This window comes from Cimex lectularius, unplaced genomic scaffold, assembly GCF_000648675.2.
Source record: "Cimex lectularius strain Harlan isolate CLEC.00 unplaced genomic scaffold, Clec_2.1 scaffold144, whole genome shotgun sequence".
In the NCBI taxonomy this organism is placed as follows: domain Eukaryota; kingdom Metazoa; phylum Arthropoda; class Insecta; order Hemiptera; family Cimicidae; genus Cimex; species Cimex lectularius.
This window is the reverse complement of record NW_019392700.1, coordinates 1-239074: the sequence shown is the minus strand read 5'-3', so window position 1 is coordinate 239074 and position 239074 is coordinate 1. Positions and strand designations below refer to the sequence as shown.

The window sequence follows — 239074 nt, the reverse complement described above, 5'->3', positions numbered from 1 at the left end:
AATATTTTTGCACATCGTATACAATTTTCGAACTTATTCCTGAAAAATTCCTGAAAATGATTGTGATTTTTATAAAGGTGACCAAATTAAAGTCATGCTCTTTTCATCAACTTCAGGGACGATTGATTCAGAAGAAGGAAATGTGATTATTACGGTTTTGAAGTAGGTGCTGGAAGAATTTTGAATTTCCATGCTTCGATTCTGGTTTATCGCCAAAACTAATTGAGATGATTGGACAAACTAACACTATCTAAACAATGAAATTGCCCAGAAATAAATTAAAAATGGTGAACCGAACCGTCAAATAACAAGTTACAGGGAAACTTACTTTTGGACCAAAGCGCACGTATGTGTCCGGTATGTAGAGAAAGGTTGCTCGATGTGTCCAACCTAATTGTAGGGTGCAACTTCTAGGCTGCATACAGAAAGCAAGTAGAAATAAAGAATCGTGTTAGTGCAAATATCTGGGCCACTGTTCCTAATTTGGAGAAAACAGGATTGTTTTATTGTACATTGTACTGATAGTCTTGCGAACCCGCTGTGTGTTGGGAGTGGATGTATTTGTTCTTGAGCACAGAAGCGAGTATCTGGGTCCTTGTTTCGATACTTGAAGGAAATACGATTGTATATAGTAATTATTGTTTTGTTTCCCTAGCTTGTGCTGAGAGTGAATGTATTTATTAACGTGAATATGGGGTATGGAAGGGTTGATGGTGGAATACCCCATCAACCCTCAAATAGATTAGTTTTATAATAAATGTAAATGCTCATGGAGGAATATGGAGACATTTAGTGAGTGGTATAATTAGAAAGAATATATTTAAGAGCGAGTGAGAGTTGAATGGGTTTAGATATAGGAACTGATTGCGTTGAGTGCTGAAATGACCTAGATGTGGTTCGTATCCGGAGCCCCCGGACTACCAGCCAAAAACCACCTGGGGGTGGATGCTTCTCGAGGCCTGCCGGAATTCATTGTAAAGTGAAAAAACTGGAATTGCAGGTGGTCTGCGATAAGTGATAGGCTCAAACCTGCCATGTGAGTGCATATGTACATCCATGAGCAGATTTGAGCATAAATATATCAGTAACTTAAAATTTCATAAATAAATAAATTATAATTTAGGCCTGGTAGAATTGATGGATTGAGGGAGAAATGATTTGATCAAAGACTAGTCTTGATTACCCCTGGAAAACTCTCCCACACGAACCCTGTTGTGGTGGTCACCGTAAAAAAAAGGTTTCTCAAGAGCTGTCGTTGAATTTTGAATAGGCGAAAAGTTTGTTCGACATAATCGTAATATGTTTTTTCTCTTAGCTCTAAATCAAGTACTTCTCCTCCTACGATCTAAAGTGCCGACACTGACACAGTTTATTATCCGTGTTGTTTACTTCTTAATTAGTCATCAAGTACATGTAAAATATGTAAATAATACAATTAATTAAGGTTTTTAGTTGAGATAAAGTCGAGCGTATGCACGAGCGGGATTCGAACCCACGATCTTCGGCTAGATACGCCGCTGCTCTACCCCTTGAGCTATCGTGACCTCGATCCGCTCGGACATTTTATCTCAACTAAAAGCCTTAATTAATTGTAATATATTAATTGGTCAAGCGGACCACGAAATTAGTGAATTAATGATTTAAAATGAAGTATACTTCACTAAAGCTCTCCGTGGCCATTTCATTTGTCGACGAAAATCCAATTCGATTACACGACATTTGAAAAATGGCAAAAAAGACGGAAAATTCAAAAGGTGGGGTTGAAGTTAGTGTCCGAGTGGATCGAGGTCACGATAGCTCAAGTGATGGAGCAGCGGCGTATCTAGCCGAAGATCGTGGGTTCGAATCCCGCTCGTGTCATTGACTTTTTTTCTCAACTAAAAACCTTAATTACTTGTAATATATTAATTGGTCAAGTGGACCACGAAATTAGTGAATTTATGTAAATAATCATCATCAGCAACGTTACCGTAGTAATGGTGCCAAAATGTATTAATTAATTTAAATAAAGGATTTGTTTAAATTTCTTGTAATCTTACAATAAACTTCCACACCGGTCTTCAAATAACGCTAGCGTCTTGCCCAAAAAAAAAAATAAATTGTAAGAAATGTTCGCACGCACATGTTAGGCTAGACAATTCTAGTTTTAATAGACTTGCCTGAAGGAAAAACGAAATTGATTGAAAATCAATTAACCGGAAATATTTATGGCGAATAATAACGATATCCGACCAACAAGACCAGGGAGATAATAGTCCTGTGAAAATTGCAAATCGGGGTGGCATTACAATTTACAATATTCCAATTAAAAGTTTCACATAACGCATTCCAAAGCCGTACGAACGATTAATTTGTGTACATCACTTTAATTAGCTTTGATAATCCTCTTTAATTTTCACCGGGAACAATAATCACAGGGATGAAGCGTGTAAAAAGGAGAAAGACCGGTTTTTGAGCGGTTTCAGGTTTGACATCACTTCATACGCAGGCATTCCGGAATAAGATATATTTTTGTTAGGCGACAGGGTCGCGTAAAACATCACTAAGTTTTATATCTACCTCAATTAACCTATTTTATATAAATATATTTTTTGTATTTGTTTATAAAGTATTGCTTGAGATAAAAAAAAGTCGGTGTCACGAGCGGAATTCGAACCCACGACCTTCGGCTAAATACGCCTCTGCTCTACCACTTGAGCTATCGTGACTTCGATCCTCTCGGACACCAACTCTCCATTTCAACCAAAACCGTTCGCATTTTTCCTCCATTTTGCCATTTTTCAATTGTAAATTATTATTAAAACAAAAGTAAATTTATTAATCTATTTTGTGATTTGAATATTTTTCAATTTCAATTTATTTTAATCAATACCTTACATAAAGATTAATTAATTAACAGAAGTTATTTGGTCAATCGGACCACGATATCTAATGGATTTAATAAGTAAAATGAAGTATATCTTCACTAAAGCTCTCCGTGGCCATTTCATTTGTCGCCGAGAATCGAATAGATTACACGACATTTGAAAAATGGTAAAAAGGAGGGAAAATTCATGGGAGTTGGTGTCCGAGTGGTCGAAGCCACGATAGCTCAAGTGGTAGAGCAGAGGCGTATTTAGCCGAAGGTCGTGGGTTCGAATCCCGCTCGTGTCACTGACTTCTTTATCTCAACTAAAATCTTACATAAAGTTTAATTATTGAAAGAAGTTATTTGGTCCATCGGGCCACGAAATCTAATGGATTTGTTTATGAATTTGACCCTCATAATTTTGATGGTGCCAGGGTTAGGCACGTAACGCAAAAATAACGAAACAAAAATCCGCATAAAAGTCCTAAAAATTTCTAATGTATCGAAGTAATGGAGGAGACAATCCGATTACACTACTAAAAAACAGTATTTAAAAATGCTAAATATACGTATGTATTCAGGGGAGGAGGTTTAGTCATAGGTTTAGTCATTGACAAGCTCAGCACTTTAAAGATAAAGGTCTAGAGTTCGAATCCAGCGGCCCGCATTTGTACCGCTTTTCTTTGAGTTTATGGCCACTGGAATTCTAGAGCAAAGAGAAGGTAGTACGACGATCGTCGCGTGTACGACGGCTCGAGACAATCGTTTTATTGCTCTGCCTACTACAACCGTCATTTAACGGCTTCCTTAATTCTATTCAACTCCAAACAGTCCGTAAGGGTGAGCTCTAAAACTGTCTTCAGACGTCTCTGTGGGAATCGCCTCGAGACCGGCAACGAGCAGGAAGGCGACTTTTCGCAAATCAGCATCTCCCTTGGACACTCGAACAATGGGGGAGGTCTTCATAGATGGATGCCTGTTTGTTTATGGCAATCAGATGATCGTGAACACGTGTGGTGAACGCTTTATGTGCCATGAGTCACAGCGTCTTCATAAACGGTGAATTGCGGTATGGGGTAAAATTTACGTTAACATACAGAACGGATCTTTGACTGCACTAAGGCACGTTGAGGAAGTTATTCTGGAAGCTGAGGTCGCCAGCGCTCTAGCTATTGGGGACACCTTCGTGTTAATGCATGATAATGCTCGACCGCATGTAGTTCCTGTTATCACCATTATTCGGAGGATCTAGGGATTACCATTATGAATTGACCAGCACGTTCCCTGGCATGGATCTCATAGAACACTTATGGGACATGATAAAAGAGATTGTTTCGTTCGCTGCGACCAATAGCTTCAAACCATTCTTGTTGAAGAATGGGATTCTCCCAGGACGAAATCCGGTCGATTATTTACTCGATGCCTACGAAACTTAAGGGCCAGAGGATGTAATAAGCGTTATTAAGAACGAAACTAGGTAATAAATTTTTAGTTAAATTTTAAACTATCATTAAATAATTTTCTGGTGTGTGGGTAAATTTTGTTTCAAACCATCACAATTAAATAGGTTTTTAAGAAAACTCATGAATTTACGATTTCGTTTAATTTGGTTAACAATAAAATAAGATTGTTGTAATTAATATAACTTAAAAAATGCATACAATTTGAAATATTGAGAGTGTCCGTTTTTGTTTTTGAGTATAATTATAATTTTCGGTGTCAAAAATAATAACGTTATATATATTATTTACATAACCAATATATAATACACCTATATACAAGTATAATAAATATTTCCCATCACATAATGAATAAATATTTAATTTTACTAGGTCGTTACAAAAGTCTTCGTGCACAAATTAAGTGTTATTTAATTTCAATGTAAAAGTAAACAAAAATATACAATACACATAGTTCCTAGCTAGCTTCACTGTTGAATTAATAACCTTGAGATCGTAATGAAGACTCTGTAACACAGTCTTCCTCATTTTTTGTGGGATTATTATTCTATTTCCTTTCATGATAATATATTGGGAGCAGGTCTCTGAAGTACCAGTATTTTTCTATTATTGGTAGGACTTAGTTTATAGAGTCTGGCCATCCTTGATGAATTACTTGCTTTAGTTGCTTCATTTCTGCATCACTCGAGTTTTCCTTAACCAGTTCTTCTAGTTTGAGTTAAAGTTAAGATAAACAACGATATATACATTGTTTACATCAACGTGGAGTTAGGATTAAAATGGCAATTTTAATATCACCAATTAATTAATGCACAAACACTTTTGTAACGACCGATATCAGTTTACTACAGAACGTTTTACTTTTCAAATTATGTAAGACGAAAAAACGCATTTTATTGTATATAGGAATTTATAATATTGTATAGTGTGTATGTATTCTGTATGACGTTATATAATAGGCCTAAGATCATGATCAAGTGCCAGGTTTTGAGTTTCACATTTATAGGTACAAAAAAAAATACATTAAATCTTCTCTATTAAAATTGACTTGAAAAATTCATACTTTCATAAAATAAACTGAGTGGTAGATTAATGGTGTGTGTGTTAGACGTGAGGTCGATGAGATAATTAGCGATATAGCTCTGTTAACTATATATAAACTGACTGTTTTAATTAATTTGGATTGGAGTTAATTGCTCCGTCGGACGGGAAAAGGGCTTATAAGACTTAGCGGTGCTTGAAAACGAAGCCGGGGGTGAAATGAGGAAAGTGAAAATACTTATTGGAAAGAGCCGGGGATGGACGGCCTGCGCTGGTGGGGGTCGGCGAGGCGCCTGGCCGTCGTCTTCCTCCTGGTGGGGTGACCCTCTGGGAAACGAAAACAGTCGGCTTTTCTTCTCCAGTTCCCAGCCGGTTGCCGTCGGGTGTGCACCACTGGAGAAACGTCGGTCATGCTCATATTCATGTTCATGTACGGTTAGTGTTGTCAGGATTGAGATCTCCATTGTTTCTAACATGCCATACATCTTCATGATCATCTTCCTCGCCCACTGGGCGACCTCTGAAACCGTCCAAGAAAAGGATACAAATCAAGGTAGTTGATTTATTTTGATAAGATTATATTCAAGTCAATCGAATAAATTAATATGTTTTTAATAAGTCACGTTTTACTTGTAGTACCACATTGTCGGTTATATGTATTGCCCAATATTGTATCCATGATCCATCATGATTTAGTTTTAAGGATTTATTTTTTCGTGTTAACACAGTTCAATATTTAATTACATTAACTAATCCGCCCGTTTTGACGAATTTAAAAAGAAACCAATCCAGATAACACAACATAATAATCACAGACGTACACAGTATACTGTAAGCATTAACTCCAATAAAACCGGTCAAAAGAAGTAGAAGAATGATTGAAAAATATGAAAAATTTATGATTGGTGAGAGAAACCAAGTCCTTGGTTCCTTTACGTTTTCTAGTGACCGGGCTTTAAAAACCTTCAGATTTCTCCATAATAAATTAATTAATTAAAAAGCCTGGGGAAGCGCTATAGTAACACGTGTTGAAAGAACAGATATCCATTTTTATTAAGCGAAAATAGCTAGATCCTACTTTAATATAATTTTAAAAAATCAACAACGGTTTAAAAATTTACATTTAAATTGTTGGTTTGGTTTACTAGAATATTAATTGTATTATATTTATTAGTAATTTATTAATTAGAAGAATTTGTTAAGTGGTTTATGCTCTGGTTAAATTAATTAAATTGCGCCTGTTGAATGGTTACGAATACATACGATCTTGCAATTCACACCAAATGAAAAATCAACAAAATTATGTACGTGGTGTACTTTTATGTTTAAAGACACATATTTATATGCAATGATACAATAAAATGATGACCAACTTGATTCATTAACAGAAAAATTTTGATTGGTTTAAATTAATAGTCATTTATACTTGGCTTTAGATAAGCAGAGAAATGTTTTTAAGTTAAATTATAGTTTGAATTTATATTAAATTTATTGTTTTATAATATCATGTATTATCGTTATTATTCAATTAATTCACTAGTTAACCAATCTGATGAGGGCGATATTTAAACTTGAAATACGAAGGGTAGAATTTTGTTCAGAATCATTTGAAAAATCATCCCAAAGGTTGACGGTCTTCCTTCGTAGGACGAAAATAGGCCGAGAAAGACAATTATTACAGGAGCTTGGCATTGCACTGGTGAATAACTAGACAAACAAAAGAAAAAGAAAAAATATTGCTAATATGTATTATAATACAATATTACTCGATTTTATAACAATATATTGTTCTCTTTGTGTTAGTCAGCAATAAGATTTTTTTTGGAAAAATCAAATTTCTTTAGGTGAAATGAGCAGGTTTAGAATACTCCACTTATATATCGAATGAATAATGATGGACAAAATATGATAAAATACAAAAAGTTAAGCCATAAAGATCAAACGGCTATGATTGTCTTACCCTCAGGGTTTGTAAATTTATTTATGAATTCAGAAAATATAATATAATTTATTTGTTATTACTTTATCGACATTATTTCAGCAATGTCCAGAACCAAGTCCTTGGTCTGTCCTACGTCTGAGAAGCGAGAAAAAAATTGAAAACCCGAGCTGGCCCCATATATCTGCCGGCTTTTAATTGAAAGGCACGAGTTAATGATTTAATTACTGAAATTTCCATCGCTAAGTTATGCACGGCCTGGCGCCGGACCTACGACCATTTCCATACCGTGTGACCACTCGGGGTTTACACAATCGCGGCAGCATTAATATTGTATAATCGAACAGAATAATATCAACACAACATAACAACTAAGTCACTGCTCAAATCACGAATGCTAAAACAAATCCCACGCCTGTGAAGATTTGCTGTTTTCCTCTTTTAAAAACAATGTACGTTCCATTGACATTAAAGGTCTATTTATTGATTATTTGGAAATCGTGAGATGCTGTCTGGTGTGAAGTAGGTCCTAAGATCTAAAAAAACATTTTCTTTACCGTGCTAACGTTTCGATCTTTATTGAGATCATCTTCAGGGCCTGGGATATATAAATATTGTTTAAATTATACAAATACATGTTGGACGTGAAAACAGTGAATTTATACAATGCTAGAAATTTTAGACTCAATCTAAGTATTTGTACTCACTATTTATTATTGAAATTAGTCGGTACTTAAAAGAGAATAGCTCATAATCTTATTTTGAGTAATTTCAAAGTACTAGAAAATATTTCATGTTGTACTCTGGCGCTCTGCCAATTCAAATTGTGAATTTAAATTTTATCAAATCATTGTAATTGTTGCTCGCTAGAAAGATTATAAATTATCCTCAAATTATTAAAGAAAGTGTAAAATTGGCTTGAATTAAGATTGGCTAAACACGATTTTGGTTTGTAATGAAGTCAAATACAATATTTACAAGGTAAAATTTTATCTTGTTATTTGTTTATGTTTATTGATCAAGCGGAAAGTATACGATAAAAATGTACATTGATAATCTCCTGTCGGTGCAGGCTCGTGGAGACCTAGAGGTCATGGTTTTTTCATAGTATATATGATCAATAGATTAAAAAATAAAAGATAATAATTGTAGATAAAATAAATTCTTTTTATTGCTTAGCTTTCAGTGATTACATCGTAGTCATAATTTATAATCAGTATCAGCCAGGTTTCAAATTATTAGCTAAGATATGTAATACAATTAAACTCGTATTTTATTTGACGATTATATTTACAAAATATTCATTAATTTGGATAACGATACCACTATTTACATACTGTACATAGTTTTTCGTGTGCACGGTTTGCTTGGTTGGTTTTCAAACAACAGTTTGGCAGAGATATAAGAGTTTTTAAAAAACATAATGTAATTCGTATTTCTTTCAAATTTAGCTGATCATAAAGATTACGTTCCCTTTGTTTTAAAATGGCGTTCACGATTAGGTATTGTGAAAAGGATGCGCCCGGTGTCTGTTTGTTCTTGAAATTCGTGACGGCTCGGCTCCCTCACCGTCATTAAGAATCGTGAGTTTGTTTAGAGTGGCTCTCTACTCTTCTTATTAGAGTCGGCTTGTAAAATCACAGAGCCTCCGAGATGGCCTACAGGGCGATCCCGATCCTTTTACCTGCTCTCCGTCCGCTATCTCGGAGATGGGCCAGATCTCTTGGACCGGTCACGGAATCCGCAACCACCCGACGGCTAATTGCGGCTTTCCCTTTTTCTTTCAGGAAAAAATCAAGTTGAAAAATTATAATCTCTTCAAAAAAAAAAAAGAAAAAAAAAGACGTAAGCCTTGAAATTAAACCACACTGTTAGTTATTTACACAAACCGTAGCAGTATATTAAGGGTTTTTTTTATCCTCACGTTTGATCGAATGCAATTGAAACACGTACTGTAGTGATTTACTGATTAATATAAGTTCAAATCTGCTTATGTACAGAGTTGAGCCTATCACCTCTCGCAGACCACCTGCAAGCTCAGCTTTTGTCAATTACAATAAATTAACGTGAGGCATGAGAATTGGGTATTCCTTGGTCTATCCGTCCAGCATCGAGTATTGTCTATAGCTAGGTCATTTCATCCACCGACGCAATCAGTATCTATATCGAAACCCATTCACCCTCTCACTCCTAAATACATTCTTTCCTATTTACGTCCTGACGTGGAATTCTCATACAGACTGAAACGCCAGGAGGTTATGACCCGATATAGAGCTCTTAACGTTCTAATTTACCTATCAAAATTAAGCTGCTTTGCAACACCATAGTTAAGGTATGGACTTACGGAGTGGAAGTGTGGGATTCAGCCATTCCAAAATCCGCCGCATTCAAACTTCCCAGTCCTTAATCCTACGAGAAATACTAGATGTCCATTTTATGTATCGAACCTAACTACACGTACAGGCTATCCCTTTCGTTCAAGATGAAATCCGTTCCCGATACCGCAAATTTCACAAAGCACTTCCAACTACTGTAAATCAGCACATCAGAAACCTCGCATACCGTCGAATCCCCTCGCCGACTGAAGAGACAATAGCCGCGAGATCTTCTAGGAAGTGATGGTGATGATAGTGAAAGTGATAATGACACAAGTTTCAATTTAAACAGACACTATATCAGTATCATTGGAGTAATACCAACGAGTATTTTATCCACTCTTGTTTTTAATTTTATACGTATTATCTTGCTCATTGTTACACGTTACCTACTTGAAGGTAGTTGTAATGTACAAATTAAAAACAAACAAAAACATACCATTCACTCAGTGATGGTAGTGGAGTACTCGATATTCCTCCATCACCCTCAACGCCTACTATAAAATAACCTAATTGAGGGTCGATTGAGTACTCAATATTCCGCCATCACACTACACATTCCATAAATACATCCACTCCTAATACACAGCGGGATAAAAGACTATCAGTATAATGTAAAATAAAACAACCCTGTTTTCTCCAAAATCGAAAATTATCAAAATTACGGTAGATAAATACTCACTATTCCGCCATCGGCCCTCTCACATTACACATTCTCGCCAATAAATGTATTCACTCTTAACTTATATATTAGGGATATACAACTATCACTACTATATACAATAAAACAACCCTATTGCTACCAAGCATCGAAAGAGGGTAATGGATGACCCACTGCTGTGCTCAACCTCAATTTTCATATTGGGTGGCATTCCTACGCGCACTCTATATAGAGCCAAGGAATTGTACCCTTTAATCAGGTGGGACTCATCGAGCAGCCTTCCTATTCAGGCACATACGCTGGCTTTGGCTTATTGTTAATCGGATGAGGATGATCCTTCTTCTACGAATCAACTCCTCCGAGGGCCACATATCTCATATCGGGGCATTCCTTCGCGCTCTCTATATGGAGCCAAGGGGTTGCACCCTTAAATTAGGTGAGACACGCATTGGCCAACCTTTCTCTACACACTGAACACATACATGGGCTTTGGCTCAAAAGTAAGTGTCCGTGTGTAAACCTCAAATGGCCTATTCTTAATCGGGTGAGGACGACACTTCTTCTAAGACTCAGGTCCTCCGAGGGCCTATACACGTGGACGTGTTTTATTTCAATTTGAAAGTGATGAAATGTAATAATATTTTATGTTGAACCGACCTAGGTCACTTATTAGGGCCCGTATACTCCCGAGAGCTATTTATGTTACTATAACGCGTTTAGGCGTTGAAGTCTTCACTTCAATGCTATTTTATGTGTAAAAACATTCAAGCAAATACTATTGTCGATTAAAGTAAGCTAATATTTGTTTTTGGAATTTTAGATGATGGACGTTGATGTTTTTTTTATTTCCGTTTACAAATGAATCTAATGTTGCTTTTTTAAACTCAAATAAAGTGCTAATACAAAGAATTGATAAGATAAGCTTAACCAATTGTACTACAAAATGATAACAATTGATGCTATTTAATATAGTGTTAAACTTTTTTAAATCTAAAAAACATTCAAAAAGTCGTTTAGTTAGAGTTAATATTTCAAAATTTATTAAGTTAATTGTTGTGATATACTCCCTAATTTGTGTTTTTTAAATCATCTAAGTATCCGACATTTTTTCGTATGTTATCACTTTGTGTGATAAGGTCAAAACATATCGTTGGAAGTTGATAAAAGTTGATAGACTTTACTTTATCATTAGAGTTTACTTTATCATTCAAAAATATTGTCATCGTGAAAACCGTTTAAAAAGAAAAAAAAGCGAATTTAAAAGTCAACTTTTTCATGTGTTATAATTTTAATTTAAACGAATAAGCGCTCAAATCTTTCAATTTTTTATTTTATAACAGCTCCCAAAAGATAAAAAGGTAGGTATGTTGTCAATATCACTTCAAATGATAGAAAATGCTGTTTACAGTAGATAAAAGCGATAAGTTAGAAATTAATTTGGCCGTCGAACGTTGATATTTCCATAATATGTTTAAAAATAATAAATTTCGACCACTTTCTCTAAAACAAGATTGTACGCAAAAATCTTTAATATAAACGTACTTTATTGGGGCGTCGGTGGCCGCAACGTTAACGCGGCGTTTATCACTGATGGGAAAAGGGCCAGGTTCGAATCCAGCGGACCTGCATTCGAATATAAATGGAATCGGGTCGGAGTTTAGCCCAGTGATTAGTTCTTCTGTAGACAGGGAACTACGGCCTCCTTGGAGTATAGAATTTCTTTTAGAATTGTGCATTCTGCTAAGAAATGAAACAAATCCACTTTGACCTTACTATTACATAGAGAGCACAGGACAGAAGGACCTCATCTAGGGGGTGTAAATTATCCATATTAGCTCACACCTCATTTTAATAACTCAAAGGAAATCACCCAGATTCAGATGTTGATTAGAATCAGACAATAAATGGCAGTGGGTCGAAATCCCTATAAGCCTCTGTGCCTATAAAATAACGCAAAAAACCAGTTGATGTCAGTATAAGCCTGATAGACTAATCTGTGCAAAAAGAGAATCAATATTAGGTTTCCATTCTGAGATATTATTAATATTTAATAGTAGTAATTAGTAGCTTGAGGTGGGAAGTTGGTGTCCGGGTGGGTCCAAGTCACGATAGTCCAAGCTGCGTATTGAGCCGAAGGACGTGGGTTCGAATCGCGCTCGTGACGCTAACTTTTTCATCTCAACCAAGACCTTATATAAAAAACTAATTAATTGAAATAGTTAATATGGTCAATTAAACATAAATGGGTTATTTTTTGTAGTGAACGCGGTTGAGCAAACTGTCTACAACCTTTTTTTGGTGGTCCACCTATCATCGCTTTCGGTCGGTCGTCATCAATATATTAAACGTTTCCTAGATATGTAGGTCTCATTAGAAGCATGTTATTTAGGGTCTTTCTTCTATTACACCTCACTCATCTCTGCTCGCTACTCTGCTATTGTAAAATGTTCCTTTTCTTCGGCAACGTTTATTAGACCAGAAACATAGGACTCGTGTTGAGAGTGCACAACAGACAAGAATGACACATCTACACGGAAAACAAACACTTTGAGCCCTGAAGATGATCTCAATAAAGATCGAAACGTTGGCACGATAAAGAAAATGTTTTTCTAAAACCTACGTCACACCAGACCCCCATATCACGATCTCCGAATAATCATTGACTAATGGGCACTAAACACCACACATTTGAAATAATTTTTGCCTGAAGATTACGCACATTTCTCCTCTCGCCGACTCGAAAAAATCTGACGCATTTCGCCTATTACAAGTTAAAAGTTTAAGTAAATTCTTCGTTTAACCAACGTCCTGGTGAAATACGTGTCAACGAAATAAAAAAAAGCAACGAGTCTGTTTTTCGAATGCGGGCTTCGCTCGGGGTTTCGGTTTGAATACGAAACAGGGCCGAGTTGACACCAAGGGCGGATTGACAATTAACTTCATTTGCATCCCTCTGAGGCCTGCTCCTGAATACAACGTTGTTCTTTATGCTTACAGAATTCTAAACCTTGTGCCAATGCTTACACACAGCAAAAAAAAAAAACCGTCTTTCTTTTAAAGATACACATTTATCGAGCTCAGTTAATGGAAGCATAAGGTGGTTTGTAAAAATGTTTGAATTAGATCTACTGCTAAGAAAGTAGTTAACGTGTGTGTGCAGAAGGACATGCACGCCCACCGATGATCGTGGTTGAGTTTGCATTTGATCAGCATTGGTCAAGCACATTCTACCGTTCATATTTTCTGTGCGTGAGTGTGTTAGTTTTTTATGGGATTTTTTAACCAAGTTTGCTCGTCCCTTTTCCTGAGGTTTTTGCTATGTTTTTGCTATGCAACATAAATAAATTGTCTTTGAAAATACTTTCAAATGTTCATATCTTTTTATGTGCTAGTTATGTATGAAATGTTTAGCTATGTATTCTGTTTACCATTTCTGTTACCATTTAACCATTTTGTTAACCATTTATGAAAGAATGGCCAATATTCAACTTCAACATTATGGAAGTTCTATGTAATGGAACCGATAATGCTACAATTGTTTAAACTGCATCGTGTAATAACAATTTTCTACATTTGTATAAATAAATTGAAACTTTACGTTGCACAATATTTTTTTTAATGTTGGCAATATTTTTTTTTAAGTTTTGCTCGCTACTAAATTTAAATGAAGTTTCTCAATTTTTATTACTCCACAAGTAAAAATGTGTCATTTTTAAGATAAAAACTATTATAGATAAGAGGTTTGGATTTCGGTAGATAATATTGTTGACTTGTTCTTTTTCTAAGATGATAAAAGTGAAATGGGAAAAGTGGGCTCCGGAGGAATCTGTTTGGAGAGGAAGTCGGCCGGCTCCGTTCAGACTAAACAGCGGCCGATGCGATTGTTTAGCGGAAATCGCAAGAACGACAGGAGCGTAAACTGTTTGGAGAAACCCGAGTTGGAACTGGAAAGTGTGTTTACACTCAACAATCCAGATTCTCTCGTCCAAAAAAAGAGCTAAAATTTTGAAAGTCTATCGGTTTAAGATCAAAGATGTTACTGTCTGTCTGCCTGTTCATCCTCGCCATGCAATAACCCTTGAACAAAAGATTTAAGTCGCCCTAAAAATAATTCTCTTAGGTTTGATATTCAGAGATTTTCTGTTCAAACTTGCGATCTAGGCAGACGGCCCAAACGGAAGAGGCTCAGGAAGGCACCTGGGCAGGCGCCAGGCCCATTATCCTTCTACCTTGCCCTTTACCTGACCTCGCCCTTCAAGTGCCCTCCATTGAAACCTCTGAAAACAAGATAAGTCCAAAGTACTACTGACAGCTTTATGAACACCGCTGGTACAATACAGACAATTTCGCTGAATAGCGGTTTCTGTACGGGTTTTAAAATCTGACACAATATCGGTTGAAATAAAATCAATTATAGTTCCCATAACAACAGAAAATCCCATGGCTTTGACTTGATTTCACATGTGATGCTTGGGGCGTCGGTGTAGATAAATTTGTTTTGCACAAACAATTTACCTATTACAACTACGAAAATAAATAATTTTAATAGGGATTGCTATTGCATCCTTTGGCGGGGTAGTAGAGTTGGGCCGCGTTATTTTAAAAAAACAAAAACGTAAGAGATTGGGGGGGATTATTTAAACAAAAACAACACATATTCAGGAATGTAAAACTAAGTCCTAAACCATAAATACGAAAAATTATATATACAATGCTATAAATAGAAAAATAAGTGCGTCTGTAAATAACTCTATATGGATAAATAAATACATAAATAACTCAGTAATTAAAAAATTAAATAAAAGCGATAATAAATGGTAAATAAATATAATCACACGACTAAAAATACTAACGACATTAGTGTTTTAGGTTACATAGTGAATTTTGGGAATATTTAATCACCCGGAAGAATTTAGCCGCCATGCACCTCTTCACCAATCCAGGTAGCGGTTGTGGTCTCATGCAACGCGGTAATTTTTAAACTTCTACTGGAGCTAGCGGCAAAGCGCAAGAATTTGTTCAGAGCAACCTGGAATTTGTTTAAGTTGGTTTTACAAGTGGGACATGCATATAGTAACAGGTTTAACAACCATGTTGTAAACCAAGAGTTTGTTGATTACACTCATGCCCAATTCTCTCATAAGTGATCAGGATTCTGATGGCATCTTGCTTTTGCCCACTGTATTTTCAGTATGTCGGTGAAGTTTAATTTCGAGTCCATTTCAACACAATACAATGAATAAATTGAAATGCGCATCATGATCCTTCTTTCTAGCTAAAATGTCGGGTTTCCACCACTAACAACTCAGTATTATAAAGTTACACTAGTCTGTGAAAAGTCGGTTTTTTAAAAATATTGTTAGTTATTGAAACTGCTGCATGTAAATACACAAATCACTATTGATGACTGAGGAATTGAATTAATATAATTGTCGTTTTGAGAGAATTTTATTTTTTGTACCACCACTTGAATCCAAAAGGGGTTCAACAACCTCTTATCGCGGCAGATAAACTGTCCTACTAATTAATCTGGCCGACAATGGAGCAGATACGATGGCGGATTAGGGATGCAGGAATTTCAAAAGGACTGCACAGACTTCGGCAACATTGGCAACCGGTTCTTCCGCTCGCTCCTACCTGTCCATTTTATAAACTGATTTGTTAAATGTATCTCACTGGCCAGTTAAAGAAACCCTGGGTGAACTATAGTCTATTTAATTGCCCTCCAAGCAAAATTTTTACTCCTAGCATAATTAAACTTGTTTTTATATATCGACTTTTAAGTCCTTTTTACAACCTCGCCTTTCATTCACAATACTTGTTGATGGGATTCTAAAAAAATTCTTTCACCTTTTCCTATTAATGAAAATATTACAGCGTTTGAAAGGTCATAAAATATATCATAAAAGAGAATGGACTTGCAGTAAATAATAACACGATAGAGATAGAGAATATGATTTTGTAAATTCGCCATGTTACATATCGCATATTGACAAACAGACATGCACATATCCACCTTTGTCAAAAAAAAGGTAACATAAACGTTAGTATTAATAACTTAAAATCACAGTTAAAATTAGATAAATCTTCAAGGTTTTATTTACATATCAATCGTGATACGAAGACAAAAACGGGAAGAAAAAAATTCAAATATTTAAATATTATGCAGTTTTATTGTCAGCTGTATATAATTATAAAATCCTCATTAATATCCATTTTTGCTTGTTCAAGGTAAACTTGTCTGTCACCAGGTGAAAATGTTTAAAAACGCCAGCATTTTCCTCAAAAATGTATTTTTATTATTTTCATTTGAGCCGTATGGCCTTGTGCTTTATGGTTATTCACAACTTTTGAATTACAGTATTTCCTAAATAAAATTGTAACTCAACTTTAACATACTTTTGGACTTTACATTTCCTTTTCTATTTTTTTTTTTTTATTCCCTACTTTAGAAAAGTAAATAGTTACGCAAATTTGTAAAACGTCTACTTTTAACCCTCTGGCGAGTCGTCTTGTGATTCTGTTCGATCGATTAAATATTTTACATACATATTTACATTAATCAATTGTCTTTATTTTGACACATTTAATTAGGTTTAATTTTCGACTAATTGTAAATAAAAATAGCAATGCTAATATTCGCAAATTTTTAAAATTTGCGTTTAATTAGGAAGTAATTTATACCTTATGCTTTGAAGTTTTATCTTGTACAGTTTACTCTCAAGTCGAGCTTTAATACAGTTACTTAGCTTAAATTATCATAACTTAAAAACTGTTTTACTTGATGAATCGATTGAATATCATTAAAATTTACATTTATATTACGGTGTTAGTCCTCTATAAACATATGTACAAATTATATGCGGATGTTTCATTATGTTTCATTTCTGAAAGCAAGCCAACTTTGAGTTTATAATATTGGACTTTCAAACATGTGTGGTGGCATTTTGTAATGTACGAAATATCTTACTGTGCCGGTCCATTTTTTTTGTCTGTTGTTACGCTTGTTTGTTTTGTTAATAGCCTGCATTTAAATTAAAAAACAACTATTTAATTGGGTTTTGTGTGACAATAATATATCAATTGAGATAAGTTTATTTATAATATCGTAATTGTGTTTTGCGTTATCGACTTTTTGAACAAAAATTTAATTAAAAGTACTTATGAATCTTATTTAGGTAATTAGAAGGATACTAAATGTTCGATGGATATGCAATGGCAAACTACTTCAATTTAAAAAAAATAATGGAAAACACACAAGGAAAACTGTAAAGGATAAAAGGGTTAAAAATATACATATAAATATACATATTTCGTGGTCCGATTAAGCAAATAAATTCTTTCAATTAATTATTCTTTCTGTAAGGTATTGGTTGAAATGAGAAATGACAAAAAGGAGGGAAAATTCGAAAGGTTGGTTGAGATGGGAAGTTGGTGTCCGAGTGGGTCGAAGTCTCGATAGTTCAAGCTGCGTATTGAGCCGAAGGTCTTGGGTTCGAATCCCGCTCGTGACACTAGCGTTTTCATTTCAACCAATACCTTACATAAATATATATCATTTTAATTTTCCATATTTCTGGTTGTATGTATTATATGTGTAGCTATTTCTTTATAGTAGTAGTATTTTACGTAAAGTTTTATAAACTGCTTTCGTCGCATCTGTAGGTTTTATCTATTGCTCAGTAGAATGTAAGCTTGGTTTTAAAATAAAAATGTAAAAAATGATTGTCGCGTTCAGATAAACGCGCGGATAAAAATTAAGGGCGCGTTTTGTAATTATAACCGTTATTAGGTATCGTGTTGCGTCTCTGAAATAAAAAGAAGGCAGAAGGGCACAGAGAAGAAAGATTAAAAATCCCAGGATGAGGTGCGCAATCCCCTCGGGGATAATAACGTTTTAATCCCGATAAACGGTCGGTATGAGCGATTCACCTTTCTCGTGAGCCCTTAATAAACGTCCTGGGACGGTCGAATAAATCAATTTGTACTTTTAATCATGAAGCCGGCCGGGTAACAAATGGGCCGAAAGCAAACACTCCGAATCCTCACCGGTTATTAAAATGGAGAGATGGGCGGACGCGGATGGGGGCGTCGGTGAGGCAGGCATTTTTCTACCTCGGGAATCTTTATTGACATTCCGGAATTGAAATTACAGCTATTTATTGTGTCTGCTCCCTCTAAAAACGGACATTTGGAACAAGACGATTTGTAATATCTAAAACATCATACTCCCTGAAAAGGTTTACATTTCGGAACAAATATCATCTTAAAAATTGGATTATATTATATCTAAACTTAATGTTAAACTTATATCTTAAAATGTCGACAGTGTCGGTTTGTAAGTAAGCCAATAAGGTTTGTGTTTAATTTACCCTCAAATTGTGATCACTCATTGAAGAATTCAATAGGTGGCCCTCGGAGGATTTGACTCGTAGAAGGGTCATATTCGCCCGATTAAGGATAGGCCTTGCGATGTTAACATACGGACACTACTTACTCTTGGGCCAAAGCCCGCGTATGTGTCCGTCCGGCTTGTAGAGAAAACTGCTTGAACCTAAGGTTGCAACTTCTTGGCTCTATATAGAGAGCGTTAGGAACGCCATCCGATATGAGAATCATGCTTGAGTACGGCAGCGAGTAGTGTTCCGATTTTTGCAGGAAACAGAGCTGTTTTAGTGCATATAGTACTGATAGTTTTGTGTATATAGCGTTTGTTAATGTATTTATTGGCGCGAATGTGTAGTACAAATGGCGGAATATTAAGTACTTCCAAATTGAGTGAGTGGCATGTAAATGTGAAAGATTGTATTTAAGCATGAGTGAGAGTGTGAATGGGTTTGGGTGTAGGAATTGCATGCGTTGGGTGCTAAATTGACTTAGCTGTTGACGGATTGATCGAAGTCTGACCCTCGACTGCCAACATCCGAGGTGGGTGATTGACATGGACTGCCGGTAATTCATTGTAAAGTACAACTGCTGGAAGAAGAGGTGGACTGCGAGAAGAGATAGGCTCAATTCTGCTACATGAGTGATTATGTGAACATACATGTGCGGTTTATATAAATTCCAATTATTCAAAAATATTGACAAGAAATAATGACAATAAAGAGAAAATTATAAAACTGAAAAAAATCGAAAGTTAAGACGTAAATGACACATTGATTATACGTAACTCCCTACAATAAAAATACAGATTTATGTGATTTATGTCATATTTATTTTAATCATAAAGATGGATGAATTTCGTAATTTTTGAAAGGGGTCATGGCTTTTTCAACCATTTCTGAAAATCTTCCAGTACATTCCGAATCGTCCTTCCCCTACGTATGATTTTATTGCTCTCGGACGGTAATAAAACGACGTTAATTGCCTTCTCGAACTGAAGTGGGGCTCTTAGTGGGTCGTAAAAGTTTGTTTGGCCACTCGCGCCCACCTGTCTTTTGGTGTCGTAAACAATTCATCTTCGACCTTGGTGATCCGTTTTATCTCAAAAGCCATCAATCGTAAAAATTTAATCGTTATATTTAAATACAAATATAATACCATTCTGATAACAAAATGAGACCAGCATCACGATTTTTCGCCTATATTTTTTCATGTTTATGTTCTAATTATTACAAATGATACTGAGTTTGAATATTTATTTAAATAATGTGCATACAGGAAAATATTTTGTGAAATTTAGTTGAGTATTAGTTGTTGAGCCTTTGTAAGCAGTTTGCCCTCTAATCACTCTTGTCCGCCTAGTTTCGCTATGTATATATTATCTACAATACTTTGAAACGATCGATCTGCCAAAAGGTCTTATTTTTGTCATAATAAATCAAATTAATAGGAATTTCATATAAAAAAGCCGTTCGTGGAAATATATTTGTATTTCCTTCATTGTATGTCACTGCAAAGTCTAAATAATACCACATTGTGGTTTAAATATGACTGTATAACAGTGGCAAACATCTTTTAAAAAAATGATATAGGCAGCACTGTATGCCCTGCACTGAGAAAGTTTATACGGCTTTATTTTTGTAATGAAATATAAATATAACAATTTATTTTTTTAAATTATTCGGAAATCGTGAGTTACGGTCTGGTGTGACGTAGGTTTATAAAAACATTTTCTGTATTGTGCCAACGGTTCGATCTTTATTGAGATCATCTTCAGGGCTCAAAGTGTTTGTTTTCTGCGTAATTGTGTCATTCTTGTGTGTCGTGTTGAGAATTTTAAAATAATGTTGAGTATGCTTAAGTGCAATGTACTATGAATTGTATCGTGTATTGTACAATTGTACTATGAAAACAGGTATTTAACGATTTTGGGGATTTAATCATTTAACATAATGTGTAGTTGTATGTTGTTAAGTTGCTAGAACTAGATTTCTTTAACGTTAATTTATTACTGATTTCAGTTTTTAATTTAATATATTTTTATGTCTAATATTATTTTGAAATGTTATAATTTGTTTAAGTCTAAGTGACTGATAAAATTGTTTAAAATTGTTCTGTTGTTTTCCTATTAATTCTTTCAACGTTGGGGGCCATAATCCACACTCTAGAATTATGTTTCTTTGAAGTTTAAATCTGTCAATTGTAGATAATGTGTTCTAAGTTTTGCGGTTCTTTACATTGCAAGTGCTAGTGTCAATTTTTAAAACGTGAAAGCATGCATGGCCCTTTAAATAATTAAGTCATTTTCCAATTGAGTTGTAAATTCACATTGAGGCGCGAGTGTATGGTTGGGAAGAATTTATTTGTGAGCACTCCGTTGTTTAATTTAGACCAAAGGGTTTCCACCTATCCTCACTTATATGTCGCAGGTTTGTCACCAAATATGATTTTGGCACCTTGTCGTAACTTAGGGAAATGACGTCGGTAGCTGCTTCATTTGCCAGCTTCCTCATTTCCTTCTAGTCCAGAGTGAGCCATTACCCATTCCATGTCGACTATTCTGCCTTCTTTATTTATGATGTAAAGAAAGTGTCTTAGGCTTTCTGTAAGCGGCGATTGGTAAAATATTCTATCAGGGAAGAATGATGATGTGTGTGATGGTGTGAATGATACTTGCTTTGTTGTTTTCCCCTTTGACTGGCCGACATACCCATTTCGCTGCAAGGAGAAGTGTGAACGCCTCAGGTTAGTGATTTGAGCAGGGTTTTATTGTCGAAATAAATTTGAACCTGATATCATAGGCTTGTTTTTGTACTGCTGATTGCAACGTCTGTTCTCGCTGTTTTACGTCATTAAATTTCATTTTGGCTTAGACGCCTTTGTTGAAGGATGTGTTTTTAAGCGAGGAAAATTGGTAATCACTCTGCTGACAGAAGTATGTCCCACATGTGGGCCGGCTAAAATAAAAATTATCAGTAGCGTGTGACATTGGCAATGTCAATTGGCTAACATTAGGAATATATTTTTAGATGTGTTAAGATGAAATTAATTGGGAAATTGTGTCGTAATTTTTTTATTAAGAAAATGTAGATATCGAAGGATTTTTTAAAATTATCAGACCAGCGGAATAAAACAATTGAAGGTTGAATATTATCTAAGAGAAATAATCATATATCTTCATTTTCGTTAATTAATTTTTATCGTTTTTCTTTTTTTTTTTTTCGTTTCGCATCAAGAACAAGTGGATTATTTGCATACTTCGCTTACACGAGATCGGACAAGGCGCCGGCGCCCGGCCTTCGCAGTCATCCGTCCAATTGGCAATTTTCCCACAATTTCTCATGCGGTGACAGCGAAAATTTTAGAATTTTTTAACCGGCAGTCGCACAGAGGCGATTCGGGAGGAATAAACCGTTTAATTTGCTAGGCGCCGGTGGAACCGGGTCAGGTTGCGCCATCGCCTTTCTCAGCTCCTATCTCCACCGTGGCCAAATATCCTGGCTTTTTTCCTGACAAATTCTCACATAAATCATATTGAATAATTTCCGTTATGTTATGCGAAAAATTATCCACGCCGGATGGGAATCATTAATAAAGATATAAACAGTACAGTGACAGTAAATTCAAATTGTTTTTAGGTGTGTCGCTTAAAGTGTGCTGGTCAGGCGCGGGGCTATAGACGGTATGATACAATTGAAGCCCTTCAACGTTATTTTATTCGAAAATCTATCACATACCGCCGTACATCCCTAGCTATATGATTTATCTGGAATCCTCGATAGACCTCAACTTTATATTCTTTAAAGCTTCAGTATTTCCTATGTGCACAGGACCCTAAATCTTCCCAATCACCGGCTACCTGAAATAACAGCATCAGAAATAATTAGTCTCAATATCACGGTTTTCCGACTGGAGGGACATGACGCAGCAATTCAACCCGAATATTGAATTTTCACGGGATAAGAAAAGATTGACCAGTTTTAATGTCCAGCACAGACCCATTAGTCATCCAGATTCCTATTGTGTACGGAACTTGCGCTTGATGGATACTTATTATAATATGTCTGAGAGTGCCATAATTTCCGCTGCCCCGTTTGCTTGCTGGTTTTTTTAAATTAGACGTGAGTTGCTTCCTTTCAACAATAATCCAACAAGAGATAATTGCCCCAACTTGTTCCCTATGCCATAGAAAGGCAAGAGAAGACACTTTCCATTTCTTAGCAGAATGTCTGATTGTGGCAGAATTCAGATTGAAAAAATTAGATCTGTCCACATTAACAAGAGAGCATACAATCGCTCATTAAATAATTCTCAGTGTTTCAACTTAGTAAACTTTGTTAAAGAAGCTTGGAGTAGCCAGGAAAGAATTATTTCATATTTTAACTATTAAAGGTGTTTTTTATTTTACCTGACATTATTTAACAGATCTTTTTTCCCAAGAAGTTACTAATGGGATACCCTGAATAAAGAAAAATAATAATAAAAGGACTTTTTATCTGTTTTTCCGGCAATCGGTTGTTAACCATAGCTGTAGTGTGCTTTTATGTATTTTTATATTTACTTTTATATTTAATATTGAATAAAGTACATTTTCTATATCGCTGATAAATTTATAATTAATGTTTTTAAAGCTTTTTAGTAACAAGACAATAATTTACTTTCAGTTAGCAACATTTGTGAAAGCTATTATTATTGCAGAATAATTTCACAACAAAAAAATCTTTTCTTAATTAATTATACACAGCCGACTCTAGATACTTCGAAACCCAAGGGACCGCAAAAATAATTCGAATTATCTAGAGGAAAGAAAAATTTTTAAGTGTTGATAAGCATTTTTATAAATCCTTAGTTAAATTGTACGTATATAAAACATCGTAGAAATAATGAAAAAGCGGAAATATATCAAATGTAAAATTGAACATTTTTATGCATTATTAAAAAAATCTTGAAGCGGTTTTGTTTCAATGTGGCCTGGCGTCTTTGTTAAAATGATTTAACAAAGCGACCAGTGCTGAGAATACAATGACAAAATATTGACCGCCAAACATAACATACTACATAAGAAACTTTGACTGAACTATACGTGGGCATCTAGAGGAATATAAAGAAAAAGAGCAAATTATAACAATGAGAAGTGGCTCCATTTTTTAAAGCATGTTTTTACCTCGTTACGAAAAATATTTCGTATCAATGAGTGTATCAAAATATACAGAATTTTTTTCGATTTACCGAAGTGGCCACCTGCTGAGGAGTTTGTATTATCAATCGAATTATCAAATTTCTAATTAATTAGAGTTGACTGTATGAAGTTACGAATCAATTGTTGATGAAAGTAGGGGAAGAAACGCTCAGTTCAAGTTGTGCGCAAATAGTACTCCATCAAGGTGGGATACTAACCCTATCTTTTTTACAATTTTTCTCTTGACATCGATAGTAACCCCCAGGAGTCAAAATTGTATTATATGCCGATGATTTATATCTACATTCAGGTGATAAACCTACCTCAACATAGCGCAAATGTCTTCGTATGTAATGCCCAAAAAATAAAATCAAAAGAGATGGGTTAGTCAATGGAATAAAGGATATGATAGAGCTTCCATTTAATTATAAAGCAATTTTACCCTTCAGAAATGTTAACATGTACAAGAAGATTCAACATTTTTCAAGGGAATAAAAATGAAATTTAGAACAATAATAAAAAATTAAAATATTTTTAATTGGCTATGGTTCATCAGCTAACGCCAAAAAATCAAGTTTTAACAAAACTGTTGCTAGATTTTATTTTTTTTTTAATCGAAAAGAAGAACAACTTCGTAGATTATTCTTTTATTTTATATATTGGAAACAAAAAGCAATACTTTAAGTACAAAGCAATACAGTTTAAAAAGTAGAATATAGAATGGCTGAACGACAGCAGACATATTGCTATTTATCGTTCTTATGAATTTTAATGAATTATACTTTTTATCTAAGGTCTTGGTTGAGGTGAAAAAGCTAGTGTCATGAGCGGGATTTGAACCCCAGAATTTTTCATCTCAACTAAGACCTTAGATAAAACGTATATTTAATTTAAAAATTAATATGGTCAACCACTAAATACATAAATGGGTATTTTAACGTGAAAAATGCGGATAAAAACGTATAACTATCGATTAACGGTCACTAATCTCTACACATAAAAACGTATATTTAACTGGTTAAAATTTTCTGTTCATGGGCTGAAAGTGATACGGAATGAGAAGTGGTCCCTAAATCAGATAGGCGTTTATACTTACGATTGGTAGGAATAAATCTTAAAAGAAAAAAAATCTGTGAAAAAGGAGGAAAATTTTTCTTTTAATCTCGAGAGGAAACACAGAGCCGTCGAGTTATCGGCTTGATTGGGCCAGAAAGTGGTTTCTCAAAGGATTTCCAGTCGGCCGGGCGAAAAAAAAGAGGAGCACCCAGTGGTTAAGTGGTACCCTGTAGATAAGTAAAGTAAGAAGTAGAAAATGCTTTTAGGCCGGGCTGGCTAAAGGTCCCTGTTTCCCATTAGGACTCAACCGACTACCTGGTCGTATTTTTTTACCAGAGAAGCAATTAGGGCTCTTCCCTGCAATTTCCACCAGGGCTTTTCTCACAGAAATTAGAAACCTTGCGGGACGGCAACAATTTTGTTTTTTCTTATTAACTTTTAGTAATTGCGCGTGTTGTTTTATGTTCGATTTTCCCCTTTGAGTCGTTATAATTTACTAACTGCGTCTACAATTTCCCAAGAGGCTTACCTACTCTCAGGTAAGGAAATCATAAAAACTTCAACAATCTGACCGTCCTATTTTCCCGCTGTTGTACTCTTCCATGTACTATTTTTATTTCTTTATTTCACACTGATACTACAATTTTATAAACGGAATCTTTTAGACATATATATTGTTTGCGTAAAATCGTTGTCGAACGTTACAGCTATGACCGAGAACAAAATGCGAGAATGAGCCTTTCTTGAAGAAACTTTTAACAATAAATAACAACAATTAATTGATTTCTGTGCCAGAAAAATATTTTCTTTGCGGTAGTTTTTTTAACCTACTTATCCTGCTATGTTGTGAAAGAATACGCTGACCATCTTGTTATCTTAAACATCATGACGAAACGGTTGGCAATAATTATACCATCACTTTTTCCAAAATATATAGTGTATATATAAAACTAACATTAACAATAACACAAAATAAAAACTCTATTAAAACTGCTTCCCGAAGTCTGCAAGTTTTCTATGCCCTTAATCGGGATTAAAGGAAGAAACTAAGTACTAGCTTTTAGGAACTTATAAAGCAGGTTGATTAGTAAAAATTTGTTTTCTTTACTCATCTGAAAATTACTGAAGGTCCATTAAACATCTCTTTGACTTATTTACCCAAACATAAAATATCAATTTGGTTTTTTTTATGTGAAATTTTTTTTCAAATGAAATTATAGAGTATTTAGAATCGGAAAGTCCGAAACTTCATTAACGTCATGAACGAGGTCATAAACTATCCATTGAGCAATTAAAAATTGAATACAGGAAAGTGAATGATTATTTCCTTTAAGGCATGCATCGCCAACTTTGTGAACCTGGTAATTACGGCGTGTGGCGAAACAGGTCTGACTGGAGAATAGGCGGATCTCAACTCGATATTGATTAAACAGACAATATATATGTTCGTATTTTCGGATTAGTCAAAAAATAATTAATTAGTTATGTACATTTTAACAACAACAGAAATTAAAAAACCCACCAGCTGAATTCATTTATTTAAAGTATTATATCGTTTAATGTTTAAAAATATAGCTCACCCCTTCGAATTTTCCCGTTCTTACACTATTTTCAACATTTCCATTTTTAGAAATATAATAGATAGTATATGGCGGTTTATCCTCTCAGCGGTACAAATATAAACTGCGATGATATATGGGATCTCGGCCCCTTTTGAGTTTCCCTGTAATTTTAAAAGCGGCATCGCTCAATTTCAGAAGAACATGTCGACAAATCTCTGCGTCGTTAGCATTGATTAAAAGTCGCGAAAAACCCCACGTGGTCGTTTCAAAGGAAAACAAATCTCTGGATACTAAAAAATAACAAACAGGCCCATTTCTTTTTGCTGTTTGTTAAGTATGTCAGTAATAATTAAACGCAGCCTTCACAAAATTATAAAGCAGTGTCACACTTTTTCGCAAGAAAATATATTTTAATTTCTAAGTAAAGCTCGATGTGGGATTTTATCCAAAATTAAGTAACACATTGACTATTAGTGATATACACTGTATGGCTTGACATTAGATAAATAATTACTCTGTTCTTTCTTAAGAATCTGGAACACTTCTTTCATTAGGTTTTTACATGTAACTATTTCGGTTCATCATATTCGGAAAGTTTCATTATATTAGCAGCATTATTTGCTCTCACTTGTTCCTTGAGCAGCCACATTAGTCATACACTTAAAAATTTAAGAATTAAGTAAGGTGAATCTTTCAGAAAGAGTAACAAAACTCAAAAATCCTACCATAAAAAAACACGTTTTCCAATGTTCACCAGGATTCGTTGTTGAAAGTTATCAATTAAAAAACCATAGAAATGATAAATGGTGAAGTGAGTGTGGTGTTCAATACTTTTTAATAGGATAGTTCCTACTCACAGTAAGTTGTTTTGCAACGATCCGGATTTCGAGCCTTTTAGCTCATCATCAGGTTGAAGGACTTCTACAACCTGATGAAGAGCTAAAAGGCTCGAAATCCGGATCGTTGCAAAACAACTTACTGTGAGTAGGAACTATCCTTTTAAAAAGAATTTAAAAACCATGTGAACAAAATTTCAAAAATAGGTAAGCATATGTTATGATCACGACACGAGGATCATCCTTTCATGATTAACAAATGAAAAATAATAAATAGTAAGAAGGAAAGGGGAAGCACTGTTGAACTAGACAAGAATATAATAACCAAAATTAAGACATCTAAAAAGAAAAGGACTTTATAGCTTAATAACTTTTATAAATTGAAATTAGTACAATTTTATCAAACCATTATTCCCATATTTTAATTAATACATGTCTAATTCTATCCTTTATTGTTTCAGGTAAAAAAATTTCCCATGCATATATTGAAGAAAAGTATATTTTGTAAGTATATTTCCATTGTATTGGTATGCATTATTGCCGGGATTTTGCCTTTCTTTTTCCTGTTTAGTTGCTTGTTGTTGATATTCATTCTAGATTTAATTTGTAAGAATTCCACAATGTTTAGAACCTGTTTTCAATCTGGCAAGTGCGCCAGTCCAGTTTTAGACTAGTTGGTCCGCACCGCGCGAACAATCAAGCAGCTTTTTATGAGGCGATTTTCTATTCTTTTTAACCAATAAGACCTCCTTTGGGCTCCGTCAATTTACATATTTATCGTCTTTATAACCCTGCCGCAAAATAAAACCGGCATACGTCTTCCGTCGCAAATATCCTTGCAATAAAATTTTAATAACGGGGGGGAGGTCCGCCCGCCATCCCTCAAACCGCCCACGTAGGAAGTATAAATTTGAGGCGTTTACAACTGATATCGAGATGCGCTGCGATTTGCACAATAGCAGCCGTCATCGGCAGAAAAATCGTTCTGTTCTACCAAGTGACATATAATATCAAGGAAAAGTCTTATTGACCACCGTTCATAGCTGGGAACATGACTATTAGCTATTATAAAGCTGAGAACAGAAAAATTGCTTTAGCAGTAAGGCACTTTCTATTACACACTTAAGGGCCAGGAATATTATACAAAACACAAAAATTATCACATATTTCTTGACCACGAACATGTAAAGTTGCCATCTAAGACCATTTGAATAGACTATTTAGAAATGCCTAGAAATGACAAAAACTTATTTAAATATTTATACTTCAAGTTATAGTCTTGAATGTTGTGTCTTAACTTCGTAACTTAATACCGTTTTATTTGCAGAAAGGGGAAGAATGCTAGTTAAGCACTGTTAATAAGCGGGTTGGGTAGTTATGAGGCTTTCCCTGGAAGGCAAAGAACGCTGAGGAAGGTTTAAATTTTTAACATTCGTAACCAACTATATAATAACGTACGTTTTATAACAGAAGAAATATGTAATAAACAGAAGAAATTCTATGCGTAGGACATGAGGTCCATTTTTAAAGGTATGCGTTTTGTTCAGCGCATTCGTTACAATTTTTCGAATACAGATATTTTAAAACAGTTACGAGAAATAGAAAGAACGAGAAAACGAGAGAAAGGGAGGAGAGAAAGAGAGAGAGGGAGAGGTAGGACATATTTTAGTGAAACCCAAGTAAGGGACTGGAATATTTTGCTGAAATTTGTGTATCATAGTCACTTTCCACAGTGTATGTTGGCTAATAATAGTAAGTAGAAACACGTTTTTTGCTACCTATTTTCAAGTCTGTCAGATAATAATGTCGGTTTTATTTTCAGTGTAGAAATGTGTGGTGTTTAGTGACCGTTAGTCAATGATTTTTCGGAGATCGTGAGATGCTGTCTGGTGTGACGTAGGTTTTAGCAAAACATTGTCTTTATCGTGCCAACGTTTCGATCTCTATTGAGATCATCTTCAGGGCCTGGAATTTATAAACATTGTTTAGATTTTACAAATAAAAATGTGGGAAAAAATGAATTTATACAACGCTATAAAATTTTAGATTCAATCAACGTATTGAAAACCCAAAGTGTTTTAAGAACAAACAGTAAACAAACACTTTGAGTGAGTACAAATAATTTGATTGAATTTAAAAATTCTAGCATTGTAGTAGGATGTGAAAAAATGAATTATACAATAATAGAAATTTTTTATTGAAAAAATAAATAGATAAATAAAATAAATTTATACATTGCTAGAAAAATTTAGATTTAAAAAAATTATACAATGCTAGAAAATTTTAGATTAAAAAAGGATTAAAAATTCCCAGGCCCTGAAGATGATCTCAATAAAGATCGAAACGTTGGCACGATAAAGAAAATGTTTTTCTAAAACCTACATCATACCAGACCGCATCATACAATCTCCGAATAATAATTTATCTTCAGTATAAATCGCATGCAACATCAATCATTATAAACTAAATGGATCAACATGGAAAACTGCGGATTACCGGGGAAAGTTATGTGTTAATTCCTTCGTTAAAGTTGGAGTTGACCATTAAACAATTAATTAATCAAAATTTGAAAAAAAAAAAAAAAAAGATTTGTAAGAATTGTAAAGGAAGACTATTTGCATTTTGTTCTACCGTAACTTCTCTCATTCCTTAAACTAACTAAACTGAAAATTTTTAAAATGGCGTTACATTGCATTCTTTTGGGGTTTTTAATCCGTGACGAACGTTTTTATCCGCTAAAAGGTTTTCATATCCAACCCCTACGTTGAAAATGTAAGCAAACAATTCCGGTGGCAAAAAGTGCCATGTAACTACGGGCCACTTGAATGGCGATCAGTCCTAAGAAAACTTATTCTTCGGTAGATCCTGCCGCCGAGTGGTGTTTACAGAGTGTAGCAGGGGGTCGCCATGGAAAACAGCCGACAGATGTGCCCGCAGCACCTGTCATACCGGCGCCTGCCCATATACCAGCTTTCGTCGGTTTCTTTCTAGCATCGGTTAGGCTGGGTCACTAATTGCAAACGCTTTTATTATTTTTGTGATGCCTTTGTTTAATCTGATCGTCTTAGCGCCTTTGTTTTATTCAAGGTGCAGGTAAAATATGAGCACAAATAACTTCAAATTTGTATGGTTAACAAATAAGGATAGACCATTGACAATATAAGAAACTAATTTAAAAAAATAAAAGTGCAGACTATGCCTTAGAACATGTGAACCATAATATGACTTTATTTCCCTATATATATATATATATATAAAGTGGAAGGTTTATGGGCCGACAAACAGCTGAGGTCATCGCCGGCCCTCCGCATATATTCCTTCTCTTTCCTGTCTTTCTCGCGTATTTTGTATTGAACTGCTATTTCCCTATAATTAGAATAATGAGAGAAAGTATTAAGATTGATCAAAATATTGATTGTTTTTAAATTCATTTTTAATGCCTTTAAAGTCAAAATAATGACAGTAATTTTTTAGTTTGTAGTAAGAAAGATTCTAAAGATTTAAATATTTGTCTTATTGTTACTTTTTGTAATTGAATTTTGTTTATTCATACCTCCTGATTTATGTTAAATAAAAAAAGGTCTTGGATGAACCTTCTAAAACTGATTTGAGAGAGCATCCCATGTGTATGTTGTTTTTGGAAGTGGTAAAATCATATTTTTTCTCTATGTTTTGAGATATTCAAGTGTTTGCTGGTTAGTAGATTTGTGTAATGTTTGTAAAACTAACCTTGTCAAATTTTTAAATATTAAAGAAGATAAACCTCAATGCATTAAAAACGGTACGGTCTTATATTTTCTACACACATGTGGGGGCTGGTAATTAATAATTATCTTCTATTTTTTTCTAAGGCGCTTTTGTTTTTTACAACTCTCATTTAACATAAAACAAAATTCCATCCATCCAAACAACATGTAATTTAAGCTGTTTAAACTCTCTATATACCATCTAAAGTAAATAGGCTCTCTTCGGCAGAAAAAAGTTACCCCAATTAACCGATGGACGCCAACTATGATATTATTAGGCCGGTGAAAAAAGGCCCCGGGAAAGGTACAAGGTCCGGTTTGCGGTATGGATCATTAAATGGGCCTAAAAAGGGGAGGATTGGAGGTGATTTTTTTCCCCTTTTGACCGCTTCTCCTTGAGAGATGCAGCCCTTTGTTATTTCCTAAGTTCATGCTATAATTTGTGAACGCCGCCCCTCATTTTCATCCCTTCGTATGTGGTTTATAGCCGGCAAATTATAGTCCCAGGAGGTACGTCTCAGACACTTTCGCGACAGACTACCTTCCTCAATTAGCCAAATAGTTGAAAAGCAGTCGACATGTGAACAAAAATAGATGAAAAAAATAATATAGCAATTATAACTGTTATTTACAAAGCGAAGGTTTTTTACATATTGTGAGATTACTTGAAGAGGTCTGCAGGATGGTGGACCTATAGTTTTATCGTATCCGATCATCCTGGCCCGCTCGCCCTCGCGGTTTCGACCACAACCATCTTGAGGATTTGTACAATACTTCTTTTTTCTTTCATGTGTACGTTCATCTTGATAACTAAGTCTATCTCTGGATAAAAGTCTTTCCTAGTTTTATCTAATCGATATCTGCCTTGCCAAACACCATATCAATTCTTCATCTCTTAATGCCATCTAAATGAAGTGAATTCCTCCTCTTCATGTCGAAGGAACTCGTAAGTCATTTTGCCCACCTATACATTTATTCTGGCATGACTGGCCCATTTCACATTATGAATAACTCCTCTCTTACCACATCCTTTTATAAGGAATAATCTGGACCTTGGTATGAGCTGGATGAACCAATTCAGTTGCTACTCCCAAGCTTTAAACATATTTTAAGATCATCACCAGAGCAAAACTATCTGAAATAGGTCTACACAATGGGATAATTAAGTTTTCAAATTTATCTGAACACCGACTCAGTCCCAACATTGTCAACGACTGTAACACTATTGATACATCTTCAAATTGACATAGTCGCTGAAATATGAACTGTGATTCGCAGTCCTTGGCAATGTTGGAAATAAGTCAATTTTCAAAGAAGTTTGAAACCATTTATTAAAAACTCAATTATGTCGATGCGTAAACATATTTAAGACCATTTTGGCCTGATGACCTTAAAACCTTCAAATCGATCGAAAACTTGGCAGTAACAATTCAATTTGTTTCTTCATCCAGTCCATACCAAGATCCAGATTATTTGTGAGAAAACAAGTGGTTGATACATCTAACACTTTAAACAGAAACTTCATTTTATTGTTGAGATGATTTTTTAAGTCCATTTCTTAACTCCTAATTTTCCTCTGAATGTTGAAAAAATCCGAGATAATCTTTTGTTCTCAAGGTCCAGACTTGTGCAAAAGATAGTAAACAAAGATCAAAAAGACGGATCATTCTAAAAATCATCGACTAATTATATCAGAATGTCTAAACAATAAAATAAAATTTATTTTGAAATCTTATTATGTACAGTTTCTTTCAAGTTAACATTTCATCTAAACAAAAAGCACATATAACTATTTAACTTTTTTGTTTAAATAAACGAGTTATTTTTTTATATCCAATTTTAATTAAGCTAATTCACATTAATTTTGTTTGCAAAACGAATTTTGAATAAAAATTTCTTCCGTCGAGAGTCATTAATACATACGAAAATAGCGAGCATTCCATACATATCACTTTGGGGAAATAGCGGCTTTTTCAGAAAGAAAATATCTCCTACTGACTTTCTCTTTGAAAAATAACATCTAATCGAAAAGAAAAATAGAACAAGACATAAATTAGATATTTATAAATTAATGGCCGAAAGAAGATAAATAGTATATTCCACTCGTTATGAGTTATCACTTGGAAGTTATTAATGCTACCAATTAAAAAATTACATTAAGATAATAAATTACGTAAATAATTTAAATAAAAATTAGCACAGATCTGAAAAAGAGGTAAGACTGATGATAAAGGTATTTTGAAATAGGATTATCTCCTGACCTATTGGGTTACATCGTATTTACAAAGGAATAAATTTCGTAACCGATGCACGGTTCTGGTTCGATTATAATAAACTAAACGAAAATTTAGTTGTGAATCTTTAAAAAAAATCAAGATATTATATTTGGATGATAAAATCGCAAAATTGTGCTTTTTTGCTTAAATAAAATTTATTGTGAAATCTTATTGTGTACAGTTTCGTTAAAGAAAAAAAACAACAAAATTTAAGAAAATTTTGTTTCGAATAGGCCACAGGATGAGAGTATGACTGTAATGAGGAAAACATAAAATAATAAGATAAAAATAAATTTTAGAGAGATTATGTAAAAAAGTAAAGACTACATGTCAGAACATTTTGGTGGTAAAACCAAATTCCCCCTTTATAAATAACATGATGATATATAGCTTGATAGTAATTAGTTATCAACAAAAATTTACAATACCATAATACCATTTAATATTTAAGATGTCAGGAAAATAATTGAATAATAACAAACATAAAAAGGAAAATATTTTGCCTTCATTCTAACAATATTTTTAATACATTTTCAGTATATTATTTATTGCGAAAAATAAGTCAGCACTTGTATATGTAATTAACTATTGATATATTAATAACTTTGAAAGTAATAGAGGAAAAAAAAGGATGGTTCGATTAAATTAGAAATGCAAGTTAAACGTTCCTCCCTGGCACTGCGTGGGTGCGGTTGGCGTCATGACCGTAAAATAATCACGTTTGTAAAATCGTAGTGGAATATAGCTAATAAATTATTCGTTTGGCTATGTTATTGGGGTTGTTTTCACTGCAGGCGCCGACCTAACGGTTCGCATTACGAGCCGTCTAAATCCTGAATTTATACCACCTACTTGGTTAAAATCTCTTCCTCCTTCTTGGACAAAAAGAAAGCACAAATAACGGATTTCGGCCAGTGAGTTATCTCAGCCGATTATTAAAACAAAAACTGGTTACGCTTTCGTGAAGAAATGTATAAATAGACGATTGTGGTACTAATTTGCTTTTGGCACTAATTCTTACAACGGGAAAGAGAGCTGAACCAAAAGATGGGTGGGTAAAAGGAGAGATAAAGAGAGAGATGGGTAGTTAAATGTGGGGAGAGAGAAAGAGAGATGGGTAATTAAGTATAGGAAGGGTTAAAGGGATTTGTTAATGTTAGTTGTTAGTTGGTAATTAGTTAGGGCGAGAGCGAGAGAGAAAGTGAGAGTGGGAGGGGGAAAAATAAAAAAAAGGAGAGAGTGAAAGAGAGGGGAGGGAGAAAGAAACAGACAGAAATTGAGAGAGAGAGATAGTGAGTTAGTGAGAGTGGGAGGGGGAAAGAAAAAAGAAAGAGAAAGAGGGGAATGAAAAGGGACAGACATAAATAGAGAGAGAGAGAGAGAGAGAGAGAGAGAGAGAAAGAGGGAGGAAGGAAGAAAGGTAGAGAGAATGAGAGAGGGGGGAGGGAGAAAGAAACAGACAGAAAGAGAGAGAGTGAGTGAGAGTGGGACGGGCAAGAAAAAACAAAGAGAGGGAGTGAGAGAGAGGGGGGGAAAGGTAAAAGAGATATACATAAATAGAGAGAGAGAGGGTGAGTGAGAGTGAGGGGATGAGGGGAATGAGTGTGAGAGGGAGTGAGAGAAAGAACGACAAAAAGAGAGAAATATTCAAACAAATTAAAGTTTTTAACTTTTATATTATTATATTTTTGTATTCGTTTCTGTATGAGATACTTTCTGTATGAGAGAGAAAGAGATATGTTAATGCTGTTGGTAGTCAATTAGAGAGGGAGAGAGAGAAAGAAAAGGGAGAATGAGTGTGAGAGGGAGTGAGAGAAAGAACGACAGAAAAAGAGGAAATAGTCAATTAAATAAAAAAATTAACTTTTAAGATTTTATATTTTTTTATTGGTTTATTGAACTTTCTGTATGAGAGAGAAAGAGAGATGGGCAATTAAGTAAGGAATGGGAGAAAGAGATATGTTAATGTTGATGGTATTAAGTCAGTGAGAGACATGTCGAAGATTTGAAGGGCGTATGAGAGAGAGAGAGAGAGAGAGAGAGAGAGAGAGAGAGAGAGAGAGAGAGAGAGAGAGAGAGAGGTAGAGAGAATGAGAGAGGGGGGAGGGAGAAAGAAACAGACAGAAAGAGAGAGAGTGAGTGAGAGTGGGACGGGCAAGAAAAAACAAAGAGAGGGAGTGAGAGAGAGGGGGGGAAAGGTAAAAGAGATATACATAGAGAGAGAGAGAGAGAGAGAGAGAGAGAGAGAGAGAGAGAGAGAGAGAGAATGAGAATGGGAAGGAATAAGTATGAGAGGAAGACAAAAGGGAGGATATATCCAATTAAATTAAACTTATTAATATTTAAATTTATTATATTTTTGCATTCGTTTTTTGAAAATATTGAATTTTCTTTATTATTAAACACAATTACGGAAGATTGAAGGTATTAGAGAAGGCAGGTACGATGTTCAGATTCTTCTGTGGATTTGTCCTTATGAATTTTTCTTAATTTTTTAAAAACATTTTTAACGTGTTATCGTTGTGTCCCAGGGCCGATACCATCTTCTCAATTGAATCCGGAAAAATTCAATGGACTGACTTCGGTGGAACAAAAGACGGGGCGCATTCCCATGCGCAGGTAAACAAAAGGGCCCTCGGGATCACCGTAGACGATGCCATGTGAGGCCAAAACATTTTTATGCCCTCGTTCGAAAAATACCGGCCCCGTGAAGAGCAAAGCACCCATCACGCAGCGCGACCCCCGCTTGTCGGAGACCACCCACGGGACATGCCAAAAATTCGTACAACCACTAAAACCCGATTTAGATTGGGGATAAATTGTTTTCTGTGCCCCAGTCCGTTGTACATTTTACACGATCCGTCTGTCAAGGCCGGTGTTAAAAATAAAACGGGCCAGTCAATGCTTTTTCAATTCAGCCGATCACTTTACATAACGCGTTCTTTTTATACGGGGTTAACCCTACCGTTTATTTATACATATGGGATTTCTTCGAATAGAACGAGTTAGTGGTTAAATACAGTCTCCAAATCACATCAAAAATCATGGTAAATAAAATAAAAATTAACGAAGGGTAGTACAAAAAAAGGGTTTACTTACCCGGGGCGATGATCTGGTGGGCTGATGACTAGGTCTTTGCGAGTAGGTGACGGGGTGATGACGGAGTTCGGGCTCGAGTCCACCAGCTCCCGATCGTGAAAGCCCAAAGTTGGTTCCTGATAAGGGAGAAAAGACCACTTTTACACAATTTTGAATCTAAGTCGAGAGACAAACAAGAAGCTTCTGAAAAGGACATTACCTCGCACTCGGTGGATAGCAAAAGAAAATGTTTCCTGGCCTAAACAAATACATATAAGCTTTTTAAAAAAGGCACCATGAGTTCCAATTGATCCTATTACGAGAGGGAAAAAGACATCCACAGGGTTCACACAAACGAAGTATAAGAAAAATTCTATCGGTCTTAACATGGCTATGGTTAACTGAGCAAGATGTAAGAATTGCACGTATAAGAAAGAAAAACTCTTAAAAGGCGCAGTAATAACAAGCCCTGGCATCTACGGTCAATAATATATACCTTGTAAAGGTATTACATATCGTGGGAAGATTATTTTTTAAGAAGAAAAACTTTTCAGGAAGAATAGCATGTTTAAAAAGATTTGAATAAAAAATTGAGATTTAATTGTATGACTTTTTTATTGTAATCGTAACTTTGTTTTATATTAAAACTTTCGGTAAATCCACACAGGGTTCAATACTTTTTAGCATATTTAAAAACGCCGTGAGAAGTCTCTTTCTTTCTTATTTGTATAGCTAGTTAATTGTGTAACGAATTAAGAATTAATGGTTAAAGATTATTGAATTAACTGTATTGAACAATCAGAATGAGTATATTTAAAGTGGAAGTGATACATTTCGTGTCTTCCTAGGACGCTCGAGATCCCCTTCAAAATAAAGCACAGGAAATGCAAAATATTGAAGGCAAAGGGTAGAAGCTGCCATGGGGAAGAAAGCCCCACTTAGAACTCTCTGGGGCGGTTTGCAAATAGCCGGTGCTTCGAAAAGGGTAAGCACCGGTTAGTGGTTGACAAAGTATGGAGAAGTCGAATTGTTGGTCTCTAGATCTTCGCTCCACGGCTGCCCGGAAGTCCTTCTGAGTCTTCTACCAACACTGCACGTCTTTATCAAGGGAGAGGCAAGAGCTAGAATTCATAGGCTAATGCACGGACTTGCTCCAATAGCCTACTCACATAACAAGGAGCAACTAAAACTTGGAGGGAAGCTTCAGCTAGACAGAACTTTGGGGAGCCTACTGATGCCATGACCCCTAAATTCAGTTTTGAGAAAAATTTCTAATTAAAATACCTTGTATAGCCGACCAGGAGAAAGGTATCCCAGTTAATGCCGACAATATATGGTTTACAGATGGATCCAAAACCGCATATGGAGCAGGAGCTGGCATTTACGGAAATTTAACCAAGGACTATAATTTGTATACGCCTTGGAGAATATGCCACCTTTTTTCAAGCGGAAACTGTGGCTATTCAACACTGTACCAGAGAGATAAAAAAGGCTGGGGATTATCAATAGAATAGCCATCTACTTGGTCAGTCAGGCGGCACTGAAGGGAAAGCAATTGCCGCATCGACGGTAAAATCCAGAATCGTTTGGGACTGCATTAGAGCCCTGTCAGACATTGGAGAAAATAACAAAATTACCCTTGACTGGGTGCCAGGGCACATAGGGCGAGGGGGTAATGAAGAAGCCGATAATTTGGCCAAAGAAAGTTCCACGAGGACACCTATTGGCCCTGATCCCTTTTGTCGCTTACCAAACTGCCAAAACCGCGGACCCATTAGACAATGGCTTATTAATAAATCCTCCGCTGAATGGGAATGTAGCCCAGGACAGAGGCATGCAAAAAATGTATCAAAGGACCATCGCGGAAACTAACTGTTACTAAACCTAGGACGTGCTACGGCTAGAATAATAGTTGGACTATATACTCGGAGTGGCAAGAAGAAGAAGAACAGCGGAACACGCCCGCTGTTGGTGCGAAGGCTTATTTAGGCTGAGATTTCTAATGTTGGAAGAGGAAAAGCCAGGGCCTGAACACACGGGAGTACTTGAAAAAGCTTGGGAGTCTGGTAAAAAGCCTCAAGCTTAAAGAGGAGATAAAAAAAATGGAGAAGTACAATAGACCAATACTGGTAGCGGTGCCCAGGCCGTAAAGAGCCGACTCCTATATAATCTAATCTAATCCAGACCTTCGTTAGATTTTTATCGAGTGAGCGTGTGTTGGATGGGGAGAGAGTGGCTTCGGCTAAGGTACCTACTTTGTGGATTTTATCTACTAAACGTTGTTCTGAAATTTGAATATCTGGATGTCTTGTTTTATCGTCACAATGTCGAATTCGGAAGAAAATTCAATCCTGACGAATGTTCGACTCTCCGAGATTTCCGTCTCTTCTGTCTGTCTGTCTGTCTGTCTCTCTCTCTCTCTCTCTCTCTCTCTCTCTCTCTCTCTCTCTCTCTCTTTCTTTCTTTCTCTCTCTCTCTCTCTCTCTCTCATCCGTCCCCTCAAATCTTCGACATGTACTACAACGGGCACTCTCAACACGACACGCAAGAATGGCACAATTACACAGAAGACAAACACTTTGAGCCCTGAAGATGATCTCAATAAAGATCGAAACGTTGGCACGATAAAGAAAATGTTTTTCTGAAACCTACATCACACCAGACCGCATCTCACGATTTCTGAATAATGTACTACAACATTCATAAAATATTCGATCGTGTGGTAAATTCAATTTGATGAGATTGCATGGCTTTTCTGAATGCAATTAAATATAAAAACCTTATTGTGTATTTACTCTTCTTCGAGGGGGGGGGTTCTTTCGTTCTTTTTCAAACAGCCAACGATGAAAAACGAAAAACTTAAAGCATTAAACTCAACCATTGATTTACAATTTAAAAAAATATTAAATGTTTATGTATATTTATTTTTATGTATTAATTTAAAAAAAAGTAAAGTTAAGCTCAAATGACGAAATCATTAGCGATAAGATCAATATCGATTTTGTGTAAAAGATAAACCCCCCGAAAGCCGATAAACGCGGATTCTTCATACAAATAAATATTAACGTGCAGGAAGAAGGGTAAGGGTCGGAAAAAGAATCTAATGTGAAGAAGAGAAGTCGAGTTAATAGGGCTTAGTGGGCCCAGATCGATATCAGAGTATACTGGACCATTGGTGCTTCTTTTGCTGGTAGCAGGTTCTCAAAAGGGCTTATTTATTACCGTGGGATCAATTTTCGTAAACTGTGACTTGCCGAGACAAACCTCACTAGTGAAATGTTCTTCAGACGGTCGACAATTTATTAACCCAACGCAGGTAATATATAATATGTTGTTTAAAACACAATCTGAGAAATGCAAGTTGCATTGGTACTTAAATTAAATTTAAACTAATTTCATACTTCGGAACATATCGTATATTGTTAGTTTATAGTTTTTTTTTGTTTATAATATACATTTTATATAATTTTAAATTTAAAAAAGGTATCCCCTCGTTTTAGTCATCTGTCTATTTGAATCGCTCCTTGGGAGGTGAACGGGTTGACATTGATGTTAGTGGAGATGTCAAGGTTGTCGTTGGTTGTTCGTATAAAATCTGGCTTTCTATAAAAGCTGAGATATTCCACGTTTGTTTTTTATTTTGAACCGAATAAAAAAAATCGCGTCGGTTGTTAGCCGTCCTATGACCGCCTCCGGGTTTCGGTGGCCGTCGTTAAGCTTTTTGTCCAAGACTTTCACTTTTTCTCTGGAAGTAGCTCGTCTACCGGTTGGCGGAGGAGGCGATTATCCTTCTTCAGATCCGACCCGACGAAACAGAAAGGGCCGCTCATTATTACCAAGTCGGACTTTTTTTGGTAATCACCGGCTGTCGGAAATTGGGTAGCGATTAGACTGGCGCGTTTTCCACCTTTTTCGGCACCGGAGTCGTTAGACCTGCTCTTCCTCCTCCTCTCTGGTAATATGTCGTTAGAAATTATAGAAAAGACACGGGATTACCATATTTATGCTCTCCGGGTCCATTATACAGCCGTTGAACATTTTTTAAATATTCTTTTTCATAATTTAAATTTTTAATGGACTTTGTACAATAGGCCGCCGAAGTAAGACGTCTACACTGGTTTGTCAGCTCCCCAAAACATTGCAGTTTGTTAATCATGACCAGGATTATTGTACACTTCTGTAAATTCTTAGATACGCGCAAACGTTCTTTCAGCTCTCGTTCTTCCAGTTGCTGTTAAGTCGCCAGTAATAATAATCGTACCCTTATCTGCGGCTTATTTACCATGCAGTCAGTCTTCAATTTTCATAAACACATCCATATTCGAATAACCATAATTATATACTTTAAAAAAATGATCTATGAAAAATAAATTAACACGGAACTTTCATTTGAAAATTGCTTTACCTAATGAAGTATTTATTCTGATTGATTTGTTGTGTCATTTTTTTTTAGATATCTTAAAATTGTATATGTATTATCTTTATGCATTATTGTCACAAAAAATTAAAATTTAACTTGTTGTTTACTCATAACTATTTATAATTAATCGTATTGAAATAATATCGTTAATCTGTAGTAATCTGTTTTCTCTTCAAAACTACGCTACTTTTACGTCAATCAACTTCCTAGATATCCAGTATGCCATATATTATTGATAAATTTAAAATAAATCCAATATATTTTTGACATAATTCTTTCCATAAATAACAATACAATTCAATATGCATTTAGTGCTGTTTTACCTGGGTAAAAGATATGTCGATAGCCGTTTGTGATTAATTGTTAATTTTCAATTTTCTCTTTTAATCCGGCGGAATGAACGCGTTTTAGGAGATCTGACACGGCCTACTGTGGCGGGGGCTCGGGATATTTGTTTGTTAGTTTATGACAAGAGGGATTATCTTTGGCTCGTAAGTTAGCCGTGTTGACAAACCCCTCGGGCGGTACGGAAAAAAAAGACTGGCCATAAAAAACCAGGTAGCGGACCGGAGATGGGTTTTATTTAATTTTATTTTATTTTTTCCTATTTGACTGTTTACCCTTTTGAGTTCTACCACTGGGTTTTTGTGTGTAAAAAGCGAGATTATGTTTGGCGAAGTTTAGTAAGACAATTCCGATTCAATCCAATAGAAAATCCAATTGCTATATTTTATAAGTCTTTTGCGCTATATGCATAACTTGTTTTTATTATTGTATATTTTATTCCCTAGACCCTTATTAATCGGTCGTGCACAGTTTTGTCTCGATGGTAAATATTCTATGTAATCAAGTAATTAGTTAATGACAGATAAAATCAACTGACCAATGATTAGAATCAACAGTGCGAATCCTTTTGGAAGAGGGATGATTTATTATTGACATTAACAGTAAATTGCGGAAAGCCGAAACGTATCAGATCGAGATATACAGCGTGAACGGGCGGAGCAGAATAATCAGAGAAAATCGAATTGTCGAAATCTGTCCAACAATGCAGGCAAATCGAAATTTAATGTTCGATCAAAAACAACAGTTGGAATCTGGGCTGCAAGTGTTGACAAGGCTACTCTATTCGTGAATTCGAAACCAAAGTACATCCAAATGAGCTATTTTGGTGGCAAACACCGGAACTCCGGGGTTTGAAATGACCTCTGATGATGCGAACCCCTGTTTAAAAAAAACCACACCCCTAAAAGAATTAAGCCTTTTATTATTTATATCTTTACAAACATATCCGTTCTATTTTCCCAATTTTTAAAAGGTTTTTAGGTAATTTATGCGTTCAAGTAATAAACAGGAAAACACGTTGAACACAAATCTGCTCTATGATTATATATTTTGAAAAGAATTATCTAAAGAAACACTTCACCACCCTAAACAAGCATAGAACTCTGGTTACATTCACTCCCCCAGAGTACTCCATATTCTTCGGAGTGGATTTACTAAATCTAGTACTTACGACAAAAATTGTGTATTCAACAGTTTGTTGCTAGCTTTAGATACTTCTTATATATATATATGCATTACGCATTTTATGTCTAGTGTGTATTCCGTAGTTGACAACCTGAGATACAAATGAGATACTAGCATTTTAGGATATCGCGACATAATTTTCATACAAAAGCGGAGTCAGTAGCTGATCGAGACGCTCAAATGGCAACAGGTAGAAAAATACGATGACCTCAGCTGTTTGTCGGTCCCTAAACTTCCCACATTTGAGTTTTGAGAACAAACAGAAAACAAACACTTTGAGTGAGTACAAGTACTTTGATTGAATTTAAAAATACTAGCATTGTATAAATTCATTTTTTCCACATCCTACATGTATTTGTAAAATTCAAACAATGTTTATAAATCCCAGGCCCTGAAGATGATCTCAATAAAGATGGAAACGTTGGCACGATAAAGAAAATGTGTTTCTAAAACCTACGTCACACTAGACCGCATCTCACAATCTCCAAATAATAATCTTTGTTTTGGAATGATAATCGATTGAAATATCAAACGGTGTACACAGTGGTTTTCATGTTGGTCAGGAGTAAAAACAAAAATATTCGATTGGTTTTTTTCCTGTTGGAACGAATATGTTTAAGTTTCTAAATGAACACAACCGTGTATCGTCGCGTAAAGAAAACACAAGGAATCCCTTAGAACCTTGCAATAGGTTTAATGTAAACAATTTAAAAACAAAGTGCTTTTTAGTAAAATTTCTTCTCTTTTAAAGTACATAAAGTTTGATTTTTAAAGAGCAGTCAGTTTTGAGTTGAGTTATCCTCTAACTTTCCAACATCTCGTAAGTAAATTTCCGTGTATCCCTTAGTTTATTATACGGTAATTAATAGTTTAACTTTTATTAATGCGTCATTTCAGTCAAACTGACCTTCTCGATCCGAATAGTCGGCGGTCCTATGGCCATATCCAGAAAGGGCTGGAAACCATTCGGCCGCAACGGCAGCAGCCTCCGGTGGGAAACCGGCTGGCTCACCAAACCAGTATTTTACTCTCGTATCGTTCTTATTGGCCGTTTAATCATCGAACCCCGCTCTCGCATTAGACGTTCCGCTCTAAAGTTATTGTTTTTTCTAAAAATATGAAAGTTACAAATTAAAGGACTGAATATACGCTCAAGGAAACGCTCACACTTTTCGTTTTGTTCACAGAAATACGCTGTTACTGCAATTTGGCCGAGTGCGTCGAGACGTCGTACCTCTGCAAGTCCGAAAGCCTGGGATGCTTCTCCGACTTGACCTCGTCGACGGACTTCAACAAGGCGAGCCACGGCTGCTTAGAACTTTTACCAAGGTATCTCACAATATAATTTCTTATTTGCATGAACGTTGAACCTTGAAAATAGCACTATTTATAGAATATTACACACAAGGCAAACATCAGTTCGCAAAATCCATGTTTTCCTTTATGTTCGAGGATGCCAGTAAAGGATCAAGATTGGTCTCAAGTGAAAATTGATAAATAAATAGTCATAGAATAAATGAATAGTTATATTCACCCTGAATTATTCGATACTATTGTCGAACATCAAAACAAATATATGAAACGCAAGCTATTGTTCAGTTTAATGCATATTGAGCAATACAAATCGAGCGTGTGTAGGGACTAAAATTTAGTCTTACATTAGTTGGCAATCAACTTATTTGCTTGTTATAAAATGCTCTTATATTTTTTCCAGGGAAAGGAACCACGGGTGCCAAAATTTGCCCGGTGCCCCGAAAGGGCTGCCGCAGAACACGCTTCTGCTCTGCTGCAAGGAGGATCTTTGCAATCACGTCGATAGCCCCGAGACAAGAAACAAATTCAACGAGACCATCCACGGTGAGTTAACATAAACCGACATAAAAAATGAGCTTTTTAAAATCGGTTGTTTCGCCCAACGGTAAACAGACAGGGTCTGTTTTGGATCTCTTCAAGCCCAGCTGGGCCACATGGCTTTAGATCCCACAGTTGTTTGTTTTTCGACTCCCGCTGTACAAGTTGAAGCTTTTGTTTCTTAACACTTCCGACATCGAGGAGATCGACAAGTGTGTCAAGTTTGTAATAACAAAAGAACTATTGAATAAGATTAAGCTAGATCTGTTTTTAAATTTCTAAATGGTTTATATATAAAACGTACAAAAGATGATTTTAATAACATATTTTACTCTCAAATATCACTAAAACTGCCGTTTTTATAGATCACCATGAGTTTCTTTTATAAAGGCCACAAACGGAATAAAACTTTCTTTTTTTTTTTTTACTATTTAGTAAACCGGAAGGGAAACTGAATTTTAAAAATGTAGTAAAATGCCTTGATTCTTTATATTATTTTTCGGTTATTTTATTAATTGCAATAAGTGTGTTTTAAATTAATTCATCTTTATGTAGGGTATTGGTTGAAATGAAACAGTTAATGTCACAAGCGGGATTCGAACCCACGACCTTCGGCTAAATACACCGCTGCTCTACCACTTGAGCTACGTGACTTCGATCCACTCGGTCACTAACTTTCTATCTCAACCTTTTCATCACCTTTTGAATTTGTATTTGAGATGGGAAGTTAACGTCCGAGTGGTTCGATGTCACGATAGCTCAAGCAGCGGCGTATTTAGCCGAAGGTCGTGGGTTCGAATCCCGCTCATGACACTAACTTTTTCATTTCAACCAATACCTTACATAAAGATGAATTAATGGAAAGAAGTTATTTGGTCAATCGGACCATGAAATATAATGGATTTAATATGTTTTAAATTTTGAGTTTCTCTAAAAGTAAAAACGTTTTTGGTTTTTTGTTTTATCATATTATGATTTATTATAACCCACAATCAGTTTTAATGGTGGTTTCACAGAATTGGGAATTTTCAATGCTTTTTTTATCGCATTGATTGGATACATGAACAATGACAACATTATCAGAAAGGTCGGCGGTTTTCTAATATCAACGGTAAAATTTTCATGATGGGGAGTGTTGCATAAATTTTGCAATAAGGAATTCCCTATGTATTTTACAGTATAGTTACTTATTCCTCCTATTTGACAGCTTGCTCTCTTTAGGTCTAAGCAGAACCGTGAGTAGTAGTAGGAAAGAGGATTAAAAATAGTGAAAAATCAGGTTATAAATACACTGACGTGTCTGCAGATCAATGGCCTCATGTCAGAAATGGATATAATTCTTTAAACTATGCTTAAAAATGTGGAATGCTACTAGTGCAAAATGTGGAAAATGCTAGTAAAAGACTACTAAGCAATTGTGGTAATTGTAGAAATATTAATTAAGATGGCAGAAATTTTCCCATCTACCTTCTCACCGATTGAAAATGTTGATCAATAAATTCTGTGCTGAAACGCTAATGCCACGAAATGTTCCAACGTTCCGTCAATGAGTTACATGCCCCTCGAACCGGATATATCTTATCAAACGTCTGACAGCAGTGGTAAAAACAAATAGAGATCAAAATAAACTGCATTGAAACTCGACTCGTCGAATGATTGATCGATGCTCACTCAACGAGAGCCTTCATCGCGGTCGGAAAATAAAACGGAAATCCTCGAAATGCCGAGTTCCCAAAGGGCACTTGACTACTTGGAGGAGGTGCTTCACTCTTTTGTTCTTTGGGCCGCAAGTCATCGTCGGGCTCGAGTGGTCCGCGTGGCAGCTCCTCGTCTTTAATTCCTCCGGCTCGGTAATTTTTTTAACCGGAGGTCATTAATAATTCAACGCGGCGGACCGCAAATGGAACAGGGGCCTTGTCGCAAACCGCTTCCTTCCGAGCAGAAAAAATAACAATGAATGTCGTGTAAAAAACACGAATAGATGAAAAGTACCTAATGAAACGTTAAACAGATTTTCTTCTCTAGTGTGTTTCAAAATGCAAAAGTAAACGAAAAAACATAGACAGATGTTTTCAAAAAGCATCTACACCCAGACCCACAGCGAGAATAGGCGTGTCAGAGATGATCTGTGGCACAGTAGACAATCATTTAATGAAGAGAATAGCAATAGCTAAATTTGGTGTTAATCGTTTCTGAAACGACTTTATTAACGACAGAAATGTCCCTCCTCTTGCCAAATATAATCTCTTTAAAGCTTTTTCGCGATCAATTATATGTTATGGCGCTCAATGTTGGGGGTTTCAACGGTTTGAGCTGTTGGAATGATTTCATCTTTTTTTTTATTAAAACGTTATTTCGGCTACCCCCCATGACACCTAATTATACGTTAACGATGGAGACCTCGACTTCCCTCGTTAAAGTTTTCACCTTCAGCCTTCATGTAAGATACTGCATTAAAATGCTAAATTCGCCTGCTCACCGCCTTTCTCGTATGTTGTAAGAAGAAAAACGTTTTGGTTCAAGGATTGATGTGGTGGTGTGCAATTTCCAACTTAGAAAATAGGGACAGTTCATGGTCATCAGTCAGAGGATGGACCAATGTAATGGGGAGAAGTGTGTGCGCTCTGCTGGAATATCTAACCGTTTTTTACTTTACAAGGATTTACAGCACTCCCCAAATTTATTAAACTTAAATGCCCATAGTACTGAACTTTCAGCTATTGAGCTAAGTTGGTTTTTCAAGTTAAGATGCCAGTTGCTCTACGTGCTAAGGTGTCAATCTTGTGCTTTGTGTAAGCTAAGTAGGATGCCGTCCATTTTTTGGCTGTGTGTTCCATCCTCACTGAATTTACATTTACCCATATGGAAAGCCTCTAACTATCCCAAACCACCCTTCCAATCATCCCCAAAGAATTGCTTGATACTAATCAGATACGCGCGGCAAACTTGGTCTTATGGTTTTGAACTAATTAGGGAATTCAATTATGATTAAGTTTTTGTCTTTTTTTAAGTTTTTTTCTTCGTGAATTCTTAAAAGTTTTCTACCTTTTAGTTTTCAATTAGATAGTTCATATTTTTGTTGGTGTAGTATTGTAGCTTCGACTAGCTGTTTAATGTTAATTTACTTTGTTTTGTATCTTTTTTTTGTTGCTAAATGAACATTATTAAGTAGACAATCCATTTTTACTAGCTGATTCGAATAGAACACTGTGTAATCAAACATATCGAAACCCCTCGCCCCAACCTCAATTTCAAGTAAGAATCCTCCCACTCCACCATAAACTCTTTTATAGTTCTGGTGACTATTTTAGAGTCCAACTCTGGGTTTTAAAAAAATCTCCACTCAGCTCCGACGATTGATAAAGAGATGGATCAGAGCGTTTTAAATAATGATTGCCACGACAGCAAAACAGTTTATCGTGGTCGTATCGTGGAAAGGAGGCGATCTCGTGGGATCCCCTTTCATTATTCTGAATTAATGCCCCACGGAACGGAATTGATGTCATGTTAAAAACAATAAAACGGCCGGAGAGGGCGTAGATCATGCAGGGCACCGCTCTTGATACAACGGGAGACACGGCCTCTCAGCGGGGTGCTAGCCTTTCCTCTCCTCACGTCTTTTATACCCTCCACGTTCTACATTACGACCGGCTTTCCGGCGATTAATTAAAATTCTTAATGACCCGGGCTCCATTTCGAAACAGGAATGTAAATCATCTCGGAAAACGCCTTATTTAAAGAATTCATTAGACGATGTTAATATTAACTTTTTTTTAATTAAGGATCGTGAAAATAAATAGGCAAGATAAGAAGAAATACATCGTCGAAAAACACGGGCCTAATGTAAAATGTAGTTTTATTGCCTCATAATAAGCTTGCCCTAAAACTATTAATATGTATATGATTTATGTTTAAATACACTTTTCACTTGGTGTTTATCTAAGAAGAGATCGCTCACGCATTTCTTTCGTCACTTCACTAAGTCGAACTTCCAAATTCCGACTCTTGCTTATTTCATATTCAACTAGTGGCCTGTTGGGGCATTCGCCCCGTTATACAGGGTGCCTTTTTAGAAAGCCAGGCAGAATTTCTCTTGAACGAATGATCAAAAATCAATCTATCAAAAAATCAAAAAATAAGTGTATAATATTTTTTAGTCTAGTTTTAAATTTTTACCTTTTTGGGAGTAAAAATATTCAGGGGACCTCAGGCCCAGTTCAACTTCAAAATTTCAAATACGACCTTATACATCCTGACAAGCATTTTAAAGGTTGTTTTACGCTGAAAACAATAGTGAATCGGATTTGAAATTTGTCAATAAATGACATAGTTATGGCCAATATTTTACTGTAGTTCGCGCAAATCCAAATTCCTCTCTCCGAAATGCTGGAAGGGTTTTAGATTTTCCAAAAAATAAAATTTGGACTTACAATTCTAAGCCGTATTGCTCTCACCTTGTCCAGGGGCTTCGGCACTTTGATTATGACAGGCGTCCTACGTTCCTTGCACAAATATCGATTTGGAAGGCTGAAGAAAACGTACTTCCCTATGGACTGATGAATTAAAGATCACCTCTAATGACATTTGTGGTTTACTCTGGGGCGATAAGGAAATTTCTGGGAGTACAACTCGACTGCACGACGCGCAATACAACTATCAATAAAGCACTCGCTGTTGATCGGAAAAACGTGCTCTTCTGTTCATTTTGAATGGAACACTGAATGTAACGAATAGGTATTATTGTAAAATTTATTTACTTACAGGAATTGTTTCAGCTGCAGTCGTGTATGCTTCAGGTTCAGCATAAGTTTTAACCAGGTTTAGCCAAAATGCCCCTAAGAGCTGTCAAAACTGCAAGGTCTAGTTTTTTGTTTTCTGGGCGTCTTGAACGCACGTCTTCAGCTTTGAAGAAGTCAATAAAATATAAATGACCATATGACATCACCTTCACGTGGCAATAAATCCGATATAATTCTGTAAATGTGTCCTGGTATTTTCAAAATCCAACTCCTTGAATTTTTTCCTTATGGCAGAAAAAGAGGCCAGGTTGTAATTCCGTATATTGTTCTATATTGTTCATAAAATTTGGACAATTAAGGAAAAGTTCCTGTAACTCCAAACTGATTTGTGGCTCTGGCAGTGAAATAAGACCATTGTAGCAGCAGAAGTTAAAATGACCGCTGTTTTCTCGGCCTCAAAGTGTTTAGCGTTGCAGTGCGCACATCTAACATCCATTGAACTTAAACTGTGCTCTGGTATGGAGTTTTCGTTCAACATAGTTTGTCGTACACGGAGTGAGACTGCTTTTTTCGTTTTTCTCGTGTTCTGAAAAATATAATACACAATAACACAACAATATTAGTACTAAAAAATAATGTAACTGCAACTGCAATGAGGAAAGACGTACACAACGGCCCAGAGACTTACGAAGTTTGAAATCAGGGCTTTCGTTTAAGCCATCAAGAGCGAAAATCCATGGAGCGGTTCGGTATAATTTTTGATCGGCGCGTTTCGGGCGTTCACAATTATATTTATGAAAAAGATGCCACAATCCGGTTTTCAGGATGAAATTACTAACTTTCAAAGCTTAGCTGAGAAAATCACTGGGTAATAAGTGCCTGTTATTATTGGGAGTACAAATGGATTTGATGTTTCATAATTATATTAATTTTTCTGTTTGGTTCTATTACATTTTTCTTTAGCTGTGTGCAAAGCGCAATGGTTATGTCGCCTTTCTGCTAAATACTCGATCTGATAAATATTTTTAGCAAACAATTAGCGATAACAAATGGACCGACTTGTACGACTTTTGTAGGTTTTAGGGCCGGCAAACAACATTGGTCATCGCCTGTTCTCTCTTTCTTAGCTTTACATTTCATCTCTGATCTTTCTCGCGCTTTAATCCTACTAATTTTTTTACTGTTTCTCCAGTCAAGTTATGATGCTTTACGATATAACGGTAACCGACTCTCTCTTTTCTTTATCCTACTGCTAGCCTCTCTGAACCCCTCTGAGCCTCTTTAATTGTGTATAAAATAACCCAAATAAACAGAAACTCAGAAATAAGATAAAAACATGTTAGTCCGGTTAGCATTCACACTACCCCAGAGTATTCGATATTCCTCGTGGTAATTGTTAATATACCCCCTCCGTTCATGCAAATAAATACATTCGTTCCAATAAATAACACATATCTCATACATGAAGGTACAAAGATCTGTATTGAAAATATTTATGGCCCGATTGGATCCTTGTAAATTTTTAAATCGCAATTCGACCAGCTCTGTCATTATAAAATTTTACAATAAAATAATAGAATTGCCTCTTACTGCCTCTACTCTTATAGAATTGCTTAATCCAGCAGTATTAGGTATTAAACTTTTCTTGTAGAATTTTTTAATTCTCTGCAACTATTTCACTTAACTGTCTTATTAGCATATTATATAACAAACAACAACTATATACTTGGCGTTACACCTTATTCATCTTCTTATACAGCAGCGTTTCGAAATATAATACACCATATATCTTAACATTTGTGCGATTGTATTATAGAAGTTAGTTTTAGACAGATTATAATTTGCATATGTTGGGGCTGAAATGGCCTAGCTTTCGAAAGCCTCAGTTGGATCTCACCCCGTAGGTTGGGAAGCGACGATCTCCTGGGCATCTGGTTTAAGGGGGATACTGGCGACCCAGCAGCATCACTGGGTAGGTGAACCCCCGAGATCCTAGGGTCCGGTGATCCCTAACCAACCCTAGGGTCAGTACATCAGGGAGTTCCTTCGGGGGTGAAAGTTCAAATATCATTCCATCAGCTTATTTCATATCTCTGATTATCTATCATATTAAATATTCATCTTGCATTTTTACTTCTGAGTTATTAGCGAGAAAGCTATTGCAGTCTGAAAGTGGTTTTCTCACGAAATGACAACCTGTGGCTCATAATATGTAACAATAATCATCCATACAGAAGCCCTAGCCGTCGTAGAAAACCTTATGAATCATGTTCATATGCCGCTTATGATTAAAATCGTCTAGGTGTTGCTTTCTTTGCAATTGACAAATTTTACAATAAGAAATGATTATGTTAACTCGATTAAAGCTATTGATGTTGGTATTTCCAATTAATTAGTAATTGTAATAACGATAAGAAAGTAGTAACTAGGGACTTCTGAGGCCCAGTTGTTATGGTGCGCGTCCAACTCTTGTTTGCCACACTACCGGTTCTAATTCCAGTATTTAAAAAAAAATTATGATTAAAGATTAAAGATTCTATGCATGAATAGTTTTTAACATATATCAAGTAAATGTATTTTTAATGATGTGAATCTCTTGTCTTTATTTCTTACTAATGGAAATTGTTGCATTTTGCCAGCGGTCGCAGCAGTCCACGCGAACAATGACGAAGCACAGATGCTGAAAGGTCCAACGTCCCGCAGGCCGGGTTACAGCAGCCACGAGGTGTGGTTCAAAGCGGCGACGATAGCCGTGCCGATCTGTGGGGCTCTCATTCTGCTCATGCTCATCCTTCTCGCTGTGAAGATCCTGAAAACAGATCCTCAGACGCATCCGCCCAAGCTCAGGTATACACCGCCACCCATGCTTTTTTCATAAAGAGACTCACCGTGCTTTTACTTTTTCCAGGGGGAAAGGAGGCGGCTCGCCGAACTTGCTGTCAGTGGTGGCCCACAATCCATCGGCGGACACCAATATGAATCCGGCTGTGAAGAAGCTGCCGCTACTCTACCGGCAAAATGACTGCAGCATGCCGGAGGGCGAGAAGCCGGCCCCACAGGAGAAGAACGAGGCCAACGACAAGCTGAATCGCAGCCCCGACCTAATCGACTTCCACTTGCATAAAGTGTCCAACCGGGCGCCTTGCAATCTCTACCAACCGCTGCTGCCTCCCGCCGGCGTCGACGCCGCCCACTACAAGCAACTCTACAGTAAACCTCTAGTCTGGGGTTGGCCCAACCACCAATGATGGGCAACGAGTTTTTTCCTCGAACACAAATTGCCAAATACGTTGTAAATTAAGGGTTTAAATTGATTTTAAGTTTTAAAAAAATCGAAAAAGAGCTGAATTTAGCGCAAAGTGTATTCGTAGATTTTTAATGTTTTGAAAAAATCAAGTGCCTAAAACTGATTCATTTTTAACTTTGATGATCTGAATGAGCTCCAAGGATGTTTTACCCTAGGAGAGAGTTTTCCTTGTTAAGTCCAAGTCAGATGTTTGTGCTAGTCATGAATGCTAATGTTTGGCAAATTTGCAATTTTATTCGTCGCTTTATTGTTTTCGTTTGAGGACCCAGCCAATTCGTTGTTTTGTAGGAGTTTTAATTTTGTGCACTACTATTTTGATTTTTAAAGTGATATTTTGTAACTTGTTCATATTGTACATAGGTGTAAACACTTCTTCCTTTTGTAATATAACATATTTTTGTAATATCTATAAACTATATTTAAAAAGACTGTACTTATGTATATCGTTATAAATATGTAATTAGTATTTTGATTTTCCGCTCTTTGTATATAATATTTTTAATGAGACGACTGTCCTTGAGTTGTTATGATAAAATCTTAGGATAGGCTTTCCCATTTGGAAAGAAATGCAAAAAGTGATAGCACATCTATTTTGTAACGATAATGTGCCAACCTTTATTATCGGTGATAATAAAAATTATTTATAAATATTTTAATTTTGTTGTCTTCCTTGAACCTTATTGAGAGATGGTTAGTATTAAAATTAAGATTTGACTCCAATTCATAAAACAGCATGTCCACTGCATCAGTTTAACAGTATTTCAAGAGCCAGTTTTACAACATTCAGTTATCAGTTTTTTCCATTTTTTTTTTTTTTAATTTTTAAACTAAAAAAAGGCAAATGCCATTGTTCAACATAGTTTTTCATATATGGAGCGAGTAAGACTGTTTTTTTTTTTTCGTTTTTCTCGTATTCAGGACGGAAAACCTGCCCTCACTTCAGTGGGTGGCCACTGATTAAAGAAAAAAAAAAATACAATAATAAAGAAATAGAATGCATTACAGTATTAGTACTGAAAAGTACTGACACTGTAACTGCAAGAGACATACACGGCGGCCAAGGGATGTTTTACAAAGTTTGAATTCCACACTAGAAAGGTCGACCTAGGTCTACAGACGAAGATGTGGTGAGAGTTGGCCTCGCATCTTCAGATGGACGTAATTTCATAAAGATCCTCAAGAGAAAGGTATGCCACATATTGTATGGTTCCCCAGGTGGCATTCCATGATGGGTCATTCATGTTCTAGGATTGCATCTCCTTGAACGCCCGCACCAAATTGGTTGTGTGTGAGGAAGATCTCTAACTTCACAGAGGTACTTACAAGACATAATCGAAGAACATGTAGTGCCATTTGCCCCCCCCCCACAAGGTGAGTGAGTCTTGCTAAAGCAGGATAATGCGAGGCCCCCATAGAGCACCCATTGTGGATGACTACCTGAATGAGGTTGAAATTGAGTTCTTCATGTGGCTAGCTCAAAATCCAGATGTGAACTCAATCGGACTAATTTGGGACCAACATAAGCACAGAGTATGACGGCGAAACCCAGGTCCTAACATCCTAGAAGAGTTGGAAATGGCTGTTCATGATGAATGGGAAGCAATTTCTCAGGATTTTATCAGAAATCTTTTCCAAAGGAATGTAAAGGTGTTTAATAGACGTGATTCATGCTAGAGGTGGAAATCCTCCATATGAAAGGGAACAACATTTTTTTAAAAGCATTTTTATTTGTTTTTGAAATTTCCAGTTTTTTTAACAACATGGTATTCAACCTAACAAATCAACCACCTCAAAACTCCTGCTGTTGGAAAATTTTATATTAAATGCTTTTTCCTGCAATAAACAAATTGTTGTATTTACACGGACCTCAGTAAGGCATTTGATTGTGCCAATTTAATCTGCTTTTATCAAAATTTAATATTCAGAGCCTCCACAGACCAATTTGTTGTGGTTTCATACAAATAAGAAGATAGCTTCAAGTAAAAATGAAGAATTCCTTGTCTTCAGAAGTTCTCCCTCAGAATATAAACTTCTTGCTCTTTGCTGAGGTTGTCAAGCTGTACCATGTAATTAATAATGATAATGACACAAAAATACTTCAAACCACTTTTTCTAATTTTATTGATTGGTGCTCAAAAAATGGACTTAATTTGGATAAATGCTTTGTGATACCATTTTTTTAAATGTTAATTAAGTTAATTCATCATATTTTAGCAAATGAAAAAATGAAGCAAAATGCAAAATGAATAACCCCCAATTGTTAAGCCTAATGTCTTTCAATTTCACCCCTTCCACTCTCAGTCCAAACTCAAAAATATCATTACTTACTTCACTATGGTATTTATTTATATATGGATACCACCACATACAAAAATGTATAAATGTATTACAAGTAATTACACATAAAAAGAGCTCATCATGCTAACAACAATCATTACAATGTTTACACATAATATGGTGTTATTTACAATGATATTCGTGTTGTTGAGAGTGCGACACACAATAATAACACATCTACACAGAAAACAAACACTTTGAGCCCTGAAGATGATCTCAATAAAGATCGAAACATTGGCACGATAAAGAAAATGCTTTTCTAAACCTACATCACACCAGAACGCATCTCACGATCTCCCAATAATCATTACGGTCATTAAACACCACACACACTAATACAAATAATGAATGATAGTGGGGAGAGATAAGCACCTTGAGGAACACAGAAGATACCTTAATTGGCACAGATGGATATTCTCCTATTTTAACAATTTGGAGAAAATGTGAAATAGTTAGAAAAACCAAGATAAAAGAAGCAATTGATACCACTTTTTTTAAATTTTAACTGTTAATAATAAGCATACTACTAGTAAATATATTTTTTTATTTCTCTCCTCTTAAGGGTCCCTGGGCATTCAGGGCTTACAGGCAATGCAAAAGTTGAAATCCTGACCAAAGAGGAGGATATATTCTTATATAGGTATAAGCTTTTTTAAAAAATATGTTTATGTAATATATATTCTATCTCCTCTTCTCTCTCAATTTAAGCTGATGTACCCCAAGGCTCTATTCTTGGATCCTTACTGTTTTCTGTGTTTCTAAATGACCTTCATTAGTTCTTAATTTCTCCCTATTATGCTGATGACACTCAGCTTTACATTCAATGTTCTACAAGCAACATCTCTAAAGCTATCTATCTGCTCAATCGTAATATTCCTTCTCTCAATCAGTGGTCAAATAATAACAGCATTCTTTTAAAACCTAACAAATCCCAATCCATATTAATTCCCAATAAACCTATTAATACAGATTGAATATATCCTCCTCATATATTAATTTTTATCCTGAAATTAAAAATCTCAGCGTTATTTTTAACTCCAAAATGTGAGCTCTATTATTAAAACGGTCTACTCAAGCCTCCATTCTCTTCAACCCCTTAGGTTTTTTTACTCCATAGAAAACTAGAGTTCTCCTTGTTAAATCCATAATATTTTTTACTCTCCAGCTGTAGTGCTAATTTTTCACATTCTTTAGACTCTCAATCTGCTCATCACCTTCAAATTGCTTATCATTCCTGCACTATACTGTTATGATCTTAAACCAAGATATCATATTTCTTCCTATATTAATGTTTTCAGCAACCTTAACATTCTAAACACTTATAAACTTTCAAAAAACATTTTTCCTTCATTCCTCATGCAAATGTGCCAATCTTATCTCAAGCCTTCAACACTGTAAACATTTAGCCTTATCCTTCAGAACTGCAGGGACAAGATTATGGAATTTCCTTCCCTGGGAAGCAGTTCTACTTCCTGACTGGCTTCTTTCAGGACCACGGCATCTGACTTTTAAAACCTACATGAATCATCTCCTTTTCTTCCCTCTTCTTTTTCCCATTTCCTTTGTTGTTTTTTTTCACAAGGGTTCGCAACAGCAGAGGTTATATAAAACCCTCAGGGTGCAGGTGTTTTTGAAAAAAAGCCCATTTGTAAGTATGTCGGGTGCGAATGCAGGGCCGCTGGATTCGAACCCAGGACCTTTACCTTACAGGGATGAGTGCTATGTCAACGCCTAAACCGTTGCGGCCACCGACGCCCCCCATTTCCTTTGTTCTCTTTTGTAATGAAGTTTCAACATTTGATTATAAATATGTAATTAATATTTTAAAGAATATATTACTGTCATTATTTGTTGAAGTCGTGAACGACACACACAGTACTGTCATTATTGTTTTGTAAATTTTACAATGTTTTATTATTATTGCTGTTATTATTATTTTAATATGGTTATAAAACTAAATTTATTTCTAATATATGTACATGTAAGGGGGCTTAAAGCCCTATTTGAACCTTTAAAATAAATAAATAAATAAAATATATGTTTGTATTTTTTTTCTAGTTTATATGAATTTTGTCTTAGCATTTTTATAACTTTAGACTTGTGATTGTTGTTGTATATTTGTAAATGGGATTCTTGCCCATCTAAATTGTCAAAAATGAATAAGAGATATTTGTAATTTATTCTTACTCTAATAATTTTAATTAAATTAATTGATATATTCTTGTTAGTTAGATAAAGCAAAATAGAAAATACAAACCAAAAAGAAAATTTTTGTTAATGCTAATTTTTAATAACAAATTTACTTACGAATAGAAAAAATGAAGATTACTCATTTTGTAAACAAACACCTTTTCTTGTCTTTTCTCCATTTTAATCCAGTTGTCCTCTTTAACCAAGGAAAGACATCATCTTAAAAAAGAAGTTGACAACGTTATTGTGAGAACGAGTGATCGAGGTCACCGGTAGGTGGATATTGTTGCGGCAGTTGGCGTTTCTCAGAGCGAGATCTCCCAGGCTTTAGCTCGATTCTGAGAGACTGGAAGTGCCAATAGGAGGTCTGGTTGTAGTGGATCTCAGCGCATTACAATGCTAAGGGAGGATAGAAATATTGTCACGATTAGTAATCGTTTGTGGGAAGTTGGCCACACAAACGATTACTAGGGACATAATATGGCCCTAAGAGAAAGCCTGCAGCAACAGCCCACCACTAGCAACTCAGGAGAATATGGTGCGAGCGCCTAGAAGAGAACAACAATTGGAATGCTGTTATGTTTACTGATCAGTTGCATTTCTGTCTGTATAGTGATAACAGGCACTCTATTGAGAACCGGGGATGTGTACCCCTGATAGTGCTTCCTTCAGTTAAGTTTGAAGGAGGCGATGTAATGAGCTGGGATTTGCACTGGAGGACGAACTGGACTCCATACTATTGAAGGCAATCTCATGACAGTCCTTTATGTCCAAGAAATTATCGAGGGTACATCCCTCAAAACAGGGATTTTCAATTTCCGGATGACAATGCCAGACCTCATAGTGGCAGAGTTGTGGGAAATTTCCCATCTGCCCCTTTCTCCATTGTCAAATCCCATTGATCACATGTGGGATGCGTCGATCCCCATCCGCAGCCAGTTGACCTGCAACAACTGAGTGCAGCATTGTAACACCTACGGAGTGAAATTCCCTATGAATTTAATGGCAACTTATTTATGTCAAAGTACCTGTATGCCTAACAGGTGCAGAGAGGTTTTACCTAACAGAGGACATTACACACGGTATAAATTGTTTCAAGCAATTATTGTGTCCAATAAATAAAATTATGGAATTAAAACCTTTTACTTTAGTATTTTTCAAAATCACTTAATTAAAGTTAACTTCAGTAAAAAATATAATAATTTCTAATGAATTTTAATGCAATTTATAATGTGTGGTGATTAGTGACCGTTAATCGATAATTATTCAGAAATCGTGAGATGCGGTCTGGTGCAATTTATAATAAAAATGCTAGAGAAAGTAAATATTATAAAATAGGCAAAATCCATATTCATTTTTGAGCAGTTTATATTAATAAATAAATAATGCTAAAATTTTCAAATTCATCCTTACCTGATCGTACGTCGTGTTTCAAGGTTATAGATGATAATTTATCGACCAAAACACATTTTTTAAATTTTTATGTTATCTTAACCGTTTTTCAATTATAGATAAATAAATTATTCGTCGGTATAACTGAATGTCGTTGTTTGGCGGGTTGAAAGGAAGGATTGTCACGTCCGTCGATTCGCGGTCACAGTGTGACTCCCCGCTCGATATATCGATATATTTCGTAAGATCGTCCGAGCCGGTTTCGCGTCTTAACCTTACCAGGCTTCCCTCCTCGCAGTAACCTGTGCCGGACCGCCTTCGCCTTCGGACCGAACATTTTCCACCAGGGATGAGCGACGGGGACGTTTTCGGCTTGGAGGCCCACCTGCCCAAGGTGAGGATCCCGGGCAAGGAGACCCGCGTCTACAAAGACGAATGCGTCTTTTCCTTCGACACCCCAGTAAGTCGCATGCACATCCTCGGAGGTTGTAACACTGTTACGCCCTCCTCGCAAATATCTTCAATTTTGTACGTTTTATAATTGACAAAATCCCAGGACACGCCGACCGGCCTTTACGTCTGCCTCAACACGTTCCTCGGCCTCGGGAAAGACCATGTACTCAGGCATTACCAGAAGACCGGGAATGGAATCTTTCTACACATCAAACGTGACAGGATTGAGGTATTTCTTTTCGACAAACATAATTTACTAACTTCCCTGATCTTCTAACATTAATTAGCCGGTATACAACCATTTTTGATCATTCCAGTTAACTACGTACTTCAAATTTCCGCCACAAAATTCCTAAAATCCTACTTGGAATTTACATTTTCACTGTAAACTTATAATATAGTCGGTCTGTTAGATTGTCAAAACCGATTAAATTTGCTAAGTATGCTGGATAATTAAACATTTGCTCCTTTTTTTACTTTTTATTTGGCAGATATTTGAACGATGGGTGATGAGGGGGAGAAAATCCTTCTATTCTAAATTGGTATATTGCATAATTTGAATTTGGGTCTTGACTTTCGAACCAGGCCAACGGTTTAGTTGTTTTGCCTTTTGTCATGTCTGACGAATTTCTGGTTAAAATATTAGAAATAACCACTAGTTTTAGTGGTCCACTTGACCAATTAATATATTTCAATTAATTAAGTTTTTAGTTGAGATAAAAAGTCCGTGTCACGAGCGGGATTCGAACCCACGATCTTCGGCTTGATACGCCGCTGCTCTACCACTTGAACTATCGTGACTTGATCCACTCGCACACTAACTTCCTATCTCAACCTCACCTTTTGAATTTTCCCTCCTTTTTGCCATTTTTCAAATATCTAATAGCGTATCTAGCTGAAGATCGTGGGTTCGAATCCCGCTCGTGACACTGACTTTTTTATCTCAACTAAAAACTTAATTAATTAGAAATATCTCTTTAGAGATCGTGAGATGCGATCTGGTGTGATGTAAGTTTTAGAAAAACATTTCATCATGCCAACGTTTCAATCTTTATTGGGAACATCTTCAGGGCCTGGGATTTACAAACATGGTTTAAATTTAACAAATACACGTTGGATGTGGAAAGAAAGTGAATTTATACAATGCAAAAGAATATTTTTTTTATTCAATCAATGTATTTCTTCTCACTCAAAGTGTTTGTTTTCTGCGTAATTGAGCCATTCTTGTGTGCCGTGTTGAGAGTGCCAGTGAGATATTGATGTTTTATGTATATATGTTGGATTTTGAAGGGGTGAGGAAGTCGGGATAGAAAGACATTTTTATATAAGGAGTTTTTTTTAATTTTTTATATTTAATCAAATTACCCATTGTCGGCTCCTTTCACCTCAAAGAAGCCGACAATGGGAAATTAGATTAAATATAAAAAATATTTTTTTTACATTGTATAAATTCACTTTTTTCCACATCGTACAAGTATTTGTTAAATTTAAACAATGTTTGTAAAACCCAGGCCCTGAAGATGATCTCAATAAAGATTGAAACGTTCGTACGATAAAGCAATTGTTTTTCTCAAACCTACGTCACACCAGACCGCATCTCATGATCTCCGAATAATCATGGACTGACCGACACTAATCACCATACATTAAAAATATCAATCTTTTTATGTAAGGTTTTGGTTGAAATGAAAAAAAAGTTAGTGCCATTAGCGGGATTTCATTTCAAACAAAACTGTACATAAAAAGATTAATTGAAAGAAGTAATAAATAGATCACGAAATATAATGGATTAGAAATATCTCTTTAGAGATCATGAGATGCCGTCTTTTTGATGTAGGTTTAGAAAAACATTTTCTTTATTGTGCCAACGTTTCGATCTTTATTGAGATCATCTTCAGGGCCTGGGGTTTACAAACATTGTTTAAATTATACAAATAAATGTAAGATGTGAATATGAATTAATACTATGATGTACACAATGTAAAATTTTTAGGTATAATCAAAGTATTTGTATACTCAAAGTGTGTGCTTTCTGTTGTATGTCATGTCAGTTCTGACAAATTTCTGTTTTCAATTTTAGAAATATCAACCATTTTTTCTCTTATGACCACTGGATCAAGGTAGGGTCTTGAAGAAGAAAGCAACTTTAGTCGTTACTGCCAAGCTTTTGACCTATATTTTAAGGTCAGGTTGCCCTGACGAACCTTTAAATAGATGAAAAGCTTGGCTACATGTGCTTTGCTCTTGTATTCCTTCTCTCACTTCATGCCCACTTGGTTGTAGCAGAAAAATACATTTTAAAAACTGACAACTTGGAAGTGAAAAAAAATTGTTTAAATTCGCTTCCAAAGAGTCTTCTTAGTATTGAAGGGGAGTTGAATTACTGGTACAAAGATGTTGCAGGTGATTGGAAACAACAGAATATACTTTGCAGAGAAACTTGTTAAGTAAGTAACAAAACGGTTATGATACATTAATGTAAAACCCATAAAGACTTAATTCAGCACTTTAGTATTTAAAGCACATAATTTCTTTCTTCGAAGGCAAATGAGAGTTTAAGTTTGTTCCAAAATAATACAAAATCTGCTTAGGAGTTAATTTATTGATTGAATTCACAATTTCAAAATTGGTCCACGGAGGTTGGGTCAAGAAGGGAGATGGCTATATTTACCAGGTTAAGGTCTGTCGATGCCCATTATGTATGAAAAGATTAAGCATTGAGCATATTTTACAATGCGTAAATCTAGATGCCTACAGGATGACCTACGTTACTGCTGACCTATGCATGCTCTTTTTTCAAAAAAATTTTTTTTTTTCGTTTTTCTCTTTGGAGCCTAATTCTTGTTCCAATCAACCCAGCAGGTCATTTTATGTCGAAAAAGATAATTTTATTGTTTTGTTTGGGGGGGGGGGGTTACAGGAAAGGGCACGGATCACTGTTTCAGTACCTCAGGGATGTAAGTTTTTAAATGTATATAGTATGTGTTGGTGTGAATGTAAATTATGAGTGAGAATGAGATTATTCTCCACCCTGAGGAATGTTGAGACTCTGGGGTGAGAGTGTGTTTGGAGAGTGAAAGTAATTTATTGGCATGAATGGAGGGAATAAACTGGCCCCAAAGAATATCGAGTACTCCGAGAGAGTAAATGTGCCATGTTATGGGTGGTGAAAGGATACCGGGATTGTCGGAATATCCAATGATGTGATCTCAAGCTATCTCACTGAGGACCGTGGCATGTTTTTGGGGGCATTGTCTGCTGCTCTTCACCAGGGCATTGAAGTGGTTCTCGTCATTAGTGGTGTTTCTGGGGGAATTGGGAAGCATGAAAATCTTTATGTGTTATGTTTGTGCTTTCTTGTTCTTTTAATAGTCATTTCTCGACCTGATGTATGTTCAAGTTGTTAGCAAGTTAAGAAGACAGGAGAAAAAAAAAAGATGAGAGAGTCAGTGACAAAGATGTGACAAAAAAATCTGTTTAAACCAAAGAGAGCTGGTGGTGACTTCGTGATGTTTGTCGGCCTACAAAAATTACATTCTACTACTTCTATTGGGTTGTCCGGAAAATAATGCAGGATTTTAAGTTTTCATTAAAAAAAATCTATATAAAATATTCTGTTTACGTTTACAGGATTACTCATNATTATTTTGATTAAAGAACATTGCTTTAAAGTAACTAGTTTCTTTTTTTTTGTTTAATACCAAAATCCTGCATTATTTTCCGGACAACCCAATATTTAAACTTTTATTTTTTAATTAGTTTTTCATGAGCGAAAAAGTTTTGATCTAACTTTTCAAGATAATGGATTTGAGTATCAACTTAACTACTTCAAATAGAAACCTATGTATGAATGTACTTTTTTAAAAGTTTTAAAATTCAATTGTGCAAATTGATTTTAATTTGGAACAGGCGTTCTCAAGTTATTCGCATAAAAACTAAGGGACTAACTAAAAATAAGTGGTAGAAGTAGAAAACAGTCCAAGTCCCAGGATTGGTACCACCAGGAAATTGAGAAGATGGCAATTACCATCATTAACAACTATATTTCTTTTATTGAAAACTATTTGAAATAAATCCCATTTTAACTCTTCAAATGGTCTTATTTTTTAATCACCTTAATAGCAAAGATTAGTTTGACGTTATTATAAAATTATAAAAGTGACACTGCATGTTTTGTAGAAAGAAACTGTGCAGGGGGATGGTCCCGAGAGGAAGGTGACCAAGTTGGCCATCGGAGTTGAGGGTGGTTTTGATGTTGACAAGAAGAACGTCGAGACAAATGAGGTTTACAAGATTGTCGTCTTACCGAAGTTCACGGAAATCCAGTGGCCTTGTGACCAGCTGCCACAAGTCGTATGTTGCCATTTGAATCAATTTCGTGATAAAAACAAGTCTTATTGTTTGTTCTGTTTGTTGTAAAGGTGATCAATTCAGTAGAAGCAATTTTAGAGGCAGAAACAGCAGCAAGGATGGCTGAGCTTGACCTCCCAGTCTGGGATGGTGAAGTCCGCCAAGTTTCACAGTAAGGAATTTTTTTTGTTAATCTGATTAATGCCTTTTTTAATATAGTATTAATATATTAAAATATTAAAAAAATTATTATACCATCAAATGTACCAAATTTAAAAGAATAAAAAAAAGCCCAGACAGAAACATTTGTTTTGTGTATATTCAAATTATAAAATTTCATTAGAGAATAAAATTTACATTCATTAATATGAACATTATAATAAGTATGAACTAATAAAACAATAAGTTAACGAAATTATATTTTTATAATATACAGGCATGCAGCATCACTAAAACAACTTGACAATGGGAAGAAAGTACCTCCAAGTGGCTGGAAGTGTGAGAAGTGCGACATGGAAAAAAATCTATGGCTCAATTTGACGGACGGATCCATCCTGTGTGGAAGAAAGTACTTCGACGGCAGCGGTGGTAATGAACATGCACTGCAGCATTTCAAAGAAACAGGATATCCACTAGCAGTCAAACTCGGCACCATTACGAGAGAGGGCAAGGGGGATGTATTCAGTTATATCGATGACGACCTTGTTGAAGACCCTTACCTCATTCAGCACCTCGCGCATTTTGGGATCAATATCCAAAACATGGAAAAGGTCTTATTCTTAACAACAACCTTTCTGATGGTAATTAAAGTTTGCTTGTTTACTGTTAAATGTTTTCAGACTGACAAAAGTGTAGCTGAGTTGGAACTGGACCTGAATCAGAAATATAACGAATGGTTTGCTCTACAAGAAGCCGTTGCTCAACTCAAACCAGCTTATGGACCTGGCTACACTGGGCTCTTGAATCTTGGAAATTCTTGTTATTTAAATTCTGTAATGCAAATCATTTTTCAAATTCCAGATTTTATAAACAAGTATGTTGTATATGTTGTAATTACTTTATTAATTAAATTATTTAATTGGGCACTGTTTCATATAAATCATTGGCTAACTTATTATGATAGATTGAAGGCAATAAATTTCTGTTTTAGGTACTATAAAAAAGCTGATGAAATATTTAGAAATTCAGCCGAGCCAGCAGTCGATTTTAATGTTCAGATGTAAGTTTAAAAGCAAAATTATTTGTACTTTCATTTATTTTAATGTCTTAACTGTTTATTTATTAGGGCAAAGTTTGCAACTGGTCTTTTATCAGGGAGATATTCACATCCACCTCCAGAAGGACCTGAAAAGAAAATCGTCCCTCCTCCTTCACCTCACATGTTCAAGTATCTGATTGGAAGAGGGCATCCTGACTTTTCAACCAAACATCAACAGGATGTACACGAATTCTTCCTCCACCTGCTCACAACCGTCCAAGTAATTATTATTTATAAATTTTTTTTAAAAAAAGTGATATGATTTAATTTCTGTTTTTAGAGGAACTCAAGAGGTTCGACAGACCCAACTGAAGCATTCAAACTTCAAGTCGAGGATAGGATAGAATGCGGCGCAACAAAAAAGGTCAAATACACCCATAGGACGGAATATTGCCTGCCACTTCCCATCCCCTTAACAGCAGCGGTCAATAAGGAAGAAGTCGAAATCTACAATACAAAAAAGGCCAATGGAGAAAAACTAGAATCCAATGAGGTATTAAGAACTTATCAATAACTTATCTTACAATCTGGCCCTTTCCTTAGCAGCTATAATAGTATTCTATAATAGTAATAGTAATTCTTCGTTGGTGTTCAAATTAATATTGGGTGTTTCTGGTTTTTCAAATTTTGATTTTCATGCTTATAAAGGCGATCTTTTATTACCTGCTGGCCCTGTTAGCTCTAGGGTATGAAAAACCCTATTGAGATTGTTAAGAAAGGGATAATTGATCTCAAAAGCCAGTGTAAAATTAACTGCACCATGGAAATGGTTAAAACTTATTTGAGGCATTGCTTGTGATATGAGTCCGATCTTGGGCATAGAGCAGCAGTTGTCTGTCGAAATTTATGTGGAATTTAGGGTGAAAATAACACAGTCATGAACTGATGTTTTCATAATGGAGAGAGACAAATCAACTTGACGCCTCACGGAATGCCTCACAAGCTTAAAATCACCGACTTATTAATGATGTCTAAGAAGAAATGCAGTATCCAATTTTTTTTTTTTTTCAAGCCGAAGATCGTGGGTTCGAATCCCACTTGTGCCATTGACTTTTTTATCTCAACTGAAAACCTTAATTAATTGTAAGATATCAATTGGTCAAGCGGACCACGAAACTAGTGAATTTAAGAAGTGTTATGTTATTAGTGCATTGCAAAAGAAATTATAATGAAAAATCAACATATATTTGTATTAAAAAAACTTTCTTTTCGTTCTTTTTTGTAAGTAATTATCGCAAATCTTTGCTAGTAAAATTTAACGTAACATCTTTTTAAAATAAAAAAAAACTCATAAATAAGAGTGAATTGATAAATAAGTTATAAATCATAATAAAAAAGCTTTTAGGGTTATAAAAAATTGAGTCCTAGGCCAAAAACTTGGAAAAATATGGCAACTTAACTGAGGACATTCAGCATGAAACAATTAAAAGCTCAATTTCTCAAAACTATCAAAACAGTAGATACGACAATTCTTAGCAGAGCATTTGAGGCACATCGCACAACAATAGAAAGAAGAATCCGTTCTCTGGGTTCACCATGAAATTTTCCTCAGGGACAAGGAAGACCACATGGCTTATTGTGTTTCACGCCTGAATAGGAATAAATCACTTTATTTCCTATTTGGTCAAACGGGATGAGAAGTGGGTCCTTACAAAAATGTTAAACACTGAAGGACGCAAGAAGAACGGAACACTGCTGTCGACATCAAGAGCTGGATTGCACCCTTGTCTATTATATATTGTCTGTTCGGTGGGATTTCATAGGAATTATTTATTATATTATTTTTACACAACCAAACCCTTACAGAAGAGTTATATTGTGCGCAATTAGAGTGTCAGGTTAGAATTGAAGGAAAAACGGCCTGCCCTAATGAATAGAAGCGTTGTGTTTCAGGCCACACGCAGCTGCAATCCATCAGAATAAAATCATCACTGAGTTAGGTTGGCAACAGATGTCCCACCCTCCATACTCTCCAAGCCTGCCCCTTCTGATTTTTAATTCTGTTCTGCTCCCTAGAAGTAGGGAATTTTGAATAAAAACACAAAAATTGGATTTACTGATTTTTTCTTATCTACGTCATCAGACTTTTACAATATCAAGTTTTTCCCGTATTTTCACCATTTCTTCACCACCCAACTTCACGAGGCGGCCTATAGATTTCTTCCATTAGTTAAACATACAATTCACAAAAACCAAGTAAATCTTACTTCCCCAGCCCAAACCGTAGGATTACTTAAAAAAAAATTATAATAATATTTAGTTGTTTGTCATCATCTATTAGTTGTTTCCCCTTTTTCATTGGATCATGTTTTATTTTTTATTGAACTGTGTACATTCATCTATTTTTCACATGGTTGAGAAGGCCTTTTCAAGCTCCTCTGAAGCTCTTCTTCAGCCAATTAAATTTTTAATTTAACAAAGTAATTACATGCACATTTGTAATTTATTTATTTCATAACAATTTTTTTTCAGGTGGTAAGGCCACATATTCCATTTGCTGCTTGCTTGGAGGCATTTCGGCAAATTGAGATTGTTGAACAATTTTACTCTTCTGCCTTAGGCGAGAAGACTATCGCTAAAAAGTAAGATTTTTATTAGTTATTCATACAATCTTCCAAGTTCAGGTGTTATTAAATTAAAAATCGAATAAGTTGAATATAATATATTGTTGAACTTGTAAATTTTTAGGACAACTAGGCTGGCGACCTTCCCTGACTATTTAGTAATACATTTAAAGAAATTTATGATGAGAGAGGATTGGGTGCCGGTGAAGTTGGACGTGTCGGTCGAGATGCCAGATGAAGTCGACCTGTCATGTTTGAAGGGTAATGGACCACAGCCAGGTGAGGAATTCTTACCAGAACTCTCCAATCCAGTGCCTGCTCCTGTTCTTGACCAGGGTGTCATCGCACAATTGGTCGAACAGGGTTTCCCTGAAGCTGCTGCAAAGAAGGCAGTGTATTTCACAAAAAATCAAGGAATAGAATTGGCCATCAACTGGGTTCTAGAGCATATAGGCGATTCAGACTTCGCCGACCCTTTTGTTCCACCAGGCACCGAAATGTCATCAGCTCAATCTAGTGAGTCAACTTAAAAAATTTCAATTTAGTATATTATGAGTACAATAGACTATAAGTTTTTGCCCTTGCTGTCATACAGAATTCACCCCGAATCCAGAAGCTGTCCAGATGTTGATGGGCATGGGTTTTACTGAAAACCAAGTGACCAAAGCTTTAAAAGCGACTGACAATAACTTGGAAAGGGCTGCAGATTGGATTTTTAGTCATGCAGCCGAATTGGACAAAAACGATTCCACAGAAGAATCAGCGAGTAGCACTACAGAGAAATTCAGAAACGGCTATCCAAGTAAACCTTAATACTGCTGAAATTTGTAACTTGAACAAAAAAACCAAAACTTTCGTTTTTGCTTTTCAGAATATCGCCTCATTGCATTCATCTCTCACATGGGTACATCTACAATGGTTGGCCACTACGTCTGCCATATTTTGAAGGATGGCCGCTGGACAATATATAATGACGAGAAGGTCGCCTTTTCTGAAAACCCTCCTAAAAATTTAGGTTATATGTATATGTATCAAAGGGTATAATTTTGTTTCTTTGTTTTCTTTTTTGTTTTTTTAAACTGTAAATCTACCTTTATTTTTCCCCCACTTAACACCTCACTTAAATATTACTACGTTTGTAATCTAATTTAAAAATAAAAGAGTTATAAAACATAACAATTTTATTTTCTTTCTCAAAGGATTTAAATGTACCAATAAATTGGAAGAAACACAAAACATGATTTAATACCTCAAAACAAATTTCTACATCCTCTATGCCTCTTCCTTGTTGATCTTTTTTCTTACGATTTCTGTTGATGAGTTGCATGTGGTGGACTTAAAGTGTCACAAAGACAGTATCTTTGTCCTGATCACCTACCTGAAACCTTTCTTAAGAATGGATCTGTTTCTCTTTGTCTACTATTTTGGATTCTTTTCGGCTCCTCTATTGACCAAGGCATATTTCCCGATCAATGGAAAACCACTTTTTGATCCACGTCCATAAAAAAATATAAGTGATATGCTTAATTACCACCAGATTGCTAAATTTACCCTAAATCCCAAACATTCTGGACTCTTGTTGCCGACCTTTTAAATGATACTTTTATACATAATTCCTGAACAGCTCTGTCAAGGTGCACTCTGCTTCAACCAACTTTCTTTTTTAGAATGATTTGATTAATTAAAATGATTATTTGGAAATTGTGAGATATGATCTGGTGTGATTTAGGTTTCAGAAAAACATTTTCTTTATGGTGCCAACGTTTCGATCTTTATTGAGATCATCTTCAGGGCCTGGGATTTACAAACATTGTTTAAATTTAACAAATACATGTAGGATTTGGAAAGAAAGTGAACTTATACAATGCAAAAAAATATTTTTTATATTCAATAAAAGTGTTTGTTTTCTGCGTAATTGTGCCATTCTTGTGTGTCGTTTTAAGAGTGCCAGTGAGATATTGCTGTTTTATGTACATATATGTTGGATTTTGAAGGGGTGAGGAAGGAAGTTGGGATAGAAAGACATTTTTGTATATTTTTGAGGTGAAAAGAGCCAACGATGGGAAAAAAACACCTTTCAGGATTATATAGACAGGGATAATTAGGAAAAGGAAAGCTAAATTGTTGAAAAATTAGACTATGTAAAAATGTTTGATGTGTAGAATGTGATGAATGTTTTGTGTGATGTGATATATGTTTTTCAGAAACCTACGTCACACCAGACCACATCTCACTATTTCCGAATAATCATCGACTAACGGTCACTAATCACCACACATTAATTAAAATCTAGAATGAGCCACAGAATACACTGAGAATTTGAATGCTTTCAACAGGATTGATTTTCGGATTCTCAGAAAGCTTCAGCTAAATGGTATAGGTGACACGCTACTTTGTTGGCTTGGCTCCTTTCTGACTGGGAGATCTTACAGGGTTATGTATCCCATCTCTTTCTCATCTCAAATTCTGTTTAGGGCTCTCACCATGGACTAATACTTTTTTACTTCTTTTCAATGATATTTCATTGATTTTTTTATTTTTCTTCGTACTCTTTTTTTCGCTGACAATCTAAAATTATTTACTCTGTTGTGCATTGTATCTTATTTTACTTCAAATAGATTTACAGTAGAAATCCGTTTATCCAGACTTGAAGGGACTGGGACTTGTCTGGATGATTGAAAGTACGGATAATCCGAAAATTTATGGTTTTTGTCATAAAAACAAGCAAAAATACACATATGAAAATGAACACTTATTCATATATCAAGCTACATTTAAAGTAATAGATAACTTTTATTAGTTTTATTTTTGTTTAAGTCTAGACACACATTTCTTAAAAAATGTATACATAAAAAATACCTAATAAAAAATATATAATATATATATATAAAAAACCTTTTCAATGGAAGCCAACATACGAACAAGAGCTTTTTTCATTTTTTTTTCTTATTAACAAAAACGTGACTGTCGGCCTTTCTGATCATGTGACCAGTGGGAGATTTGGTGACCTTGACGAATTAAAGGTCCCATAGTTGTATTATGCAATTTTAAAAATTTAATATACATACATTGAGGATTATAAAAAATTTATGAAAAATATTTTAACAAACGGGTTCGGATAAACGGGTTTCCTCTGAAAATGCTTTCTTTATCTGGTGTTGGGATAATGATTTAGGTGTCACTGAAAATACAAGCGCATTAAATTCACTGTCTTCTAAGCTGAAGGGTTGTGATTCTTGATTGTATCACATTTTTGGTCTTCCCATAAAGTAGGTGGAATAAATGACTTAGGTTTCATTTTCAATAATAAATACAATTTTTGTGATTACATTTCAAAGATTAGAAGTAAGGCTTCAAAGAATTTCTGTGTTATCAAACACTTTACTTCAGACTTTGGTAACCCCTTTGCTAATAGATTTTAATAAATGTATCATTGTTTTGCAGTAAAATTAAGTATGCTTTACTGTGTATTTCTTAAGACAGATTAATTTGTATAAGGCCTTCAACAAAGGGGACCGTTTAATCTTGGTGAAAATTGGTAAAGCTAGAGTAGGTAACCCTCTTCTGGGGTGGATCGATTCTTTTCATCTATCTTTTATAATAAGATTCAAGGAAGGATTATCGTCCCCTTTTATATTTACTCTGGTGTTCCCCAGGGATCTCATTTGGGGCCTGTACTGTTTCTGACATTTTCTGATAGGACAGCTCCAGATTTTCACTCTTAGCTGATGACCTAAAAATCTTTTGCTCAACATCCTCATCGAGCAATGTACTTTACTGCAGGAGGATCTGGACGCTTTCTGGTCTTGATGCGACAATAATAATCTTAAATTAAATGAAAATAAGGTCATAAGATTAGGGTCATTTCCAAGAAAAAGTTCGCGAATTCCCATTGACGACGTCAGTTCCATCTCAGACCTTGGAGTAAAATTTAATAAATACTTTAATTGATTATTCGTTTTTATCTAAGGTCTTGGTTGAGATGAAAAAGTTAATTAGATGAAGATATGATTTTTCCTTCTCGAAGGTGGGATAAAAAAAAAAAAATCTTTCAATCCACAACATTTCAGATTTATTTTAATCCTTCCTCAGGTGAATTAACGCAGTGGTTATATAATAATATAATATTATTATTAATTATTATATAATAATAATAACCACTGCGTTAACTCACCTGAGGAAGGATTAAAATAAAACATTGTGGATTGAAAGAAAAACTGGTTGGTTTTTTTGAGATGACCTGTTATCCCACCTTCAAGAAGGAAGAATCATAAATTAATTTGATCAATTATGACCGCTAAACAAATGTGGAATTAATACTAACTTTTTAATTATTTTATCAGCTTATGCTTAATTATATAAATACTCAATTAATTGCACACAATTTTTTTGAAATGAAAAATTTGTGACAGGTGGGATTCGAACCCACGACTTTTGGCTAAATCGCTGCACTACCACTTGGGCTACTGTGACTTCGATCACCCATGCCACAAACTTCTCATTTCGACTCCCCATTTTATTCCAATTGTAAGCAAATCGTGGCTACAAATAGACACACTTTTTATTAATGATTGTACAACATTAGCGGGACTTCTAGTTTAATATTAATTTTTTAATTATTTTATTAGCTTATGCTTAATTATATAAATACCCAATTAACTATACACAATTTTTTCAAAATGAAAAATTTGTGTCATAGGCGGGATTCGAACCCACGACTTTCGGCTAAATAAGCCGCTGATCTACCACTTGAGCTAGCGTGACTTCAACCGCCCATGCTTCTCATTTCGACTTCCCATAAAAATTCTGCATAATTAATTGAGTGTTTATAATTAAGCATAAGCTGATAAAATAATTAAAAAGTTAGTATTAATCTAGAATCACACACAGTCCCACTCATGTAGTACAATCGTTAATAAAAAGTGTTTGTATATGAAGCTGCAATTTGCTTACAATTGGAATAAAACAGGGAGTTGAAATGAGAAGTTTGTCCATGGGTGATCGAAGTCACGGTAGCTAAAGTGGTAGAGCAGCAGCGTATTTAGCTGAAAGTCGTGAGTTCGAATCACGCCTGTGACACAAACTTTTCATTTCGAAAAAATTGTGTGATTAATTGAGTATTTATATATGGAATTATTTAATAAGTACTGCGATTTTCCTGACCACTTTGAAGCTGTTCAAAAAATAAAGCGTTTACCAGTATATCAATTAAAATTGTATTTGCCATAAAAATTCTCTTCTATCACCTGTTCATTGCCATTTGGAGTATGTTAGTATTGTTTGGTCACTCAGATCAAACAGTGGATTGCTCATGATTGAGATGGAAGACGGAGGGCATCTAAATATTTGCTGTTCAAAATGAATATACAGCACAGTAGTGAGCTCCGTTATACTATAAGATGGGATTTGGTTGGGCTTTGGTTTGGAAGTCAGAAGAATTTTGGCTTTGGCCTTGTTCCTATGGAAGATAACTAATAATAGGATCGAGGTCATGATAGCTCAAGTGGTAGAGTAGCGTCGTATCTAGCCGAAGGTCGTGGGTTCGAATCCTGCTCGTGACACTGACTTTTTTATCTCAACTAAAAACCTTAATTAATTGAAAGATAATTAATATCTTCAAGCGGACCATGAAAACTAGTGAACTTAATAATAGGATTGTCCTGCATCATGTTAAATATTGAAGTTATTATCTAGTTGCATTCTTTTATTCTTATCTAATGTTAAGTTTTTAAATTCCAAATTTTTATGTATGTTTTTTGTACCCTTTACTATTCAATTTTAGGTCATTTGACCCATTTAAACTGCAATAAAATGAATAATCTAGTCTACCAGCATAGGGATATTACACACTTGTCTTTTAGATTTGGCACACCTAATCACCTTGCTTGGTTGATAGGCTTCTTTTTACTGTGCTTCAATCTTTGTCAGATGGACATGACATCTGTTGCTGCCTGCATTACCTTCATAAAGAAAGTTCTCTATTCTCAGATCTCCTTTTTGGATATTCTCTCAAGCATTGGCCTTTGAGTTCCTTGTCTTTTGAGAGGTGGAGCACCATCACATTGGTTATGCAAGCCATTACGAGCTTAGCTGCCTCATCTCCCTGGAATCTTTTTTTCATACTCTTTTATACTTTTAAAAAGAAGATCTCTTGTGCTTAACGTTCTTATCTGTTGTTTCTATACTCAACGTTCTAGCCTTTGTTTTTATCATTATACCTTTTGCTTTTATTACTACCTACTTTTATTTATTTTAGCTTGTAATTTTGATTATGTCAGCTTATGTCTATAAATTTTAGACCATACTTGTAGAGCTTATGTTACAAATAAATAAATTTTTGTTTGGAGCTTGGCCATTTCCAATCATTTTGGTCTGTCATATTTCTTTTCACAAATCCCTTTGCCATCAAAATACTTTATCAATTTCTAGTTGGAAGTAATTTGGAATAGGAAAGCATTGTTCAATCCTCTTGTATATCTGTAACAATAATAGTCCTGAGGATGTGCGTGCAGGCAAGGCAATGACAATGTCTAAATTGAGTCCACTTGAGGTCAGAAGACTGGCCTTATACAGTAAAACGTTTGAGAATTGATTAGATTAGACACTTTACACTCTGCTCTCTGACTTTTGCTGTAGTTTTTAATAGAATGGTTGTCGCTCCCAGGCTGAGCTAGCTTAATGCTCTGAATCGCACATTGCAAAATTTCAATATTGTTTATGTTCCATTTCATAGGACAAACTATGCCTGTAACCTTCCGTTGATTCGGTTCATAAAAAAGCCATCATTGTTGCTGATCCATTTTTCCATGGTATCTTTAAACATGAGTGGGTAGTTGATTCCTATACTGTAATGCATATCATTGGATTTGTTACATTTTCAATTTTTACTTTGTTTTACATAAAAACTATTAATTAAAAGAAACTGATCCCTCATTGGATGTAACCAACTTTTTCAAAGTAACAAAAAAAGATATAGCATCACTATGATGATCAAGCTATGTAAAAGGATTTATTTTTAAGCGTAAGTTTCTGTTGTTTCCTTTGTGTTAAGGTTATTCATGGTTGTATGATATATATTTCCTGAGTATTAAAATTGTAGCAAGCATATTATCAATAAAATGGAAAGGAATGATACAGAAAATACATTAGAGGTTGCTCTCTTTATTAGATCAAAATAAAAATAAAAGTGTATTTAAGTTCTTAAAAATACAGATAATTTGAATCTTGCTTGATTAAAATTTTAATTTGCATTTTTTGTAATCTGTTCGATGGGCCTAAACACTTAAGCAGCCTCTTCTGCGTCACCACTGCCGGTGAGCATCTGGACAAGACCTTCAGTGTCGATCATGCCCTGGCTGTCGATATCCATGGCGTCGAAGGCATTGTTAACCTCCTTCATTGTGAATTTGTCACCCCAGGTGATAAGGGCGTGCTTGAGGTCTTCACTGTTGATGAGGCCGTTCTTGTCGAAGGCCTTGAAAGCATCCCTGACAACATCATCAGGGTCGGATCCACCGGACATCCTGTTGGCAAAGAGAGTGAGCAACTGGGTGAAGTTGATTGGGCCTGAAGCCTCGGATAGCATCTCATCGAGTTCTTTGTCAGTCACGAGCTTGCCACACTGATCCCAAGTTGCTCTGAGGTCTTCCTTGCCAAGGATACCATCTTTGTCCTTGTCCATAAGGGAGAAACCCTGAAAGTGACGAAACATTTTTAACCTTTGCACCCTATAACTTCAAAATCTAAGTTTAAAAGATTTTCGATGAAAGAAGGTTGATCATGAATCATCATTGTTTTAATATTGAAATTTGATCATTTAATTTTTTATATAATTGAAAAACAATTAAGTACAAAAAATACATGTTAAATACTCACTTCCTTGAATTCAGCAACCTGGAATTCAGTAAACATAGAGAAAACTGAAGAACCGGCCCTTTTGGCCTTCTTGCTGCCTTTGGAGGAAGCACGTTTAGCAGGGGCTGCTGCTGGAGCCGGCTCAGGCTCTGCAGCTGGAGCTGGGGCAGCTGCTTCAGCGGGTGCATCTTCCTTTGGCTTCTTCTTCTTTACTTTCTTTTCTTTATCCGCCTTTAAAATGAAAAATTATAATTTAAAGGCTTTTAAATGTCTATCAATGAATATGTTCTTCTAGAGATAGTTTACAAAAACTAATATTTTCTGTAAACAATTTGACTAGTTTTAATATGTTATTGGTGTGAGAAAAGGTTTGTACAAAACCTGAATCAATAGTGAAAAGTAAATTTGAAAGTCAGTCTAAGAGATTAAATTGTTCAAAAAAGTTCCATTTACCAACTAAAATATACCAGCAATAAATGAAATTTATTTTTTGCTGTTTTTTGTCTGACAGGGTATGCTTGTAATGTTTTTAGCTAATGTTTTAAATTTTCAAAGATTTTATATTTTAAATGTTTATATAATTCCTGCTTATTCATGGATTGATTATATGACATGTGCAAGAGGATTTATATGTTGGATTTGTGGGCTTATGTGATATAACTAACATTTAATACTACTTATTTTAAAAGAAAATATTTGTGTGATAAATTTTAAAAGATTGATTTAAAGATAGATTTGCAATTATGTTATACATTTTTTTTTGAAAAATACTATTAATTATTGAATACGGAGAAAGAACATCTTTACAATCCTTGATGATAATATGATCCTAGTTTCAAAAATAGCAAAGCCCTAAAGTGGCAATGGCTAGTTTGGAGCTGAGCCAAAAATCAAAACCTAGAATAGACCAAGCTGCTAAACGGGTCTAAAAATGACCTATTTTTATATCCTACGTTTTAACATAATTTTGTTATTTGCATAAATTTTATTAGAATATAAGTTACATTCAACTTGGTTATATGTTGCGAGCATAGTTGAAATATATTCGATGAACATTCAATTTTAATTACTCTTTCATTTTCTGAACTGTTCCACGAGTGTTTATTTTTTGATAGCTTTCAGGCCAACACACAGCACCTATCTTCTATCATGTGGGAGAATTTAACATTACTAAAAGCTATTGAAGCTAAGAAGAAAAATACTGGTGGATCAGTCCAGAACAATGAAAAGTAATTATTATAGAAAACATCACCATATCTTCAAGCGAATATTCAATTTTAGAATTTAAATCAAATTAAAATTTTGATGAATTTACAATTATTTTTATCTCTATGTATATACATTCAGAAAATTTTATTTAAAAAAAAAATAATTTGCATATTATTGAGATTTGATCAAGAATTTTATATAAATAGTGACTAGACTAAGACAAATTTGTAAACTTGCATCTCCAGCTTACTGAAGTGCAGAAGCGCAGCGGTTCCGTAACACTATCACATTTTATAGTGGTAAAGACACGTTCACTACACTTCACTTTCACCAACAAACAGTTGACTTACCATGTTGCTTAAGATGTGTGGTTGGTCCGGTGATGTTTAGGCCCGACTGAAGCAGGGCTCGATCCGTTTAGTCAGTTTTGTCCAAATCTCCCACTCCGTCTTCCTACCAGGGCGCTCACAGGGCTACTGTTCTAATTTTGAAACGGCCCCACCCCCCCACCGGCCAGCCCTTATATAGAGTTACCTAGATTGTTGTCTGGAATGTCTGGCTATCATACACAATTGCATTCAATTCTGTCTTTAAAAATTTTTTGGTTAATTTTTTAAAGGTTATAATAATTGAGTTAGCATTATGAACTTGTTTACAGTCAGAAATAATATCCTGGTAATTTTTATAGTAGAATAACTTCTAGACAGTATTCAGGAGAGGATAATATTCCCATTTGGCACACTGGCCTGATGGTAGTACAATTAATTAATTGCTATATTCTTTTTCACTATTATTATCATTAATATATATTTCATTAGATTGAACCTACTTTTTTGCCATGCAGATTTTTTTCTGTAATAATCATAAAGTTTTAATTGAGCACAACAAACAGAAAATCATTTACTTATTAAACACTTAGGCTAATAAATAATTAATAATAAAACTGCGAGTGAAGACAAACCCAGTAGTGCCCGTGTGTCGGTTCAACATAATAAATAATTTATAGCTATTTGTAATGTTTTTAACAACATTAAATTTTACAATTTAACAGTCTCGATACAGTATTGCTATATGAAAAACTTAATGACTCTAACATAGTTAAAAGATGTTAGACAAATTTATGAGTCTTAAAAAAAATCTATGAGTATGGTGTTGTGCAACTTATCAAAAGCGTTCGATACTATTCATCAAAATAGAAGGTACAAACAGAAAAAGGCTAAAAGTTTTCCTTGGTTTTTGTAAGCGACACTCCTCCAGTTTGGCCTGTAGGCCGAGACGTGGCGACTTAAATTTTCAATTTTATTCTTTTAATGCACTTTGAGGTGACACAATTCTTTAAAGAAAAAATTCACAGGGAGAGTAGGTGAGACAGCTAGGTAATTATCACAGATAATTTCGACCATAAAATAAAAAATGTAAACTATGAAAATAATATTAATCACTTCCGTTAGAATATGTAATAATTGACTGTACTTCTTGTTAGGATTTCATGACGATGAAATAATAGTCCAGAACGTTGAAGAAAAATATAAAATAAAATAACCTGCTTTTGAAAAACACCACATGTCTCTTGGAAAATTCCTTACCTAAAAAACCTTTTAGGAAGAGGAACTAAAAAAATTTAAAAAATAAATATACAATAGAAAAACTAAATTATTATAGAGTAAGTGAACATCGTTAATTTCCTTTAATTTTTTTTCTTCTAGTAAATAGGAAACAACCATAGCCATAAATAAAACAAATTCAGACCAGAGGATAGTCACTTGTGTTGTACCACAAGGTTCGGTTCTTGTGCCATTTTTTAAAAATAATTTACTTGGACTTAGGTGTATTTGTGACTAGTGTAAACAGAGAACTTCTTTTCAGTTGGCAGATTACACTAGCTTCCTAAGTTTCTGTGATGTGAATATACCTAAATATTCTAAACTATAAACTCTACAAAAAATCCACTTATCAGTTTTGCTTTGACTGATAATGCAAGGGAAAGAAACTTAGTAAAATTTTTAGGTGTGAACATAGACTCTAAGTTGAACCCCTCCTCAATTTCCCATACTGGGACACTACATACTGGCCAACTGATACAAACCCTGACCTCAGATTTCTTATCATAAAAAACATCAGGCTGTCATACACAGCTCAATATCCACCCTACATGATTTTACTTCAGAACACTATTCTCCTAACTTTATCCCTCTGTCTGATTCTGAAAAAGAACTTCAGAAACATTAATTAACGTCATTAAAGATTGAGACACCTGCATTTGTCTCGAAAATTACATTAACCTCAATATCTCCTTAAAAACGCCAGAAGAACTGGACAAGGCCATGAACATCTTTACTGCGCCATACATCCAGCAGTCTAGAGGGCACCTGATCAGTTCTCCAATGGCCACAGTAAAATCTGAATCTCTCCCACCACACATTTTAAACCTGCTGTCCCTAAAACGCCAAACCAGAGCGGCATCTTTTCGAGTCCTCGTGAAAATAGTACAAATCCTACACAATATCTTCAACTACTGCCTATCAAACCTAACATCTGATAGATCCTTGTGGTTTGCCATAAAAAATTCTAAAGCACATTCCATCATCTCCCCTCAGTTGGGATGATGAGTCATTGGCCATGGCCATTCTCGACAAAATCAACTCTTTCATCCAATTTCTTCAACTTACTTCTAATGAAAATGAAATCCTTACAATCTCACATCCCCGTAATCATGTACCTTCAGCCCAAAGCAGTTACTCAGGGCCAAGGGGTATAATTTATTGTGAACCAGATGCTGAATAGCAACAAATCCTCCATGAAGTCCCCCAAAAAGCCATCCTACTATTCACATAGCTCTACATTACATTCCGTTCCCACTTCCCTTTGCTTTTTCCAAAACCCAGTAAACCGATCCATAAAGTTTCTTCTTATTAATCAGGCTATTTTCTCTCTTTTCAAAAATATATGAGCTCCTCAAACAATTGATTCCTGCACCAACACTCCAGCATTGTTGTTCTAACGATTTATGAATGAAAAAAAACAAAAAAAAACGCAATACCTATATAATTATTTTATCCCAATGAATCATCCCTAGTTTGTACAAACCGAAATGAGCTAAAAGAAATAATACCAACTATTTTTGTTACTAAGCTTTGCCCATGTTAATGTACTTTCTCTTTAATCTTCTTTTGATTAACATCACGATATAAAATGTATTGGTAAATTTCAAGTCGGGTTATGAATGAGAGAATGCTGAGAATCTAATTCATTACAACATTTTTGTTTTGTTCTAACCATACTCATTATAGAAGGGTGGTCGAGTGACTAGGGCTTCTGACTTCAACTGGTTCAAATCCCAGAATATATCACGGACTTTTAATGGAAAATAGTTGTACAAAAATCTATCTATAAAATCTTATTACATAAATACAAAACCAAATAACCCCGTGAGAAAATTTATTAGTTGGTTGAATTTTTAGTTAATTCATGTTTTTTCTATGAAATTTTCTAGATTGGCTGTTCACAATATCTTGAAAATTGTGGTCTTTATATTCTTGCAACATGAATGTGTTTTATAACTGTTGGCTAACTACTGTGATATTAACTTTTGAAAAATGTACACTGTTGTATTTATTTATTATACATAATAGAATTGCATTTAAACTGAAGCCGCAGTCAATTCGACCTGATATGAACACTGACCCTTGTTTAGCAATCTCTCAGTCAATAGTGCAGAAATAGAACACTGTGAAAACTTTCCATTTCAAATTATAAGAACAAGAATCGTATTAACCTTGAAATAAGTTCTATTTAGACTATTTTAACAAAAAGCCAGATCTCCAAACAAGTTTAATTAAAATGTTAATATAGTTGAGATAAACTAGTACAAAATCTTCATTAGGCCTTTGCCAATACATTGTCATTGCTAAAAATACCAGAAGGCTCCCTTCTGACCCACAAAGTCCACCTGCCATTGTTTAATTGTTTCTTTGAAGGAAAAATTAAACCCAATTTTTGAAAATAACAAGGAAAAATGAATAAACCATAGATTAATAAGACATGGGGTGACTATTTTATTTCACAAATTATAGACATATTTATAAAAATGATGCAGAATGGCTTGTAAAATCAACAGAGTTTAAATGAAGAAAATTGTAGGGAGAAAGCATCCAATAATTAAGTACTTCTGGGTTTTAGTTCATCAAAGCAAGGTCTCAGGAAGATGTAATTCTTTTTCATTGGGTTGTAAAATTCATGACCCTGAAAAGAAAAAAATATGATTAGTAACAATTAGAATGATTCCATTTTATTTTGAAAGAGATTAATTAGAATTTAAACTTATTTGAATTGTATTTTATATTAATATTTATACAGAAATGCATATTTATTTTAAAAAAAGTTTAAAAGATCTTGTATAGTATAATAGGAAAGGATATCTCTTTACAGGTCACAAAAGGCAGAGTGTTACTATCATTGGCAAAGGTCCAAATGGTATGTTTTAAACACGGACTCTCACCCCCAGAGCTGAGGATTGGCACAGATTCCACTTCAGATTATTTATAACAACCTGGCTTACCTTTGACCAATCATAGCTGACCGAGTAGGCAAATATCTGCCCCGTGTGGGAAAAGGCGCAACATGTTATCGACTGTTCCATCGTCTCGCTCGGTTTGAGCTTTGTACGAGCGTCCTTGTCCCAGAACGAGAATGTTCCATCAGAACCGACAGTGGCAAGCGTGCCGTAAACGGGATGGAAAGCAATATCATTCACCTTGAACAATCATTAAAAAAAATAAAAATAAATATCCGTGTTAAAGTAATTTCAGGTTTAAAAGACTCACAGCGTAAATATCCTGATAAGAACCAGCCGTCGTGCTTGTCCTATGGCATTTAAATGTGAAATTATTCTTCGGGTTAGATGGTGCAGCATATTGAATAGCTACACGCCCTTCAACACTCCCCAGAGCAAAGCCTGAAACATTTAGACAAATTTAATTAATTTATTTTAAAGGTAAAAATACAATAATAATAAAACATAATAAAATTCCGGGCACAAGGGTAAACTGCATCCACATACATAACACACATATGCCTACATTGACAAGCACATTAACATTACATACACTCTAGGGCTACTGACCTGGAGGCTAACTCAAAGTCTCATAATGGAAAGGGAAATGGCTCCCAGTTCCCACATTCCACCAGACCCACACTTCCCTTTAGGTGGTTGCAAGGCGGGGACTTGGTGCACCTTCTGCCAGGGAAGTATGGGACAAGGTCAAAGCCCTCTCTGGGCAATCCAAACCTCCATCAGTGCTGATTATGACCACTGATCCTAGGAGTGAGATGGTAGCATCCAGAGAACTGGTGAAACCCTTCGCCATGGTGTCCAGTTCCAAGGCATATTCTGATAGCTTTCAGCGAAGGAAAACCGAGGTGGAATGTATTGAGATTGATTTCAGCGGTGGCACCATGAAGGGTACAATATGCTGCTGGCAATGGGAAATTTGAGTCCGAGTTGCAGTGTACCTGGAATTCAAGCCCCGGGTGAGGCAGTATCCCATACGATATTCGCCACCTCCCCCAGGAAGCATTGCTTGTTGGACTTGTTCAACAACATATGGGATTCAGGCTTGTATCCCGATTAGCGAGAGATGCTCATCATACTTATCCTTAAAGAAGGTAGGGACCCAAGTCTGGCTACGAGATAGTTACATTCCGATTTTGTTGATAACCTGCTTGAGTAATGACCTGGAGTCCATTTTTTCCTGAACGATCGACTGATCTGGAACCTAGAGACAAAGGGATTTTACGGCCAGTCTCAAACGAGATTCTGTAGGCATGGCTCATTGTATCATCCGTACTTCTCGATCTTCATATGTTCTTGAACAGAGAACACGCTCTGGCCTTGTCTTTAACTGCGAGAATTGGCCATACACACTTGACACATGGGCATCTGCTTTTGCGCCAAAGTCTGTACAAGTGTCCCTTATGCAGAGAAAGGTTGCTTGATGTGTCCCAGGTCATAGAGGCATGTCTTGCCTTGGCTCCGGCCACCATATTTAAGAATAGTTCTTGAGCACATCAGTCGGTTTCTGAGACCCTGTTCTGTTTTTTAGAGGACATGGTTTTTTTGCTTAGTTATATTCTATGTGTTTTGGTTGAATGCGTGTATTTATTAGTGTGAATGGTGATGGTGAAATAGTGTCAGCAGTGTGTTGTTTAGGGTCAATGGCAGATTATTTATAAAAATACCCCATTGTTCCTAATTTAGGATAGATTATTAATATGTTATTAATACAACCAAATAATGCCAATTTCTGGTGCATTGTTTCAATTTGAAAGAAATTTTGAATTTTGTTTTGCCAGGATTCAAGAAGAAGCTGTAGTAATGAAAAAGAAACCCACCAAAGAGTCACCATCACCTTGTTTTGAGGAGTTGGGGGCTTTGGAAAATGTGGTTCTGCTGCTTCTCCTTTGTCGAGTCACTATCCAATGGTCAATTTCTTAACTGAAAAATTCTCTGCTAATTCTCAATCAGTTGTTCTAGGATTTTCTTCGACCAAAGCTCGCAGAACATTATAAAATTCTTCCACGACCTTCTTTGTCTACAAAGATAGTCTCCCCTCAAAATTTTTTAAACCATCTTTGAACAGTTCTCTCCCTCACACTGCCATTGCCCTAGACTTCATTAGTGTTTCTGGCTGTTTGGGCATCATTCTGACTATGTTTAAACTTGTAAAACAAAATTACGTGAAAATCACACGTTGACTGAATTATTCCATGTGACAAAAAAATACAACTGAGGTAAACAAACATTTTTGCTTGGAAGAGGATTAAAAAGGGTTGACATTCGTATAAAAGAATCCATCAAAAATATAAACTCTTATTATATAGAGGGGTAATTGGCAGAAAACGTGAAAACCTGCATTTTTTCAGGCAACCCATTAATTTATTAAATTCTTAAATTGGGAATTTCTGTTCATTCTGGTTAGCCAGAATTGGAAACAACTCAAAACCTTGTAAATTCTACAAGGAAATCTTAACATTTAATAAATGTTAAAACACGTGTAGTTTTTGGCCTATGTCACAAGAAATAGATATGATGGAAAAGATTGTCACAACAAATGGATTTGAAGTTTGAATGTATTCTAAAGAAATTTCACAAACAAATAAAAATTTTGTTATAAATTTATTTTGAGCCACCACCCAATAGTTTTATTTGGAAAAAATTCCTCCACCTTAATGCCTGCTATCCTTTTCATATTGGCATTTTGCTTTTCATTTTAAAATTAACAAGTTGTCTTTCTTACCAGTTGGTTGTTTTTCTTTATCCCTAAAAATCGCGATACACCGATGCTGGTATTTGAGAGGCGAGTCGATTTTCTTAAATTCCTGAGGCCTTCCCTCTAAGTGATAAATGATCAGGCCTCTTCCAGCTGTACCGACAACAGCCATTGGATAATCCTAAAATAAAATGTGTTACAATTTGTCTTAAAAAATTATGCGTTAAACATTTAAAGACTTACGACATCAGCGCAGTAGCATCTTTCCGGTAGATTAATTGTAAGCATGGGCTGAGCACTTCTTGTATCCCAAAACTAAAGAAACATTTATTATTTGCACAAGGATTTATATAAATTTATGCTTATTACTTACTTTCAGAGTTTTATCCCAAGATCCTGTCATAAGACAAGAGTAACTCGGCGCCTGGATCCAGTGGCATGTTTTCACTGGTGCATCGTGTGCTGCGACTTGAATTGTCTGGTTGCTGGCTAGGTCCCAGCATTTTACTTGCTTGTCACAAGCTGCCATGAAAACTTTTGTACCATCCTTAAATAAATTGATTAAAATATAATACATAAATAAAGATAAATAAATAAAAAGTTGATTAACATTTCTACATATCTATTATAATCTATTTGTTTTCCACTCTGGCTTCGATAGGTGTTAAAATAATTTTTTTATCATTATGAACTTTGTGTATTCAATTATTTTGTAAAAATAATGCTCTCATTCCTTGAATGGGATTTTAGTAATATTGTATCATTATTAGGCAAAAAAAAATTTCAGCAGCCAAAACTAAGTGTTTTGCCTGTGAAAAGGTTTGATGAATATGCAGAATGTCTTCTTTCTTTGGTCAATGGCAAAAGGTCGAACTACATCTTCCTTATGAGATAATGGCCCACTTTCTTAACATAAAATGATTTCATATGTTTAAATACAAAAATCCTGTAACTTTTTGCAATAAAAAAAAATCAGAGTGGTACTGAATTAATTAATCAGATTGCCTTTAAATGACGACCATCAGGCACTTCATGATTGCAAATAACTGATTAGATGCTACACGATTTAGCAGTTCAAGACAAAATAATTAACTAAAGATTTTGTAATACGTACATCGCTCCAACATACATCCAAAATTGGACCACCCATTGTTTGCATTGATTTTGGAATGGTTTTTCCTGACTGTTCCACTTCCCAACATCTCACCTGAAACATAAAAAATCAAAAACATTAAAACAAACTTTTTTCTTTCTTCCTTCTGTGCTGTTGCTGACTCCGTATTCTTTAATAGTAGGGGATATTTGTATTATATTAATTGAAACTCTTCCCTGTCCAAAAGCCTTAAAAACATGTTATAGGAAGTATAACATGAATAAAAAAATTATAACAACAATAAATTTAAATGTATCATTGTAATTCATTTCTATTGTGAGATCAGTTCAAAATTATATTGCCAGAATTATAGATTGTATTATAACAAAAACTACTTCAAAATAAGCATTACAAATGACAATAAAAACAAGAAACAGATGAAGCATTGTAAACGGTTTTTCTCAAATACACAGATTTAATGTATTGAATGAATAATTTATTGGAAAAATAATATAATAGAAGACAAAGTAGAAATTTGCAGCAGAGTTTCTGTCTTGTGACACTTACCTACAAGCTTTATTGTTGAGGAAATAGGGGGAGGGGACTTAAAAGATAGCCTTTCTGAGGTATTCCAAAATTAATACATACAAGTTGCAGAGTGAAGTTCCAACATGCGTTTACAATGGAAAGAGCATGTAGCAAGCATAAGGAACTAATTCTGCACAACCTGCAACCTGGTAATGATAGTTCTGCATATGAAATTCTAGGAGCATTAGTCCATTTCGCACAATAAAAGCTTATTGGCCTGCTACTGATGAATGGTAACAGAAGAATTTTTTGAATTCTGGAAAAATGTTATTTTTTCAAATGAAAGTAAATTCAACATTTTCGAATCTGATGGCCGCAAGTATGTTTAGCGAAAACCTAATACTGAGTTTCAAATTTGCCATCTGAGGCCCACTGTAAAACACGGAGGTGGAAGTATCCTAGTTTGGGGGTGCACGTCATGGAATGGTACAGGCAAACTTGACCTTCATTGACAATATTATGAATGCCGGGAAATATGTTGACATTTTACAGCATACTTTAAAAACTAGTACTGAAAAGCTGGTGATCACTTTCAACAAGATAATGACCCCAAGTACACATCAAAAACAAAACAATGGTGTTGTAGAACATTCCCCGCCACTACAGTCTCTGGATATAAATACAAAAGAACACCTATCGTAATTGTTATACCTAAAAATAAGAAAAAGAAAATTTCTTCCAAAAATGTATCCAAAGAAACTTTATTTGAGGAATGGCGTAAAAGTGGACAAAGGTGGCACAAAATCTTGTTTCATTCGATGCCAAGAGGCTACAGGTTGTCATAGATGCCAGTGGTATGATGACAAAATATTAGTAGCATCCAATTCATAAAAACCTTATAAGTACTGACTATTTGGAGGTCGTGAGATGTGGTCTGGTGTGATGTAGGTTTAGAAAAACATATTATTTAATGTGCCAATGTTTCTTTCTTTATTGAGATCATCTTCAGTGCCTGGGATTTACAAACATTGCTTAGATTATACAATTACATGTAAGGTGTGAAAATGAATATATACAATGATGTACACAGTATAGAAATTTTAGGTTTAATCAATGTATTTGAGACATCTTACTAACACTCTCAACACGACAACAAACATGACACATCTACACAGAAAACACACACTTTGAGTGAGTACGAATATTTTGATTAAACCTAAAATTTCTATTTTGTGTACATCATTGAATAAATTCATTTGTTGTATAATCTACAAATGGTATAATCTAAACAATGTTTGTAAATCCAAGGCCTTGAAGATGATCTTAATAAGATGGGAACGTTGGCACGATAAAATCTTTTTCTAAACTTACATCACACAAGACTGCATCTCACGATCTCCAAATAATCATTAATTAACGGTCACTAAATACTACACACTTATAAGTAATAGTGAATTTTTTGACATTTTTGTTGAGTTACGTAAATTTTCAATTTTTCTTTTTGAATTATGTATTTTTCTAAATATTTTATAAAATAAAAATATTTATAAAATACATTTTGATTTTTTTTTAAACTGAAACCTAGATAAAGTTAAGTGTGCCAATACTGTTTCGACTGGGTAAAAGTGAATTTTTTGACATTTTTGTTGAGTGACGTAAATTTTCAATTTTTCTTTTTGAATTATGTATTTTTCTAAATATTTTATAAAATAAAAATAATTAAAAAACACATTTTTGATTTTTTTTTTAAATTGAAACCTAAATAAAGTTAAGTGTGCCAATTCTGTTTGACTGGGTAAAAGTGAATGTTTTCACTTAATTGTTATGTTATGCAGATTCAATTTTTCTTTTTAAATTATCTATTTTTCTAAATATTTTATGAAATAAAAATATTCAAAAAATACATTTTTGATTTTTTTTTTAAACTGGAACCTAAGTAAAGTTAAATCCTTTTTAAAAAGATAGTTCCTACTCACAGTAAGTTGTTTTTCAACAATCCGGATTTCGAGTTTTACCTCATCATCAGGTTGTAGAATTCCTTCAACCTGATGATGAGGTAAAAGCTCGAAATCCAGATAGTAACAAAACAACTAGTGAGTAGGAACTATCTTTTTAAAAAGGATTGAACACCGCACTCACTCCACCATTCATCATTTCTATTAATTTGTTAGTCCAAGCAGTAATGGATTATAACACAATCAATAATATTACCTCCACTTACTTAAAATCAGTTAGTAAACAAGTACTTTTATATCTTTATTATAAATAATTATTCAGATATCGTGAGATGCGGTCTAGTGTGATGTAGGTTTCAGAAAAACATTTTCTTTATCATGCCAACGTTTTGATCTTTATTGAGATCATCTTCAGGGCCTGAGATTTACAAACATTGTTTAAATTTAACAAATACATGTAGTATGTGGAAAAATCTGAATTTATAAATGCAAAAAAAAAAATTTTTTATATTGAATCAAAGTATTTCTACTCACTCAAAGTGTTTGTTTTCTGCGTCTAGTGATTAGAAACACTTTGATTCAATATAAAAATATTTTTTTGCATTGTTTAAATTCACTTTTTTCCACATCCTACATGTATTTGTTAAATTTAAACAATCTTTGTAAATCCAGGCCCTGAAGATGATCTCAATAAAGATCAAACGGCACGATAAAGAAAATGTTTTTCTGAAACCAACATCACACCAGACCGCATCTCACGATTTCTGAATAATTATCGACTAACGGTCACTAATCACCACACACTTTATTATAGATTAAGACTTTCATGCTCAAAAATCAACAAATCACTCTGGTTCAATTCCCAATGTTTGAAATTAAATCTAACCCCAAAAATCGTTTTTACTAAATTAAATATTAAGTAAATTATTCAGAAATCGTGAGATGCAGTCTGGTGTGATGTTGGTTTCAGAAAAACATTTTCTTTATAGTGCCAACGTTTCTTTCTTTATTAAGATCATCTTCAGGGCCTGGGATTTACAAACATTGTTTACATTTAACAAATGCATGTAGGATGTGGAAAAAAGTGAATTTATACAATGCAAAATATATTTTTTATATTCAATCAAAATATTTCTACTCACTCAAAGTGTTTATCTTCTGGGTAATTGTGCCATTCCTGCGTGTGTAGTCTCAACACGACACGCAAAACTGGCACAATTACATAGAAGATAAACACTTTGAGTGAGTGGAAATACTTTGATTCAATAAAAAAAAAATATATTTTTTTGCATTGTATAAATTCACTTTTTTCCACATCCTACATGTATTTATTAAATTTAAACAATCTTTGTAAATCTCAGGCCCTGAAGATGATCTCAATAAAGGTCGAAATGTTGGCACGATAAAGAAAATGTTTTTCTGAAACCTACGTCATACCAGACCGCATCTCACAATTTCTGAATAATTATTGATTAACGGTCACTAATCATCTCACATATTAAGTAAAGTTATGTGTTCCAATACTTTTTTGATACACAGTATCCTTTTCCAAAATCGCATCAAAGAATCACTCTAGATGAAGAAAGTAAACAATAAGGATTCAAAGTATAAAAAAGGCCTGAGATTTCATCCTGTAGTCTATGTGGGGATGAACCTTTAATTTGATCCTTACTGATGAACATGATCTGCTTATCCTTGCCGGGTCGGTCTGTCAGACGCGTTTCAACATTTCGGTATCTTTAGAACATCTCCATGACACACTGAAGATGGCGAAATGCGTCTGACACACCAAATTGAGGATCGAATTATAAAAAAAGACGTTTATGGTTTTTTTTGTGTCCGACAGCGCGTGATTTTTCCACTTACATTGTTATCCCAAGAGCCTGCAATGAGAAAGTTCTGCTGCAGGGTCGAAGGGCTGAACGCGAGCGAAGAGACCGAATCGTCTGGTGGCGACGTGACTTCGAAATCCTTCATCGGATTCGCCGACGTCGGGGTGACCGAGCTGAACGTCCCCGATGTGTTGAGGCCGGTCTGACTGAACATCTGCAAAATTGAGGAAAAACAATTCGATGATTAAAACGCCGCCAAATAAAACTATCGACAATAAAATTTATGGAAATATTTTAGTTCAAATGTGATTTCTTTATATCTAAGCACGTCTTCGTCTTGCGATGAATAAAACCGCGCGTATTTCTGATCAGTACAAATTTTTACCTTATTTTTGTCAGTTCAACACGTTTCTTTCTGTTTATTGTAGATAAATTCGACTATTTTTTGTTTGTTTAACTTATAACTGCTTGAACATGTTCAATTGGCTTGGGAGACCTGGGTGTTTATCAAGTGTAAACTCCTCGCAGGTTAACTGTTTCGCCGTTTCGAGTTTGCCTCGTTGCAAAGCCCTGCCTTTTCGATTTGAACTCGGCGACGAATTATTTACCCTCTTCACACATTTCAATTACATTTTACTTCATTAATTATTCACTTATTATTCTAATTGAAACAAATATTAATTTTTATACTTAATCGAGATAGTAATTTTATTCACAAATTCGAGGCAATTTCATCCTAAATCGTTTTTTATTAACCCTTCATACCCTCTGGTACTCATTGCTAAGAATCTGGCGGGTATTTCATACAGTCAACAGTTATATTTTCTACTGGTGGAAACAGTGAATGGAAAAACGTCTGGGGAAAAAATCGCCGAAATTTGTCTTTGTGATATTGGGCTGGTGCGAAAATAATGCAGGTTTTGAAAAGACAGTCCAAACTATTTTTAATTTTTATAATATAAAGATTTATTGGAAATATTTCCCATTACAATTTACTCATCTTTGCCAAAGTGTAATAAGCGCTTTTATTCCGCTGATATGTTTTTATTTCGACTAACAATAAAGTCTTGGAACGTAATTCCGGTTTCACCGCGTTCTCTAAAAATTTTAACCCTCAAGAAGTGATCAAAATACGTAAAAAAGTGGAAGTGTGTAGGCGAGAGGTCCGGCGAATATGGAGGGTGCGGTAAGGTTATATATTGTACTTAAAGCCGCGTTTTCCTAGCGACGGGTGTTATGCGCCGCGGATGACGGAATGACGCTCCCTACTTAACCAATGGGAAATTATGGAAGCGTTTTGTGACATCCGCCGGCGGGTTCGGCCGATGGAATACGCTGAGATTCTTCAAAAGCAGTCAAGCTGCATCTTCCTAGAGACGGGTTTTGTCCGGCGCGGAGGATGAAATGACGAGTCGGAATGACGCTCAGAAGTCAAGCCGCATCTTCCTAGAGACGGGTTTTGTCCGCCGCGGAGGACGGAATGACGCTCCCTACTTAACCAATGGGAGCGTTTCCGAATCCGCTGGCGTGCTTCAAAAGCTTGTCCGCCGCGGAGGAACGAATGACGCTCCTTACTTAACCAATGTAAGCATATTCGTAGGAAGCGTTTTCCGCGTCCGCCCCACGGAACACGCTGGCGTTTTTCAAAAGCAGTCAAGCTAGGTCTTCCAGGTGACAGGTTTTGTCCGCTGCGGAGGACGGAATGACGCTTCCTACTGAACCAATGTGAAACAATGGAAGCGTATGGTGTCATCGGCCGGCGGAATTCGCTGGGTGCTTCAAAAACAGTCAAGCCGCGTTTTTCTAACGACGGGTTTTGTCCGCCGCGGAAGACGGAATTAGTTTCCGCAAGATTGGCATTGCGACATGTGGATTGGCGTTGTCGTGAAGAAGAATCGGCCCCTTAGGACAGGAATATAAATAAAATATTCAAATTTAATCGACCAACAAGACGTTGCAGATTCCCGTGCATTTTGTCAATTTCTTGGTAATATTTCTCTGCTGTGATAGTTTCATCATAATTCAGGAAATTCTAGTGAACAACAGGAGGCGTACTGGTCAGTGGTTGGACAAGGAAGAAGCGCCAAAACATTTTAAAAAACTTTTGTATTTGGCGAATGCATTCATATATTTAAAGTTAAAACACATAGCTATAATTTGCATGTGTATTCTACTCGTTTATCTAAAAAATGAAAAATTGTCTTGCCTAAAATAATTCTGAAATTTTTGCCAAACATGCCTTTATTGTTTGTTTAAAAACAGCACTTCAGTTTAAATTCAATTTTTATGACTTTAGTAATGTTAATAAATTCAAAAATTATTTAATAAATCATGTCATTTGTAATATTTAAAGATCTTCTCATTTTGGTAAAATATGTAAATAATTTTGTTATTCAAATCATAAGTTTGTAGAAGTGTGAAATATAATTTTTTAACTGCTCATATCATGACCTCACGTATAACTATTGTTTTGCATAATATAATGTAACTGTAACTATCTCCAACCCTCTGTATTTAAATGTTCTTATTGAGGGTTGGCGTAAGAAATACCTATTTTTGTTAATTTTTTTCTATCTCTTTTCTTATTCTCTGTTAACTGTATCTCTTATGCAAACATTTTTTTTCATTTCCCGAAATAAAATCTGCCACCACTGATCTGTACGCCTCCTGTTGTTGTACAGAGTCCATTGTATAGAAATGGATCTTTTTGGTGGCGCAACAGAAGAGACGTGCAAATTTCAAAGGGTCGAATTCTTTGGGTTTCGATTAGTTCGTGCGTTACCCACTTGTACCGTGGTACTTTATCATATTGCTCCAGGTAGCGAACAAGGGTTAGTGGTCAACACTAACCTCTTCTGAAGTTTCCCCTTACATGAATGTTTGTCAATCGACATTTTGAGTTGTTGTCGTCCACAACGAAAGGCTTACCGCTTCCGTATCTTCGAGATCGAATCTCCAAGACGGAATCTCTCAAACTATCGCTGCACCATGCACCACCCAAACTGTTAGATTTGAAGAATCAGCTTTGTTTACACGACAAGTACCTGCGAAAACAAAATAAATTTTCAAAACCTGCAATAATTTTGTACAAACCCGATACAAATGTGTATCTGGGTAGGCCCGAGCTTGATTATTCCTCTCCTGCCCGGCTAACAGTATCGTCGCTCTCTCAAAATCGGTGTTTTTCAAAGGATTAAAACATTTTTCAACTTCTTTTTTGTAAGTACACTTCTAAAATGTCTACTGATCGTATTCACCCATTACAATTCAAATATCATCTCACTACAATGTTATTTACTTACGATTCCAGGGCTTCTGTTCTGCGACCTAATTTTGAACCCTTCACATCAGTTTGATACCTGCAAATTTTCCCTTCGGCTTCCCAGAGTAAGTATTAATATTTCTAATAATTTTTCTTATTGGTCTATTTTTATTAATTTATTAATTGAGGGCCATGGTGTACATTAATCTTTTGAGGTTAAGTGGAGGTATGTGTCTGTCGAGTGGTGGTGATGCAACTTTGTAAAGTCTGATTAGCTGATTTTGTTTTAATCTTGTGTGCGGATTCCAAGTAAGTTGTTTACCCAGGTAAAGACCCAAGTGATAATGTGCATGTTCGACAGGGGATAGTGAAATCCCATTAAAATAAACATTGGTAGTGTAGTACGTCTGAGTGTGAAGCTAATGAATTAGCTCTTCGTTGCATTTAATTCTCCAATTTTCTGTCTAAACGTCGAGGTAATGCAAATCGATTTGAAGGTTTCTGTTGGACCTTTATATGGGCAAAAGTGAAGAGAATTGTTTCTGGAAGGATAGGAATATCAGCGGTAGATATCGTGCGAAGGAGAGGTCCAAGAATTCAATCTTACTGCATTCAGTTATTTTACACAGTCCATATCTACAATTTCTAATAATAAAACAAACATTCAATTTTGTTTATTATTCAATGTATTTAACATGGTGGATAAAACAGTACGTATTTTGATTGAGCATAGCAACGTTATTAACCAACTCTAAATGATGTAACATTACCATTAAAACCCATTACAAACAGTAAAACGTCATGGAACTTATAAACGTAATGAAACGGAGAGCTAATTAGTTTAATTGTATTCTTTACAGTGCCGATGTAAAATATATGAAAATAATTCAGGACGATTGCACATTTTCTATCAAATTATTTACATCAATTTCTTGTGTAATTTAGCGGACAATAGTTATAAAAAAAAACTAATTAGAAACAGAAAAATTAGATAATTAGTGTTTGTCATTTTCGTTTAATGGCGTTTACAATTTATTCTTGCTTAAAGTTTGTTTACAAATGTATAGTAACAATTTATCTTAGTACTGCCCTCGTCCCGGTTATAAAAAAAGAAAATTTTTTAAATTAAAAATACGTTTATTCTACGCTTGAAGAAGTTAAAATAAAATTAGTAATAAATTCTGTTTTAAACCTTGATGAATGATGCTGTACAGTTTATGTCTAAGTGGTCTAGTTTTATCCCAGTCGCCCTTGAAGAGATCTTAGCGAAGGATAGTTTTCCGCACAATTAGGCTAAAATTTATCAGGAGGGATGTCCTTACATAAAAATTAATCATGAGGAAAGGCCATCCCTACGGTCTTCGATTTGTTAATTCTACTGTGAAAAGTATGAAATACACTATTGAAAAACCGATAAAAGTTGATTACATTTGACCACTACGTTTAATTAATCAAAAAATGTGATTGAAAGGCGACTGAAAGTTAAGAATTTCGATCATGCTTTTCACCACTAGCTCATGTGTTTATATTCCCACTTAGCTACCAGGATTCGGGTCTATCAATGCAGAAAGCTTGGTTCAACTTTCAATTCAGTTATTCTCATTAGCCACTTTTTTACTTAATAGACTCAAGTTATGTCAAAAGCTCTCAAGCGTACAGGTACAAGGCGAAACTTCTGGAAAACTAAACTGCTCAAAAATGAATAGGGATATTTGTAATTTATCCTTATTCTAATTATGTAAATTAAATTAACCGATATATTCTTGTTAGTTTGATAAAAAAAAAAAAAAAAAAAATAGAAAATACAAAAATACAAACCAAAAACAAACAAATGTTACTCCTCATTTTTAATAACGGATTAAACATAAAACATACTCATTTTGTGAGGTGTTTATTGACCTAAACTTTTAGATAAAAAAAAAAAAATTTATACAATGCTAGAAAATTTTAGATTTTTACATTTTTAATCTAAAATTTTCTAGCATTGTATAAATTCATTTTTTTAAATCTAAAATTTTCTAGCATTGTATAAATTCATTTTTTCATATCCTACACGTATTTGTAAAATTTAAACAATGTTTATAAATCCCAGGCCCTGAAGATGAGCTCAATAAAGATCGAAACGTGGTCCGATAAAGAAAATGTTTTTCTAAAACCGTCACACAAGACCGTATCTCACGATCTCCAAATAATCATTACTCGTTTTGTAAACAAACACCTTTTCTTGTTTTTAACCCAGTTGTATTCTCTTTAACCATGAAAAGACATCAACTTGAACTAGAAGTTTGCAATATTCGAGGTAACCTGCAAGTGGATATCCCAGAGGCAGTTGGAGTTTCTCAGAGCGTGATCTCCCGGGCTTTAGGCCGATTCTGAGAGACTGGACGTACCAATAGGAGGCCTGGTAGTGAATCAGCGCATTACGATGCTAAGGGAGGACAGAAATATTGTCACTGCTGCAAGAAACCCTTTCCATAGTGCCCGCCAGATCCTAAATCAAGTACAAGTTTTGACAAAGCCTTTATCGATTCATAATCGGTTGTGGGAAGTTGGTTTCACATTGTTTGCCCACCTGCAGCAACTCAGGAGAATATGGTGCAGCAAGCGCCTGGAAGGAAACACCAATTGGAATACTGCTATGTTTACTGAGTTGCGTTTGTGTCTGTATAGTGATAGCAAGCGCCATAAAGTCTATCGAGAACAGGGGATGCGTACAATGCTCCAGTTCAGGCTACCATCAGTGCAGTTTGGAGCCGTAATGGTCTGGGCTGGGATTTAAACTGTAGGACGAACTGGACTCTATATTGTCGAAGGCGGCTTCACCCCAGTCCGTTATGTTCAAGAAATTTTCGAGGAATACATCCCTCAAACCAGTGTTCTTATAGGCAGGGATTTTCGATTTCTGGATGACAATGCGAGTCCAGATAGAGTCAGAATTGTTCATCAATCCTGAGAAAACCTGGGAATTTCCCATCTGCCCCCTCCTCCATTGTCAATTCTATTGAGCACATGTGGAATGCGTTGCAGAGAAGACTTTTCGTTCCCCATCCGCAGCCAGTTGACCAGCAACAACCTATGGAGTGAAATTTCCTATGAGATCAGTGACAACCTTATTAAAATTATGCCTAACAGGTGCAGAAAGGTTTTAGCTAACAGAGGCACATTATACACAGTTTAAAAAAATTATTGTGTCCAATAAACAACATTATGCAATTAAAACCTTTTCTTTTATAATTTTTCAAAATCCTTCAATTAAATTTTCCTTCAGTAAAAACACAATAATTTATAATAAATTTTAATGCATTTTATAATAAAAATAAAACAAAAATTCTAGGTAAAGTAAATATTACAAAATTGGTAATATCCGTATTTATTTTTGAGCTGTTTATAATGCATTTCAAACATACGTTTTAACAATAGTATATACCTGGTCATGAAAAGTGGTGATTAAACATAGGGATATGTATTTTTAAAATTATTCTTATTAGTTATCTTGCCCAGTTTTTTAATATATATTAATTTTTATGCAAACAAGGTTGAGTTGAAAAATTGGTGTGATGAGCGGGATTCAATCCCACATCCGGATTAGTACCCGGTGTTGTACCATCTGAGCTTTCGTGGCAGCAACTTCCTCATATCAATTGCCAGCTCAATATTGGCAGAAAAAGATGAAAAATTTAAATTTTGTTGAGTTGGTGTCTCGGAGACAGAAGTTACGCTCAGGTGGTAAAGCACCGGGGTATTTTTTAAAGTTATATATTGAGTGTTATAGGATGTTATTTATATGTGTTTATGTATTATTATCATAAATATTTTATTTTGATGTATTATTTATATTTTTTTCAATTAATTAAGGTTTTGGTTGAGATAAAAAAGTCATTGTCATAAGCGGGATTCGAACCCACGACCTTCGGCTAAATACGCCGCTACTCTACCACTTGAGCTATCGTGATCCACTCGGACACTAACTTCCCATCTCAACCCCACCTTTTGAATTTTCCCTCCTTTTTTCCATTTTTCAAATGTCCTGTAATCTATTTGATTCTCGGCTACAAATGAAAACAAATGAAAAATGGCAAAAAGGAGGGAAAATTCAAAAGGTGGGGTTGAGATGGGAAGTTAGTGTCCGAGTGAATCGAAGTTACGATAGCTCAAGTGGTAGAGCAGCGACGTATTTAGCCGAAGACCGTGGGTTCGAATCCCGCTTGTGGCACTGACTTTTTTATCTCAAACCTTAATTAATTGAAATGAATTTATTTGGTCAAGCGGACCACGGAACCTAATAAAATTATTTATATTATTTTCCCGCAGAAGGGACATTTCCTGTCATTGGTGTAGCAGCTCTTTTTCCTACACGGGTATCAGATTTTTCATTTCCAACTTTTGCGTGTGTTTTTGCCGAGACACCGTTTTTGCATACTACGGTCAGGAAATTTAGAATTATCCCTAATTAACTGTTATTCGCGTTAAGTGTTCTGTTGACTCCTTGGCTGTCGAATATGATAGTTATCCATGGCTTTATTTTTGTTTTATCAGTTTAGATTGAATTATGTTCATTTCTGAATTGCTGAAGTGAAAGTGCATGACCTCCGGTGTCTGAGAAGTTGATTTTGCGACCAAATACTCCAACTCGTGTATTTCATGGTTCAACAAATCCTTCTGGAACCGGCCAGGAATGGCTAGGGATGGTGACCTCACAATCAATTAGAATATAAATATAAAAAGTTTTATACTTTATACAGCCTCAGTACATTTTTAATTGATATTACTACATTTTAAAATATTTAAGTTGTTTGAGTCACGATGCTGAAGACTTGAATTTTTCTACTGTTTTCCATTGAACAAAATGTGTGTTTTTAGAATGAAACTTTTCCACCTGATAAATTAGAACGTTGACGTTCTGATTAGGTTTTCTGATACATACAATACCGCGTGTCCAATTTAATTTTCCTGATTGATGGATAACCTCATTGTGCTGAGTTCAGATCAAACTAATTTTCACCTGCAGACCTATATTTTATTTATACGGCACATACACAGGTTGTCCTTTTTAGATGGCCCGGCTGAATTTATCTTGAACCAATGACGCTATCAAAAAGCACAAATACTTGTTTAATAGTCTAGCTTCAAATTTATACCTTTTTTTTTTGAAAAATATAGTGTACTTCAAGCCTTGTTCAACTTCAAAATTTCAAATACGACCTTATATCCTGACATATTATTTTAAACGATCTTTCAATTAATTAAGGTTTTTAGTTGAGATAAAAAAGTCAGTGTCACGGGTGGGATTCGAACCCACGATCTTCGGCTTGATACTGCTGCTCTACGACTTGAGTTATCGTGACCTCGATCCACTCGCAGACTAACTTCCCATCTCAATCCCACCTTTTGAATAGTCCCTCCTTTTTGTCATTTTTCAAGGTGGATTCGAAACCCACACGTGACACTGACTTTTTTATCTCAACTAAAAACTTTAATTAATTGAAAGATAATAATTCGTCAAGCGGACCACGAAAACTAGTGAATTTTAAAGGATTTTTCACGTTGAAAACAATGGTGCAATCGGATTTTAGATTGGTCAAAAATGACAAAGTAATGCCCAAAAGAAACCGGCAGCATAATTTCGACCAAGAGGTGAATATTTATCGTAGCTCGCAAAATCCGAATTCCTTTCTCCAAAATGTTGAAAGGGTTCTAGGTTTTTCAAAAAATAAAATTAGAGATGCACTCCGGACTTATAATTTTTAGTCGTGTCGCTCTCATCTTGTTCAGGGACTTCTTCGGGATTCTGATCATGACAGGCGTCTAATGTTCCTTGCATAAATGTCGATTTGGAAGGCTGAACAAAACGTTCTTCCATACACCCTATGGAAGGATAAATCAAAAGTCACCTCTAATGGTATTCGTGGTTTACTCTGGGGCGATTAGGAAATTTCTGGGAGTACTCGACTGCACAATGCGCAATATCAAGAAAGCAGTCGTACATATCAACTCGCTGTTGATCAGAAAAAAGTGGTCTTCTGTTCATTTTGAATGGGACACTTTAAACAATAGGTGCTATCGTAAAATTTATTTACTTCCAGGAATTAAGATTTGCTCTCATAATGCGAGTTTGACAAACAATGACAGAATGTAAAAAATAAAGGCCATTAATGTTTACTTTAGTGAAGTAGAAAATTATTGGAAATATCAACGAAACAAACGAAATGCGTTTTTTCAAACTTTTTGCCATAACTTTTTCATGTTTTGACCAATTTAAAATCCAATTGCAAGACTGTTTTCAGAGTAAAACATCCTTTATAATGATGTGTCAGGATGTATAGGGACGGATGTATTTGAAATTTTGAAGTTGAACCAGGCCTGAGGTATCCGGTATAATTTTTCTCCAAAAAAGATAAACATTTGAAACTAAAAAAATATTAAACCCTTATTGTTTGCACACAACACTTATTTTTGATAGCGTCATTGGTTCAAGATAAATTCAGCCAGGCCATCTAAAAAGGACACCCTGTACAATAGTACATATATGTATAATTCGAAACCCACGGGACCACAAAAATAATCCGAATCTTCAAGTTGTTCGAATTATCAAGAGGAAAGAAAAAATCAAATTATTAAAAAAGATGTGCATTTTGAAAAATTCTTACTTAAATTGTACATATATAAAACATCGTAAAATAATGAAAAATCCATTATATTTATTGGTCTATTGACCAAATTGTTTCTTTCAATTAATTAAACTTTTTATGTAAGGTTTTGGTTGAAATGAAAAAGCTAGTGCCAGGTTAAAAAATGGCTAAAAGGAGGGAAAAATTCGAAAGGTTGTAGGTTGTGATGGGGAGTTGGTGTCCGAGTGGATCGAAGTCAAGTGGTAGAGCAGCGGCGCATTTAGCCGAAGGTCCTGGGTTCGAATCCCCCTTGCGGCACTTGCTTTTTCATTACAACCAAAACCTTACATAAAAAGATTAATTAATTGAAATAATGAAAAAGTGGAAATAGATCCAATAAATTGAATATTATTATGCATTATAACAAAAAAATCATAAAGCGTTTTTTGTTTCAATGTCGTCTCGCGTCCGTCCTTTGACCAAATGATTTTTCAAAGTGACTAGTGCTGAGCGAACATTGGCAAAACAATGACGGCTAATGATCTAATGCTCTAATAAATTAGAGAAAAATCAAAGAAACTTCAGGCTGCAAGGAAGTAAACTGTACCTAGGACATTACAAGGAAAAAGTGCGAATTATAAAGAGTAATTATAAATTAATAAATATAAAGAAGCTGCTCCGTTCCGATTTATTGCAAGATCTCTCAACCCATGTTACGAAAAATATTTCGTGTGTGTCAAAATACACAGAATTTTTTTGATTTATCACAGTGAGGAGTTCGTATTATCAAGAAATTAAATGATCAAATTTCGAATTAACAAGAGCCGACTGTACATATTTACTTAAAATTTGGAAAAAATATACCATAAGGCAAAACTGTACACGATTTTAAGGTTTAGTAAAGGGGTTATTTTCTCTTTAAACATGAATGAAAAAAGGATTAGATGTGATACAAGATCTTCAGGTTTTTTTATAGCAGAAATTGTTCAAAATGTTGAAAAATCAGATTATTTCTGAGGCCTTCCCTCCCTAACCTTTCCAGCCGATCACAGTGCATGCATTTTTTATAAGAGGGCTTTTATCCAACCGTTGAAATTGATTAAACCCTAACTCTCAGACCGTTTTTCCTGGGGGGTAAAAGCAAGAGATTGTTCACCCTCCCCCTCCGTCAAATCACGAAAGTTTTTGAATTATTCTCCTAGAAATAATTAGGCTATGGGGGTTAAATCACTTCATCCCGGTTAAATTCGTTATTATTTCTCCGAGGCCGACTTGGGAAAATATTAATCCTATAATAAACATGCTGATCGAAGTACGGGTGTAATTATGCGATATAACCTGAAATTAATGCGCGAACTTCGCCGTGTTATTAAAAGCGATTTTTGAACGCTTTATTAAAATCGGGATTAATTTTTTCAACCTTTCTTTTTCGGCTATTGGCCGTGTAATATATTTTTCCTTTAATCCAGATTTCAACAGGTTTTTCCTTTAAAGAAGAATAAAACCGATTAACGTTAACCATTTTACCGATTCTTTTTTAAAAGCTATCAAACGCTAATCTTCATGTATGACGGAATCAATTGTAATCGCTTTTGTTTGTATAATAACAATTCACACTAATTTTGTTATTTATCCGAGGCGTAATTTCATCAAACTAACTATTCTCCAGCAACAGAAAAAATAAAGAATATCCAGAATGAAATTAAACCAATCAGTATTTACGAACGTGGATGCGACCCAGTCCAATCATAACAATTGTCGCTGTGTCACCGACGCAATAAGAGGCTTAGCGTCATCATGGAATACTGAAAATTTAATTTATTTAATAACTTCATTAGATTTCGTATATATAGAAATATTCTGACTGTTGTATATTGTTCAATACAGGGATTCTATATTTAGTTAATGCTTGGTCATAAATAGCATGATCATTATTCGGCTAAATAGGCCTCTGCTCTTCCACTTGAGCTATCGTGACTGCGATCCACTGAAGATGACTGTAATTATTTCCCAATGGATCTTATAATAGGTGATAGTTTTCAATTAATAAGGTTTTGTTTGAGATAAAAAAAGTCAGTGTCACAAGCGGGATTCGAACCCACGACCTTCGACTAAATATGCAGCTTCCAATTGAGCTATCGTGACTTCGACCCACTCGGACACTAACTTCCCATCTCAACCCCACTTTGTTTTAATTTTCCCTCCTTTGTGCCATTTTTCAAGGTGATAGTATTCAATTTTAACAATATTCTGACTGTTGTATATTGTTCAGTACAGGGATTCGAAGACGGAGACCCTTCTATATTTAGTTAATGCTTGGTCATAAATAGCATGAGCATTAATTTGTACATAACATGCCACCCAATGACCAATTTAATTTATACTATCGTTTATGGTTTTTTATTACATTATAAACAATCCATCACCGGTAGTAAAAGTGCACCGAAATGTCAGACTTTAGAATAGCGAAGAAAGTTCGAAACGTTATTTTTGGCCGGTGCACACGTTATCGTTTTCGAGGTCTCCTGTAAATTGACCCGGTTACGTTGATGAAAACTAAAGGTCCAACAGCTCAACTTGGATCTTCTTCGATTAACTTGGTGAAATTCTTCATGAGACCAAACTCTCTCGCTCAGAACCGTGAGTAAAATCCTACCACGAATTCACAATATTTTATAACCAATTTATGTTTGAGTGGTCAATTGACCAAATAACATCTTTCAATTAATTAATCGCTATGTAAGGTATGGGTTGAGATAATAAAGTCAGTCCAACGAGTGGGATTCGAACCCACGACCTTCGGCTAAATACGCCGCTGCTCTACCACTTGAGCTATCGTGACCTCGATCCACTCAGATACTGACTTCCCATCACAATCCAACGTTTCCAATTTGCCCTCCTTTTGGCCATTTTTCAAATGTCGTGTAATCTATTCGATTCTCGGCGACAAATGAAATGGCCACGGAGAGCTTTAGTTAAGATATATTTCATTTAACTTATTAAATTCATTAGATTTCGTGGTCTGATTGACCAAATAACATCTTTAAATTAATTAATCTTTATGTAAGGTATTGATTGAGATAAAACGTCAGGGTCACGAGCGGGATTCGAACCCACGACCTTCGGCTAAATAGGCCGCTGCTCTTCCACTTGAGCTATCGTGACTGCGATCCACTCGGACACTGACTTTTTTATCTCAGCCAATACCTTACAGAAAGATTAATTATTTAAAAACGTTTTTTTATTTGCAATTTTTTTTCAACATTATTTGGACAAATTGACCGTTCTAAATAGTTCAAAATTCACGCCCAGAAATCCATACTGGGCTTTTATTAGGTCGAATGTCTTAAGGAAGGAGTGAAGGTCCCTCAGAAAAGGACGATTCGTATGTTACTCGTCGTAAAGTTATTTTCTCCGTGCTTGGTTACCATTTATTTATCCAATACGTTCCATCCACCCTTCAATAGAAATGAATTAAAATAGATTTTCCCTTTGATCAAATAACACGATATTAGGGGTGTCGGTGGCCGCAACGGTATATAGCTTAGGTGGCGTTGACGGCGCTCATCACTGTAAGGTAAAGGTCCCGGGTTCGAATCCAGCGGCCCTGCATTCGAACCCGACATACTTACAAATGGACTTTTTTTTTTCAAAAACTCTGCTGCTGCGAACCCTTGGAGAAAAACACGACATTAACGGCAAAAATAATTTCTACTTCGTTTCGTCTAGCTACAAAAAATTACTTTAAACTAAGAAGATAAATTATATCAAAACAAAAAATCTTTTTTGCTGTTGGTACATTTCAACAAAATTGTTGTTAGTTACTAGTTATTTGATTTTATAAGATGATGTGAATACGCTGTAACGGACCATTCTCAAATTTTGTTTGACAACATCTCACAACAGAGTTTTGCTAATCTTTCATAATGAAAAGACGATAACAACAACTATTTTTAACTGCTAAGTAATGTTAGGCAGAATGTAATAATATTTAATTATTAAATTTAAGAATATAATATTATTTTAATTATTTTTTTTATTCCGTTAAACTTATGATTATTATTTATTGAAGATAGTGCAGTGACTTTTTTTCTCCCTAGAAATCGTTCATTTGCGTCGTTATGCTTCAAAAGGGTTGAACAAAAGACGACTGCCATCTCCTTTTTGGCAACCTCTTTACTTCGAAGAGCTTGCATTTATTAAATAAGCATATCAGCCGGGGAATTTGGCCCGTTTGAGTAGCTTTTCATTATGATTCTGATAGGGCGCTCAGGAGTGCCAGTTGGTACTTGGCAACAATGGGTTGAGAAATGTCTAACTCCGAGAAGAATGGACGGGCAAACGACTGAACTTTCTGAAAGTTAATCATTATCTTTAGTCCGTTTATTATGATGTTTTCTTCCTAGGCACAAGAGAGAGGATGTGACGATACTTTTTCATGACAGCAATATTGATCATCTCATATGTATACGTATACTGCTACCGTACATAATATGTTTGTATATCTATAACATGCTAATCAGTTCACCAAAGCATCGGAAAATCATTTACTGGTAGATTAAAATGTAACTAACAATTAATTGTTTGCTCTTAATAACGCATATTACATCCTCTGGCTTCGTGGATGGTGTTAAGTCTCCTAGTCAAGAGTAAATAAGCAATTGGATTTCGTCTTGTGAAACAGAATTTCATTCTTCAACAGAAACGTTTTGGAGCTGGTCAACGCTTGCTGGAGGCGGAGAACGATGTTTAACCCGTCTCCTTATCATGTCAGGAAAACATGCTTGACAATTCATTGGTGGTAATCCCTACATTCTCCAAGTAATGAGTCGAGCTATATACATGCATCATCACATGCATGCATTCACCCGAAGTTGTTCACCATAAATGGAGCGAATGGGTCCAGAGCTTCTAGAAGAACTTCCTCAATGTACCTTCGTTCAGTTAAATATCCATTTTGTATGATGTTCGGTGAGGTCTTGGACGTTGATTCCACCTCATACCATAACAGACTGCCTTTGACAAGGGGGTTCACGATGGCACATGTAGCAAAGCGTAATCCACTGTCCCCGCCATCTGATTGGCCACCAAACCTGCACACATCTGTGAAGATACACAGCCTCCATTGTTCAAGTCTCAAGCGAGATGCTGAATAGTCAGTCGCCTTGCTGCTCGATTCTTCTCCAGTAGTAGAAAACCTGATACGGGACATCTAGAGATAGGCTATTCTCACGAATCCTTCTGATGACTGTTTTAGAGGCTACCCTTACATTACGGACAGTTTGGAGTTCACTTCCTACCAAGAACGCAGATAAATGGCGATTATTGTGTATGCTAAGTTATTGCGGTAAGAGCAATAAAACGGTTGTCTCTAGCCGTCGTACATTCCGGTCAACCACTACATTCTCTTCGTTCGAACTTCAGGTGGACTTAAACAACTATCTATACGGTCGCTAACGATCATTGTGGTCTACCTATCTTCGCATTTCTATTTTTCCTGTAGCTTACCTCACTGCTTACTTCTTCAGTGAATATTCTTTTACCAGCAGATGGGTAACATCGAATTTCTTCCTTATGTCATGTTTTGAGGAAAAAATTGGTCTCATACTTCTATATTTTATTCCTACGATAAACGATATGAGTTATAAAAGTTAGTTTATTCTTAAGTCCATTATGTTTAGTGGTCTGATTGACCAAATTACTCCTTTCAATTAATTGTTCTTTGAATGTAAGGTCTGGTTGAAATGAAAAAGTTAGTGTCACGAGCGGGATTCGAACCCAAGACCTTCGGCTTATTTATTCTTAAGAATCTTCTAACAAAAAAATAATTCAGTTAAAAAATTAGAAATAATACGCGATTTTACTTATAATCTTAGTTAGAAAGCTCTGCAGATTTTCAGATATTATTTCAACGTACATTTCATTAGTGAATAAATTCACCTTTCTTGTAAACATTGTAGTAAATTTGTTCGAACATGTCTACGTAGAGTAACCTTTATGATCACATCTTTTTATAGTATTTTTTATTTTTTCAAAGCATCTATTTTCTTTAATAAGATCTAGCCTGCACAGTCAAAATTTTCAAGAATAGTTTTCATGTAATCAGGTGTTTTTGAACGTTCTTCCACGGATTGATTCAGGTCCGCCTATTTACATGGTTTCATAATTGTCCAACAGTAACATATAGTAATTCTTAACAATTAATAAGTTATAACTGAAAAGATGAATACGCAAATGTTAATAAAAATTTGACGTTAGCTTTTGGTCGCCTTCGCGGACCCCACCGCAACCTCACCTCACATTCTGTTCTCATTCTTGCAGCAAAACCAACCCAAGATCACCTAGACCTCATTACGGACTATTGCAGTGGGCAGCAAGCTAAATGAACAAAAGGGCCGGCACGTGACGTTTACACTTAGAAGTACTAAGTACTACTACTTAGATAGCAGATTTACATAGAACTCATGACATAAAACAAAAAGACAAGAACAGAACCAAAGATACGGACAACTAAGACGCCTACTTGGGCCCAAATTTACAAAGAGCACTCACACTAGATATAAAAGATACTAATTAGACCTCAATCAAAAATCATCCGTCGAATCTTCAACGCTCCTTTCTATGTCACTAACCAAACCATCCATAAAGACATAGACACCCATTCGTGATGACATGATCCAAAGACGATTTCACAGCTTCCACTCCATGCTCTCCTTCCACACCATTCCACTAATTCAAACCCTCTCTTCAACGTCTCTCCTTTACACTCTTCCGCGCCGACAAAATGACCTCTTGTGACCTAACACAACCTTAAACCAATCAACAATAATCATAAACAAACAGTTCTTTCAGTATATGTTTTTTAAAAGTTTTGGTAGTTTTCTTATTTAAAATGTTTTATGAAATGTCGATACTTTGAATTCAGTAATGTAATGCATTGAAAGTTTATATACTGTTTATTTCTAAGTTTGGCAACATAACTAATAGAGGATGTATACATTTCCTTCCTCTTTATCTTGAACTGTCTTTTTTTCTACATTTGTTTCGTTTTTAAACACTTCAAACCATTTCTAATTACATTTAAACGTTGTCTCAAAAGTGTGCATCCAGTTAAATTAACCTCAGTAAATTTAATTTAATTAGAGTCTCACTTACTCCCCACCCGGCTGTTTCTAGAAACTGGTCGATAAAAGGTCGGAACGTTCTTTATTCTCAAAGGCAGTAACGATTCAAAGAACAAATCTGTTTATTTCTGTAATCGTCATTATCACAATTATTTTATACGTACGTTGTATTAAATTGCATACAATATACATTAGAATGTATGCTGGTGCCAGTAGTATGAAGATTGATTAGTTAGAAGTTACTAAAAATTATGTACTATGAAAAAGCCCATGGTATACCATGTTTCTGAATGAATAATGAGGAGTCTGAAATTTTTTATTTTCTTCTGAGTTCTCTACCTTCTCTTCACCCACCTTTCTTGTGTGAGCATACATGGTTTTGGTGGAGCAGCATGGTCCTGTTGTTTTAGTCCTCGTTCAGAAACTGGCTACTTGTTAACCAACAATAAAAAAAAGTTGCACTCACAAAAGTAGGAGTGAAGTGAGGTTAGGCACAAAGTAGATATCACTACTTTGTTAGGCTATCTGTTTTGGGAGGGAGTCTGCAACTTTTATCTTTTCTTTTGAGTTCTATTCAGTCATGGATTAAAAAAAGAACGGATTTGGCCATAGTGTAAATATCATAACATTGATAAGCTAATTTTCTTGGAGGAGGTCTGGAACTCTGCTCTTTTTTTTCACCGTTAGGCTTTTGTTGGGATATCATACTTTTTGCCCGTTTCAGCGTCGTGGACATCTCTTGGTTTTGTCGCGGCACAGAAGCGATTATGTATATCGTAGATTTTCTCTTGTAAGATAGTTTAACCCTCTGTTGAGGGTTGAGAGATTAGCCCTTTGGGCGGTGTCAATAGATACCCAAGTACAATCTTTCATTTTCAGGTGTCGAGATTTTTTATTCATGATGGTCGTCAGGTCTGGCTTTTAATTCCCTTCTAAAGCGGCGTTAATTTTGGCAAAATTGCAATTTTCAGATTCTTACCTGTTTTACAATATAAAACCTACCTTTGTACCAACTTTCATGTTTCTACCTACACGGGAAGTACCTTATAATTTTGATGGTGAAAATACACCTCCACCTAAATCGGCACTAATTTTGAGAAAATTGCAATTTTCAGATTTTTCCTTTGCTTGCTATATAAAATCTATCTCTTTACAGAATTTCTCGTTTCTAGCTTGTTTCGGCAAGTTCTTTATCATTTTGATGATCAGTGAGTCAGACAGTAACAAAACTGGAAATTTTGAAATTCTCCCCCTCCGAAAAGGCATAACATTGCTCAAATTTTTACAATGTCCTAAGCGACCTAAGCTTAATTTACGTTTCCAATTTCCAAAGCTCGTCCAAGAGGAAATCGTGATATGAGGGTGAGAAAAACCGGATGATTTGACTCTATTAAAGATACACATGGCACCTTGCTGGAACTTGGCAAGCGCACTACTTTGCGCTCAGATGAAAGCAATTGACTTCAGTTAGTTACCTATAACATAAATGTACGAGAGAAAAAAATAAAAAGCAAAATATTCTTATAAAGGGAGTAACGTTTCACATGTGCTATCTGTTAATTGTAAATTTGATGCACGTTTTGAATGCACAGTTCTAATGCTTTAAAACAAGACTTATTTATGAGATTATTTCTGAACCTTTATGCATTTATAGAGAATTTATTGTTCGTTTAGCGTTACCATACTTTGATTTATTTCTATTATACAAATCGATAAATTGCTATATATTTATGCTATATATATTCTTTTTTTACTACTTGTAGTAAAAAAAGTGGTTTATATCTAGCAAAATTATTTTGTTTGATACATATTTTGATACATGTTTGTTTGATATGTGTTTGGTACTACTTTTTACGAATTCTTTAATGTAGAAAAGGAGAAATGTAAAAAAATATTACTTTGTTCATCGAATATTTTAGATTATTTTTACTGTGATCACTAAAAAGCAGTGCCTTCGGTCGTAGAGAGGTTTCAAGGCAATATTCAATGCAATCCATTTCCAAATGAATTCAGTATTGAACTACAATACTTTGGTCGCCCTTTTTCATTTTCATAAACAGTTGGAATCGAAATGTTTTCCGATTGAAGCGTTTTGTAAAGAAAAAGGTCAAGGTTATCAGTTTAGTACGAATGAAATTTCCCTTTACGTAACGAAATAATATCATTATGGTCTTTATCTTTTTAGTTGCAGATAAATTGATTTCTTCTGTGTAATCATGAATTAAGGTTTTAAAAACAACTGTATATTTGGTGGTTTTTGGAGTTTTAGCCGTCTTAGTGGATTGTCGGGAACAGTTCACGATGAAAAGTGTTGAACTTGTGGTTGGGATGAATGTCCAGGATAGCAATGTTGGATCCAAATCAGGGTATTTGGTTCGAAGTATTATAAACTAGAGTGAATGGATTCCTTGCAAATTGGAAAGGTTGGTTTGAAACCCACAATTTAATTTATCGGGTTGTCCGGAAAATAATGCAGGATTTTAAGTTTTCATTAAAAAAAATCTATATAAAATATTCTGTTTACGTTTACAGGATTACTCATTTGTATGAATGTCAACACTTATTAATCCTCTTCCAAATGATATTGTTTGTTTACCTCTGTAGCATTCCGCTACTTGGAAATAATTCAGTCATCCTTATAATGTCAAAGCGAGAATTTCGTACGATTTTCTTTTACGAGTTTAAACTCGGCCGAAGCGGAGCCCAAACGGCTAGAAACATTAACCAAGTCTGGGGCGAGGGTTGTGTTAATGAGTGCACTGTGCAAAGGTGGTTTAAAAAATTTCGGGAGGGAGATTTCAGCCTTGAAGATGAAGAAGGTCGTGGAAGGCCTTCCTCTCTTAATGATGATGTTCTGCGATCAGTGGTGGAAGAAAACCCCAAAACAACTGTTCGAGAACTTGCAGAGCAACTCAAAGTCAGTAAAACGACCGTCGCTGACCACCTCAAGGCGATTGGAAAAGTGAAAAAACTCGAAAATTGGGTTCCACACTCATTAAACGATCGCCAAAAAATCAGCGCTTTGATGTTTGTGCATCACTTCTTTGTCGAAACAAAAATGACCCATTTCTGGCCAGAATTGTTACATGTGACGAAAAGTGGATTCTCTACGATAACACTAGACGTTCTGGACAGTGGCTCGACAAAGGAGAAGCTCCAAAGCCCCCAACTCATCAAAAAAAGGTAATGGTTACGGTATGGTGGGCTTCATTTGGTTTAATACACTACAGCTTCTTAAATCCTGGCGAAACCATCAATGCTGAATCATACTGTAACCAAATTAATACCATGCATCAGAAATTGGCAGTAATGAAGCCCTCTTTGGTCAATCGGAAAGGGCCCATTTTGTTGCATGACAACGCTCGACCACATGTGTCACGTGTAACGTCACAAAAATTATTGGAGCTTGGCTATGAAACTTTGCCTCACCCACCCTACTCTCCGGACCTCTCGCCTACTGACTACCATTTTTTTAGACACCTGGACCACTACTTACAACACATAATATTCAAAAATCAAACGGAACTGGAAAATGCATTTATTGACTTTATCAATTCTAAAAATTCTGAATTCTACTCAGACGGAATTAATAAGTTACCAACACGTTGGGAGAAATGTATTGAGAGTATGGGAAATTATTTTGATTAAAGAACATTGCTTTAAAGTAACTAGTTTCTTTTTTTTTGTTTAATACCAAAATCCTGCATTATTTTCCGGACAACCCAATAATTTTCTGATACGTTCATTTATTAGTTGTAGTAGTGATGTGTATTTGGTAATTGTTTTGTGTGAAAGTTAAGGCCTGTTCTCGAGCAGTCTTTTAAGTAGTTAAAATCCCACAATCGACTCAAAAGAAGTGAACAGACAAACGACAGATTCCCGGTATGTCTTTTGATGATTCCAAAACATGGACGACATGGATTGCTGAGAGAGTAAAAGAGCTGTAGTTGATTGGATGAGAGATGATATAGCAAAGGGCGAAGGTTATTTAGCTAGTCGACTATAGTCACGATAGCTCAAGTGGTAGAGCAGCGGCGTGTTTAGCCGAAGGTCGTGGGTTCAAATCCCACTCGTGGTACTAACTTTTTCATTTCAATCAAAACCTTTCATAAACAGATTAATTAATTGAAATACGTAATTTGGTCAATAGACCACTAAATATAATGGAGTTATTTAATAGGATTTGATTTAGTTTAGTCTCATCCTCCATAATTTGAAGCATTCTACCAAACTCGAGAGATTGTGCTGGAGATTTCTGAAGGCCACTACTAGCCTTGAAGTTGTAAAATCCTGACATTTTATAAATTAAGTGGACAATAAAAACAGATGGTTATTTAAATTAATTTAAAGCTGGCTTTATGGTTGTATAAGATGTTCACTGATTCGTAATTAATTCCATTACCTGTTGAAAAATATAACGTTAACAATAATTATAACTTACGAAGATAGAAATGCAACCATTGTTGGTGAAAACTTCACACCATTTACTTAAAAAAAAAACACCCCACTGTGTTTTATATTATTGCATTTTTGTTATACCTGTAATTTTTATCAGTGGAAACAAACACGTCAGAAATTGAGAAAAATCGCAAGAACGTTACTTCCGATAACAGGGAAAGTTTGTTTGGAAAAGTGTTTCCATGAGTAACAAAACTTGAGCGTTTCCAAACTTGTAAAATAACTATTATTTGGCAGAAGCTGTTATTTGTTAGGCGAGAAGGGAAAACTTTTGTTTCGGAACATCGAATCAATCGTGTAAAACAACATTTTGTTTATGTCCACAACACGCAATGGTCCTTTACATTACACACAATAAGGCAAATATATTTTTCTGATAAATATAATATCATCGAAACCTTTTTGTGACTATTTTATTTTTCACCAGAGGATATATCATTATTCGGGAGCATCTGGCACGACTATCCTGGAGGACTTTAAAACGTAATTCCGAAGAGACGGTAGCAAAACCTGAATAATCTCATTGAAGGACCCAACTTAATTTAGTTTGTGGTCAGTAACAATTTATTTTCGTAAGGTTTCACCGGGCTTGCGTAGAGAGTTTTCATATTTTTTTAAACTTCTTGTTGTAAAACCGAAATAATGATATCTTATAATAACGTACGTTCTCTTCTTTTTTCCGACTTTGTTGTTGCTGAATCCTCATTAATCGATAGTAAGGAATACACGGTTTTTATTATTTGAAACTATTTTCAGCTTTTTTAGTTATTTTATTTATGTACGTTTTGACACTTTACTGACTTTTTCAGCTCAAAAAGCTTATATAAACTAGATAAGTAAAACGACACTTGGTGATGTGTCAAAACGTACACAAATAAAATACAAAAACACCTTACTTTATGATACCTTTTGCAATCAGAACAAAGCAGAAATTTTTATTTTCAAACATATACATTAAAAACAGTGGTTTAATCGAGTTTCTATCGAGCAACACTCACCTCCAGCTGGTTAAGTTTTAGTTAAATTATTATTAGCATTATTTTTATTATTAGGAAAAATATAAGGTTAAAAACCCAAGCTATCATGGTAAGTTATAGGAGAGTGTACTTTATTCTCCTGTACATGTACCTGTCGTACAAATAATAATTACCCATTTGACATCAGATTGTACTGGTACTAGCTTCACATTGCTTAAAAAACGTTAATGAATATTTGGAGATTGTGAGATGCGGTCGGTGTGACGTAGGCTTAGAGGATTTTTTTTTCGCGCGAACGTTTCGATCTTTATTGAGATCATCTTCAGGGCCTGGGATTTATAAACATTGTTTAAATTATACAAATACATGTAAGATGTGAAAAATGAATTTATACAACGCTAGAAATTTTAGACTCAATCAAAGTAAGCTAGAAAATTTCAGATTAAAAAGACGAATGAATTTATACAATACTAAAAAATTTTAGATAAAAAAAATGAATTTATACAATGCTAGAAATAAATATTCAGAAATCGAGAGATGCGGTCCGGTGTGATGTAGGTTTCAGACAAACATTTTCTTTATCGTTCCAACGTTTCGATCTTTATTGAGATCATCTTCAGGGCTCAAAGTGTTTGTCTTCTGTGTAATTGTGCCATTCTTGCGTGTCCTTGAGACGTGCCAGTGAGATATTGATGTTTTATGTTTATACGTTGGATTTTGACGGAGTGGGGAAGGAAGTCGGGACAGAAAGACATTTTTATATAAGGAGTTGGCTTCTTTGAGGCTAAAGGAGCCGACAATGGGAAAAAATGGGTAATGGTTCGGCCTGATTATCCTTTCAGGATTATATAGACGGGGATAATTAGGGAAAGGAAAGCCAAATTGTCGAAGAATTAGACTATCTAGAAATGTTTGATGTGAGGAACGTAATGATTGTTTTATATGTTATATTATATGTTTTGTGTGATGTGATGATGATATATGTAAGTTATCGATATTGAATTTGATTAATGATATTAGCGTAGTTTACATCTGTCCGTTCTGTAATTGATGCTGTGTTTATCCCTGTTGATGTAAACCATTTCTGAAAAGTTACGTTTGTTATGTTCTGTGTGTAATATTTTTGGAATGTTGAAGTCGAAATTGTTTTGATGTTCAAAATAGTAGGTAGCCAGTGCTTTAGGATTATGTTTGGGTTTTTTGCAATCATAGATATGTTGCTTTACTCTCTTATCCAGATATTGGAATGTAATTCCCATGTAAGTTGCCGGACAGTTAAAACAATTGATTTTGTAAATTACGTCAGACTTATTTGTTACTGGTATGGGATCTTTAATTTGGGAAAAAAATGTGTGAATTGTTTTATAACTTTTGAAAGCTATTTTGAAGTTATCAGAAGAGAGAAATGTGTTTAATCTATGTGATAGGCAGTGAATGAATGGCATGGATATGTATATTGGTTTGTCTGTATTTGTTAGATTTGATGTGGTATTATTAGTAATGCAGATGGTGTTAGTGTTGAGTTGTAGATGTTGATTATGTGTTTAGGGTAGTGGTTGTTATGTAGGATATGTTTGTGTATCTTTATGTTCGTGTGGTGAAATGATTCATGGCTTAGGGTAATCATTCTGTGAAGTAGCCCTTTCGCCGTGTTTATTATTGTATGAAGAGGTGTGATGGAAAGTTGAGGTAGCGATCTGTGTTTCTCGATTTTTGATACCAATCTGTCATTAATGTGCCATCTGATTGTTTTTATTACGAGTGTATCTAAAAATGGTATTGTTTTCGATTTCATGTGTAAATTGTAGGGGTGGGTCAGAGCTGTTAAATGTATGTAATATAGTTTGAATTTGATCCGTGGGAATTGCTGTTAATATATCATCTACGTATTTAGTGAGGAAGGGTAATGTGAAAGGAAGTTGTCGTATAACTGTGTTTAATAGATGCGTCATAGTTATATCTGCAAGTATCGGGCCTAGGTTGCTACCCATGTCTATGCCAAATAGTTGTCTGTAAAAATGATTGTTATATGGCTCGACACTGCTGTATAAACGGATATTTTACATCATTAACTAACGGTCACTAAACACCACAAAAAATTAATATTTACATCTCTGATGAACCTGACCACCACTTTGTTTATTGGCGGGCGGCAGAGCTGAGTGAAAAGTCCGGGAATGTCGCTTTGTTCTTTGTTCACTATTACACCTTAAATTTGGATCTTTTTATACAGCACCGGTCTAAGCATGCTGAAAACTATTGCTTTTGTTTTATTATTATTAATTTAATTCAAAACGGTGCAGAAACTTCCTATGCAGTGCATTACATTATCTACCTGTTCGATATTGTACCTATCAGTCAGCGTAATGAGCCATTTTTACATTCTTAGGGCGAGATATTTTGTTGAAATATACAAGGAACAAAGGTAGAGTCTTGAGGAACACCAGCAACAATGTCTTTCGGCTGGGAAAGGGATGATCGAAAGGAAACTCGGAATTGTCTAGATAAGAGATAGAAGTGGATTATTTTAACTATAATTATAAAGATTTTGGCAATTCATGTCGAGAGACGTGGTTGTAGAAGTCCTTCAACCTGATGATGAGCTAAAAGGCTCGAAATCCGGATCGTTGCAAAACAATTTACTGTGAGTAGGAACTATCCTTTTAAAAAGTATTGAACAGCACACTCACTCCATCATTTATCATTTCTATTATTTTAACTATGTAGGGAGGGAATATTCCATCATCCTTCTGAATATACCATTATACCAAACAGTATTAAAGGCCTGTTGGATATCTATCAAAAACATGCCAGTGTGTTTTCTTACAATAAAGAGTAAAATTATGTCATGTCCTACTACTTGGGCATTGTCCTGAACTGAAAATAAACTGCGCCAGCATAATGATGCTGTTTTCGTACAGAAAGACAGATATGCGGGTAAGCATAATTCGTTCAAATCGCTTTCTAACAGAGCTAAGTAGGCTGATAGGTCTGTGACTGTTTGGATCTAGGGGCCAGGTTTCAAAATTACGATAACTTTAAGTTTTCCAGAAATAGGGGTAGTAACCAAGAATAATTTTCAATCAAGTAATTCTTTTTTCAAACCAATAGGCCTTACTTCGAGTAAGTTTTTGTCTGTCTGTTACCGCCTTTAAACTAGATTGTTGTATGGCAAGAGGTAGCAAAGAACGCATAAATTCACCGTAGATATTTATTACTTTTCACCACATTACTTTTACAGTTATCACATTTTTTTCAGATAGATAATCTTCAAAACAGTTGCTTTTTGGTGTTTTAATAATAGAAATTTCCTTTCTATTTTGTGTTCATTTTATAGAATTTAAAACGATACGGATAGATTATTTTTTAACCAATCAATTTTTTGCAATTTTTGTTGAACATAATGTATTGCTTACGCTAAACTTTAAACGGGAAGTAAAATAAACTGCTTTATTGAAATGCAAAATGCGTCATTATTTTGGTTTATGGAATGATATATTATAAAATATGCCATTTAGCAGACTTGGAAGCGAATTGTGGGAAGTTAGCCGGGAATCGGTTTATTTGTGTGTTGTATGAAGTTGAAAGTTAACTCACTTTCTCACTCGAACAAGGGGAGTGTCAGCAACACAAACCGGATGGGAAACGGCGTGTTAGGACAGAAAGCAATCTGCAGACTATTGCAAATATTGAATATAGTTACATCGCACGAATTATAAATAAATACGATTATATTTGATAATTCTTTTCTAACTGTGACATTTTGCTAAGCTAATTAAGCTTTGTCTTAGTGAAAATTGTATTTGTGATAAACAGTAATGATTAGGTCAGATTAAATAATTAGTATTTTGCCCAGTATAAAAAGTTATTTGAAATAAACTATTAGATCATATATGTATTAAAATCTAGTATCAATGGATCATTGCTCTGCTTCTGTTGCCCACTTTGAATGTTTGATGCAGTACACTCATTAGCTTCATGATTATCTATGTTCGAAAGTATGTTTAGATATTAAGGAACGACAATTGTTGTCGTTACTTTTGATAGGGTTTGCCACCCGAGCATGCTTTATAAACATAACACTTCCAACCTATTATCTTATGCTGAAATCCTACCTAACAGATTGCCGATTTGGAATAGGTGCGACGAGTTCTCGGAAATCAGACCGATACAGCCGGCGTCTTACGAGGGAGCATTCTTGTTCCCATCCTTTATATCATCTATACCGATAACTGCACACCCCAATATCACCAGCACTTCCTACGCGGACAATACCGCAATTTGCCATCAAACTCCTATCCAAACTATCTCCAACATTCAAGAACACCTTGAGCTTATCCAGCAAAACCTGGAGGACAAGAATGAGGAAAAATTTACTAGTGTACGTTCAAATTATAAAAAGGTACGTCAACAACAAAGAGATACCTTCCATTCAAGACAAATACGTAGGATTATACCTAGACATTAGACTTACACGGAATCTTCACACAAGATTTAGGAGACATCAACTTAACAAGATTTGTCTTCGAAGAGTGTCATCACTAAACTAACCTTACACAGGATTTTACTGCGACCACTTTGGACATTCGAAGTGGAACTGAGGTTCTGCCAAGCCACCCACCATCTAATCCTTCCAATCATAAGTTCTCAGACAAATCGTTTCCTTACTACCTCTTCAACGACCTGAGCATTCTTCTGTCATCGAACTGGGTTCATCGTTACCGATTCCAAAAGTTTCACACGAACCTCTCGATCTATCCCCTAGCTCTCTACTGCTCCCCCTCTATATCTTTCTATCCCAAGAACCCTCCATTCGCCTTAATTGACGATGGCCCCGAGACCTCCTGACCTGTTAATCCCTAACACTGAGTGCCTGTATTAGCTGGTTTCTCATCGAATGAGTCCTCCGGGTGCAGTACTGGCATAGGTGTTAGTGCTGTGACTCTGTGAAAAAATGTATTGTGATCAGAAGTATAGTAATGTATACAAACATGTATAAAAATATATAGTATTTCCATAAATATTTTAAAGATGTAAAAAATTCTATTTCGATGTGAATCAATAAAATTCCACATCCATGCAGAAACATCAATTATGCTTTTTACCTGGCCTAATCCGAAAGTCTTTCATATATAAAGCTGATAGAACAATTAGATCTAAGGGGTTGGGGCGGGTATCGAGCCAAATTCCCTCGGTAACCACGGCCAGTCCACCCCATGGCCTGAGGGTGAGCTTAATTGTGGGACCATATCGTAATTCCGAGATTCCTCCCTTGAGGCAAGGGGAAATATTTGATCTGACTTTAAATTACCAACACCTCGGACTAATGGCCCCGGCCCGTTTAACAGTCGTTAGGTTTAAACAGGGTACCGAGTTTCACCGACACGGTAATAATTAAATTAATTTCGTTCAGGCCAATCACAGACGAGGACTCTTTTCAATGTAAGTACGGCTAGTAAAGGTAAAATTAGATCAAACCGTGCTAAAAAACGACCTCCCTTTATTCACAAATTAACAAAAACATGTTGGATTAGGTTTTTTTTCAAATGTTCTATGATTTTTGTTTGTTAGTTCTCATTTTATATTGATGTTTTCAAAGCAAAAACATATAGCAACTTAGACATCAAGCAATCTTTGTAATATATATTTTCACAAATGATCTACACCTCCTGTGATATAGATAAAAAAAATTCACTGATTACTGCCACATCTAGTATGTGTATGTAATTCATTAGCGTGAATGGAAGAATCCCCGATTACCCCGAGGATAATTGAGTACTCTTTGGTAGTGCGAATATAATTTATTAGCGTGAATGACATGGTATATCCCCAATTATCCCGAAGAATATCGAGTATTCTGGGGTAGTTTGAATATTACTTGTTAGTGAGGATGTAGGGGCTACTACCTCGAGGAATATCGAGTAATCTAGAGTAGTGTGAACAAAGTCTAGTGTGTGAATATAATTTATTAGCGTGAATGACATGGTTTATTTCCAATTATACCGAAGAATATCGAATATTCTGGGATAGTTTGAATACTATTTGTTAGTGAGGATGTAGGGGCTACTACCCCGAGGAATATCGAATAATCTAGAGTAGTGTGAACAAAGTCTAGTGTGTGAATATAATTTATTAGCGTGAATGACATGGTTTATCCCCAATTATCCCGAAGAATATCGAGTATTCTGGGGTAGTGTGAATATTACTTGTTAGTGAGGATGTAGGGGCTACTACCTCGAGGAATATCGAGTAATCTAGAGTAGTGTGAACAAAGTCTAGTGTGTGAATGTAATTTATTAGCGTGAATGGAGGGGCGAATACCCAATTGCCCCGAGGTATATCGAGGACTCTCGGGTAGTATGAATGCTTACCCGATTATCATGTTTTTGTTTTCTGTAATTTATGTTTGTTGTTCGTGTTACCTTATTCATCAATGACGAGGCCCTGAGGTTCAGAGAGGCTGGAAATAAGATAAAGAAAAGAGAGAGAGTTGGTTACCGTTATATCATAAAACATCATAACTTGGCTGAAGAATTAAAAAAGAAATTAGTAGATTTAAAACGCGAGAAAGGTAAGAAAAGAAAAGCAAACCTAAAGAAAAGAGGGGTTGGATGCCAATGTAGTTTGCCTGCCCTAATTCTTAAAAAAATTGTTATTGTCAAGCTTTCTAGCTGTTTCAAGGAGTTCATCAGGGCAAAACAATGTTAAATATTTACAAATTGTTTTAATTAAATACTATACAACATTATACAAACAAGCCACCATTGGTTGAATTCCGTGAAGCTTCAGCCCATTCGGCAAAATGTTGGTACGGAACCTTCAGATGAGAGAGATGGATGTAATATTGTATAAATAATTAAAAATAATTCATTAATAGTAATAATTAATAATAATAAATTAATAATATTGTAAAAATTATTAAACAAAATACTTTTCTTACCTTGCTGTCATCGTCGATTACTTATCAATCTATAAAGTGTTCTAAAAATGATGTTAATGTGTGAGAGGACGGCTAAATAATTCGCAAAGGATACAAGTAATTAGATTAGTTATTTATTTTGTATTCAATTGAGCATTATATAGAGGTAGAGCAGTGGCGTATTTAGCCAATGGTCGTGGGTTCGAATCCCGCTCGTGACACTGACTTTTTTATCTCAACCAATACCTTAGATGTAGATTAATTAATTGAAAAAAGTCATTTCAGCCAAAACCGTACATAAAAAAATTATTATAACTATTAAAAAAAGTAAATCAAATATGTAATATCAAAAATATACCTTAATTTAAGAATCATTTATGAAAAAATACAAGCAATCACTTTGCATAGTCCATACAAAAATGTGAGATATTGAAAAAAATTGTCTTAGAATAAAATTCTAGTATATAAAAAATGGAAGTATAGTGATGACTTATTCAGCTGATGAAAAGCCATCGGAGGAATACAATGTCGATAAAATGTCTTAAATCAAGCATCGCAGCCTGTATAAAATGTGTCTCGCAATTTCGTCTTTGGCATATTTTTACTATTTTCTTTTGTCTACGCGTCGTGGGCGTAGAAGGAGAATCTGTTTCCACTGGGAAACTAAAGTTGTCAACAGATGCGTTTTACTGGTTTGATTGATTCACTTGAGAACGGTTTGAACTCGCCCTTTTCCGGCTCGACCCTTTTACCACCGCCGCGCCGGCTGGGACAATAAACCCTTTCTCCTCCTCGGCAGTACTTCGAACAGCCGTTCGAACTTCCGGCGGGTAAATGAAGAATCAAAAATTGGAAGATCGGGGGGAAAACGTTCGTCCGTCGATGGGTTTCATAAACTGGAATACATCAGTCTGCTAAAACGTCCTTCTCTTGGGAAAACAATTGTAGAATCTTTTACCATACGTTTGTCACCACGCAAGAATAAATTCCTGTCGTAATTTCTACATTTAAATTTTGAACATATAACATTTTCACAACTGTTGTTAGACATTTAAAATAAACAATAGAAATATGGGTTTATTATTTGAAGCTTATTTTACGAATTCTAACAATGATTTGTTCCAATTAGTAGAACAAGAATGCATGTTGTTTTATTCTCTGTAAATGCTGTTAGGTTAACTGTATGTTAATACATAATTTTTAAAAGACAAAAATATTCTAATGCTTCGTGTTATTGTATTAGCGAACGAATGTCTTTTATAAGTTCCATTATATTTAGTGGTTCATTAACCAAATTACTTCTTTCAATTAATTAATCTTTTTATGAAAGGTTTTGGTTGAAATGAAAAAGCTAGTGCCATGAGCGGGTTTCGAACCCACGTCCTTGGCTAAATAAGCCGCTGCTCAACCACTTGAGCTATCTTGACTTCGATTCATCTCTTTTATAAGTTTTGGTTTGAACATAGTCGCTGTTATCCCGCACGAGTTTTTCAAATTTTCTTTTGAACGAAGGTAAGATCTCGTTGTTGAAGTTCAATATACAAATTACTCATCACCTTAGGCAGGAATGAAAACAGTAGTGCGCACTTTAAAAAAATAAATCTGGCACCTATTGATCTCAGATTTTCCCACTGCCTCTCACATTGCACGCCTTCTACAAAAGTAAATTAAATAGCTATGGACATGCCCGCTTTATTAAAAAGTTTATTTTCGTAATTTGCAATAAAAAATTTGTTTTAATATTGGCATGAATATTTTTTTCACGAGTTTCCAATCTAAATTCAATTCGCTATGCTATTCCATCTAAAGGTTATTTTAATTTCACTTGTCGCCGAGAATCAAATAAATTACACGACATTTGAAAAATGGCAAAAAGGAGGGAAATTTCAAAAGGTGGTTGAGATGAGAAGTTGGTGCCCGAGGGGATCGAAGTCACCATAGCTCAAGTGGTAGAGTAGCTGCGTATCAAGCCGAAGGTCATGGGTTCGAATCCCGCTCGTGACACTGACTTTTTTATCTCAACTTAAAACCGTAATTAATTGATTGATATTAATTGGTCAAGATATGAAGTACTTTGTATGATTCTAGATGATTTTATGATTTTGTAATGAAATTCGCTCTACATAGCCCATTGAACAAGAGAAAGCTCTTTGGCACCAGTAGTCGGACAAGTTTAAGTTAAATGATGTCATCCAGCTCTACTAAACTTATGTCAATAAGACCAACAGACAATTTATACAAAGGTTTCAATAGATCGTAATAGGACCGCAACGGTGCGTACAAGGCGTTCATCACAGTAAGGTAAAGATCCCGGGGGATTAATTCTTTTCCTCAGTTCCTCACGACTAGTGATGGGTTTCAAATACCCACCGTAAACTCGGTTCCTGAAATAATCCCACAAAAAATTGTCTAAATGCAGGGAAGCTGGAAAGAGACGTTCTTACAAATGGGCTCTTTTGAAAAAACACCGTTTGTATAACCTCGGTGTTGAAAAATCGTAACGAGTATCACCAGTATCAGAGGACCATCAGTAGTACGTCAGGAGAGTCGACGTATTCTGGTAGTTTCAAAATGATGGACAATTACAATTTCAAGTTGGGAGGAAACTATCTGCAAAGCCAATTAAGTCCCCGCTCGCAATCAACGGAGACTACAAGTCGAAGTCGAAGTCGTCCACCTTCTGTATCGATCTCCTAATAATCGCCTAACCAAGCGCTACTGTCATGTCAAGGCTTATTGTTAGTGCAGTTGATTGGTTAATAATTAACCTATAAAGCAAACTAATGTTTGTGTACAAGATTCGTTTATCTGTGTAATTTCACCAGAAAAATATAATTTTTTAAATATAATGAAGTTACATAAATGAGTAAACTTTTACCAAAAATAGGCATGACTATTTTGTTGAATATAAGTGTCGAATATATTTTCTTCGTTCATTTTTAATTTTTTCTTGTATTCATGTTGTACGTTTGAAAAATCCTGTAATTCATTTATTTTTTCTGTTAAGTGAGCGTAAAGACAGAGTAGAATTGTCGGCAAATAGAGCCACTTCATCTAGTATTTCTATTGGAATATAATTTTGAGTTTTTGGCAATATTTCTTCTCTCAAAATGATCCAATTTAAGTGATTTTGAATATAATATATTATATAAGTGTTATGTGCGTTCGAATCAATAATAGTGTAGCTTACTTTAAATTAAATTTGTTACAATCTCAAAAGATATGCCATGCTTTTAGAATGTGTTAATGTATCATAAAAGATGTTACAACTCGATTTTTTGCCTTAACTTAATTTTCTCCTCACTATTTCTTTTCAATGGTTCATTTGTATATGCTTGATTTTTATTTATTTAAAATCCAACCCATTATAACAATTCTCCTGAGTTTATTTAAAAGTTTCATATATTGATTTATCAAAAACATTAAAAGGCAGGTCTTACGGATTTTTGCAAACGTTTTAGCTATCTTATGTTAACGATGTAGGAGCAGACAGTTCTGACGAAATTGAAATTAATTGTAGACGTCCATTGTAACAATTTCACAGACTTTTATTTAGATTTATGACCGAGAAAGTCTCAAGATTATGCTCCTAATTAAATTATGCGGGGAGCTCTAAGTTACTAGATTTATAAAAGAACTAATATCAAATTGTAAGAATGATCAATTTTGATTAATCTGCTCAATTAAGACTTAGCCTTGTTCAATATACACTAGGGTAAACTCTGTTTATTATACGCTGTAATATCATTTTCTGTTCTTTGGTGATTATAACATAATGTATGCATATTTCGGTACAACAATCCGAGATGGTGGAACACCACTGAGAGGGTCCCGAGTTGAGTATTCAGGGGCTCAGAATTCGAATCCGACATACTAGTACCAACATCACAGGTCATATCAACCCCCGGGGCAACCCTCCCCCAATTTTTTTAGTCTATTGTTTCAATTTATTGAGTGCTTGTTGAAATCTATTATGTTATTTTTTTTAAGATAAACAATTTGCCCCATTCCAAAAAGCTTTATATGCTTTTGTTTATTAAGTTATTATAATTTACTATATAGGGTGTCCAAGCTAATGCGTCACCCCATTTTTTTTGCGGTTCTAGATAGGAAAAAAGTATGAATTGAGATTCCCCTTCATTTTTCATGTATTTTGTTTACGTAAGGTCGATTTATTTTTTCGACCTCGATTCGACATAAGTCGAATTAAAATTTTTAATTTTATACGAGAACCCCATTTTTCACATTTTTCTTTGAAATTAGATTTTTTGGCGAGAAAAAAGGTACTGAGTTATTAAAATCGGTCTAATAGAACCGGAGATATGATTATTTGAAAATAGACGGAATGCTGTTTTAGTGAGTTAGGTCGAAACCACTTTAATTTGCCTTCTACTGCAAATATTTTAAAGAGGAGTGGAAAATCAGCCAAAGTAGAGAGAAAAGTCTGAAAGCTTACTAAATTTCCTGCTGCCAAATCCCATAAATTTCTTATTTTGTATCTTTTTTCTCTCGACGAGAATCATATTTTTTGTATTCCTGATCTTACCCAAGACTCATTCACCGAAATACCTTGGTTGTAGTTCAAATCCCACCTTCTTTCTCAACCGGAGTTGGGACCAGCCACAACGGAGTGTTAATCATAACAATTGCTATCTGGGAATAAAAAGGTTAAATAGCAAATCAAAGGAATGTTGGAACTAACGCTGTTTATTTTTCGTTTCCAGTCTCTTGTTGGGACAAGACCTTTCTTATGTGGGTTTACTAAAAACACAAATTTCAATTTTTGAACTCAAACTTCTATTTCTTATAAAAATGAAGAAAAAAACCTCATGAAAATATTACAACTACTGTTCGAAATGTCCACCCTGTTGAAATATGCACGCCCCCGATCGCCTCAACCATTCATCGCACACAGGACGGCCTGCGGCTTCCCAGTCAAGAGACTGATTCTTTTCCTCAGTTCCTCACGACTAGTGATGGGTTTCAAACACCCACCGTAAACACGGTTCCTGAAATAATCCCACAAAAAATAGTCTAAAAGTGTAAGGTCGGGGGAGCGAGGAGGCCACTGTAAAGGGGAACAATTACCAAGCCACCTGTTAGGAAACATTAGCTGCAACGTGTGACGAACTGCGTCGGTATTATGTGCCGGACATCCATCTAGCTGGTACCGCATTTTACTGCGAGTTTCTAGAGGAATATCCTCATGTAATTCCGGTGCTTCGTTGCGAAGAAATTGTAAGTACCTCTCCCCATTGAGATTGTCTTCGTAGAAGTGGGGCTCGATCAATCTGGCACCAATTAACCAGCATTAGTCGTTGATGGAAAATATCACTTGATGATGAGTTGAATAAATAACATGTGGATTTTGCTCAGCCCATGTTCGAAAATTCCACCGGTTGAGTAAGCCGTTATTAGTGAATTTTGCCTCATCAGTCCACAAAACCATGGTTAACAAATCTGGCTTCTCAGCCAAAAGAGCGTCCATTTCACCATAAACGCAAACGGTCTTCATCACCAGCGCGAAAACCGTGAACTGTATGTGTAGGTAGGGATAAAAATTATAATCACGCAATATACTAATCACCTATACTACTTTTGGAGATTCCCAGATTTCTGCTTGATTGTCTCAGTGCAATGTTAGGATTTACTTGAAATGGTAAAAGAATGTCTAATTCATTATTGTAATTTCTTACATAGCGAATCCTTACACGCGGGCCGGGTGAATTAAGGTTACCTGTTGATTGAAACCGATTGATGATACGCTTAAGCGTACAACGAGATGGATTATTTTGCTGTTGAAAACGATCACGATATTGTTGCAAAGCTCTTGTGAATTCCACACAATTATGTACTCAAAACATTTTCATCGCTAAAAAGGACTTCCCAACAAGAGTCTAGAAAACATTTATAGAAACTGAGAAACATTTATTTGCCCTTATTTTTAGATTTTACGCTTTGTAATCGTAGTTTGCGTTAGGTCTGTCTATTCCTTTCCTCCACAACCGGGCATCCGTCGTAAGCGGCTGTGCATTCAAAACTGTCTCACTTTAGTGCAGAGCTGATATTAAAAATTTTTCTTTTCAATATCAACTTCTTAACAGGATGAGAAACTCTATCGCTCCACCGTTCAACAGTTGGCGCAATTAAAGTGAAAACGTCTTGGACCCAGGCCAGCTGTTCAGCGAATCTACCGCAGACAAAATATTAGGGCATCCTTTATAACGCAATGTTGTGTTTTAATATGCTGATTAATGGTTAATTAATCTCTATTCTGAAGTACCCCTCAAAATCATTATAGTAAGCCGAAATTCGTAAAGATACTACATCACTCAACAGTGTAAATGGTCGTAATCTACCATTCTTAATAATTATTTAGTCGAAATGTGTGGTCTTTAGTGACCGTTACTTAATGATTATTTGGAGGTCATGAGGTGCGGTCTGGTGTGTCGTAGGTTTTAGAGAAACATTTCTTAACGTACACTTTATCGTGCCAACGTTTCAATCTTCATTGAGATCATCTTCAGGGCTCAAAGTGTTTGTTTTCCGTGTGGATGAGTCATTCTTGTCTGTCGTGTTGTTGGGCACTCTCAACAGACAAGAATGAAACATCTACAAGGAAAGCAAACCCTTTGAGCCCTGAAGATGATCTCAATGAAGATCGAAACGATGGCACGATAAAGAAAATGTTTTTGTAAAACTACGTCACACCAGACCGCATCTCACAACCTCCAAATACTCATTATTTAGTCGTTTGAAATAAGTACATTCCTGTATGTACAAAATGTTATAGGGGAAAAATATTTGGAATAAGCTGTTTCTTCTACGACGTTTGCACGTTGATAATTACTCTCTGCGTGCCAGTTCATTTAATTTGAACTGAAGTAAGAAAACAAAAACTTATTTTTTGAAGGACCGGCTATACAAATTATTTTTGAAATAATTTTGTTAGTTCTTGGTTATATCAAAAAGGTGTTAACCAAATCAGGCTTAAACTCCTAAATAATGTCCAAAAGTTGTAAATTCTTAACGTTGTATAGAGAAAAAAAAAGTTGTACATATACTATACTTAAGTAATTAAAATCTTGAAAAAGTGTAAATACACATGCCTAAAGATATTTTCTCTAGTTCATTTCAAATTTTATTGGTTCACTTTATCTCTATTTCTGTAGATTACAATGAAACTGTAGTAAAACCTATCATGTTTATTAATAACAAAAAAATTTCTAACAACTCAAAAATCGGAAAAATTTTGGGATCAAAAAATCTATAAAATTAAATTCAAACAAAAATTCATAATTAGGGTCTTTAGAGAAGCTAAAACGAAATTTGATATAGTTATATAGTTTCACGAAAAATAAATATTACCTATTTTACTTGAATAATATGTGGTTTTATGTTTTTTTTTCGTTATGGACAAACTTAGGTAGCTTTAACTATATTTTTTATTGAAATCTACATAAAAATGCTGTAAAATGATATATTCTCGTAGTTGATTTGAGCACGGTGAAATAAAAATGTTAAAAAACGGAAAATTTCAACTTTCAATTTTTTTTGCGAAAATGTCCGATATTTTGGAGTGTAGAATCACCAAAAAAAGTTTCGTTCAAATCCGTGACACACCAACCTGGTCGTCCCCTTGTTAGTTTCATTTTAAATGTGGCAAAGAATACCTGGAAAATTCAGAGTACTTTTTTATGAATTCGAACCTGGTCATTCTGGTGCCAGAGGTTCACGGAATATTAATCAAGAGCTTGATGAAGGTAAAATTCTAATGAAAGAACTGTTCGATTTTGGATCTTAGATTGATATTTTTAAGTTTTGGATCTTTGAGCAGATTTTGAATTCACAAAGCGGTAATTGACGAGAGTCGGCCAAGTAACGAAAAAAAATAAACACGTTATTCATCCATTCATCATTAATTCCTGAGGAAGTGTAAACAAACAAATCCTTGCTTGCAACTTACAATTATACTAATTCAGCATTGACCACGACAGGTATCGCTGTTAATCAATGATCATGAATGCGGCTGTTCCAAACATTGAAACATTTGGATCTAAATCCTTTTTAGACGCTGTTCCTGCGACCCCTTCATTTTTATTTCCAATAATGTCACAGAAGACTTTATTTTAGTTCGAACAAATTGTTGCATACGTGAACCTTCTATTAGCCTTCGACAAGGAATGCTGATCAATACTGACCGATATCCAGGAGGCATTCATGGCATTTGAAGGTGGCGGCATACTGTATTTGAAGCCTCATTTGTGGTAGATAATAAGCAAGTAAACGCATATAGTTTCAGCGGTATTCAGCATCATCTACCACGGTATCTAATCAAGGGTTATTATGAATAGGGTAAACTTTTTTTCAATGAACATTGCCGTATATGTATCCAATACTTTTTCTCCATCCACTGAACAATTTTTTAATGTACATCTTTGTGATTAGTCCTTCTTTTCCAATCTTTAGTCAGCGCGACGTTTAAACGATTATAGGTATGTTGATTCTGCGCCACGGTAATATCAACCATTTTGCGCCATATTTTACGACAATATTCATCACCAGATTTAACCACATAATTATGCGCAAGTTCAGCCAAGTTTTCATCTTCATCATAATGGTTTTTAGCTTCACGATAGAAAGTTTCCAGATCAGCTAATCGGTAACATTTTCTTGTTGAACTTTTTCCAGGTAGGCAATTAGCATACCAAATTGGGTGCCCTAATCGCCGATATGGTTAACACGTACTTTATGATCTAAAAACTCGAATGTGCAATAGATTTTATTTGAGGGTTACTAATGTTATAAATAATTTGGTCTTGCTTCATTAAAAATACAGATATTAAAGAAAGTAGTAGTGTGCTTTTGTTTCTTACATAAAATTTTTCGTTGGAAGGAACATTGGATACATTGGATATACACATATATATACATAGCACTAATATCCCTCTTCGCATAATTATTACTATGATATATGAGAATATATTTTGAATTTTTATGTAGCTGACTGCTTTTCAGCTTGTCTTTCAACCGATAACTTTGCTCGCTAATCTATGCAATATGGGAATGGTGCAGCAACCTATCCAGCACGGCTGCTGCCAGCATCTCATTGTCACCAAATGTGCTTGACCATTGAGTAATAGGCAGATTGCTGGTTAGGATCACACTGCCCGCTTCATATCGCTTTGCTACCACTTGGAAGAACAGGTTTGCTTCTTCCTTACAGAAAGGTAAATAGCCAACTTCATCGATAGTTAGTAGTCTCGGTTTACTGATATCGCGGTTAAGATACCCTTTAAGTTCGCGATACCATTTCCAATTGCGCCTCTATCATAGACATTCTTGATGCATAAATGATCCGCGGTACAAATCTTAACGTTTGGAAAAAGAATAAAACTGTGCAAATTACATATATTACATATATGTAAAAGTGAGACTATAGTAATGATTAAGTTTGATTAATCATTTATTTTGGAGCACAGACAAAAATATTAGTTCTTTCAATCTTATGTACTTTTGTAACAAAGTGGTGTTTTGTCAAACATCTTTTAATTTATTTTTTAATTTATGTTTTAAAAGTTGTGTTTGTATAAAGTACAAATATAATTAATATTATGTTAACCGTCACATATACAAATGTGAATAATGCAATAAGAAAAGGTGAAAGAGTTACTTAAAATGAACATAAATTCAAGTAAATTTATAAATGAGACTAATAATACAATTCACAAACAGATTAATTAAAGACTCTAAATATGTTGTAAATGTGTTGAAATGTTTAGATGGTCTTTGTCCATGCGCTTGTTTTGATGAGGTGGCCACTTGTTGCCTTGTAGTGAGCAGTTACGATTCAAATATTTCGAAGTGTTTCTATTTTCGGGCATTCATAGATTAGGTGTTGAATATTTTGTTCTAAAGGGGAGTTGGACTGGCAGGTTCGTGCCGACAATTCTTTACGATGAAAGCGGACGAAATATGTATTGTTTCTGCGATGTTCTTTTAAAATGTGATCTAGTGATGCTGATCGCGGAAAGACTTCCTTCAATCTATCGGCTTCTTTGGGAAAAAACTTGTGTCTGTTTTTCATTAGTTGTAACCAAATATTTTTCCATTTTTCAAGGCTATCGCCAACAACTACGAAATAATAATAGTAATAATAAAGTGGGAAGTTTATGGGCCGACAAACAGCTGAGGTCATCCCCGGCCCCCTACGTGTTTTCTTTCTTTTTCTCCTCTTTCAAGCTTATTTTTTTTTAAACTGCAGCCATTTAAGTGTCTACATCTGGTTTCTGACTCTCTGGTTTTAAATGTGTACCAAGTCGATATCCTAAAAATGCTAGCTCGTTTGTGCCTCAGGTTGTCAAATATAGAATAGAAACAAAATATACATATATATCACCACAAACATAGATTTATTACAGTCACTCTCCCAGAGTACTCGATATTCGAACACACTCCATTCTCGCTAATAACTTACTTTTACTCTCCAGACATCACACACTCACCTCAGAGAACTCGATATACCTAGAGGCGAGGAAAAAAATATTTTGGATGATTGTCGAATGTCATCCTAAACTCAGTCAGTCAATGCTAGTTTGGCCAGTTTGTCAGCTTCTTCATTCCCTTTTATTCCGCAATGAGCCTTTACCATACCTAGTTCTACAATATAAGTTATTACAAAACCTTATTTGTTCAGGCAAAGAATTATGATTATCGTAATCAATTATCGATTCCAAGGAAACTTGACTGTCACTTAAAATGACGATCTCCACAATATTTTCCATGTTCCATTACTTAACCCATTAAACTTCTCAGGCCAAAAGTTCTGCCTGATTATTTGAACATGCCTGATGTGTTTTGCTACATAAATTTTTATACCATTCCATATACATACATACAAAACTACTGCCAACTCCATACTCTGATTTGCTTCTGTCGATAAAAATAGATCGCCAACATCAGCCTTTTAGTAGTATGTTGATAATGGATGTCAATTGCTTCTGCCGGGTGTTGCCACTCTTTGTATTGCAAGGGTCTATATATGTTATCCCTTGAAGCATATCACTACCATTATTAATTAATTTTTGAAATTTTTTAGCTGTGCTATCTTTATTACTAAAGGCATTATATTGCCAACAAACCGTTTTGTAACAAATGGTATGATGCTCTTTAATTTTTCTTGTATCCACGATTGGCTGAAGTTTTGTGAAGTTAGTTTTTCCAATGTTTTCTTATAACTTTTAACTGCATCTGCTACACGAGTGAAGCATATGTAAATCTAGGAATTATCGCCCCATCACGTATAATTTTAAGGGCTTCGAAACCCCAGCTTACTTTTGCAGATTTTGAAAGAACATTGACCAACCTAATAGCATCTTCAGTTTTCTTTTGGTATGAGAATCCCAAGTCAGTTTACTATTAAAAGGAACTCCTCGGTATTTAAGCTGTTTAACTATTTTTGATGATCTACATAAAAATTATTTCAATTAATTAAGGTTTTTTTTAAGTTGAGATAAAAAAACATTAATTAATTGAAAGATATTAATTGGTCAAGTGGACCACGAAAACTAGTGAATTTAATAAATATTAATATTACGCAGCTTTCTTTTTTGTTTATTAAGAAAACCCTTGATTTGTATCCATTTGACTTAATTTTTTTAAATTTTACTCATACATTTATCCTGTTAAAGGCTTTGTTAACCATCAGTTGAATAATATAATAATAATTTTTTGGTTTTGATTAAAAAAAATTCATGTGGTTCTTAAAAAGAAGTAAATTCATTACATGTTTAAACATTTATTTGGAAGTTCGGGAATTCATACCAATCATCTTTTAAACGACATAAGTATACAAAGAAGATTAGTATTTTATAACATTTTATTATAAACCTCGCCATAATTATTTTTTCTTTTTTACATAATAATACATAATTGTCAAACAACTTGTAATTTCCAGAATTTGCTCCAATGTCCATTGGTGAACAGACAAAAAAGTGCCTCTAGACAATATTCTGCGATATTAATGTCCAATTATCGTTAACAACCATGTTCTTCAAAAATATTGTTGTTATTATCATTTATTTTTGTGTAAATAAACCGATTTTAATAAAAGGAGTTTCAAGAGTAAATGGTCGGATAGTCGAATAAAGCCAATATAAACAATGACAACAATTATTATACAAACAAGGTTTAATACGTGCTTGAATAAGGATTTAATAATGGTTTCATGGCTCAAAGGTTCTGGTTCAGTCTCGTATTTATTTTATGTGATCGTTTTTCTTTAAGCAACTAGGGGATGTTCAGTGTTTTCGTGCTTTCTAGAAGATAAAGAACTCTCAGGAATGTCGGTGTAGACAGCCAACCTTAAAATGTTTGATGGGAAATAATTCCCGACATATCAATCAGATTTGCTTTCCAAACGTCAAATAACTGCTCGACATTTCATACAATTTATTTGTTTGGAAGCTGTATGATATAAGTATGATATAATAAAACTGGTTCGGGATTAGAGATTTTATTTATAGTATAATGCATTTTTTGCCTAGACTGCAAATATAAAAGGGACATTTCGTTACTGAATAAAAATGGAATTGTTAAAATTTAGTTGCTTTTACAGCTCACTGAAAATATTTAAAACAACCACAATGTACAAACTGTACTCCGGAAGTATTATGATAATTTTTATTTTTTTATTTTTTTATTTTATATGAATTTATTTGAGTTATTTATATATATATTTTCCTTTTCCTTCCATCAAGTGAAAGTTAAGCCAATTGTTTAATCTGAATTCATTCTCAATCAAATCGCTTTTCATGAGGCTTTATTGCTCGATAACTCCTTTTAAGCATTGACTCGTCGGTTAAGTTTATTAAATTAATTAAGCAAATTCACTTTTTATTGGCGTGTTTGAAGCTTAGCGGGTTAATTTGATTTAATTTTCTTCTTGGCCGCTTTAGAAGAGGCGCTTTCACTGATGAAGAAACGTTTCCACAAATTCCATAGGAACCGATGGATTAGGGGTTTATTAAGTGTATAAAAATAACAGATCAAGACAGTATAACTAAACATATTTCTAAGTTTCGAAAATATTTCGCTAAAGATTATTACTTTTCAATTAATTAGTCTTTAATTAATTGAAAAGAATTTATTTGGTCAAGCGGACCACGAAACCTAATAAAAATAAATAGATTATTACGTTGTAACAATGTACTACTTAAGTTTTCTAAACTATTGAAGAAAAAATGTAAATAATGAAATTTTAATTATTTATACCTTTTAATTCTTACTTTCTCCCCCTACCATTCATCATATAATACATTTCTCTCCAAAATTTTCTCTTTTATATTTTTTATTATCGGGTTGTCCGGAAAATAATGCAGGATTTTAAGTTTTCATTAAAAAAAATCTATATAAAATATTCTGTTTACGTTTACAGGATTACTCATTTGTATGANAATACCAAAATCCTGCATTATTTTCCGGACAACCCAATATTATAAGTAAAAAGAAGAATAAATAAATAGGAATGCAGTGAATAATTAAATTGTGTAAAAATGTGCTTAAATACATGAAAAAGAATTCGTTATTAAGAAATAATAAGGTTTACACCAACCTTGAGATAATATTTTTGATGATGATAATTCATGAAATTCAACATCGTTTCTGGTTTAAACATGAACAGGAAAACAGATTTTAAAGTACATATTTTTGAAATTAATATTGATCTTTAATTTTTTTTGGTGTTGCCCTGGCATACATCCAAATGAAAACACTGTGAATAAAATGTCGTGTCCGAAAACCGAAAATCATTAAAATATAGAGCTTGAGTTTAGGAGGCTTAACTCTTTGTAGAACGTTATATTAGAGCAATTGCAATAAACACTGTCAATATTTCCTGAAGAGAAGAACTTCTCAACTCCCATTAGGGAACGATTCAGGGCACTTCAGCTAAGCCCCAAACTTCGGTTGGGTAGAATCAAGTATAACGTCCTGTTTTTGTATACTGTGACATTTCTTCTATACGTCTTTTTAAAAATCGTTTCATTTTTTATTACAGTTTTAAAATTTAAAAAAAAAATATGATAATAGTAATTCTGTAATTTGGTCGTTACCGACCATTTTGATCTGGTTATCCTCGATCGGATACAATGATGTAGTATACAGATGGCTCCAAAACAAACGAAGGAACCGGATCGGGCATTTTCTGTAAGCCCAAAACATGACCAATCAAACTCATACACTTCGGTCTTTCAAGCAGAAATACGTGCCCTCAACGCTTGTGCCTGGAAAATCTTCAAAGAGGTTACACTGTCAAAAAAAATCCTCATAAGATCTGATAGCCAAGCAGCCATTGAAACATTAGCATCTAAAAAAAAAATCAAAACACATCAAAATTAATCAGGGAATGCATCCAAAATCTCCAAAACTTGGGGAAACACAAGACCTGATGATATGTAAGGTGCCAGGGCACAGAGGAATTTTGGGTAACGAGAAAGCAGACAGACTGGCCAGTGGAGGATCCGCAAGACCTTACATAGGCCCCGAACCTATTTACTAACCGGTCACTGGCATCTGAGAAAACATCTACACAACATGGGCATATACAACGATGATCCCATCTGAAGATTATGTAATGACGAGGAGGAAACAGCCACCCATATCATCTTCGAATGCGAAGCAACAGCTCACTGGAGATTCAACCCAACACACGAAAAAATCTAGGGAATGAAACTGTAGCAGCGACAGTCAATGACTTCTAAGAAGAAGGATTGAGTCTGTTGTTCTGAACTAAGGAACTAGGAAGGTACAATAAACCAGAAGGCCGGGGAGCACAAACTCCGCTTCCTAGTATCCTCATTACCATACCATACCATCCTCGCTTTGTTGGTTAGTCAGTAGTTTCGACATTTCAGCATGTTCAGTGTAAAGTCTATGTCTAACGGACAAACCGCATTCAACAACCGCAGATCGCACTGAGAAATTTTTCAATAATGATTCTGTAATTTCATTACATAAAACGGAATGCATTTCATTTATGTAAATTGATTCTGATGATATGATGTCGTTTCACTACCAAGTGGTTGTTTTATCTCACGACTTCCAAATAATCTTAAATAACAATAAATAAAATATAAATTGAATTACCTAAGTTGATTTAATGAGGGCTTAATTCATTGGCTGATGAATTGAAAGTTTGATGGGTTTTCCTATGAATTGGTCTAGAAAGGCAAAAGAAATTAGAGTGCGAATTTGCAAATTCAACAGCCTCATTTCAACTCAAAACGATATTTATTTTGTGTTAGTGGTACCACTGTTAAATACGTTTTTTATTTTTAAGTTTTTAAAAAGTGCTTTGTTACATCGGACACAGTATTGTTTAAAAAACTGTAAAAAAAAGTTCAGCAACCATACTTAATGTCGATTTAGATAACTGGATACTAGTTCTATCAGTCTGAAAATATATTTACTGTATCACTTCAATATTTTATTGAAAAAATGTAACAATAAATAGTGAGTGATAAACAATAATTTTTTAAACTAATTAACAACTGAATATATTATTTAAGGAATGAAATCTCAGAATATATATTACATAAGTCTTAATTAATAATCAAACAATAATTATGTACCAGAGAAATTAAATTGGAGTTAGATCTGTAAAGAAATCTGCACATCTTGGAATTGTTTGTGAAGCTATAATCTCGCAGGACAAAAGAAAATAAATGAGAAAAAAAGAAAAAAAAAGATGGAATCCAACCAGCGTCGCCTGAGAGATATCTTTTCTTTCTTTAAATCACCATGTTGGCGTTTAATAATGAGAAAAGAATTAAAGATTGAAAATAAAATAAAAAATTGTGTATCAACCGCACATCAACTTACGCAACCGATTTTTCAGCCATCGTTGTCGACATAAAAATCAAAGCCGAAGTTTGTAATTTGGATGAAAGATGATATCGTGAAAAACATTTCCGAGCTAAATTCAGAACATTTACAACGGATTTATTTTAACCCGTCTTTGTTATATCGAAAGCAAGTTTTCGTTCTTAGAGAGACAATGCCTTGCCACACACCTTTCGTTTAAGAAAACAAAAGCGAGAGCTGGGAGAATCTGAAGAAATTGAGCTTCTACCTCACCCTACCTTTTGTCCGGACTTTACTTCATGAGAAAGTTTTTTTGCTTGTAATTTAGCTAAGATATCGGGTTACCGGGTAATTTTTCTATATAAACATGAAACTGGAATTGAGAAAAATTTACAATTTGGAATTCACACGACAACTAATTTACTATATTATAAATTTCAAAAAGAACTATTTTTTAACTACTGTAGCATAATGGAGAGGGGCAATTTTGCAAGAACGAATATCGTTCGGTGAAGAAATATAAAAATTCAATAGAGTGGCATTAAATAAATCGCAGAATAGCTCGGGTCTAATTAAAATGAAAAAAATTCTTGCTACTAGAGTATGAAAAATTCAGATGGTTTAAAAAAATAGAGATAGATAGATAGATAGATAGAGAAAGATAGAACGAGCGATATATATATATATATTAATNAGAGAGAGAGAGAGAGAGAGAGAGAGAGAGAGAGAGAGAGAGAGAGAGAGAGAGAGAGAGAGAGAGAAAGAGAGAAATATAGAATTCTGTTTATATTCACTCCCTCAGAGTACTTTTGCGAGAAAGACCTCGGAAATAGCCTAATAAGAGAGGACGCCGGTATGGGGTCTCCGTTAGGTACGGCGGGGTGGTGGATGGGTAAAAAAAGCCTAATAAGAGAATTTAGTTATTAATTTTAACGACTATTTATTACAGGGTGTAAAATAAAAGAGTACGAATTTTATTTTAGAATACATGTTTACTTATGTATTTATTTTTTACTGTTAATTATAATTATTTTTAATATTGTATAATCACCGTAAAATAAAATAAATTATTGTGTAATTAAAATAATTTCAATTTCCGGCCGACGGTGGTTGCCATGCTTGAATTCACGAACACTTTGTATCTAGGTCAAGAAAAAAGCAAATTCAGTGTTCACTGCCATGATTTCGACTTATTTTAAAGTCATCATCAGGGCAAGACAATCATCAATATGCCCGTAGATTGACAAATTTATGTTTTTTACAGGAGATCTCAAATTTCCTATAAGTCCTAGAAGTCCTAAGTACTGTTTTTCAACCATAACTTTTCTAGAGTTTTCGTGAGTGAAAAAGTGGTCTATACTTCTAGCACTTAAAACATGATTGAAATTTACTGAAACTATTTTTTAAAGGATTACATCTGTTATTAACAACTTTTTCTCCTTCTTCTTCTTTTATTCAAATAAGCACAAAATTTAAAACAATCTTTTTGTTATTTCGATGATTACTTCATTATCAGAGAAGAATAAACTAAATAATAAATATAAAAAAATAATTTTTAAGATGATAAATTCTTCAAATAATAAAACCGCTCTGAAGTGGTTTGAATTACTTATTTAATTAGTTTGTGGATGTTGTTATCAATATAGTTAGTATATGAATTTTTGATTTTATTTTAACTATGTCAATAGATCATATTCTTAAAAGAAAATAATGAAATTATACAGCCAATAAAAAACAAATATTGTAAAGTCTTGCAAATTACAATATTTTAAATGCATCATTTAAAATATTTTCTAATTGGAGGTTTATTAGAAAATAGAATTGTACTGTAATACGTTTTATGACATTTTGTATTTAACAAGCTACAATTTTGTTATTAAACTTTATGGTATATTGATATTCTCTGTTTTTTTAAGCATTAAATGTATGGGGAACAACAACGTTTTCCCCAACACTTTACAAATTTTAACGTGCATGTCGCTTTCCATATCCTTTCTTTTCAGTGAACAAAGTAAACGAAATTACAATAATGTAATAAAATGTGCGTTCACATGTAATTTCCAGTGCCTTGGCTAAGGGAGAAGAAACAATCTTAAATACAATTTTCACACACACACGCGCACAAATTATAAAACTAGAACGGGAACTGATAAAAGGTTTTTTTAGCGTGCCTTAGGCGTAGACAACTCCAGCGTCTTCTACAGCAGGAAATAAAATTTTCCACCCGCCCCCAGCGCGAATCAAGACCGGCAGTAAACAGGGAGCTTTAACTGGGTCAAGTGCAGAAATGCAGACCATCACCCACTCGGCGTAAAGCTCCGCTTTGAGAGTGATGCGAGGCTTATAATTTTTTTATGCCGTTTTCCATCTTTTATTCACCCTACAACAATAGCAAAGAGAGAGTTTTGTTCAACACATTTTGATGGTGTTGGGTGCTTGGGTTTAAATGCTTTAAACGATAAATGTATATAAAAAAAGATATGTACACCTTTTTTATGTAAATGTAAAATAAACATGTATTTCTTATGCTTATTGTTTTATAAACAAAAACAAATTTCATTTCCGTGTAGAATGGACGATCATACAATGTAATGTTATTATTCCTTAAATAAGTATTAAATAATTCTAACTTCTTGATAGAATAGACCAACAATTGTAATTGTAATGATGAGGTCGAGATTGTGGTCAAAGTTGGGGGTTTTTTAATCCAAAACTGTTCTGCCAAGCTTTCGGCTTTATTTAAAGTCACTCTCAGGATTGAATAACAAAACACGGGGACCGCGGTAGCCGAGTGATTAGCATGAGAGACTCTCACGACGCGGTCGTGGGTTCGATTCCCACCTTCGCCTCTGGCCCTTTTTTCACAATAACCCCCCCCTCCCCCCAAATTTGAACACACATATATGAATTGTCACATGGCTAATATGCATAGTTCATAACGCCCCCCCAAAAAAAAAAAAAAATTGAAAACATTCAGGAAACAGGACTAAAAATTATCCAAAATATGTTAATGATTTAAAATTATTTAATCACACTTTATTCTTCATTCAATTAATAATTCTTTTTATTTAAGGTTTTTGGTTGAGATGAAAAATTAGTGTCACGAGCGGGATTCGAACCCACGACCTTCCGCTCAATACTATCGGCGTACTTGAGCTGTCGTGAGTGGTCAGAGCAGCCCACTAGTCGTAGCCCCATAGTGCTTAATCAATTATGTCCGCTAAGCAAATATGGATTTATTCTTTATTTTCATGTTGTTTTAATTATTAACATATTTTTGATTATTTTCAGACTTGTTCCGTGTTGTTTTGTTTTTGTTAAAAAGAAAGATTGTTGGCTCATTGACTTTTATGCTTTACCATAAAACTACAGTTTTATTAGTCGTAAAAGGGAGGATTAATTACATGGCAAAGTAAGATAATGTTATTTTTTATTTATTTACAATACAAAAGCAAATATAAAAATAAAATCTATATTGTATTATCAGTGTCCTGAAATGTATGTTTTCAATTTTTTTTATAGTTCAGGCCCTGAGTTCAAATAAAGTCGAAAGCTTGGTATTATTGTTTTTGGATTATGAAACACCCCAACATTGACTAAAATCTCGATCACTGTTTCATTACAATTACATAATTCTGTTTTGTCTCGTTTAATTGGTTTTCTTATTACGGATGTATTAAATTATCGGTGAAACACAAAAAATCTATTCTTAGTATGTTTCCAGATTAACTTAACACCCGTTAATCTTAACACAACGTTAAGACTTATTACTTGCAGTTAAGCAGTTAAGAGGGAATTATAGTTTCTCATTAGTCACCAAGTAAAATGGTGATTATAATTTTGGTCCGTTGGGATTTAGAGATTATCGTGCTGCCACAAGGATGTACAGGAAGCGTTATGGCGAAAGGAGCCTGCGTCCTGATAACAAAGCAATTACTCGGTTGGTTGCCGGGGATGAACGGCACTAATAGGACCCGAGAGCATCAAGCTGTCTTGCATGATGCACACAGCACACCAACCACAACCGCAGGGTTCCATATGGGGTTGAAATATCTTTCTTATGTGTAATTTATTCGGACATAATATCATCAGTTGGGCTAAAGTACAATTTTCAGCTTTAAATAAACAGCGCGTTTCAAAAATCATGTTTTGGTACAAAAAAACTTAAAACAGTTTCATTATGATCTTCCTTAATTAATCAAATTGATATTTATCAAAATTAGTTTACAGATAATACAAATAATAATAAATACAACTAACTACTTCTTTTAAGAGCTTATACTTTCATTTGATAAATACTAGAGTAGATGCTTATTGGCACTGAGTATTTCATTCTGGAACCTGATTTTGTACTCTCTCGCATTCGGGATATATCGATGTATATTCTACTGATTATTTGACGATCGTGAGATGCGGTCTGGTGTGGCGTAGGTTTAGAAAAAAGTTTTCTTTAACGTGCCAACGTTTCGATCTTTATTGAGATCATCTTCAGGGCCTGGGATTTACAAACATTGTTTAAATTTTACAAATACACGTAGGATGTGGGAAAAAATGAATTTATATAATGCTAGAAATTTTAAATTCAATCAAAGTATTTGTACTCGCTCAAAGTGTTTGTGTTCTGGGTAGATGTGTCATTCTTGTGTGTCGTGATGAGAGTGCCAATGGATATTGATGTTTTATGTTTATATACGTTGGATTTTGAACGGGTGGGGCAGGAAGTCGGGATAGAAAGACATTTTCACATTAGGAGTCGGCTTCTTTGAGGAGAAAGGAGCCAAAAATAGGAAAAAATGGGTAATGGTTCGGCCTGATTATCCTTTCAGGATTATATAGACGGGGATAATTAGGGAAAGGAAAGCTAAATTGTTGGAGAATAGGCTATGTAGAAATGTTTGATGTGTGGAATGTGATGATAGTTGTATACGTTATAAGTTGTCTGTGATGTGTTGATGATTGGTATATGTATGTTATCGATATTGAATTTGATTAATAATATTAGCATAGCTACGACTCGGTTTACATGCGTCTGTTCTGTAATTGATGTTGTGTTTGTAATTGCTGTGTGTAAGTAGATGTAAACTATTTCTAAAAAGTTACGCTTATGTTTTCTGTGGGTAATTTTTTTTTATTGTTGAAGTCGAAATTGTGTTGGTGTTCAAAATGGTGGGTAGCAAGTGGTATAGAATTTTATTTGGTTTTTTGCAATCATAGATATGCTGCTTTACTCTCTTATCCAGTAAATCACGATCTCCGAATAATCATGAACTAACGTACTAAACACAAAATAGTAGTAATTATTCAATTCACATGAGATGCAAGTTATTGATTTTGAAAATGATGTTAAACTGACAAAAATATAGACTAGCTTCATCTTATTAAACAATCATGATAAAAATAGTCTTAAAACGTTAATGGAGTAATAAAGGTTAAATAAATTAAATTAAAAAAGTTAATTCACCCATCAATCGCCGTTCAAAGCCCAAGGAATTAAAGCCGGATACAGGTGTTCGTTATAAGGTGCAATTGCTTTTGTAAAATTAGTGAGCATAAATATAGACGAGACATAATTTTAATTGCTTCCTAATAAATTTCATTAAATAAAAACTTTAGTTTTAGCATCACATTGTACTAAGAAATTGGTATATAATGTTTTTAACATCACATCTCACAATTATAATTTTTTCATACAAAATGTAACCACTTATGTGATTGTTTACGTGTATCGAAAAAATGATCATTAGTCATTATTTAACCGTTTTAGGTAAGGTTTTGGTTGAAATGAAAAAGTTATACAACAAACAAAGATGCTACCTGACGGGGGACCATGATACTCTATATTCCGATGGTAACCGATCATCATTGACACGAAAACCAGGNACATATATATTTGTGTGAAAATAACTGTATTTATCTACGAAAATGGATACATGGGTATGCATGGTTTTCGTGTCAATGATGATCGGTTACCATCGGAATATAGAGTATCATGGTTCCCCGTCAGGTAGCATCCTCATTTGTTTTATGAGTGATATTTTAAAGCAAAAATTTACGAGATAATAGTAAGGAAACTGTTTCAGTTCTATGAACTTTGATGGTAAAGAATGAAGAGGAACCTTGCTGTTTGTCGGGGGGTAAAAAACGATTGTTTACAATTATTAGTCAGTGACTTATGATTGGTTATACGTGTAGAATAATGTAAATTTTTAATGTATCGCAGCGTAATACAATCTCATAAATATGTTATTAGTGGCTTTCCTTGTCTCTGATGATTACCCAATTCTCAGTGACAATATTGGAAGAGTCAGAGCAGTAAAAGGTCTCCGGCTAAGGCTTAACCCAGACAATTAATAGCTGGGGGGTTTTCTGTTTGTTCTAGCCTAGGCTCACCCGGCCAGTCATCAATTACTCCTTTCAAAAACCGAGTCATTGAGGACAAACAAATAACACATTCTTTTTCTTGAAGAATTTAATTGAATAGTTTTTGTCTTTCAATTCATTATAGTTACAATGTAATTGCTTATTGATTTTTTAAAGGACGTATGTAACATGTTTACTGTTGGCCAACGTGTAACGTCTTTATTTCATCATGTGATGGAAGTATTTATTGAACTTCACAACCTCTTTCATCTGAGGGGCGTCGGTGGCAGCAACGGTTTAGGCGTTGACGCAGCGCTCATCACTGTAAGGTAAAGGTCCAGGGTTCGAATCCACCCGCCCTGAATTCGAAATACTTACAAATGTTTTTTTTTCAAAAACACCGCCACCCCGAGGGTTTGATATAACCTCTTCTGTTGCGAACCCTCGTTAAAAAAAACCTTTTTTTTACAAAATGCCATTTTTGAAACGTATAACCTCTTAATAACCCCCATCCCGTTATCGAACGGTTATAACATAAAAATCTTAATTGAAATATGTGGTGTTTAGTGACCTTTAGTCAATGATTGTACGGAGATCGTGAGATGCGGTCTGTTGTGACGTGGCACTCTCAACACGACAGATAAGAATGAGACATCTACACGGAAAAAATACACTTTGAGCTCTGAAGATGATCTCAATAAAGATCGAAACGTTGGCACGATAAAGAAAATGCTTTTCTAAAACCTACGTCACACCAGACCGCATCTCATGATCTCCAAATAATCATTGACTAACTAGTCACTAAACACCACATATTATACAAAGTATTACTTGTTAAAAAAATATTGTGTCCAATAATAAAATTATATTAAATAAAATTATGGATTTAAAACCGTTTGTATTATTATTTTTCAAAATCCCTTAATTAAATTGACGAGTTAAAAAATAATATTTTTTAATAAATTGTAAATATAAAAATTGGCAATATCCCTCATTTCATTTTTGAGCTGTTTAGATGTTATTGATATCGTAAAAAGTGCCTGTATTTATTATTAGATTTTTTCGAATATTTAGTTGTATCCTAACACATTAATTTCAGTTTTGCTTTTTACATGAATTATTGATTCAAAATAATTAGCCGTTTTTCAATGACACATTATTCGGTGATCGCAATTAAATTTTATTTTTAAAGACAATGCTATTAACGCTGCAAAGACATTAAAATTGATAAATTACAGGTGGAAAGGATGAGGGTAATGGTCCAAGAAAAATAAGTTTTTGAGCCACGCCTACCTTTTGAACTTTATTAGGCCTTCCTCAGAGTAGCTCATGGCCAATTTAAAACAAATGATAGTGGCAGAGTTTTAGAAAGTCAGTGTAAAAAGAATTGGTGAAAATACATTAATATTTTATTCGCAGTATGATCGAAAAACTTCCGGTACAATAATTTGTTTTTACATTTACTTATATGCTTAAAAATGGACCACCCAATTCCCCTGAGGAAGACATAGTAAAGGTCAAAAGCCGCCAGGGCATAAAAACATGCTTTTCTCGGACCATTTCTCTGATACTTCACACATGTAAGTTTCATTAGTCGATATTTGCATCATTTATAAAATGGATAAAGTAAGGCTTAGAGGTCTAAAAGGTTCTTTTGTAATAAAATTTAAAATATTTAAAAAATTAACCATTATATTACTACATTGGTTTTCAATGTACATGTATGGTGTAGATTTAGTAAACTTGAGATATTTTATAAAATATAACCGACTAATTTTACAAAAATCTAGAAAATAGTTATATATTATAAAAAATAGGGGATTAAAACTAAGAAGCAATTTGAAGGATAAACTTTATTGCTAACTCTCTTCTTGGTGGAAAAACGTCTAAGGTAATTCAATGGGGTGTTTCTCACATTATTTCAAACTTGTATGTCGAGCTTGACCAGGACCTTTAGATAATGACGGAATTTACCCAATTATAAATATATCAGTATCCAGTACTGGAACAGAAGAAAAACTATCAACAACATAAAACCAACGAGAAATTATGCTCAAGGCATTGTCAAGCTGACGTAACGGCTGTATAACCTTGAAACACTGCTGATGTCAGGAGAATGTGCCATATACTGCACAATTTAAGAATCTTTGTGTGCGTGTAAAGTTTCCTTATGGCTCATATTATTTCTCCACTCGGACACCAACTTCCCACCTCAACCCACCTTTTGAAATTTGGTTTTGAAAGAGGTTATTTGGTCAATTGGACTACGAAATCTAATGGATTTAATAAGCAAAATGAAGTATATCTTCATTTGTCGCCGAGAATCGAATAGATTACGCTACATTTGAAAAATGGCAAAAAGGAGGGAAAATTCGAAAGGTGGGGTTGAGATGGAAAGTTAGTGACCGAGTGGATCGAGTTCACGACACCTCAAGTGGTAGAGCAGCGGCGTATCTAGCCGAAGATCATGGGTTCGAATCCCGCTCGTGACACTGACTTTTTTATCTCAACTAAAAACGTTCCTTAATTGAAAGATATTAATTTGTCCACGAAAACTAGTGAAAGTAAGTAATAACCTTTTTGTTCATGAATAAGACGATTAACAGAATTGATATATTTTGTATATTACGCTTTTGTAGAGGCGATTACAGCCGCAATGAAAATCAGTGGTTATCATCACTTGTGTTAATCGTCATCTCTAGGCCTCATCAGGATTGTTTAATCCTGATCGGCCTCATCACAGGTTTTCCACCCTGTGCGAACAGGTGACAATAGGCTACATGTAAATGTTTAAACACCCTCAGCACAGTTTCCAGCCATTAGCAAATTGGACAGTCAAATCGTCGTGATTAGTCCATTGCCATTCCGCACAAATAGATATATTTTCCGCTGAAATGTGTTTCGAAAACAACGCTGTTAACTGCAATTAAAAACTTGAGCGGATTTATTGCGTTTCTTTCCGAACTTTCAACTCGAAGAAAAATTACAGTTTAAAAGTGCTCTCATAATTTTATTTTTATAAAGATTAAAGACTTGTTTAAAAAAATGATTGATGTTACTCTAACCACCGAAATCGTCTGTCAAATTTGCTTTTCTCATATATAAAAACTAGAATTAATTACCATCAGTAACTCACTGAGAGGTCAAAAAAGTGGCCACTCTTAATAGTTTTAACTATCCTTTAGAGTTTAGACAATTCTTCATTGAATGTGATCCAACAACATTGAATGTGAACAATATTTGCTCCTTAAAGTATTAGAGGTAAATAAAACTCAGATAAAATCTCCCACTTGTGTGTGCAATATTGGATTTTGTAAATATATTTTTGACTATTGTCAATCTCTTTTCTTTTGTTTTTCTGTAAAGCTTCTCCATCCCGATGGTTTGATCATCATTATTTTACATCATTAATTTTTATTACTTATTTAAATAAAATACTAGGTAAAATTAAAAAATAAATAAAAAAGTTTGCTCTTACATTGTTGAAATTCCTGTCTTCCTCCTAGGATACAAGCTGAACTGGAAAGAAGGTACATACGATTTATAATATGTTTATTTTTATAAATTAATGTTTCTATTGGATGTTCTAGCCCCCATACCTCGATTGTTATTTTTAACCTTTCAAATGGAAAAAATACATAATGCAATTTTTATTATGTTAATTTACGGCGTTTCTACAATAAAATTTTTTTAGTTTTATCCTACGATGGAAACTTTCTTACATTAAAATGAACCCAAAGCCCCATAAAAATTTAAGCTCCCCATCATCTTATCGTCCTATTAGTTTGTTACCCGTTCCTTCTAAAATATTCGAAAAATTAATTTACAAAAGAATTATCTCTATTGCTATTTTAAACAACATTTTACCAGACCATCAATTTGGCTTTCGAACCCATCAATCCACCACTCATCAACCACAGAGTTACAGATTTCATTACTTCATGTCTCGAGCAGAAACTGTACGCGACTGGAATGTTTTTAGATTTTTCCCAGGCCTTCGACAAAGTGTGGTATGAGGGATTATTTTAAATTAAAATTATTTTTACCCCAGGTCTGATTATAAAATCAAACTTTAACGAGAGATTTTTTACAGTGAACCAGTGTATGGAGACTTTTGGGATGGAAGAAGTGCTTGCAGGTGTGCCACAAGGATCAATACTCGCTTCGATGTACACAATTTTTACTTCTGATACGCCCAGAGATGAAAATGCACTTACCGCCAAATCTGTAGATTTAACAAGTCGTCCGTCATCTACACAAGCATCAATTATGTTATAAAATCAAATATCAACAATTGAAAAATGGAGCAATCTTTGGAAAATAAAGTTAACCCCTCAAGTCGTGAGACTTTTCCTAGCATATGTACTTATACAATGAACGTGTTCATCAATCCTACAAAGTAACTATTTAGGACTTACATTTAATAAAAGACTAACTTGGAATCCATAAACTCTCAGCAAATGATTAAAAATGCTTTATTACCTTCCCAACCGACAATCAAAATTACTATTAAAGTGAAAACTTTCGACATACACATCCTACTCAAATCTATTTGGATGTATGGGTGCCAAGTTTATGGATCGGCCAAATATTTCAATATTCAAAGAATAAAAGGTTTTCAATCCACAATTTTATGACTAATTGTTTTGCCCCTTTTTACATAAACAATAACACACTTCAGAACGATCTTCACTCTTTTCATCTATCAAAACATATTACAAATACTTTCACAGTAAATTACAAAATCACACTAACACACAAATACGATTCCCGCAATAACCAGGTAAGCTACTTAAAATAATGTGGATAAGAGACTTCTTACATAAATAATATCATTTTTACCTAGTGATTTTTTTGCTGAATGTCGCTATACAAATGTACAACTTCATCGGTGAATGTCTTGTTGAATCTTTTTGGGAGAAAAACTCTTATTGTAGAATCTCGAATAAAAAACAAGCACAGATAGCCTCTTTTTGCTTCTCAGTTGCTCCATCTTTTTATGTAGATATGAATGCTATCACAGTAAGTGTCACAAACATTGTCCAGTTATTTGATTATTATTGATTAATAGTAGTTATTATAATATACATTATTGATGATTACAAAGCTTAAATATATAAAAAATATTTTCAGTATTATTTACTATATTCACTAGTTTTAGTGGTCCGCTTGATCAATTAATATCTTTCAATTAATTAAGGTTTTTAGTTGAGATAAAAAAGTCAGTGTCACGAGCGGGATTTGAACCTAAGACCTTCGGCTAGATACGCTCCTACTCTAAGACTTGAGCTATCGTGACTTCGATCCACTCGGACACAACTTCCCATGTCAACCCACCTTTCGAATCACCATCGAAAAAATGGCACAAAAGAAGGGAAGATTCGAAAGGTGAGGTTGATATCGTGTCCGAGTGGATCGGTCACGATAGCTCAAGTGGTAGTGTAGCGGCGTATCTGACCGAAGTTCGTGGGTTCGAATCCCGCTCGTGACACTGACTTTCTTATCTCTACTAAAAACCTTAATTAATGGAAAATTATTTACTATAATTTGTTAGAAAATGGCACTTCTAAATGCATATTTTTGCGCTTTAATCAAACTAAATTTTATTGCAAGATTTTTAAATACAAATAGTATAGTGCTGACATTATTTTACGTTTCTATTGCCAGGCATTATTCTCATTAGTATACCTTTATACATTTCTACCTTTGTGAATACACAGATAAAACAGGACTCTTCGACAATCAAAGCGCTTTGAGAGCACTTTGTTAACTATGTACGTGTGTTTCATGAGGTTGTATTTTTACGTTTCATTGTTGATATATAATTCACATTATTGTCAGATTATAAGATGAATGTTGATACGTTATAAAAGAACATAGCTTCATTATATTATTAATGGATATAGAAGGATCACATAAAAAATATAAGGTTTTTTATATCGTTAAACTAATCTTGATAGAAAACGAAAGATATAAAAAGCCGCCGCACAACTTCGCCAATTTCGACCTTGGTATTAAGCCGTTAAATTTTTTACGGTTCTGAGCGTAGAGTGTTTGGTCTCATGAAGAATTTCATCAAGTTAAACGATGAAGATCCAAGTTGAGCTGTTGGACCTTTAGTTTTCATCAACGTTTATGTAACCTGGGGTCAATTTACAGGAGACCTCGAAAACGATAACGTGTGCACCGGCCAAAAATAACGTTTCGACCTTTCTTCGGTATTCTAAGGTCTGACATTTCGGTGCACTTTTACTACCGGTGATGAATGTGTTTATAATGCAATAAATAACCATAAACGATAGTATAAATTAAATTGGTCATTGGGTGGCATGTTAAGCACAAATTAATGCTCATGCTATTTATGACCAAGCATTAACTAAATATAGAATGGTCTCCGTCTTTGAATCCCTGTACAGAACTATATACAACAGTCAGAATATTTTTAAAATTGAGCACTATCACCGTGAAAAATGGCAAAAAGGAGGGAAAATTAAAAAAGTGGGGTTGAGATGGGAAGTTAGTGTCCGAGTGGGTCGAAGTAACGATAGCTCAACTGGTAGAGCAGCGGCATATTTAGCCGAAGGTCGTGGGTTCGAATCCCGCTTGTGACACTGACTTTTTTATCTCAAACAAAACCTTAATTAATTGAAAACTATCACCTATTGTAAGATCCATTGAGAAATAATTACAGTCACGTCTAGTGAACTTCTTCTAGTAAACATATCTTTAATAGGGCTATTAAATTTGTACCACGCATGTAAGCATTATTGCTACTTTTGTTTTAAACTTATTCACAGATTCACAGAAGACTCGTAGGCTTAGAGTTTTTTTTATGTATATAAAAAAAGTTTCAAAATGTTAATGGTTCTGTAGTCACTGTTACCACAATTATATAAATAATTAGTCGTTGATACAATTTTAAAAAACATATATACAAAAATATGACCACGCCTTTGATAGGATCTGGTATTCTGGACTTGTTAAAATTAAAGAAGAGCTACTTGACTTTTACTATACCGACTTATCAAATCAAATCTGATCAATAGAACTTATTGTATCAATAAGACAGCCTCGCTTGCTTTTGTAGGGGCCTCTTTTTTAGCTGTGCTATGTCCCTATGAAAAATCACGTTACAAAACTTTTGCAATATAGAAATTGAATCCTAAAAAGTCAACCCTAGTTACATTCATGTATCGCAGAAGGTTAGAAACGACATCGTTCATAATAGAAGGAACTCGGGTACATGAAGTTCGATCCGCCAAATATTTAGAGATAAAAGATTGCTATTTTCGAAACATGTAAGAGATCTGATGAAATGACTTATGAGGCGATCCTGTCTTCTAATGGGTTTCTTGACAAGAGTTCTTAACTTAAACAAAAGGCTGTATACCCATCACTTCTCCGTCCATTTGGAAGTACGCATCACTTTTCCTGGGTCTGGAAGTGATTCACAATTAAACAGACTACTCCAAGTCCAGAAAAATCGAATTATGCGGATTATCAGGAATGCGCGTTGGTATATTCGGAACTCTGCAGTTCACCGTGGACTATACATAATACCATATGTCGTCGAAGTGGTCAAAGAGCAGCAAAATTGTATCAACGCATAATTCTGCCCCCGAATATTATCTTCACTGATTTTGTCCAGTCGCTCCCGCCGACACGACAGTCCGAAAAGACAGAAAAGGAGACATCATGCTGACCTTACTGCGAAAACAAATTTAGTTTAAAAAAATCAAAGTTTCGGAGACTGCCACTGGGTTGAAAACTCTTCGCATGTTTCATGTCAATTAGCGTTAATGCTACTGTATATATTTTTTTCATTATTTGCCAAACTGAATACGGCCAATAGTTATTTACATAAAAAAAGAAAAAGATGCCAAATGTGAGGTATGTGGAAATCAACCGACGTTTGCATGAAGCTGCTTTGTCGAATTCCGAGATGGAGTCATGAACATTAAACGTAAAGTTAGATCAAGTCGGCCACCATCTCTTGTTAATGTTGTTTTGAAGCAGTCGCTCTTCAAACTATCACAAGACCCAGCAATTGAATTATTAAATTAAACTGCACTTCGGAACAGGCTGCAGATGCATCCCTAGCTACAGACCACACCTCGTTATTTATTTATTCAAAGGTTCCCCAATTGATCACACATACAATAACAAAATAAAAGTTATAATCTACCTACATTTAGATATATTTCCATAAAAAAAATAGTTTAAAATTTTGCACTAAAACGATTAATGATAAATTAATAATTATACTACAATATCTTAAAATCCCGCTCGTGGCTCCAGTCACGATAGGACAAGTGAGCAGCGGCGTATTTAGCCGAAGGACGTGGGTTCGAATCTCGCTCGTGAGACTAACTTTATCATTTCAACCGAAAACCGTACATAAAAAGATTAATTAATAGAAAGAAGTAATTTCGTCAATAGACCACTAAATATAATGGATTTAATATCTTAAAAGTTATTTTTCATACTTTTAATTCCTAAACTTTCAATATTGTTTAAACGGTGATGACATTTTCGATGAGTAAAAATGCTAGTTTTTTTAAATATAGGCAAGAAAAAATATTTCTAATTTTAGATATTTAAAAACCAATCAAAATGAAAATAGAGAAATAATTTTTAATAAAACTTTCAAATTCTTAAATTAGTGCTTCAAATCTACTTCTTGACTTACTATGAATGTATTATTTCTTTGCAGTAAATTTTATGATATGAATAGATGAACAACAATTTTCTAGTTTGAGTGTGTTTAGAATCCAGGACACATCAATACTTATTTTCGATAAAGATCCCGTTACAGCATAAGTAATTTACAAAAACACATAAATCCTGACCTGGCTCCGCAAATGGAGAATCAAGGTAGAAGAAACCAAACCTAGATTGTTTTTAACCTGCATAAAAAAACTCTACTTCCTTTACATTAACAAATAAAAACCAAAAACCAAAACCAAATAAAAAATAAAAACCAGCCAAAAAAAGAGACGCTGTTTTGCTAGTCCCCTTATGAAACATAACTGTACGGTAAGCGTTCCAATCTTATCATACTACAAACCCTACAACCTAAAATTCTTCGAAAAATATATATATTTACAATGGATACCAGGAACTGGAGGAGTTCTCCTGAGCACTGCAGCTGTACAGCTTATTGTACTTTAACCCTGGCTCCATGTTTGGGGGCTCGAAACACTGTGAATTTGAGCCCCCGGTGTGCCATCATCATTGTAACTCATTTTCGAAGGGGGTTGGGACCAAATTCAGGGCCGAGATCTGATCCCGCCCCTTCCATTGATGAGTGCTGTGTCAATTTCTTTCAATTGCGGCCACCGGTCCCCTGAGGCGTCAGAAAAAAAGCCCAGAGGCGACGGTGGGGATCGAACCCACGACCGCGGGATCTACTAGCCGAGATTCTAAACGAACAATAGTTAATGCTGCCTTCTATATCTCTAAGCATTCAAATTCATATTTGACCTTGTCAAATTCCGTTACCAAAATTTTCATTCTAAATTTTCCGATCACCTTATGGGCGAATTAACATCCAGAACATTACCCACAAATCCTCGTCGGAGACTGAAGCGACGTTGGACACGCGACAACTTACCTGCCTCCGCCGACACAGGACAGTTGCCAGGTGATTTCCAGTGGTTCCTTTTGTGTCTGTGCATAAGTACCTTGTGTTCAATGAGTATACTTATTTTTTCAATATTTTAGCTTGTTGCATATTTAAAGTGCAATTGTAAATAAATAAATGAATTTAGTAAAAAGCTAAATATGGTAGAATAGCTGATCTAACATGCTCCATTGGAAGTGCATATCAATTAAGGAATAGGGTGAAAATATAAATGAAATGTTTATTAATTATTATTTTATTACAAAACAAAAACAAATATTCAAATTACATTTACAGAAAGAAACAATCGGTTTAATCATACAATTGAGTTGTTGTGAACGCTTTTTTTCCATAGCTTTTAACTGTTAACGTTTTTCTCAATCTAACAAAAAAAATAAAAACTACAGAAGTATTTTCTTTGAAACAGTTAAAACGCAATTCAGTATGCGTGAATAAAATTACATGCTCTTTGTTCGAAAAATATCGCTCTACAATTTACTTTATTAAATACACTTTTTAAAACAATTTATGCCTCGAAAAGTGGAAAGAATAATTGAACAATTGGAGTACCCAGGAACTTTGTTCCTAATTTTCTTTTTATAATTGATAAAGGCTGGGGTGAAACTTTTTTGAAGATTTGAAACGATTCGATCATTGTTCAGTGTTTATATATATATTAGTTTTAATATCAATAGTATTCTAAGAATTGAATTTTTTTTATCACAAGTGGCGCGAAGTCTCCGACCGAAAACCTCGCAGAGCTTAAAAAAAGCACACAATTAAATAAAAAGACAGGACTATGTACAAAAAGAATATTTACAATCTACACTTATGATATAGATAAATTCATTTTTTATTGTACGAAACATTTTTTCAAATTTTTTGTTTTTTGTTTTCGTGCTTAGCTATTGCTTCTAAAACACTTACCCGTTTATACAAGAAAATATATGCACATGTCCAATTTTTTTTACATAAAATAAATATATTCCTTTATAATTTACACTATGAGGCTGTTAACAAAAAAAAATACATAGAGCTTCGTTTTGGTAACTACATTTAAAAGGAAAACTATAAGTATATATACGTATATATTTAAAAAGGTTTTTATTTTTTAAATTAACATTAGAAACTATTGATGTAAACATGATAGAATCTCGCGCTCTCTTTTTTCTAAATACTGTTCATGACTAGAACAACTTTAACATTCATGCCCGACTTTTTTAAAATTATTTTTCGGTTTACAATAGATTACTTATAATTATATGAAAATTCAAGGTAAAAAAATCAAAATTTTGAATAACAGTTAAAAATATAGGCCAGATATAAAATATATCCCCAGGCCTTCGTTTAATGCCGCGTTTTGGTCCTTGATTTATTTTCAATCGGGTGCTCCTGTGGTTACCTGTTTTCAGTCTTTTTTTCGGTTGACATGGTAACTAATCCGCCATAAAGACGGAAGGCGGTATTAAAATACAATAATTTTTCAAAAATTCTTCTCTAGGCCTTTGCTGGGATCGGTGGAACGGCATCAGGGAAATAATTGTACTAATTAAGCGCTGATCAATTGATCGCGTTTCACTTTTGAACGTTCTGAACTCTCGAGGGCACTGTCATCGACGGACAAGCGAAACCAGCCGCTACCAATTTCATCCTTAACGCTCACTTTCATTCCAAAACAAAATTGATAGGTACTTTCTTACTACGATATAAATCGTAAATCACAAGCTGATTATAAGGATGAGTAAAATGTTTAACTCATTTTTTCGTAAAAAAAACTACTAAATTATTGCGAATTACCACTTTTACCGACCAGGAACATCTTATGAACGATTTGATGATTATTCATCATTTCCATGTTAAGGAAGCATTTTTTCATTAAATGAATGATAAAACACACACTCAACCACGGTGCTTTGTAAAATTTATACTACGTATATTTTATGCAATATTAAGAAAATAGCTTTGTATCTGCTGTCAATGTCTGCCATGGGAAAAAAACGTAAATACGTAAATTGATTAAATTTCGTTATTTTGTTGTTATTAAATGTCCATGGCTAAAACAGGTGAATATGACAAAAATCAATTAATTTAAATGGGAAGAAATTAGTAATGACGAAATGGAACGTCGCAATAAAACATACCCTACATTGTGTATAGGACATGATACAGATTTCGGGAAATCAACAGGTAAAATTTAGTCGAGTGAATTGGAAAGATAATTGTATGCAATTATGATTCATTTCGAATCATCAATCGCTTAAAACTATATCATTTAAATGATATCGAAGTTAAAGGTTTGACCAGCCTGCGAGATCCGTTTTCCCGATTTTTGAGTGATAATGCCTTGAAAAACAAAAAGTTAAAACAATGACGAGAAAGATGAAGATTTTGAATTATTAAATTAATTTACCAAACTGGTTGATATAATACAATATTGTTTGTTTGAAAGTCATTCAATATCTCCCAAATGCAAAGGCGAGTATTTAGTTACACGTTCCAAATAGAATTGAATGGACCAGGAAATATGTAATGGAGAAAAGTAGGGCATTACTTGTTAAATATGAAAATACATAATTTATGCCGTGATTCAAAATCTTATTAAAAAATCGTTCTTTCAGAAATGCGTACATATTGCTGGATGAGAACAGCGTTACGCGTAATATATTTTTACCTCCCCCCCCTTGAAAATTTATTTATTTGGAAAAGCCGGTGTTTTTGTTTACCTGCTTTTACAGGTGCGCTGGCTGAGCGTTATGCGGGAGGGGTCAATATCTGCTGGATTATTTATTAGAGCCGTTGCCCCAGGGACATTTTTCCACTGCAGCTTTCATAAGATTGTGAAAGTTCAAAGTTGGAGAAAAGTAGAAGCAGACCGGGCATCCCGAACATCCTGGAAATCAATATCGTTCTATCCGCTAGTTATTTAACCGGGCCTATGGTGGTGCGTTCTTACGTCCAGCTAAGGCCAGGAAGACGTGATATCCGTCATATTCAAAAGACAATATATTTGGTTGTAGAATTTTACACTTAAAAATATTTCCTACGAAATAGTTAATACTTAACAGAATAGTAATTTTTTTTGCTTATTCAAAGAAATCATATGCTTGGCTATGAATCATGTTCTAACGGGCTAGAAAGAAAGACTGTTTTCAGCTTTTTTACCTTAAGATTTTGTATTAAAATCCTAGAAATTTTTTGATTATAAAATAATGGTAAAAGTTATGATGTTGGGCTACACCAAATTATTGTTGCTAATCAATAAAAACGTAAAACACATAAAAATTTTTTTGTTGAGACGTGGCGGGCTATTATTTAAAGTGACCATAATCAAAAATTTTTCTTTAATATTGACACAAAACGCCATTATCTATTAGTGAACAAAGAGGTTTTTTTCAGCATGTTTATCCATGAGAGATTTCAAAAATTTGAAATACAATTTATTAAAAAAACAAAACAAACACATTATTAAGAAACTACGATGGCAAAGGTTTTCTTGTACTTCGTTTAATTTGTGATAAAATATATATTTCTATTGTGTACGATAGATCTAGCAGAGCTGATGTCTTTTAATTTTGGATTTAAATAATGGTTAGAAATGGACCAAGTGCAATTCTGTTATATGCCGGGACGTCTAAAAAATAGATATTTTCTAGAATATATAGTTTTAGTAGAAAGACCAACTTTTATCAGTCTTTAACAGGTTTAAGAGTTGTTTCGTAAGCTCTTTTTGAAAAGAAGAGTGCTTTAAGCGGATAGTGCTAGATTTTTTTTGTCGTGTGGATTAGCGAATTCCATCGTGAGCTGACAAATTGAATTAACAAGCTTTTTAAGCTCGAATTTCTGAGTAGGAAATTGATTTTAATTTGAGCTATAAAGCCGTCGAGGTGAATCGAAAGATTAGCCAGGGGTTTAACTGTTAATCCTCGAGGGTCAGTCACGCGCGCCGTGGTTTTTTTCCCGTCAGGTCTCGCTACAAATTGGCATTGTTGTCGGTCATATTAACCGGGAAATTTATTTGCTCAATTAATGTGTATGTTGCGTGAATTCTATACTCTATTCTTCTATTCAAACGCATACTAATCTGATTGCGAATTGCGATTGTATTTACCCTAGCAGTTAGTTCGCCAATTATATCAAATTTTGTTTTATTTTACAAAAAGGAACTTCTTTTACAGAAGCCAACTTTGGCATGAATGTGAGTAGAAGTTAAATCTCAATTGCGACTTATTTTTTAAAATATTTTTTCTACAGCTTCTCGTCCCTCACTGGATTCCAGCCATCTTGCTCCTTCGTGGCGTTGTCGCAGAGAATTCGGATTTAAAACGTGCAAACCGCCACGTCAATTTAGATTTAAAAAATCGGCCTTAATTCAATCCCATCCCGACTCTTTTCATTCAAAAGTGAAATAAGACGTTCGAAATTCTCTATATGAGGGTCGGGGACAGATAGGATAACGTGTATCGTACTGGCAATAGGCCTGGGAAGTTGTTGAATATTTTTTACAGCACACTGAGGGATAAGAATCGGACTGGATTTTGTAGAAAAGTTTTCGATTGAACCGAGTTCTCACTAGTTGACAGTTTCTTCCCTTAGTGGCTCGTGCTGGTATCACAGGAATGACTCGTGTCCGGCCTGCTTAAGCTCAGAGACTTGCATCAAGTCGCAGGTGGGTTCATCCTCGATTGCCGGTGGGGGCACCGGGTCACCGTACTGCGACTGGTAGAACTCCTCCCTCATCATATGATTCAACGAGCCGCACCTGACGAAAAACTCTGTTATTATTCTGTCTCAACATATACATGTTTTGCAAGTATCTTGGCGTAATAAATAAGTACAGTAAATATTTATCTTGTCATTTCACGTGCAAAATTAATTGAGCGAAATTTACTTGATTGCGAAACTATTTATATAAGAAACAAGAAGAACTTTATCTTTTTGAAATAAAACTTATAAAAATGCATAAAACGAACTTATAAAAGTCTAGCCTGCGATGATTCTAAAGTCAAAATATTTGTTCAATTAAAATTCTGTTTATCATTGCAAAGAATATTTTATCCTTGTTTATCCTTTTCTAAGTCCAGTTTTATAATTTAAGGCTAAACTATATACTCGAACGATAAAGATTTGTCATTTTTCTTGTTAACTTAAAATTATTTGACTTCATTGATTAGAAACTAATATTTTACTTAAAGCTAAGTACGGCCTGTGTAGACGTTCCATTTTATGAATAAGTCCATTATATTTCGTAGTCCGATTGACCAAATCACGTCTTTCAATTAATTGATCTTTATGTAAGGTATTGGTTGAAATGAAAAAGTTAGTGCCATGAGCGGGATTCGAACTCACGACCTTCGGCTAAATACGCCGCTCCTCTACCACTTGAGCTATCGTAACTTCCATCCACTCGGACACCAACTTCCTATCTCAACCTTCAAATCCCGCTCGTGACACTAACTTTTTCATTTCTACTAATACCTTATATAAAGATTTATTAATTGAAAGAATGATTATGAAGTGAAAGAAAGTGGATTGAGGTCACGATAGCTCAAGTGGTAGAGCAGCGGCGTATCAAGCCGAAGATCGTGGGTTCGAATCCCGCTCGTGCCATTGACTTTTTATCTCAACTGAAAACCTTAATTAATTGTAAGATATTAATTGGTCAAGCGGACCACGAAACTAGTGAATTTAATTGAAAGAAGTTATTTGGTCAAGCGGACCACGAAATATAATGGATTTAATAAGTAAAAAGTTGGTGTTCGAGTGGATCGAAGTCAAGATAGCTCAAGTGGTAGAGCAGCGGCGTATCTAGCGGAGGATCGTGGGCTCGAATCCCTCTCGTGACACTGACTTTTTTATCTCAACGAATACGTTACATAAAGATTAATTAATTTTATGAATAAGACTTGATGTTCATGTCTTTGATAAATATGACTTTTTAACGTAAGTTTTTTTATGCAACGAATGTCATTAATTTATTTAAAAATAGAAAAAATGGTCAATTTTAATTACCTAAAATAGAGGATTTGCTGGAAGGGCCGTCGGAAATCCCGGTTGAGGGTGGCGTAGATGACAGGGTTGAGGAGAGAGTTGGCGTATCCCAGCCAGAGGAATAAGGACGAAAGGGTGCTCGGGATGGCGTCCTGGTCCTGGAGGAACGGCCTGACTATTGCCAGAACGAAAAACGGCAACCAGCAGATGGTGAAAGCCGACATGATTATGCCGAGGGTCGTCGATGCTTTTCGCTCCTTGGCCAGCTGAAACCGCAGCTTTCTGCTGGGCGCACTGCTCTGTACGCCATGCCGCCTCCGCGTCCGGCCGGTCGACAGCATCGGACACTGCGACTCACTGCTCACCCTCGTCATCCCGACCACACTGCCACTGCACTGCACAATCAGAAAAGAAAAGTCAATTAACAAAAGAAAAACAACGTTATATATTTGTAGCGAAGTTAACTCATGTTTACTGATGACAACTTAGAAGTAAAACTATGACATAATTTTTGGTGTAAAATATAAAAATGCTTTTCGTTTACAGTTGAGAATACAGACAATAAATATGCACTGTTCTAATGATCAAAAAATATAAATATATAAGATTTCAAGGCCGATACAGTAGAACAATTTGCAATTCCTAGTTGGATTGAAAATTCCTCAATGCCTAAAATCCATCGTATTAATAATTAAATTGCAAAACCAATTCTACACGATATAGAAGAGAAATAATGAAAAAAGGATGGTTTGATGTGGGTCTGTACCAATGTTTCATATTACACATTTTTAACTTTCTTAATGAAAGTTATCCCCAATTGAAAAAGAATTTGCTCAATCTTTTTAAAATTTTATTCAATAATTATTCAGAAATCGTGAGATGCGATCTGGTGTGATGTAGGTTTCAGAAAAACATTTTCTGAAACCTACATCACACCAGACCGCATCTCACGATTTCTGAATAATTATCGATTAACGGTCTCTAATCACCACACATTTTGTTCAATGTTTTTTAAATGGCTTTGTGTTTTGACATATTAGCCAAAAGTAATTCTTGCGGCTCCAGTGGAAATCGATCTTAAGACCCCCAAGTCTGTGATTAGCAGAGATGTTTGACATCCGTTCCACTCAGTCACCACGGACCCCCACTTTAATCAGTGCTTAACGTATAGTTTTAAAATCTAAGACATAATACATTACCCTCAAATCCTTCCCAACAATCCGGTACTTTGAAGTAAGCGAAGGCTCTCTTCCTCTTCTTTTTTTCCATTTTAGCCGGCTTCCTCCGGAGAAGCATACTTGCTCCTTTATTTTAATCCATCTTTACGGATTTTCCATTGCAGTCCGACACCTTAAACTTCACACCCGCCTATGCCACTGCAATCCTCTCCCCAAACATCGATCCTGTTACTATCCGCAACCTCCAATACCTTCATATCTTGAGAGACTCAAGGTAAACAATCAAAACTCTAAATACATAGTTTTCACTCTTAATCGTAATACTTTCCCACCTGTCTATTTATACGGCACCCCAATCCAGCGATTAGTATAAGATATCTTTGGCTTTGTATACTATGGACAAAAGACTTAGGTGGAATCCACACACAAAACTAAAACAAATTGACGACAAAACACTATTATACACTACCCTAATTGCCCCAATTTGGACCTACGTACTCGGGACTGCCAAGCGTTCCAATCTGAACCAAATCCAATCCCTACAATACAAAACCGTTAGCACAATAGTTGACACTCTATTCTTCGTCACCAATCAAACTTTCTACTCCGATCTCAACATAACCTACGTTCCAAATCTAGCCGGAGTGGGCTACAATAAACTGTCAAACTTCAAACCATCCTCTCATGACAACCCATTGATTCGCAAACCTGTCCAGCTCAACTGGTCCTTCCAACCCTCACAGTAGACTGAAGCGCAGATGGCCTCGCAACCATCTGATTTTGTAACTTCGGCAACTCGAGGGACATTTTTTCTATCATGAAACTAATTAAGAAAAAGTGTATAATTAGAGTAATTTATTAATAGATAATTATGGGAGTAACATTGTCTAATACTAAAAATAAGTTTTTCACAAATTTTAATAATTCATTGTCGTTGTTATTATGATACAGACGAGTTAAACGGACGTATAATAAATTTTAAATACCCGTCTGCTTTGTTCCTCATTCCTATCCTACCCAACAATCGATGTTTTATGAAAATAATGGTTGCCTGGCATTTACACAAACTGAGCTGTGACAAACATTTAAAGCGGGTTTTGTTTCGAAAAGACCAGCAACGGCCGCAAACAATGGAAAGCTAGAAATGGGCGAATCGATTATTTAGCCCGGCTAACTTCTGAAGATTGCTCCGGGCCAATGGCAGACCCTATCTTTTGAGACTTTGGCGGCTGGTAACAGCACATGGAATGAATTTAAACTAAAAACTGACTTACCTGGTTACTGTGCAAAAAATTCTCTTATAGATAAAATTCGTAGTTTATTTTTAGTTTGGTTATTATTACTACTATTCCGTTTCTTTATTAATTACTTCGTGGAGGTCTCCAAACTTATAATTACACACTTACAATAGTTTTGCGATTTACTGTAATTGTAAATTTATAAAATTTACGAACGATTCGTTATGAAAATACGTTTTTCAAATACATGTACTATCTGAATAATTTGTTTTGTTAATGTTGTTTTACTAATATAATGTGCCTAAATGCCTTGATAAATACAGAAAATTTCCAAGAAGTGTTAGATAATCTTTAAACCATGTGTGTAACACATATTGCGCGGTGCAGATTATCTTTAATGAGCTTAAAACCTCCATTCTCTCCCCGGTGCTCAATTTAATTGCAACGCTGCGTTAAACCTTGTTTTAAATCCGCAACTGTACCAGACGTTGCGACGGCAAAAGCTGCGAATAAATAAAGCTATTTAATGCATCCTGCCATGTTATCCATAACGGTTGAGAGAGTGTATCGACCGAGGGTTGTATATTCAACGAGCTTTGAGCATCGGCCGTGTACAGGTCTGATTAAGCAAAGTGCCATCGGCAGACCGACGTCCGCCTAATTTTTAATTGTTCATCAATCGCAGTTGTCATTAACCGATTATTTACTTGACAAAAGCTATACTTTATCGCCTACCTTTAGAATTATTGGTATAGTTAGTAAATATTCTTTTCGATAAAGGTTCCAAGAATTTGTTGCTAATAGAATAGAAAAATGCAATGTACTTTTTTGAATTTATTAGCTGTAAATTTATTTACTTATTTTAGTTTAAATCATATTTATTTGTATAATATCATTGCTCATTGTCAAACGCCATCTCGAAACTCCTATTTCCTTGTTCAATTTCATCAATACATAACCATAATGTAAGTATTAATCTTTCTTAAAAAACGATGTTTAGTTCCTGTTATTTATAAAAAATTCACTGTGTGGTGTTTAGTGACTGTTAGCCAATGGTTATTTGCAGATCGTGAAGTGCGGTATGGTGTGACGAAAGTTTTAGAAAAACATTTTCTTTATCGTGCCAACGTTTCGATCTTTATTGAGATCATCTTCAGAGCCTGGGATTTATAAACGTTGTTTAAATTATACAAATACATGCAGGATATGAAAAAATTAATATATAAAATGCTAGAAAATTTTAGATTACAAAAAAAAAGAATTTATACAATGCTAGCAAATTTTAGATTACAAGAAAAAAGAATTTATACAACACTATACAATTTTAGATTTAAAAAAAAATTATACAAAGCTAGAAAATTTCAGATTAAAAAGAAGAATGAATTTATACAATGCTAAAAAATTTTAGATTAAAAAAAATAAATTTTTACAATGCTAGAAATAATTATTCAGAAATCGAGAGATGCGGTCTGGTGTGATGTAGGTTTCAGAAAAGCATTTTCTTTATCGTGCCAACGTTTCGATCTTTATTGAGATCATCTTCTGGGTTCGAAGTGTTTGTCTTCTGTGTAATTGTGCCATTCTTGCGTGTCCTTGAGACGTGCCAGTGAGATATTGATGTTTTATGTTTATATACGTTGGATTTTGAAGGAGTGGGGAAGGAAGTCGGGACAGAAAGACATTTTTATATAAGGAATCGGCTTCTTTGAGGCGAAAGGAGCCGACAATGGGAAAAACGTGGGTAATGGTTCGGCCTGATTATCCTTTCAGGATTATATAGACGGGGATAATTAGGGAAAGGAAAGCTAAATTGTTGAAGAATAGACATTGAAGAAATGTTTGTTGTATCGAATGTGATTATTGTTTTATATGTTATATGTTTTGTGTAATGTGATGATGATATATGTTTGTTATTGATATTGAATTTGATTAATGATTTGAATAATAACTGTGACTAAGTTTACATGCGTTTGTTCTGTAATTTTTTTTAAATCTAAAATTTTCTAGGATTGTATAAATTCTTTTTTTAATTTAAACAATGTTTATAAATCCCAAGCCTGAAGATGATCTCAATAAAGATCGAAACGTTGGCATGATGAGGAAAATGTTTTTCTAAAACCTACGTCACACCAGACTGCACCTCCCAATAGAAAAATTCGATGTTGAATTAAAATAAAACAATAAAAGCTTTTCTATATTATTGTAGTCAGCGACATACAGATGATGTTAAACCCTATCCTCCTCATGAAAGCATAATTGATTTACAATGATCTCGAGTGCTTTCCAAAAGATTAGTGTTTGCTTTACTCTTACTACTAGTAATACTACAAGTCATTTAAGAATTGGAAAATTAAACTGGAACCAAAGAGGAATGTAAAATCTGCGTAACATCGATTTCAGTGACGGAATGGTGTATTCGTGTCCTCAGCGTGCAAACCCCGAAAATAAGTTCAACATTTGAAATTGTGATTTCTTTTTGAGGCCTGCGGCAAAACGAATTAGAAGTTTTTTCCTTTCCGAACATCCCGCTGGCTATTTTGGCCTGTCTACGCATTTCGGTGCTTTGCATTTTTCCGTGGTTCGTCCGATGTTGTTTTGACAGTGTCTTTTTTTCAATGAATCGGCACTTATATTCGGAATACTGAAAATGGCGAAATGGCGAAACGCGTTTGACTATTCAAAGCCGAGAGGATTGGAAAACAGTAGGTCCGGAAATGCCACAATTACCTCAGAATTTGCGAATGTTTGAAATTGGCGAGGTGGGTGTTGAAATCTCTGAAGAAGCGTGCATCTACTATATGGATGGCCGATTCCAAAATTCATATGGTTGGTTCTCTGGTAAAGCACCAGAAATATAAAAAAAATTAAAAAAAGGGAGTAATAAACGTATTGTTTCAATATTTAAGGATTGATTTTTGGTTTCACACCAAGTTTTGCATCGGAAACAACCAAACTACTGTCATTTCCTAACCCTGTATACATCAACAAGACATATCATGTTGAGACTAGTGAAGTGGTAATAAATCTTAATCTGAAAACACTCTCGAGCAATCAATCACAATTAACGTCCAACAACACATTTGAACTATATAATCTTGATAAAACTTATATATATGGAAACGTGAGTGGGGTAATTTGCAAGGACAAACCTTTAAATTGAGCACCCTCCTATCAATTGGAATGGAGTTAGTAATAAGGAGGTGCTAAAAGCTTGGTACGTGCGTTTCCTCTGCCTTTCAATAATTCAACGTTTTGACAGGGGACATTGCCAAATCACGACCTCCAGCTGGACCATTACGAAGGTATAAAAGAAATCGCAATAACAACGTACTCATACAAACTTCCAGCCAAGACCTATAACTCCCACATACTACTTGCCAATTTATTATTGGATATGTATTTATCTAAATTCCAATACATATATTGAACACAATGAATCTCAACATAATTATTTTATTAAATGTATTCTGGATTTTAAAATGTTTCAAAGACGAGCGTTGAGATTATTTTCGTAATTTTTTACTCGGCATTGCGGTAAACCGATTGATGTTTATCAGGACAATATCAGCCCCGTGCAGGGAAAAAATCACGCGAAGGCCGGCTTAATTAATTTCTCAGGCGGAGTGGAAATTTAATTAAATCGCGACAAAGAGGAAAATTCTGTTAATAAGCGACATTTACGTTAATAATATTCGGTGGGTTTAATTTGAATTGCATCGAAAGATTATTCGATTGTTTAATGACAAGGGAAATTTCCTTTTATGATTGGCTCCCATTACAGAACAAACGGCAAAATGGCGCATTTGTTTTCTTTCATTTGTAACCGTTTTCCACCGTTTAGAAAACAGTTAGGAAAAAGGGCTCCATATTAACTTTGAGTGTAAACGGCTAACGTAAACTAGAGTTGTTTCGATCTCAATAGTGAACTCAAAATAATTGAAAACTCGCAATTCGAAGTATGCACATATTAAAGTTAAACGGTGCCATTCCAAGAATGATTATTAAACAATATGAAAATCCTGTTAGAGGTTTTGTTAGAAATCTTTTGAACCATGATTTCATCACAAACATAGAAATGAACGAACTGAATTTAAACAAATTTGAAATCACTGCGGTTATAAATAAATGAAAGAGTTCAAATCTACAATTAATTAATCTTTATGTAAGGTCTTGGTTGAAATGAAAAAGTTAGTGTCACGAGCGGGATTCGAACACACGACCTTCGGCTAAATACGCCGTTTTTTTCTGACTTCGACCCGCTCGGACACCAACTTTCTATCTTGACGTAACTTTCGAATTTTCTCTCTTTTTTGCCATTTTTCACATCTCGTGAAATCAGGATTCGATTCTCGGCGACAAATGAAATGGCCACGGAGAGCTTTAGCGAAGATATTCTTCGTTTTACTTATTAAATATATTATATTTCGTGGTCCGATTGACCAAATAACTTCTTTCAGTTAATTAATCTTTATGTAAGGTATTGGTTGAAATGGAAAAGTTACTGTTATGAGCGGGATTCGAACTCACGACCTTCGGCTAAATACGCTAAATTCGAGTGGATCGAAATCACGATTTACTTTTACTTGTATTATTTCCATTTACTTTATTTTGGTTTATATGATTGATTAACTTGTGTGCATTATGAGTAATCTTAACTAAGTAATGTATACATTTGCAAACTATCATTTTGTTATTATCATTCAATTATGTTTTATTATTACATTAATGAAATTTTCATGTAATTTTTGAAGAAAGTAAATATCGTGGATCGAATACAGTCGATCGAAGTCACGACATCTCAAGTGGTGGAGCAACGGCGTATTTAGCCGAAGGTCGTGAGTTCGAATCCCGCTCGTGACACTAACTTTTTCATTTCAACCAATACTTTACATAAAGATTAATTAATTGAAAGAAATAATTTGGTCAATCGGACCACGAAATATAATGGATTTAATATCTACAATATTGTTTAAAGTAAAACCAATTGAAATCTTGAAAAAAGGCCAAAAATAACACACTTGTTAACTTTAGGCTGTTGGTTGACTTACTTGTTGATGGATTTACAAAGCCTTTTATCATTGCGGGGGCACGTTTTGTTAATTTGTCTAAAGGTGAGAAGGTTTTCTGTTATTAAATTTTATTTTCAATATGCCGCTCTTCTTTGAGTTTTTAGTACACGTTTTCCTAGTACTGGCATTGTCCAATTACTCCGATAAATCCGTTTTATCTTATCCGTTTAGAAATTGCATGGATTTTATAGTTAATTTCCACTCATGCAGCGGGCAGTTTGTAATAACTGGGCTATTAAAGGTTTAATACTAACTAAAATGGTTCTGAACTTTCCTATAAAGTTTATGACCATATTAAAAAAACTATTTTATTAGCCATCAACGAACAATTATTACAATTAATAATGAAAATATTCTGTTTTAATTAAATAATTTAAACTAAATATTATTATAGAATGTTTTTGTAACACTTCTGTCTTGTGAAATACAAAATTTCACCAGCACTGACACAAAACGTCTTTTTTAAATTATTTTTGGAACGAAGGTATTTCACCTATGAGATTATATGAACCCTCAGAGTGCTGATGTTTTTGAAAAAAAAAATGCCCTTTTATAAGTATGTCGGGTCCGAACGCAGAGCCGCTGGATTCGAACTCCGTACTTTTACCTTACAGTAATGAACGCCGTGTCAACGTCTAAACCGTTGTGGCGACGACCCTCGACTTTTTTTAAGTATGCTATCTTTAGAATCTGAATAACAACGTCGGATAGAGAAAAAGGCAATTTTTCTATTAATAAAAGAAAGGGCTGTGTAAATATTCAATAATATTTAAATACAATTCATTTCCTATATCTAAATAACACATTTATTCGAGAAAACCAACATTAATTATTCAATATTAAACAAATCATAAAAAACAACGTTTATGTTAATTAATATGCCATTTTGCTTCGAATTTTCTTAAGATTCAGTAGTAAATCAAAGTCTATCACTCCTTTATTTTTTTTGTTGAGCAACTATGACAAAACTGGCATATTTCTTCTGAAAGATTTAGTCGCACGACAAGACTATAAATTCATTTATTCTGGAAACAGCATAGCTAACTCGATGTTTGACTTCTAGAAAGCAGTAAATTCTAATTTTGGACGGCGTGGTTTTTATCATTATCTACTCATTCGAGATGGATAGCACACCCTATTGAAAAGCTGTATTTTGATTTGAAAAACATTTCTTGCCTACATTTCCCCTATCCTATTAAAAGATCCTATTTTTAGCCGCATTATATTCAATAATGGCAGAAGGATATTCTCATAACTTTGTGAGGTTTCCAAATCGACATTTTACTCCATAACGTTTTGAAATATAATATGGTAAAACATTTTGATTTATCCATATTTCTACCAGTTTTATTCGAACTTAGATGAGAGTAATAATCAATGAAAAATATCCACTTAGGAGTTAGTGTTTTCATTGGGGTGAATAAGTTACTTTGAGAGGCAAAACAAAGTGGCCACCCTTGATTTTTATGTAAATACTTGCAATCATTATAATTTTTATTTTTTGATGTTTAATGGATATTTTTTTAAACAAAACTGTAAGATACAGCTAAATAAAAAACATTAAGTAAAACATTAAACTGAGTGAAACAATTTACCAAAAATGTTCCTATGGAAACAATGAAGGAAATATTCAATTCAGTACGGAGTATTTCCTCCTCTTGCGTTGAAAACCGCTTGCATTCGACGTATCATGGATTTCATGAGGTTTTGAATATGCGGTTGTGGAATATTTTCATACTCCGTTCTTAATTTCTGCACATTTTCTGGTATCACTGGGTTACTTTTTACTAACCAACGATCCTAGCAGTGTCGTGTCATGTCATTGTCATGCATAAAAATAAAACCTTCGCCAATTGGTGACTTAAAGGAACCGTCGATGATGAGGACCGATTAACGTAATTTCTTGTCAAACTTAACCTTGTCAGAAGTTCCGGACCAGTGGGAGGCCTTCTAATCCAGCTTCCGAACGTCTTCGCCTTGTAGTGCGTAAACTGACATTAACATTTCTAACTTGTTGAAATCCTGTTTTGATCTCAAAAGCGGTAGAATGTCGATTACGGAGTGCATTTGAAACAATAAAACCATTATATATCGTAAGTATGACACAATGGCGACTTGATCCATCTTGAGTAACCTGCACTATCTTGGTAGAGATGGAAGACCCTTCGCACAGCTGTTCTGGGAATGTTAAGCATCCCGACCACTTACGCTGAGACTTCTTCCACCTTCTAACAATAATTTTTCTAGCTGAATCTCTATCACTTAAAACCGTCAATCAAACAAATTGGAAAATTAAAATTGGTACAACTTAAAAAAAATCAAACCACCGGAATGTTAGATAGAACTTTTGGAAAAAACTCAACAAAGAATAGCTTGACTTCTCAAAGATTTTTTCTTTACTTTTCTGCCAGTTTCATAAAAATTAGAGACCGGATTCATGAAAAAAAGAAAGCTAGAAGACGATGGAAACAATCGAGAGAATTTTTAATAAAAAAAAGGTTACGGAAAGCTACACAAAAATGAAAGAAATCTATCATCCAAATTCCACTACGCAGAAAAAAGATGGCTCATGGGTAAAAGACAGAGGTAACACATTGGCTATTCATTTGGAGGTACCTATGAACAAAATGTCATGCTCAACGTCACTTAGATAATCTCTACCAAAAACAGAATATGTTTTTTAACCTATAAACATTTTACTAAGGAAATAACCAAACAAATATAAACCAATCTCAATACTAGGTAAGCTCCAGGATTGGACCTGATAAAAGGAAACATTTTGAAAAAGTTTCCAAAAAAAGGAATTTTAAAATTGACGAATTATTTAACGCAACAATAAGACTTGTATCCCTAATGTCTGGAAAGGTGCTGAGATCACCATATTAGTAAAATCAGGTAAAATAAACACGAATTATTATCCAACCGCCCTATCTCATTGCTTCCAGTTATCTCGGAAAATTCGGAAGATTGTAGAGATGAAGAGTCGGTCTCCGAATAGATCGATGCGTCAGGATAGCTCAATGGTTAGAACAATGGCGTATTGAGCAGAAGATCGTGGGTTCGAATCCCGCTCGTGACACTGGCTTTTTCAACTCAACCAAGACCTTAGATAAAAAATATAATTAATTATAATGAAGAATGTTTTCAAATTGATGAAGATGAGATACTCGTCAAAGAGAAAAACGTAGTTACCAAATTGCCATCTAATGTTTGGGAATAAGAAAAAACCAAAGTATTTTATTTCCTAATTTTTTAAATATCGATTAAAATGTACCAAAGTATATCAACAAATTTAAAAATTGCCTGGTAATTTTTTTCTCAGACTATTTCGTGATATTTAACTACGGGTTTTAATGGTAATAAAATTCAAAGTCTTCAGAACTAATAAATAAAGATATAACAATGTTTTTTTTTCAAAATTACTCTTTTAATGGTTGAATATGGTGCCTATATCTGGTTTGCTTCCCTGTCGATAATTAATTTTTGCATTTCAGCAATTAGTGAAAAAACGTGTCAACGATATTCGACTAAAAAAATAGAAAATTTTATATTTTTGCACAATTTATAAGCGAAATTTGTAAAATCGACCAGGAAAAGTATGAAAAACTTAGAAACATAAGGATAAGTTAATTAGTAAAAAGTATTGGGAAAATGTTGGAAAATTTAGTTGGTGTGTCAATAATTGGTGACTTTACATTACGCTGTATTTGTTTTAGACACTGTGTAAATATGTAAGTTCAGAACTAATGTATTTTGAAGACAAAACACACAACACACATACAGGGCAGACTCAAAAATAATTCGTTATGGAGATGAGTATGACGATAAGCTAAGAAGCGTACGGTTCCCGTCCGTGAGCCTACATCGGCTAAAAGTTATTAAGGTTGAAATTGTTGCATTTTTTGTTCTAAGGCCGTTTTCTAGACCAAGGTTTAGCAATAAGCGACCCGCGGACACGTCACGGGTATAATATATATGAAAATTATATCCGGGGCATTTCGAATGGGATTAAGGGTCCCAGTCACGTAGAAGCCTGTGGCCCTGCGCCCTTCGGAATTAATTGCATCGGCAGGTCTTGCTCCAGCCCTGCGGATTTATACCGTTTTATTCACTTTGCCCAAGTGGTAGGAAGTTTAATACGCGATAATGAAACGGTTCATCTCAGTGGGGGTAGATTTTCCGTTGATTTATGGTAGCCGGCTTTGAAAAATCGTAGGCTTTTAAGGGGGAGTCGGCCTGATATATGCCTTTTCCAGAAGGACTTAATCCAAAAATTAGCTCACGAGAGTAGCGTTTTTGCCCTCTTGAAAAATTTCATGGAAGTCGTTAACGTTTGATACCCCCGCCTATCAAAGCCAATGACGCAAGCAATTTCGGTTGTACCGACCTAGTTTCAAATTAACCATTATGTCATTTACTCGGTCGAGAATTAATTATTTGCATCCAAACATAACAGATCCGTGATATGCTTGCAGTTCTGCAATAAAACAACAAGTCTGAGATCCATAAAAATAACCTATATTTTCACATATAAAAATGATGTGCTATTTATATAAGTGATTATTTCTTTGTTTACTTTTCCATGAGGTAAAGTTGGGTTTCACTTATATACTCAGAGCAAACCTTAATAAATTGACAATTTACATATTGTTCAGATGCAATGCACATGGCAGCTTAGAAGATCTGTCCTCTTATTTTATTCAACCGCATTATTGCGAACCCTACTAAGTAAAAATATTTAACAGCCAGCAGGTCTATTTTATGCTACGGCGCTCAGGTCTGGGAAAGAGCTATTTTTTTTTTACTGGCCTTACGAACGATGCATATTAGCCAAGGAGACCGATTATTATATCGTGAAAAAAAGGCCAGAGGCGGTGGGAATCGAACCCACGACCGCGGGATCTATGAGCCGAGAGTCTTTCATGCTAACCACTCGGCTACAGCGGTCCTCAGGAAAGATATTTGAACTGGTTGGGACATGGGTTCTGCGGTTCTTCACAAGGAGTCTATCAGGCTACCCCAGTACTCACCCACAGTCTTCCTTTATACTGAGACAGTTGCCAATTTTTTTATGCACTATAAAAGCACTTCGAAAACATCAAAACTATATATCTACCCGATAATAGGCTCGAGAAGATAATTTTATGTATTGGTTTAAGGAAATAAAACGACATATCATGCAGTTTAACTTGGACTTGTCCTTAGACCGGAAAACATCGGCAGAGTTGAACTATGGAGGGGTGGTTTGAGGCTAGGTGGTCGGTCAATTTGTGACAATATAAAGAGATAACATGGAAGAGCTATGGCAAATTCAGACATCGTCCCACTCCGTAGAGAGCTTCTATTCAAATTCCCAAATTATTTAATAGATCTTTCATTACCCTTGGATAGCATGCGGTGCATCTGTTTAACTTAAATTACAAACACTTCAAACAGGTGTACATTAACTGTGAACTTTGTAGTGGTGTGGAGGATTTGTTCCATTTTTTGGCGACTGGCTGCTATAAGGAAACAATAGTAGAGAAGGCTTGTCTAGTAATATTATGTTAGAATATATTAATCGAATGATTGTGATCGTCAATTTCTGTAAAGAGGATTATTCTCTTAGAGCCAGAATCAAAGACATTGATGAGGGTGGAAGCGGCACCTTGTTTCGGATTCTCTGTTTTGCTTCTACTCTGTCCATATAAAGTTGATGAAAACCCAAGCTCGACTTAAATATTTAGCGTGTGTGGTGAAGAACCTTTTGGGGGGACGGCTGAGTGGAAACTAAACGTGACAATGTACCTGTTCTTACTGGTTCCTTTGTTCCAAAATTATCATTGACTCCATTATGTTTAGTGGTCTATTGACCAAATTACTTATTTCAATTAATTATTCTTTTTATGTAAGGTTTTGATTGACATGAAAAAGTTAGTGTCACGAGCGAGATTCGAACCCACGACATTCGGCTAAATACGCTGCTGCTCTTACCACTTGACCTATCGTGACGACCACTCGGACACCAACTCGCCATCTGAACCTGGAACCTTTCGAATTTTCCCTTTTTTTCCATTTTTCAAATGTCGTGTAATCAGGATTTTCAGCGACTTATGAAGTGGCCACGGGGAGCTGTTATTGAAGTACTTCTTTTACTTATTAAATCAATTATATTTCGTTTTCTATTGACCAAATTAGCCGAACGTCGTGGATTGGAATCCCACTCAAGACACCAACTTTTTCATTTCAACCAAGACCTTACATAAAACGAATAATTATCATTGACCTTATTTTTTGCCCTAACTTCTCATAACTATCATAAACATCGTTTTATTATCATCTCTTTTCGTATATAATGTACTTAATGATTATTTACTTTTACTTGAGTTATTTCCATTTACTTTATTTTGGTTTATATTATTGATTAACTTGTGTGCATTATGGGTAATCTTAACTAAGTAATGTATACATTTACAAAATATATTTCTGCTATATTTTTCAATTATGTTTTATTATTACATTACTGAAATTTTTCTTGTAATTTTTGAAGAAAGTAAATATTCATTTTGTAAATACTCATAAGAGAGAACTTAGTTCAAGGTAACTACGACGCAACAGACCGACTTGAATATTGGCTGATATGCTTATATTGATCGATTTCGTTACAAGTGTAATTACGAGCATATTGAACTAAACTGTTCACCTCTGATTTCAGTGTTGTCCTAGAGACGGATCAGTTTCGGCTTAATGGAATGTGGAGAGTATGTTGTTATCGTGAGGAACGGGCTGCACAGGGTTTCCTATGAAGATAACCGAAATGCCTCCGCTTGTAGATTAACAACAAGCATGGCTATGAGTTGAACAGAACTGTTGACAAATTTTCTTCCTCGTTTCTCCGGAAGGCTGACTTCCATGATTTTATTTTGTATTGCGTAATTAATCTCATTACAAACCAATGTGGGATAGATTAATATACATTATCACTTTTGGAGTGTATTCGAAAATATTCACGACAAAATTTCCCTTACAAAAGTAGTATACTTTCTTCCAATATGTTTTGGTCTTAGAACCAATTCTGACTTTCAAATTTATTTCGTGGACTAACGAATATTTATTCTCTGCTGTTAATAATAAAACATACTATCCGAGTAGGAAATTGCAAAGAATGGAAATACGAATTTTGATATTAATTTCACAAAAACGTTTAGCTGTATGCAATTTGACACGCTCTCGAGGTGACAAGTACCGAGGAGGGCTCAGCCTTCCTCGTATGTACTGACCCTCTGTGTGCTGTTTGGGCTATGCGAGGCAGGTTCGCTGAGGACATTCTTGTCGTGCTCTTGTTAGAGAAGTACGCCGAGCTGGAGCTCCTCGGAAAATTGGTGGTTGTTGTCTGGGTTCCCGGACACGTCGGTCTGGAGGGTAACGAACGTGCGGACGAGGTGGCGAAAGACGAGATATCCTATCACCCCAGACCAGACCATCGCAATCAGGCTCTCTGACGCCTATGCTCGCAGTGATAAACATGATAAAAGAAAGATGGCACTGTCGGTCGGCGGGGTCGACCCAAAGGTTCTTCCCAGTCAAGAGCCCGACCGGTAGATGGACTTCAGAGAACTTGAGCCGGAGGCGAAGTATCATCCTCATCCGACTGAGGATTGGCCATGCTTGGGCCAAAGTCCGCGCAGGTGTCCCTTATGCAAAGAAAAGTTGCTCGATGTATCCCATATAATAGAAACGTGCCATGCCTTGGCTCCATACAAAGAGCGTGTAGGCCTGCCGCCGGTTTTAAATTTCACGAGCACAGCAGTCGTTTTCTGAGTCCCCAGTTTCGTTTTTTAAAGGACGTGGGGATATTTTACTGTATATTGTTATACTCTATATGTTTTGTCATTTTGTGTTTTGGTTGAATGCTTGTATTTATTAGTATGAGTGGTAAGGGGGTGATAGTGAAATTGTCACCAGCGCCCCTCCAGCAGTGTGTGTGTGTGTCGATGGCGGAACATTTGTAAGAGTATCTCATCGACCCTAATTATTAATATTGTGTATAGGTCGATGGAAAAATATCCAGTACACCACTGACTAATTAAAATAAGTGAAATGTATGAATGTATTTATTTGTGCGAGTGATCTACCCAATTTAAATAGTAAGTATTAAGCTAGCTTATGCATAGCATACGTTTGGGGCTGAAATGACTTAGCTGTCGACACTCCCTCGGCTACGTAAATAATCATATTCATGAAAAAAAGTTATTCTTTATACAAGAAAGAAAATGCATTGTTGAGAATCGAAGCTTAAACTTAATATTTAATAAGAGCAAAAATCTGAGAGAATTTCATGTCAATTAAACATCCGTCACAAATGATTTCTCTAAATGTTACTACTTTTTAATGCTCTTAATTAAGACGTAGTACATACAAATTAATAAATATTGAATTTACCCGCAATGAAATGTTTTTGATTAACAATATCCAAAATGGTAATTTAAAAAAGACGTTACGGTTGAGAGAACTTTTTAAATCTGAAAATTAATTGGCCGTTTGCCTTTCGTCCTACTTGACCAAACCGATCGACAAGGTTTAGAGAACCTTGTTATTCCATTCTGTCGGGTGTTAAATAATAATTAACCCCTTTAACACAAAATGCATGTTTGATTGAAATTTGTTTTCCCTTTTCCCCGGAAAAGGGACTGGTTCCAAAGAGAAATTAACATGAAATATCTTTGTTAATAAAATATCATGTTTGCAATATTAGATTCTCTCGTCATAATTGAAAAGCATGTATTTTTCAATTTACAAATGTTCCAGGTTAAAAATACAGATTTAGAAGCTTAATGCATACAAATTTTTTAAAAGTTTGAAGGCTTATTTTATGCTTTTCCAACTTGTATGAAAACCTCATTCCGTAAGTTTTATCAGCATTAAATTCAGTTGGACTTTAAAGTGCTTTTTCCTTTCACTGGTGATAAAATTACACCCTTTCTCCCTTGAATAATTAAAACTCCAATTTTAACCTAAAACCGACCTCGAGGAGGTGTGTCCTGTTTTAATATACATAAACATTCCTCCAGGCTCCGCTGCATGCGTTTTGCGCAATTCACGTTTTAAGCCCAAAGAGCATATATGAGAAAGATCGCTACAGCTTTTTTTGCGTCTCACATTTGGATTAAACTTTAAAATAACTTTATCGTTTTTTATATATTTCATATAAAAGAAAGTCCTTACCAAGTATTAATTTACGTCATGGAACAAATTTATATCTGAAGTAGAGGTCTAATATAAATAAATAAAGCACACTAATCTGGATCTAGGGTCAGGATGAAAAATAAATTCACTTGTCATCTGCCAAGCATTCGACTTATTTTAAGATCGTCAACATATCAAAACAATCTTAAAAATGTCTACAAATTGACATAAATAAGTTTGTAACAGATGGTTTCAATTTTTTTTTGAAAATCAGACTCAGTTCCAAAATTGAGTGTTACATTCCTTGGTAATTTTGTAACTGAGACAACAAGAAATTTGACAGCATTTATTGAAAAATTAATTATTTAATTTGCAGACATATTTAAGTTTGTTTTGCCCTAATATGACCTTCAAATAGGTAGAAAGCTTGGCGAAAGACAATTGACATTGGTTTTTAATCCAGACCATACCTATATCTAGATTATTTGTAAATAAATAAACTTTGCTTTGTCGAATATTTTTCGGTTGATCACAGGAAAAACCGTCTGTATAAATGGACTCTGGTGCCATTTTCAAATTAAAACAATTTCATGGTAAACTGAAAGAATTTTATTAATTAAGAATTTAATTTTGCAATAAAAAGCTACAAAATCTACTGATGAGAAGTGAAAATAAAATGAAAACACATTTGTAACGTTCTGATAAAAGCTTAGTGTTATTACGATGAATGAAATCAAACGAGGTGTTCGAAGACGTTTCTCGTCGAATGTTTCTCAGTTTTACTGGCATGATATCACCACATGTTTGTATACCATGCTGCAATTGGTATGTTTTGAAAGCCAGTGGGAGTGTAAATTTGAGACATGAAAGGAGCCTACAGAAAGAGGTCGAAAGGTGCCAGGTATGGGGAATGAGTTGGCAAATTAAAAGAGTCCCATTCGTTTCAATAACTTTTCCTCCAAACACGTTTCTCATATAATTGATTGAGAGTTCGTAATTATACACAGAACACATATTGAACATGACAACACATATGAACAGTCGTTGAATATTTTCCGTGACATAAAATTGGTATTGGTACAATGTTATTTTTTACTTCCACTAATTTCGTGGTCCGCTTGACCAACTAAACATTACAACCAATTAAGGCTCCTTAGTTGAGATATCTAAATACAATAAAGATAAATATAGTATATTTTCTACGATAAGACGATATCGTATATAGTTTTCATTCAATGTTCACTAACAAATATATTTTATTAAAAAATTACAGCATCCTATAAAAAAATGTTATAATCAAGCAAATACAACAGAAGAATATCAACCTGGACTTTGGATCAACCTGCAATTTGGGCTATGCATTGCACCTCAAAGCGATATCAGTGGATTGTGAAGCTTTATGTATTTATTCAAATAAAGAACGATTTTTCGTTTGACAAAATTTATTAATTAACATCTTTATTTGAAATCCAATCTGCTGGTTCTACATAACACAAGTACAGTTGTATATAAAAATAATGCCAAATTGGCATTAAATTCTTTCAGCGTTTAGCAAGAAACTATGTATATGTTTTATTAAAAAATTAAATCATTCTATAAAAAAATGTGATAATCACGCCAGAACAACTGATTATATCCTCCTGGAATTGACCAATTGGGTTATTGCATTGCGGTTGAAAGGGATGTCCGAAAAAGCATGTTTTTGATGCTTTGTTTTTCCGAACTTTACATAATACATTTTCATTTCGAACGAGTGGATTGCGCAGCTTTATTTATTTATTTAAACAAAGCATGATGTTTTGTTTGACGATTTATTTATTAACAACTTTATACAGAAAAATTTGGAAAAATTAAATTCTTTTATTGTTTATTAAAAAGAAACTAGGTAGTTTTAATTAGAAATTTGCATTTAAGAGCCAATTTAAGTAGATGATACAGTGATTTGATACACACTGTACAGTTCCGCACAGCAGATCAGTTATGATGGTTTAGCATACTGTCGGAGCCGTGAAACGTTTTAATTTTTCTACGATATTTTTACATTAAATAGTCATATATAAAAAAAATCATCAATGCAAAACATCAATGAGAGCAAGAATAATAAAAGCAACCGAATACTTAAATTTTTGGAGAAGGACTTAACCAAGAATATTTCTGAATATTCTGACACTATCAAATTCCGATTTGTCAGTTTTTCCTAATGATGTATAATAATGTACGACTTACATTTCATGGACTTTTAGTTTATAAAACCTATATTATTACATTGCACATAGAAAATCTTTATCAGAATTTTTACTTGTCTTGTGGTATAATTGTGTGGAATCTCCTAATACAATGTGTATACAATATTATGTGTAATTGTTATAACGTAAGAAATATTTTTAAATGTATTTTATGTATCTTTTTGTGTTAATTTTTCGTCTTGATTTGGAAATAAGCTGGAGTAACATAATCGTTCAAATCGAAACCTCTCATGAATTTTAATTTTATAATATTCTGAGTTTTAAGTATAAATTTTTTGCTTATATTATTTCGTTTGATTTCAAGATTAGTTTGACTCCTTTGGACGATTGCAAACCTTGGGTCGGTTCATGAGGTATGAAAGAGAAAACCGGTAATACCTCAAAGGGTTTCTGGCCCTTTTAAGCTCTCTTTGCCGTGGCTAATGAAAATTGTTGTTTGACTTTTAAAAGGGCTTAATTAATTTCCCTTTATCCATTTTTCTTATTCGTCCGAGAATAATATCGGTAGGTTTCTTCCGACCGGATGCAAATTGATTTTCAGTTCAAATGGAATTAGAAGAGAATTCGCGGTTGAAGAAACTCTCAAAACACCTCTTCAACAGGCTTACGTCAAAAACAACTCGGGGGTCTTTCCGCCAAAAATTACCCAGTATTGAAAAGACTTTTTTGAAAAAAGTTTACCCGACAAAAATTCTACCATTAAAAAATTAAAACTAAATCAAAAATTAAAGAGAGCATTAAATAAGAACACTTAACAAACTTGTGAGAAAGTTTGAAAGAAAGATATTTAATAAAGAGATTTATTGAGGGTGTCTGTGGCCGCAACGGATCGAGCATTGATACGGCACTCATCACTGTAAGGTAAAGGTCCCGGGTTCAAACCCAGCGGCCCTGCATTCAAACTCGTTCTTTAAAATGAGCTTTTATTTCAAAAATCACCTGCATCCAGAGGTTCATATAACGTCGTAGTTGAAATACTTCCGTTAAAAAAGAAATTTAATGATTAAATAATGATGCTAATAGTTTCTCTTTTCGCACGAATCAGTGCTTATATAAATAATCCACACTTAAAATAACTGAAATTTGTGAGATTGAACTTAAATTGTACTAAAACATTCTTATCAGCTATTGATTTATTCACAAAATCTTTGAGAATAATATGTCAAATGTTTTTTAAGTGCTATAGTTATGTTAACTAATAATAAATATGATTTGGAACAACAAAATTGTGTTTTTTTTCGCAAACTTTTAGATAGAAGTGTAGCCTTCCTTTCATAAAGAATGAATTACCAACCTGTCTTCGTTTTCTCCAGTGCATTCTACCTAATATGTATATTGTATGTACTTTAGTCTACTCCAGCGTTCAGATGCCTTCGCCTAGCCGCGCAAATCCGTTCTCTCGTCCAAAAGCCGAGCAAATGTAATATTTTATTCCGTTCTTGACAGCAACAGTAGCTTTCATCTTAGCATTTTTTGCAATTTTCCCTAATAATAAATAATGTTTATGCTATCATCTCATCAATATCTGAATACTGCATATGTACATACATTCATACGAGTACAGAGCGAAACTTCTCTCATCCCGCCGTTATTTATTATTTATTCACAATAAATTACCGAAAGGCCGGGAGAATCACCGATCCTCAGTTCGGGGTCAGATCTCCTTCTTCATCATTCAACCAGTTAGGGTGGTGAAGTACTCGATATTTCTCCATCACACTTTACACCTATTATATAACTAGCCTAATTAAGGGTCAATTCAATCCCAAAACTATCAATACTATACACAATAAAATAGACCTGTTTCCAGAAAAAATCGGAACAAGAGACTCAAATGCTCGCTGCTGTGCTTAAGCAGGGTTCGCATATCGGGTGGCAATCCTACACCCTTTCTATATTCATCCAAGGAATTTCAACCTTCAATTCGATGGGACACATCGAGCAACCTTTCACTCCATAGTATCCGAATGGATGGAAGTCACGCTAGCTCAAGTTGTAGAGCAGCGGCGTATTTAACCGTCGTGGGTTCGAATCCCGCTCGTGGCACTAACTTTTTCATTTCATGACAATTAATGAAGGTTTTTAGTTGAGATGAAAAAAGTTAATGGCACGAGAGGGATTCGAACACAGACCTTAAGATATCGTGATTTCGATTCACTCGGACACCAACTTCTCATCTCAACCCCACCTTATGAGTTTTCCCTCCTTTTGCCATTTTTCAATGGGGTTGAGATGGGAAGTTGGCGTCCGAGTGGATCGAGGTCACGATAGCTCAAGTGGTAGAGCAGCGGCGTGTTTAACCGAAGGTCGTAGGTTCGAATCCATCTCGTGCCATTAACTTTTTTCATCTCAACTAAAAACCTTAATTAATTGTCATGTATTAATTGGTCAAGCGGACCACGAAATTAGTGAATTAATGGTTTAAAAATGAAGTACACTTCACTAAAGCTCTCCGTCGCCATTTCATTTGTCGTCGATAATCTAAACCGATTACACGACATTTGAAAAATGGCAAAAAGGAGGGAAAATTCGAAAGGTAGGTTGGCGTCCGAGTGGATCGAAATCACGATATCTTAAGTGGTAGAGCAGCGGCGTATTTAGCCGAAGGTTGTGGGTTTTTTTTGCTTTATGATCTTTGCATATTAGCCATGACGAATTTCTTATATATGTTGTTCAAATTGGGGGTTATCGGGAAAAAAGGGCCAGAGGCGACGGTGGGAATCGAACCCATGACCGCGGCGTGAGAGTCTCTCATGCTAATCACTCGGCTACCGCGGTCCCCAAAGGTTGTGGGTTCGAATTTCGTTCGTGACCCTAGCTTTTTCGTTTCAACCAACACCTTACCTAAAGGTATAATCTAATAACGATAATAATAATATTAACAATGTAACAGCAATCTTTACGGATTTACAAGTCAAATAAATGTAGCTACAATACCATTCATTGGGTTTTGTTTATGATATTCTTGGTATTGTTTAATTAGGTTTATTTTGTAAAGTTTTATTACTATTGCGTTAATCATGCAGATTTTTCTAATATTAATTTACCGTAATAGTTAATTAATAGAAGTCATAAAAATGAAAGAAAAGGAAACTTGCTTATTATGTTCTGGGAGAAGTTCACCCTTAAGAGTTAATTAAACGAAAAAATAACAAAATGAAACTGAAAAAAAAACATTTCCCTCTTATTGGCCTTAAAAAGAACGGATTATTCATAATGAAAAATATAATGTTTATAATATATTCATAATCATAAAAATACGCTTTTTCGAAAAAATGTAGTTCACAACGTGAAACGTTTGGCAATCGAATTGTTTTTTATGCTTATTTTGACACACACACACATACACACACACACACACATATATATATATATATATATATATATATATATTTTACTTTACCATTTCTATTTATGATTGAAAATCAAATACGACTGTTCAGTTTACTAGGATCTTTAGACCAAGGATTAGAATTCGCCATTTGTCAGAAGATATTGCATGGCTAAAAATGCAGAGTTGATCGACCCAAACTGTATTCACCGCATTTCACTTTCGTTCATCGTCATACCGATTCTCTTTACATATTTAACACTCAACGTACAGTTTGTTTGTTGAAAGTTGTTTGACACATGAACTCTTTCATTTCCGATCTAAAAAAGTTCAACAGCCACTTCGCTGACCGCATCTGTCGTGTTGTCCATTCCCTAAGGTGCACAGAAGTTCCACAGTCCCCTACAGACTTTTCAACTTTTATTAAACATATCCACATGCGATGTTAATAACTTTTGGTGTAACATAAAAAATAAATATTAAATGACTAAAGTTAAAAAAGCTTCTTATTTAAGGCTGAGAGGGGAAGTTGGTGTCCGAGTGGATAGAAGTCACGATAGCTCAAGTGGTAGAGCAGCGACGTATTTAGCTGAAGGTCGTGGGTTCTAATCCCGCTCGTGACACTAACTTTTCCATTTCAATCAATACCTTACATAAAGATTAATTAATTGAAAGAAGTGATTTGGTCAATCGGAACACGAAATATAATGGACTTCTCATTTAAAATAATGAAAACTCTTTTATTTTTTTATCCAGACAAGATATAACAGTTGAGCCTTAACGATTGATAACAACACTTTTAACTATTAGTTCTGTACTAAATAAGCAGTAAAACGAACCGACTGAGCTAATGATGTTATTTAAATTTTTTCCAGTACCCTTGCAGATGGAGAGTTTATTTGCATTTTTATCTGTCCCCATAATGATTACAGATTGTCAGTAAGTACTAAAATTTTTACCACTTAATTTTATTGTTGAAATCTTATTAGGTATATTCTTATTGCTGGTTTGCACTACAATAAATCTTAAAAGTCTTAGCGTTAAATATTTTTTTAAAATTAAATTAAATTAATGTTACTATCACTATTTAATAATTATTTCAGAACATTTCCAAACTATTTGATTTATAAATTGTTCAAACTGTGTCCAATGTTCTTTTGCTAGACTCCGTAAGTCTGCAGGCCAGCCGCTTTCTGCCAGAGTGACATGCCGAATCAACAAATACAGGGTGAATTGCTACTCGTGCTACAAACTTCTCCAGTAGATTCTTCACCCTAAAATGAACAAAAAAGTTCATATTGTCCATGGTCCGATTCTCAACCATTTCTGAGTAATTTCGCTTTTTATCGATTTTGAAAGATATCACGTCCTGGCGTCGGAAAATCGTGATATCTTTTAATCTAAACATTTCTCTTAAAATCTATAAGCACCGTTGAAATCCCCGTTAATTTTTAGAGAGAATCAAAATCATAATTCCATTGAAATTTTTTAATTTAATTTAATGCCCATTTAGTATGTAATGCTTAAGAAGTTTACAAACAGCTAGAAGGTCAAGGAAGAAAGACCCAAACGTTTTGCCACCTTCATCTTCTTATTGAAAAATTAACGGGGATTTCAACGGTGCTTATAGATTTTAAGAGAAATGTTTAGATTAAAAGATATCACGATTTTCCGACGCCAGGACGTGATATCTTTCAAAATCGATAAAAAGCGAAATTACTCTGAAATGGTTGAGAATCGGACCATGGTCAATATGAACTTTTTTGTTCATTTTAGGGTCAAGAATCTACTGGTGAAGTTTGTAGCACGAGTAGCAAGTCACTCTCAAACATTAGCAATCCTTGAACCACCATTTTTTCTCTTTTTGTCATCAACATCTTGGTCTCACAACCACTAAATAAGAAAATGACGAGTGCGTTGGAAGCGTTATTAAATCAGGTAGTTTTCCTCAAATTTGCTGCCTTCTGAGACTAAAATTAGAAACTCTGGATTACTTTATACACTTTCCGATTTACACAATTTTCCACTCTTTTTGTAGTTCTGGCTGAAATAAAACACAAAAAATTAGCCCAAACATTTTGCCACCGTCATCTTCTTATTGAAAAATTAACGGGAATTTCAACGGTGCTATTAGATTTTCAGAGAAATGTTTAGATTAAAAGATATCACGATTTTCCGACGCCAGGACGTGATATCTTTCAAAATCGATAAAAAGCGAAATTACTCTGAAATGGTTGAGAATCGGACCATGGACAATATGAACTTTTTTGTTCATTTTAGGGTGAAGAATCTACTGGAGAAGTTTGTAGCACGAGTAGCAATTCACCCTGTATATCTCTTGGTCGAACATCTGGCATCTGAAAAGTATGTGGTGCCATAATTTGGATGTTCCACTGTTTGCGCAATTAGGGTTATTAATGATATTCGTTCGATGTAGTGCCATGGTACTTTTAATAGTGGGACTTATATTTATTATTTAAATTCATTCAATGGTTGGAATGCAGGCATTGGTGTGGATTCCTTTTATCATCTCTGTCCACACATTTTCTAATGCCGTTATTGACCTATTGACTAAAATTTCACATTGGTACCCGCGAGTAGGTTATTGGCAAGCTTTCATCGTATGTATATGCAGGATCTTTTGCAATTTTATCTGCCATTTCGTTTCTAGCGTGTGCTTTAAGCCAGCGCCATCCCACCTGCCAATTCTGCTTGCAGTTTCTTACTCGTTGCCCGAATTATTATTCGGAGATCGCGAGATGCGGTCTGGTGTGACGTAGGTTTTCGAAAAACATTTTCTTTATCGTGCCAACGTTTCGATCTTTATTGAGGTCATCTTCAGGTCTCAACGTGTTTTCTGTGTAGATGTGTCATTATTGGATGTCGTGTTGAGAGTGCCCAGATGATCTCAATAAAGATCGAAACTTTGGCACGATAAAGTAAATGTTTTTCGAACACACCAGACCGCATCTCACGATAATAATCATTAACTAACGGTCACTAAACACCACACATTTCTTCAAAATTATGATTTCGGTGTTCCATGAGCATGTCCAATGATACCGCACTGTCTGTGTTTATCATAGCAGTGTTCATAGGTAGAATCAAAAGGTTTTCTGGGGTGCTTTTTAATAACTATTTTATCGCATGTATCAAGCTAGAATTTCTACTTGGTTGTCACCTCGCCACTTTAGCGTGCATATGCATTTCCGCTTGCGTGATATACTACAGCAGAGCAACCCCCAGATAAATATATGCCGGATCGTTTAGTTGATTTAAATGAAATTATTATTTTACTAATAACTACTATTTCATTATTCAGTTTAGATGCAAAAATTAGGTGTGTCTGAAATATAAGACTTCATTCACCAAGGACACTATTAATAACTTTTGTTTATCAAAGTTTTCTCTGTTTGGTGAATGTTTGTTGATAATTGCCTAAGAAGTGAACGTTGGCGAAAGTTAGTAAAAGTTAATTAAGCGAGGTGCAAATGAGGGTGGGAAGTGATAGTTTTTATTAAATTATCGTTTTTATTAGAAACAGAAATCATGTTAGCTTTGACCAATATGAGTACCCAGATATCGGGCTTTGTGCTTATAAAGCTTCTTAAACATTAAAGTTACTCTGATTTGTCTGAGTTGTATACGTGCAATACAGAATATGTACATTAAAAAAATCATGGAAATAATTAGCTACACCCTTCTCTAAAGGGACATTGGTTTAAATCGTTCAAACAAATGACAGTTAAAAAAATTATATGTTCAGAATGATTTACCTTTTTTGGCTAATCTAGTCACTTTGTTATCAAATCTTTTCCTATTTATTTTTCATCTTGTTTTCCATATAATGCTTGGCAGAAGGCTTTTTTTTTGTCATCAGAAATTCCACCCTCATTTTAGGGTTGCTCTGTTTGTCCTAAAGGAGGCGGTTTACAGGGTAGATAAGGGTGGAGGTAAGTGGGTAGCCTTCCATCCGGAGATATCGGCTAAGAGGATCTGCCGTTATCTTACCGTTGGTGTTCAGCGGCCCCATCTGGCTTAACAACAACTTACCGGTTCATGAATAAACTCGGTTAGCGGTGCACAGGTGCTCCCGCCTTAGGGCTCCACCCAATCCGAAATCTCTGGCAATGGACTTTAATACATTCTATTTAGATTTGTTAATTCTTAATTGGCCATTCCCAGTTTTGGTGATTCCAGGTTTGCCTGCGAACTTTGGGTGCGGAACATGAACTATTATGAATATGCAATGCTCGTTTGAATTAATAAATCGCTTTTATCCAATTTTACATTAATAGCTGATTCTTAAAATGTAAGAACTCTGTTTAGGATTGTTTAAAAAAAATAGATTTTCTTTTTTCCCCACTCTTTTCAATCAGCGTTATTGTATAATTAAACTATGTTTAGAAAAATAGTTGTGCATCTGCGTGTTTTCCTTGTTTTTCTGATCGTAATTTAATTATACAGTAATGCTAGTTATAAAAATAGAGAAAAAATATGGAAACAGAAACTGTGTTAAATTATTATATTAGGGGTATTGAAGGTAAGGTGTTAACTCGCGTTAACTCGAAATGCGAAATGTCCAGTAAGATCGTGAACGCCCCCTTCTTTTCTGAGATGCTGCGCGTGTCGACTGGTAGAACCAAAAATAAAGCTATAACAATCCTTGAAGGCTTGTTGCTGTTTGTTTTGGTTTTTTTTGTGTTAAATTGTAAGATGTCAGAAGTCAATAATAATGGAAAATTAATGAAGTCTTTCATTCAAAATGCTAACTATGCACTCGAAAAGTACTAACCAATGAGAGGCTTCAATTCGTGCCGACATACCTAACTTGTATCCTAACTAGTGACGTACGATACCAATCGATATAAGTAAAGTATCGAAAGAAAATTCTTTCGATACCGAGTAATTTTGGAATCGAATATTGTCATTCGATACAAGTACTGTATCTAAACGTTTTGTAGTATCGGAAAATATACTCAAATAGATTTTTCGTTGAGTGTTCAAGCAATATAGAATTGTTATTTACCGTTCGGAACAAACCTCTCATCAAACTGGGAATTGACTAGTTACTTGTGTGATGATTAGAGACCGTTAGTCGATGATTATTCAGAAATCGTGAGATGCGGTCTGGTGTGATGTAGGTTTCAGAAAAATCTTTTTCTGAAACCTACATCACACCAGACCGCATCTCACAAAAATCTGAATAATCATTGACTAGTTACTAGTTAGAGCGCCTACTAGCGGCATATACCAACAAAGATAACCTAGAATTTTAATTGGTGGTTGTCATAATTCTTTCCCGCATCGCACCTTCCACTTTTAATTTCAGTAATTTATTATAAAATGTGTTTGTCATTAGGTCCCTAAAATGTGTTCGCCTTCCTTCTCGTAGGTAGATACGAGATCATGTCTCCTCCCAAAAGTAAGACATGAGGTTATTTTACTAAGAAAACTGAATCGTTGGCATCTTGTAAACTCAAGGGAATACAGTAGGAATAAGTCTTGTCTTTTGAAACATTTGAAAACCAAATACCCGTCGATCAATTTTCTCAAAACTGGATGACGATAAAATTTAAATATTCTTACCTACGTACCCACTGCATGAAAAAATACTTAAAAAAACATCAACTGCAATCTTGATTATTTTAACGCATGAGCGTATTTTAACCAAAGTCCACAATAGTAAGTTGATCATTTATGAATAAACGAAAAAGTACTCATATGCGTAAGGACTCATTAGAATCGAATAATTTCTGTCGATACTTGAGTAGTATCGAATATTTCTTCCGATACCAATATCGAGTACTGGTATCGAATATTTTCGGGTATTGCACGTCACTAATCCTAACGTCTAACAGCCTGCAACTTTATAGGATATGGAATATATATTTTACGAATGAGAGTATAACGACAGGTCAGAAATTAACAAAAGAAATGTACTGGTCTGATTTAATTAACGCGTATTTAAAAATAAAAATATGTGTAAACAAAAAACAGCTGTTAAATTTATGGTTGCCATGTTGGTTTTTACATTTTCGACCTAATATCTAACATCAGCTCTGGCCTGGTAGATCGAGCAATGTTAATTCGCCGATTCTTACAAGTCTACGTAATCATTTTCTCGATCTAACAGGACCTAACAGAGTTAACATGGTTAACACAAAAGTCGTGAATACCTCTTTTATCTATAAATGTGGTACCATTGTTAACAATTAAATTTTTTTCTTTTCAAGCGTTTCCATATTATATGATAGTTGTTGACGCCCACAAGCTTTATTTTTCGTTGTTTTCGGCTCACCAACCAAGGCACTGTTTAAATCGCTGAGAGACGTTTTTTCCGTTTTATTTAAAATTTACTACTGTAGAATTAACTAGACTTAGCAAATACAATGTTGATAAAGATTAATCGCTTATATTGCTCTAAGTGGAGAAGTCACTCTTAGTGACACTTTGATGTAGCTAAACACTTGTCACTCGCTATCACTGGAGTTAAGATCACGAGGCCATCGGCGTTTTAGTCGGCGGTGTTGAATATCGGGAAGTGTGATAGAGGAAAGTTGAGTTACTAAGGGATTGAAGTGATCAGTGAGTGAGAAGTTGTATCGTGATTTGATGGCGTGGGAAACATAAGGGCTGTTGAGATCATGACGAAGGGTGCGATTGGGCAAATAGAAAGGAGCATTTCAACGGAGGGTGTTGGACTGGAAGGATTGGATTCGATGTCCATGTCAATTTGAGTAATGTGTTGTAAATTAGTCTTTTATTGTTAAGGGATAATTTAGATCTTCTGTACAAGAGTCGAGAAGGGTCTAAGTAGCGAACACACTTTGTAGTGGGTAGAGGAAAACGATTGAGGTATACAAGAGGAAGGAATGCTCGCCGTAATGTGAAATTAACGTACTGGCATTTATTTTTATCCTTCACTATTTTAGCCAAGGATCAAGGATGGTAACATGAGTCTGTAGGTAACGAACAGCAAGGACAGTATCATTGTGAGTGGACAGTTGGAATTGGAAGTGGTAGAGGTCTAGTTTAGTTTCGACTTCAGTGTTATGTTGTGCGTCAAGTATATTGGGATATGAAGTGAACGTATTGTACAGTTACTATAGCGATCCTTTCACTTCGTTTGTTTTTGTTCATGATCCGTCGTCACGTCTGAAGAGAAGCGAGTTATTTTTGTATTTTAGTTTGCGTCGAGTAGCTTTCCGTAATGTTGTTCCATATTTGTGGTGGTATGTAATGCTGTATACTGTTTATAAGTTTTGTCCTTATACCTTTTCAGAGCAGTTTTACTCTCCGCTCTGGCTGTATTTTTGATATTTTGACAAGTTTTTATGTAGTATATGTATGGAAGTGACTTGAAGAATTAGGAAGAATTCTACAAAGCTTCGGCCTTTGTATGGGGCAATCAGTCTCTCGCTTGCTTGGGTCAGAAATTGACTCACCGCCTACCTATTCAATTATTGATCCCAATATCTATTTTGTGTCTGTCTTCAATATCGATTTGTTGTCACTGTGATCGTTACATTACCGATCTCAAGGACAGCTAACGTCAACTATACTCGTCATACGGCTCTACAGGGACCTTCTGTCGACGTCGAACCACCGTTGGAACATCGTCCCGTACAATACTGTTATGAACTTCAGGTACATTTAACTTTAGTTTTGAAAGTAATTTTATAGGTCTAGTAAATTAATAGTAGTCTAGTGAAGGTAATACTAAAAAGTTGTACTTAGTAAATCTAGGTAAAATAGATAGATTTATGCCTAATTCTTCAAGTCACTTCCATACATATACTACATAAATAGTACAGCCAATATGTTTCAGGAACTGTCATATATATGTAAAACAAGATTGGACCAAACTAGTATAGTATTGCAGAATGACATAGAAGTATAGGAACATGTTAATACAAGAATTTAATTATTATTAAGCGTTCATCAAACCTTATTATAGATCAATTTTATTAACTAGTAAAAGTCACACCCAGATCTATCTAATAAGAAAATACAACAATTCAATACAAATGTAGGCAATTTATTTATTTTTTTAAGTACTCAATATTCCTACATCGACCTTTACTTTTATGAATATTCCGCCATCGACCCAAGTCACGTACACAGCTCGAGGGACGATGTTGATGCTAGTTCACCATTCAATCTAATAAATACTCTCACTCATACCAAATACAGAAACACAAAACACAAAATTTGACGTCTATACAGTAAAAAATTCCCATTTCTCCTACAAACACGGGACCCTGATACTCACTACCGTGTCCGAGAACCATTACTAAATCCGGCGGCATGCCTACATGCTCCCTGTATGGAGCCAAGGCATGACACGCCTCTATTATGTGGCACATCGAGCAACCTTGTAATATTATGCGTTATAATGCTTACATGAATTTAGTAGTAATAATTGACGGTATTAATTATTTTATATGATTTACTTTTTATGTAAAGTCTTGGTTGAGATAAGAAGATTGTATTAACCTTTCGTTCAGGATTATAGGTATTAAAAACCTAGAACAATTGTTCTTTACCAGTATCTTTTTTGAGGTTTGCACCATGCTGGTTCCTCTCTAACTCAGGCTTTTGTCGTAAATTAATCTAAAATTTGCCACTCTCGTCCTAAGCGGGTTCTGTAATACAGAAGGGAAGAGCAAAGCGCTGCGGTGGAGCGCTACAGGTGTCCCCGGTGCGATATTGGCAATTAGCGAGTCACTAATTGCCACTGAAGGAGCTCTTCTAATACCCGAAGGATTCCTACCAGAAATTGAATTATGACTAGTATATTAGTTACTGGAACAATCGTCAAAAGCCGGCTCTACTGATAATTGATAGCAAACGCTTACAGGTTTGATCATATGTGATCACATATACGAATAAAAGTTATTGTTTTGTAACATGCAACTTAACTACCTTGCTTTTAAATACGATGATTCCACGTTATTTATTAATTTTGATTATATGTCATTGTTTAGTTAAAAGATTATCTTATTACAGAAAAAGATTTTTGGCCATTTATTCCTGCGGTTAATGAAAAACAGGTATTGAATTTTTTATCAGTTTTAGTACATAAAAGTGGAAGGGATCACCGATTTTATTGAGTTGTATTTCGTTTTGTTGTCCTTCTAAAGTAAAATCCAAAAAAACTATACAATAAAGTAATTAAACTAACAGTTATATAAGTTTATATATAATTTACTGCAGTTAAAAGTTGCATTCACAAATATTGAAGGGCAATCAAGGAAGTTTAAATCATTAAGATATACATATTAATGGTTTGTTTGAAAACGACACGCCTTACTTAATATTATTTCTACTCCATATATGTAATTAGTAGTCACAATTGACCGTAGTAATTATTTTAATTAATTATACTTTTTATTTAAGGTCTTGATTGAGATAAAAAAGTTAGTTATAGAGTGGTGAGCGGGTTTCGCATCCTACAAAGAAAATGTTTTTCTAAACCTTTGGCACACCAGACCTCATCTCACGATCTCCAAAAAATCATCAACTAACGGTCACTAAACACCACACATTAATTATAATTTTTATCTAAGGTCTTGAATGAGATGAAAAAGCTAGTGTCGTAAGCGGGTTTCGAACCCTACGGCTCTAACCACTTGAGCTGTCATGACTTCGACCCACTCGAACACCAACTCATCTCAAACTACCTTTTACATTTTCTTTCTTTTTGCCATATTTTCAAATATCCTGCAATCGGGATCCGATTCTCGGCGATTTATGAAGTGGCCACTGGGAGCTGTTAGCGAAGTAAGCACTTCAGTAATTATTATATTAGACCATATCGCACACCCCCAACAAAAGTGATACAACTCAACAAAAGAAAATTTTACAGGAGAGACAAATAGAATTATACTTTTTTTTACTTATGTATTAACGTTGTTGGCAATAAAAACTGTCATGATCCATCAAATTTGTCTTTCGTTTCTCCAAGACTTAAGCAAAAACACAAAACTTAAAAATTCAGCTGTACTACCCCTAAAAAACTATCCCTTTTTAAGTTGTGACACTTTTATTTCATATATTGGCCTCAGTAATTTAAGTTAGTTTGTTTGCTCTCACGATAATGGTGGTCAATGAATGACTATAACTGTATTAATTTTTTTTGTGATTGTAACAGACCGCATGCAAACTTAACAAACGAGCATAAATATGTATGTAATACGTTTTACTAAGATTATTTTATATCGTAATGTGCGTTCCTCCTGGAGTTAATTATTTATTTAAAATACAAAATTAATTATTGAAATAAAGTTTTTATTGATTATTAAAAATATTGTAATTAAATCATTAAAAATCGCTGAAACTATAAAATAATTTAAAAGTTAAAAGACAACGTTGAAAAAAAATATGAAAAACAATATTATAATTAAGAATATTATTAAAATAATAGAAATGATATTAAAATAATTCACGAATACTTTAGATATTATATTTAGTATAATTATATTTTTCTTAGTATATAATATATTACTTTACTAAGATCAAGTTATGGTCTTGAGGAAAAAGCAAATTCTGTTGTTACTGCCAAGCTTTCGACCTATTTTTAAGTTCATCATCAGGCCTATATTAATTTAACATTACGGAAAGCATACTTGAACAATTGTTTTTCATAACGTGAAAATGTGACTAAATAAAATCCCGACATAAAATCCTTCACTAAACAAGAAAAAGCTGACGTAACTTGAAATTTTACACTTTTCCTGATAAATACACTCACCGATGCTTTAAAGCTCGACACAGAACTAAGATATACGACTTTTCGTAAATGGTGAATGACGACAAAACGTTCCCGCCAGTTCAAAAGTGACATATAGTGCTGCTTAGCAGCTACAAGACCAGAAAAAAAACTTGCGTCATTTTTCTTGTGGGTGTGCGATATATATTTAGATGTATTTAGTAGTCATGATTGACGGTATTTATTATTTGCATTAATTACACTTTTTATTCAATGTCTTGGTTGAGGTAAAAAAGCTAGTGACACGCTCGTGTCCGAGTGGATGGATGGTCAGGATAGCTCAAGTGATTAGAACAGCGGCGAATTGAGCGGAAGATCGTGGGTTCGAATCCCACTCGGGGCACTAGCTTTTCACATCAACCATGACCTTGGATAAAAAATATAATTAATTTAAATGTGCTAACGTTAACTGATCTTGGTTATTTGCTAATTTTATAAGTGTAACAACCTAATCCTGGTAAAGGGAAATTTATTTGGATCAAAACAGGAACTCAATACTAACCAAAATGGAGTAAACAATGAAGCTGGCTAATATCCTACCATTTAATATAGCTTTTACCAACTTATTACATTGGCAACTTACAAAATTATATTATAATATAGCTACTTTTCTACTGTAGACGGTAGCATTAACTAAAAATAGTTTAAAAGATTGTTGCTTTAGGATGTTTTACAATATTTTATGTTAAAACAATGTTACAAAGTTACAATGTGTGAAATGTGTGTGACAGAGAAACTGTTATAATACCCGAACCAGAAATTCAATATATTGTGTCATACTAACAACATTGCATTATTTTGTTTATATGTAATAAAAGAGAAAAGTTCTGCAAATTTTACATCTTTCGTATAAAAAGTTACACAAGCACGTGCTTCTCACGCATGATGATTGACGTAAAAAGTAGCGTTGTGGCTAAGAAGTGAGGCAAAAAGGTAGATAAGCCGAAAAGGAAAAGGAGTATAGCCGGAGTAGTTCTCCCAAAGGAAAACACATCGGGGCATTAAGAAATTTCTCCCGATTTTCTAAATCCGTGTTTATGCCTTTCCGTTGTTCAGCCTCGGTAGGGCTTTTTCCTTCGTGTATTATAAATGAGGCACTGCTTGCTCGCCCGTCCCAGGGCGTCTTAGCAAATGGCGGCAAAGAATGAAATCGAAAGACGGTTCGTGTGATAAACGGGGAGAGATATTTTATTGAGAACCAATAGCTCACATCATACTGAAAGGTATTCAGTCATAGATTTCAGAAAGTAGAAAGTAGAATTATTCACTCTTTTATTATGTAAGTTTCTTACTGGAAGTACTAAAGATAGTAAGAAGAAGTATTTCTTATAAATTACCGTTTATCGCAACCGCAACAGCTTATTAAAAATTACATAACCAACAAAATTACGCTCAAAAATTACTGGCGGTAAATCAAGTCGATAAAATATTTTTATCAAACCAAAACATTTACTTTTAACCCATTGTGAAAAAGAACTACTTTATTACTTATTTACTAAAAAGTTAGTGTCACGAGCGGGATTCGAACCCACGGCCTTCGGCTATACGCCGCTGCTCTACCACTTGAGCTATCGTGAATTTCAATCTACTCTGACACAACTAGCCATCTCAACCTACAACCTTTCAAATTTTCTTTTTTTTTTGCCATTTTTCAAATGTCGTGTAATCAGGAATCGAATCTCGACGACATATGAAGTGGCCAGTGGTTCGCAGCGGCGTATTTAGCGAAGGTTGTTGGTTCGAATCCCGCTCGTGACATTAACTTTTTCATTTCAACCAAAAATCTTACATAAAAAGATTAACTAATTGGAAGAAGGAATTTGGTCAACAGACCACTAAATATAATGGATTTAATAAGTAAAACGAAGTATAACTTCACTAACAGCACCTCTTGGCCATGTCACTTTTTCATTTCAACCAAAACCTCACATAAAGAGATTAAGTAATCGTTAACAAAATTTAAAACAATCAAAATATAATAATATTATAAAAAATTTAATTATTGTAGCCGTCCTTCGGCAAGATAATATAATAGAACTAAAACATCATCGAAGTCAAAAAGTGTTTTCTGCTTCTTGTTAAACATCCCTGGTCTTTACACGCAAAAAAAAACACAGGATTACAAAACTAAGGCAAAAACAAAACAAAAACAGATCATGCGGTCGTAAATCGTTTAGTGCTAATCCTTGATGGAATCGATCGCCTTGCTCTCAAAAAGTATTGAGGAACGATATCACTCGTAATCCACAAATTGGATTATCTTGAGTAAAGTTCTTTTTTAAGGGCCTAATGCTTAAAGTTCCTGATAACATTCGTAATTTACACAGAAAACAAACAGAAACATAATATCAATAATTCTGATTAATCCAATAAAAACGTAACAAAATTATGTGGGGTTTGTTGCAAAGGCTTCAGCAAATAATTAATTAGCCGAGCAAACACAACTAAAGTCTACAAAGTAATAAACGTATTTTACCGGTCAGTTTGAATAAGACATTGATTTTGTGCCATTGTGTAGAAAACGGATTTACCATGGATTTCAGTTTTAAGCCGCAAGATTTAGGCGTTGACACGGTCACTGTAAGGTAAAGGTCCCGGGTTCGAATCCAGCGGCCCTGCATTCGAACCCGACATACTTACAAATGGGCTATTTTTTTCAAAAACACCGACACCCTGAGGGTTTATATGACCTCTTCTGTTGCGAACCCTTGTTAAAAAATAAAATAAAATAAATAACCATGTATTTCAATTATAAAAAAAGTGTGAGTACATAATCGGAAAAATCTATATGGTAATAATTAGTTATATAGGATTAAGCATCGCGATACATACCAGTTGTAAAAAATCTCGTATTGCATTCGAAAAAATATATTTCAACTTCTATTTGTTTTAATAAATTATTATTTATTGTTCCCTTAAATCATCGTCCTAAATTGTAGGAATTTGAAATATAAACCACATAAATGGACAAAAAAATTGTAAGAAAAACATCGACAGTATTGTGTGTGAATAAATCTTAAATAATAGTATGCAATTGTCGCACGCAAACTATAAAGAAGATTTGTCATTATTATATTTATTATGTTGTAGTTTTGTCGTTCCACTATTACCCTGGGTTGCCTATAGGCTCTATTTATACTAAACTTTTTTGTGGGATTTCTTGTTGGGGTTATTGGGCTGATGAATCCTCGGTTTTGTGGTTTCGGATCTTCGTGGTTTTGGGTTTGTGCGTACTTTTTCTTTGTGGCCAAAGGCTACCCCGCAAAGACCAATAAAAAAAAACTCACGATTTTGTTGTTTAATGAGATACTTTTAATGAAATTGCCAAGATTAATAAATTCAATCACTTTGTTATATTTATATGGAATAATGATAACGTAATTAAGACAAAAGGCTTCTAGAAATTATAAATGATGGGGTGAGTGTGGTGTTCAATCCTTTTTAAAAAGATAGTTCCTATTCACAGTAAGTTGTTTTGCAACAATCCGGATTTCGAGCCTTTTAGCTCATCATCAGGTTGAAGGACTTCTACAACCTGATGATGAGCTAAAAGGCTCGAAATTCGGATCGTTGCAAAACAACTTACTGTGAGTAGGAACTATCTTTTTAAAAAGGAAAGGCTTCTACGTACAAGATGCAACAAAATATAGAAAAATTCAGTGAATTGCTGTAAGAAGATACATAACATCCATTTGCGGATTATCGCAGGCATGGGTCTATTGAATGCGGATTTACGGATAAACGACCTTTGGGAAACTGTCCAAGGCGGTGGACCTTAGAGAGCCTTTGGGGAGCGGCCGGCGGAATGAGGTTGTCCCAATGAATATTCATGTTTTCATTAGACGGAATTTAACACCGGCTACATTTCGCCGAGGATAATTACGAGATTTAACACAATAACGTCCGAAGGGAAATGCGCCGATAAAGCCGCACGCACGTAAGTCAACGGTTGTAAAAACCTCAGCAAAAACGGACTACGTTGTACCGTTATTAACTCGGGCCGTAAACATTGCCGTAAAACGTAAAACGGAAAAGAAAAAAATGGCCGCCTCCAGTTAAACGCAAGCACAGCCTGGCTCTCGCTATGAGCTAATTTAACGATTTTCCAATTTGTTTAGACCGTTCGTGCAAGGAGAATTTCTCCTCGATGCTAGGCCATCGTTCATTATTTCATGCCCAATATAAATCATCTCAAAATTTCATATTCAATATCGCTTCTCGGAATAGAAAGTACGTTATTGCCTTCAGATAAATACACTTCCGGGCTTTTACAGTCAAATCGCTTTTTCTATTCGATTTCCTCCTTGGCTATTTGTCGAAACTTTAGATGCTGGAAGGGGGCTTTAAAAAAATGTATTTATTTTCACGCGAATTAACTCAGTGCTTTTGCTTAAAACATTAGTTTGAAATTCCATTAAATTAGAATTAAAAAGTTGGAATCAAAACAAAACCAATGTCCAAGTTCAGAACAATAATCCACAATTACAGCCGAAGTGAGGAGTAAACCCAAGATTATGGTTAAATGGGATGGAGGTTTAGAACCGAGGAAAATAGCCATTCTTTCATTATTTTATTTCCCTCTTTTTTTTCATTTGTCCTATTTTACGTTGTCTGGAAGACACTTCCACAAGGCCTAAGTGAGCTATTTTATCTTCACTTACGTTTCGTAGAAAATGTATTTTGGCACTTTGCTCTATCGCTAATTTTAAATATGTTCTAATTGTATTCTCATTTAATAGCATTTCTTAAATAATTAAATTGTTTCTGGCATATCATCTATCGGGTAAATTGTTAACAATAACTGAATTTAATATAACTTCAAATTAGGCATGCATAAAGATTTTGATGATTACAGTTTGTACAAAAGGGAATATTAATAAATATTGCCCTTATCCCTTGATATTTCAATAAAAAATTGTCGAATTGTCTTTGATATTTAAAAATTACAGTGGTATTTATTCGACGAAACCTTGTAACATTATCGAAGTCACGATAGCTCAAGTGGTAGGGTAAACGCGTATTTAGCCGAAGGTCGTGGGTTCGAATCCTGCTCGTGACGCAGACTTTTTAATCTCAACCAATACCTTTCATAAATATTAATTAATTGAAAAATGTTAATTGGTCAATTGGACCACGAACTGTAATGGATTTAATAATTAAACTGAAGTATATCTTCAAGAAAGCTCTCCATGGCCATTTCATTTGTCGCCGAGAATCAAATAGATTACACGGCATTTGAAAAATGGCAAAAAGGAGGGAAAATTTGAGAGGTGCGGTTGAGATGGGAAGTTAGTGTCCGAGCGGATCGAAGTCACGATAGCTCAAGTGGTAGAGTAGCGGAGTATTTAGCCGACGGTCGTGGGTTCGAATCCCGCTCGTGACGCTGACTTTTTTATCTCAACCAATACCTTTCATAGGGGACCGCGGTAGCCGAGTGGTTAGCATGAGAGACTCTCACGCCGCGGTCGTGGGTTCGATTCCCACCGTTGCCCCTGGCCCTTTTTTCCCAATAACCCCCCAAATTTGAACACACATATACGAATTTGTCACATGGCTAATATGCATAGTTCATAACGCCAAAAAAAAAAAAAAAAAAAAAAAAAAAAAAAAAAAAAAAAAAAAACTTTCATAAATATTAATTAATTGAAAAATGTTAATTGGTCAACCGGACCACGAACTGTAATGGATCTTGCAACATTACATTAATCCAATTATGTTTAGTGGTCTAATTGACCATATTAATTAATATTATTTCGATTAATTATTCTTTTTTATGTAAGGTCTTGTTTAAGATGAAAAAGTCAGCGTCACGAGCGGGATTCGAACCCACAACCTTCCGCTGAATACGCCGCTGCTCTTTAACTTAAACTATCATGACTTCGATCTACTCGGACACCACCTCCCCACCTCAACCTACAACCTTTCCCATTTCTCTCAGCCGATGGGTTCGAATCATGCTCGTGACACTAATTTTTGCATATCAACCAAGAACTTACATAAAAAGAATAATTACTTGTAATATTTTTAAAAAGCAGAATAAGTATGAAATATTGATGATTTACAAAAGACACTTAATTTACATTGTAGAACGTTTGAAGTTTATGAAGTTTATGAAATTTATTAAATAAATTGTATAAAAATAAAAATCATGAAGGTATGATCTTTATTCTTTGATGTATTTAAATATAATCCAGCATTTAAATATTTTTATCGTTATATGCAAAAAATTAATTTAGATAAAACATTAAATCAACAAAATGGGACTGTAAAAATATAATTAATCTCGGTGGTCGGTGTGCGAATTGTTGGTGCGTCAGCTTGATTAAAAATTGATCCGTATAATTTTACTTGCACATTTTCCAGGAATTATCTTTTCCGTTTGCTTTACTCGAACCCTCTGTGTAATTTTTGGAATATGAGATTAAGGACAAAGCGGTCAGGATTAAGAGCTGTCTGATTATTTCCCGGTATCTCTGATGTTGCCTGAAACAAACTCTATTGTGGATGAAATAATCAACGAAAACCTGCATACCATAGCAACAATGAGCGGTTTCAGAAGTTCTTTTTTATCAATGTGTCCCCTACCGAACGAATTTACAAAACATTAAAAAATGTTCACATTACACTGTACGATAATTCAAACCGTACCGTAAATATACTCGAATTTTCTAAAGGGGAGTTAAAAAAAGGCGTAACGCCGCTGCTCGGAAGCCTTTTCGAATTAATCTCCTTAGAGCGAAATACGCCGAGGACGGGCTTTTCGTCATGCTCGGAAAAAGAAGGATATAATGCCGATGAGGATGAAAACCTAAGAACGGCCAAGGATTACGGCCAGGACAGATTTTAATTCCCAGTCGGGTCTCCTCCGCAACATATTGTCTGCAGAAATCAGCCAAAATCGATAATTCTACCTTTGTTGGCCGAAATTTATGAGCCATATTGTTGCGAGTTGTGGGTGGAAGTCGGAGAATGGTTGACACCGTCTTTCGCAATATGCTTCTGACAGAAATTAAACTTTTATAAAATATTCGATGGATTTTTGATCTGCTACTAAGGTTAATTACTTTTCCCCACTTATATCCGAGATATACATTCGATTTATGAGCTTATTAAAAAAAATAAATAAACAATAAAAAAGTATCCAGGAAGGTAAAATTTGGTCTACAGTTTGCAATTAATTCAAATTTATTGCGAATTATTTGATCAAATGTACCTTACAGTTTTGATCTGGGCTTTAGTACTTACCTGAAACAGAGCAGTAATTACTATTATAAGTACAACAATTAACTTATAATTGATTTATCAGTATTAGTTAACCAATTAGCAATAATAACTTTCATTAATTAACTACCATCAAGTTTGCACCATCAAGTTAAATCTTTGATTATTAATAAGTTAATTTATCTTTCATAATTGTATAACAATAAAAATGTTTTTCATATAATTTATTTAACTTATTTTTCCTGCGCACACTCGGGCGATAGAATAATGAACATGGCTAATAAATTCCCTCAAATGAATTTTCTCTTATCATTTAATAATTTTATTCGTTATGAAAAAGACCCCAGTCGGAATATTCCTTGCACTAATAGTACTTATTTAGTAGCTGTAATTTAATTGTACATTATTGGATTATAACAAATATATTAGTATAATTTTGCGAAACATCTTCTTTTATTAATTATTAACTTCTATTCCAGTAATCATTATTTTTGTTATTTCATTTTATTTTATTTTTAAAATATCTTTTATTAGAAAAATTGAATTGTTCATTACCTTTTCTTTCTTAATCAACATATTTTTGTTCTGTAATTATTTTCTAATATTATTTATATATATCTTGTAATAATTTAACTACTTGTACGGTTTATGATTAATGATAAATGTGATCTTTTTATATATAATCATATGAATCATTATTTTTACTTATTTTTTTATTTTATATACAATGTTGTTTAATGCCCATGAAATTTTTTCCCTTTTTAATTTTTATTTTTATATTATTTATGTATTATTACATGTTAAAGACTTCAGTATTTAAACATTTTTGTAAATTGTTATATTTATTACGCCGTCATCAACTTTATGAGATTTATTCAAAGTTAATGGGCTAACTACTAACGGGGCATGGAACTGACACGATGATTGCTGGATGTTTTAAGCGATTACATGCATTTCTGCCAGTTCCAGAGCTGTGGCATTTGTGGCAGAGGGAAAACTGAAAGAGCGACGGTAGGATGATAATAACATATGGATTAAATTACAATTTGTAAATTTAATTTTTTCCTATAATCAAAATGATAATTATCTTATGTTTTCGGTTGATTGTTCGAATTAGAGTTGTTACATTAACAAAATTATAAAGTGTTTCAATCTTATTTCGTTTTATTTAATAACGCCTATTATTTCCAGGCCTATCTGCCTTTCTTCTGCTCTCGGGAGTTTACCACAAATTTTTGCATGTTTAAGCGATTCTAAATCTGATTCTATCAGTTTCCATCTGCAATTTAGCTTTGATTTAGAGGGAATAATATATATTAATATATAAATATATTAATATTTACAATTATAGAAATAAATGTTGTCCCAATGAAGATGTCCACCCTCCCTTATTAAGTATTTCAATTGTAGACCGGACTTTTTTTTTTGTCGTAGTCTAGTTTATTGGTGAATTATCGGCTATAACAATAACAAGAGCCTTTATTTTTCATTATATATTCGTTAAACTCACTGCGGATCTAATGGTGTTCTACACTTTAAAATCTGACAAATATTTTCTGAAACAGACTAGTTTATCGATGATTTATACTATTTCTGCATGAATGTGTTGACATCACTAGTGAGTGTTCAGAAATGAAGTGTTTTAAAAAAAACTCCCTTTTCATTTTTTTGCCGACGTTTCGACTTTTATTCGGGTCGTCTTCAAGGCCTGGGTGAATTACAAAACTTGTGTTGATTGATTTTGTACAGTGTCGTAACATCGTTATGAAGGTTGTTTGTGAGAGGTAAGTGGTAGCAATTACAAAGTAAAAGACTTTTTTCATTTCAAAAACACATTGATCCAAATTATCATACCCACAAACTAAACTTAAATCTTTAGACGTCTAATCGCTTTTCACAAACATCCCAACAGATCTAACATTTTACATTATTAAAGATAAATGGCACGACATAACACCATACAAACATCCTTCATAACAATGATAAGACATCGCTGCACAAACATTTATTTCACATTCAACGACAATTCCTACAAACAACTATTCATCAAAGCCATGGGCAGCAATCTGGGGAATATACTATTATATATAGTGTAATAGATAAACGAGCAGATATAGTGATGATATAATTACTTGACATTGTTAAAAATATTAAAAATTAAATTATTCATTGTTTAACAAGAAACTATTTAGTTTTAATTAGAAAATTGCATTAGAGTCCATTTAAGGAAATGATGCATAGATGTGATACATACTGTATAGTTTCGCACTGCAGGTCAGTTATGATGGTTTAGCAGACCGTTGGAGCCGTGAAACGTTTTAATTTTTCTACAATATTTTTACATTAACTAGTCATATATAAAAAATCATCAATGAGTGCAAGAATAATAAAAGTAAACGAATAATTACTTTGGAGAAGGACTTAACCTAATTTATTTTTCAATTTTTAAACACAACTACCTTTCACGTTACTCTTTCTCACCATATTGATACATTCTAACTGCAGTACCCCTAGTAAATACAAACAAATTTAAACACATTAACAACTTTCATCCTCGCTCACAATTCACACATAAATTCGAAACAGAAAACAATGTACTATTCCTAGGCACACTTGTAATAAGTCACATGTCCCATAAATCAAGAACATTCCTCTCCTCAGACCACATTAAAATAGCCTCGAAAAACCACAAAACAATACAGGAACTTTTTGCCAAAATCGAATACCTAACACCTACAGCCTAGAAATCCGATGAAATTTATACATTTAATTGTATGCACTGTTCAGTTGCATACATTGGAATTACGTCACAATATCTGGAAGAAAAAAGGAAAAAACGTCACGCTTATGACTGTTAAAACTAATCCCACAGCATTTTGAAAAGGAACACAACTTTGATTTCATCAAAATAAAACAACCTAAATACCGAAAAAATACATCCACAACTTGCTAGAAATGGTTTACATAGATAAATGTTAGACGCACACAACATTAATTATAGCACAGATGCAAACTCAGCCGTTGCTACGCCAACATCATAAAGAAAATAAACCATTAAACTTTATTAATCCATATATGCAGGTGTATAGGTATTAACTTATATATTACACCCATTTAATTGGAAACGATTAACTTTAGCAAAAAATAACCTAATCTCATCTAGCTGGGAAATGAAACTAACTTGTTCTGGGCCATCTTGTTACAAAAAGTATAACCACTCAGTCGTCTTCCGTCCGGCATACTTCAGAAATGGTCGATTCTATAAAACTTTTCCTTTCAGTAAAAGTGGCACAAAATAATACAGTACAAGTTCAATAAAAATATGGGATTCTCATCTGTCATGTGTTAAATGTGTCACCGCCACGCGATTCCGAGCTAAAATTAACTTGTGGTTTGTAGAAGTCCATGCTTGCTAAAGTTAATCGTTTCAGAATTAAATGAGAGGACGCATACAAATTCACGTTTCACAACAATTTCACACGACATAAATATGACACCACAAGCATAGCATCACACTTTATGTGAGTATACACTTGATTAAAAATGTATATTATTTACATTTGTATTGTATTTTTTCCAAGCAACATATGATTACGATTCACCCAGGAGCTGAAGATGACCCGAATAAAGGTCCAAACGTTCGCAAAAAAACGAAAAAGGTCTTTTATAAAATCCTCCATGCCTGACTGCTTCTCACGACTTCAACAAATTATAGAACAACCGGTCGCTAAAAAACACACATTTCAATATTAAAGTAACCTGATTGGATAGCAAACACTGGCAGATGTTTTAAAAAAATATTCCAAAAGTGGTAGCAGAAAGGGAAAAAAAGAAAGGCAAACAGTGTTAAAGCAAATATTCCTAAATTTATCGTTTGTGATGAAAGCTAGTCTTTAGCTTTAGTTAACAGTTCGTTACATTATTATCCTGTATTACGTATGCAATAGAAGTTAGATCGACAAAATGTGTACACGAGGCGAGGCCAAGCGTCAGAGAAAATTCTCCCGATGTTACAAATAAATTGGCAAATAGTGAAATTACAGGAGATCAGATCAAAAATATTAACAAATGTGTGGTGATAAGTGCAGCTAGTCGATGATTATTCGAAAATCGTGAGATGCGGTCTGGTGTGATGTAGGTTTCAGAAAAACATTTTCTTTATCGTGCCAACGTTTTGATCTTTATTGAGATCATCTTCAGGGCCTGGGATTTATAAACATTGTTTAAATTTAACAAATACATGTAGGATGTGGAAAAGTGAATTTATACAATGCAAAAAATATTTTTTTATATTCAATCAAAGATTTCTACTCACTCAAAGTGTTTGTTTTCTAGTAATTGTGCCATTCTGGCGTGTCCTTGAGATGTCAGTGTCATTATACAAAAATGTTTTTCTATACCGACTTCCTTCCCCACTCTTTCAAAATCCCACGGATATAAACATAAAACAGCAATATCTCACTGGCACTCTCAACACGACTCGCAAGAATGGCACAATTACGCAGAAAACAAACACTTTGAATGAGTAGAAATACTTTGATTGAATATACAAAAAAAATTTTTTTGCATTGTATAAATTCATTTTTTCCACATCCTACATGTTTTTGTTAAATGTAAACATTGTTTGTAAATCCCAGGCCCTGAAGATGATCTCAATATAGATCGAAACCTTGGCACGATGAAGAAAATGTTTTTCTGAAACCTACATCACACCAGACCGAATCTCACGATTTTCGAATAATATTAACAAACCTGCCACTAAATAGAACCACCATTCCTTTTACTACTTAATGCTATAATTTTTCACGATTTAAATTGTGTTTTCATTCTTTAAAATAGGTCTCTTTGTTCGGAGACAATCGCAATCATGGTTTGGCAAGAGAAGATCGAATAACATTCCGAACAATGGGTGGCGATTATGCGACGCTGGGGATTTGAACCGCTTCGGCCTATTAGTTTGATATCCTCGTTAATCATTGACCCGTTTATTAAGTGACTATGGCGGCCAGTCACAAAATCGATTTTCTTGCTTAAGTGGACGTTGTTTCTTAAAGCTTCCCTGCCAATTTATATTGCGGCACAAAAAGGATAAAAGATTAATCGATTTGATCAGTGACAAAAGGAATTTTATTAATCAATTGGTCAAAGAGACCAAAACAAAACTGTTTTTAAATTTTACCGGAAACTAATTTACACTGATTGATGAAATTAACGCACCACCATTAAAATTAGTTTAAACTTTAACTTTATCTCAACCAAGCCCTTACATAAAAAGAATAATTAATTGAAAGAAGTAACTTAGTCAATTGACCACTAAACGTAAATGAATTAATGTTTAATAAGTAAAAGAATGGTTGAAATGAAAAAGTTAGTGTCACTTCGAACCCTCGACCTTAAGCTAATTTGGTCAATAGACCACTAAACATAATTGTCTTAATAAGTAAAATAAGTACTTCAGTAAACTGCTTCCCATGGCCACTTCATACATCGCTGAGAATGCAACCTTAATTACACGACATTTGAAAATTGCAAAAAGAGGGGAAATTCGAACGGTTGTATGTTGAGATGGAGAGTTGGTGTCCGAGAGGATCGAAGTCACGATAGCTCAAGTGGTAGAGCAGCCGTATTTAGCCGAAGGTCGTTGGTTCGAATCCCGCTCATGACACTGACTTTTTGTCTCAACCAAGACCTTACATAAAAAGAATAATTGATTGAAAGAAGTAACTTGGTCAATTGACCACTAAAACGTAAATGGCATAAACTTTAATACATACCAAAAGGCGGTTTGATTATAAAAATAATGCATAAAAAAATATTATTACCTCGCATTTCCACTTCTGGTACAAATAACGTTCGTTACCCGTTTGCATTCCTTGTAAAAGATTTCTGATAAAATCCTGAGGAATTTATCAAGAACAGCCGTTTTCAACTCTTCTATGTTTTTAAGACAAGGGATTTGCCGTTGTACTTGTCGCTGAAGTAGACCGCAGATGTGTTCGACTGGGTTCAAATATGAACTTCGGTCTTGCCACATCAAGCACTCCATTCCAACCTCATTTAGGTAGTCATTCGCAATACGTACTCTATGAGGTCTAGTACTATCCTGCATTAGCAAGAATCTCTCACCGATTTGGGGGACAGGTGGCACTACATGTTGTTCAATTATGACTTGCAAGTACCTCTATGAAGTTAGAGATCTTCTTCGCACAACAACCAATTCGGTGCGGGCGTCGAAGAAAATGCCATCCCAGAATATGAATGAACCACCGTCGAATGCCACCAGGATAATAAGTACAGTATGGTACTTTCTCCTAAGCGTCTCATTGTGAAATTACGCCCATCTGAAGCTTTCAGGCCTACTCTCCCCTCATCAGTAAAGAGAATTCGTTCCCTATCTTCCCATGTCCAATTCATTTGTTACCGTGCAAATTGAAGCCTGGCCATTTTTTGAGCTGTGGTAAGAAGAGCTCCACTAGTGTTATTTTCTTTGAGTCTTCTTTTTACAGTCTCAGAGGAAATTGAAACATTTCGGATTGTCTTACCAGATTTCTTATCACATTTCCCGTAATGCTTCGGATTCGTAGAGCCTGTTAACGATGAATCCATCATCTAAGTTGTCCGTTGACCTAAGTCGACCCCCTGGCTTTCTAGTGTGAAACCTTGCTTCCCTGAAGCGGCGAAGCTCCTTCGTATTATAGAGTGATTAGCGACTTCGCGCTGGCTGTATCCTTCTTCTAATATTGTTATAACCCTAACACTGTCCTACCCTTTCAAATCCTTGACTGGATCCATTAAAAAATGTTTAAGGATCGGAATAATTAATTAATCTTTTTATGTAAGGTTTTGGTTGAAATGAAAAAGTTCGTGCCACGAGCGGGATTCGAACCCACGACCTTCGGCTAAATATGCCTTGACCTATTGTGACTTCGATCACTCGGACACCAACTCCCCACCTCAACCTACAACCTTTCGAATTTTCCCTGCTTTTTGCCATTTTTAAATAATGGACTTAATAAGAATAATATCAAACGAAATCAACGAATGAAAAGAATAACGGAAAGCGATTTTTAGGTGTAGCAAAATGGAAGGGCATAATACTACCATTTGTGCAAATGGGATTAATCAATAGAAAAGTAAATAAAGGAAGTAAACAAAGCATTATTTACTGTTTATTTGAACTAAAATAGCTTCTAATTAACTGTAATTGATGCAGAAAGATAATGAATTTAATTTTAAACTAAATAAATTGAGTGCTGGGTTAAATTTTTCTATCAGTGTATTTTCTTTGTAATTTTACTTGATATCAATTTATTACACATGTATATTGTCTATTATTGTGCATTATTCTATTTTTATTTATTATTTCTTCTTTATGTACATATTATATTGTATTTAAACTAACCTCCTCTGTATTTGGCTATGTTTCGCTATAACAGAGTAATTAAAAATAAAATAATTATTTTACACGTTTTTGGCATTATTATAGTGCACAAAATACTTTTTTCTTCAGTCCTTCTTGCACTATCGCTCTCATTCTCTCTCTCTCTCTCTCTCTCTCTCTCTCTCTTTCTGTTTCTTTCTTTCTCTCTTCCATAATTTATGACCATCATTTATGATTTTCGGCAATGTGATGGTTTTTACGAGAAAATGAAATATTCAGATGAGAAATGTGACATTATTAGAAAGACAAACTAGAATTAATAACCGTGTTGTATTATTACACATCATTTATATATCGATTGCAAAATTTCAATAGAATTGTTCGGTTTTTAAAATGAGTTTAAAAACGTCGTTGATGTACGCATGCTTGTGATGCTTCTGCCAGCAATAGTATGCCAAGTTAAGAGAAGATTACTTTTAATCTCATTAATTTTAACGGCTTACGATCTTCCTGTTAAGTAGGAGGAAATTAAGTTAAATGGTGTACCTCTAATACCACACTTTTAGAGTCTCTTTAATAACAATGAGTGGTGAATAGAGTCAAATGCTTTTTGAATTTGCCCAAAAGAAAAAAGACTAATAAATAATCACCATTATCGAGCTTTTCAAGGAATGGACCCAACATAGATTTTGAAATCCAGATCCCAAAGGGTATTCCTCGATCGGTCTGACAATTTTTTTTATATTTACCACATACCTTTTTTAAATATTGTTATCTTTAAATAATCAAAAACAATAAAATTGATATTTGTAAAGAGATTAAGCTATAATGAAACAAAACTATTGAATAGAAAAACAATTTAAATTTTTTTATATATTTATTTAATGAATTTACAATAAGAAATATGAAAGAAAATATTATTTTCAGCAACTGAAATTTTTCTTAATTTCGCAGAGAATAAAATTCTTCATTATAAAAACAACAAAAAACTTTTGCTATGAATGTGATGCTTTGTAAGGTTTTGCATTTTTTGGATATTCTAAGTACTAAGGAGAGTTTTTTAGTTCCAGTTTTTAATGAATTTACAATAAAAATGAAAAAAATATTATTTTAAGCAGAGGAAATTTTTCAGAATAAAGTTCTTCACTAAAATAACTACAAAAACGTTTGCTATGATTGTGATGCTTCGTCAGGTGATACATTTTTTGGACATTGTAAGTACTAAGGAGAGGTTTTAGTTCCATTTTTTAATGAATTTACAATAAGAAATTTGAAAGAAAATATTATTTTCAGCAACTGAAATTTTTCTTAATTTTTCAGAATAAAGTTCTTCACTAAAATAACTACAAAAACGTTTGCTATGATTGTGATGCTTCGTCAGGTTATACATTTTTTGGACATTGTAAGTACTAAGGAGAGTTTTTAGTTCCAGTTATTAATGAATTTACAATAAAAATGAAAAAAATATTATTTTAAGCACATGAAATTTTTCTTAATTTTTCAGAATAAAGTTCTTCACTAAAATAACTACAAAAACGTTTGCTATGATTGTGATGCTTCGTCAGATGATACATTTTTTGGACATTGTAAGTACTAAGAATAGTTTTTTAGTTCCAGTTTTTAATGAATTTACAATAAGAAAAATTAAAGAAAATATTATTTTAAGCAGATGAAATTTTTCTGAATCTTCAGAATAAAGTTTTTCATTAAAACCACAACAACAATCTTTTGATACGATTGTGATGCTTCATAAGGTGATACATTTTGTGGACATTGTCAATACTTAGAAGTGTTGTTTAGTTCCAGTATTAAATTCAAATTGCACGTTGAAAAAGCTGATTAGACGTGGCAGAAAATTACATTATACATTTATATGGTGATTAGTGACCGTTAGTCGATGATTATTCGGAAATCGTGACGTAGGTTTAAAAAAAACATTTTCTTTATCGTGCCAACGTTTCGATCTTTTTATTAGGTTTCGTGGTCTGCTTGACCAAGTAAATCCTTTTCAATTAATTAAGGTTTTGGTTGAGATAAAAAAGTCAGTGTCACAAGCGGGAGTCGAACCCACGACCCGAGTGGATGTAAGTCACGATAACTCAAGGGTAGTACAGCGGCGAATTTAGCCGAAGGTCGTGGGTTCGAATCCCGTATGTGACACTGACTTTTTTATCTCAACCAAAACCTTAATTAGTTTCGATCTTTATGGAGATCATCTTCAGTGGGCACTCTCAACACGACACGCAAGAATGGCACAAAGAATACTAACACTTTGAGCCCTGAAGATGATCTCAATAATAAAGATCGAAACGTTGGCATGATAAAGAAAATATTTTTCTGAAACCTACATCACACGACCGCATTTCAAGATTTCCGAATAAATATAAATTTTGCACAAAAATGTTTTGAATTATGATTGATTAAAAATTGTGTAATTTTTTCTTTGTCGTAACGAAATTAACAAAAGGTCTACGTTGTGTTATGAAGAAATAAATAAACTAAAGATCCCAGTTTAAGAGAGACGACGATAAAATGTAAAAAGCTGTGTAACGTTATGAGAGGTCGATATAAATTCAATCAATCACCTTTGGTCCGAGCGCCGATTCTCGATGTGTGCAACTTGTACACGAAATTTCCATACTTTCCCTATGAAAGCACCAGCAACGGCGGTGGGATAATTTGACCCTACAAAAAAATTGTTGGTTAAGATCGGTACAGCTGGTCCAATATTGTGACAATGGACTTCTTCAATTTGAAAGAGTCGAGAACTTGAAAACTCGTTCCCGCACAATATCCACTTGTGTTTTCTTTATGGTGGAACATAACAGTATCGTATGCTAACAATGTCATACAGCATGTATCTGTTGTAGTTGGAAAAAGTGGACACTTCAAAAGAATTTACATTGAATGAATTGAACGTCTCTACCCAAGACTGTTAGACGTTTATTATCCACTTAGGTCGAGTTTGGGGCGTTAATCCAATTAACATTCCGTCCCTTGACTCCCGGTGTCTGGGTGCGGCTAGGGACATAGTTTAAAGTTTGCTTTCTGAGGTCAGGTGCGGCGGGACTTTGTAAGTCGAGGGTCTGAAAGCGCGTTAAGGGATTCTACGCTTAAAACACAAACTCCGCCGCCCTAATCTAAACTGTACATACACAAGGCGTTCTCATTCCTTAAAACTGATTGATGAAAGCACCCTTGGATTTCGGACATCCCTTTCATGCTTTAGCCTACGTGGAAAATCAAAGCACTCTACTTTAATTTTTTTTCAAATTACCACAAATCATTTCAAAGCTAGTACTTCAGAATTTATATTTGTTTATATAGCGAATGGTGAATTTTATGAATTGATCCGTGGGCTTAAGACATCATTAATAAAACATTAAAAAAAAACGTATTTAGTCAATTTATGTATGTGTTTGTTTGCGAGTATTATTAGTTTTGACCTTGAAGGGCCTGAGTCTCAACTAGGCAACCGTCCTATATTTTTCTGTATTTATTAGCTTTTCTAGGGGTGTCTGTGGAGTTAGAGACTATTTCCACCTTCATCACATAACTCCTAAGTCCACACTATCCAACTTGCTAAATAGTTGAGCAACATCTTGTGTGGCCTTATTCAATAGCTGCCTCATGGCCTTATAGAAGAAAAATCCTTCCAACTTTACTTTATCCTTCAACCCAATAGCCCACATAATTTTACATTAAAATGATGGTTGTATCCTAATTTGAAAGAATAGAAAACAGTTCGTCAAGCTTTTGAAGAATTTATCACCTTCCTCAAAACTTTGTAACATTAATAATTTACAACGGTAACAAATATGCCCAGCTAAACTTACGCTTTCAAACAAATGAATATATGAGTTGAGTTTAGAATGGACTAGATCCATCTGACCATACGTAAATTGTCAATTTTGATATAGAATGGACGTATGGTAGATCTCGTGTTGTTTGATTAGCAAGAATGACCATTTACTAACAAGTAGATTAATTACGTATAGATAAATTATTTCTGTCGTTTATTTATAAACCGAACACTTTGGGAGCAGTCAAGGCCAAAACATCGTTCTAAAAAAGTAGTGTTTTATTTTCTCATAACCAGCTCTAATGTTTTTCATTGCTGATAATGCTTGAGGAGCTCTGCAAATCTCTGAAGTTACGGCGCTGGACGGCAACGTTTTTATAATATAGCGGAAAGTCACACACATTCTAACATTTCCATTCATTTTTTATTAATATGAACCCACAAAGGAAAACATACATTTCAATGGTTACTATAACAATTCCTTTTATTCAGTCAATTTATGTTATCAGAATGCAACATTATACAGGAAATAATGTTTCCGATGGACAGATTTTTTACATAATTGAACTGTTGTTATTGGTATTATGTATATGTTATTTTTGGTTTGGGTAGCGGAAAATGCTTTTCATATATAAATACCTTTCAGGAAATGGGCTTTTTTGTTATCGTCGCTCGCGAGTATTGGCATCAAGCGACCGGTGGTAAGTTTATTTTTAAAATGATAACCGCGAAAGGGGCGAGTTTCCCCAGGGGGCGGGGGCGGCTTTCGGTGAATCCGGAGCGGTTCAGAGTCAATATTGGGCCCCAGCCCTACAAACTTCCCACGGGACAATGTTTGCCGAGGGTTTCTTCCTAAACACCGCCTTCAACGAACGAATCCTTAGAAATTCTTTGAAAAAAGAAGGGATTTATTTTTTTAAAAATGGGCCCCCCGAAGGGATATTTGTATTATACATTCATACCTAGCACTATTGTACATTATTTTGGTAAACCTCCAGATATTTTTTTGAAGGATGAAGGAGTTAACGTAAATAAAATATTACCATTTAAAAATATCTTAATTTAGCAACATATAATGATGTTTACTAATTCCTGAGAAAAAAAAGTTACAGGAAATTATACTTACAAATGTATGTTATAAGTCATTGTATTCCTTAAAATGATATCTTAATTTAACATTACACTGTGTTATTTCTTGAAATTAGCAAATTATCTTGACAATTTCGCAAGAACAATATTCCTTTTGTAAAGGTAACCACGGGTTACTAATCAAACAAAACGGATGTTAACACAATTATCCGAACCTTACAAAAAACGATTAAAAGGTATAATAAATTTAATTAAACGGAGTAGTAAATAGATTAATTAAAATTAAACAAGAGGGATTCAGAATTAATCAAGGAACCCCTTCCCTTGTTCCTCTTATTGCCGAGACCTGCCTCTTTCAGATTACCACCAATGACAAACTTTTAAAGACATCATAATAAACACACTTTTTAAAGGGTATTTTGAAAAGAAGAAAAAAATGAAACAACGCTGTACACGAATGCAGTGAAATGTCCTTTATTGGAAATAAGACAATTTTTTTCCTATTCTTATTTATTTATTTCTTCGATTATAATAAAGATTGCATTTTTATTTCTTTTAGCTCACAGTTTAACCCCCCCCCCAAAAAAAATATATATAAACAATATATATTTATCCAAACTGTCTGCTTTTAGTAACCTACATGCAAAAAATTGTGATATAAATTTAAGAAACCGATTTCTATAACAATCGATTGCCTTTGCGTTTCAACATCGCGACCCGATTAAGAATAGTTCATACGCGGTTGACACACGGCAAGCTTGTCATAGACGGATACAACCGAACGCAAACTTTCATAAAAAGTAGTTTTTATTGTAGTATTTTTTTGTAAATATTGGAAAGTTTTTTGGTATTTTTAAGCCATAACAACTGATGAGGGGGAGCGGGCAGCTCCGCGAAATCTATACTTAAAAAAAAAAAAAATAAAAAAAAAAACTACGTTTTATGAAAGTTTTTGGTTGTATCCGTCCATAGAAGAGAGTGGATGTAGATAAAAAAATAAATTTTAATAACACCCTATAGAATAAAACAACACCAACCATAAGGTCGGAGAGCTTAAAATAAAGAGAACTGACTTGAATTTTAATAAGAATTTTTAATTAACTAATTTTGAATGAGAAAATTACGCATCGGCGTCAACAATCAATGTAAGATAATCTAGTTTTTAAGAAACTTGTCATGAGTTAGCTGCTTACATAGGCATGCCTCTGAATTTAAGAATAGTACTCGTGCACAGTAGTGATTATTTGGGTCTCCTGTTCAGCTTTTTGGAGGACGTGTGATTTTTTTTTATTGTACACAGTTCTGTTCTATGTGTTTTGTGCTTTGTTTGAGTGCGTGTATTTATTAGTGTGAGCGGCTGATGGTGAAATAGCATCCCCAACACCCCTCGAACTGTTTACGTGACTTGGGTTGAATATTTATAAAAGTACTTCATCGACCCCAATTAGATTAGTTTGTTATTGTATGCGGATTTATGGAGGAATATTGAGTACTCCATCTACCAAATAGAATGAATGCATTGTATATAGGTGTGAATGTATTTATTTGTGTGAATGCGTATTGAATGTGTGCAGTAATATTTCCCATTCGATCATGACTGAAAAGACCAAGCTGTCGGATGCCCCTAAAAAATAGCAATAGTAGTTTGTACTAAACTTCAGTTTTTATAATAAATATTTAAATTTAAACGTTACAATCGTTTAAAAAAAATTAAGCGCATTTTGCATCTTTTTCGCGTGTTAATGAACAGATAAGAAAATTTTTAAATTTTAGTTACAATTTACAATGATACAAATTGTATTTGTTAACGTACGCCAGCAGGTTTGTTTTTCCTATTTGTTGAACAAATACAACTAAAATGACTAATGGTAACCATACATTTTTGCACAGATTCCAAAACTCAATTTTTTTGGACGTCAGTATCACCAAAATCAATTTTTTAAATTTCTAATTTTTTCTGAAACTAGATTTATCCTGAGAAGAATGAGCAACACAACTTTGGAACTCCAAAACTGCAGGCTCTTAGATTTTTGAAAATATTAATAAATTATAAATATTATATATTATAAATATTAATAAATATCTCTTGGAAATGTTTATTAAACACAAAGTTCTATTTTATTTTTCGGTCACTTTATTGGATCGGCCAAAAAATTTGGAAAACCAGCTGGCGCACGTTAAAAAATACATTATACCTAATTTCTTATCATGTATATATATATTTTGGTTTCAGTTTCATTCACATTTTGTAAAATGAATTTCATGTTTATGTCGCTCGTTATGATAAACAGGACAAAAATTAATTTTTTTAAATGAGATTATGTTCTTGTAGAGCGAAGATCATTTTTGTTATTAATGAACAGAAATCATTTCAAGTCTTTTTATCTATTCGCGTCCGTTGTACTCTCTTTTGTTTCTTTCCTTACTGTTTTATTTCGTTTTTTCATTTTGCAAATTCATCCAAAATCAAAAACTTCGCACAAAAGAGCCTTCAAGATAGAAATATTACGAATGCGTCGAGCAACTGGTGGAGTTTGATCCAAAACATTGTCTTTAAAAAAATTTTATATATCGCTCCTACCGCAGTGCGTGCGGAATATTTTTGAAAGTGCTCCATCTACCCTGATATAGAGTACTAATCAGAATGAGTGCAATGCACATAGGTGTGAATGTATTCATTTGTGCGACTGTATTATAGAAGCGTGTTAGTTTTAGGCTAGTTATGCTTTGCATGCGTTGAGGGCTGAAATGACCTAAATTCAACGTTGGAGCCTAACCGCGTTGGTTGTGAAGCGAAGAACTCCTGAGCATCTGGCTTAAGGGGGTTACTAGCGATCCAGTCCACATAACGGAGTAGGTGAACTCCGCTGAGGGGGTTAGGACCGTAAGTTCAGCCCATCGGGAACTGAAAACGCTTCGGGTGAAAGTCCAAAGTATAATAATCAATAATCTTAGGTTTCGTGGTCCGATTGACCAAATACATTCTTTTCAATTAATTAATCTTTAATTAAGGTTTTGGTTGAGATAAAAAAGTCCAAAGTATAATAATCAATAATCTTAGGTTTCGTGGTCCGATTGACCAAATACATTCTTTTCAATTAATTAATCTTTAATTAAGGTTTTGGTTGAGATAAAAAAGTCAGTGTCACGAGCAGGATTAGAACCCACGACCTTCGGCTAAATACGCCGGTGCTCTACCACTTGAGCTATCGTGACTTCGATCCACTTGGGCACTAACTTCCCATATCAACCTCACCTCTCGAATTTTCCCTCCTTTTTGCCCTTTTTCAAATGTCGTGTAATCTATTTGATTCTCGGCGATAAATGAAATGGCCACGGAGAACGAAGTATTCTTCATTTTGCTTATCACATCTATTAGGTTTCGTGGTCCGATTAACCAAATAAATTCTTTTTATTTAATTAATTTTTAATTAAGGTTTTGAATGGCCGAGAATCAAACAGATTACACGACATTTGAAAAATGGCAAAAAGGAGTGAAAATTCAAAAGATGGGGTTGGTGTCCGTGTGGATCGAAGTCACGATAGCTCAAGCGGTAGAGCAGCGGCGTATTTGGCCGAAGGTCGTGGGTTCGAATCCCGCTCGTGACACCGACTTTTTATCTCAATCGAAACCTTAATTAAAGATTAATTAATTGCAAATAATCAATAATATTTTATTTAAAGAAAAATATCGAATTTTTTATTTTCCTTAATATGTTAGTTGAATGATGATATGTGAAATCTAATAAAATAAATTCCATTACACCGCAGAAGTTTTACTAATGAAATTACATTAATTATAAGATAAAGTTCGGAAATGGAGTTATTTGCTTGTCTAAAATTCTACGATTCATTATGAGGGAAACGAAAAGCGGACGATCTAAAATCTGTCCCCGGGCCGGATTGGCAGACAACTCTAGAATCTGGAGTGTCACAGGTCGATGAGTGGTTCCCCGGAGGCATCTGAGCCGAGGAAGATTCTAGAGAAGTTCTAACACGATTCGGGATAGGCCAAACACGGTTTTCAAACTGATAGTTGATATTTCATGCGTTTGTACAGTTTGCTCGGCTCCAAAGAGGGAACAACATTCGCAATATTAGAACCGAATTTCAGCACAGCTGCGAGTTTCTGAATTCCTTCTTCCGATTCTTGAAAATAATGGGGTTTTTCTAATGTATAAATTAGCTAAATTATAAATGTTAAACAATAGGGGGCGTCGGCGGCCGCAACGGTTTACGCGTTGTCACGGCGCTCATCACTGTAAGGTAAAGGTCCCGGGTTCGAATCTTGCATTACTTCGAACTCGACATACTAAAAATTGTTTTTTTCCACAAACACCGGCACCCTGAGGGTTTATATGACCTCTGCTTTTGTGAACCCTCGAAAAAAAAAAAAAAAACACTGGCACACCGGGGCTTAATGCCGATGCGAAAACCCGTAAAATAACATTATTCATGTTTCAGATGACGAGAAATAGCTAAAGGTAATTTTAATGTTTTAACTAATTTCAACACTATTTGTTTTATTAATAATACAATTTATAAAGAAAAAAAAAAGATAATATGCCAATATATGTTTAAACATAGATTTTCGAGGTCGATTAGGTAATTGAAAGTTGAATCTGCATGATTCCATGAAAGCAAAAATGATATATGCCATCTCTTCTTGTAGGCCAAACATAATTTTTTAATTTTGAAAAATAAATACACTTCTGTTCTCAATTAAATACGATACATTTCCGCATGACCCGGAATCATTGCGGGTTTAGCATTGTGATCATCCGTATCTCGCCTATTTCAATAATCATAATAAATAAAACAGTAATATGTGCAAATATAAATATAAATAGATCAACCCCAGGAGTTGCAAAAAATGATATAAATAATCATGATGATGATGATGCTTTAGTTAGATTGTTTATTCCCATGAGAGGGCAGTAACTTGTCGACTCAACCGCGTCAGCTTCAAGTCTAAGTAGCACGGCATATATTCAAGTTACCGACTACCTAACAATTAAGTCGCATGCTTTTTATGTAACCGGACTGTGCGAAAGACTAAGGAACTTAAAAGAAATATATTATGTATTTGTGAGATTAAGTAAAAAAAAGTGATTACACAAAAAAAGTAAGATGTGGTAATTATTTTCTTAGTCGTGTTTGGTTTTAACTGTCACTACAAGACGGTGTATTTATCGATTCCATTTATATAAATGGGAAATTTTCCCCCAGCTTGTTGGCAAAAAGTAAAAATAATATTCAGATTATTCTCTGTGCGTTTTTTTTATTACGTCTTTTCTTGTACACGCGTAATCGTCATGATGGTCGATGATGATGATAATAGGGCAATGCGTATCGGCAAGGTGAGGTGAATAATTTTCTCCGTTCCACTAGATTTCCCATCGTTTCTTCTCAGCTTACACCCACGTTAAGAACGAGAGAATTTTTCTGATCAGCTGTGCTTTCGTCGACTGTCAATGAGATAATCAAATGAGACGATGGTGCATGAAATAAACCAATTTGACTAATTCTTAACAAATCTCAAATTGTAAAGAGGGAAAAACCAGTTGATGAACGTGTAGTTTTTGACTGATTAAACGAACAATGATAGGCAGGCTAGGACGGTCAGAGATGGCCAATGAATGGGTGGAATTGTAATTAATAATCAGTCAGAATTATTTTAAAAATTAATGTTAATGTGTGCTAAATGAATTGACCTTGGAATAATTTTGATTACAGCCAGCAAATGAACGACAGAGAAATGCGTGTAACAATAATAAAAAAAAAGCTGACTGTTTTGGCCAGATCAAAATATAAGCCCTGTACCTTGACCCTTTGAGCCCTTTCCTAAACCTCTCGCTTCGTCCTTTTTCCAGCAGTTCTGATTTTTCTGTCTCTCAGTGAGAATCTTTTGGAAAACCTCTTCTCGGCTCGCTTCTCCTTTTTTTAAAACCTTCCCTTGTGAGCACCTCCCACTTTCACATTAAATTTTCCTTTAATATTTTCCAAACTTCCCATCCCATCCTTCACTTCATGACCCATAGGTCTACGGCGTTGCAATGGGGCCCTCAACCTCGCTATTTCCTTTCAGAGAGTGATTCCTTTTTCTACAGTCCACGCCAAATCGTAAGTTTTTTTTCTTTATTTCCTTTTTATTTTATTTTTGCATCCAGCCAAAACACTGACAAAAGGGTTACTTGATTCAACCAGTACAGCTTCAGAATGTTAAGATTTCGTGGTCCGATTGGCGTATTTAGCCGCAGGTCGTGGGTTCGAATCCCGCACGTGACACTGATTTTTTTTTATCTCAACCCATACCTTACATAATGTCAATCGGACCACGAAATCTCATGAATTTAATAAGTTAAATTAAGTATATCTTCACTAAAGCTCTCTGTGGCCACTTCGTTTGTCACCGAGAATCGAATAGATTACACGGCATTTGAAAAATGGCAAAAAAAAGGGAAAATTCGAAAGGTGGATTGAGGTGGGAAGCTAGTGTCCGAGTGGACCGAAGTCATCAAGTGGTAGAGCAGCAGCGTATTTAGCCGAAGATCGTGGGTTCGAATCCTGCTCGTGACACTGATTTTTTTAAATCTCAACCCGTACCTTACATAAAGATTAATTAATTGAAAATTGTTCACATGAATGATATTGTTAACAAGTATAGGATGTTTATGTTTGCTAATTGTTAAACGACGCAATTATTCGGTTGTGAAATTTGTCCAAAACGATTTTAGGAGAGGATTTATTTTTATGTGCTATTATGGTTTTACAGTAGGAGTGAAAATAATGGCGTATTCAAACTGATTGCCTAGTAAATATTAATGATAACATCGGACAAAACGCAGCTTTTTGAAAAAGTCGAGTATCATTGATTACGGCTACATGTGGTTTGATCTGCCAGAAAGTGATTTGAAACTCGTTCAGAAAAAGCTTTTTGAAAAAAACAATTGAATAGATATTGTATTGAATAAATATGTCTTATACTGTGTTTTAAATTTAAGCTAATATTTGTGAAATTCATTTCATTCGTTTAATTTAGGATAAATTTCATTAAATAACCAGCACGTGATAATAGGAGTTCCAAAACTCATTATAAATAATAGCAAAGTTATACAGTGGATGGTAGCGATAAAAGGTTTTCAGCTAATGATTTTAGGGTTCTTTCGTCTTCTGAATTAAGACGGATTTCTGTAAAACACTCGTCGGCGAAGGGTTGAATGTTGAAATACCGTTGCGAGTTGCTGACGGCAAGAAGTGCCGCTAATGGGCTGCTAAGTGAGTTAATGTTAACGCCAGGCCTGCGGTAGCAAGTTGCCCAACTCCCATCCATCCCACTTTACCAACCTGTGCTCAGAATCGGAAACTTTGTAAATACAAAACGCCGATTCGGGTCCAAAATGCCTTTATCGACAGCCTGTTGATGTACGGCCTCAAGCCGAACGGTAATGCCCAGCTCTGTCTCGGGTAAATGGGAATTTTCCAGCCTTCCGATTTCCCATGTGAAATGTTTTGAAAAGGAACAAAAAACAAAGGAAAAACACGTAGGGCGAAAACTAATAGTTGTTGCCATTCGGCATGGTTGAAATATAAACGTTTTCGCCGTGTTGATTGGCTTCATCGGCTAACAAATGAGGTGGGCGCGGAGGTAATGATGCTTGACACATTTTAAACATCCTCTTATTAGCTTTATTAGGGTCATTAGTTTAAAACTGATAAATTTGTGTTTTTATTAATTTTTTAAATTTTATAGGGAAATGGCCAGTCGGCATAATTGATTAATTATAATAAAATAATTTGATGGATTCATGAGAAGTGGTCAGGAATGAGGTAGTTGGAAAAAACACCTTTCTCATTTTTTTACAGATGTTTCGACCTTTATTCGGGTCAATTTCAAGGCATAAAGTGTCATGTTGTTCTAGGACGGTAATATTGGTGTCATGTGAATTTGTTGGGTCACAATCAACACAAAAATCACAATAATTTCACATAACACCAATATGATACCACAAAAATGGCACCTCACTTTATGCCTTGAAAGTGACCCAATAAAGGTCGAAACGTCGGCAAAAAAGGTGTTATTCTAATCTATTTGGAATAGACTTAATTTGAAATATGACATAATTGTTTTTAATATATTTGACGAAACAGGGCATTAAGTTAAAATGGACCTTACATCGAGTTGTTATTAACATTTAAGCTAGATTTTTTTTTATTTAGTAAAGGGGATAATTTATGATGTGCTCCAATGGTTTTGTCCCAGATAAGGTTGATGGGGTGGTTGTAAGTCGGCCTGGAGTCCTGCTGCATCCCTAAACACTTTATGGAGCTTTTTCATGGTATTTGAAAATTATCGACATGTACGTTATATGACACTTCGGGCTCTTTTTATTGAATAAAATTGCCTGAGTATTTACAACGTTGGGTTTACTATTCCATTTGATAAAATATCTAAAACTTTTTTTCAGGACTCTATAAATGTGGACAAATGATTGGTGATGGTCGATTCTAAGTGAGGACATGGAAAAAATCACGTCATCAGCGTAAATTTATCTCGCTGACATCATTAATATAGAAGCCAAATTGATATTTGTACCTTACGTTGCTTTAATTTAAATGTAAATTGATTCTTGTGAGAACAACCCTCTCAACTATTTTCCTCAAACATAGTGGCAAAGTTATTGGACGGTAGCTAGCGACCAGAGACACGTCTTTACCAGGTTTAGAATAACTGTAAACGTGGTTAACAAGTTTAGTAAAGTAAATTATGTAATTTCTGGATATTAATTATTAATACATTAATTAAGAATTACAGAGTAAAATTGTTTCATTAGAAAAGGAGTAATTCATATAAAATCCAAGATTGGCAGAGCAATTAGAGTGATTTTAGTAATAATAATAAATATGTTAGCAAAGTCTTCCAAAGAAAATATGCATTTCTAAATAAATTTAAAAGAAAAAACATTCATTGTATGGAGAGTTCTCAGACAGCAGAGTTGCTATCAATTATTTATGACATATATGTATAGTAAAAACTGAAACCAATTTAAAATTAACCACACGCTACTTCCTATAAGCCGAAAAATAAACCAAAATAAATGATATTATTTTTTAAATTGAAGTCTTGAACAAGTTTGCTGGATAAATTTTTGCTCGACCTCTCAATTACAGAAGGGGCACAGATGACTGTGATCAGATTGAAAAGGTCTATTTTTTCTGGCTTTCAAAATCAACTTATCCTCAAAAGATTTACGTTAATATATTTCAAATTGTAATTCAATTTGGGATAAATTTTAAGATAATGTCCTTGTCCTGGTTTTAGTTTTGCATTTATTGTATATTATTGCTGTTTTTAACATAATAATTAGCTTTTCTAAATTGAATTTCCAAGCTTCTACCGAAATCTTCTAAGGGATACATAGATTTTTGTATTATTCAAACAACAGTATAGTTTTCGAAATGACATTGAAAGGGATAATTTTTGCCAAACTACAATCTTAAATCTTATAACTTTTACATGTATTTAATGTATAATTTAAAAGTATACATACGTACTGTGCATGCCTAATTTCTAGTTTTTCTAATTTAATTTGATGTTTTCATAGGCAGTTGAAATAATGTTTTAACGGAAAATGTTTGTAATATTTCAACATTTCCTTTTGTACCCAAATACCTTGGCGGAAAACGCATGATGGATCTCGAGGTCGCTTTGAATACCCAAAATTTTGCGTGAAAAGGAATATTAGGATTTTGTATTAATCTTGCCCACGCGAAGTCTACCCCAGCACTTGGCAGCGTTTAAAACTTTTCTTTCAAATGCGAGTCAAAGTTCAGTGAAGGTGTTATAAGCACTTTTAAGTAGGTTTTTACGGCTTCTATACTTAGATCGCCAAAATTCCAATACTTATTTTTAGCACGTCTCCCCCATTCTTCCCATATTGGAATGTTTTTATTTGTTTATCATCACTAAACACAAGCTTTGCAGTAATTACTTATAGAAGTAATAATTTCTTGCTACTGTTCCGATTTATCTAAAATAATCAAAACGTCATCGGCGAACAAAAGTAATCGCACATTCATATAACCTACAAACACTACGCCACCATATCATTTCGGTATATTGAAAAAAGGGTCGGGATATGTCATATTCCAAACTACAAAGAACAAATGCCGGAGAATGGAGTGCATTGCACAGGTGGACTGCTATTGATTATATGCACTCACTCTGTGCCAAGGATATCCGCATACATTTACTGGGTGACAGAAAATTTTGTGAAACCATATGAAACCAACCTTCCTCAGCGCATAAATGAGATTGCTAATTATAATATTACCTCACTCGATTATATCATAAAGGAATAAAGCATATCCTATTATAAATTTAATTTTTCAGTTAAGGTTTTTTTTCTTTTCCTACCCAATTTCTTCAATTACTTTTTGCAATATTACGTATTATAAGTAAGCTAAATCTCAGTGTGTACAGGCGAGAGCCAGAAACTTCTCGTTAATTTTGGACGTTTGTATATATATTGTAATTGAAACATATTATTACTATTAATATTACATATAAAAAATTGATTTAAAGAGACGATAGTTAAAAATAGATTCACTACTTTCGTTGTCCGCTCGACCAATTAATACATGACAATTAATTAAGGTTTTTAGTTGAGATGAAAAAAAGTTAATGGCACGAGAGGGATTCGAACCCACGACCTTCGGCTAGATACGCCGCTGCTCTACCACCGAACTATCGTGACCTCGATACACTCAGAGGCCTTTGTTGAGATGGGGAGTTGATGTCCGGGTGGATCGAGGTCACGATAGCTCAAGTGGTAGAGCAGCGGCGTATCTAGCCGAAGGTCGTGGGTTCGAATCCCTCTCGTGCCATTAACTTTTTTTATCTCAACTAAAAACTTAATTAATTGTTAAAAATTAAGAACCATGAAGTCTCTTGTACAGAAACGTGCACACAACGCATGAAATGCCATTTTTCGTTTACATTTTCTCTCTATCCAGGAATTAAGGTATTATTTACAAATGCTACTATTTTGATTACCGCTTTATTTAAATAGTTTCTATTACTGTTATTTCTGTTCCATAATCAGACCTAATTTTAAATCTGTAAGTGGTATAGCTGGAATGTTTGCAATTAAAATAAGTCAACCTCAGAAATTCTCATTATTATTTTTCACCACGACGGCGTTCTAAAACAACAGTTTAAAATTTAGAAAGCAAAGTGAAGTTAATAATTGTCTACAGTTGGTTTGAAAAATTTCTTACGAAGAAGAGGAAGAAGAAAATAAACTTTATTCTGGGGCTTAAAACCCCCTTGAATAACTAAACTACATAAAAGAGTCGTATTTACACTCGTGCTCAACACAAATAAAAAAGGACAATTTCAATAACAAAGTTACAAAATAGAATTACAAAATGTATATATTTTAAACATACTAAAAATGTAGTTCCAAATTAAAAGGAACAATTATGTTTATTAATACAGATGATTTAATATTAAAGGGGCGTGGAGGATAGAGTGAGGAATAGAATTCCAGAGGATGGATAAACGGATGAGGAAGGGAAGATTGAAAATTTGTAGAGATGAGAATAGTTAGAACTAGTATGACTGTACTGTACCGAAGACCCGAAGGTTAGAAGAGGTGAGTGGGAAGATATTGCACAGCACAAGAAAAGTGAGACTTTTCAACAAAAGATAATTTTACAGGAGAGAAAAATGGAAGTTTACTTATACATTAAGTACTCGTCATTACGATTGTTGGCAATAAAAATTGTTGTGAATAAGGAATGTTTTGATCCATCAATATTGTCTTTCGTTTCTCCAAGGCTTAAGCGAAAACACAAAAATTTAAAAATCCAGCTGTACTACCACTAAAAACGACCCCTATTTGAGTTGTGACACTTTTCTTTCATATATCGGCTTTCAGTTTATGTTAGTTTGTTTGCGCTAACTGTAATGGTGGTCAAAGAATGACTATGGGTATTAATTTTTTGTGATAGTTACAGACAACATACAAACTTAACAAACGAGCATAAATATCCAACTAGTAAGTTTTACTTACATTATTTTTAAGTCAAATAGGCTTTCCTCTTGGAGTCCGGGCTAATTAATTATTTAAAATACAAAATTAATTATTGAAATAAAGGTTTTATTGATTATTAAAAATATTGTAATTAAAACATAAAAACATTTTTTTCACATTTACTTTTTATCTCAACCAAGAACTTAATTAATTGAAAAGAAACATAAAAACATCGTTGAATCTACAAAATAATGTAAAAGTTAAAAGAAAACATTGTTAAAAAGTTATGAAAAAACAATTTATAATTAAGAATTAAAATAAAAGTAATCAAACTAAAATCATTCAGGTACACTGTAGATCAAGGTATGCTCTTGACGAAAAAAGCCACTTTAGTTTTTACTGACAAGGTTTCGACCTATTTTAAGATCATCATCAGGGGCCTATATTAATTTGACATTTATCAAAGCTCCATGTTACAATTATTGGTACCTTGACACGCAGGAATATTATATTAAAAAGATGTGTCGGTTATTATAACAACAAGTAAGTTATAAATCACAGACAAAACTAAAGATCTGTCTCCAGAACTATAAACACCTTCACTAAAGAAGAATAAAACTGATGTAAATCAAAATGTGGCATAAATACTCACACTGATGCTTTAAAGCTCGATAGAGAACTAAGATACCCCACGTTTCCTGAATGGTGACAGAAAGTTCGCGTCAATTCAAAAGTGTCATATGGTGCAGTTTAGCATTTTAGAGTTTACCTTCAGTTTTATAATTTTCCCTGTAACATCAGACCCTAGAATACATAAAAAAACTTAATAATCCGGTTTTTATAATTTTTCTACCCGTCTCACTTTTTTTGTGGGTGGGCGATATTGTTTGGTAAAGGAAGGAGCCAAGGCAGTATAGACTGCGGTGGGAAGAGTATTACCACTTCTTTTGATTTCTTCTTCTTCTAATTCTTTCTACTTCTTCTTTTTTATAGTAATAATAATTCTTGGAACTTTGGCACCTAAGAATTACCTAGGAGGATCAGACTCGCAGAACTCAACCTCACCTGACCAAGAATAGGCCATGAGAGGTTGACACACGGGCACATACTTTTGGGCCAAAGCCGGCGTATGTGTCCGGCATGCAGAGAAAGGTGGTTGAACCCTCCATGTAATGCCACCCGGTATGAAAATTATGTTTGAGTAGTAGCGAGTATTTGGGTCCACGGTTCCGATCTCTAGCGTCTATTGAAAGTGAATGTATTTATTAGCGAAAATGTGCAGTGTGACACGGCTGACGGCGTAATATTCAGTACCCCATCGACCAGCAATAGGGTGAATTATATAAAAGGTGTAAAGGAGATGGAATAATATCACGTATTGCAAATTGCTATTTTATAAAAATAACAATTTAATTCGAAACCATAAAAACAAAATCTTCATCTTTTACGTTTTTGGTGATGTAGAATGTAGTCAAGTAGTTCTTTTTTGGATTTGTTTCCCTTTCCAATAGCCAAGCCATTTTTTTAATTTTAACATTAATAAAACAAGAAAAAATAGCCAAACATATTTTCTCTACAAATTATTTAACATAAACAGCTTTTAGAACATTTGCACTACAAAATTTAACTAAAATCTCTAATGAGACGAGACTGGTAAACGTTCTCTATGAAGTGCTGAATGTACTGCTGTACAACTTGTGCTATAAAAGCGTATTTCAGCAGAGCAATTCAGGTCTTTTTTGACCCGACACTTATAAATCATCAGCATCTTTTCATGTCACGATATTTCCCTTCGAGATAGCATTAAACGGCTTTTTTCTCATGTATGAGCCCAGCACTTGTCTCCGCCTGAAAACCGACCCTTATCCCGTTGAAAGGTTCTCTCCTCTTATCCCTGCGGTCCGTCCTGAAGAGGAAGGAAACAAATATTGTAAGGCTTCCTTTTTTTATTTGATTAGTTCCCCCTCGGGGTCAGGACTACCTATCGATTTCCATCGGTTCGTACCGTTTGCGGTTGGTTTCCGTCATGGAAGCTAAAAGCATCTTTCTTCTGAGAAAAATACATCTCCTTTGGTTTATTTACATTCAATTTATTCGAACAGATTTAATTTAGGACAAAAGCTTTCGGTTGTTTTTGATTTATTTCTTTATTCAACGGTAAAAATCATATGTTTATTGGTTATTATTACAATTTGTATTTTTATAGTGAATAAAAAAAGGTGATAAGGGCCGAACTTCAGATTCTTCACCCTGCAGACCATAGGAAGACATTCAAAAATAAATTCATTTGTCGCCGAGAATCGAATCCTGATTATACGACATTTGAAAAATGGCAAAAAGGAGGGAAAATTCGAAAGCTAGGTTGAGATGGGAAGTTCGTGTCCGAGTGGATCGAAGTCACGATAGCTGATGTCGTGGAGCTGCGGCGTATTTAGCCGAAGGTCGTGGGTTCGAATCCAGCTCGTGACACTGGCTTTTTTATCTCAACTAATACCTTACATAAAGATTAATTAAATGACAGAAGTTATTTGGTCAATCGGACCACGAATTCTAATGGATTTAATAAGTATAATGAACTATATCTTCACTAAACCTCTTCGTGGCCATTTTATTTGTCGCCGAGAATCGAATCCTGATTACACGACATTTGAAAAATGGCAAAAAGGAGGGAAAATTCGAAAGGTAGTTTGAGATGGGAAGTTCGTGTCCGAGTGGATCGAAGTCACGATAGCTGATGTCGTGGAGCTGCGGCGTATTTAGCCGAAGGTCGTGGGTTCAATCCCGCTCGTGACATTGGCTTTTTTATCTCAGCCAATACCTTACATAAAGATTAATGAATTTAAATAAGTTATTTGGACAATCGGACCATGAAATATAATGGATTCAAAAATAAGTTGAAATTACTGCAAAATATGATTTGTAGCTTCCAAATTAAAGGTAACATTAAAAAAAATATATATATTTATTTGGCCGAACGTTCTCGCTTTGTACTTATCAGAAAGGAATATGTGTTCCTGCCGAATTTTTATCTCCATAAATATGATGGAGGTGGTCAGATAAGATCGATTTGAACGACAGAACAGATGGTCTCCTAGGTTGGAAAACGAAAGGGAAGTCAACGAATTCGTTCTTTACCACTTTGGGGTTGAAACCCCATGCCGAGATCATGTTAATTGTCAAAATGTATATCCCAAATGCCGACCAGATTTTTCTTTCTTTTTAAAATCAGTACGTATACGTTTGGCTAAAGAAACTAATTGCCTTATAAAAATCTTAATTACAAATAAATTGTTTTTTAATTACGTATATCCTACATATACTATAATTTTCCTGTTTGGTTAACAACTTTTCGGCCTGGTTTTGGTGTAATTTTAGAAACACGAAATAAAAATCAAAACGGTCAGGGATAGTTAAATGAACAGCAAGTAAGGGGCCTGACAAGATTTGATGAAACAGTAGCACTACTGTTTAGTGTAGTAGTGTTTACTAAACCACGCAACTTCTTTTCATTAGATAATGTACCACGTTCCAACCTGCTTTCTTTGTATCCATTTATTTGTTCAAGTGTACTCTTAAGGGATATGCCTTTTAAACTGTATTTGGAATATGATCAGAATTAAGGCAAGTGGAAGCAAGCAGAGATAATTTGCTCTTTTAGCCTATTCATTGGCTAATTGAATCAAAAGTCTCTCGTACATCGACAAAGGGGACTCGGGGACCTAATTTGATTTAAGTGATACAAAAGAACATACTTAATTGCCTGGTAAAACGCATAATAAATGATTAACCACTTGACATCTTCACGGTCTGGTAGATAATTTTGATGGATGACATGTCATTTATAATCAATGAACATTTTAGAAAGTGACAAATTATTATTGATAGGGCCAATGGCTTATTATAAATTAAATAAAAACCTAAAATAAAAGTATGAGCCTAACAAAATTTAATTCTTAAATTTGTTTTCTCATAAAATATTTATTACTACTGTAAAATTATAATTTTTTTAAATTTATAAAATATCATACATATTTACAACTCACGATGGGCTAGTCGTTGACGAGGAGCTCCCGGCACATCTCCACTTTAATCATCTGACGCGATTATAGAGGATTATGTTGGACATGGATTGGGCTAGTGGGTTGGGGTGAGTGGAGAGTTTTTCTGTTCGATTAATTTATTTACAAAGGGTATTTTGAGGTCGTTGTGGATGGTTGTATTGGAGACATGGTAGGGAAGCGTTGACTGTGATTCTAAGGATTTTGGATTGGAAGGACTGAATACGTTGGATATTGGTAGGTTAAGCGGTGTCCTACAGTTCTAGTCCATATGCACGGTTGTGAAGAGTGTCAGTTTATATTTTATCGACATGTAGATTTCTTTCCAAGCAGTTTATAGAAGTTCGAAGCGTCTGTTCAGTATGTGTCTTTTTAGTTGTACGTGTTTCAGGCTAAGTGAGTGTCAAGTAACCCAAAATAGCGTACACAGTCGGCTTTAGAGATAGCAATGCTGTTGAGATATATAGTGTGAAAGATTTTGCTTCTGAGGATAAATGTAACATGAGTACATTTGTTTTTATTAATTTTTATTTATCAAAGTTTGCTCCATTCGGTTATTCATTGGATTTGTGTCTGGGGCTCCTCCGAGACGATTGCAGGGGATCAGAGGAAAGCACTGCTGTGTTGTCTGTAATGGACACCAGGAGAGTAGAGGGTATAGTTAGGATGTCTGCTAAAATAAATTTAAAAAAAAAGCGAAAAAGGGGAAAATGAGAAAATTACTTCCTAAGAGGAGAAATGCCCGTCGGTCCGCTCCAAAGTCTTAATATTTTCCGTCAGGTGTTGGGGAAAATGCGGTAGGTACCTTCGCCGGAAAGCAAAGACGGGGTTCTCGGGAGGTAATTTTTTCGAGGTTTAAAAAAAAAATGGATGCCTCAGAAAACGACAATTTCGGTTGAAAATCGAGAAGAACAATGCGTTACGCCCAGAGAATCAAAATTACTGCCGAAAAAGTGCTGTATCATATGCAAAACACGGGCCGCCCACTAATCCTCTGATCATCCGCCGAGCCAATCAGAGGTCGGAGGACATAAAACAAGGAGAACTAATTTGAACTTTATAATTCCACTTCGGCGTCAATATACCGCCCACCAAATTTCATTAAAGAAAGAAAACTTTTAACACAAATGAAAAAAAACTTATAATAACCGATTACAGAATACAACAGTTTTCTCTACTTTGTAGTTTCTTACTGAACTCGGCCAAAATTGGGGGCATGAGGAGGTTTGAAATGCCATTCAATACCCGTGGAGGAAGCATGAGAAAAGTATTTATTTTGGTTGTCTTTAAGATATACATTGATGGAAGAGACTCCTCGACGGGAAACAAAACAATGTGGCGAGGAAAAAAGTGATAGAAAGATCGGAATCAAATTTAGAAGTGCCCATATAGTAGCCATGCATGCAAATGGTACCAAAGAAAACTTCTATTAAGGGAAAGTAGATGGCCTTTAATCGACAGGTAGCTCCTCAGGGTATCGTAACGGACTTATCTAACCCATTAACCACGACATTTGTCCTAGATAAATGAAACTCAAGCTTTTTTTAACAAGCTTTATAATGGCAGTTATCTGAGTTCCGCTCTGACAGATTGATAATCCCCATTGGAATTCAAAATGAGCGTACGAACCGTACCCAAGAGAACTGTGGCTTCAGGACAATGCTTACCTTCAAACTGGCAGGACATGGCGTAAGAAGAACTTTTTTGTGAGGAGCATTCAAGACATTAAGAGAACAGTTCTTGGGATCAGCAATCGAAGATGAGAGCATATTTGGATGTTTTTAATTATGGGATGATGTTTTTTACTTTTATAATGACGGCATCTAGCGTTCGAAGCTTAAAATTGTCACTGTGGGCACCTAAGCAATTAAAACAACGTTGCGTACCGTTAATCGAAATCCAAGTTTATAAGATCAGGACGGTGAGGTAATGAATATTTATTGGTACAGAGTGCACATACATTTTCGCGTTTTAAAATGGGAATTACAGCGCTTAATATATTATTGATTTATGAATACCCGAAAATTCAAAATAAATGGAATTCTATTCCACCTGGTAGTGGCTGAAAGGGGAAAAACAAATAAATAAAATGAAGAAAAGTAAATGAGAGGGATTACTTGTGCACGAGACTGATTTGGATGGAGACTACATTTTATTTTATTTTTAGCGTTAAGAGAGCTAGAGAACTTTAAATGATGTTTGTTTTGAATAATTTACCGGATAGAGGAAAATCTACGGTCTGCAATTGGACCAAAGATTAGGCCAATAGCATATTATAATAAAATGAAATAAATTTTATTCCTACCTTCCATCATCCTACCAATTAGTCTGTTGCCTATAATGAGCAAAATCGTAGAAAAACCTGTTTAAACACATTTTTCTCATCCTTTCTTCATGTAACCTTATCCATGACCACCAGTTTGGGTTGAAACGTTCTCATTCCAGTGTTCAGCAGTTCCATCGCGTTGTACACATCATCGTTCTTGTGCAAAAGGAGTGCTTCTCCGGTTATTCCTAGATGTGAAGCAAGCTTTCGATCTGGGCTTCTCTGGAAGCGTAAGAATGTCCTCTCTTTTACTACTACCTGATACATAAAACCTTCCTACTTGATAGATACTTTCAAGTTTCAGTTCTCTCTCTATCAGCCATGCGCAGATGCAGTGGTACCACAAGGACTCATCCTCTACACGGTATATACCGTAGATATTCCTGCTATTCCTGAATCGATCCTTACCACCGGATGATGCCGACATCCTTTGTTCTCAGAAAGATCCTGTCATCTCAAACAGAAACCTGAAAACCCGTGTCTCATCCTTTGATCAGTGGTTCAAGCGGTGTAAGATGTCAATAAACATACAAAAATGTGACTATGACACGTTCATCCTCCAGATCATCTAGTACAATAGAGGCGTATTCCCTATCGTTGTGTTAACTCTGATAGGCCGTGTTAGATCGAGAAAAATGATAACGTTGACTTGTAAGAATCGGCTAGTTATCATTGCTCTATTTAACATGGTAGAGCAATCGAAAAGCGGTGTAGTCACATTGTTAGCCGTTAGGACGTAGGTAACAAACATGACGGCCAATAATTTAACAGCTGTTTTTTTGTTGACATGTATTTCTATGTTTAAATACGCAGTAATAAAATCAGGCCAATACATTTCTTTTGTTAATTTTTGACCTATCCTTTTACTCTCATTCATAGTGGATACACTGTCTTATAAAGTAGTTCGGATAAGTTAGGTATGTCGGCACGAATTGAAGCGTGTAATTTGTTAGTACTTTTCGAGTGCATGGATAGCATTTTGAATGAAAGATTTGATTAATTTTCGTTGTTTCCTAACTTCTGGCATCTTACAGTTTTACACAAAACAAAACCATAACAAACAACGATAAGTCTTCAAGGACTGTTATAGCTTTATTTTTGATTCTACCAGTCGGCACGCGCAGCATTGCTGAAAAATTAACATCTAACATGCTAAGAAAAAAAAGGGGGGCGTTCACATTTTGCAGTATATTTTATAGTATGCTCTCCTACCAGCTAATGTAGTCCGCTACCTTGGGCTATACATTGACAAACGACTTACACGCAACCCTCACACGCGACTCAGAAGACATGAGCTAAACAAACTTCTTACAAGATTACTGGAAAAATGATCAAACTGTCTCTACAAAATAAACGACTACTTTGTATAATTTTTTTGAGAACCATTTCGTCATACGGAATCGAACCTTGAACCCCAAGAAAAACGTTAGAACAATCCAAAATCCTTCCAGCCGTCATCAAAGCTTCCTTTCTTTTATCCAATCTTACCACAATGAACTTAATATTCGAATTGTACTTGAAGAAGCGAAAAACCTGCTATCAAAGACTCACAAACAATTATCCAGGCCTCACGACCTCCTAAAGGACAGTGAAAGTGATGAACGCTAATATATAGGAGTGACTACGAATGAGTAATTCATCTTTTATTCTATTTTATGGATATAAATAAATAAAGGAGAAAAATATTTGGCAAAATCGTCAAAATAAGACGTTGGCAAGTGTTTACTCAAGTAATAAAAAGCAAACAGCGTTAAATTTTTGTGTACAGTCCTTAGGTTGGACATCCAAATCATCGAGTATGTTTCTGCAGGATAATGGAGCTGGAAAAGATCCACATTCTCGTCGGACTTTGAAGAAAAGACCATTATTGTTGCTCTTTGAAAGGACTTGGTGGAAAGAGGCGGCTCTTCGAAATAAAAGAAACTGTCATACTCAGACTCGACGGTAAATGCGAGGATGGCAATGCTCTTGGTAAATTGAAAGTAAATTTTTGTCTCTCTAACTACATACAATACATTTTGTATACTTACCCTTACGAACGGGAGAACCAATAACAACCAGAACAGGTTCAATTATTGTAAAATATTTATTATAAATAAATTACAATTAATTAAGGTTTTTTAGTTGAGATAAAAAAGTCAATGGCACGAGCGGCTAAATACGCCGCTGCTCTACTTGAGCTATCGTAACTTCGATCCACTCGACCACCAACTTCCCATCTCAACCCCCTTTTTGAATTTTCCCTCCTTTTTGCCATTGTGCCTTTATAAATAAAGTGTAATTTATCTTATCATCTAGTACAATGTGTCACCGAAAATAACGACTGTCAAAAGAGCTAGACCGGTCTTTGGCAGGGGGTCAAAGGCTCAGCTGCCTTCCGTAGATCGAAAGTACATAAACAATCCGTGAGAAAATGTCGCGGCGAGCAGCACATGTTGCAACGATAAATTTCACCAAATTTCCAAAGGAGTAGAGAACCAGTTTTGTGTGAAAAAGCCTTCAAAAAAGTATGCTTTCCATTAAAAATAAACTCCTTTAACAGCCTCAATTTGTTTCTATTCCAAGCATCATTTGCCAACTACGTGTTTTCCTCGGCTAAAATGATGAAATTTTGGAATGGGTGAGAAAAGAAGTGTCGAATAGCCCAATTGAGTTGTTCAGTTCGTTTTTCAAATTATGTCGCATTTCATTAAAAAAAAAACCTCTGTTATTTTTCAATACACCATCTTTTTCAAGTCCTACACTCTGTCTTTTTCAACCGATACAAAACAATTTTTTGTACAAATTGACGTTTTTCCATTTCCCTCAATACCGTTTAATTTACGGTTTATCGCGTATTTAGTGAGTTCGTTGAAATGGTTTCCGACTGACATGATGTGAATTCCATTTATTATTCATTATTCCATTATTACTAATAGAGGTTTAGACCCGAACTTTCTACCACTATGAAGCTGTCCAGGGTTGCAGTTATGATAATTTGCATAATCTCCATAATTTCAATATGAACAAGTAGTACAATATGTGTGTATAGTTCGCATTGATGTATTGAAGGTATATGATTGTGTCTAAAACTGGGGGCTTATTTATAAACTAATATCTTACAAGTTCCCAAAATATTTAATTAATTTAATAAGCAATTTTTTAACAAACGGTTAAGTTCTTTGTCAAAATGTACGAACATAATCATCCTTAAAGGATATAAATGCTGGAGACCCCCAAGGGTCGGTTCTATGTCCGACCCATTTTTAATAGTTTTATAAACGACTTGTCAAAACGCAAGACAAATTCTGAGCTGGCTTTATTTTCCATTGTTACGGCCTTTATAAAAGCTTCTTATAAGGTCGACGCAATTAGTAATGAGTTATCAAAAGCTCTCAAAAAATGTTGTAAAACCTTTTTAAAATGACGAATCAGACTTAATAATGTCAAAACCGAAGCAATTTTATTTACTCGACCTATATTTACTACTAAGTACCTCTATCAAGATACTAATAAATACCTCGGAGAGCACTTAGACTGGAAATTAAATTCGAATAACATGCTGACAAACAATGTAGACAGGCCATGGTCACCATAAGCGGTTTGCGTAAGGTTTGTAATAATATTGGAAGTCTTGAAACAAAAACAAAAATTTAATTCATGAAATCTACATACGGCCCTTGGTAACTTATGGTGCCCCGGTAGTAGGGGTAGTGCCACTTTAGGTAGTACAAAATTTTGCTTTTAGGATTATAGGATGAGGGTTACAGATGGACACCCGTAGTTTATATTAATTCTCTCCTTAACATTCAAACCATAACAACATGCACTTGTTGCTTAATCGCGAGATTTTATGACACGTCTGCCAGTCCATATGTAAATATAATTAATCGAATTTGCTACAACAAACAGGATTTAAAATACCCTAACTATAAACACAAAAGGCTGAAATGGTAATGTTTGACATTGATTTGTGATGTGTTAATCTTAATCTATACTGACTGCCTATGTACCATTATTTTATAAATATATTTTTTTAACGAGGGTTCGCGACAGCAGAGGTTATATCAACCCTCTGGGTGCCGGTGTTTTTGAAAAACAGCCCATTTGTAAGTATGTCGGGTTCGAATGCAGGGCCGCTGGATTCGAACCCGGGACCTTTACCTTACAGTGATGAGCGCCGTGTCAACGCCTAAAACTTTGCGGCTACCGACGCTCCCATGTACCATTATTGCTGGGATTTTATTATCTCTCTCTATCTTCCAAGATTTTTTACATTTATTTGTTACACATTTAATCTATTATTATTGACCAACTAAAACGTACAGCAGCACGTTAGCGAGTTTTTATGATCAGGGTAAAATAAACCTTGGGCTTATATATTATGAACGGACTGCCATATTTTTATTCATAAACAATGTATACAGGGTGTCCTTTTTAGGAGGATCAGCCGGATTTCTCTTGAACCAATGACGCTATAAAAAAGAGTTTTAATATTCTTTAGGCTAGTTTGAAATTTTTATCTTTTTTTGGAGAAAAATTATACTGGGTGCCTCAGGCCTAGTTCAGCTTCAAAATTTCAAAAACGACTCTACACGTCCTGACATATCATTTTAAAGGATTTTTATGCTGGATTCATCAGTCCATAGGATGTATAGAAGAACGTTTGCTTACGACGCCTATCTTAATCAGAGTCCTTTTATTTTTTGAAAAACCTAAAAACCTTCCTACATTTCCGAGAGAGGAATTCGGAAATTATTGAAATTAACAACGAAACGAACGAAATTTTCAAACTTTTTACAATAAATTGGTTCATTTTTGACTTCTTAATCAGTCATTTTATTTTTTGAAAAACCTAAAACCCTTCCTACATTTCCGAGTGAGGAATTCGGAAATTATTGAAATTAACAACGAAACGAACGAAATTTTCAAACTTTTTGCAATAAATAGGTTCATTTTTGACCATTTTAAAATCAGGTTGCACCATTTTTTTAGTGTAAAAATTCCTTGAAAATTGATGTGTCAGGATGTATAGGGTCGTATTTGAAATTTTGAAGTAGAACTGGGCCTGATGTACCCTGTATAATTTTTCTCCAAAAAAGGTAAAAATTTGAAATTAGTCTAAAAAATATTACACGCGTATTTTTTGTTTTTTGGTAGCTTCATTGGTTCAAGAGAAATTCATCTAAAAAAGACACCTTTTATTAACAAACCTTATTTGTTTGTGTTATATTAGTCTTGTAATCGCAATAATATTAATTCAAATGGGTTCACACGTTTTTTTACAACAAATCAAAATATTATTAGCTGTAAATTACTCTACGAGCACTACCACGTGAAGACAAAAGGCAACTATAGCAACAATCATTCCTGAGGGGGAGGAGAGAAAAGAGGTCTTAGTCATAATCAGAGGGCGGGACTTAGCGAGTTGTGCGCCTCAAGCGGTTCTTACTTCTTAAAGTCCACTCTTTGTCCCAGTTCCAAGTAGAATTGAACCAATTAAGTCCCGGCTTTTCAGACCATTTTTCCGGAATCGCGGAACAAGTCTCGAGGAAATAATGAGCAAGAGGTTTGACAGCTTGTGATGAATGGCTTTTTGGTCGGTGATTGATTCCGTGTAACGATCCACCAACTCAAACATAAAGAAACTCAATCCAACTCTGAGGAAATTGAATGGCAACCAGGTTTTAATGAATACCAGTGGATTATTTGCCAAATCACGTCATGTCCCTGCCTCCAACTTCTTTATTGCGATCTGATCGGAAGTTGGATTGTTTGTAAACTTATAAAATAAGTGATTAAATTCATAACAAGTTGTCAATTCGACTAAAAGGAATAATACTACAATATCCTGGAGTTTCTTAAAGGTTCAAATTGTTTATAAAAACCTGTTACCGAATAGGTTTGATTAAAAAGTATTGCTTAAAAAAGAACTGTTTATTTAACTATTTCTTATAAATAATCCAAAGAGATCGATTTTTTGCGACCAGATAGATACACAGCACAAGTTCAAGATCAGCGAAACGGTTGTTTATCATATTTATATGAAACTTTGAACCGAAAGAAAACAAAAAAAGCTCCAGGTGTGTATCTTAATCACACTCCTAATATAGAGGAAATAATAATTTCTATCCTTTCTCCGATAGCCAAGAAAACAGTTATCAACAGAAAGGCAGACTAATATCTCAAACTCGTAAGTATAAAGTAGAATATACATTTTGAACACCAACACAATTCGATTTCAACAATCCAAAAATATTACACTCAGAACAAAAAACAAACATAAACGTAACTTTTTAGAAATGGTTTACATCAACAGGGATAAACACAGCATCAATTACAGAACAGATACATGTAAATTCAGTCGCAGCTACGCTAATATCATTGATCAAATTCAATATCGATAATATACCTATATCATCATCATATCACAGAAAACATATGACATAAAAACAATCATCACATTCCACACATCAAACATTTTTACATAGTCTAATTGTTCAACAATTTGGCTTTCCTTTCAATAATTATCCCCGTCTATATAATCCGGAAAGGATAATCAGGCCGAACCATTACTCATTTTTTCTCATTTTCGGCTCTTTTTGCCTCAAAGAAGCCGACTCCTTATAAAAATGTCTTTCTATCCCGATTTCCTTCCACATCCCTTCAAAATCCAACGTATATAAACAGGTAACACCAGTATCTCACTTTCACTCTCAACACGACACACAATAATGACACATCTACACAGAAAACAAACACTTTGAGTGAGTACAAATACTTTGATTGAATTAACTTTCTAGCATTGTATAAATTCATTTTTTCCCACATCCCACATGTATTGTAAAATTTAAACAATGTTTATAAATCCCTGGCCCTTAAGATGATCACGATAGAGAGAACGTTTTTGTAAACCTACGTCACACCAGACCGCATCTCCCGATCTCCAAATAATCAGTAGCATATATTGTGATATATCCGAATGCGAAGGATTACAAAAGCACGTGTATTCGGTGCCAAAATGAAATACTCATCTACTCAGATATTTATCAAACGAAAGTATAAGCACTTGAAAGATGCAGTAAGTTGTATTTGTATGATGAAAAAATAACAACGTAATTTTTATGTCAAATCTCCCTTTATAACGGATAGCATTGCTGGAAAAAGAACTTCCATTTAAATTTACCATGCAGAATTTAAGCAGAATTTATAATCAGAAATTAAAATAATTGTAGAAAGAAGCAGAAGAAACCAGGATACATTTATTAATAGGCTGAGAAACCACATCTCATAAGATTTTGTATCGATATTTATTTAGAAATCGTGAGATGCGGTCTGATGTGATGTAGGTTTCAGAAAAACATTTTCTTTATCGTGCCAACATTTCGATCTTTATTGAGATCATCTTCAGGGCCTGGGATTTACAAACATTGTTTACATTTAACAAATACATTTTGGATGTGGAAAAGTAAATTTATACAACGAAAAAAATATATTTTTTTAAATATTCAATCAAAGTATTTCTACTCACTCAAAGTGTTTGTCTTCTGTGTAATTGTGCCATTCTTGCGTGTCGTGTCGAGAGTGCCAGTGAAATTTTGCTATTTTGTGTTTAAATACGTTGGATTTTGAAGGGGTGGCGAAGGATGTCGGATTAGAAAAGACATTTTTGTATAAGGCAAAGGAAAGGAAAAAATGTGTTGATAATGGTTCGGCCAGATTATCCTTTCAGGATTATAAAGGTAGGGATAAATAGGAAAAGGAAAGTTAAATTGTTGGGAAATTAGACTATGTGAAAAATATTTGATGTGATGATATAGGTATGTTATCTGTATTGAATTTGATTAATGATATTGGCGTAGCTGCGACTGAGTTTACATGTATCTGTTCTGTAATTGATGCTGTGTTATCTGTGTTGATTTAAACCATTTCTAAGAAATTACGTTTATGTTTGTTTTGTTCTGTGTGTAATACTTTTGGATGTTTGAAGTCGAAATTGTGTTGGTGTTCAAGATGGTGGGTTGCGAGTGCTGTAGGATTTTGCTTAGGTTTTTTGCAATCATAGATATGTTGCTTTACTCTCTTGTCCAGATATTGGGATGTAAGGCCGATGTAAGTTGCCGGAAATTTTAAACAGTTGATCTTGTAGATTACGTCAGATTTATTTGTTATTGGTGTGGGATCTTTAATTGTGGAAAAAAAGTGTTTGAATTGTTTTCACAAAAGTGTTGAACACATTTTTTCCCTTCTTCGGCTCTTTTCACCTCAAAGAAGCCGACGCCAGCCATATACAAAAATGTCTTTTCTATACCGACTTCCTTCCCCACCCCTTCAAAATCCAACGTATATAAACACAAAATAGCAAAATCTCACTGGCACTCCCGACACGACACGCAAGAATGGCACAATTACATAGAAGACAAACACTTTGAGTGAGTAGAAATACTTTGATTGAATATAAAAAATATATTTTGCATTGTATAAATTCACTTTTCCGCATCCTAAATGTACTTGTTAAATGTTTGTAAATCCCAGGCTCTGAAGATGATCTCAATAAAGATCGAAACGTTGGCCCGATAAAGAAAACGTTTTTCTGAAACCTACATCACACCAGACCGCATCTCACGATTTCTAAATAAATTTCTACTAAACCATTAAAATTAATTTTTTAAAGTAAAAATTAATGAATTTTTGATCTCGGTTAATTTAGTTTATATTAAAATAAGTAAGTTGTGCTTAATATAACGGCAATAATACATGTAGTTTGAATAAAAATATGAGTGCGTCCGGTCCTTTTGTCTTCGACTGTACTCGTGCGACCCGACGAAAATCTGACTGTGGGGATCGCAGAGCGTAGAGTAGGGTAGCGTTGCATAGCATTGGGCAGATGTGCACGGGGAAAATACAATCTTATGGAAAAATGGACTTTGGATTTGCGTCGGGTAAGTGTGTTGCCCGCTTTAGAATCTCTGCAAGGCCAGGGGAGGTAAAACGCGTTATTAAGAGCCAAACATACAAAATTATTAGTTAAATTTTAGTCTATCAGTAAGTGATTTTTCAGTGTTTTGGTAGATTTTCTTTAGCCAAAACCATAATTAAACTCATGAATTATTGATCAAGTGTAATTTGGTTTACATTAAAATAAGTATATGGTATTTAATATAACGATAAAAATAAGTATATAGTTTGAAATAAGCAACAAAATACGAGTATCTGTTTTTTGTCTTTGACAAGGTGCAGTACCTCGGATTGTCGACATCGACAAACGCCTGAGGTGGAACCCTCACACGCGACTGAAACGTCAGGAGGTTATGACACAATATAGAACTCTTGCATGACTTCTTGACAACCGTTCTTATTTACCTCTCAATAATAAAATGCTGCTTTACAACATCATAATTATGCCGGTATGGACTTAAGGACTGGAAATGTGAGGTACAGCCAAATATTCCAACATCCACCGCATTCAAACTACTCAGTCCTGCGAAAAATACTAGATGCTTCATAGTATATATCGAACCCAACTATATACAGACTTGCATATCCCTTTCGTCCAAGATAAAATCTTTTCCCGTTGCCGCAAATTTCACAAAACCCTCCCAAATAGCCTAAATCAGCACATCAAAAACCTCGCATCCCGACGAATCCCCTCAAACCCTCCCCGCCGACTGAGGAGACCATGGTAGCAAGATCTCCTAGAAAGTGATGGTGATAATAGTGAAAGTGATAATGTCACAACAATCAACTTAACAGAAAATATTTTAGTATCATTGGAGTAATACCAATGGGTATTTTCTCCACCCTTGTTTTTAATTTTGTACGTATTACCTTGCTCATTGTTACTTGCTACCTACTTGAAAGTAGTTGTAATGTACTACAAATTAAGGAAAAAATCAAATAAAAATAAATAAATATTAAAATTCGAAACTTCACATCAAAAGATGTCTACTCTGTTTTCCAAAATATTCGTTCCCTTTATTAACTTAATTATTCAAAGTAGGTTGCACATTCATTCTTTTTGATATATTATTTTTACCAGAGAATCTTACAGGTGGATCGTATATTGTATGACACAGAACGCCAAGAAAAATTCCATTTATTACTACTAAACATTTTAAAAGGGAAAATGCAATTTCCGTCGAGTCTCGTGGTCGGAGAGGGTTTTTGCCTTTTTGTTTTCAAGATGTGGGCGTTTGATTTAGGGGAGACTCTCCGGAAAACTATGAATGTTGCATAAAGGAGGAAAATTACCTTCTCCCGAGAACGTGCAGATCGCCTCACCCAGTAATAAAAACGGCCGTTAAAAAGACGGATTCCTGACGAAAGACAAAAGATAATAACGCCGGTGGAAATTAATCCACTTATATGCTTGGATACACGACTGAAACCTGAAAAAACTCTCATGTTCTTTTTAGCAGCAATTCGCATTTAAAGAGAGATTGTATTGACAAGCCTTTAAAATTTTTGAACAAAAAATAGGATAAACATATGTCACGTTTCGATTTGAATGTACCGCCGAGCCCCTCCACTCACATCTGACAGTGAAAGAAGTAGGGGCTAGGAAAGGGCTATTTTTTTCAGTCAAAAAAACAATTCCCTTTCTGTCCTCCATGGGTTAAGAGCTGTTTATTTACAATTAAGAAAATTTGGTGTGCACACAATTCAAGTGAGTAAATTTTATATTTTGACGAAAAAAAAAACTAAAAATAATAATTGTATTTTAATTTAAAAAAGAGTTGTCACAAAAAATATATTTTTATAAAGAAAACTAAAAGAGATAACATTTGATTTTAAAAGTTATGTTAAAATATTAATTGTATTTTCTAATTGGTAGTCAAAAAATTAATAATAATTACAATTTATAAAACGAGAATTAACTTCGATTTTAAAATTAATGTTTGTAGATTCTGAAATAGGTTTTATTATAGAATAAAAGATTCTTTAAATTAAAAATAATAATTAATAAAAGAAATTGTAATCTTTTTTGAAAATAAATTGTAATAAAAGATTTAAATTTAATTTATATTTTGGTCTCGTATTTATTTTGGTTTGAATTGAATATTGGAATTTTGTATATCAAAAAAAGGTGCCTGATCATTAAATTAAATTAATGTAGTCAGGTCCGATCATATAAAACCTCTGGGACCTTGTTTTCGGTTCTCCGAATTCAGGGTTGGGGCCAAAACAGAAGAGACGCGCTTACACATATAAACAGGTAATTTATACGAAAGTTAATTATCCGATTTTTTTAGGTAGGGTACGATTCTCTAAATTCATTTTTCATTTATAATTTTATTATATTGCAATAATTGGAATTCCAACAAGGAGTTTTTATTATATGGATCAACCATAGATAGCTCATTTTATTCAGAATTATTCACTTTTTAAAATAGTTAAATATTTGCGTTTATACGATTTATACGATTGCGTTTTAGTGACAGGACGTCCCTACATCCCGATTTAACCATCGCAATCCGGCCGATAGGTGGCTTTCGGAGGACCTGATTCGAAGAAGGGTCGTCCTTACCCGATCATAAATATTTTGTTTAATTCTTATGTAAGTCATGGGAGGTGGACACACGGGCACTTGGTTTTGTGTTTACCACGTTTTCACCATGTAGAGAAAGGCTGCTCGATGTGTCCCACCTAATTGAAATGTGCCATACCTTGGCTCCATCTATACAGCGCGTAGGAATGCCACCCATTGTGCTTGAGGAAGGTCCCTTGCCCCGATTGTTGGAAGCAACAGGGTTGTTTTATTGTACATATATTGTATAGCAATGATGTTTCTGTAAAGCCAAATTAGCCATCAGAATTCTGTTCCCACTACTGGCTAATGAACAGGGTTGTCGATGCACAATAAGCGACTTATTTACAAGATGGTTGTCAAACCCATACTGTTCTACGATTGTCCTGTATGGAGTTTTACATACAAAACGAATCTGCTAAAAATACAAAGGATGCAGAACAAATTCTTAAGACTAGTCACATCATCTCGCAGTCGGACCAGGTTAAATCAACTCCACAGTGGAGCTGACATGGATTTACGAAGCGGTGAAAACACCAACCATAAATCATCTCTGTAAACTCGCCTCAAAACAAGAACGTCCTATGCAGATCGATTGGAAATTACGATACCCTGATTCCTTGAAAGCAAAAACAATTAAAAACAATCCTGCACCAAATATTTTGTATATACACGTGTCCATACGCGTTACACTTATTTATTCATTCTGGAAGTATAGATACATTTGAGCATGTACATTTGAATATACACATGACTACACGTTACATTTATTTACCTATTTAATTATTTATTTATTTATTCTTAGAGTATGAATACACGTGGGCTCAGGTGCTTATGTCACCTATTAATTTGTGAATATATATACATATTTATTTATTATCCATTATTCTATTTATTCATT

General features: G+C 34.7%; 5 protein-coding genes and 2 long non-coding RNA genes across 7 annotated transcripts; 4 read left to right on the top strand and 3 right to left on the bottom strand.

Annotated features, from left to right (window-relative positions):
• The first annotated feature begins 5695 nt into the window (after positions 1-5695).
• On the top strand, positions 5696-52945 carry LOC106668493 (BMP and activin membrane-bound inhibitor homolog). Its single transcript, XM_014397324.1, has 5 exons — positions 5696-5902; positions 43580-43721; positions 44107-44249; positions 51622-51829; positions 51891-52945. The coding sequence occupies exons 1-5, from the start codon at positions 5824-5826 to the stop codon at positions 52228-52230; spliced, it is 912 nt and encodes a 303-aa protein (XP_014252810.1). The 5' UTR covers positions 5696-5823; the 3' UTR covers positions 52231-52945.
• A 5521-nt stretch (positions 52946-58466) lies between these two features.
• On the top strand, positions 58467-68009 carry LOC106668502 (ubiquitin carboxyl-terminal hydrolase 5). The gene is made up of 13 exons (XM_014397335.2): positions 58467-58668; positions 58765-58890; positions 62841-63014; positions 63083-63183; positions 63448-63781; positions 63851-64044; positions 64162-64230; positions 64297-64489; positions 64550-64762; positions 66742-66851; positions 66958-67349; positions 67429-67635; positions 67705-68009. The coding sequence occupies exons 1-13, from the start codon at positions 58558-58560 to the stop codon at positions 67875-67877; spliced, it is 2397 nt and encodes a 798-aa protein (XP_014252821.1). The 5' UTR covers positions 58467-58557; the 3' UTR covers positions 67878-68009.
• Positions 68010-73974: 5965 nt separating this feature from the next.
• On the bottom strand, positions 73975-76380 carry LOC106668501 (myosin regulatory light chain 2). Its single transcript, XM_014397334.1, has 3 exons — positions 76247-76380; positions 74709-74918; positions 73975-74526 (listed from the first exon to the last, which is right to left on the bottom strand). Exons 1-3 carry the CDS (start codon positions 76247-76249, stop codon positions 74116-74118), a joined length of 624 nt encoding a protein of 207 aa, XP_014252820.1. The 5' UTR covers positions 76250-76380; the 3' UTR covers positions 73975-74115.
• Positions 76381-79927: 3547 nt separating this feature from the next.
• On the bottom strand, positions 79928-89110 carry LOC106668532 (mRNA export factor). Its single transcript, XM_014397384.2, has 9 exons — positions 88958-89110; positions 88607-88786; positions 84279-84371; positions 83538-83711; positions 83408-83479; positions 83192-83345; positions 80720-80850; positions 80455-80649; positions 79928-80138 (listed from the first exon to the last, which is right to left on the bottom strand). The coding sequence occupies exons 2-9, from the start codon at positions 88784-88786 to the stop codon at positions 80055-80057; spliced, it is 1083 nt and encodes a 360-aa protein (XP_014252870.1). The 5' UTR covers positions 88958-89110; the 3' UTR covers positions 79928-80054.
• A 2267-nt stretch (positions 89111-91377) lies between these two features.
• LOC106668496 lies at positions 91378-145154 on the top strand. The gene is made up of 3 exons (XR_001340755.2): positions 91378-91791; positions 91883-91959; positions 144235-145154. It is a non-coding gene; the product is annotated as an uncharacterized LOC106668496 (long non-coding RNA).
• A 5320-nt stretch (positions 145155-150474) lies between these two features.
• Positions 150475-157186, bottom strand: LOC106668494 (5-hydroxytryptamine receptor 1B-like). The gene is made up of 4 exons (XM_014397325.2): positions 157116-157186; positions 156951-157071; positions 155773-156146; positions 150475-154522 (listed from the first exon to the last, which is right to left on the bottom strand). The coding sequence occupies exons 1-4, from the start codon at positions 157184-157186 to the stop codon at positions 154372-154374; spliced, it is 717 nt and encodes a 238-aa protein (XP_014252811.2). The 3' UTR covers positions 150475-154371.
• A 21663-nt stretch (positions 157187-178849) lies between these two features.
• LOC106668497 lies at positions 178850-204978 on the top strand. The gene is made up of 4 exons (XR_002910113.1): positions 178850-178917; positions 204487-204568; positions 204675-204756; positions 204859-204978. It is a non-coding gene; the product is annotated as an uncharacterized LOC106668497 (long non-coding RNA).
• The last annotated feature ends 34096 nt before the right edge of the window (positions 204979-239074 follow it).

Coding starts and splice junctions, on each gene's coding strand:
- LOC106668502 (XM_014397335.2), top strand. CDS start 58,558: ATGAGCGACGGGGACGTTTTCGGCTTGGAGGCCCACCTGCCCAAGGTG. Junction 63,015..63,082: donor GTGACCAGCTGCCACAAGTC/GTATGTTGCCAT, acceptor TTTGTTGTAAAG/GTGATCAATTCAGTAGAAGC. Junction 63,184..63,447: donor GAAGTCCGCCAAGTTTCACA/GTAAGGAATTTT, acceptor TATAATATACAG/GCATGCAGCATCACTAAAAC.
- LOC106668532 (XM_014397384.2), bottom strand. CDS start 88,786: ATGTTCAGTCAGACCGGCCTCAACACATCGGGGACGTTCAGCTCGGTC. Junction 84,372..88,606: donor CAGGCTCTTGGGATAACAAT/GTAAGTGGAAAA, acceptor TTTATGTTTCAG/GTGAGATGTTGGGAAGTGGA. Junction 80,650..80,719: donor CTTATCAGGATATTTACGCT/GTGAGTCTTTTA, acceptor TGATTGTTCAAG/GTGAATGATATTGCTTTCCA.
- LOC106668493 (XM_014397324.1), top strand. CDS start 5,824: ATGCCATACATCTTCATGATCATCTTCCTCGCCCACTGGGCGACCTCT. Junction 5,903..43,579: donor AGAAAAGGATACAAATCAAG/GTAGTTGATTTA, acceptor TTTTGTTCACAG/AAATACGCTGTTACTGCAAT. Junction 51,830..51,890: donor ACGCATCCGCCCAAGCTCAG/GTATACACCGCC, acceptor TACTTTTTCCAG/GGGGAAAGGAGGCGGCTCGC.
- LOC106668494 (XM_014397325.2), bottom strand. CDS start 157,186: ATGAAGGTATTGGAGGTTGCGGATAGTAACAGGATCGATGTTTGGGGA. Junction 156,147..156,950: donor TTGTTGGGAAGGATTTGAGG/GTAATGTATTAT, acceptor CTGATTGTGCAG/TGCAGTGGCAGTGTGGTCGG. Junction 154,523..155,772: donor CAGCAAATCCTCTATTTTAG/GTAATTAAAATT, acceptor GTTTTTCGTCAG/GTGCGGCTCGTTGAATCATA.
- LOC106668501 (XM_014397334.1), bottom strand. Junction 74,527..74,708: donor AGGTTGCTGAATTCAAGGAA/GTGAGTATTTAA, acceptor CGTCACTTTCAG/GGTTTCTCCCTTATGGACAA.